The 262,316-nt window shown below is 52.3% G+C and overlaps 76 protein-coding genes and 1 non-coding gene across 77 annotated transcripts in view; 38 read left to right on the top strand and 39 right to left on the bottom strand.

Moving 5' to 3' along the window:
- The window catches only part of BKA78DRAFT_296042 (uncharacterized protein), a gene marked incomplete at both ends in the record, with an annotated part of 1,836 nt that extends 257 nt beyond the window's left edge, over positions 1-1,579 (top strand). Inside the window, one exon of the mRNA XM_066886557.1 lies at positions 1-1,579. This exon is cut by the window's left edge and continues 257 nt beyond it. Within this exon, the coding sequence (XP_066744880.1) occupies positions 1-1,579 (1,579 nt within the window).
- On the bottom strand, positions 1,481-2,390 carry BKA78DRAFT_315537 (uncharacterized protein). The gene has a single exon (XM_066888555.1). It carries the CDS (start codon positions 2,280-2,282, stop codon positions 1,779-1,781), a length of 504 nt encoding a protein of 167 aa, XP_066744879.1. The 5' UTR covers positions 2,283-2,390; the 3' UTR covers positions 1,481-1,778.
- Positions 2,391-2,923: 533 nt separating this feature from the next.
- On the top strand, positions 2,924-6,801 carry BKA78DRAFT_315532 (uncharacterized protein). The gene is made up of 23 exons (XM_066888554.1): positions 2,924-3,370; positions 3,517-3,524; positions 3,563-3,704; positions 3,729-3,776; positions 3,804-3,892; positions 3,917-4,046; positions 4,071-4,295; positions 4,320-4,412; positions 4,449-4,538; positions 4,581-4,625; positions 4,656-4,723; positions 4,748-4,841; positions 4,872-5,030; positions 5,052-5,063; positions 5,091-5,231; positions 5,262-5,388; positions 5,419-5,479; positions 5,507-5,557; positions 5,582-5,633; positions 5,655-5,732; positions 5,766-6,149; positions 6,186-6,248; positions 6,354-6,801. Exons 1-23 carry the CDS (start codon positions 3,308-3,310, stop codon positions 6,408-6,410), a joined length of 2,280 nt encoding a protein of 759 aa, XP_066744878.1. The 5' UTR covers positions 2,924-3,307; the 3' UTR covers positions 6,411-6,801.
- A 1,668-nt stretch (positions 6,802-8,469) lies between these two features.
- On the bottom strand, positions 8,470-10,481 carry BKA78DRAFT_315530 (phosphotransferase family protein). The gene has a single exon (XM_066888553.1). The coding sequence runs from the start codon at positions 10,414-10,416 to the stop codon at positions 8,785-8,787; it is 1,632 nt and encodes a 543-aa protein (XP_066744877.1). The 5' UTR covers positions 10,417-10,481; the 3' UTR covers positions 8,470-8,784.
- A 1,302-nt stretch (positions 10,482-11,783) lies between these two features.
- Positions 11,784-13,088, bottom strand: BKA78DRAFT_250725 (alpha-ketoglutarate dependent xanthine dioxygenase; the record flags this gene model as incomplete). The annotated part of the gene is made up of 4 exons (XM_066884600.1): positions 11,784-12,140; positions 12,191-12,384; positions 12,431-12,641; positions 12,684-13,088. 4 exons carry the CDS (start codon positions 13,086-13,088, stop codon positions 11,784-11,786), a joined length of 1,167 nt encoding a protein of 388 aa, XP_066744876.1.
- Positions 13,089-13,269: 181 nt separating this feature from the next.
- Positions 13,270-14,996, top strand: BKA78DRAFT_353254 (cytosine-purine permease; the record flags this gene model as incomplete). Its single annotated transcript, XM_066891524.1, has 5 exons — positions 13,270-13,405; positions 13,447-13,494; positions 13,536-14,428; positions 14,471-14,527; positions 14,574-14,996. 5 exons carry the CDS (start codon positions 13,270-13,272, stop codon positions 14,994-14,996), a joined length of 1,557 nt encoding a protein of 518 aa, XP_066744875.1.
- Positions 14,997-16,682: 1,686 nt separating this feature from the next.
- On the bottom strand, positions 16,683-17,857 carry BKA78DRAFT_315527 (uncharacterized protein; the record flags this gene model as incomplete). Its single annotated transcript, XM_066888552.1, has 1 exon — positions 16,683-17,857. A coding segment is annotated over one exon (853 nt), but the record flags the coding sequence as incomplete, so codon positions are not given.
- A 909-nt stretch (positions 17,858-18,766) lies between these two features.
- BKA78DRAFT_296036 (uncharacterized protein) lies at positions 18,767-19,753 on the top strand (the record flags this gene model as incomplete). Its single annotated transcript, XM_066886556.1, has 1 exon — positions 18,767-19,753. The coding sequence occupies one exon, from the start codon at positions 18,767-18,769 to the stop codon at positions 19,751-19,753; it is 987 nt and encodes a 328-aa protein (XP_066744873.1).
- A 1,793-nt stretch (positions 19,754-21,546) lies between these two features.
- On the bottom strand, positions 21,547-23,633 carry BKA78DRAFT_143088 (retrograde regulation protein 2). The gene is made up of 4 exons (XM_066882807.1): positions 23,075-23,633; positions 22,790-23,029; positions 22,658-22,746; positions 21,547-22,610 (listed from the first exon to the last, which is right to left on the bottom strand). Exons 1-4 carry the CDS (start codon positions 23,280-23,282, stop codon positions 21,648-21,650), a joined length of 1,500 nt encoding a protein of 499 aa, XP_066744872.1. The 5' UTR covers positions 23,283-23,633; the 3' UTR covers positions 21,547-21,647.
- A 608-nt stretch (positions 23,634-24,241) lies between these two features.
- On the top strand, positions 24,242-26,201 carry BKA78DRAFT_370840 (serine-type peptidase). Its single transcript, XM_066892692.1, has 5 exons — positions 24,242-24,652; positions 24,703-24,857; positions 24,909-25,031; positions 25,077-25,449; positions 25,534-26,201. The coding sequence occupies exons 1-5, from the start codon at positions 24,313-24,315 to the stop codon at positions 26,139-26,141; spliced, it is 1,599 nt and encodes a 532-aa protein (XP_066744871.1). The 5' UTR covers positions 24,242-24,312; the 3' UTR covers positions 26,142-26,201.
- Positions 26,202-26,788: 587 nt separating this feature from the next.
- BKA78DRAFT_250657 (uncharacterized protein) lies at positions 26,789-27,856 on the bottom strand (the record flags this gene model as incomplete). The annotated part of the gene is made up of 4 exons (XM_066884593.1): positions 26,789-26,975; positions 27,052-27,437; positions 27,497-27,564; positions 27,673-27,856. Coding segments are annotated over 4 exons (825 nt in total), but the record flags the coding sequence as incomplete, so codon positions are not given.
- A 1,563-nt stretch (positions 27,857-29,419) lies between these two features.
- Positions 29,420-31,419, bottom strand: BKA78DRAFT_370828 (glucoamylase I precursor; the record flags this gene model as incomplete). Its single annotated transcript, XM_066892691.1, has 2 exons — positions 30,774-31,419; positions 29,420-30,735 (listed from the first exon to the last, which is right to left on the bottom strand). The coding sequence occupies exons 1-2, from the start codon at positions 31,042-31,044 to the stop codon at positions 29,420-29,422; spliced, it is 1,587 nt and encodes a 528-aa protein (XP_066744869.1). The 5' UTR covers positions 31,045-31,419.
- A 511-nt stretch (positions 31,420-31,930) lies between these two features.
- BKA78DRAFT_353247 (uncharacterized protein) lies at positions 31,931-32,201 on the bottom strand (the record flags this gene model as incomplete). Its single annotated transcript, XM_066891523.1, has 2 exons — positions 31,931-32,122; positions 32,169-32,201. 2 exons carry the CDS (start codon positions 32,199-32,201, stop codon positions 31,931-31,933), a joined length of 225 nt encoding a protein of 74 aa, XP_066744868.1.
- A 216-nt stretch (positions 32,202-32,417) lies between these two features.
- BKA78DRAFT_232995 (uncharacterized protein) lies at positions 32,418-34,811 on the top strand (the record flags this gene model as incomplete). Its single annotated transcript, XM_066883810.1, has 3 exons — positions 32,418-33,282; positions 33,520-34,265; positions 34,350-34,811. Coding segments are annotated over 3 exons (2,073 nt in total), but the record flags the coding sequence as incomplete, so codon positions are not given.
- A 1,568-nt stretch (positions 34,812-36,379) lies between these two features.
- BKA78DRAFT_353245 (uncharacterized protein) lies at positions 36,380-38,803 on the bottom strand (the record flags this gene model as incomplete). The annotated part of the gene is made up of 1 exon (XM_066891522.1): positions 36,380-38,803. One exon carries the CDS (start codon positions 38,801-38,803, stop codon positions 36,380-36,382), a length of 2,424 nt encoding a protein of 807 aa, XP_066744866.1.
- A 1,067-nt stretch (positions 38,804-39,870) lies between these two features.
- BKA78DRAFT_315510 (uncharacterized protein) lies at positions 39,871-41,272 on the bottom strand. The gene has a single exon (XM_066888551.1). The coding sequence runs from the start codon at positions 41,189-41,191 to the stop codon at positions 40,097-40,099; it is 1,095 nt and encodes a 364-aa protein (XP_066744865.1). The 5' UTR covers positions 41,192-41,272; the 3' UTR covers positions 39,871-40,096.
- A 125-nt stretch (positions 41,273-41,397) lies between these two features.
- BKA78DRAFT_344043 (P-loop containing nucleoside triphosphate hydrolase protein) lies at positions 41,398-43,844 on the top strand. The gene has a single exon (XM_066890443.1). It carries the CDS (start codon positions 41,429-41,431, stop codon positions 43,796-43,798), a length of 2,370 nt encoding a protein of 789 aa, XP_066744864.1. The 5' UTR covers positions 41,398-41,428; the 3' UTR covers positions 43,799-43,844.
- Positions 43,845-44,101: 257 nt separating this feature from the next.
- On the bottom strand, positions 44,102-45,743 carry BKA78DRAFT_296028 (quinon protein alcohol dehydrogenase-like superfamily; the record flags this gene model as incomplete). Its single annotated transcript, XM_066886555.1, has 3 exons — positions 44,102-44,991; positions 45,062-45,414; positions 45,511-45,743. 3 exons carry the CDS (start codon positions 45,741-45,743, stop codon positions 44,102-44,104), a joined length of 1,476 nt encoding a protein of 491 aa, XP_066744863.1.
- A 465-nt stretch (positions 45,744-46,208) lies between these two features.
- BKA78DRAFT_315501 (uncharacterized protein) lies at positions 46,209-49,121 on the top strand. The gene is made up of 3 exons (XM_066888550.1): positions 46,209-47,207; positions 47,250-48,115; positions 48,159-49,121. The coding sequence occupies exons 1-3, from the start codon at positions 46,593-46,595 to the stop codon at positions 48,625-48,627; spliced, it is 1,950 nt and encodes a 649-aa protein (XP_066744862.1). The 5' UTR covers positions 46,209-46,592; the 3' UTR covers positions 48,628-49,121.
- A 10-nt stretch (positions 49,122-49,131) lies between these two features.
- On the top strand, positions 49,132-52,790 carry BKA78DRAFT_315499 (acyltransferase). The gene is made up of 5 exons (XM_066888549.1): positions 49,132-50,164; positions 50,216-50,434; positions 50,485-50,595; positions 50,676-50,820; positions 50,869-52,790. The coding sequence occupies exons 1-5, from the start codon at positions 49,474-49,476 to the stop codon at positions 52,391-52,393; spliced, it is 2,691 nt and encodes an 896-aa protein (XP_066744861.1). The 5' UTR covers positions 49,132-49,473; the 3' UTR covers positions 52,394-52,790.
- Positions 52,791-56,048: 3,258 nt separating this feature from the next.
- Positions 56,049-56,990, top strand: BKA78DRAFT_353237 (uncharacterized protein; the record flags this gene model as incomplete). Its single annotated transcript, XM_066891521.1, has 1 exon — positions 56,049-56,990. The coding sequence occupies one exon, from the start codon at positions 56,049-56,051 to the stop codon at positions 56,988-56,990; it is 942 nt and encodes a 313-aa protein (XP_066744860.1).
- A 521-nt stretch (positions 56,991-57,511) lies between these two features.
- On the bottom strand, positions 57,512-58,264 carry BKA78DRAFT_370795 (uncharacterized protein; the record flags this gene model as incomplete). Its single annotated transcript, XM_066892690.1, has 1 exon — positions 57,512-58,264. The coding sequence occupies one exon, from the start codon at positions 58,262-58,264 to the stop codon at positions 57,512-57,514; it is 753 nt and encodes a 250-aa protein (XP_066744859.1).
- Positions 58,265-58,740: 476 nt separating this feature from the next.
- On the top strand, positions 58,741-60,062 carry BKA78DRAFT_380136 (uncharacterized protein; the record flags this gene model as incomplete). Its single annotated transcript, XM_066892963.1, has 3 exons — positions 58,741-58,847; positions 58,902-58,914; positions 58,968-60,062. 3 exons carry the CDS (start codon positions 58,741-58,743, stop codon positions 59,868-59,870), a joined length of 1,023 nt encoding a protein of 340 aa, XP_066744858.1. The 3' UTR covers positions 59,871-60,062.
- Positions 60,063-60,786: 724 nt separating this feature from the next.
- Positions 60,787-61,627, top strand: BKA78DRAFT_344038 (uncharacterized protein; the record flags this gene model as incomplete). Its single annotated transcript, XM_066890442.1, has 3 exons — positions 60,787-60,989; positions 61,054-61,197; positions 61,252-61,627. 3 exons carry the CDS (start codon positions 60,787-60,789, stop codon positions 61,598-61,600), a joined length of 696 nt encoding a protein of 231 aa, XP_066744857.1. The 3' UTR covers positions 61,601-61,627.
- A 28,479-nt stretch (positions 61,628-90,106) lies between these two features.
- BKA78DRAFT_296016 (uncharacterized protein) lies at positions 90,107-92,395 on the bottom strand (the record flags this gene model as incomplete). Its single annotated transcript, XM_066886554.1, has 9 exons — positions 90,107-90,324; positions 90,385-90,432; positions 90,476-90,782; positions 90,845-90,936; positions 91,017-91,045; positions 91,158-91,287; positions 91,322-91,710; positions 91,779-91,948; positions 92,153-92,395. The coding sequence occupies 9 exons, from the start codon at positions 92,393-92,395 to the stop codon at positions 90,107-90,109; spliced, it is 1,626 nt and encodes a 541-aa protein (XP_066744856.1).
- Positions 92,396-94,576: 2,181 nt separating this feature from the next.
- Positions 94,577-95,256, top strand: BKA78DRAFT_353229 (uncharacterized protein; the record flags this gene model as incomplete). Its single annotated transcript, XM_066891520.1, has 3 exons — positions 94,577-94,779; positions 94,838-94,888; positions 94,938-95,256. The coding sequence occupies 3 exons, from the start codon at positions 94,577-94,579 to the stop codon at positions 95,254-95,256; spliced, it is 573 nt and encodes a 190-aa protein (XP_066744855.1).
- A 1,022-nt stretch (positions 95,257-96,278) lies between these two features.
- BKA78DRAFT_315498 (uncharacterized protein) lies at positions 96,279-97,122 on the top strand (the record flags this gene model as incomplete). The annotated part of the gene is made up of 2 exons (XM_066888548.1): positions 96,279-96,849; positions 96,895-97,122. A coding segment is annotated over exon 1 (231 nt), but the record flags the coding sequence as incomplete, so codon positions are not given.
- Positions 97,123-98,260: 1,138 nt separating this feature from the next.
- Positions 98,261-98,728, bottom strand: BKA78DRAFT_353227 (uncharacterized protein; the record flags this gene model as incomplete). Its single annotated transcript, XM_066891519.1, has 1 exon — positions 98,261-98,728. One exon carries the CDS (start codon positions 98,726-98,728, stop codon positions 98,261-98,263), a length of 468 nt encoding a protein of 155 aa, XP_066744853.1.
- A 551-nt stretch (positions 98,729-99,279) lies between these two features.
- On the top strand, positions 99,280-100,443 carry BKA78DRAFT_344035 (uncharacterized protein; the record flags this gene model as incomplete). Its single annotated transcript, XM_066890441.1, has 2 exons — positions 99,280-99,427; positions 99,520-100,443. 2 exons carry the CDS (start codon positions 99,280-99,282, stop codon positions 100,227-100,229), a joined length of 858 nt encoding a protein of 285 aa, XP_066744852.1. The 3' UTR covers positions 100,230-100,443.
- A 547-nt stretch (positions 100,444-100,990) lies between these two features.
- On the top strand, positions 100,991-102,020 carry BKA78DRAFT_353225 (uncharacterized protein; the record flags this gene model as incomplete). The annotated part of the gene is made up of 2 exons (XM_066891518.1): positions 100,991-101,162; positions 101,215-102,020. 2 exons carry the CDS (start codon positions 100,991-100,993, stop codon positions 102,018-102,020), a joined length of 978 nt encoding a protein of 325 aa, XP_066744851.1.
- Positions 102,021-109,124: 7,104 nt separating this feature from the next.
- Positions 109,125-109,430, bottom strand: BKA78DRAFT_353224 (uncharacterized protein; the record flags this gene model as incomplete). Its single annotated transcript, XM_066891517.1, has 2 exons — positions 109,125-109,147; positions 109,205-109,430. The coding sequence occupies 2 exons, from the start codon at positions 109,428-109,430 to the stop codon at positions 109,125-109,127; spliced, it is 249 nt and encodes an 82-aa protein (XP_066744850.1).
- Positions 109,431-110,067: 637 nt separating this feature from the next.
- BKA78DRAFT_142879 (uncharacterized protein) lies at positions 110,068-111,569 on the bottom strand. Its single transcript, XM_066882806.1, has 3 exons — positions 111,521-111,569; positions 110,371-111,476; positions 110,068-110,321 (listed from the first exon to the last, which is right to left on the bottom strand). Exons 2-3 carry the CDS (start codon positions 111,425-111,427, stop codon positions 110,158-110,160), a joined length of 1,221 nt encoding a protein of 406 aa, XP_066744849.1. The 5' UTR covers positions 111,428-111,476; positions 111,521-111,569; the 3' UTR covers positions 110,068-110,157.
- A 655-nt stretch (positions 111,570-112,224) lies between these two features.
- BKA78DRAFT_315491 (putative monooxygenase) lies at positions 112,225-114,936 on the bottom strand. The gene is made up of 6 exons (XM_066888547.1): positions 114,762-114,936; positions 114,358-114,713; positions 114,069-114,310; positions 113,877-114,025; positions 112,311-113,832; positions 112,225-112,254 (listed from the first exon to the last, which is right to left on the bottom strand). Exons 1-5 carry the CDS (start codon positions 114,769-114,771, stop codon positions 112,685-112,687), a joined length of 1,905 nt encoding a protein of 634 aa, XP_066744848.1. The 5' UTR covers positions 114,772-114,936; the 3' UTR covers positions 112,225-112,254; positions 112,311-112,684.
- A 653-nt stretch (positions 114,937-115,589) lies between these two features.
- On the top strand, positions 115,590-117,235 carry BKA78DRAFT_142850 (uncharacterized protein). The gene is made up of 5 exons (XM_066882805.1): positions 115,590-115,992; positions 116,047-116,066; positions 116,114-116,221; positions 116,267-116,655; positions 116,702-117,235. Exons 1-5 carry the CDS (start codon positions 115,788-115,790, stop codon positions 117,174-117,176), a joined length of 1,197 nt encoding a protein of 398 aa, XP_066744847.1. The 5' UTR covers positions 115,590-115,787; the 3' UTR covers positions 117,177-117,235.
- Positions 117,236-117,630: 395 nt separating this feature from the next.
- BKA78DRAFT_142843 (uncharacterized protein) lies at positions 117,631-118,490 on the top strand. Its single transcript, XM_066882804.1, has one exon. The coding sequence runs from the start codon at positions 117,733-117,735 to the stop codon at positions 118,273-118,275; it is 543 nt and encodes a 180-aa protein (XP_066744846.1). The 5' UTR covers positions 117,631-117,732; the 3' UTR covers positions 118,276-118,490.
- Positions 118,491-118,591: 101 nt separating this feature from the next.
- On the bottom strand, positions 118,592-119,973 carry BKA78DRAFT_142808 (uncharacterized protein). Its single transcript, XM_066882803.1, has 3 exons — positions 119,896-119,973; positions 119,511-119,841; positions 118,592-119,463 (listed from the first exon to the last, which is right to left on the bottom strand). The coding sequence occupies exons 2-3, from the start codon at positions 119,623-119,625 to the stop codon at positions 118,706-118,708; spliced, it is 873 nt and encodes a 290-aa protein (XP_066744845.1). The 5' UTR covers positions 119,626-119,841; positions 119,896-119,973; the 3' UTR covers positions 118,592-118,705.
- BKA78DRAFT_142807 (P-loop containing nucleoside triphosphate hydrolase protein) lies at positions 119,974-122,175 on the bottom strand. Its single transcript, XM_066882802.1, has 3 exons — positions 122,129-122,175; positions 120,453-122,078; positions 119,974-120,402 (listed from the first exon to the last, which is right to left on the bottom strand). Exons 2-3 carry the CDS (start codon positions 122,028-122,030, stop codon positions 120,268-120,270), a joined length of 1,713 nt encoding a protein of 570 aa, XP_066744844.1. The 5' UTR covers positions 122,031-122,078; positions 122,129-122,175; the 3' UTR covers positions 119,974-120,267.
- Positions 122,176-122,508: 333 nt separating this feature from the next.
- Positions 122,509-124,299, top strand: BKA78DRAFT_315481 (uncharacterized protein). Its single transcript, XM_066888546.1, has 5 exons — positions 122,509-122,629; positions 122,701-123,004; positions 123,048-123,296; positions 123,363-123,659; positions 123,704-124,299. Exons 1-5 carry the CDS (start codon positions 122,600-122,602, stop codon positions 124,120-124,122), a joined length of 1,299 nt encoding a protein of 432 aa, XP_066744843.1. The 5' UTR covers positions 122,509-122,599; the 3' UTR covers positions 124,123-124,299.
- Positions 124,300-124,729: 430 nt separating this feature from the next.
- Positions 124,730-127,959, top strand: BKA78DRAFT_283157 (arginase family-domain-containing protein; the record flags this gene model as incomplete). Its single annotated transcript, XM_066885664.1, has 11 exons — positions 124,730-124,973; positions 125,001-125,059; positions 125,714-125,804; positions 126,155-126,219; positions 126,283-126,324; positions 126,535-126,685; positions 126,853-126,876; positions 126,922-126,943; positions 126,990-127,258; positions 127,306-127,401; positions 127,462-127,959. 11 exons carry the CDS (start codon positions 124,730-124,732, stop codon positions 127,575-127,577), a joined length of 1,179 nt encoding a protein of 392 aa, XP_066744842.1. The 3' UTR covers positions 127,578-127,959.
- A 68-nt stretch (positions 127,960-128,027) lies between these two features.
- On the top strand, positions 128,028-128,590 carry BKA78DRAFT_353217 (putative progesterone binding protein; the record flags this gene model as incomplete). The annotated part of the gene is made up of 4 exons (XM_066891516.1): positions 128,028-128,157; positions 128,212-128,249; positions 128,308-128,365; positions 128,415-128,590. 4 exons carry the CDS (start codon positions 128,028-128,030, stop codon positions 128,588-128,590), a joined length of 402 nt encoding a protein of 133 aa, XP_066744841.1.
- An 841-nt stretch (positions 128,591-129,431) lies between these two features.
- Positions 129,432-131,538, bottom strand: BKA78DRAFT_353216 (uncharacterized protein; the record flags this gene model as incomplete). Its single annotated transcript, XM_066891515.1, has 3 exons — positions 129,432-129,732; positions 131,418-131,453; positions 131,504-131,538. 3 exons carry the CDS (start codon positions 131,536-131,538, stop codon positions 129,432-129,434), a joined length of 372 nt encoding a protein of 123 aa, XP_066744840.1.
- Positions 131,539-131,760: 222 nt separating this feature from the next.
- BKA78DRAFT_353215 (uncharacterized protein) lies at positions 131,761-133,995 on the bottom strand (the record flags this gene model as incomplete). The annotated part of the gene is made up of 1 exon (XM_066891514.1): positions 131,761-133,995. One exon carries the CDS (start codon positions 133,993-133,995, stop codon positions 131,761-131,763), a length of 2,235 nt encoding a protein of 744 aa, XP_066744839.1.
- A 278-nt stretch (positions 133,996-134,273) lies between these two features.
- Positions 134,274-137,739, top strand: BKA78DRAFT_296002 (uncharacterized protein; the record flags this gene model as incomplete). The annotated part of the gene is made up of 2 exons (XM_066886553.1): positions 134,274-134,649; positions 134,690-137,739. The coding sequence occupies 2 exons, from the start codon at positions 134,274-134,276 to the stop codon at positions 137,737-137,739; spliced, it is 3,426 nt and encodes a 1,141-aa protein (XP_066744838.1).
- A 464-nt stretch (positions 137,740-138,203) lies between these two features.
- Positions 138,204-139,081, top strand: BKA78DRAFT_331715 (NUDIX hydrolase domain-like protein; the record flags this gene model as incomplete). Its single annotated transcript, XM_066889908.1, has 2 exons — positions 138,204-138,438; positions 138,498-139,081. The coding sequence occupies 2 exons, from the start codon at positions 138,204-138,206 to the stop codon at positions 139,079-139,081; spliced, it is 819 nt and encodes a 272-aa protein (XP_066744837.1).
- Positions 139,082-140,419: 1,338 nt separating this feature from the next.
- Positions 140,420-141,008, bottom strand: BKA78DRAFT_380121 (uncharacterized protein; the record flags this gene model as incomplete). The annotated part of the gene is made up of 1 exon (XM_066892962.1): positions 140,420-141,008. One exon carries the CDS (start codon positions 141,006-141,008, stop codon positions 140,637-140,639), a length of 372 nt encoding a protein of 123 aa, XP_066744836.1. The 3' UTR covers positions 140,420-140,636.
- A 270-nt stretch (positions 141,009-141,278) lies between these two features.
- BKA78DRAFT_353211 (uncharacterized protein) lies at positions 141,279-142,361 on the top strand (the record flags this gene model as incomplete). The annotated part of the gene is made up of 1 exon (XM_066891513.1): positions 141,279-142,361. One exon carries the CDS (start codon positions 141,279-141,281, stop codon positions 142,359-142,361), a length of 1,083 nt encoding a protein of 360 aa, XP_066744835.1.
- A 548-nt stretch (positions 142,362-142,909) lies between these two features.
- Positions 142,910-148,462, top strand: BKA78DRAFT_353210 (uncharacterized protein; the record flags this gene model as incomplete). Its single annotated transcript, XM_066891512.1, has 2 exons — positions 142,910-145,094; positions 146,079-148,462. The coding sequence occupies 2 exons, from the start codon at positions 142,910-142,912 to the stop codon at positions 148,460-148,462; spliced, it is 4,569 nt and encodes a 1,522-aa protein (XP_066744834.1).
- A 1,013-nt stretch (positions 148,463-149,475) lies between these two features.
- On the bottom strand, positions 149,476-152,447 carry BKA78DRAFT_331714 (putative potassium transporter; the record flags this gene model as incomplete). The annotated part of the gene is made up of 8 exons (XM_066889907.1): positions 149,476-150,750; positions 150,796-151,150; positions 151,199-151,365; positions 151,412-151,581; positions 151,632-151,851; positions 151,901-152,135; positions 152,163-152,164; positions 152,259-152,447. 8 exons carry the CDS (start codon positions 152,445-152,447, stop codon positions 149,476-149,478), a joined length of 2,613 nt encoding a protein of 870 aa, XP_066744833.1.
- Positions 152,448-153,560: 1,113 nt separating this feature from the next.
- BKA78DRAFT_142646 (uncharacterized protein) lies at positions 153,561-154,469 on the bottom strand. Its single transcript, XM_066882800.1, has 2 exons — positions 153,929-154,469; positions 153,561-153,843 (listed from the first exon to the last, which is right to left on the bottom strand). Exons 1-2 carry the CDS (start codon positions 154,373-154,375, stop codon positions 153,661-153,663), a joined length of 630 nt encoding a protein of 209 aa, XP_066744832.1. The 5' UTR covers positions 154,376-154,469; the 3' UTR covers positions 153,561-153,660.
- A 3,649-nt stretch (positions 154,470-158,118) lies between these two features.
- BKA78DRAFT_t102 lies at positions 158,119-158,204 on the top strand. Its single transcript has one exon. It is a non-coding gene; the product is annotated as a tRNA-Gly (tRNA).
- A 344-nt stretch (positions 158,205-158,548) lies between these two features.
- BKA78DRAFT_353207 (glutathione S-transferase) lies at positions 158,549-159,696 on the bottom strand (the record flags this gene model as incomplete). Its single annotated transcript, XM_066891511.1, has 3 exons — positions 158,549-159,330; positions 159,382-159,640; positions 159,691-159,696. 3 exons carry the CDS (start codon positions 159,694-159,696, stop codon positions 158,549-158,551), a joined length of 1,047 nt encoding a protein of 348 aa, XP_066744831.1.
- A 394-nt stretch (positions 159,697-160,090) lies between these two features.
- Positions 160,091-163,036, bottom strand: BKA78DRAFT_331712 (26S proteasome non-ATPase-like protein regulatory subunit 2; the record flags this gene model as incomplete). Its single annotated transcript, XM_066889906.1, has 6 exons — positions 160,091-160,117; positions 160,165-162,127; positions 162,174-162,523; positions 162,570-162,734; positions 162,782-162,846; positions 162,901-163,036. 6 exons carry the CDS (start codon positions 163,034-163,036, stop codon positions 160,091-160,093), a joined length of 2,706 nt encoding a protein of 901 aa, XP_066744830.1.
- Positions 163,037-163,333: 297 nt separating this feature from the next.
- On the top strand, positions 163,334-164,664 carry BKA78DRAFT_331711 (serine/threonine-protein kinase rio2; the record flags this gene model as incomplete). Its single annotated transcript, XM_066889905.1, has 3 exons — positions 163,334-163,396; positions 163,453-164,553; positions 164,584-164,664. The coding sequence occupies 3 exons, from the start codon at positions 163,334-163,336 to the stop codon at positions 164,662-164,664; spliced, it is 1,245 nt and encodes a 414-aa protein (XP_066744829.1).
- Positions 164,665-165,410: 746 nt separating this feature from the next.
- Positions 165,411-167,456, top strand: BKA78DRAFT_353204 (mate-domain-containing protein; the record flags this gene model as incomplete). Its single annotated transcript, XM_066891510.1, has 2 exons — positions 165,411-167,258; positions 167,346-167,456. The coding sequence occupies 2 exons, from the start codon at positions 165,411-165,413 to the stop codon at positions 167,454-167,456; spliced, it is 1,959 nt and encodes a 652-aa protein (XP_066744828.1).
- A 1,598-nt stretch (positions 167,457-169,054) lies between these two features.
- On the bottom strand, positions 169,055-170,136 carry BKA78DRAFT_353203 (uncharacterized protein; the record flags this gene model as incomplete). The annotated part of the gene is made up of 3 exons (XM_066891509.1): positions 169,055-169,880; positions 169,929-169,987; positions 170,035-170,136. 3 exons carry the CDS (start codon positions 170,134-170,136, stop codon positions 169,055-169,057), a joined length of 987 nt encoding a protein of 328 aa, XP_066744827.1.
- Positions 170,137-171,103: 967 nt separating this feature from the next.
- Positions 171,104-172,612, bottom strand: BKA78DRAFT_250694 (Aldehyde/histidinol dehydrogenase; the record flags this gene model as incomplete). Its single annotated transcript, XM_066884596.1, has 3 exons — positions 171,104-171,217; positions 171,270-172,157; positions 172,208-172,612. The coding sequence occupies 3 exons, from the start codon at positions 172,610-172,612 to the stop codon at positions 171,104-171,106; spliced, it is 1,407 nt and encodes a 468-aa protein (XP_066744826.1).
- A 3,049-nt stretch (positions 172,613-175,661) lies between these two features.
- On the top strand, positions 175,662-178,671 carry BKA78DRAFT_250458 (fungal-specific transcription factor domain-containing protein; the record flags this gene model as incomplete). Its single annotated transcript, XM_066884575.1, has 3 exons — positions 175,662-176,055; positions 176,099-178,473; positions 178,528-178,671. The coding sequence occupies 3 exons, from the start codon at positions 175,662-175,664 to the stop codon at positions 178,669-178,671; spliced, it is 2,913 nt and encodes a 970-aa protein (XP_066744825.1).
- A 1,502-nt stretch (positions 178,672-180,173) lies between these two features.
- BKA78DRAFT_142489 (uncharacterized protein) lies at positions 180,174-181,298 on the top strand. Its single transcript, XM_066882799.1, has 3 exons — positions 180,174-180,467; positions 180,530-181,083; positions 181,166-181,298. The coding sequence occupies exons 1-3, from the start codon at positions 180,450-180,452 to the stop codon at positions 181,185-181,187; spliced, it is 594 nt and encodes a 197-aa protein (XP_066744824.1). The 5' UTR covers positions 180,174-180,449; the 3' UTR covers positions 181,188-181,298.
- A 3,080-nt stretch (positions 181,299-184,378) lies between these two features.
- Positions 184,379-185,556, top strand: BKA78DRAFT_370770 (uncharacterized protein; the record flags this gene model as incomplete). Its single annotated transcript, XM_066892689.1, has 2 exons — positions 184,379-184,721; positions 184,769-185,556. Exons 1-2 carry the CDS (start codon positions 184,589-184,591, stop codon positions 185,554-185,556), a joined length of 921 nt encoding a protein of 306 aa, XP_066744823.1. The 5' UTR covers positions 184,379-184,588.
- Positions 185,557-186,382: 826 nt separating this feature from the next.
- BKA78DRAFT_353199 (uncharacterized protein) lies at positions 186,383-187,843 on the bottom strand (the record flags this gene model as incomplete). Its single annotated transcript, XM_066891508.1, has 1 exon — positions 186,383-187,843. One exon carries the CDS (start codon positions 187,841-187,843, stop codon positions 186,383-186,385), a length of 1,461 nt encoding a protein of 486 aa, XP_066744822.1.
- Positions 187,844-188,335: 492 nt separating this feature from the next.
- On the bottom strand, positions 188,336-192,464 carry BKA78DRAFT_344014 (P-loop containing nucleoside triphosphate hydrolase protein; the record flags this gene model as incomplete). Its single annotated transcript, XM_066890440.1, has 3 exons — positions 188,336-189,678; positions 189,774-191,735; positions 191,823-192,464. 3 exons carry the CDS (start codon positions 192,462-192,464, stop codon positions 188,569-188,571), a joined length of 3,714 nt encoding a protein of 1,237 aa, XP_066744821.1. The 3' UTR covers positions 188,336-188,568.
- A 4,174-nt stretch (positions 192,465-196,638) lies between these two features.
- BKA78DRAFT_315427 (AAA domain-containing protein) lies at positions 196,639-198,469 on the top strand. The gene has a single exon (XM_066888545.1). The coding sequence runs from the start codon at positions 196,925-196,927 to the stop codon at positions 198,053-198,055; it is 1,131 nt and encodes a 376-aa protein (XP_066744820.1). The 5' UTR covers positions 196,639-196,924; the 3' UTR covers positions 198,056-198,469.
- Positions 198,470-200,626: 2,157 nt separating this feature from the next.
- BKA78DRAFT_295985 (uncharacterized protein) lies at positions 200,627-201,478 on the bottom strand (the record flags this gene model as incomplete). The annotated part of the gene is made up of 2 exons (XM_066886552.1): positions 200,627-201,385; positions 201,461-201,478. The coding sequence occupies 2 exons, from the start codon at positions 201,476-201,478 to the stop codon at positions 200,627-200,629; spliced, it is 777 nt and encodes a 258-aa protein (XP_066744819.1).
- A 1,270-nt stretch (positions 201,479-202,748) lies between these two features.
- On the bottom strand, positions 202,749-203,072 carry BKA78DRAFT_295984 (uncharacterized protein; the record flags this gene model as incomplete). Its single annotated transcript, XM_066886551.1, has 1 exon — positions 202,749-203,072. The coding sequence occupies one exon, from the start codon at positions 203,070-203,072 to the stop codon at positions 202,749-202,751; it is 324 nt and encodes a 107-aa protein (XP_066744818.1).
- Positions 203,073-205,935: 2,863 nt separating this feature from the next.
- Positions 205,936-206,436, bottom strand: BKA78DRAFT_353194 (P-loop containing nucleoside triphosphate hydrolase protein; the record flags this gene model as incomplete). Its single annotated transcript, XM_066891507.1, has 1 exon — positions 205,936-206,436. The coding sequence occupies one exon, from the start codon at positions 206,434-206,436 to the stop codon at positions 205,936-205,938; it is 501 nt and encodes a 166-aa protein (XP_066744817.1).
- A 7,275-nt stretch (positions 206,437-213,711) lies between these two features.
- BKA78DRAFT_353193 (uncharacterized protein) lies at positions 213,712-216,504 on the bottom strand (the record flags this gene model as incomplete). The annotated part of the gene is made up of 5 exons (XM_066891506.1): positions 213,712-213,787; positions 213,838-214,324; positions 215,804-215,865; positions 215,915-216,250; positions 216,311-216,504. The coding sequence occupies 5 exons, from the start codon at positions 216,502-216,504 to the stop codon at positions 213,712-213,714; spliced, it is 1,155 nt and encodes a 384-aa protein (XP_066744816.1).
- A 1,395-nt stretch (positions 216,505-217,899) lies between these two features.
- BKA78DRAFT_344012 (AAA domain-containing protein) lies at positions 217,900-219,620 on the bottom strand (the record flags this gene model as incomplete). Its single annotated transcript, XM_066890439.1, has 4 exons — positions 217,900-218,870; positions 218,930-219,005; positions 219,061-219,273; positions 219,328-219,620. 4 exons carry the CDS (start codon positions 219,618-219,620, stop codon positions 217,965-217,967), a joined length of 1,488 nt encoding a protein of 495 aa, XP_066744815.1. The 3' UTR covers positions 217,900-217,964.
- A 1,174-nt stretch (positions 219,621-220,794) lies between these two features.
- Positions 220,795-221,379, top strand: BKA78DRAFT_295979 (uncharacterized protein; the record flags this gene model as incomplete). Its single annotated transcript, XM_066886550.1, has 1 exon — positions 220,795-221,379. The coding sequence occupies one exon, from the start codon at positions 220,795-220,797 to the stop codon at positions 221,377-221,379; it is 585 nt and encodes a 194-aa protein (XP_066744814.1).
- Positions 221,380-221,511: 132 nt separating this feature from the next.
- Positions 221,512-223,983, top strand: BKA78DRAFT_295978 (P-loop containing nucleoside triphosphate hydrolase protein; the record flags this gene model as incomplete). Its single annotated transcript, XM_066886549.1, has 1 exon — positions 221,512-223,983. One exon carries the CDS (start codon positions 221,512-221,514, stop codon positions 223,981-223,983), a length of 2,472 nt encoding a protein of 823 aa, XP_066744813.1.
- An 857-nt stretch (positions 223,984-224,840) lies between these two features.
- On the top strand, positions 224,841-225,921 carry BKA78DRAFT_353190 (uncharacterized protein; the record flags this gene model as incomplete). The annotated part of the gene is made up of 2 exons (XM_066891505.1): positions 224,841-224,881; positions 224,931-225,921. 2 exons carry the CDS (start codon positions 224,841-224,843, stop codon positions 225,919-225,921), a joined length of 1,032 nt encoding a protein of 343 aa, XP_066744812.1.
- A 1,327-nt stretch (positions 225,922-227,248) lies between these two features.
- BKA78DRAFT_353189 (uncharacterized protein) lies at positions 227,249-228,480 on the top strand (the record flags this gene model as incomplete). Its single annotated transcript, XM_066891504.1, has 2 exons — positions 227,249-227,336; positions 228,098-228,480. The coding sequence occupies 2 exons, from the start codon at positions 227,249-227,251 to the stop codon at positions 228,478-228,480; spliced, it is 471 nt and encodes a 156-aa protein (XP_066744811.1).
- Positions 228,481-228,517: 37 nt separating this feature from the next.
- Positions 228,518-229,344, bottom strand: BKA78DRAFT_380106 (uncharacterized protein; the record flags this gene model as incomplete). Its single annotated transcript, XM_066892961.1, has 3 exons — positions 228,914-229,344; positions 228,739-228,854; positions 228,518-228,665 (listed from the first exon to the last, which is right to left on the bottom strand). Exons 1-3 carry the CDS (start codon positions 229,025-229,027, stop codon positions 228,518-228,520), a joined length of 378 nt encoding a protein of 125 aa, XP_066744810.1. The 5' UTR covers positions 229,028-229,344.
- BKA78DRAFT_142426 (uncharacterized protein) lies at positions 229,324-230,621 on the top strand. Its single transcript, XM_066882798.1, has one exon. The coding sequence runs from the start codon at positions 229,621-229,623 to the stop codon at positions 230,473-230,475; it is 855 nt and encodes a 284-aa protein (XP_066744809.1). The 5' UTR covers positions 229,324-229,620; the 3' UTR covers positions 230,476-230,621.
- A 581-nt stretch (positions 230,622-231,202) lies between these two features.
- Positions 231,203-232,684, bottom strand: BKA78DRAFT_315418 (uncharacterized protein). The gene has a single exon (XM_066888544.1). It carries the CDS (start codon positions 232,457-232,459, stop codon positions 231,452-231,454), a length of 1,008 nt encoding a protein of 335 aa, XP_066744808.1. The 5' UTR covers positions 232,460-232,684; the 3' UTR covers positions 231,203-231,451.
- A 23,783-nt stretch (positions 232,685-256,467) lies between these two features.
- BKA78DRAFT_142395 (uncharacterized protein) lies at positions 256,468-257,289 on the top strand. Its single transcript, XM_066882797.1, has one exon. The coding sequence runs from the start codon at positions 256,674-256,676 to the stop codon at positions 257,247-257,249; it is 576 nt and encodes a 191-aa protein (XP_066744807.1). The 5' UTR covers positions 256,468-256,673; the 3' UTR covers positions 257,250-257,289.
- BKA78DRAFT_142394 (uncharacterized protein) lies at positions 257,290-258,448 on the bottom strand. The gene has a single exon (XM_066882796.1). The coding sequence runs from the start codon at positions 258,324-258,326 to the stop codon at positions 257,331-257,333; it is 996 nt and encodes a 331-aa protein (XP_066744806.1). The 5' UTR covers positions 258,327-258,448; the 3' UTR covers positions 257,290-257,330.
- Positions 258,449-261,637: 3,189 nt separating this feature from the next.
- Positions 261,638-261,949, bottom strand: BKA78DRAFT_295973 (uncharacterized protein; the record flags this gene model as incomplete). Its single annotated transcript, XM_066886548.1, has 1 exon — positions 261,638-261,949. The coding sequence occupies one exon, from the start codon at positions 261,947-261,949 to the stop codon at positions 261,638-261,640; it is 312 nt and encodes a 103-aa protein (XP_066744805.1).
- Between the last annotated feature and the right edge of the window lie 367 nt (positions 261,950-262,316).

Raw genomic sequence — 262,316 nt, 5'->3', positions numbered from 1 at the left:
CGCCCGCACCTCGCTGCGCAACTGCGAGAACGAGCAGCAGGTCCTCTTTGAGAGCCTGCGCAGCGTCCAGGACCGCATCTTGCGCGTGCAGGCCGACATTTTGGACAAGGATGTTGGCGGCTGGGTGCCCCCTCCTGCGGCGGCGCATCAACACCACCACCATCACCAGTATCACCACCAGGCAACTCCTGATCCTGGCGCCGTCATGGCCGCGTACGCCGCCAACTTGTACGCTGGCAGCATGCCCTTCCCTGCCACCGGTCACACCCACGCCCACACCCATACCAACCCCTACACGCACTACCCTCAGGGAATCCCGCCCAGCGCGTACCTGGACCCGGAAACGACGTCGGACGACCTGTGGGCATGGCAAGCCAGCGACACGCAGGGGCCGTACGCGGCGCTCGCGCCATCACTCCTCTCCAACGACCCCTACCAGTACGCCTACCTGTACCAAAACCAGCAGGGCCACGACTACGAATGGGCCGACTGGGACGCGGCGGGCCGCCGCTTCTCGCGCGCCATGCGGTCGTCGCACGGCGGGCCCGGCCCGATGGAGGTGGTGGACGAGATGGGCACGCATCACTACATCTACGACAAGGAGAAGCAGCAGGCGGGAGGAACCCACTCGCCGTCAAAGGACGAGACGGGCCAGGTGGCGCCGGGCGTGTTTCCGGAGAAGTGGGAGCTGGGGCGGCCGTCGTTGAACTTGGCCGTCTGCACCACCACGGCGGCGGACGGCGAGGGCGACGACGTTGGACCCACGAGCGCCGTCTCTACGGCCATGAAGGCGGCGCTGAGTATTGGATCGACGAACGGGCGCGGCCACAAGCGCGTCCAGAGCGCGGCGCTGAGCCCAAAGACCAGCGTCTTTGTGCCGGGCAAGGCGGCGCATGGGGAGGTCGAGAAGGACGGCAACGGCGGCCCTGTCACTGCTGCCACTGGCACATCCGCCATCAAGTCTGCCTTTGCAACAACGACGGGCTCGGGCATCAGTCAAACCAGTGCCGCTCACGTGCACTTCGCAGAGCCACCCCGCAAAAGCAGCATCAACCCGCGCGCGACGCCGTTCAAGGCGCCCTCGTCGCCCTACCCCTTCCCGCACGATGGCAACAGCAGCAAAGCAAAAAGCGCACCCTACACGCCGCCGCACCGGCGCAATTCGTCGCTCAACTCGACGGCGTCATCAACGTCGTCCTTTGTCTCGATCAACGGCGACGACGCCAGCGCCAAGCAAGGGGACGGCGACGGCAGCCCTCACAAACGCCGCTACAGCGCCGCGGCCGTCGACCTCATCCTGCACCGCCTCAAGGAGAACGAGGGCAAGCCGCGCAAGCAGCGGCGCGGGCAGGGGCAGGGGCTGGGGCACGCGCACTCCAGGAGCGCCGATGCGGGGAGTGATGGGAATGGGAGTGGCGGCAGTGAGGAGGGGGAGGGGAAGGGGGGTGATGCGGATGGTGCTAAGAAGAGGGGGCGGCAGGGGGTTGGCTGGGGCAGCGTTGATGAGCCGAAGTATAAGGTTGGTGGTGAGGGTGATGGTGATGGAGATGGCGACGTGGACATGGAGGGGGTGGACTAGGGGGTTTGGTCTTCGTGTCTTTGATTCCAGTTGTGGTGCGCGGAGGTATTGTTGAAGGGGTGTCTGAGCGGCGTTGAGAGAGCAACAGGCGGTTGAGGAATAGGCAGCAGCATACAGTAGCGGAGCACTGATCAAATCTTCAACCAATTTCTCCCCTTTGGCTGCCCGTGGTCGCCCATGTCGTCGGCTGCGGCGCATGTCAACCAGTCGGCACATAAACCGACGTCATCGCGACCGCCGCACCGACAAAATCACATGTCAGACCCAGACGCCAGTGCTTGTGCCAGCTTGCCAGCTTGCCAGGCAGCCCACGCACTCGCAAGCTGCTCTGTAATGGCATGCCGTAAGAATAATGTCGAATTTTTGCCTTGCAGCACATGACAGGACAAGCAAAAAGAGGCCACGAGTCCACAAGCATTTCACCACTCGCAGCGTGCGTCGGGTTGTTGGCGGCCGGCGGATGGACTCGACAGGATCCGAGCTTTTGCTGGGATCGGGGCGGAGCAAAGGCGGAACGAGGGCGGCACGTACACGGAATTCGCGTTCGTGTTGCGCGTCGGCGACTGAAAAGCTCTTGTGCCGTACTGGCTGTGTGAAGCAAAACGAGACCGGGCCTGGGCGTGGTAGAGGTGTCGGCAGGTTGAGCGAGTTTGGTCATGCAGCTAGCTCGCTCGCTCCTAACGAGGTCTCGAAAATGTCGCATCTCGCAAGGGCCAGCGACAGCTCTTCCGCGGAGGTTTGCAATTATTCGCTGCCGGCTGTTGTGTTTTTAGCATTATTATTATTCAAGCCCGGCAGAGGAAGACAGTGGTGTTCCCCGTCGTCTTGGCCAAAGGTAGGTCCTGAGGCGCCGGGATGCCCTTGTGGTATGATGTTGAAGCAGCTCCACACTACCGCACGGCACGAACGGACCTACGCCTCCACTTGGGTTGGCGGCTGCAGTGGAGAGCTGCGGGGCTCCGGACGTGCGAGCGGCGTGACGCCAGGCTGGCCATTGAACGAAATTCTTGGAGAAAACGATGGTCTTGCTGGATGTACTTTTCGAGGGCGGTATGGGCGGCCAAGTCTTGTTCAGGGTCGAGTGTCAGGTCCAAAATCCGGGGTAGCGGGAGCTCGGTTGTCGCGTGATATGGTTTGGGCGGACGGGAGAGGCGCGGGGCAGACGCGGGGAAGAATTGTTTAGAGTGAAAGTAAAAGAATAACTACATGTAACTGGTGAGAGGGAAAAGGGACGAAAGACTCTGTGTCCAGGGAATGCTGGCGTGGGGGCACAGACCCTCGCTCCCTCCGCGCCTGCAACTGCCGCAAAGAGGGACCCCACGTTATTCCCTCCCGCTAGCCACTCACGATGCCACGGCACTAGCACCAAACCTACATCATGCCTTAAGTCGCCCGCCCCGTCCGCCTTTTCCTCTCCCCTCCTCCGTCTCCCTCGCATCCTCCTCTCCGACATCCTCAAGCTCATCAACTGAGTCCGTATTCCTGACGTCACCCTCTGCCAACTATTCCACCAAACACCACGCGCCGTCGCCGACAATTCGCCCAACCATTGCGCTCCAACCACCGCTCTCCAAGTCTCCAAAACCCACCCTCACACTCGTCCAAACCTGGCCATTGCATAGCCCAACATGCCTGGCTCCGAGACTCCCGGGACTGCCGCCGACTTGCGCCAGCGACGCCCCGGCAAGAACGAGGAAGAGGAGGCAAAAGAAAAGGTCATGCGGTTGAATGGGAATGGGTCTGTCGACGATAAAGAAAAAAAGACATATGGCAGAACGCCTGATGGTACCAGTCAGTCGACTCCCTTTTGCTAAAATAAAGAACGTGGCTACTCCAATGCCAACCATAGGTCGACGCCGACCCGGATCCCTCCTCCTCCCGGCCCGCCGCCCGCGTGAACTCCCCAATGCACCTTGGATGCTAATGCGTGCCAACAGTCTTTACTGTACCTCACACGGACGACATGGTCACGCAACTGCTCAGCCCAACGCAACCAAAAAACCTGTCCGACGCCCTGATCCTGGCCGTCCTCGCCGGCCACATGCTTTTCTACTACCTGCTCCCGCGCGGCTGGCGCATTCCAGCCTTTGCCGTAGTCTTCCTCTTCTGGCGCGCCGGCTACAATGTCGGCCTCGGTTATCTGTTGCAGATGCAGTCGGAGCACAGGCGGCTGGTGAGCTGGGCCAAAAAGTCCCACGTCTTCGACCACCCCTCGACAAACAAGAACCCCTACCCGCGCCTCTATGCCCTGCTGAAGAAGGAGATGGAGACCAAGATTCCAAAAGACTACAAGTTTGAGGAGGCTCCGATAGAGTACAATACGTGGCTGGTCTTCAGACGTCTCGTTGACTTGATTCTAATGTGCGACTTTGTCTCCTACTGCCTCTTTGCGACTGCGTGCGGAGGCCCCCCCGAAGGCGAGACCTGGCCAATGGGCATTGCCCGCTGGCTCGCCGGCGTGGCTCTCGTGCTCTTCAACCTCTGGGTCAAGCTCGACGCCCACCGCGTCGTCAAGGACTTTGCCTGGTACTGGGGTGACTTTTTCTACCTCATCGACCAGGAGCTGACCTTTGACGGCGTCTTCGAAATGGCGCCCCATCCCATGTACTCGGTCGGCTATGCCGGCTTCTACGGCATCTCGCTCATGGCCGCCAGCTACAAGGTCCTGTTTATATCCATCGTTGCCCATGCAGCTCAATTCGCCTTTCTCGCCCTCGTCGAAAACCCGCACATTGAAAAGACGTACAACCCGCCGCCGCCAAAGAAGCGCACGCTAACCTCTGGCGAGGCCGACGCCGCGCGCCCAAAGACGCCCGTCCTAGACGCCGGTCACGTGAATGGTGCTCCCCCGCTGGCTTCGGCCGCGCAGCCTTCGCCCGTGCACCAGCTGCTTGGATGGCAAAACATGGACCTGCATCGCCTGACCAACCTCTCGGTGGTGCTCTTCCAGCTTTACATGGTTGCTTTTACGCTCCTCACGCCCAACACGCCCTTTTACCAGGCCCTCTTCATCGCTCACGCCGTCGCCTGGCGCATTTGGTACAATGTCGGCCTCGGGACCATTCTCAACATGCAGTCCAACCGCAAGAGCTGGACGCGCCATTTCATCAAGTACGGAGAGAGCACCGAGGAGGCGTGGCGGCAGTGGAAGGGTCTCTACTACCTCAGCACGTCCATGTGCCACGCCAGCTTCATCGCGGCCGCGTGGAAAATGTACTCGCTGCCGCCGGATTGGGAATATGGAATGGCGCTTTTGAGGCACGTTTTTGGCGCCGCACTGATGGCACTGCAGATCTGGACGTCGGTCAGCGTGTACGAGTCGCTGGGCGAATTTGGCTGGTTCTACGGCGACTTTTTCTTCGACCAGACGCCCAAGCTCAACTACGGCGGCATCTATCGCTTCTTGAACAATCCCGAACGCTTCCTGGGACTCGCCGGCATCTGGAGCGCCGTGGTCCTGACGTGGAACAAGCCCATCTTCTTCGTTGCTCTCCTGAGCCACATCCTGCAGCTGTTGCACATTCAGTGCGTCGAGGTCCCCCACATGCAAAAGCTGTACGGCCAAGGCCTGCGTCAGGAGTCTGGCATCTCCCGGACGCTCAAGCGCTCGTTGCCCTCGCCGATTCGGCACTGGCAGGGCAACGTCGACAGGGTTCTGGGCGACACTGCGGATTTCGTCGAGGAGTTCATCGAGGCGGCCCGTCCCAAGCTGGCCGCTGGTGTCGAGACGTTTGTCAAGGACACGACGGCCCTCTTCAAATCCTACCCCGCGCGCATCAGCATAACACGCGTGGCGCCCGACCTCGCCGGTCTCGATCCCAAGGACTACTCAATCAAAGTCGAGGGCACGCCGTCGTCGATTCTCGCCGAGCAGGAACGGCGCACCGGCCGTGAAGGCGAGTCTGCCCGCGCCCCGGCGCGCCGCAGCGGCAGCTTCAAGACGCTCATCTTCGAGTACGGCGCGCCCATCAAAGTCAAGTGGACGGCGCCGCTCAACCACAGCAAAAAGGACTGGATCGGCCTGTACATGGTGTCAGACAACGCGTCGCGCGACGTGACGCGCGTGTCGTCCCAGGGCCGCTGGATCGCAACGACGCCGGGGGCGTACGACTCTGTGCGCGCCGAGCAGGGCATCCTGGTGGCCGACCAGCGCGTGGCGGCGGCCGAACGAGACGGCGAAGCAAAGGACTGCCTGGCGGGCGAGATGGAGTTTTCGGGCGACAAGCTGTGGTGGACGACCGGCGTCTTCGAGTTCCGCTACCACCACGACGGCAAGCACAACGTCATGGCCATATCCCTGCCGTTCGAAATCCGCATCGCCCGCTTCGACGCCGACGACGCCGAACTGGATCCCGACACGGCCAGCATCCGCGGCGCCGTTGAGCGCGCGCTCCTCCCCGTCGTCCGCAACTGCTTCGACCGCGACCCGGAAATCGCGCCTGAGGACGCCGACGACGGCTTCGGCGGCTTGGTGGAGCGCGACGGCAAGTTTGCAAGACGTGTCGTTTATGCCGTCCAGCAGATGTTTGGCATCGAGTTTGCGCCCGAGGTCGTCCGCGCCGATGGCTGCGTGCGCAATCTGGCGTGGCGCATTTGTAATGCCAAGAAGGTTCTGGTGAGTTTGGTTCGTCCTGGTCCCGGCGTGGTTGGTGCGGCGGAGGCGGATGGAGTTGACCGAGGGGCGGATGGAGTTGAGGGAGGGGTGGATGGTGGAGCTGGTGGCAGTGAGGAGGTGGCACAAAAGAACCACTCCATTGACACATGCCCGTAACAGGCGCCATACAGCATGTCATCAGGCGGCCGGACGACGCCCTGCGAGGTCAAATATTGACCTCGCCCTCTCTTCGCCAACGCCCCTGGTCTCCATCCGCATCCTCCCCACCGCCACACCAGCAACAGCAACAGCAACAACAACAACAACAACCACCTCGACCAGGGGCAGCGAGATGGCAACGAGCCCGACATTTTGGTTTTTTGGAAAACGCGAATCATGAAGTGAATTGGAAACGCGAATGAAAATGACTTGCAAACAAACGAACGCAGAGTGGTGGAGATGCAACATCGCAGGTGGGAAGATTAAGTAATGTGAGAAATGAGAGAGCAGAGCACAGCAGGCGAGTAAGAGAAAAAGAGCGACAGACACTGAGACAGTGGGAAAGTGAGCAAGCAAGCAAGCAAAAAAGTGGCCGGCCGGGAAAAGGAGAGAGAGAGAGAGAGAGGGAGGGAGAGAAGAAACGCAGACACACCAAAAAGCAAAAGGAAAGGCGAAGGGAAGGCGATTTGAACGGTGCGAGGCGAGCCGGACAGAGAGAGCGTTGTGCACTTGATACCTACCTACCTAGCAGAGCAGAGCAGAGCAGGGCAAAAAAATACCACGCGCTTGATTCATCGACTTACCACCTCCTCTCTGTCCCTTATTCCCTCTTCTCGCGCGTCCCTTCATTCAGCCCGTTTGGCGTGCGGTCAGATACATGTAGTAAAGCACACTGAACGAGTCATCGGACACGGGCAACGACACTGCGTGTCTGGGGGGATAGATGGATGTACTCGGCATTACGAGTATAGGTGGAAGTAGAGTGAGGGGTAGGAGTAAGGGGTTGTTCGCTATCAAGATAAGGAGGGTAGACGTGCACGCGAACTTTGATCTGCCTGACTGCTGGACTGGCTGGCTGGCTGGAGTGCCGGCGAGACGAGCGAGACGGGAGGGATCTGGTGATTGAGTAGGTGGGTAGGTGGGTGGGTAGGTAGGTGGGTAGGTGGGTAGGTGGGTAGGTAGGTAGGCAGGTGAACAGAGACCGTCTTAGGGCCCGGCCAGCTTTTCAATATGCGTCTGTTTCCCTCCCTCCCTCCTTTTCTTCTCGTCGTGTAAAGGTACGCGTGGCATTTAACCTTTGCTTTATTGCTCATCTTTTGTGGTGTATGGTGTGATGTGATGCACGTGGAGCAGGTTGGCAACAGGCAGGCTGTTTCCCTCTAGCTACAGCCAGGGGATGAGGAGGGTGTGTAGTAGATCAGATTACAGTAGAGTAGAGAGATAAGTCGCAAAGAAGCTAGAAGGAGAGAAGGCGACGACGGAAAAAGCCGCCAAGTGAAGACGTGGGCGGGGAGTGAGTTGCCGCGGATTCAAGTGGATTGGATAGGCAAAGTGGTCGGTCCTACATGGTCGAATGGGGAGGAGGCACAGAGAGCTGGGTGAAGCAGGGTTGAAGGCAACGCAACGCAACGCAACGCAATTGAGGATGATATTGCGTTGCGTTTCGCCCTGAGCAATAAATAGGATATACTAATTGCGTTGCGCAATACAAGTCCTTATTGCATTGAATTGCCTTTATTGCTTGGTTACTAAACCCAACTTGAAATTACCCTTTTTAGTAGTTTCTACCCTACATAAAATAGGTGGATGGAGGATTGGTGCAAGAATCCTCTGTACGCATGGACGCAGTCCCAACTCCTATATTATCTCGCAGCTTGACTCCTGAATCCAAGGGCTGTTCTGCTACTGAGCTTGCTGCTTGAATCTCTAGTTGATTTATTACTCGATTTGTTGCTTGATTCGTTGCTTGATTTGTTGCTCGATTTGTTGCTCAATTCGTTGCTCAATTCACTCAATTCATTGCTGATCTTACTACTTGACTCGCTGCTCAATTGGTCGTCTACTTTATTTTTGTTGTCATCGTTAGTAGATAGGTAGGAAGGAGCGCAGGCATTACGTGCAAGTAGATGTTACATAATTAAATAGGATTCCCATGATTACCACGTGATACGTACGAGCACCGTCCATGCGCTGCGCGCCCGGCCTGCTCCCCGCGATCTGACTGTAAATTGGCTACGCCCAATAATAGAATATGGGGGGGGGGGGGGGGGGTAATTAAGACTATAAAGATATTAAATCTAGTAGAATACAACTATATCCATCCTCCTTAGGCATGATACCTTTTTTAAAAGAGTTATATCAGATGAATTGCCACTTTAATCAGATGGATCTTCACTTAATAAGTTAATTCAGGAACTAAGCAATGAAGGCAATAAAGGCAACGCAATATCGACTCAAAATTAATTGATTGCTTAGGGAAGAGGGCCCAATTGCGTTGTGTTGCGTTGCCAGTTGCGCAATATTGCTGGGCAATAATAGCAACTGGTTGCGTTGCTGCCAACCCTGGGGCAGGCTCCATGCCTTTATCAGTCGGTTCGCACTTTCGAAGTGTTCAAGATTGCGGCTCCGGGTCGTCGTCTTTGATGCCAAGTTTGCCCATCCTTTCCTCAACCCAAGTCTTGAGCCTTTCATGTTCTTGCTTAAGCTTTTCGTGTTCCTGCTGGAGCGCCTCGAACTCGGTGCGCGGGACAGTGACGGTCAATTTTGGTTCGGCGGCTGTTGGCTCATCACCATCCTCCTTCTCGTCTTCCTCCACTGCAAAAGCCTCCGGTCCCGGTCCGTCGTAGTCCCAAGCCAGCTCTCTCGTCTTCATATCCTCCAACTTTCTCTTTACCAGGTGTTCCATGTCCCTCGATTGATCGTCGTCCAACAGCTCCAACCCTTGGCGCCAGTCGTTGGCGCCAAAACCAAAGAAGCGCGGGCAAATCTTGTGCCAGAAGATGTAGTCGAACGCAAAGCTCTTGCGCATGGCGTAAAAGACCCAGAAGTCACCAGAGTCCCAACACTTGCGCATGCGGTCGGACAAGCGGTCGCTTTCCTCCAGGCGGCCGCGTGCCATGTAGTCGTCTTCGACCTTTCTCAACTCGTCCAGAAACGTGGGGAGCGCTTGTTCGTACCTGACGGCCCAGTCGTCCAGGCCCTTGGGCCAGTTTTCTAGCTTTTCGATCAGCAACCACCAGGGCGGGCTGTAGGTGAACTCGGGCGGGGCAAAGTAGGTCCATTCCCAGTCGACGACGCCGCTGACGACAAAGTCGCGCTTGCCGCCCGTCACGGCGAGCACGTTTGTGGGACGGAAGTCGTCGTTGAAGAGGCGGAACTTGGGCCGAGAGGACGACGTGATGGGCCAGGCGAGCTTGTTCTCTCGGGCAAGCTTTCGGAAGAGTTGGCGCGCGACGTATTTGCGGCGACAGTCGTCTGAGCAGTTGATGGCGTCGTTGCGCTGGTGAATCAAGTGTTGGATCTTGACGTCTGCCAAGGCTTCAAAGTAGTTTGCCGAGCTGCCAAAAGTCCGCGATGGAGTCTTGGATCGTGGAAGTGTGCCCATCCGGACCAAGTCGCTGGAGTCAAAGGTCAGCGGCGCCTTGTCGACCACCCACTCGTCTTCTCCGACTTGTGAGAGCGCGCCGATGCGCTCTTCGGTTGGAGCCGAAAGCTGAACAAGCACTTCCGCCATCCGGCTGTAGACTGTCCGGAGTTTGTTTTCTGCAATGTTCGGGTCCAACAAAGGACGTTCGGTTTTGGGCATCGTGGGGTCTCTCAGGGCGTCGGAGAAGTCGACGTCGCTCTCCGCCCACTCCATGACAATAAAAGGGCCCAGGCCAAACGGGCACTGCTCCTGGGTCCCCGAATCCAGGATCAAGGGAACAGGTATCGTGGTGTGGGCCTGGATGTACCTGATGGTCGCAACCTCTATGAGAGTCTTTTCTTCCGGGAACATTGACGTGGCTGGCATGGCCAGGCGGACGGCTGCTTTGCCGCCGTCTCTGAAAATGAACATGATGACCATGTTAAAGGAGCCCCCCCTCGGTGGGCTGGCTTCTTCCGGCGTCCCACCGCGGCTTTTGGCAACAAGTTTCGAGAGTTGGTATTGGCTGTCATACTGCTTGACCTTTTTCTTCCAGGCTTCTTCTATTTCCTCACTTCTTTCCCAAGCTACGTCGTCGTATTCCATTTTGATTTCCATGGCGGGCAGGCGCGTTGATGGTCCGACACGGCGTGTCGATGGAGAGTGTGGATGGCTTGTGACAGATGGAGGAAACGCGAAGAGTAAATGGCTGAGGACAGCCGCCAAAGAGCACGTGAGACGCAAGGGGATGGCGCGACCGGGCGAAACCTGCTGCTCTTGATTGGACGACCAAGCGATGAGGTTGGTGTTGCGGCAGTGTCACCGCATTACCTTGCCGCAAGCGCGTAAAGAGCGAAACAGATCTTGTGGATCCACTTCCAACCTATCTGAATGTCCACTCATAATGTCGAAGACATGTCTGCTGTCACGTACCAACATTCAACTTTATTGGTGATTAAGGGTTTTTTGTCCATTGACGACACTAAATTCAATCATCACACTTGTTGGTGATTCACATGCAGGTGAAGGATTTCAAAAAGCTTGAGCCTCCTAGAGCTGGCTGGACGAGGAAGCTTCACATAGCGCTGAGTCGAGCCCAAAGCATTCCTACTGCGACGTGGACGTGTCTATTTCGCTGCTACGGTCCTTTCTCCCGTGATGACACTTGTTGGTCATGAAAATCTAGGTGACAGGATTGAAAAAGTTTCAGCCTCGTGAGGTTGGTTGAACGAGCATTCTTTGTTGGCATCAAGATAAGCCTGAAGCCCCCGTACTGCTACGTGAACGTGTTGATTTCCCTGTTTTGATCCAGTCTCGTGCATACTCGCTCTCCCTACCGCGCTTCCAGCTTTTCTAACGCGCGTTTTGGTGTAAAATGAACGAGTATATAACATGGTGATGATTACGCTCATTTCTATACTCAACTGCAGTCTCAGTATACTCGACACTTGAAGGAAATTTCCCAAAAGTATGTAGAAGTGTCCCTTTGAACCAGATGAGAGAGAACGGCATCTGGCGATCCCAGATCCCCATTACAAAATGTCCCAATCCGACGCTCGCAAAGAAGCCGAATATCGCCTGAGTGTGTCCAGCAAGGACGCCTCCACGATGGAACAAGCAGCCAAGGTATCCGATGGACGTCGCGGCGTATCAAAGGATCCAGATTCGCTCCGCATACCGTCTGTCAGTGAAGAGGACCGTATGACGAAGGCTGCCAAAGCGTCTCGGGATAAGCGGCAGGAGAATAAATCAAAGGGAGAGAGCACTTCGGGGCAATCCAGTTCTGGGAAGTGAGCGCAACGTCACTTCCACAAGCCAGCTTGCTTTCAACAAGCAAGCATTTGGTCGATTTCTTGCTTTCAACAACTGGAGATGCATGATTGGCTTTGGTCTACCGTAGTGGATAGAGATTGGATTTTGGACTATCGTTAAATTGAACTGGTTTATCTGGCATGATGTAAAAATCGAAACACCGTGAAGTCCCTCTACACGCTTGGCACTGCAAACGGCACCGGCGGCGTCCCACTGACCATATTGCACTGCCAAAGTAGACGTCTCTCGGGGTCCTCTCCATCCGTCGGCCCCAAAAGCGAGCCAGTAATCGAATGGAGGACGCCGCGGTTGTGAAAAACCACCAAGTCGCCCGCGGCCCAGCGATGCGGGTAGATATTCTCAGGGGCATACACGCGGCTCAAGAGGCGGCGGCACGTCTTTCTCACTTCATCCAAGTCGGTCGTTTCGGTCACTTCTCCCGTCTGCGGGTTCGTCGTGCGCAGGGAGAGGACGTTGCACCCGAGGATTTGCAGGTGCGGTTGACCTGTGCCCGCGTTTTTCCAAACCATCTGGAGACTACGTTGGTGGGGAGGGGATGGAAAGGGGAGGGTGCTCTTACCGGGTAGGTCAGGTTGTCGTGGAGTTCGGCGAGAGGCTTTTCCCGCCCCGTTTTGGCAATGGTGAAGCCGTCTTCGGTGGCCTTGCAGTCGCGCATCCATTCGTAAGCGCGCGGCGCGTACAAGACGGTCGTGTTGAGGGCAAACTCCTTCTCCTCGGGCGTCAAGAGCTCGAATGCGCGCGCTCCGGAGAGGACTGGTCCAATCAGTGGACGAATTCTCAGGGGGAAGGCATCACGAACATGCAGTGGCGCCAGCTGGAATGGCCAAGTCTTGATCTGGGAATTTGATCTTTTGGTCGGGTAGCTCTGGCGCCTGCAGACAGTGCAGCGAAGTCACAAAGCCGGGCAAATTCCCATTCAATGGCATGTCCATGTGCCAACGGTACGGCCTTGTGTAGCCTTGAGCAATCTCCTCGGGAGAGAGTGGATGCTCGTGGAATTCGGTGTGATCCTAACGACGTCAGGGGCGATTCATACAAAATGACCGACATACCACGTGCTTGAGGTCCAGATTGAGGCAGCCCTCGACATTATCGAAACGGCCCTTTCCGATGATGCCCACTTGGGTAGCGCGCGGATTGCGCGCGCCGCGGTTTTGGGACAGAATGTTGCGCTTGTCCGTGACCATTTTCTCGCCGGCCGAGTGGATCTCGCCCGCCGTCTCGTCGAAGAATTTTCCAATCTGCGGCATCACTCCCGGATGGATTCCGTGCTGGTCCCGCACCACCAAGATGCCGTGTTGGTACAGACCATCTTTGAGCGTCGTCTTTTCTTGCTCAGTCAGCTTATCGAGAGACAAGTGGTGCATGCCCGAAGGCAACACGACTTCTGCGCCCAACTGGGAACTCTTGCGGAGCTCGGCGGGGAGAGGCACGACGCGGAGGGGTGAGGGAGCCATCTTTGGTCGAGGTGGTGTCGAGGTGCGGGATCTTATCAAGGTTATATGTGGCGCCCCACTTTTGCACCTCGAACTTTCGCATTCAACCATGGGAAAGATTAATCGCCGCCGATAAGTCGACCAGCAGACGAGGGGTAGATAATGGAGTCGGAGCCCACCGCCATGGCTTCTTTACGCCGCCATGGAGGACATTGAAGGAAAACCGCGCGGAAACGTTCACGTCGCCGACTTGCGCGATGAGACGACTTGGGGACGATTGATTCGAAGAATCCAGATTGAGCCGCAGCCGGGACAGGAAGGGAAATACAGCAATGCTGGTAAGTGGGCTGCAGATGTCAAGACTTGGCTGACCATGTAGACCTCGACCCCGTGCCGCCGGAGCAGAGGAATTGGACCACTTGGAATTGTAAGTCGCACTCCTCATTGTAGCGTGTCTAACTCTTGCAGATGTCTTTTACTGGACCAACGATGCCACGGCACCGGGAAACCTGCGTCTCGGCAGCTCGCTGTGGGCCATGGGTCTATCATGGAAGCTGGTGTTGCTCACCATTGCGCTCGGCCATCTCATCATGACTGTCGCATTGACGTTCAACGGAGTCATTGGCGCCAAATTCCACATTCCATACACGATCCAGAGTCGCGCGTCGTTTGGATTCTACTTTTCCTTCGCCATGGTCGTGGTAAGAATGATTGTCGCCGCGTTTTGGTACGGCATCAACACGTACACTGGAGCCGAATGCGTCAACACCATCATTCGCGCAATATGGCCGCGATTCGCCAACATCAAGAACCAACTCCCCGAGTCGGCAAACATTACCACCGAGATGATGATTTGCTACTTCATCTACTTTGTCGTCATTCTGCCGTTCCACTGGATCCACCCGCGGAACTTGCGCTGGTTCTTTGCGCTCAAGTCGCTACTCTGTCTGCCCGCCATCCTCGGCATGGTCATCTGGGCGTGCACAAACACTGGAGGAGGAACCAACAACCCCGTCTTCAATCGCGGCAACACGAGCACGGGAAGGACGCTTGGGTGGACCTTTATGAGTGGCATGAATGCCATGATGGGCAATTACGGAACCCTGGCCGTCAACATCAACGACTTTACCCGCTACGCCAAAAAGCCGCAGATGACATATGTCCAGCTCTTCATCATTCCCGCCGTCTTTGTGTTCATGGCGTCCATGGGCATGATCATCGTCGGCTCGGCAAACGTCTTGTATGGCGGCGAGCTGCAGTGGGATCCGCTGAAGATTATGAACAACTGGTCCGGGTCGTCGCAGGCGCGCGCCGGGGCAGTGTTTGCGGCGGCGGCGCTGCTGTTTGGACAAATGGGTGCCGTAAGTCTTCCTTCCCTCCGGCTTTCGGCGCTGACCAGGTAGAACATTGGCGCCAACTGCATCTCGGCGGCAAATGACTTGAACGCCATGTTTCCCAAGGTACGTCTCGTGTGCAGCCCCGTCGCGAGCCATCTGACGACATTAGTACATCAATCTCCGCCGTGGTCAATACCTGATTGCCTTTATCGGCGCCTGGGCCCTGACGCCGTGGAACATTCTGTCGTCTGCTGAGGCGCTGCTCAACTTCATGGACGGCTACACAATCTGGCTGGCGCCCATCACTGGCATCCTGCTCGCCGACTTTTGGCTCATCCACGACCAGCACTACGACGTCCATGACTTGTACTTGCCCAATGGTCGGTACCGGTACAACCGATGGGGCACCAACTGGCGCGCGGCTGTTGCGTGGTGCATTGGGTGGGTGCCGCTTACCCCTGGCTTGGCCGCTGCCACGAGCTCCAGTAGTATTTCGGCTGGTGCAAAGCACATTTACAGCTTGGGGTACCTGTACGGTATCCTCACTAGCTTCGTAGTCTACGTCACGTTGAGTCGAGTGTGGAAGCCGTGATTGCGGTGAATAGTTGCTGTGGATACCGTCGGTCAGTGGAGTTGGGGGCGTCCGTAGTCTTCGAGAAGTCAGGTGTAGGGTACTGTTGCCTGCAGAGGGACTGAAAGGCTCGTGATGTATGACAAGTGGACAACTGAATAGCCTTCGTGCGGAGGGCAGGTGAAGCACTCGAGCGGATGCAAGAGATGCCCTTGAGGCGTGTTGCCAGAAGCGAATCGAATCAAACACTCTTGTCTTCTAATTCCTTCCCTTTCGTCTTTGTTGAGTTTCTTTCTTCTCTGCCGCTTGTCACCGCTGCGAGCACAGATTTGGCGTGCGATTGCAATTACGTGCCTGCCCCACCGGCTAATCCACTTCAAAACCACGCAACACACGAAGCCTCAGCCATCGGTGGCGGTGGTAGACCACCTCGCAAGCCCTCCCACGGACCTCCTGACAAGAGTCAGTATGAAGAGGCACGGCAAAACAACGCGTCAGCGTCTCAATCTCCCTTCTTTCTGTTTACTGATCGAACACAGCGGCTGGCGTGCAAAATGCCTCCGATGCAAGAAGGAGCTCCGTCACGGAGAACACCTGGACTGACCACATTGGCGAAGGGTCAATCCCAGCGTGTGGAGATGCAAAGCGACAGGAAATTCGCGGACGAGCTGAGGCGCATACCAGACAGTGTTCTTGCGAATATGGCTCGCGTCCACTTGCGACGAGCCCACGAGCTCGAGCGACTCGGTGACCAGCCCAGCTCCAATTCGTGTGCATCGCCCAGTGGCTGACAAGAGATGGGCTACCGATCGAGTTCGCCGTACTGGTCGCATCATTAGCATAGTCCCGCATCATGTTGGCCGGGTTATAGTCACTCGCCTTGACGGTCAGAGTCGTCATACCGCTCGCACCAACGATACAGTCGCTCACCTACTCGCGAAAATGACAGCTCGCATCACACACGTATCCAGAAACCTAGAGTTGATTAGCACGAGGAGCCGCGTTCAATTCCAGAAGGGCGGCTTCTGTAGCTTCAAGAGGTGGATAACGTCGAAGCGGGCCGCTTCAATGCCGCTGGAGAACATCAGGGTTGTACGGACCAATGAATTCTGACTTTGTACCCTGGGGATGTTTGGCATCTGCGGCTTTGCAGTTGGTGTTTGGCAGAGCTCTTCGGCTTGCAATTTGGTGTCCGCCCCGCGAGTCTTTCAAAATGCCAACCTCCTTGATACCAGACTCCCTTCAAGTCAGATTCTCTCGTCTCCTGTTCTTTCCTCGGCCTCTACCAAGAGACTGTTTTATGTCTTTCCACTGCTCAAAGATGGAAGTGTTTGGAATGGTCCACATTGTTCCACCGCTCACTGACCACAGCGCTTGGGCTCCGTTCTTTTCTAGGATGATACAGTTGGAGTATTACCTGAACGATTGGACGTCAACAGGCAAAAGCGCAACGTGTATGCAGAAGGAGTGGCTCGCCAAAGAAAAAGAAAAAGGGGAAAAAAAAATCGGACCTGACGCGGCTCGAACTCATGGTTATGACGGCTCCAGAAGGCAGATGAGGTACGAATACCTCTCCACCTCCCCGACCAGCGCGCCACTAAGACGTATCCATGCGAGACACGCCAGCGCCCGATGAAAGTGAATTGGAACTCCGGAAATATAAACATGAAGGAGAGACGGAATGATGCCTACCTCAAGCGCTTCGCCGCTTCCAGCGCCTTCCGGCTTGCCATCAGCGCCCTTGAAATCTTTCTCCAAGTCTCTCAAGATCTGGGCACTGGGTGTGTTTGACATGTGCAGGTTTTCAGTTGTGTGTTTGGGGCTGCTTTTCAGCCAGACAGAGTTGTTGAGCACCCGCAACTATCTCCCAATGCCTCTCTCCATTACCAGGCTGTCGCCTGGCAACTTCACTTTGGACCCAGCTCTCCCCTCTCCCTTTTTTCTGCCTTCATTGACCAGCCCTGAGCGTCCCTTACTCCTCTTTCTTGACAATCGCAACGGCGCCAAAGAAACCTGCGAACTCCCGTGGCTAATGATTTACAAGCCAATGTCCGACCACGTTGAGGTCCGTCTGATCCTCCTTCAATGGCATCAGTAGGTAGCCTCCTCCGCGACGAGCGGTGAGACAAGGTCGGCTGAGCAGTTTTGGATTTCTGCACTTTTTGCATGCTACTTGACTCGCCTGTGCCTCATCTGCCGAAATCGCAGAACAGGTTATGTAAACCGACATGAAGCAGACGCCCTCTCTTCTATCGGGTCTACCGGCGTTGCGAATGTTTTCCCATGCTATCCTGCGAGCTGTTGATTGCTGGAGGCCCTCGTTTACTGCATCCTGAAGCGACGCCGGCCAGTCGCAGAAGCGGACCATCACATGTTCATTGTCGATTTTGGTCTTGGCAAATATATTGCGGGTGACTTGGGACCACTCGATTTGCTCATTGTCTTCGCTGGAACCTCTGCGCTTGGCCGGAATTGACTGCTGAGGGCGCACTGGAATGGAAATTCCTGGAGGAGCGTTGGCGACAGGAGTTTGGGCGACAGGAGTGAAGGTCACATCGTTCTCATCGACTTCCTCGTCGCTGTCGTCAGAGAGGCTCAGTATCTCAACACCGTCTTGTCTGCCGCCTTCGTTCGCCACAACATCGCTGTTGTCTTGCCGCTCCACGCAATCGACGGTGTCGGGAAGTGCCGGGGAAATGCGCCTCTTCTTATGTCGGTCTTCTTCAGGACCACTTCGGCTTGTTGTGGTACAATTCGTGACGGAGGTAGTGGCTTCACCAGTGTCGAGGTTGAACTTGGTGACGGTGGTGGTAATGGTAGTCTGGATGATGAAGCAAGGTTCCTGGCCTCTGGGCAGCGTTCCAGAGCTAGAGGCAGGCATTCTGATTCTGTCAGCTCAAACCTTCATCGCGAACGGACGACGTCTTTCACCTGCTTTGATAGAGAACAGAGCAGCGATCAGGATTGATCAAGAGAACATTGAAATCGGGGCTGATGTGTGCGTGATTCGGGATGAAAGGCGATGTGAGGTCAAAGGATGAGAGAAAATCGAGAGGGAAAAGGCTGAAAGGGTCAAGGGGATGGAGAGCCGGCTGCGCAGGCACGCAGCGCACGTAGTTGCAGGTGCCTGGCCAGCGGGTGGTATTTTATGGAAGGCAGTCGACGTGAGCCCGGGTGGAGCTGAGGTGGTGGTTGCGCAGTTGCAATGTCGACTCGCCGCAGCGAACGTTTGTCTGGACCAAACACCCTCTCAATGTCCTCTCAATCGACCAGATTGACTCGTTTTTCTCCTTCCCCTCGATGCTCGCATCTCCACACCCCGCTCTCTTGCCTTCTCTCTGCTCTCCATCGTCCTCGCACGTACGCCCTCGATCTAGTCTCTCGTCGTCAAGCTTTGCAGCCGGCTCACTGCTAGCACTTAGCAAGTACAGCAAATTTCTACCCTCTCTCATCGGCCAGGTGCATGGGCTGACGCAATGCTGCAGATGTACCGACCTGCGTGTTGGACCCCACGACTCCTGGTAGTCTCCGCTAACACCGCGAAAGACCGAGAGATCAACGCCTTTTGTGCAAGCCAAGCAAGCAGCGAGTGTGAGATTCTTGGTAATCGGTTCGATAAGGTAGGGGATAGGGCTGGCTGGCTACCACACCGACTGACTGCAGACTGGAATATATATGGAGGCAAGAGGAGGAAAAGCTGCGGCTGGGGACGAATAAGACTTACTTGGTTGCACAGCAGACAATCGCCGCCTGAGGCATCGACTTCGATTCATCCATGTCCCTTGGACACCATGGCCAACCCCACCAGCAATTGCAACAACAACAATGTCATCGTCTTCGGGCCCACGGGCGACGTGGGAGGGTTCGCCGCCCTCGAGGCCAGCAGGCGCGGCGCAAAAGTGTGGCTAGCGATGCGCGACACGACCAAAACGGTAGCAGTGCTACAGGAAAAAGAGTCGTCATTTGAGCGCGTCAGGGCGGACCTGAGCGACGCAGCGTCGGTGACAGCAGCCGTCAGGACGTCGGGGGCGACGGCGGCGTTTGTATACCTGGTGCCAACAAACGACGGGCTGCGCAGCAGTCTGGCGGCCATGCAGGCGGCAGGCATCGAATTTGTCGTCTTCATCTCGACCTACTCAATCCCATCCAATGTGGATGTGCGCGCTGTGCCCGCCAGCAGCGTCATCGCCTTTGAGCACGCGGCTGTGGAGGCGGCCCTCGAGGACCTGCAGCTGGCCCACGTCGCGCTGCGGCCTGCCTACTTTGCCAGCAACCCGTTCAAGTTGGCCCTCGATTTGTCGTCGTCGTCGTCGTCTTCGTCCTGTCTCGAGGCATACGTCTCCAACGGCGACTGTCTCGTCGACTGCATCGCGCCCGACGACATCGGGCGCGCGGCCGGCGCGCTGCTGGCATCCCCCTCTTCCTCCTCCTCCCCTCCTCTCAAACGCATCTTCAACCTCTGCGGCCCGCAGCTCCTGACCTTCGACGCGATGCTGGCCGCGATCGGGCGCGTCGCAGGGGTAGACGTCCACATTCACCACCTCGACGCGGCGCGCTGGGTAGACGTGATGGCGGACGAGCTGCGCGCGCTGCCGCGGCCCGCCGCCGTCTTCCTGACCGAATACTACGCGCGCGGCTTCGTCTCGGCCCAGGATGCGCGGTACGCCCCCGCTGTCGCCAATGTCAGGGCGCTCACTGACAGGGACGCCATGTCGTTTGATGAATATCTGAGGCTGCATTGCCGCCGCTTGTTGCCTGGTGTTGGTGGCGGAGGATAGATGCCTTGGTGCAAAGAAAAGAAGAATGGCGGGGCGTGGAGTGCTGGGGGCACAGCGGACGTGGCATTGGAAGCGCATGACTAGAAAGGCGGTAGGTACCTAAGGTAGTGGAGCGACCGAGGGACCAGTGCAACATATTGCCGGGCGGTCGGTGCGACAACACGTCGGCGCATCCAAAGGATCTCGTCTCTCGGTCTCCGATTCAGAAAGCAATCGTGCAACCAACCATCCAGCTCGTCATGATGTCCTAGAGCTTCACAAAACCCAAACCCCTCAATTACCAAGCCGAAGCAGCTCAAACACTCGTCGACGGTCTTTGTCAGACTGACTGACGCCCATCTCCACAGTCCACCACGCTTCCGTCCGCTCATCGCATCCATCCCCGGGCAGTCCCCGACAAGACTAAGATAAGATGCCGTCACAGCAGCCCTCATGAAGATCAGCAACATCAGAACCCATCAGCAAAACAAAGAAACAAGAGTTGCGGTGGCCGCGCCGTTGCCAAATCGATCGCGGTGGCTTGCCCCGGTGGCTGAGTAAGACGACCGACCAACCATACCCTACCCTACGCCATTCCCGTTCCCGACGGGGAGCCACCTATCTAGGCTAAGCTGACCTGACTGTTTTGTGTTTTGCCGAGCGACCGACGGATGGATGGTCAGCCGCTGCAGCACCACCACTACGGCATCAAATCTGCCTAACCGTCGCGGGACTTCGTCGGGATGGAGTGTATGTAAGCCGGGAATTGGAGTTGGAGTCGTTCCAATGTTGGCAGCATCCAACATGACTCTGGTGCTGCACACAACAAGAAGTTGGAAATATATATATGTAGCGCGTCGACTGCATTTGGCAAGGTCATTGTGCTGGCTGCATTTACATTCCGACTCCAATTTCCAACGCTTTGAAAGCTTCGAAGACTTTAATCCACTCACTGTGCCGGCTCACCACCATTTTACATACCTACATACCTACCTTACCAGAACAAGAACAATTCTTATTTCTTCGTGCTGGTCACTTTTCAACCAGCCCACCGGCGGCACAACCACTATTGCAACCTAATAACTACGCAAACACCAACAACTTAATCTGCCAAACACCAAAATCAAACACCAAAACACCAAACCCTCCAATCCACCTCCAAAGTACGTTTTTGACCCCAAAACCTTAGCTTCAAACCTCAAACCACAAAAAAGCAAATCATCTAACACACCCACGCAGCAAGCACCACGCAACAAAAATGTCCAGCTCCCTCATCTTCGGCTTCGCCGGCTCGTTCCTGCTGTGGCGGCTCAACAACATCTTCGAGGCGTATGCGACGGCGAGCCGCGAGGGCGAGCCGCACCACCACCGTCGAGGGGATGATTTGATGATGGAGTAGAGCAACACCAAATCAGCATTATTGAGGGGATGACTTGGGGTGGTTTGACTGCGAAACGGGGGAGACGAAAAGTACAGTTCTATTCTATGACGACGCTTACGACTTTGACGGCGGAGTTTGGAGTTTGGAGATTGGCAATTCGCCCAACTCGAGGCGTGTGGTTGGATTTAGGATTCGGCAAGCGGAACGAAGAGAGAGGAATGGCGGGGATGAGCTTGGGGGAACGGCGGAGTTTGGCGGAGAGGTGGAGATCGGGTGTGGGGGAATGCAGCCACTCTACCAAAATAGGAGTGAGAGTACTTGGACCAAAATAGAGACACGCTCGAGAAACGCTAGCCACCACCATCTATGCTACCCGCGTGCCGTCAGCACTAACTCCAACGTCAACAACAACAAGCTCCAGCTCCAGCTCCACATGCAAAACGCAAACGCCCCAACGGCCAGCAGATGCACGTGCTCGACAACGCTACCAGGCAACGCTATGCTCAACAACGCTACGACACTACCCACGCTACGCTACGGCTTCCACCTAAACCCCGGGTGCTTCCAATCCAAATCCTGAATCTGCTTGACCGACAAGCCGGCCAGCTGAGAATCGACATCGCGGGCCTCCCTCTTCCTATTATCGTACTTCATCCAGAACAGCAGGGCGGCCGACAACAGCAGCGTCACAGTCGCGGCGCCGCAGTTCAAGCCGTTGCCAATGTGGTAGTCGGGCGCGTCAAAGTCGAGGTACGACCACGTCGAAATCATGCCGCCAATGTTGCCAATCATGACGTTGGTGCCAATGGCGGCGCTGCGCGCCGTGTCGGAGACGACGTTGGCCGATACCTGCGCGTTGCAGAGGGCGCCGAAGGAGAAGGCGCCGCTGGCCACGAGGAACGTCGCCCCGTAGCGCACGTTGCTGTCGGTGGAGCCCAGGAACATGGCGTAGCCGACAATCATGAGGGGCGCGGAGCAGACGAAGAAGATGAGGCGGCGGTCGAAGCGCCAGCTGAGAAAGGGGAACATGAGCGTGAAGAAGGCGCCGACGACGTAGGGCGGGGCGGAGCGCAGCTGCTGCGAGATGACGCTGCTGTTGGGGTAGATGGTGCGCACGATGGTGGGCAGGAAGAAGGCCATGCCCTGCACCGTGATGTTGTTCAGCAGAAAGATGAGGCCGGTGGTCAGCGTCACGGGCGAGAAGATGCCCTTGAGCGTCTTGGGCAGGTCCAGCTTGTCGAGCACTTCGGTCGTGCCCACGCGCTCGGATTTGACGCGCGCCACGGCGAGCTTCTTTTCCTCGTCGCTGAGCCACCGCGCCGTCTCGGGCCGGTCCGTCAGTACGAAGAAGGCGACAAGGGCTATCCCGACGGTGATGATGCCTTCGATGCCGAAAATCATCTTCCACGAATGCAGGCTGCCAAAGTGGTCGAGCTTGAGGATCGCAGACGCCAGGAGACCTCCAAAGGCGCCGCCGAGGGGCGCCATGGTGATGTACTGAGGCGGGTGAGCGAGCGCAAAATTCAGGGGTCAGTTTGACCTACCAGCGACAGGCGAAAGGCTAGTTCCGACCGTCTATACCATCGCGAAAAGTAGTAGGCGATGCCGGGCAGCAAGCCGGCTTCAAAGAGGCCTGCGACGGTCAAACGAGGACAAGGTCGTATCGGAAAGCTTACCGAGCAGGAACCGGACGCCGCAGGCCGCCTCCAAAGTGTTTACGAAGCCCGTCCCGATGGAGCAAATGCCAAAGCCGAGGGTGAGGGCGGGCAGAAACCAGCCGGGGCCGATCCACTTGCAGGCCATGTTGGAAGGAATCTCGAACAAAATGTACGAGATGTAAAAGACGGTCAGCAGGACGTTGTAGTCGTAGCCTTTCATGTCGAGGTCCTTTTTGAGACCGGCGAGGGCAGCATTTCCTGGGCCAGTCAGCAGTGAAGGACGAAAAAGAAGGGGGCACATACCAATGTTTGCGCGGTCGATGAAGCAAAAGAGGTACAGCAAACAGATGATGGGCGTGATAGCCAGGTCTATCTTCCAGCGCAGCCTCCGTTCGGCAGCGGGATCAAACTCGACGAGGGAGTGGCCATATTGATCGGTTGCAGCTTGACCCTCTTCGGCGGCAGCCTGCGTAAACTCGAGATGCTTGATTTCAACCTTGTCGTCTGCCATTTTTTGCGCAACGAAATAAACTGAGTTTGAGCCATGATCCTTTTGTAGTGCGAGGCGATACCCCGCAAAACCACGGCTTTTCCGCCAAGTCTGTGGGGAAAGGCTGGGGAAGGACTCGGCTTTTCCAGGCCAGCTGCAGAACCCTGCATGCCCAGCGTTTTTGACGGCGAATCGGACCAAAAGCTGCCGGTCGCACGCGTGGCACCGACTGCGCGACGTCGAGGAAGCTTAATGACGACGTACGGAGCGGGCCGCACGAGTGCTTGTTTGGGTGGACGGATGGAGGGGGAGATGGAGATGAGATGGAGAGGAGGAGTTGTCGTTGGAGATGGAGACAGATGAGCGACCGAGTGGGTCTTCCAAACGTGCAACCGACCACACGCTAACCGCTTTTGCAGGACATGTACCTATCGTCAGACCAACGTGTGCTGCTTGCATCTGGACTGTACCTGGGCTGCACATGTAGCCGTTACAGACAATGACATGTTGGACTCGACATGTCGTGATGCTGTACTCGTTGCGGGCTTTTTCTGTCTCCTATCTCTTCGTCAACTTCCTATTCCTCAACACCACCCACCATCTCATACACCATCAACTTCAACAACTCCAGGCTACCAGTCATCGGGCATTTTACTATCATCGTCAGATCCTCACCATCCTCAACCAGTTAGCCACGACTGGATCCACGAGCCAACTCCCGAGGATCCTGCAGGCGGCTACCTGCATCGAGGTAGCACGAGCGCCAGGCGTGCGCAAACACGGCAGCTCACCAACACTGGCGCCCGTCACCCGATGAACTGTGCTGTTCACGTTGACCATGCACCGCCGACGATGCACCTCTATCTACGTGACCGCGTCCCTCATCAATATTGTGGGACTAGTCGCCGATACGCCAGACCGATCAGGAAGGTACCTCGACTGTCTCAAACCAACGACTGATAACCGGATCCACCACGAAAATCCTACACCATGACGGACCTACATATAGACATGGCGACGCCGGGTGAGCCCGCAGGAATCGCCGTCCATCATGAAGCGGTTCTCGTTGATCGGCCTCGCCGGCCTCGCTGCTGCCAACGTCATTCCCAAAGAATTGTCGCTGAATCGCCCCCCCAAGATTTTGGATGCCACCATCAATGCGGCCAATCTGGGATCTTTTGAACAGCTGATTGACCACGACAACCCGTCTCTCGGCACCTTTTCGCAGCGCTTCTGGTACAGCGATGAATTCTGGGCCGGTCCGGGGTCGCCAGTCGTCTTCTTCACGCCGGGAGAGGTCGAGGCGTCAGGGTACACGGGATACCTCACAAACAAGACCATCACGGGCCTGTTTGCGCAGGCCGTTGGCGGCGCCGTCGTCATGATGGAGCGTACGATGTCCCCAGAAAACGACAGGGAAAGACGTGCTGATCAACGGCAGATCGCTACTGGGGCCAATCGTCGCCGTACGACGAGCTCACGACCAAGAACCTGCAGTACCTGACGCTCGAGCAGTCGATCAAGGATACGACGCACTTTGCCAAAACCGTCGTGCTCCCGTTTGACACCAACGGCAGCAGTAACGCCGCCAATGCCGTAAGATGACGTTCCCTCCCGCTGTGCTGCATTTTGACTGACAATTGTCAGCCCTGGGTCTTTTCTGGCGGCTCCTACAGTGGTGCTCTCTCTGCCTGGACGCAAGCCAAGGACCCCGGCACGTTTTGGGCCTACCATGCGTCCAGCGCCGTCGTGCAGGCCATTGATGATTTTGTGAGTAACAAGACCCGTGATCGAACCGCCCACTAATTCCCGCAGTGGCAATACTTCGTCCCTGTGGAAGCGGGCATGCCGACCAACTGCAGCGCCGACGTGTCCCTCGTCATCTCGCACATTGACAGCATCCTGCTCAACGGCACGTCCTCGCAGAAGAAATCTCTCAAGAAAAAGTTTGGCCTCGAAGCTCTGACGCACGACGACGACTTTGCCAGCGCCCTGGAAAACGGGCCCTGGCTGTGGCAGAGCAACACGTTTTACAGCGGCTACAGCGCTTTTTACGAGTTTTGCGACTACGTCGAGAACGCGGCCGGCAGCGCGGCGAATGGGAGCGTGCCGGGCGCCGAGGGTGTTGGTGTTGAAAAGGCCTTGAGTGGATACGCCGAGTGGATGAGGGAGGTGTTGGTGCCGGGATGTACGTATAAATCTCCTGTGCCATCGTCAGGGGCAGCAACAGCCCACCACCCATCACCATCAATACTAACAAGCAAAATCGCAGACTGCGCCAACTACGGCTACTGGAACGACAACTCGTCCCTCGCCTGCTTCGACACATACAACGCCAGCAGCCCGCTCTTCACCGACGTGTCCGTCGACAACGCCATCGACCGGCAATGGCAATGGTTCCTCTGCAACGAGCCCTTCGCCTTCTGGCAAGACGGCGCCCCTACCTCCCGCAACACCTCCATCGTCTCGCGCCTCGTCACGGCATCCTACTGGCAGCGCCAATGCAGCCTCTTCTTCCCCTCCGAAGGCAACTTCACCTACGGCAGCGCGCGCGGCCTCTCCGTCGCCGACGTCAACGCCTACACCGGCGGCTGGGACATGAACACCACGCGCGTGCTGTGGGTCAACGGCCAGTACGATCCGTGGAAGGACGCGACCGTGTCGAGCGACTTCGAGCCCGGCGGCCCGCTGCAGAGCACGAGTGAGGCGCCCGTAATGGTGATTCCCGACGGCATTCACTGCTCGGATCTCATTGCGCAGAATGGCGCTGTCAATGACGGCGTGCAGGATGTCATTGATGCCGAGGTCAAGCAGATCAAGGCGTGGGTGGCCGAGTGGCCGGGGACGCGGTACCAGCAAGCGACGTCGTCGTCATCGTAGTTTGCATGTAAATATACACGTGATGGGGTAAATAGTAATGATTTTCATCATCCAAAGTACTAATAATATACAAGCATATTCATATCACATCCATCATTACCCCCTTCCCTCTCCAATCGTTACGGCACCCTCCTAAAAAACCTCCTCTCGCTCTCCGCCATACTCTCGCCCTCACTCAGCCCCCCATCGCCCTCATGCGCCGAAAAATAACTGCTCGTCCGCTCGCGCTGCTGACTCATGACCGTCGTCACCTTTATATTCCCGCTCTCATCACTGCTGCCCTCGTCCTCCAAGCCGTCGCGACTGCGCGCTTTGGCGATTTGCGTCTTGACGGCGCTCTTGCGGCGGCTGCGGTCGCGGCTCTTGCTCGACGGCTTCTTGTCGGTCCCGTAGAGGTGCGGACTCTTGATGCCGTGGCTCGCGGGGTCCGAGAGCTGCTTGAGCCCGTACAGGTCACTCCCACTGCCATCCGTGACGGTCGTGCCGGTATTGCCCGTCCCGCTGCCCATGCCCCCACTGCCTCCCAATCCACCACCACCCCCTCCACCACCGCCCAACCCCCGCGAACCCGACCCAAAGCGCCAGCTCCGTCGTCCACTCCTCACGTAGCGGCCAGACGCGGGGTTGGAGCGCGAGCCGCTGCCGATGGTCGACAGCAGGTGCGGGAAGTAGCGCGAGACGAGCACCTTGAGCGAGGGCAGCGAGGCGCACATGATGGCGACGTTGCACTCGACGGTCGACCAGAGGAGCGCCCCCGTGTTGTCGTACGTCACGTCGTTGGACTTGGAGACGCGGGCGAGGGATTTCAGGCGCAGGATTGCCGTTACGCCGCCACTGTGGTTGGGGAGGGGGTTAGTGGATTTTTTGGTAAGGGAGGGAAAAGGGGGAGAGGGAAAGGTGCAAAACGTACAAACTGCCAAACGCAAAAATGGCCATCAGCGCCACCTTTTGTCTTCGATGAATCTTCAGTGACCTCAGCACCGGCATGGGCAGGACAATCATCAAGAAGTCGCTAAAAATGTTGATCCCCGCGTGGGTGAACCACACGGCCTCAAAATCGAGGCAGCTCCCGCCGGTGGGGTCGAGCGCGCGGCTCCAGAAGTAGTGGATGGGCTTGCAGTTGAAGATGTTCATGCCGCCGGCGACAAAGGTGTAGGTGACGACGAAGGCGATGGTGGCGAAGCACGCGATGCGCATGGCGGGCTGCGTGCCGAAGATGCGGAGGTATTGGAGGAGGATGCTCAGTTTGGTGAGGCAGAGCGAGATGAGGTAGATGATGATGGAGGCGAAGACGTACTGAGTGGTGGCGTTAGTGAAGGGATTGAGGGGTTGTATGGGGGTTTAGGGGGCATTACTTTGAATAGTGTGGCCGTCTCTTCTGGTGGGTTTTCCCAGACGTGCTTCCCCAGGCCATGGCGGACCTCTGCGCCGTGTCAGTTCTCTTCTCTTCTCGGGGCCGGCGCGAAAGCACTCACGTTGGCTTGCAACCACGGCGAGGACGATGATGAGAATCTGCTTGCGCGTCAGCCACGTCTCTCGCCATTCCAATTGCGCACGTGTATGCGTACCAGCGACGAAGTGATGATCAAATCGTCCCAACCAACGCCGCCGACCAAGACAAGTCGGCTGTATAGCCGCAGAGCCACGACGATGCAGGCGACCACGGTGACGATGATGCACGTCACCAGCGTGTCTTTGCCCTCTGCCGCGACCATGGCGACGGGCGAGGCGAGGGGAAAGCAAGCAACCAGCAACCAGCAAGCGAGCAGGGGTATATCGCAGAGACCTCGACGACGACGTCTTGACTTGCAGTCTCAACAGCAACTGATAACAGCGACAGTGACGACTCGAATCCCTTAAACGTAGCCAGGTCGATGAATTCTGGGTAATATAGCTGGACCCAGCAGCAGAGCGGGCGGGAAAGAGCTTGGCTAAACGGGGCCAGGGTTGACCCGTCCGTCCCTTGAAGCCAGCGAGTAGAGTCTCCTGGTGCGACAGCTTGCACAGTCGACTTCGAGACCGGTGGTGAAGGTCGAGAATGCTGATGCAGTGTGATTGGCACTTTTGTTCAAGCCATGGTCTCCAGTGTTGCTATTCGAGTCGCTCCCGCCGCCCGCTGCGGAGATTGACAGCTGGGTACGTCGCTGAAGCTGCGCTGGCCACAGACAGGTACGTCGTCCTCTCCAAGCAGGTGGCTGAGCGGCGGTCGTCCCTCGAGGATGCCCATGCCGCGACAGCTGCTCAGCAAACAGGGCAGAAAGCACCAACCAATGGCACCCGAGGCGGATGATTGTCCCGACGGAAGCTGCTGGGGTCCTGCTGGGAGCTGCCCCTTAATTGTTTGAGCTAAGCGGTTCCCGCCCAGCAAGCAGGCGTCTTTTCACTGTCTTGAGGTGACGATCGTGTGCCAAAGTTCCTACATCAGTCGATCGTCAGTGGGTTGGCACATGCTGCCAAACACTTCCTTCTCCCTACAGCCCGCCGGAGACGTAAACAGTTAGTGCGCCGAAACGGCCATGCATGACGACATGCCATGCAGACGTTCAAGTCCATCCTCTGCGTTGGGCGGCAGCAAATGTAGCGTCCGGCCAAGGACCATCGTCTTCAGCCTGGTCGTGCTGACAGTAGTCCATCAGCTGGCCTATACAAAAGACCAAACTTCGACTGGCCTCGGTTCAAGAAACACCGGCGTAGATAGATCAAGTTGCCTGTTTGGTTTGTCGGTCGTCGCCTCTCCCGAGGCCTCTTCCGAAGTGGGGCGCACACACTATACCAGGTACCAAGTTACCCCAGACCACATTGCACACACATGGCCGGCTTCCCCGGTTTCAGGGCCGCTGTGATTCGCATTCCGTGCAGATCATCACGTCTAGTTCGACCGACTGGCCAAAAGACAATCGCACTCTTTCGTATCCAGCCGCCGACAATCTGTATAAATGAACAGCGTGTAGAGGCGCTCAATAGTTCTGCCAAGCGTCAGCCAAGAGAAGCGGGGAGGCCGGGCTGGGAAGTGTCATCGGGAAAAGGTCAGGGACGGAGATGGCCGACGCGGTCGATCTGCGATGTCGTCTTGCCAGAAGCAAAATCGCCGCGAAACTCTGCTTGAATCCATCTCATCGCCAGAAACTGCACGTCACTGAGTAGGACGATATCGAAACAGAGAACAATCTGAATTCCAGTAATTCCAAACCCAAGCGCTATGCCTCAACTCCTACCGAATGCAATCGAATGCAGGGTCATAAGGTTATCGGTGCCAGTCTGTCGGTCGAACGCCACAGCTACACAACATCCTTCCGTGCCCGGACGGCCTGCAAAAACGCCCCGTAGCTCCACGTCAAGTCTGTCGCTCCCCGCTCAAATCCATGGTATCGGTCAAACTGCTCGCTCAGGGCGCCGTCGGCGTTTGCATGAGTCTTGACAACATCGAGGAAACTGTCGCCAACCTGGACCAACCTCTCCAAAGCAGTCTCAAAGACAGTCGTGTCGTCAGCCGCAGTGTAAGAGTAAGATGACTTGGATGCGGGCAGAGGGCAGTGCGACGAGGCTGGCTTGCCACCACACACCAGGGCGTTCCAAAACGAGGCGCCGCGAGAGGAAAAGTCGAGGCGACCCGTCTGGTTGAGGTGCGCCGCGGTCCGATAGAGAATCTCCGAGACGGACGACGTGCAGAGGAACCACGGGTTTCCACCGGCGGGTTTGGCCTCGTAGCCGTCGTACATGTCTTCGGGGTAGCGGCCAATGCCGACGCCACGCAGCGGGTCTGCGTCCTGGCTGCCGGCATTGACAGGGAAGCGGTCACGCTGGTCCGTAACCAACTTGAGCAGCGACGCGAGCACAGCATCATCGTGAGGAGGAAAGACGGCCGGCCACGTCTGGTCCGCAGCCTGGCCGTGCAGAGAGCCTAGCAACACACTACAGTCCATGCCTGACCGCTGCCACTCGGCGTCGCTGCCCCGGGTAGCCCGAATGTAACCGCCTTCCTCGTCCCAAAAGTCCTTGCGCATGCTTTGCTCGAGCTTGTCCGCCTCGACCTGGTAGTAGGCAGCAGCGCCAGGGTCCTGGAAAAGCTGCGCCAAGTTGGACCCTTGCCGCAGGGCGCGGAGCTGCGCCATGCCGGTGAAAAAGTGGCGACCCTGGACCTCTTCCCACACGTCGAAGCCCGAGTCGGGCCAGTGGCGCGCAGTGTACTCCAAGTCGGCCTTGATGACGCTGTGGGCGGGGAGTTCGGCCTTGTAAAGGTTCTGGAACCAGTCGTCGTTGCTCGACTGCCAGAGACCGGGGTGAGTAGTGTTGTAAGCCTGCATGTAGGCCATAAGGGCCGAAGCGCGCAGGGCCGGACCATCGCGCTGGGGACGTCCCCAGTTGCCGGTAAACGGGGATCCATCCACCTCGAACTTGGGCTCTCCGAGACCAGAAAGGTCGGGCCATGTAAAGTCGCCCGAGGGGTTGGAGGTTCGTTGGATGCGGCGAGACAGCTCGGCGTACGACTCGAGGGTTGGGAGTATGACGTCAGTCGACTGGTAGGAGGACGGATCCGAGTTGTACAGGTCGATGACGGTGGACATGGTGATGGCGGCATCGCGGATCCCTGGGTCTGTTAGAATTGTTTTGATGTCTGCAAAAAATACATACATTGGTAGTAATAGTTGGGGTGCTCTCGTGACGGACTTGCGAGCACCGTGCCGGCAGCAGCGCCCTGCGCATTGCGTCCAAACGGCGCAATGTTGGCGAGCAAGCGGTCTACAGAGATATTCTCCTCATCCTGCAACCACGTCTCTAGGGCGGTAGAGGAATGCAGCGGCGCCTGGGACAAGAGCTTTTGCGCATCCTGAATAGAAGGAATGTATAGGGCCAGAGAAGACGACGTCAAGGCGCCAAGCAGAACAAAATCAGCAAACAACATGATGGGTATCTTAGGAAGCAAAAGGTGGATGATGGGTCAAGTGAGCCATTTGGACGTGGCTGTATATAAATGAAAAACGACAGGAAATGGGCAAGGACGGCAGCTGAGACCTCGCACCCGCGAGGCAGCCAGAGGGCAGCCATCCACTGTCAAAGCGCGGCAGGAGGCGGTCCAGCGTCGAGGGCGTAGAATCGTTGCAAGCTGAAGGCCTGACGTGTGTCGCATGACGGACAAAGGCCCGCGTGTCACATGCGGACTGGCTTCTCGTGTTCCTGCAGCGGCCCTGACCGCAAGGCGCGTGGAAAAGGCGGCAGGGTGCAGAGGGCTGCAGCGACGCAAAGGCAAAGAGCCGTGAGCAACAAGCGCAACACCAACAGTGTCAAACAGTAAACAGAGATGCAAAATAGAAACAACAGAGAGTGGAGATGATGGTGCGGTCCGCAAACGGTTTCAGCATCCAACGGCGTCAAACAAAAATGACTGCTCATCTCCCGTTGGCTTCGGGTCGTTCTTATGACGTCGCTGCTCACGCGGGACAGCCCGGGGCGTCAGCCAAGCACGAGGCGGCTACCACCTGCCACCAGTCGACCCAGGCCGAAGACTGCCGATGGTTCTGATCGATGCCTCGGGACGATTCTTTCAGTCGTTCCTCTTGCTCCACGTATGCCATCCACAGCATCGTGACTCGCGTGGCCCGATTAGGTTCGTCGACGCGCCCTCCGAGTCCCTGAGGCAGCCCAAAATGACGACTTTTTTCGCGGCGCCACGCCGCTTGCGCCACGCTGTTGTCTCGTGCCATGTTTGTTGGTGTGTATTTTACCAATAGTCGCCCCAATAGGTGGAATATCACTCTTCAGTCATGCAATCACCACACGCACGTCGTCCGTCACAACTTGGTCTGCTTCTTTTGATTCTGATTCTCTGAAATGTAACCGCGGGCAACCGGATTCATCGTCTCGTCGTGCGGCAGCGCAAAGGGCGGTTTTCGCAGGGCACAGGTGAAGAAAACCGGATGACGGACTGCGCAGTCATAGGCAGGGCTGGGGCTGGCGGGCACATTGTGTCGCGACGGAGGAAACTGAGCTGCGTCAGCGTGGCCGAGTTGATGAGTCGTAGAGACGCACCTTTGGCCTTGCGGGCTGGAGAAGCGGTAACATGACGACGCCGGAGAAATGGAGAATGGAGCTGAAGAGGGTGTGAGGGCAGTGTCAGAGTAATGGATGAATGTCAGCTGGTGATGTGAGGTCAACTCGGTCATGTCGTTTGCGGGGAAGGGCGGAGCCTCGGGAGTGACATTCTGCCACCGAGGCGGTGAGAGCGGCTGACTCATCTCAGTCCGTCATCTCGACATCTGACGTGCAAAATGTCCCCCCACTCCCGCCATGCGCAGACTCGGTACAAGGCGCATTCTCCTCCCACTGACGGTCCGACGATTGCACACCGTGCCATTGATTCGAATACAAGATGCTACCTTCTACCGTCAAGACCCTAGGGCCGACGCTACCGCGGCCAACCCGCCACTCTATCCAAAGCTAAACTTTTCGCTCGATCCCGACAATGACAAGAATTGGGCCATTCTCAGTCCGGCATCTTCCAACAGAACTGCGTTTCTCGATATTCTGCGCGGTAGATACATCTGCGACCCCCCAAATGGACGATCCTACCCATATCTCGCATCCGAAGAGCTTGCCAAAATACGCCCAAAGAATCGCAATTTGACACGCGCAATCCAATATGTCGGGCACGACGCTGACCGCGGAGGGCTGGGAGGCACCAAGGGCGCGTACATGAGTGCAAGATATGAGAGCATGCGCGAGACGACGGATTGGAGTCTGCAAGACTATCTCCAGGGCAAGACGCAGCTCAACGCGGCCGAAGACTTGACAGACCATCCCTCCCTCGACGAGGTCAGATCCGTGATGGACGAACTTCGTCTGAGTCACTGCGCTCATCTGCCAGTGAGCAACCTCAGCAACGGTCAGACGCGGCGCGCAAGACTTGCCAAGGCCATCCTCGCCCAGCCCGAGCTTCTCTTGATGGACATGCCATTTCAAGGCCTCGATCCCATTACGCTCAACCATGTATCCAGAGTTCTTTGGCGCCTCTCCTCGTCCAAGAAAATGAAGCTATTCCTCGCTTTACACCCCCACGACTACATTCCCGACTGGATCACCCACTTTGTCGTGGCGGCAAACGAGCCGCGAGCCCGGTTGATCGGAAGCAAAATTCACGTCTTTCGTCACCTTGCGAACCATTTCCACAAGACGCAAAAGCCAATCTACAACTACAAGCCGGCGTATGAACAAATCAATAGCACCAATAGCTCCGAAGTGACATTGTATTACCGTGAACTACACTTCGAGGATTCGGTTGACATTTCAAAAAAGAGTGTGGAGGAATCGATGGCTCTGCGCGAGATTGCTCGAATACTGGAGACCAAGGGTGACATGGATATCTTACACAAGGAACCCGAAGAAATTGCCAAGATTCGACATCGAAGACGCATGTATCCCGAGCGCGGAGACGGAATCTACATCACCCGCGATGGTATATTTTGCACTGGTACCAATTCGCTCGACTCACCCCGCAGCCGTCGCTCTCTTGAATTTCTCAGAAACATCCCCTCCGGAGATCCTGTGGTGGAAATGGAAGGCGTCCAGATCCGGTACAAGCCCGGCGAGCCGGCGGTCTTGGGGGATTGGGAGGAGAAATTCGACACGAGTTTTGAACACGGCGAGTCGGTCATGTTGAGGCGTGAGCACATGGAGCCCAACGAACGCCGGGGGCTGTGGTGGACGGTCCGGCAGGGCGAGCGATGGGGAGTGTTTGGGCCAAACGGGTCCGGGAAAACGACGCTCCTCTCCCTCATCACGTCCGACCACCCCCAGACGTACTCTGCCCCCGTCAAGCTCTTTGGACGATCTCGACTGCCTTCTCCGGGCCAGCCAGGAATCAGCATCTTCGACATTCAAAAGCGCATTGGCGTGTCTTCGCCCGAAGTCCATGCCTTTTTCCCCAAGCACCTCAGCCTGCGGCGCGTGCTCGAGTCTGCGTGGGCCGACACGCCACTGACCAAGCCCAAACTCACGGGCCAGGACGACGAGAGGATCGAGGTGTGCCTGCGGTGGTTCCGCAACGAGCTGAATCCGGCGCTTGGCGACGAGCCCCTGGACCGACTCCAGCGCTACCACTGTGACCGCGACTTCGAAGCCAAATCTCAAGTCCAGCGCGAGGGCAGAAGGAGTGGCAAGAGAGTGCCGGGGAAGTTCATGGCGGTGATTACGACGCGCATGGACGACGACAAGATTAACGGCATCGACATGGGGTGGGCGGATTCGCTCAAGTTTGGCGACCTATCCTTTTCCGGCCAGCGCGTGGCTCTCTTCCTCCGCGCCATCATCAACCGCCCTGACCTGGTCGTCCTAGACGAGGCCTTTTCCGGCATGGACGAGTTTGCGCGCGCAAAGTGCATGCTCTTCCTCCACCATGGCGAGCGCATGAGCCTGTGCTGGACCCACTCAACGCGGCGGCTCGTGCCCAGCGGTCCCAAGGCCGTCGAGTCCGACCGCAGTATTCTCAAGCGCGTGACAGTGTCGGGGCTGTCGGACCGGCAGGCGCTGATAGTCGTGGCGCACAAGCGCGAAGACGTGCCCAGCAGCGTGCGCAAGTTCATGACGCTCCCCGAGGCGGGCACCGGGCAGCCGCCCCTCGTCGGCGACCTGCCCTACCCCCTCAGCACCGAGTACCGCCTGTGGCCCTCCGTCTGGGGCATCACCAAGTTCCCGGACCTGGCCGACGGCCCCGGCGAGCCCTTCAACTGGAAGAACTCGCCCTTTGAAAGCTACGCCGCCGGCTGCCAGGAGGAACTCTTCCAGCTGTCCACCCCGAAGCCTAATCGACCTAAACAAGTCAGGAAGTCTAGCACGCCGCCCAAGCCCGTCAGGGCCCGCAGGCCTCGTCTGGTCGGCAGGCCTCGTGTCACGCCGTTGGCGGAGGAAGAGTCGACAAACGAGGAGAAGGAGGAGAAGGAGGAGGAGGAGGAGTCGACAAACATGGAGGAGAAAAAGTCGACACACTCGGAGCAGGAGGAGTCGTCCGAATTTGTCGACCTGGACGAGTTCGACGAGCGCGAAAACCTCGAGGAGCCGGCGTGGAAGAAGCGCAGACGCCTGGCAAAGGAGACGAGGGAAATGGAGGAGGAGGAGGAGGAGGAGGAGGAGGAGCTGGATTAGAGAAAAAGTCTTGGCCGTACGTCAATCACGAATGAAGCTTTCCGATCTGTACAACTCGGCTGTTTCGTAGCTATGGTCTTACATGCCTGAGAGTGACTTCAATGCGTAGTGTTGACCCACTGAGCCAAACATCCATCGAGCTGCACAGCTGGTGTGTGCTTCGACACCTTCGCTTGCCAGTTTTTGCCATGTCTTCCATCCATTATGCAGTGTGATTTGTCGCCATTTACGCAACAAGTTGACCGCCTGTAAAGATCGTCTTCAAGTGTTACAATGGCTGAAGTTCACTATCCATCCATCCATCCATCTCTAATCCAGTCACCTAGCATTCATCATGCCAAACACTGACCCTTGAACGGCGCGACCAATCTGGCCCATCCTACTTTTATGAACGTATATACGAACACTCCTCAAGCGACTGCTGCTAGCCATCGCATCACGTCACGTCACATTGCATCCCGCAGATCTAGTAGATTCAAGATTCAAGATTCATAGCCAAAGAAAAACTGGACCAAATCCACGCCGCAATGAATGTCGAGATGGAAACCAAAGCCACTACCGTCGTCGCCGTTGTCGTCGCCTGCACCATTTTTTCCAAGACCAAAGAAGAAGGGAAAGAGATGGAAAGCATGCCGTGAGCAGAAACCAAAAACCAAAGCCAAAAGCCAAATCCAAAATGCAGAAGCAAATGCAAATGTAGCCGCAAAGGCCGTCCCAGCGCCCCCGCAGGCCTCGCTGCTAATCCAGCTTGATCCAAGTCCAATGGGGGCAATATGCTGTGATGTGATGTGCAAGCTCCAATATCCCCATGCAAGCCGTGCTGATGCTGATGCTGTTGCCGTGGGTTGGGTAAAGAAGAAAAGAAAATAGGAGAAGGGGTAAGTGAAAGCAAGGCCGAACCAAATCAAGAAGAAGAAGAAAAGTTGAAGAGAGAAAAGGCAAAGGAAATCATGGTGGTTCCATGACCGCTCACTTGTTCATGTCCGCAGCTGCGCTTGTGCGCACGGAGACTCCCTGTGGAGCTGTAGCGCGTCGTTGCCAACATGGTGATTTTGTGGTATCAATGTGCTTCGACAGCCGCGTGTGCTTGACGCTCACATCTCTTATGTCGTGGAAACGGCGTCGTGGAACTCAGCCTCGTCGTCGGATGAGTCGTCGGATGAGTCGTCGGATGAGTCGTCGGATGAGTCGTCGTTGCCGTTGTCGGCATTGGTCTGCGAGTACGTCAAGTGCTGGGAGGAAGTAGCAGCGCCGATGTTGCTGTGGTTGCTTTCGTGCGGAGTAGTTGAGCGGCTGCCAAGGGGTGAAGAGGAGGCTTGCGACGCTACCGCGCTCCCGGTGATCTGGAGCTGAGTATCTTGAGGATCCGCGGCAGTGGCAGTAGCGGGAGTGGAGTCAGCGTGCCAGGCCGTGTGCTCGGGAGTTGAGCGCATGTACTGCTGGTGCTGCTCAGCAAGTAGCTGGTTGGCAGCAGCAGCGTCTTCTTCTGCTGCGGAAGAGGGAGAGTCATTGAGTGTCGTGAAGAGGGTGAAAATGTCTTCCTCCGGGGCAGGCGTTGAGACTTTGTTAGCGGGTTGCATGTCAACTTCTTGGGTGTGCATATCGACGTCTTGGGTACGGTCGACGTCTTGGGTATACATGTCAACATCTTGGGTGTGCATGTCAACGTCTTCGGTTTGAATCTTGACGTCTTCATCCTCGCGCTTGATCGTCGCGGACGTAGCTTCGTCATTACTAGCAACTTCAGCAGAGACGATGGTCTGATCAGCCTGGGGTGCGATGTGCTCGTCTTCGTGGCTGTCAGACATGTGGATATCCTCGGCGGGTTTGTCGATGGTGTCGCTCTGAACAGGCGCGTTGTCTTGAGCCTCAGCGTGCTCGGCGCCGCTGTTTTCCTCGTCGCCGTTTTCCTTGTCGTCATCCTCTCTCGATGAAGCGTCGGCTTCAGTGTTCGATTGAGCAGTGACATTGCCGTGTGCCTCGGGTGACTTCTCAATCGTCGGGACGGCACCAGGAAGGGCAGAGTCATCATGCGACAGGTCCACAGCACTGTCCGCGTTCTTTGCCTCCCACTCAATCTTGGCCTCCTTTCTGAGCGTGGTCAATCGGTCCAGCTGGAATCCAGTCAAACTCCAAGACAAGTCCCTGCCCTCAAAGAAACCAATCTCAAGCATCGAGGTTTGGCCAGGGCCTTTGATGTGTGGCTCTTTGCCCAGTGCGTAGCGGCGCACCTTTTCCATTGCCCAGGGTGAGTTGGCCAGAACCTTCTTGTTCTTGACGAAGAATACTGAGACTAGGTGCGAGATGAGAGCGTTGGTCCGCGGGTTCTCAGTCAACTCAGCTTCCACCTTGTAAATGTACTTTCTCTTCGGGCGAGGGGCTTCTTGGGTGGCCTTCGCAGGCTGAACGGGCTGAGGGCGCGCGGTTGCAGCGTCAGGAGCGACAGCGATAGTGCGAGATTGGAAAGCCGGGGGAGCGACCTTCAGCTTGACAATGAGGGAAGGGCGTTCTTCAGCTTCAGACGTCTCATCTGCGGTATCTGAGGTATCCGACAGATCAATGACGGGAGGCTTCTGTGCCGCCTTGCGCGCCGTGGTTGGCTTCCGGCGCTTAATGACTGGGCCCTCGTCTTCGGTATCGACTTGATGGACTGGCTCAGGCTTGCTTCGCTTCTTAGATGTCGTCTGGGTAGCCTGGGATGCTGGCTTAGAAATCGTCTGTGTCGTCTTCACAGTCGTCTTGGGCGCGGCCTTCGTCTGGCGAACGAAAACGACGTCATCCTGGATTGGAGCTTTCGGAGCTGGAAGCTTGCCCAAGAAGGCCTCCATAGCCGTAACTCCCCTGGCATCGCCATCCGCGATCAGCATGTCCAGGTATTTGCACTGGCCATCGTAGGTTGCCTTGTGCCAAATGGCAGTGTTGAATGGCAACATTCCTGGTCCAAAGCGGCCAACCAGTCTGAATTGAGCTTCAGCAGCCTTGCGAGCTAGTTTGAGAACTTCAAGGGACGGTGCAAAGTTCCACCAACGCCTCATGGCCACGCGCAGGCCAGCAAAGTGCTCATCAGACATGGACGCTCGCGGATCACCGTAGCGAATGATCAGGGACCATTCCATTTTGCGCTGCTCCTCAGACATTTGGCCACCATGTGCGTTGGCACGGGGAGCAGCACCCTGGCCAAAGACGGGGGCTTTTCCGATCTTCTCCATTTTGGCGGCTTCGCGAGCAGCCTCATTTTGCAGAATCGTGCGGATTTCGGCTGACATTCCAGATGGGATGGGCTTGCCGTCTGCTGAAGCTGGGATGGCGACGTCAGTGGTTGTCTCTGGCGCATCCAGGCTTGCCGCACCTGGAAACATATGATCCAAGATCTCAGTCCATGCTTCTGGCGTCAAGAAGTCGAACTCATCCTGAAGGGCTCTGGCTGTCGAAGTAATGATGCTGACGAGCTCAGAGAATCGAGCCGACTTGCTGGCACTCATGACTGGAGGCTTTGCGCCGGTGGTGTTGGTTGATTGAGGGCCCATGGTGCTTAGATCACGGATGGGCGGCGAGATTTTGAAAATATTGAGGCGCTCAAGCGATGAGCAAGGGGGACTTGAGCAGATTCCAAGTACTGCCGTAGGGATTGCTTGAACAAGCCTCGATCCAAGAGGAATAATGGGTCTTGTTGTTGAGATGTCGATGCTGAGGTGGTGAGGTGTTGAGGTGGTGGATGAGAGGAAGAGGCAGAGGTCGATCCGAAGGTAGATATCGATGCGAAGGCAGAGACGCTAACCCCTTTAGCGCCAGCGGTGGAAGCAAATTGGAAGCGACGATGCTCTCAGAGGGCAGGTACCGCACGTGAAAAGTCACGAGCCTGTTCACACTGAAAGGTGGTGTAGGAGTTGAAGCCTCAAGGTTGGAGAAGAGAGGCAAGACGCTAACTCCTCTAGGCGCCAGCGGTGGAAGCACAGAAGGAATTGGAAGCGACAATGCTTTCAGAAGGCAGGTACCAGCACGTGAAAGGTCACGAGCCCGTTCACTTCGATTAAGGTGCAGGAGTTGATGCCTCGAGGTGTGGGAGGAGGTGGAGAAACTATCCCCTCTAGGCGCCAGCAAGGAAAGCAGAAAAGGAAGTCGAAGCGTAGATGCTCTTAGAGGGCAGGTGCCAGGATGTGAAAGGTCGCGAGCCAGTTCACATCGACTGTGGTGTAGGAGTTGAAGCTTCGAGGTGGCAGGAGAGAGGCAGAGTAGACTTCGATGCGAAAAAGGATACGCTCACTCTGATTGCTCTGAAGAACCACCTGGAAGAGCACCACGTGAAAAGGGGCACAGGCCAATTCACCATTCAGTATCCAGATCACGGTGTCGAGGTGGTGAATGATGAGTGGAGGTGATGGTGATGTTGAAGTTGAAAAGGCGGTTTTGCAGCCACGGGAGAGCCAGGCAAGAGCCAGCATCAAAGAGGCGCACGGACCAGTTCACATTCTATTCTGCGTCTGCAATGCAGATTTCGCAGGGCTGAAGATGCAGTTGATGATGGTGGAAGGTAGGTGCGCTCACCTGCGGAGTCTTGGGGAGACTGGGCAATAGTCAGCGTCAAAAAGGGCATGGAGCAGATCACATTCATTTATGCGGCGCAAGCGAGACGTAAAAGTCGCAAGTCAAAGGTAGAGACGCTCACACTCAAAAGGCCCCGAGGAATATCAAGGGCCATGACGAAAGAGAGCAAATTGCAAAGGGGGCTCCTCAATTCAAGAAAGCCCAGGAGTTGTGAAAGGTCGACCACATACCATTGACCGTTGATTAGGATTACTCCCCAGATGTCGTTCGTACAATTACACTCCCGGCTTCAGGATCAAGTTGTCAATCAGCCGGACCGGCACCTGGCCATCACCCAATCCAAGGTCCTCGCCCTCCTTCGACTCTTCAATCGGAAACATCTTGACGGCTCCGCTGAGGATTGCGCCCTTGCCCTCTTCGACAATCTCCACCTCTTGCAGCGTGTCGGGATCGGCCAGCGAAATGTAGTCGACATCAAACAAGGCCCTCTCGCTAGGCGGCAGTTCCTCCTGCTCCATGACGCGACTGTTAAGCAAGTCGTACGCAGGCCAGAGAATGTCGTCACGCCTTCTTCGACCGCCCTTGTACTGCTCTTGCGCACGGTGAAGCGCCTGAGAGAGGACAAGACCAACGGCGCGTCGTCTCGTGCCCAGGTAGACGTTGCGAGAGCTCATTGCCAAGCCGTCCGGCTCGCGCTCCGTTGGGCAGATGACGACTTCGGTGGGGATGTGAAAGTCTTTGACCATGCGCCGGATGATGACAGTCTGCTGCACGTCCTTCTGGCCAAAGTAGACCCTGTCTGGTTGAACAATGTTGAAGAGCTTGGTACACACGGTAGCAACACCGCGGAAAAACACGGGTCTCGACGCGCCCTCGAGAACATTGGCCAAAGGCGATATGGTTACAAACGAGCCGGGACCGTCGATTTCAGACGACGGCGGGAGCGTTGGATACATGACCTTGGTCGTGGGGGCAAAGATGGTGGTGATGCGGCCGCGGGCAGAGGCCGACGCCAATTCCTGGTCCAGAGCGTGAAGCTTTTCCAGGTCGGAATCCCAGGTCCGCGGATAGCTGTCGAGGTCCTCATTGACGCCGAATTGTGTGGGATTGACGTAGATGCTGACGACTACTTCGTCGTTTTCTTGGGCAGCTTGTCGAGCTAGTGAGAGATGACCCTGATGAAGCGCGCCCATGGTAGGCACCAGGCCTACAGACTTTTGGTCGAGCACGCGCTGGCGACGGTACGCGCGCAGAGGGTCCACCTCGCGAAAGACGGCAAAGGCATTGGCAGAGGTGGAGCTCATGCGAGCGCAATTGGATGAGGCAAGGCCGGAGATGGTTGGCCGAAGCCGTGTTGCTGAGCGAAACATGATGAAGAATCTGTGTCGCTTCAGCCGGGGCAAGAGGTGCAAAAGGGGACGGAAGCCATGGCGCACAGGAAAAAGTTGAAGTAGGATTGTTGTCGTGCCGTGAGGTTCGCCGTCAGTCTGAGAACGGGTGAGAGCTCGGGCCACCGGAGCTACCCGGCGATAAGTTATGCGGCGGCAATTTTCCTTTGCAGACCTCAACCCAAATCCTTTCCAGTCCACCACACCACATTGCCCACCATGGACGATGGAATGCTCCTCAACTTTGACCTCGGCGATGCGCCACTCGTCGCGAGGCCCAGTTTCAAAGGCGGCCGCTGGAAAGATCGGCTGACTGCAAAAAAAGCCGTCGCCCGCCGCCAGAAAAAGAGCGCCAATCCCGACAGCCACTCTGGCGGTGATGCTGAAGCCAAAGAAACTGACGACCGTCCCGCAAAACGGCAACGAGTAGAGGAGCCGATCCAAGGAAGACCTCAGCGGAAAAGAGAGCAACCGGTCCAAGCGAAACCAGGAGACTTTGTGTCGTCCCTCTTCACATCCAACCCCGAGTCTCGCACCAAGGACGAGGTTCAAGAACCCGAGAGCAGCGAACCAATCGCCCCGACCAACGCACCGCTGTCGCCCGAACTCGAGAACTTTACGACGCTCGGCCTGTCGCCCAATATTGCGAGCCACTTGCTCAACAAGCTCGACATCAAAGCGCCCACGGCGATTCAAAAGGCTGCAGTTTCGCAGCTGCTCAAGGAGGACTCGGACGCCTTTATCCAGGCGCAGACGGGTTCGGGAAAAACACTGGCCTACCTTTTGCCAATTGTCCAGCGTTTGGTCTCCCTGGGTGACAAGGTCCAACGCGGGTCTGGATTATTTGCGATTGTTTTGGCGCCCACGCGCGAACTCAGCAAACAGATTTCGGTCGTGCTGGAAAACTTGTTGCGATGCGCGCATTGGATAGTTGCTGGAACGGTCATTGGAGGAGAGAAGAAAAAGTCGGAAAAGGCGCGCGTGCGCAAAGGACTCAACATTCTGGTGGCAACCCCGGGACGGCTGGTGGACCACTTGGAGCACACCGAGGCGCTGGACGTGAGCAATGTGCGGTGGTTGGTGCTGGACGAGGGCGACCGGCTGATGGAGCTCGGGTTCGAAAACGACATTCAAAAAATCGTGGGCGCGCTGAACCTGCGGATGAAGTCCAACAAGCATCGCATCCCAGGGCTCCCGGAAAAGAGAATGACCATTCTTTGCTCTGCCACCATGAAGATGAATGTGCAGCGGCTGGGAGAGATTAGTTTGAAAGAGGCGGTCCACATCCAAGCCGATCCAGCGGAGAAGAATGAGAATGAGGAAGAAAAGGAGACTGCGTTTTCGGCGCCTGCGCAGCTCAAGCAGTCGTACGCCGTGGTGCCGGCCAAGTTGCGTCTCGTCACGCTCATGGCAGTTTTGAAGCGGGCATTTGCACGCAAGGGATCCGTCAACAAGGTCATTGTCTTTGTGTCTTGCGCCGACTCGGTCGAGTTTCATTTCGAAGTGCTGGCAAGAAGCGAAGAGGAGGAAGAGAAGGACTCCAAGCAAGCACCCACAGAAAAGAAAGCCCCCAAGCAGGCACCCACAGAAAAGAAAGACTCGAAGCAGGCACCCTCAGAAAAGAAAGATCCGAAGGACAAGACCGACCAAAAAGACGCCAAAGAGCCCGCCAAAGAAAAAGACACCAAACAACCCCCCACCATCCGGACGTCCCTCCCCGCGCCGCTCCTCTCCTCCCCCTCCAACCCCGTCACAATCTTCAAACTGCACGGCTCGATGGCGCAATCGGTGCGCACATCGACCCTCACATCCTTCACGCGCTCCTCGACCCCCTCGGTCCTCATCTGCACCGACGTCGCCTCGCGCGGCCTCGACCTCCCCAACGTCGACTTCGTCATCGAGTACGACCCGGCCTTCAGCGCCGACGACCACCTCCACCGCATCGGGCGCACGGCGCGCGCCGGCCGCGACGGCCGCGCCCTGCTCTTCCTCCAGCCCGGCCCCGAAGAGGGCTACGTGTCGCAAGTCCTCCGGCGCGACCGCCCCGACGCCGCCGCCCACCTGGCGCGCCACGACGCCGACGAGCTGCTCGCCCGGGGCTTTGCGCCGACCAGCGGCGTCGTGCGCGGCGGCCGGCGCGAGTGGGAGGACGCGGCCACGGCGGCCCAGCTCGCCGTCGAGCGCTGGGCGCTGGCGAACCCGGCGCGCCTCGAGCAGGCCCGCCGCGCGTATCAGAGCCACGTCCGCGCGTACGCGACCCACGTGGCGGCTGAGCGCGGCTTCTTCGACATCAAGGCCCTGCATCTGGGACACCTTGCCAAGGCGTTTGCGCTGCGCGACAAGCCGGGCGCGATCCGCGTGCCGGGGCTGCGGCCGGGCGCGGAGGCCGGTAAGGAAGAGAGGAAGGGTGCGGCGAGGAAGGGTGGGAAGGCTGGTGTGGAGGGTCGTAATGGTAAGGTTGGAGGAAGTAGTGCCATGGACGATGTGGATGCGAGCGCAAAGGCGGATATGGACGAGGCGGGCCGCAAGATGCGGGCGTTGGCGCGCAAGATGGCCATGGGTGGAGCGGGCGAGTTCAATTTGGGTTGATCTTTTCGTTTGGTCACTAGGGGTAGGCATGGATGACCGGAAAACGAATGCTTTTTGCATAACTCGAGTTTCTATCTACATAAGATCGTACCTTTGCATCGACCTCGAGCCTGACTGACACACGCCTCCTTTCTCGCCTACACCTCCACCCATCACCACTGCCTTTGAAAGGCCTTCCGTTACTCCTGCGCTGAGCCGATGCCGTATCTACAACTACATATCTTTCTGAAGCTAACATGCTCCCTCCTCCTCCCTTTCGAATGCCAGATAGATGCCGGACACCTTGTTCCACATCTCCGTATCTCAAAACACCTCCCAAAGCGACACCTTGCCGTCCTTCGACCCCACGGCCACCAGCCTCGCGCCCTGCACGCGCTCCTCCCTGCGCCGGCGCACGCGTGCCAATCCCTTCCCTCCTCTAGCTGTGCTCTGCCTCATCACAGCACCAGCACCAGCACCAGCACCAGCACCAGCTGTCTCCCCTCCCGCATCGTCCTCTCGCCCTGCTCCTCCGCTCACAGCTACTTCCCCATCCAGCACCTCGGCAAAATCAACAGCATAACACCCCTCCTGATGCCACTTGAGCACCGCCACCTCGCTCAGCGAGCGCGTCGAGTAGAGGCGTGCGCGCCCGTCCCAGCCGGCCGTGGCGAGGAGGCGGCCGTCGGAGCGGATGGTTAGTGATTGTTGGCCCGAGTGTTTGGTGTGCGAGGATTGTGTGGGGGGAGAGGATGGAGCGGGGGAGGAGGGGGCGTTTGCTGGCCGTGGTAGGGATGGGGAGGGAGAAGAATAGGAGGAGGCGAGAGCGGCGGAGAGGAGGGAGGGGGGGTTTGTGGCTTGGGATTGAGTGCGGGGAGGGGTGTTGGCCATGCTTGCAGATGATATTGGAGATGTAGATGGCGGTGATTGTGACGAGACGGGGACGACATGCCTCGCCACGACGTCATCCGCGCCCGAGGAGAAGTACGTCAGGGGGCCCACGACGCCAGCATCAGGGGGCAGCGGACACAGCGAAAGCAGCGGCTGGGCGTGCGGATGGCTCGCGTAGACGCGCTGCCAGGCGTTTGCATTCGCACTTGCATTCGCAGCGGCTCTGCTGTCGAGCGCAAAAACGGCCGTCATGCCGTTCTCGTAGCCCGCAATGAGATGCAATGTTGACGCTGACGAGACGAGGGCGAGGGCCATGACCATGCCTGTGGGGGGTCAGTAGGGAGGTAGTTGCAAAGGGCAGGGGTAGGGATAAGGGTGGCAGGGGTAGCGCACCCGTCTTCAAATCGTCCGCCTTGGGAACCGTGGCGATGCGGCGTTCGCTGGGCAAGCCGTAGACGGCGACGGTGCCATCAACGACGCCCGGGACGGCGACGAGGGTCGAGTCTGGTACGGCGCTGCTGTCTGCATCGGGATGGTCGGCGGGCGGAGCTGCGGCAGCGAAAAAGTCTTTGTTCGCCGCGCAGCTCACAAACGAGCAAAAGTTCAACGTGTTGACGAGCAACGAGTGCAGCAGCCAGGGCTGCTTGCGATGAGCCTCCGCATCGTCAACGGGCAAGACGGTGTCGAGGGCGGCTTCGTCTTGGGGCCGCAGCTGCCAGACGCGCAGGTGGGCATCGCGGCCGTGGCTGGATGGTTTGTTAGTCGACTAAAGGGAATAAAGGGAACTAAACAATTGACGTGGCCGTTTTCGGCAAAAGCAAGCAAACGGGCATTGTACCCACGTGATGATGGCGTCGCCGTCAGCGTCACAGTCAAGGCCGAGGATGGCGGCCGTGTGGGGACGCCAGACGGCTGCTGGCCGCTTGGAGGCGAGATTCCACAGGATAACCCAGCCGTCGCCGTCGCCCGTCAGCAGGCGCGAGTTGCGGCGGATGAAGCGCACAGCGTGGATCGAGGCAGCATGGCCGCGGAGGATGTAGACTGGGAGCGGAGGCGAGGATGAAGAGGTTGACATTTGGCGTGTCGTTGTTGTGGGAAAAAGGGCAACCCGGGACGAGCAGGATCGCCGCGTCGTGGATCGCAAAAGTCAGTCGGAGCGAGGATCTGGACAGGCGGGTCCAGCATGAATCTGATTGACAAGGAAGTCTACAGTTATCGCTATAGTGTTGATGTTCCGTGCCGCCTATTTTTGGTGTTTAGACCGTGATGAGCTCGTGGCCGCTGCGTGGGCCGAGGGTCCACGACTGACGGGCAACCTCATTCAGGGAGAGAAAGACGGCGACGGCATTTCTTTTAGCTCTTGTAGCTAGCTCCATGTCATCTAAAGTCTACAGTTCTACCTGAGGTCAGTCAAAAACAACACCTCGAATTGTTGTACCTACACTCCAGCTGCACCCCCTTGCAGCCTACCACCAGCCCACAGCCGCACAACCACCCTGTGGCCTCGACGACTCGCCAAAACTTGCCGCCCGCTTCAACACCTTGTTCGTCGTCATCGCATCACCTCCGCTCCTCTCACCTCTCTCACTCGCTCACCTCCAGCTCTGCCTGCTCTCTCTACAGCTCCCGCATGACGCTGCCGGCTTTGCTCCCTCCGCCCAGTCGTCACCTCGTACTCCTCTCCAACTCTCGCGCCGCGAAACCACGCCCGAAACCTCCAAACCTCCGCCCGCATACTTCCAAACCACCTGTCCGAGCCGCCTGTCAATGAGACGCGACGTTTAATCCGACTTCTGCCTTCTCGCGTACCTTTTTACTGCCTTGTCCTCTCCTTCATGCCCACGTCCCAAATCCTCCTCTCTCCTCTCTGGAACCCCACACGGCCCTCCAGGCCTCGCTGCGCCCCCAGCCCAACCACAGCAGCATGAGCGAGACGGATGGTCCCACGGTCGAGTCGACAGCCACCAAGCCAAAGCGAGTGCGGACCGGGTGCCTGACATGTCGAGAGCGTCACCTCAAGTGCGACGAGGCCCTTCCGCACTGCCAAAACTGTCGCAAGTCAAACAGACTATGCAAGCGCGGCATTCGCCTCAACTTCATCGACACCACCGTCCAAGCTCCGCCCGTCGTCCCCACGTCGCAGGACTGGAACATTAGCTTCTTGGACGAATCGCGGGACATTGCCTCCGAGTACAAGGGTGGTCTGAGCAAATATGGCGCCCCCGAGGTGCAAGCTACGACGCAGGCCATGAATGGGTTGGCCCTCGACTTTTCAACCGCGCCGCCCTCCGCCGCTCCCGAGCTGTCTCACCAGCAGCCGCTGCCCCCGATCCAGGGCATGCTGCCAGACATGTTCCACGAAGACAATCAAAACATGATTTACGAGACGACCCAGCCGGCCCACGCTCAAATGTTTCAAACCGCTTCGGCCCCGGCCAAGAACCGCGACTATCTCAACAACCAAGAAGAGGTCTTGTTCATGCAAGTCTTTGTCGAGGAGGTGGGCTTGTGGATGGACAGCATGGACCCGCAAAAACACGTAGGTAAACTGAACACGCCACAATCATGTCTGACTGTCTAGTTTTCGCGACTGTTGCCATTCCACTCTCTCAACGAACCCATGCTGCTGCACGCTTTTTTGGCCTGTGGCGCCCGCCATCTCTCGCTCGTGAATCCCCGCTATACCGAGGACAAGGCGCTGCACTATTACGACACGGCCACGCGCCATTTGCTGGCTTCGCTCCAAAATCCCAACCGCGACACCGTCATTTGCGCCACCACGGCCGTCATATTAAACGTGTACGAAATCATGTGCGAAAAGGCGCTGCAGCGGATGAACCACATTGCCGGCGCACGGGCGCTCATCAAAGACTGCGGGTGGAATGCGCGGTCGACGGGAATCGGGGCGGCCTGCTTTTGGCTCAACGTGGGCATGGAGCTGCTGAGCTGCCTGCACTTCAACTGGCAAGTCGCGTGGGACCCCGACGAATGGGGCGTCGACATGGACTTTTCTCGAGAAACCGAGGCCGGCCGCGAGGAGGCTTGGACGCACCGCATCGTGTACATTGTGGCCAAGATTTGCAACTTTCGCGCCTCTGCCCCTCGCAAGCCCATGGGCTCGCCGCGAGACGAGCAGCTTCGCATGCAAAAGAGGTTTGCCGAGTGGCAGCGGCTCAAGGGGTGGTGCGATTCGTGGAACGACTGCATCCCGCGCACCATGCATCCCATGGCCTACCTGTTTCCTTTCCAGACGCAGTCGCAGTCGGCATTTCCAGAAGTGTGGTTGGTCAAACGCTGTACCATTGTTGCAAGGCTTTTTTACCACACGGCCATGTGTTTGCTTGCGCAGACCCATCCGGCCATGTCCAAGGAGTCGGAGGAGATGCGGGATCTTTTAGTGCGCAATTCGCAGCTCATTTGCGGCATCGTGGCGCACGTCAAGGATCGGTGAGTTTTTTCCTTCGTTCTCGAGTTTTACTAACACCTCCAGGGGCGTGGCCAGCGTTGCTCTCCGGTCTCTTGCCATTGCTGCCGAGTGCCTTGCGACGAGGAGGGAGCAGGAGGAGGTGCTCCAAATCTTGGACAAGATTCGACAAGAGACGGGCTGGCGCGTGGGCTTCATCAACACGGAGCTCAAGAAGCAATGGGGCTGGCAGGACGACATGTCTGCAAGCCTCCAGCAAAGCCCTTCGTCAATGAACCAATTCACCCACGGCGCAGTCCAACCGCAAACGACGGCATTGCCCATGTCGTCGCTCCCGCCAGCGCCAGCTCCACCGCCTAGCGCTGGCAGCGTGTCGAGTACCTCCTCGAATGGCTCGCGCCCGCGGCTGCCATCGGGCATCCTGAATCCCATGCTGACGGCCGCCGACTTTAGCCTCCCCCAGCATCCGTACCAAAACTACTATGTAGCGCCTAATTTGACGAGCACCCAGGGCAATTGGGCATTTAACGCATGACGAAAAAGTTGTTGAATGCGAGCGAGGAAAAAGTTTTCTTTTCTTAGATCATTTGGGCGTTGTTTTACCCCACGACGAGCGCGTCACCTTGCGCATACCTACACGACCAGACGGCCTGCCATGCGTTGGAATGTTGATTTTTACCCCCCGGCACCATAGATGGGACACGCAAGACTTGTTTCTTTGAGCGGCTTGCTATGGACAGACACGACTCACGACGAACGGACGGCATTCATTTCTTTTCTTCTCGGTTTTCCCGTCAGTCCTTTCCGCGCATCATGCAACAGGCAGGCGCTTGAAAAGAGCGAGCAAGCGAAATGGGTGGATTGGCGCATTTGGCGTTGGTGATTGAAGGGAGCATTCCACCATGTTGAACTTCATTTGTATTATATTGCCGCAACTGACTGGCTGGCTGCCCGCCGGCTGGTATTTAGGAAGCATGACGACGAGCGGGAGGATGAATTTGAATAGTTGATGGATGTTGCGGCCCGGGAAGCTTAATGTTGCCGTGCTGACGCCTTTTGATATGCACAAGGATGGTGGTGTTGTTGCAGCACTGAGGTAGGTCGTCCCGACTTACCTCGGCACGCTTCCCCAGTCTTGGCACATGTCGGCCAACGGCTCTGCCCGCCTCCATGTGCGCCACTCCACACACCATCTCTAGCGCTGCTCCTCTTGCTCGAAGCTCCCGATAGCGCCCGTCGCTGACGCTCAATCGCAATCGACCATTGAATTCTGTACAGCAAGAGGAGGACTATAAGCAATGAGGGCGCCGCGCCGCGATTGAGCATTCACTCATCTCCGAGACCGGTTTCCACTCCCACGACGACCAACGACGACCGCAAGATGGCCAAATCCAAAATCGAACGAGGAGGTAGCCAGAATGGCCACAGCGGCGCCGTGCCTCCTCCCACCTCGGCGCCGGACCTGTCCATCCTGGGCGACTCGATGTCGCTGCACCCAGCAGGCTTCGACGCAACAACACCATCACCGCCGTCGACAACGCCCGAGTCCTCGTCGCTGCCGTCGCCCGACCAGAACCTCGTCGAGGGCATGGCGCGCTTCCGCGCGTCGCCGCTCGACTTTCTCCGCGAGCTGTCGTCGCACGTCTCGGGTTCCGGCTGGCGCAGCTACGACAAGATTGTGGGGCAGCCCATCTACTACAACGGCTTCACCGAGACCATGAAGAGCCGCGTCATGGCCGTGCCCATGCTGCGCGCCAAGATTGCAGAGTTGGCGGAGAAGCGGGCAGAGGTCGAGGAGCGCGAGGGCCGGTTTGGCGTCGAAAGCGAACAGGATATTGTGACGGACGGCGAGGAGGACGAGGCGCTGCTCAAGGCCAACAGCGGAAAGGCGGACAAGCGGGCGCGCAGGCGCTGGCTCCGTCGCGAGAGACGGCGGCGCGAGATTGAGGACCAGCTGCGCGACGTCGTCGAGTCCATGACGGACAACATGATTTGCAAGATGGAGAGCAAGCGCTTCATCCGCGGCGCATACTATCTGGCGACGCAGCTGCTGACGCGGGCGTACCACCAGGGTAGTTCACCTCAACTCTTGACCTCAAACCTATACTGACCCCGGATACTAGGCATCCACGTGTCGTCCGAGGAGGTGCTGCGTCTGCGTGCCGTTGCCGAAAAAGCCGAAAAGGACAAGCACAGCATCATCTTTTTGCCGTGCCATCGCTCGCACGTCGACTATGTGTCGCTGCAGCTGATTTGCTACCGGCTGGGCCTGGCATTGCCGACAGTCGTTGCGGGCGACAATCTCAACTTTCCGCTTGTAGGGTCGTTTTTGCAGCATGCAGGTATGGTGGTGTTGAAAAGGTGTTGTGGTTTTCGAGGCTGACGATAACAGGCGCCATGTGGATCCGCCGCAGCTTCGGCGACGACCAGCTATATACGACGCTGGTTCAGTCGTATATGGATACATTGCTGACGTACGGATACAATTTCGAGTGCTTTATAGGTGGGTTTGGTCCACGTTGAAACACGGCGTCCGAGTCAAGATACATGCAAACGTACGATGCTGACTCGAAGCGTCTCCAGAGGGCGGCCGCTCCCGCACGGGCAAGCTGCTGCCGCCCAAGTTTGGCATCCTGCGCTTCCTGCTCGACAGCGTGCTGTCGGGGCGCGTCGACGATGCCATTATTTGCCCCGTCAGCACCCAGTACGACAAGGTCATTGAAGTCGAGTACGATCTTTCTTCCTCCTGCTAGTTCCCCCCTAACAATCGTGGCAGTTCCTACATCAGCGAGCTCCTCGGCCAACCCAAAGCCAAAGAGAACCTGCGTGACTTTCTCTCCGCATCCTCCGTCCTCTCTCTCAAGCTCGGCCGCGTCGACGTGCGCTTCCACGAGCCATGGAGCCTGCGCGGCTTCATCAACCAGCAGCGCGCCCGCTACCAGCAACTCCCCTACCAACTCGACGCCCCCGACTTTGAGAAGGAGTTCAAGCTCCGCCTGCTGCGCACCCTCGGCTACCGCGTGCTGTCCGAGATCAATGCCGTCTCAGTTGTCATGCCGACCGCCCTGGTCGGCACCGTACTGCTCACCCTCAGAGGCCGCGGCGTCGGCAAGAGCGAGCTGGTCCGCCGCGTCGACTGGCTGAGCCAGCGCGTGCAGGCCCAGGGTGGTCGCGTGGCCCACTTTGGCGGCGCGCCGACTGAGATGGTCGTCGAGCGCGCGCTGGACGTGCTCGGGCCCGAGTTGGTCGGCTTGGTTCCTGGGTTGCCCGAGTACACATACTACGCCGTCGACCGATTCCAGCTCTCCTTCTACCGCAACATGACGATCCACCTCTTCATCCTGCAATCCCTAGTGAGTGTCGGCATGTACATCCGCATCAAGCAGGGCGGCGGCCCCGAGAACCAACGCATCTCGCACCAGGAACTCTACGACTACGTCTCCTTCCTCTCGCAGCTCTTCCGCGGCGAGTTCATCTTCCCGACAGAAGGTCTCGCCGCCAATCTCGAAAAGACGCTGCGAGGCCTCGAGATGGATAACGTGTTAAGGGTTATCAGGGTCAGCAGCGACCTGGCGCGCATCGAGTACGTCGAGCTCAGCCCCGTCGAGCGCGAGAGCGGCCGCGAGAACTACGACTTTTACTGCTTCCTGCTGTGGCCGTTTGTCGAGGCCAGCTGGCTGGGCGCCGTGTCGTTGATGATGCTGACACCACCTCCCTCCCCATCCTCTTCCTCCTCCAACCCATCCTCAACTGACCCCACCGACTCGCCCTGGCTCGACATCAAAAAAGTGCAGGACCGCGCCCAACTCCTCGGCAAAACGCTCTACCACCAAGGCGACCTGTCCTACTTCGAAGCCGTCAACAAGGAGACGCTCAAAAACGCCTACACGCGCTTCGAAGACGAGGGCATCCTGCTCGTCCGCCGCAGCAAAGACCCCCGCGTCCCCTCCGCCTGCCGCCTCGCTCCCGACTGGATCCCCGCGCGCGACGCGGCAACCGGACGCTTGCTGGCGGAGGGCAAGCTGTGGCAGTTTGCCGAGCGCATCAGCCAGAGTAGGCGCGAGGGCAAGAATCGGCGGGATGGCAAGACGGTGAGGAGAAGGGTGCTGAGTTTGGTCGATTTGGTGGGGGGCCCGTTGTGGGGCGAGGCGGTGTTGGAGCCGGTGGTCGAGGGGGAGCCGGATGAGGCCGGTGAGGTTGTTAGGGCGAGTGTGGGCGGGTTGGATGGGAGGGAGGCGGTGGGTGCGGAGAAGGGCAAGGGGGGCATGAGGAGGACGCCGAGGCCGAGGGCGAGGCTCTAAGGTCGGCTGAGGGCAAGGCTGTAGCGTGGTGGGAGGGAGGGAGGCGGTGGACGGGAGGGTTTGGTGGGAGTGTGTTGTTGCATTCGTTGCGTACCGTACCGTACCGTCTTGGGCGATGGGTATGGAGATCAGCAGAGCAAGAAAGGTTTGTAGGTAATGTATGTAGGCCGCTGTCTGTCAGACCCGGCAGTCGTATGTATGTACGATAGCTCCCTGTAAGTAAAAGCCGCGCTTTAGTCCGCAAAGCAGCTAGCTAGGTCATTGACGAAGGAAATCCAACCTAGGTCCTAGGTTCAGCTCCAAATGGTCGTCGGGTACTTTGAGACGCAAGCGCTTGAATGCTCCCTACCTGCACCTACAACCACACGACAACTACCTGTATCCATATCCATTTGAGAGAAAAGTCTCCTATGCTCAAGGAATCAATCATGTGTCATCTCACGCCACCCACGCGCGTCTGTTCTCTGCCCGATCTAGTCACTCAAAGCTACATGGGCACGGCAGAAGAAGAGTCTGCAGCGCAGGGACGTCGCTGGGAGAGGGGGTTCCGCCGCAACCTGTCTGTCACTCGATGGCTCTGAAGATTTGGAGAGAGATGGTGGGTAGACGAGGCCGTCGAAGGTGGTTTGATCAGCGAGCTCTGTTTCTTTGTGATTATCTACCCGTCAGAAGCCGTGTTTCGTTCTACCGCTCTCGCCACTTGAGTCGTCGGCCGACTCCATCTGTCTGTTTGCCATCGTTTTCTCTTGTTGTGCTTGCAACTTGTCACTGCGCCTCGTTGCTTCTGGTGCCATCATCCGCGTCCGCTCGCCTGCCCGCCAGTTGCGTCCTTCTTGTCCTTGCCGCCGTCCTTGTCTCCCTTGATCTTCTCCAGCTCTTCCGTCAGGCGGGCGTTGGCCGTCTTCTGCGCCTCCAACTCTCGCACGACTTGGGCCTTGGCCGCCTTCTCCGCCTGCAGCTCGCTAAGCAGGCGTGCGGTGTCCGGCTTCTCTGCGTGGAGCTGCTCCATCTCCTGTCACTTGGCGGCCATCTCGTGTGCAAGCTCTTCCTTCGTGTTCAGGTGCGCAAGCGCCTCTTCGGCGTAGATGAGCGCGAACTTGTTGATCTCGGAGGTGAGCGTTGCGCTGTTGATGTGCGTCAGTGAGTGAAAGCCGCGACTGAGGTGGGAAGGGAGATTTAACTCACAACGTGGATAGGAGTTGTGTGGCATCGAGGTCGGATGGGCGGCCCTGAGTGCTGTTCGCCGGGTCCGTGGTGGAGGGCTTTGGCGCGGTGGTGTCGTCAGTGGTGGTGGCCTTGTCGCCATTGTCCTTAACGACGGCCTCCTCGTCGTGGATGGCGGTGGGCTTGGGAGACATTGCGAGGAGCTGTCAAGGTGATGAGCTTTGGGTTGAGCGGAATGCCGGGTTGGCGGACAGGGAGGTTGAGGGAGCGTGTGGTGAATGAGTTCTGGGTCTTGGGTGAGTGTCAGCGTCAGTTGCGGCAGCTGGAGTGTTGAAGGTCGATCAGCGTGCATGCATACCTTCGAAGTGTGAGATGGTAGAAGCGAGCAGCTGGGAAGCGGTGCTGTGCGGTCGTGTCGTTGTCGCTGTTGGTGTCAATTTCAGAGCGAGTGTGCCGGATCATGTTTGGTGTTGAAGCAACCGCAAATCTCCGCCCCAGGCCAAAATGCCAACACCTACGTCTTCAGCCCACCAAAACGAGAGCGTGGAAAATATTCAGAGGGTCAGTTGGATGTTCCGGTACGCTCACGTTCAAAGTAGCGACGCGAAATCCGAAGTGACTGAGTAAGTCTAGCTGCTACACCTCTCTATTGCACTTCATGTACGCAACAGAGGAGCTGAGAATGCAATTATGGAGGACTTGATTTAGCTTTCGGACGGTTTGGGGCAGCTAAGGGTGTTTTCCATGTTGTTTGGTGGCCAAAATCACTGACACTCGGTGGGCTGGTGGGTGCTACCCGAAGTCAGCTACCTCTATTACTCTCGCTGCTACTACTAGACAGACGTAGGTTAGTTCAAGACGGACGTCAGAAGATCAACTTACCTATCCCGCAAGCTCTGGACACGCGTCTGCCGCCAGAATCGCTCAGATCACGCCCAGCTCACCAAACTTGCACAAAGCCCTCCCACCAGCCCTTTTTCATGTTTATATTTACCAAACTCCACTCCACTTTCGATACGGGCGCTGGCGTGTGTCGCACGGGTACGTCTTGGTGGCGTGCTGGTCGGGGGGGGGGGGGGGGGAGGGGGTGGAGAGGTGTTCCGCGACACCTGATCTGCCTCCTGGAGCCGTCATAACCGTGAGTTCGATCCGCGTCAGGTCCGATCTTCTTTTTTTTTTTTTTTTTCTTTTTTTTTCTCTTTTTCCTTTGGCGAGCGAGCCACTCAGTCTCCATACATCTCTCTCTGCATACATTTCACGACCACGCCGGCAGACACTCATTCTTTTAGATAGACCTTGACTCCAACTGCTTCACCTATTTGGGCCTAAGAGTAAGGCCGAGGAGTGCTCGAAACCTCAAGCATTTGATCACTCCGTTGAAGGGACTTCCAACACGTGTTCCTCTGCGGTAGCCTCGCCGAAGACGTCTGGCCGTCTACTCCTTTTTCTCCTTGTCGACAGCAGCCTTCTCTTGGTCGTGCTCGCCCTTGCCAGCAACCTCCTCCTTCTCCTCGCCACCCTCGTCGTTCTCAGCAGCCTCCTTTTCAGCCGCCTTCTGCATGATGTAGTCGAGCAATTCCTTGTACCTGACCAGACCCTGAATCAAGTCTTGGTTGCGCTCCAAGTCCTCCCAACGGACCTCGGGGTCGTGCTTGTTGTACTCCTCCTGCTCGGCGACGGCAGCCGGGAAGATTTCATGCACCATCTTCGTCCTTGCTCGGGTCAGTCATTGTACGTAAATCCTCGAAGCGTCAACTCACAACTCGACGAACTTGCGCTCTACCTCGGCCCTGGATGCGGTGTCGCTGGTAGAGGTGTTGCCATCCGTGGTGGAGGTCTTCTCAGCGCCCTCGACCTCGGCGGCAGCCTCCTCGCGGAAGGGGACGGCGGTCTTGTTGCTGGCGGGCTTGATCATGTCGGACATGGTGGGGAGCTGCTAAATTCATGAGCTTTTTGTCGATCAGAATACTGGGAATACTTACCGGAAGGTTGATGGATCGCGAGAAGAGGCTTGAAGTGTGTTGAGGGTCCGGTCTGGTCAAGATATGAACCGAAGAAAGCAGTGGATGGTCGGTGTAGCCAGAGGAAGATGACTGTTGGATCGTTGATATTCCAGAGGTTGAAGAAGATGGTTAACCCTCCCTCCGCGCGGGTCCCGCCGGATATGGGCGAGCACCCGCCTTCATCACCCCCTTGTGCTTTGGCACCCGCCGATTTAGGTCGCGCGGGCACCCGCCTTGAATATCCCCTGGTGGGCACCATTAGACCTCCGCGCAGTCTCAGCCTCTTAATTCTCAGTCTGTGGTCGTTCAACTTCAACACCGCACCCATAACTTCGTCAAGCGTATGTGAATCGCGAGTCTCCTGGAGTAAGGCGAATGTCTCTTTGACTTCTTCGACACGCCACTCTCTTCCCTTGCCGCAAGGCTCTTTTCATACGAGGTAAGAATGCGCTCTCTTCTCGATGCAAGGCTGAGCTAACAGACACAGAATGGCTGAATTGATCTCTGGACCGGAACCGCAAGGCCGGGGACCGCGCCTTTGCGTGACGACCACTGTCACCACCACTGTTATCGTGGTCAACCTGGATACCGGCGAAGTCAATTCGTCCAGCACATGCAACACCACGCGGCGCCAATACGGTTCCGGGGAGGACGACACACAGGAGAGGACTCAACGCGAGGCCACTCCGATTGCGGATGACGCTTCAGTCTCTACCCTCACTCCACTTTCCCAAATCACTCCCCCTCCAAGGCGTGGATCTTCTGGGCTCTCCTCAATGCACGACAGCGTTCTTGAAGAGTTGGGACATTCCATCAACGCCTCTACCGCCAACAGGGCCAACGACCGGCGCGAACTCATCATCATCGACTTGTCCGATACGGAGAGCGAGGATGAAGACATGGACATTGAGGAGGAAGCAGACAACGGAGTCGACGAAAACAATGCTCCCGTCATGCGAGTTCGCCTTGAGAAATCAGAACCAGCCGCCCGCAAGAAATCGAAGCCAGGCAACCCCCCGATTAACTGGGACAGAGTCACGTCCAACCTGTTCGCCAAGTCGCACAACGGCGACGGCTCGCAAGCATCTCTCGTCCACTTCCGCGACTGGCCAGCTCCGCTGCAAGCCGCAGTTCAGGGGGGGCTCGACCAATCCACCGGCTCAGCCAACGCCGTGAATCGGCTCTGCGGCTACATGGAAAGCCCAGGCACCAAGAAGGGCGTGTGTCTGATGGAGGTTTGTATTAGGCCAGTTAAATTCAACGCGCCGGAGGCGCAGGCGCGCAGCGAGGCGTGCCAGAGTTGCGCAAACCCGAACTGGATCAGCCGGCCCTGCCTCACTGCCTGTCCGGGCGGAGGGCTCTTGCTCATGCCGTTGAGAGAGGGCCATGCGGATCTTGATGTTGTGGGCCATTGTCTCATCAATCACTAGGTCTTGCTACTTTCTGGTGTGGTTGGAAACAACAAGTTTCGTTTTGCGAGTACTGGAGTCTTTTGAACGTTGGCCTCGCGGAGTTGCTTGGGGTAGGAAGTTTGTTCGTCAATCCACTGGTTTTTGTTGTTTCCAAGTGCAGTTTGACAAGGCGGCGAGATTTGTTTTGCCATTTACGACGTCTCTTGCCTGGTCCGAACATTTGAGTCCTGGCTGCACATGATCATAGTTATCAGCGGAGCAATCTCACAAATTTCGAGATGCTTTGGCTCAGGCCGAGAGAATCTTCTGTGACACTGAATCATCAATGCAATGCCAGAACTCCATTTCAAAGTCAAGAGTACTTACTATCTCATTCCAGAAAAGAATGGAGTTCAATTGATGTGGTCCCTGAGCAGTGGAACGACTTGGATCCCGAACACTTTCACCTTTGAGCAGTGGAAAGGCACAGAACACTCTACTGACGCAGCGAAAAAGTACCACAGGCATACAAACGCCCTCCCAAACAAACTCCGGCCCTTTCATGCACCTCTCCCTCCCGTCTCAGGAGTGTCCATCGAATCCGCTCTCCGATCCTCACCCTTTGTCCCCTCCCGCTCGTCCTTTTTTCCCCAATGCTTTACCAGAGAATATGGATGTTCGGGTCTTCGACCAGTAATTTCTTCCAGCCGAGCAGAGACTTTTGCATCTCCTGCCTTTTCCTTCGCATCAGGGGAGACGTAGGCCATGGTATCGAGCTGCAGCGGCGTGTACGACCTGGTCGCCTGCACCATGTCTTCGTTGACCGGTGATGAAGAAGGCAGGAGCCGGGACGCTGTTTTCGGGGTCTTGGGGCTTGCTGGGCTTGCCAGGTTGCTCGCAGGGCTTGCCAAATTGCTTGCTGGGCCCGAAAGACTTGCGGGGCTTCCTGGGGTGCCGTGAACGCGCGCAATGGGGCGGTGCGCCAGCGTCCTTGTTGGCGTCGTGATGACAGTCGGGCTTGTGGAAGATACACCGCGGGACCTGGGAGAAATGTAGACACGCTCTGGTCTGGTCGGCGTTTGGTCTGAGGTGCCAGAGAGCGGCGGTACTGGAGCGTCGGATTCTTCGTGCGGGCTCTTGCGCTTGAGCGCTCTTGGAGGCGGCCGTGGAGGAGTGTATGCAGAAGAGGACAAGGGAGCGGATGCCGAGACGTGTGGTCCAGGGCTGGCTTGCGAAGCGTCGGTCTCGTTTTGAGTGAGCTGGGTCTGATTCTCGCTCTGCGAGCTGTGGTTTTTTGGGTTTTGGCCGTCCATGATGCAGTGCGTAGAGAGGTGGTTTAAGCGGATGTTGGTGTTGAACTTGACTGAGATATTGATGCGGTAAAGATCAAAATGAAGCTGTGCAATGATGATGCAGTCGTTGTGGTGCTGACAAGGGAAGAGGAACGTCGTCGTCTTCTGTACTCCTTGTCAAGAGGAGGAGGCGTTGAGAGGGAAAGAGCAACTGCCCCGGGGAAGTGACTGCCCCGTTTGGGACTAGCGCCGCGTCGCACCGCGCACAATATCCTCTCGTTGCGCAGCGGAAAACTTCCTCTCTCTCCTTCACCTCCCCTCGTCGACTTGAGGTCGACATCGACGGCTCAGCGAAACGCCTGAGGACTCCTTGGGTCTACGGCATTGCACTACCTTGACAGAGGCGTCATCGCTGTCTCGACAAGCAATCTCCAACCTCACAGACTTTTCGCGAATTCTGGACACAGCCCTGGAGCTCAAAGTGCCCATCCTCCACCATGCCGGGCAAGATCATACGCTACACTGCGAACCAGCTGCTTCACTTGCAGGATTCTCCTCTTGTGGAAAAGCCCCTCTGGTTGCCGTCGATGGAGCAACTCATGAAGTACATCCTTCCTCCTACCTTGCGCCTGGAACTAGGCTAACAGTCTTACGACAGGAAGGAAACGAAGGTGTGCATTCCGTGGCGAATGCTTCTCTGCATGTACTGACTTTCGCATTCCAGATCCAACTCTCCTCCCTCGAAGACCTTGTCACGACGCTGCAAGAACAGCGCCAATTTGCAAATTCAATCAAGTCTCTACAACAGAAAATTGAAGATCAAAAGGACATCGTTATGCCATGCATCCATGAATCCCGAAATATGGCTCGAAGGCTGGTTGGAAATTACACCAAAGCGCTCGAAGACATTGACAGAATTGTCAAGCACCTTTCGGAGAGCACACGGATACGAGACAAGAGATGTGGCGGATTGCTCACCGCTAGAGGAGGTCAGCCCTTCAATGCCATTGTCAGTCTCTCGATGTGCGGTGAGAAAGAGAGAATTGACAAAATCACCGCCGGAACCTTGGAAGATTCGATCTACGGATCTCTTGGTGAATGGCACATCGAGATGGGTAAAACCAACGACAGCTACCAAAGCCATTTGGATTTGTTTCGCGAATTTGACGAGAGAGCCAATGAATACCAGAGCAGCTTTCGGGAATTCTCCGAGGCAATGAATAGGCTCATGGTCGCTATTGCCAACGGTGACAGTTGCACCACCGATTACAATCTGCCGCATTTGAGACAGACCTTCGAAACAGTGACGCTTCGAAACAATCTTCTGAAAGACACCTTGGAGTCCTTGGACGAAAAAGTTGACGACTTTGTTGAAAGGATACAACGCCTCTTGCTCGAAGAAACTCGGCCGGCGGTTCAGCTTGCGACCACTTGCGATGAGGCTCGACGCATGTACCGGGCTTACCAGGAAACGGAAATCGAGGAGAAGATTGACGGGGACTTGTGGTTGACGAAGGAGGAAGATGGCGGCCAAAACGAGGACGAAGACTCGGACGCGGCGGACGAGAAATCCACTACCCTTGACACCGAGTCAGAGTCGGAGGAGGAAGCCTACATGGTGGTTTGAGTCCGACAGAATCATCGCAGGGCTTTCATTCTGGGAAACATCAACGAAGTAGCTTTGCTTGTGATAGGAGACAAAGGGATACAAACACTAAACACAACCACGTCGAGCCCAATCTTGACTTGAAAACATGGCCGCAAAATTCCACTGATTTTGTAAACCCGTTGTCAAAACGACAGTTGTAGTTTGCGAAACCTTTAAAAGGGAGGGGTTCTACACGCAAGGATCACTTTGGCCCTATCCAAAATTTCAAATCAATCCAGTGCTGAGCTAACTCTCTCGACAGTCATACAGGACAATCCGACCAACTTTCCATTGCTCGCGCCCGGCACTTGCTCTTTCGGCATTTCAGATTGCTTTCTAACAGTATCTGCTGACCTTCGGACAAACTCACATTGCAGCTGCTAGTTGTGGCAACGACCAGAAAGCTCTAGGCTTGGCTGGCCTCTTCTCGTAAGCCCACCACTCAAGACTCATGCTCCTTCTACCTTCATGGCCTGCCATCTGCTCAATGAGAATCGCTATTCGAAGGACTTCCCCGATAAGTCTATGCCGCTTTTCGCAAGCCTCTCCATTGGTTCTTTCGCGCCCTTCTTGATGTGTCCCATTCTCCGTGATCCAAAACCAGATCGGCGCGAAACATAAGGCAGATGTGGTCGCTCAGGGGGAGGGTACGGCTGGCAAGAAGGAAGATTGCAAGTAGAACCAAGAGTTCAGTAGTCTTCTCAACGCGGAAGCGACCTTCTGACAAGGACGGCAATGTCATGAATCGCGCCGACAGGCTTGCTGCTTCCGAATCTGGCGGGCCCTTGGCCCCTGGCTCAACACTTCCTGCCGCGCTCTCTTCTCATCCAACTCACCACAACACAAGCTCCTCCTCCGCATCAACCACCAACGCGCTCAAAGAAACACCAACGCGATGGGCAACTCATTTTCGCGGGACAAGCGCAAGCGCAGGGTTTTCGACGAGGAGCAAGCGTGCGCACATCTCCATTCCATGAACGCGGAGTCCCGCCACAGCTTCGAGAGCGCCCACGACGCGAAGATGCGTCTTGCGGGCAACACCAGTGAGAAGTCTTGGACCGAGAAGATCGACAGCCACGCCGAGCGCGCTGGAGCTGAGTACGTGCCATGCGCAGAATTTGGGCAAGCTGTGAAGGCTGACATGAGAACAAAGAACGAGCAGCACGCGTAAAGACAACAAGGATCCCTCGCAGTCGATGCTCGACTTGCGAGCCCAGTTGGAAAGAAATGCGACCAAGCTAGCCCAGCTCGATAGAAGAGCGACCGAGCTAGAGTCCAGGGGCAAGGCCTTTGATGCCAAACTCAAGTGAGTGGACCATCGGCAGTCATCAGACTCACGCAACGACTAACGAGCAAACAGTGACGTGTCTGCTCGGATGGAGCGTCTCGAGGCGAACGATCGGGAGACTAAGCGGCTGGCTCAGGAAACTCATGAGGCGAACCTCCGGGAGAGTCGTGAGAAGTTCCGGGAGAGAGTGCGCCTTCCCCTGACAATTCCCGAAGCGAAGCTCCAGGAAAATCGTGATCGAGAATTTCACGAGGCGAATCCCCGAAGTTCTCGGCATCTTATTCAAGATATTCGTGGGCAGGTCAAGAGGTTGGAGGAACTCAACGATGAATTTTTGAATCAGTCAGGGATGACGATTACGAAGGATGGCCGTCTCATAGCTAAGGGGGAGAGCGAAGCTGCCACCAAAAAGGAGAAGTAGGATGCGGGAAGTCACTTCCCACCCACTATAGACTTTGTATACCTTTTATCACTCTTCAATTGACCATCTGTCTTTGCTACTCGTTGATGTTAAGCCCAACTCAATTGTATAATCCTCCACTGCACGGAGTGGATTTGCGCGAAGTACATGGCCTGAGGCCCGCTTCACACGAATATATCACGCTTATGGGAAACACCATCTTCGACTCTCTTAAGCCAACCACGAACATCCGCCCACCACTACTGCCCTCTGAGCTTGCTTCACCCACAAGCTCCATCTCTACAACCTCCACCTCTACAACCCCCACAGCCTTCACAACCTCCATCACCTCGACAAGATGAGCAACACGTCCTCCCGCACCAACTCCTCTACCAACATGAAGTTGCCGTGGCCGGAGCGCGACCCCGGCATGACCAGCGCATCGTTCCTGCGAGGCGCGAAGCCCGCAAAAAAGACAGCCGGAGCGCGCCGCTCCAAGCTCAAGACCGCATTGTCCAAGATCTTCCGCGGTCGCTCCAAGCGCACTGACGACAAGTACGTGTGATGCGCGTGCGCACGAGGAGTTATCATAGGCGTACCAGCTAACATGTGCACAGGCGCGACAGCACGGACGAGGAGGATGTGCACGGGCGCGGCAGCACGTACAAGGAGACTCCATCTCTCCCGACGCAGCCTCGCCGTGAGGATGTCGAGTACGTAACCACGGAAGATGTTTGATGAAGCGAACGCTAATCACTGAACAGCGACAAGACTACTCGTCTTAAGATGAAGGTCGAGGAGGTTGAGAAGATGATGGGCAAGCTTGTGATCTGAGCCGACGGAGAGAGCTATACAAGACAAGGACAGGAATAAGACCAGGTAGCTTCGAGATGCTGCGGCATAATGGGCATGAGTTGCACCGGCGAATCCAACAGATTGCCTCTTTTCTTCATTTTCTATTATGAGCATATATTTCAGCCTCGTTTCAAGTACATACCGTATATCATTAAATCTCCGCGCTGCTCTAACGAGACTGCACGTCTGTAACAGTAGAGCCACCAAGCTCAAATCGGAGTCTTTAAGGATTAAGTGGCAAGTGTGGCACGTTCAACCACAACCACCAGGGTTTGTCAACCAAGACGAAGCCATGCGGCCATTCGCTGACACATTTAGGCCGTCAATGCCCTGAGCGTAGAGCGCAGAGTACGCCAAGCAGTGGTACGGCGCCGGTAGGGCTGCCCCTGGCCAGGTGAAGGCCAACCTCGAGGTTCGCTGGACAGCAGCACGTCGAGCAGGCGCCTGCCGACGAGCAGCCCCCCGCCGACGAGCAGCCCCCCGCCAACAGCACGGCATTCTTCGGCAGGTACAAAGACAATTTCCCCGAATGACCTCGTCGATGTTCCGCCCGGGCTGCGTGGTGTCTGACGATACGCTGAGAGTGGTATGAGGCCGTGTGGCATTTGAGGCCGTGTGTGGCATTGAGGCCGTGTGTGGCCAACGAAACTGTACACGAGGGAATAGCTCGAGAGACTCAGCGTCGTGCCTGCTGTGAGTGGTTAGGTAGTGAGACTTGACCGCGGTGGCCAGTGGGACGGACCGAGCTGTCAACAGGGGTTGGTGGAGCAACAAAAACTAGCGGCTCGACGGTCCGTGGGGCCGACACAACTCTAAATTCACGACGACTCCTCCAAGACCGCCCGAGCCAGCTACATGTATCGATGGTCGTACTGTCCACCATTCTGTCGTCATTTTGCTTTCTGACCACCAAGACCGTGCAACCGATGTCTCTGGGTACATGTTTCGATTTTGAGTGGAGACGGGGCGTTTGCACGGGGGATGAGAGGCACTTCGCGGGTGCCTGACGACAGGAGGCGCCTCGTGGAGGGATTTGGTTTTCCTCTGCCCGTCTAAGAGGAAATATCGAGCGAAATCTGCCGGCTCAGGGGCATCGCGTTCGCGTGATCGTGCAGGCTTGCGACGACGAGATGGACTTGCCGAAGCCGAAAGATAACACGAGGTGACAGAACTTGAATGGCCAAGGGTCGTCGCCATCGGCGGAGCGGACAAGTTGATTCGATAGAGGAGCTTGTCGCGGGGAGAGGATGTAGGGTGCGGTATATGAGGCTGTATGCCTATCCAATCGAGGTATGAGCAAGCTTTCGAGATCAACGGATTTGAGGATGGATTGTGGAGGATTCGGCGCAAGGCAGGGTCTAAGCTAACGAAAAGACAGCGACAAGACCTGATGAGAATATACTGTTAGTGGTTGATGCTTACTTTGGTGGAATGGGTACTTTTTTCAAACCCCGGAAGCATGGCTGCAGGGCTTCGCTGCGCTGCGCGCGGCAGTAGGGTTGTTGCAGGATTCAACGAGGTTCTCTGTGGACAGAATGCGAGCTGAAGGTCTACCAATGTCTTCCAATTCTGAGGTGGTCAAGCGTGCCCGGATCGGATCATTGGATCCGGCGCACGGCAGTGGTGGGCAGTCGCGGAAACCGCGCTAGTGTTGTGGTGGTTTTCCGCCTTCCTCCGTCAAAAGTTCCTCAACAACAAACATCTCCATCGCCACCATTCGCCATGGAGCCACGTTTTCGCCCGGCCGGTGACAGCCGCCAGTCTGGCGAGCCTCGCCAAAACACCCCTCCCCCCGCCGTCCCTAGTAAGTATGTCCCGCATCTTGCCGTACTCGAGCTGACCGTTGATAGAACCACCCCAGCCGGTTTGGGACGAGGAAGCTTTTTGGGCCGAGCACCAGGCCGCAGCCCGCGCAAATGGCTTTGAATTGCTACGGCACGCGCGCAACAAGCTCGCAGACCCGGCGGAAGAGTCGGCCAGGAAGGCTTTGAACAAAGAGAATCATCGCCGCATTGCAGCCTGCGAGGCTAGGCAAAAGGCCGCCGTCGCCGCTCAACCCTCTGCCAACGCCGCCGCCGCCCGCGCCGCTGCCGACGCCGCTCAAGCCGCTGCCGCCAAAAGAGCCGGGATGAAAGCCCCTGCTCAACGGGCTGAAGAGCAAGCCAGGAAACCGAGAGAGGACCTGGAAAGCCAGAACACCAAGACGGCGAGTGTGCCTTTGGTTGTTGATGCCAAGGAGGCGAGTGTGCCCCTGGTGAACAAGCCAGCCGAGAAGGCGAGTGTGCCTTCGGTTGTGGATACCAAGGAGGCGAGTGTGCCCCTGGAGAGCAAGCCAGCCGAAAAGGAGACGCCAAACTCGTACTCTGCCAAGTTGCAGGCCCCGGCGCCAAAGTCTCCCCTTCCGGCTGCGCCTGTTCCTGAGCAAGAGGCCATGGCCAAAGCCAAAGCCAAAGCCCAAGCCGCCGTCGCCGCCGCCCGAGCTGCTGTAGCACGTCGGGAGACCCCGAGACCTCTGGGCCCTTTCACGTCCATGTCTTCTCCTGCGTTGCCGCCCCTGCCAATGCCCACGCTGGAACGAGCTGAATAGCAAGCCAAGGAGCCCAGTGAGGCCCTTGGAAACGATGAGACCAAGAAGGTGAGAGTGCCCTTGGTTGTCGAGGATTTCAGGAAGGCGAGAGTGCCTTCGCCGAACAGGCAAGCAAGGGCGAGGGTGCCCTTGGAGAACTACAATGTCGGGGACTCGCAGGCCAACACGTATTCGGCTGCTTTACAGAACGCGGCCCCGCCACCACCACCGGCCTCAGAGTCTTTTGGTGTGTGGAGGAGGAGATCAGCAGGAGCTGATTCGTCAGACGGCGAGGCAGATAGGGAAGGAAAGCGGAGGAGGAGGGAGTCGGACGAGTCGGGGTTGGGGGAAAATGATGGCTGCCGTATTATGTGACAAAAGAAAATCGATTGGTCATGGTTCAAGTCTTCGTGCATCAAGGCGCAAGCGCTTGAATGCTCCCTGTGACCACCCTTTAAGAGAAAGATCAATCCCTAAGTTTAATGCACCAGAAGCTTGAGCACTCCTTGTCTACGTGCTTTCTTACTTAGCAGTAACAAGCCTCAAAGTTGGCCGTTTCTATCGTCACTCGCTGCGCTGCCTGAGTAATCTCGTCTGTTGATTGAATGGAGATGGGAAGCCTAACATTGTCCATCTACTATCTACTTCGAGGTACACATTCTCCATGGCTGCGTACGTATAACATTAACACCCGGCTGCGAAACATAAACATCATTGCAGGTTCAAAACTTCAAGTCTGCAAAATTGGGGTTTCCTCCCGCCGTCCATCTTTCTTCTTCGCCTTCTTCTCCACTTGACAACGGCAACCCAGCCAAGCCAACTTCATCACACACTTTCCCATTATCTCATCACACGAAAAAAGCATCACGCTCTTCCAACCCGATTGCCGCGCCTGCAAAGCGTCTGCATTTACTTCGCCGTCACGCACACCTCCAAAGCGTCTCCAGACGACCCGCGATCATCGCAGCAAAGAAAGGAAAGTCCTCAAGATGTCTACCCAAGCCAAGCGCTAGGCTTCTGGCCTTCTCCTCCGTCCCAAGAGTGCCGTCAATCTCAAGTGCGTAGATTACAAGGAGTCATCGTCTGCCGCTCCCTTAGACCGACGTGACAGGATCACCAAAGACAGCATTGGCAAGACTGTAGGCGGAAGCAAGATGCCTTACCGCTCTCCATTCTTTAAGTGCGCACTTAACTTGAAGTTTCTAAAGCATCCACTAATGCAAATAGGGACTGTGCTAATAAACACTTTATTAAATCCTTTATTAACTCTAGCTAACTTAAGCCTATAATATTATAACACTGCTCCTTGTGTTATAAGTCGCCCCTAAGAGGACACTAGAGCATGTAATCCCTTAATATTTACACCCTATATATATAGCCTATAGACCCCTATTTAATTATATAAGACTTAGAACTTACTACTCTTTACTCTACTTATAATAATTAGTAGCTAAAATAGTTTAGATAATATATTCTACTATCCTAGTCCTCCTTAAATAGGTCTATTATAGACTAGTTAGCTATTAAGTCTATTATAGATTAATATATAGATAGTAAAGAATAAGTCCCTTATTTTATTAGCTAATCTTTAGTTAAAATCTTTACCTTATTTAGCTATAGCTCCTATTTACTAATCCTTTATTAGACCTACTAGATTAATGCTATATATACTATATAATAAACTATACTATAAGGATTAACTAGGCTATAGCCCTAGTAGATACCTTAATTAACTATTAACCTTACTATTATAAAATACCTATTAGGAAGCGCGAACTTATAGGAATTAATAAGGCTAATATCTTACTAGAGGATATCTCTAGATAACGCACTAGAAATTAAGGGGGACTATTAGAGACCCTAAATTAATATCTAGCCCTTACTACTAATACTAGTAGCTATCTAGATAATCCTTAGATAATATTATAGAGATAGTCCTCTTACCTTATAATACCTTTATATAACCTACCTAATACTAGATTAGCTACAGCTAGTGCTAATAAGCTAGCTATAAGCTAATTAGACTATCTAGAAGGGGTTAATCTACCTCTACTACTTAGTAATAGCAGAATATCTCTCCTTTAATTATAACCTTACCTTATTAATCTAATAACTATCTATCTATTATATAATAATAACTCCTTACTCTAATCTTCTTAGTCTTTATTCTAAATATTAACTATATATCCTTATAGTATACTAGACTATTATTCCCTACTAGGAAGCTTCCTATACTTATTACTATTAGTTCTAGTAGCTTCTACTTACTAATCCTTCTACCTATTATTAGAATCCTCTACTAGCACTAAGCATGGCCCTATAATACTAGAAGAATAAGTAATTAGATCTAGAATACTATATATACCCCTCTATTATATATTAGCTCTAAAGTACTACCTAGCCTTAGGTCCTACTATCTACTAGAATAACTAGATATACTAAAATAGTATTATAACTACTTAATTAGCTCCTTCTTATATATCCCTACTACCTCTACTATCTATAAATAGCCTACTATTATGTCTACTACTAGCCTTACCTAAAATAATAGCTAAGCCTTATTACCCTACTATTAAGGCTAAGACTAGCTTCTAGATAAGCTAACAGGGTCTATAGAACTAGTAGGGCTAATAGAACTAGCTAGGCTAGTAAGATTAATAGAGCTAATAGAACTAGTAGAGCTAATAGAGCCCTTCTCTACTAGAATACCTACTAGCTACTACTATTCTACCTAGCTACTCCTAGAATAACCTTTATTAGGACGTAGCTCTAATTATTTATATCTCTAATAATATCTATACTAATAGCTAGATATCCTTTAAGCTTAGCTTTAATATCTTTATCTCTTATAATATCTATATAAATATAGCTAGCATCCTAATACAATATAACTATACCTAGAATACTACTATAGCCTAGGCTACTAATACTCTTAATAGAGTAGTTAGTAAAGGTAGTATCCTCTTAAGTAATAATATATAGAGGGCATTTATTAAATACTTTTACTTAGCCTAGTATACTTTAAATACCTTACCTAAGCTAGATCTATATACTACTACTATAGTACCTTCTACCTCTAACAGCACTAATAGCAATACTAATAGTAATACTATAAGTATTAATAATAGCTATAAAGCCTCTTAGGAGTCTCTACTAGCCTAGATATCTTAATATATTCCTACCTAGGTCTCTTATTCTTATAAAAGTATTAAGTATTACCCCTACCCCCCTATATATATAATAATCTATTGGTTCTACCAAGGAGACCTAAAGTATAATAAATAGATTAGTAGCTACTACTAGCTAGCTCCTACTCTCTATTAGATATATACTAGGGGTCCCTACCTTACTATAGAAAAGTATAAGCGCGAGATATATAAATTATACTTAAGGGAGATATATAATATACCCTACTAATAGAAACTACTACCTAAATAGTACTCTAATATATAAGTAGAGATATTAGTACTACCTATTATACCTCTAAATATACCCCTAAATATATAACTACCTACTATATAATAAGCTCCTTTAATAATAAATAAGTTTACTCTAGCTCTCTTATATCTCTCTCTAGTACTTCCTACCCTACTATTATATAGCCTTATCCCTAGCTTACCTAAATACTACTATTACCTATATACTAATAGGATAATAGATAAGTTTAGCTATAAGCTTAGTAGGTAATACTATAGCTTATAAGAGCCTACCTCTACAAACAAGAATAGAAATAGTTATTATCTAAAGACTAAGAATATAGGAATATTTAATAGTATAATATTAGTTTAGTTATATATAAGATAACTATAGTAGAGGGCTATAAAATATAGCAATACCTAGATACTTAAGACTCTACTAATCTACCTATAAGGTATAGCTCTAGAGTAGTATAAGTCCCTACTAGAGTCTATTTACTAGCTCTTAATAAGTAGCCTTACTAAGTAGTTCTACTAACTTTAGTTTTACTTTAATAAGAACCCCCTTATTACTAAGACTAAAGCCAAGGCCTGCATCTACTTATTTAATAAGAATAAGAATATCTACCTCTACCTATAGAAGAAGCAGCATTTACTATATAAGGCTAATATCTATAACCTATATAAGTATATCTAATATATATAGCAGGGCCTTAACCCGCTGCTTATAAACTTAGTCTAGGTCTAGTAAGGGATATCTAAGGAGGAGTTTACTATAAAGGTCTATAAAGTAGAGTATATAGCTCTTACTCTTACCTATAAGACTTAGGCTTAGGAGTACTATACTTAGTAATATAATAATAGATATCCTCTAATAATACTATAACCTTCTTCTTAGCCTTAGTCTACCTACTTACTAGCTATAGCTCCTACCTCTATACCTAAGCTAACCTTAGTAGGCTTAAGTTAACTATCTAGAGTCTAATTTACTCTAGGGGTCACTCTAAAGCTATATTTAGAGGGGTATAATATAAAGTAAGCCTATGAATACTATAGTAAATAGTTATATTATAATAATAAGTACCCTATATAAGCCTACTATATAGGGGTTCTCTTTATAGACTACTAGTTAGATAATAAAGGGTAGTAGGAGGACCTAGCTAAGTAGCTCTATTTAGTTACTAAGAACCCTCTTAATATAAAAAATTAACTATAGGACTACCTATAGGTAAGAGTACTCCTATATATATACTAATAAGCTTACTATAAGTAGTTAAATTACCCCCCTCTCTTATTCCTAAGGTCTTAGTTATTCTACCTATTATTACTATTTAATCTACCTTTCTAGACTATTCCTCTCTAGAATCTACTTTAGTAATAGATAAGAGCTCTCCTACTACTAAAAATACTATAATATCTACTTAAAATACTCCTAAAACATTCCTTAGCGTTTCTAATTTAGGTCTAGTTATAGAGATTTTAGTTTTATCTTATTATCTACTATAAGTGTACTTAATTAGTAAGGAGTCCTATTACTATATTAAGTTCTACTCTAATACTAGTACTAGTAGCTCCCTTATCTATAAGTTAATATAAAAGAAGTATTTTAGTAAGCTTACCCTCTATCTAGTTAGTATAAAGATTAATAGTATTAGTAATACCCTACTAGAAGCCTCTTATTATATCTTACTTCCTATTATTCTTCCTATAGCTAACAACTATTAGCTGCATTTTATATATAAGGTCTTTATTATACTATAGCTACCTATCCCTATTCTACTTAGTAACAACATCCTTACTATAGAGGGTATTAATATTATTTAGTATATATATATAGGACTAGTACTTTACTATAACAGCTACCTAGTTCTAGTATATTTATAAATAATACTAAGGCATATATAGGAAATACTCTATATCTAGTATAATATTATTATAGCTCTAGATACTAGTCTCTAGGTCCTAATTTACCCTCCTATAAGGCTATAGCTATACCTTAAAGATAGCTACCTAGTTATAGAGAAGACTGTATATATACTAGAGTATATAATATATAGTACTATTACCTTCTACCTAACTAATAGTAATAAGAAGTATATTAACTTTACTAATTTTAGTTACTCCCCTATTCACCTTATTTATAGTTAGGCAATTAGCTTAATTAAGCCTAATATTAATAGTACTAAGTCCCTAGATATATATATTACTATAGAAGCTTAAATAGTGGCCCTACTATAGTCTATAGAGGTAAATAATATACCTATCTTACTTAATAATATTCTATAGCCTCCTAAAGATAAGGAGCCCTAGTAGCTATCTAAAACTACTCTCTTTAATATCTACTCTGCTATTAATTCCTATCTATTTAATATTAATAACACTAACATCTCTAATAACTAGGGTCTAGACTATTATAAGTAGGTATAGCAGCTACTACTATAGTAAAGAACTCTCTTCTATCCTAAGCTAGAATACTTTAATAATAATATTAAGATATCTATTCTATTCTATAATAATATTAACCTCTCCTATCTAAAATAGAAGCCTTATAGTTACTCTAAGTAGGATATAAAAGCTATAGATAAGATCCTTAAGCTATTAGTAGCCTAGAGTAAGATTAAAAGAGTACTTTTAGGGTAGCTCTACTCTATATCCTCCCTAGCCTTTATGATCTAGCGCGGTAATAAGCTATAGTTTATAGTAGATCTATACTATATTAACTAGGCTCTCTATCTAGATATATAGCCTCTTCTAAAGTAGGTTATAATCCTCTCTATATTTAGTAGTAGTATAATCTTTAGCTCTATTAACTTTACTAAGAGCTTCTTCTAGTAGGACCTTATTAAGAAGAATTAACCTAATATTAGCGAGCGCAGCGGCCTTGGTCCGTCTGCTACTATTAGTAGTAGTAGTATTAGTAGATCTGCCCTACTAGACTTACTAAAGCCTACCCCCTGCTTATATAGGTAAGTAGTATATAGACCCCCTAGGTAGCTACCCCTAGGAGGAGATACTTCTTCTAATTAATTATTCTTACTACCTATAATTACCTTTGCTATATACCTTGTAGGCTGCTTTAACTGCTGCCCTCTTTAGCCTTATTAGTTAGTTAGGTGCCTGCGCGCCCTGCCCTTTAATATATTTTAGTAACTATACTAGGGAGATAGTATATTAGGGGAGCCTTCCTAGTGTGTCTATATTAAGGCTAAACCTGTAAAGCCTCTAGTTAAATAAAGATAGTAAGAAAAAGGACTTAGTATTTTACTAATTTAATAGGATTAGAAAAAGGAGTAGTAATAGATTACTATAAAATGGATAATAAAAAGACTCCTAACTCTAGTAGTATAGTTAAGAGCTACAGCTGATTATAGAAAAGAATAGTTATAATAGTTGCTTAAAAGGAACATATAATTATAGACTAATAAGGGTTACTCTTAATACTATATAGCCTATGTGCCAAAATAAACTAGGCTTATAAATATTTTATAACTTTATAACTAATAGACCCTTAGTAAGCAGGGAAAAGAGCAAGGACTAGGACTAAAGGCTAAGTACAAAGAAGGAATATATAATCCTATAAGTAAGTAGGAGAACTAGTAGTAAAAAAGGATAACTTTTAGGAACCTATATAGTAAGTAGGTCCCTAAATGATAACTACCTAATCTAGAAATAATAAATACTACTAAGGTAGCAGCCTAGCCTAATATAAAAGGAATAAACCTTAGAAAGGATAGAATAAATAGTACTAGTTTAGATAAGTGCCTATAGAGTAATATAGTATAAATAGAATATTATTATAACACCTATCTACTTTTATTTTATTACTAAAGGATAATAAGGCCGAGACCTTAAGAACTCTTAACTAATAATTAAGTAAGAACTATACTTAAATAATATAAGAACCCCCTCCTCTCCCTTACTAGAGAGGGCAAGTAATCTTAAGAATATGCTTTATAACCTACACTTTAATAACTAAAGGCCCCAGTTGCAGGATTAAGAAGGGAGGACTCTACTTTTAGTAAGTAAGATAGAGGTGTTTCTTAGAGTAATAAGAATATACACTTCCCTTTATCTTATAGATTAGCATAGTTGTTAGTCTCCCTAAGTTATTTTTATATATCTTACCCTAACTAGTAAGGACCCTTACTAGTTAACTTACTAAGCACCTCCTACCCCTAATAATAATAACCTACACATTTAATAATTTATTGCTAAAACCTACTACTTTACCTAATTATATATCTCTTTTTATTTAAACTTCCCCCTATTACTATTAAAAGAATATCCTTCTTATATACTACCTTCCTAGTAGCTAAAAGGATAATTTAGCCCCTACAGCTATATTAATAGTTAGATTTTACCTTCCCTTAACTAGCGCGGCCTACTACACCTATAAGTAGCTTAAAAATTAGCTCCCTAGCACTAATAACCTTATCCCTTAATTGAAACCAGCCTAGACTATCTTAATAAGCCTAACTTTAGTAACCTAGGTAGTAATCTCCTAGATATTACCTTTTCTCTTAATTATACTACCTTCTCCCTAGACTCTCTTCTACTAGATAATAATGTGGAATTACTAGAAAACAGAAATAAAGAAAATAACTATAAAGAGGTAGGATAGCTAACTAATAATACTATTAGGATATTAGACTCTTTACAGGATAATAATATAACTGGTACCCCTATAGGGTACTATACTTAACAGGCTACTTAAGGTAATATATAGAATATGTAGACTATGTTTAATATAATAGTTAAGCTTATATACTAATAGAGCTAATAGAGTGACGCCTGGTTTAACTAATAAAGTATAATGTTTATAGAAGGTCTTAGGTAAGTAAATATTTACACCCTTACTAAAGTATAGTATACCTCAATACCTAATGTTCTAGTAGTATTATACCTATAACTAGATATAAGACTTAGAGCACCTTATAACTAATTATAGCTTATCTAACCTATATAAATACAAGGAACTATAGCTCTATTTTATTAGTAATACCTACTTTACTAAATTACCTAACTAACCAGAGCTAGCTACTAGTAATTAGGAAGCCTTAAAAACCTAGTTTCTTAAGACTTACTTAGAAAATAACCTTAAAAGAGAGTATAGCTCCTAAGAATAGCTAAATACTCTTACTAAAGAAGGCAAAAATAAGCGCGACAATAATAAGACCTTCTAGTAGTATATATAAGCCTTTAAGGAAGAATTATATATCAGGCGCGAGCATAATTTAATTACTAAAGTAACTTCGTATAAGATCTTTATAAGAGGCGTCCTAGATAGATAATGCCTTAATATTATTAAAACCTGTAAATTAGATATTAAAACTAAGGAAATATAGAAATAGGGACCCATCTAAGCATATCTTAATAAAGTAAAGAGATATAAAAAGACAAAGGAACACTTTAACAATAGGTAGAAGATATCTAAGTCTTCTATAGCTAAGATTTAAGAGAGCCTTATTCCTAAAACAATAAGTAGTAAGATTATTCTAGACCTAGAAAGTAACTAGTAATATTATTTCTATCCTATTAATCTAGCTAACAAGCTCTTACTAGGAAGGGTAGTCTATAATACTAATTGTACTCCTCTACTAATATAAGTATTAACCTAAACAACTAACTAGGAGATAGAGGACCTTTATAAAAAGATTATAAAAATAAGTATATCTAACCTAGCCTAAGTCTAGAGCTTCTTACTTTAGAACCTAGTATTTACCTATATTAAGCATAATGCGTTACAGTTGTTATATTATATTAGCCTTATAGTTAACACTACGACTACTAATAGCTCTACTCCTATATATTTTACTACTAGTAACCCTTAGTATATACCCTAGCAAGGACCTTAGTATTATTAAGTATATATAGTATACCCTAGGCAGGGTCCTCCTCTAGGGCTAGGACTATAGTATCTACCCTAGCAACAATAACCCTTTAGCCCTAGACTATAGTAATATAGTCCTAGTCTATAGTAATATAACCCTAGCCTATAGTAGTACAGCCCTAACCCTTAGTTTAGCCTAAGTAGTTAGCAGTCCTACTAGTATAATAATCTAAATCTACTATCTAGATACTTTAGCTATAGTAAGCCCTATAATGTTAATAATTGTCCTAAAATTTAATACTATATTAACTAAGGCTTTATCTACTATAATAGTTAATACTTTAACCTAGGCAAGGAAGGATCCCTAAATACTTAGCCTCTAAGAACCTAGCGCGATAAGTATCACTACACTATAATTTAAAATACATTAAGAAAAGCTAGTATTAATGTTAGTAGCTAGAATATAGAGCTAGGAAGACCTAATAGAATCTAATCTAGTACTATTAATATTTAAGCCTAACCCTAGGTTAGGAACCTCTCCTATACTAATAACTATATAGATATAGTCTACTTTAATAGAGACCTCTACACTCTTAATAGCTATAAGATAGTTAGCCTATTACTCTAGTAAGTTAATACCTATAAGGTATATACTAGCTAAGCTCCTACTTACCCTTCTATAATAACCTTCTACCTAGACAAGGTTGCTAATAGCTAAGTATTAAGAGCTAGGAAGCAGCAGGACCTATTAGTAGGATTTAAAGAAAACAAGGAATAATACATACTAATTAGAGAAAAAGTAGTCTTAATACTACCTACTAGTAAGGATCCTTACTAGTTAACTACTAAATAACTACCTAACTAGTACTAAATAGAGCATCCTACCTTTATACCTAACCTAAATATTAGTTATTATACTAGAGTAGAGAACCTTAGAGATATTAAAATAGATAATATACCCTACTTATAGAAGCCTGAAGAAGCTAGCCTAGGTAAAGATAAAGATCCTTAGGTAATAAAGCCCTAAGAAGATACTAGAATAATAAATAGAGCTCCTTACTAGTAGGGACCCACTACAGCGGATGTTATAATTAATAAGATAGACCTAGATAAGCTATATAAATTCCTTAATAAATATTACCTGTTACTTAGAACCTAGAAATCTATTAAACTATTAGTTAATGCCTTCTTTAATAGTTGCCTAGGAAATTAACTCTTAGAGGCTAAGGGTTATAAGCTAACTATCAAGTAACTATAGTTTATCCTACTTAAGGAATAAAAGGGTTTTTAGGTTAGCTATACTACTAATATATCCTAATTATATAGCTCCTAGGATATTATCTATTAGGAGCGCTATAATAGTAAAATCCTTATATAAAGAGACTTGCCCTTCCTATTAATCTCCCTAGGTAAGATGCGCAACATCTATACCTTAATAGATACTAGAGCTTAGATTAACTTAATCTATTATAATATTATACAAGTAGTAGGCCTTATAACTTTTAATATCCCTAGGAAAATAAAGACTAACTATATAATTACTACTAATAGAATAGAGAGTAAGCCTTTCTAAGAATAGATTACTAACTTAGAAGTTACTATTAAGGGTTACATCTTCCTAGGTAATTTCTATATTATTAATAATATAACCTAGCTAATAATCCTAGGCAACCTATAGCTAGTATATACATCCTTTACTATCTAGTGCCGCCCTAATAGTAAAGTTAGAGGATCTATTATAACCCCTAATAATATAAATATTATTAATTTCTATATCACCTACCCTAAAGATAGTTTATTGGAGGATAACTAGTGCTTTAAGAATAACTACTTTTTAAAAGTCTAGTATAGAGCCTAGCATACTTTCCTAGTATTTACTTCTTAATATCTCTACTTCTATTACTTAGGAAGGAGATTCTACCTATTACTCTTTTATAGGTATTTTAGGACTTTAATTTATTTAGGCCTTTATACCTATTTAATTTATTTTATATAGAAACTATAAAAATAATAAATAGTAAATTGGACTTTTACTCTATAATCTATATATATAATATAAGTAATATTTAAAATAACTAAAAGGAATAGCTAGAGGATATAAGACTACTAATAGTACCCTATTCCCTTCCTTTTCTAACTAATAAAGATAGATAGAGGAATAGCACGTGACACCTTTTATCTATAGTAGCCTTAGGTAGCCCTACTAGTAATACCTTACTAGTAGAACCTTAAATATATTAGGTAAATAGTATGTATAAAAAGAAGGTAGATAAGGTCTAACTAGTAGATAGCTATAGGGTAGAGGAGAGCATCCTAGAGTAGGACCCTTAGTAAAGAGAGAAAGCCTAGGTAAAAGCCTAGGAAATACTTAAATAAGATCTAGTAATAGTAAGGTTAGGTTTAGTCCTATAATTTATAATAATCTCTAAGAGTTCCTACCTTATAAATAAGTAACAAGACTCCCTATAAATAGGCCTAGAAGTTACTAAAGCTAAGAAGGAGCTTCTAACCTTAGTCTTAATTAATTAGGAAGCTATATTAGCCTAGGTATTTAAGAAAATAGGACATATTAACCTAGGAGTTATTCCTATATAAGAGATTTATACTATACTATATAATACCTAGTAAGTAAGAAGCATACAACTCCCTTAGGCTATAATAAAGGTTATAGAGTCCCTTAACAAGGAACAATTTAATAAAGGAATACTAGAGTATAGCTATACTACCTACTATAATTTAGCCTTTCTAATTATAAAACCTAGTAAACTATATAAGTTTAGATTACTTAACAACACCTATAAACTTAATATAGTAATAAAGTAAGACGCGCATTCCCCTCCCTCTACTAATAAGTATATAGAAAGATTTAGTAGCTATATTATAGTTTCTATTTTTAACTTCCTATCTAGATATAACTAAATTGGGCTGTACCTAAATAGTTATAACTATATAATATTCTAGATACTATTTAGACTTATATAACAGACCACCTTACTATAGGAAGCTACTAACTTAGTTAGCTAGTTTTAAAGGATAGTAGAATAGATCCTATACCTACTGCTAAACAAGATTACTAACCTCTACTTAGATAATATTAGCATCTATAGGCCTAAGATATAATATAATAAGGAAGAGGTGATACTAGGCATCTATTACTTTATACTAGAACATATCTACAATATTAATTCTATACTACTAGAGCTAGAACTTGCTAGTTATATAGTCTTAGCTAAGAAGTATTAGTTCGCGTTCCTAGAAGCAACCATTATTAGCTATATTATTAGTATAAATAGCCGATCTCTAAGAGTATCTAAGGTTAGCATTATCTTAGACTAGCTACTATATAAAAATAAAAGGCACATCTAAAGCTTCCTAGGCATGTATATATACTACTATATATAGGTAAAAGACTTCTTATTAATCACCGCACCTTTATTTTATATCCTAAAGCAGTTAGTGCTATTTTTATAAGAAGAACTATAGTAACAGGCTATAGATACCCTTAAGCAAGCCCTAACCTAAGCTCCTATACTAGTCTCTTTAGACTACTTAGAAGGAGCAGGCGAAATTATTCTTATAATTAATATATCCCTTACTAGCTATAGAGGCTATCTGCTATAGTTAGATAAAGAAGGAAAGTGCTATCCTGCCTATTATAAAAGTAGTACTTAGAGTGCGATAGAAAGAAAGTATAACTCTAGAAAATGTAAGTGTAGAGCTCTAGTCTATATCCTTAAGAAATTCTAGGCCTAGCTATATAGAGCCTAATTTACAATAGAAACAGACTGTAGCACTTGAGTCTAGTAGCTTAATATAGCCCTAAATAATCTTCCTAATATGCTTGTTACTTAATAGATAGCTTGGATTAAGCTAATAGACTTTATAGTCTACTATGTCCCTAGTAAGAAGAACCTAATTACGAACACGCTATCTAGGTATCCTAAAGGAGAAGAAGGCCCAGATAAAAGCAAGTAGTATAGTCTAGATAACTAGGTTAATAAGAAGCTAGGAATTAATTATATATATATCTACCTAGTATAAACTAAGCCTACTAATCCTACTAGTAAGGACCCTTACTAGTTAGCTACTAATAATACCTCTAATTCCCTACTTAACAAATCCTACTATACTCTAGAATATATCTAGATAGCTAAGTAGCTTACTACTCTGCAACGCTCTAATCTTTCTAAATTAGACTTTAAGAATTTTAAGAAGCGCGCCCTTAAATACCTAGTCTTTAGTAAAATACTATTCTAGAGATCCATAAAAAACCTCCTATTTTACTAAGTTATAGATAATAATAAATAAAAGACTAACATCCTAAAAGAGCTACATAATAACTATAGCTATAGAGAGTAAGAAGTACAATTTACTTAAGTATCTTAGCTCTACTTTTAGTACAACTAGTAGGATTTTATTAAAAACTAGTATAAAACGTGCCTAGAATACTAGTAATAATTAGGCAAGATAGTTAATAAAGCCCTTAAAGTCTTATATATAGCTTTCCTTATAATAGAATAGGCAGTTAATACAACGCATATAACTACTAATAGAAATAAAACTAAGTGTATAGTTACTAGAGAGAAAGCTACTAGATAGGTTAAGGTCCAAGCTATAAACACTACTAATTTAAAGAAAATAGCTTGGTTTATCTATAAAGACATCCTTTATAGGTATAGAATCTCTATTAAAATCACCTAGGATAGAGGCCCTAAGAACAAGGATATAATAGAATTACTATAGATACTCTATAGTATTAAGCAGCATATTACTAGCACCTACTACCCTATAGCTAATAGCTTTATAGAAAGAGGACACCGCCCTATTATTAATACTATCTCTAAGCTAACCTTAGGCTCTAGCTATAAATAGACATTCTACTTACCTACTATTACCTAGGTAGACTATATAACTATATAGTACACTATAGGCTGTACACTAGTAGAGCTTGTCTATAGTAGACATATAATTTTACTAGTAGAACTAAAAATTCTAATCTAGTAAGTGCTACTATAGGATAAGGTTAAGAGTATAGCAGACCTACTTACTCTTTAGATATAATAATTCAAGTAGTAGGATAAGTAGATTACTAAGGTACAACTATACACACGACGCCTAAGGCTTAAGGACTAGGAATACTTTAATAATAAGCACTAAATATACTCTAATAATAATAAGATTCGTATAGATAACTTAGTACTACTTAAGAACTTAGCCCTAGATACTATATATAATAAAAAGCTCTAGTTCTAGTAGCAAGGCCCCTACTAAGTAGTAGAAGTATCACCTACCTTTAGGACCTATAAGCTAGTAGAAACTAGTAAAGATAGTACCTAACTATAAGGAACCTACCCTAGGAGGAGACTAAAGAAGTTCTTCTTATAAAGATAGCTAGCTACTACTCTACACCCTTAGGAGGAGCCATCACTATACTATAATAATAATAAACTAGTAGATAGCTTAGAAGATAAGGAGGTCCTAGACCTATAACTAGTTAAAGAGCCTAAATACCCTAAGCAGGATAATTAGCTACTACTAGTATATAAGTAATTAGAAAGGCTCCTAATCCTACTACTATTACTAATAAGAGCTTAATTGTGCCCTTATAGCTCCTAAGCTATACCTAAACTAGTAAATAAGTTAGATTATAAGCCCTAGTAAAGAGCGTGTTCGCCTATAGTAGTAATTCTAAGGGTAGAGTAGCTATATACTAGATAGCTATTTACTAAATCTTAAGGCACCTACTATTAGTAAGGCAGTTACCTGCCTCTATTTAGGCCTATTTTAAGTGTTCGCGCGGCCTAAGTTATTAGTAGGCTATAACTACTTAAGATCTTTCTACCCTTATATAACCTCTACTCCTTTACTACTACCTATCTCTTAGTAAATAACACTTTAACACTATATCTTTACCTATACCCTTACCTTTTCCTTACCTTTTCCTTATAACTAACCTCCTTTATACCTTCTATTACCTAAGCTAAGGCTCTTTATACTTACTAGATATACTAGATTAGCCTACTATTAACTACTAGCTAGCTAGACTATTTTTCCTACCCTCTTACTCTTTTACTTTTACCTTACCTTTACTAACCTATCTTTAGAAGATCCTCTATTTATACTTACCCTTCTATAGCCTATAAGCATAGCTATTATCTTCCTACTTAGCTTAGTTTAGCTTACCCTACTACTATAATATAATAGTCTATAACTAACCCACCTACACATTAAGTTGCCCTGCGCGACTAGAAGGTTTAATACTAATAAACTAGATTACAACCTAAAGCAACCTACTCTCTTATAAATAATTACTAATCTTTAGACCTTTCCTCTCTTTCCCCACCTTCTACGCTCCTCTAGCCTTAGTCTTATTTAAAGTCTAACTACTATGCCCTACTAGTAAGGACCCTTACTAGTTAACTATTAATAATCTACTATACCTAGATTATAGTTTTAAGGAACTTGCTCCTAAAGTCTAGGAAATCTTAAAGTATTATAGCCTCTTTTAACCTCTTTCTATTATATAGCCTATAAACCTTACAACCTACAATAAGTACCTATCCTATATTAAACTTAATATTCCTTATATAGCTTACTCTATTGTTGCTAGCAAAGTAAACTATAATAGTTTTATAGAGCTTATTACTGCTTAGATAGGTGTAGAAAAGAAGAAGGCTCTAGATATAATAGTTAAGATAATAAAGGATTATAATACTACTCTAGGTAATTAAGTATTAGTCCTAGCTTACATTACTACTACTAATAAAGATATATTAAGCACCCTGTCTACTAAAGGTACTACTTGCAATACTACTACCTAGGAATAGTTAAAGAGATATTATATTAATATAGGCACGTGTGTTGCTAATACTAAAAGGAATATTAATTTTTACTAGGGTCTAGATATATAGCCTAAGTATATAGCTACTACTACTAATATAGCTAAGGCTCTCTAGTAGTTCCCTAATAATAGTTACTAGGAGGTAACTATCCTAGCTACTCTTTATAATTAAGTCCTTAACTACTTATAGATATAGTATACTAGTAAGTAGATATCTAATGACTTACCTAAAGGTTTATAAGTTAGCTAGTATAACTTACACGCGGCTAGATAAGAACTTAAGAATAGGTAGAATAAAGAATAGGTGGCCCTATATAATATAAGGCTGCAACCTATTAAGAATATAGAAAGATTAAAAGAGCTAGGCCTGCAAGTTATAGATAATAGGGTATTAGAAAGGGTAGTAGAGGTTATTAGGACCCCTAAGTAGAGATCTTAATATTACTAGACCTAAGCTACTATAGCTACTACTACTATAGAGTTATTAGCTATAGGAGCTATAGCTAGTATAGTTAAGAGTATTAAAGAAGGCCCTACTACCCCTATATATAGACCTAAGATACCTAGGACAGACTAGAGGTTTAACTTAGTTATCTCTCTAGAGCTATAGTATAAGCTTATAGGCACCCCTACTAGGGCCTTACTATCTATAGTTATTATTATTTATACCTAGAAGTCTCCTCCTCCTACTACTAGTTCTTTAATACCTAAGACTCCTTAACACGCTTAGCTTACTACTAGTTCTATAGTTATAGATACTAAGTATAAGGAGATTAAGCTAGATACTAAAGAGTTATTCCTACTAATACCCTATACCCTATTAGCTAAAGAAGTAGGTCTAGCTTAAGGATATAATATTTCTTGTATTAATAATTTATAGGCCTTAGTTATAGTAGTAACTACTAATAAACTTTACTATAAGCTCTAATGCTGCACCCTAGAGATATATACTAGATAGTATCTATCTAGCCTAGAGCCTTTAAAGTTTACCTGCATATATAATAACCTAGGTAAGGGACTATAAGATATAATTAAATCTATCTTTACTAAGCTTAAGGGAATAATTATACCTAAGAGGTAGATAGTAGTTCTAAGTCTAGTCTCCTACCTTATAGAATATAACTTAGATATATTATATATACTCTATATCTACTAGATAGGCTATCTCCTTAGCTATAGATTAGGAGTGCCTACCTTAGAACTTAAAGTAGATACCTTATAGATAAGACTAAGCCTTATAAAGGGTACTATAACTAACTAGAAAAGGCTTTAGAGAGAGAACCTAGGATAGTTCCTATATATAGCTCTAGGAATTAAGTATTACTCTCTTAGTTACTAGTAAAATATAATTAAGCATCTATTCTAGTACTAGTATTAGTTAATAGTAAGTATAAGTAAGTAAGTTAAGGACCTATAGAACCTTTAGGTAAAGGGGTCTAGAATTATACTCTATAGTAATATAGAACATTAGGTTAATATACTTACTAATATAACCTTCTTATAGATTAATAATCTCTATAGAGCTGACTACTTATACCCCTAGGGTAGTAAATATATAAGCATTATCTATAGCACCCTCTAGTAAGCTGTAGCTCTTTACCCCTACCTTTAGCTAGTAGCCTTTATATAACTTAGAGAGTATTAGTTAGTATAGTTCTCTACTCCCTTATAGAATAGTAAAGAGGGCATGTTCTATACTATTAGAGTAGTAAAGAAAGCTATTAAAGGCTAATATAACTAAATCTATACTTAATTCCTTACCTCTATTAGCTACTAAGGCCTTAATCCTAAGTTAACTATCCTTAGTACTAAGAAGCCTATGACCCGCGCTATTAAGACTTATATTAATAAATATAGTAAAAAGATTAATAAATTTAAGATGTTTAACTACTTTATAGACTTAGAGCATACTAATAAGATTATTAGTAACTAGGCACCTAATTATAACCTAGATAAGGACCATCCTAATATCTTCTATATACTAAGTAAACTAAACCTAATAAAGTTAAAGATAGTCTAGATGGGAGTTCCTATTAGTATAGTACTAGATTACTCTTTTTATTATAGTAGGCTAGAGAATAGGAAGGATAGTAATAATATCTTAAGCTCCCTAGTTATCTAAACTATCTATATAAAGGTTAATAAGTATAATATGATCCTCCCTATAATTTTAGTTAAGGAACTTATCTTTACTATAAGTAGGTATAAAGCTCTACTAGTAGATACTACTAGGATAACTTATATAGATATAAGGGGCCCTTATCTACTCTAAACACTACTAACTACTCTTAACCTATTCTAAAAGGCACTATAAGGCCTACTTTCTTAGGAATACTATACTGTTATCTATAAATTAGATAAGATCTTAGAGTTAACTAATACTTTTAAGGCCTATATTAAGGACTATAAGGATTGTATACTTAGGGAGGTTATAGAAGTAGTAGGCTATATACCTAAGGTTTAATATACTCTATTACCTAATACTAATATTATCCCTAAAGATATTAAAGATAAGGATTCTAACCTCTCTCCTATCTCTACTACTGCGCTAGCTACTATAGAGTTAGAAGATTTATTACTAAGAGCTAAGTAGTTTTAACTAGTAAGGACCCTTACTAGTTAGTTAATATTTCCTAGAGTCTTTCTTTAAATAGTTTTACCTATATGGATGATAGAGCTAGGTTCTTTATAATAGTTAAGGGTATTTAAGAGAGTTCTACTAGTTAATTACTTTTATTCTTCTCTTCCCTCCTTCTTTCCTTTTCTTCTTTTTTATATACTTAACTTACTAGGAGGTCGCACTAATACCTATTACTTACTAAGGGATAGTAAGTTAGACCCTAGGTAATATATCAGTAAGTATAGCAGCCTTAGTCTATCTACTACTATTAGTAGTAGTAGTGTTAGTAGATCTACTCTACTAGACTTACTAAAGCCTACCCCCTACTTATATAGGTAAGCAGTATATAGACCCCCTAGGTAGCTACCCCTAGGAGGGGATGCTTCTTCTAATTAATTATTCTTACTACCTATAATTACCTTTGCTATATACCTTGTAGGCTGCTTTAACTGCTGCCCCCTTTAGCCTTATTAGTTAGTTAGGTGCCTGCGCGCCCTGCCCTTTAACACTAAGATAGCCTTTATTATCCCCTACTATAGTTAGGAGATATTTATAATATTAACTATAGAATTAGCTAGCTTACCTAGGTTCTTTTAGTACTATATAGAAGAACTTTTTACTAACTACTTATAGGCCTTTATTCTTATCTATATTAATAATATTATTATCTTTAGTAGAAACTCTAAGGCCTACCTAGACTATCTCTCTAAGATCCTAATAATCCTTAAGTAGTCTAGAGTTATACTATCCCTACTAAGATACTACTTTACCTACCTATTAATTTAAGTACTAGGATACTATATATCCCGCCTTAGTCTAAGTACTATTAAAGAGAAGGTTTAGATAGTTTATAATATAGCCTTCTTAGTAATAGTAGCCTAGCTTAAGTATATAATTAACTTTATAGGCTACTACTATAAGTTTATCTACTATTTTACTAATATATTAAGTCCTCTCTAGAAGGCTAAGATATAGGGTCTTAAGGGTACTCCCCTAAAGGAGTATAAGTAATACTAATTTATAGAAAAAACTTACCTAGATAACTACCTAATATCTAAATAACTAGACTATTATTAAGGGGCCTTTAATACCTTATAAGACTACCTCTATTCCTTACCTATACTTATATTCCCTAATTTTAACTATAGCTTTATACTATATATTAACAGGAGTTATAAGTATAGCTTTAACTATACTATCTACTAATTAGACCTATTAGACCCTAATAAGCTACCTATAAAGCACCTAGTCCTATTCCTATCTAAGACCCTTACTCTAGTAGAGCACTACTATTAGCCTACTAAGTTAGAGACTACTAGGCTTATATAGGTACTCTATAAGCTTCCCTAGTATATAGATCTTAAGTTTAAGGTAGTTACTAACTATAAGTCTATTATAGCAACTATTAAAGATAATAGTACTATAAAGAGTAAGAGATCCTAATACCTTACCTCCTAGAGAATATTTCTTATAAGCTTTAACAGCTAAATAATAATATAGCACTAGGCTAGTAAGGAATACCTTAATATAGACACTCTCTTCTATATATAGACTATAGCTTACATAGCTTATTTCTACTATACTAGTATAGAGGCAGCTACTAATATAGCTAGGGATAATATCTTAAGGTTATAGAGGCTAAACCTACTTAAGATAAATAATATAATAAGGGAAGAGATTAAAGTTAACCTCCTAAAGAATTCTTACCTTAGTAGCATCTATATAATAGTGTCACCTAGGCTATCCCTAATAAATAGGTATAATAGCAAAGACCGCTTAGTTATAGAGGTGCTTCTAGTATCTTATTATATAATCTAATTCTCTAGTATAAACTAAGGAATCTTCTTAGATAATTTTAATCTCTAGATAATGCTACTATATACCTAAGCCTAGTCCCCTTTATTTAATAGGTTCTGCCTATTTAATAAAGTAACTAAGATGGAATTATAGTAGTAGGGGCTATATATCCTTAGGTATTCCTAGTAAACTAGCTTAAGTAGGTATATAGACCTTAAACTAGTATGCTCCTTTAGTAGGTACTTAATAGACTAGGTTCTATACTAGTTCTAGTATATTATATACTCTTAGTTATTTTACTAAGATATATATACTATACTATTACTAGATAATACTTGGTCCTAAGTAGAGAGGTAGATCTTTAAGAAAGATAGAGTAAAGATAGTAATATAATAGATTATAAAAGAAGAGTTGCTACTAAAGAGTAAAACTAGATAGGACTAAAGTCCCCTATATATACCTTTTCCTTTAGTACTAAGATAGTCCTAAAATAACTCTCTTAATCCTAAGTTCTCTTAGGAGGAAGTTACTACTAACTCTCCTAGCTTAGGTTTTCCTAAGAAAAGAGTTACTACTAACTCTCCTGGCTTAACTAAGTTAACTTAGGGGACTTATTATAACTTATATAACTCTTAATCTTAAGTATCCTAAGAATAAGAGCTATATTAACTAACCTAGTACTAGTAGCTTTAAAGTAGAGTAGCACCTTATCTTTTCCTAGCTCTTTTAATTAAAGAAAGATAGCTTAGTTACTTAACTAACTTAGTAGTAGTAGTAACTAGCCTAGTAGAAATAGTAACTATAAGAAAATAACTAATAAAGTTAAAATAAGGGTCCTAAGTAGCCCTGCTACTAGTAGGACTATTAGTATAGGGGACCTATACTAACTCTTAAGATAGTTACTTTAGAAGCTAATATCTTAAGAACTAGAAGGGTTATTTTTAGTCTAAAAGAAGTTCTAGAATCCTTAGGGTCTAAAAATTCTAGCCTCTAAATTTTGTGCTTAGTAATTATAAAGAACCAGGGGGATCCATAACCCCTGCTATTTTCTAATAAGGAAGGTTCTCTTGCTAGATTCCTAAGACCTTCTAGAAGAAGTAGATACTATAAAAAGTATCTTTAGTATCTAGGGGTAAGGCTTGGCTAAATTACCCCTAGTTACTATAGAGATAGCTAGGAAGGTAGCTAGGTTGCTAAAAATATCCCTTTCCCTAATTACCTAGCTTTTTAAAACTTGCATGGCCTGTAGCAAGCTAAGCTATACATAGATTAAGATAGGACTTGCACTATTAAAACCAGCTTGCTAAGCTCTATAATCCTATGTCTAATTCAAGGTATATCCGCGGCTCAGTTCTTCCTAAAATAGATTTTCATTAGAACCACGCGCGTTACAATCTATTAGAACATATATATTAAGTTACTTAACCCTAATAAGCCTATAGCTATAACTAGGTAGTTCTATATTAACCCTAAGAGCAGCCTTATATTTAAGATAGAGCCTAGTAGTATTAAGCACCTCTACTTACCTACTAAGTACCTAGAGAAGGTATTTAAGATAGCTTACAACTAGTATATTTATACTAATAAGTTCTATATACTAGAATAACTATAGAGTAGCCTCTATATCCTAGGACTATACTAGTATATATATAACTATATTAATAGGTACTCTACTTATAGAATATATAAACTAGGCTATAAGCTCCTATTTAGTAAACTAAAACTAATTAGGTGCCCTAATCTTCTCTTATTTACTATAAGTTTAGACTTTATTATATCTCTCCTATATAGTAATAATAGTTTTAATATACTCCTTACCTATATAGATAAGTTTAGTAAAGTAGTTAAGCTTATAGCTAGTTATAAAGACTAGGATACTATTTAGTAGAGTGTTATCTTCTATAATATAGTAGTAAGTAACTAGGGACTTCTATAAGTTCTAATATTAGATTATAATAGCTAATTGCTCTCTACCTTCTAGAGCTTATTATTTAAGTAAATAAAGATACAGCTAGTATTTATAATAGCCTATTATACCTAGGCTAATAGGTAGAGTAAATAGACTAATTAGACTATTAAAATTACCCTATAAATAGTTATCGCGAGCAAATAGCTTATATAGGTAGAATAGGATAAGTTACTACTAGATATTAAATTCTCCCTTAATATTTAGCCTAGTACTACTATAGGCTACTTACCCTTTAAGATACTATATAGCCTCTATACTAATAATAGTATAGACTTAGTAAATATCCTAGATATACTATTAGAGGCAGAGGAGTTCTAACTAGACTATTAGGAGATTTAAAATAATACTACTAAAGCTATAGAACTCGCGCGGATATATATAATTATCTAATATAATAAAAAGTACTCCCTCTTACCTACTAATATAGATTAGATATACCTGAAGCTTACTTAAGGTATTAATAGTTAGAGCTATTACCTCCCTACTACTATAATATTTAACCCTATTAAAATTAGTCCCCTATAGGTCCTATAGTATATTAGTAAGGTAGCTTTTAAATTAGACCTTCCTAGCTATATTTAAATCTACCCTATTATCTCTATTACTTACCTTAAGCCTATTAAAGTATCCTTACCTATAGATAACTATCTACTACTAATTCACCCCCTAATTAAGCCTAAGGGTAATAAGAAGTAGCTTATTAACTATATATTAGACTATAAGCTTATAAAGTAGCCTAGGGATAAGTTAAAGAAGTAGTACTATTATATATACTAGTAAGGCTAGGGGATTAATAAGGATTTATAGATTTATAAGGAGTAGCTCTGCGCTAATATACCTAACCTTATTAATCCTTTTAATTAATACTATAAATAATAGTAACCCTCTATAATACTAGAGCCTCTACTAGGGGCTATACTACTAGTGCCTTATTATAAGCAAGGCTACTACTATTAACTAAATAAACCTATACTAATAACTATAGTAGATACCCTAACTACTACCCTAGGGGGCTTAATAGAGCCTACTATACCTCTACTAATATTAATGCTAATTTAATATAGCTAAGGCTGCCCCTAGAAGTACCTATAGCTAGAAGAGGTATAACTAATAGAAGGGTAGGACTAGTAGAAGTAGGGTAAAGAGTAGATACTAGAGTAGCTAAATAAGAGTTAGTAGAGTAATAATAATAGCCTTACTAGGAGGATATAATTTAGGTGCTAGGTATAGATACTAAAATAACTTAATAATTAGGGACCTTTTATATAGTTTTAAGAGTATAGTATTTAAGGTCTATTATAAGGTCTATTATAGAGTAGCTATTAGGATAATAGCTTCTAAAATAGGGTAATTATTATAAGTTACCCCTAAGAGGATACTAGAGCATATAATCCCTTAGTATTTACACCCTATATATATAGCCTATAGACCCCTATTTAATTACACGATACTTGGAACTTACTACTCTTTACTCTGCTTATAACACCTCGCGCCTCTTGATGCTGCCGCAAAGTCCTATTGATGTTGCTGACAAGATCTACAAGAGTCCCAAGATGAGCAAGACGCCAGAGCCTCGTCGCGCCTTTGAGGCTACACGCAATAATCCCGAGCATTTATACGCATTTAAAGCCACGCGCGAGAACCCGAAGCCTTACAATGTGTTTGAGAGGGTCCACAAAGCCCCTTCTAGCATGCTTAGCAAAGTTTCCAGCATTTTAAAGTCCTTGAAGATTCGCAAGGCGGCGAAGACGCCCAAGTGCGCCATCCGTTTGAAGTGCGCCATCAAAGTCGAATACAATCCTGACAAGGCTTTCGATGTGGCAACCAGCGCGACAGAGTTCGCTCGTTCGAATGGTTACGTGTAAGTGCGGCCCAGTCAGTCATCAAACGCACGCATCGTCTAACATAATTCAAAAGGCTCAAGGTTGGGGTTTTTTATACGGGAGGCACCAAGTCGGGCCATACCATCCTCGAACATCCACACGACGAGGTACGGAGCTTCGGAGAGAAGCGTGGTTGGCTTGTCGAAGACAGGTACAAGGTCAATTAGAAGACTGAGGAGGAGGAAGACTTCATCGCAAAGGCATGGCACGGGGGCTGGTGGTAGTGCTGAAGGAAGCGGCAGCAGATCCAAGGCAAAGCCATCATTGAGCGAGTTTGCAATCACTCCATGGTTGTAGGAATAGACCCATGATTACACCTCCAACATTCAACGATCCGCTTCTGGTGAAGGGAATGATGGACATTCTTGATTGGAGATTCCTATGTTGAACTCCATGTTCTTGTGGTGCTACAAATCCTCTCCATATATAAATGCTTGAATGACGAGCAAACCACCATGACCTTACCGTGTCCCAGGTCACTCACGAAACTTGCTTGCTCCCTCTCAAGCTTCTCGATGACTGGCCTCTGGATCACCAGCTTCTGGATTTTGGGCATCTTGATGACCGACTTCTAGGCGATTGGCTTCTTGCTGACAAGGCAGATACGGCGACTGGTGCGATCCGTGAAATTTTCAACATCTCCTTGCCCTCATGCTTCGCAATGGGTCTGCTCTGAGCGAGCATAGTGGTTTTCAACCTTCTATAAGGAAGATGTAGTGTTTTACTTTGCCCTCAGGCTTCACAACAGGTCTACTCTAAGCCAGTGTGGTGGTTATCAACCTTCTGCAAGAAGGATGTAGTGTTTTCCTTGCCCTCGGGCTTCACAACAGGCTTCACAGCGTAGCCCGGAGCAGTAGGCTTCACAGTGCCCTGAGCGACCGGCTTCCGGGCGAACCACCTTGACGGCCGGCATTTTCGCGAAGTTCTCCATTGAGGGAGCCTGGTACGATTGGACGAGGAGGGACTTGCTATTACTGTAGTCAGCAGCCTTTACCAAAGGGGAGGGACCGGCAGCTAGTGAGGCAAACCTGCTTTAGGTCCAACACAATAGGCGGGAAGAATTAGTAAGACTGCACCTAAAGAAAGATTTCTAAACAAGTCCGTCTCATGAGCAAGAACCATTAACATCCTTTAGACGGGGTGTACTACGCGAGGAGTTGTGCCGGGCATCAAGAAAGTAGGTTAGAGGGGGATTAGTGGCGGCACAGGCATTAATAGAGGCGGCAACGCAGGAGTAGACATGGACATGAGAGGGCCCAGAGGTCTTGGCCCCGCGACCACCACCAAACTCAGAGCCTTTTTGTATGCGGAGGAGATTAGCAAGAGCTGATTTGTTAGACGAGGACATTGACGTATTTGCAATCGAAGGACATTCTTGACTTGAACTTTTCTCATTGAACTCTATACTCCAGTGGTGCCATAAGTCCTTCTTGTACACAAAGGTTTGAATCACGAGTAAACCACCTTGACGTGTCCCAAGTCACTCACAACGTTGGCCATGCCCACAATCATGTTGCGAACGTCGGACTGGCGCGTGCCTAGGGGAATGCTGGCATGGCAGATACGGCGACCGGTGTGATCTGTGAAATTTTCAACGTACCAAGTCACTTACGACACTGGCTGACTCCCTCACGAGCTCAACTTTTCCCAAATTACTCACAACACTGGCTTGCTTCCTCTCGAGCTCGACTTTTCCCAGGTCACTCACAACACTGGCTTGCTCCCTTACAAGCTCAACTTTTCCCAAGTCACTCACGACATTAGCTTGCTCCCTCTCGAGCTTCTTGATGACTGGCCTCACTTCTGGATAATAGGCCCCTTGCTGGCAATCATGCTGCAGACGACGCGGGCCGAGATGGGCCATCCAAAGAGATGTTCACGATGGGCCTCTTGCTGGCAATCATGCTGCGGATGATACGAGCCGAGATGGGCTATCTGAAGAGATATTTACAATAGGCATCTTACTGGCAATCATCCTGCGGACGACGCGAGCCGAGATGGGCCATCTGAAGAGACGTTCACGATCAACCCAGCTGGCGACACTACCAGCCTCCTTCTCCGACTCGGTTTCCACGAGCGCGTAGTTCAGGCGTGGCTCTCCCAGGAAGTTGTAGACGGCCACATTCTCACTGCAATTCAAAAGGCTAGCGGATGATACCTCAGCGCGGACGGTGCAATAACATGGAAATCTTGGCGTTGGCCATGCCCACAATGTGAAATGTTCAACTTGCCCTCGGGCTTCGTGACTGGTCTGCTCTGGGCGAGGCTGGGGAGGACCACGGTGGGAGGCTAGGGTGGAGCGCCGGAAAGACGCTTCGCTTGGGATGGGCTTTGGGCGGGAAGAATTGGTGAGGCTGCGAGGGTGCTGCGCACGGAAATCAGTATTGACTCCGTCCGTTCATGTCGGAAAGGCTCATCTCACCTAGGATGTAGTGAGCCGGGATGTGGGTTGAGGTCAGATGAGACGGGACGTGGGAAGTGGGATGAAAAGGTTGTGGGAGATTTGGCGGGCGAAAGCCGGGTTTGTGGCCTACCAGCGACACAATTTTGCGTACACTTGACCGGATTCGGCTTGTTGGTAACATCAGCAGTCTGTGAGAGTTAATGCTACTTGTGACTATTCACCGAGAGAAACATTACATAAAGCATTTGAAGATTCCATGTCTCTACGTGTGCCAACTTGGCGACAGAGATTCTTGGGTTAGTTCTTTCGTCACACACTGTAGAACGAAGCCTCGACGGCGTCGAGCTGCGGCAGGCTGCACGTGCAACGGCCTTCTCATTGGCCCACAGCACCTCAGCCAGGGCGCAGACGATGCTTGCAGCTGAACTGGTTGCACTCCTGGCTGCATGATTAGCAGTGCAGTGGTTGATGCACCAGATTGAGAGGCGCTGGATGATGCGCTGGGCGGCGCGCAGGGCGATGCGCTGGACAACGCGCCAGGGGTAGCTGCGCGACTGGCCTTGACGACGCGCTGGAGTGCGTAACTTGAGGACAGCCATTGATAGCTCCAACAGATGTCCACACTTGCGAGGCATGTTTCAAACAACGACTTCACAGCCAATGGGCTTATAGGCAGAGTTTGGTGCGATCCCTTCAGATCCTGCATTAGCAGTTTTGTCTAAGCTGCCTCGCAGTGGTTGCAGCGCATAAATTCAGAATAGTAGTTGACAGCCCCCACAGATGTCCGCATTTGTAGAACATGCCGCAAACGATAATTTCACGGCTAATAAGCTGATAGGCAAAATTTGGTGCGATCATTTCAAATCCTGTGTCAGCAGTCCCATCCGCGCAGCCCTGCAGTAGTTGTAGTACATAAATTCAGGAGGATAGCAATTGACAGCCTCTACAGATGTCCACATTTACAAAACATGTCTCAAACAACCATCAAATAGCTAATGAAAGCATAGACAAAGTTTGGCGCGATCCCTTCCAATCCTACGTTAGCAGTCTTGTCTGAGCAGCCCTACAGCGGCTTGGTCGCAGCGCATGGGTTCAAGATCGTACTTGACAGCGCCAACAAGCACCTGCATTTACAAGACTTGTTACAAGCACTTATGTTGTATCTAACAAGCCTGCAAACGAAATTTGGCGTGATCCCTTCTAATCCTGCATTAGCAGTCTCATCTAAACAGCCTTAAAGTGGCTTGGTTGTAGCACACGAGCCCAGGATGGCAGTTGACAGCATCAACAAGTGCTTATATTTACAAAGCTTGTTACAAGCAATTACTTCACGGCCAAAGAGCCTGTAGGAGAGGTTTGGAGTGATCTATTTGAGTCCTGCACTAGCAGTCTTGTCTCAGCAGCCTTGCAGCCCTCCCCGACGACAATTCTTCGCGGCCGCTAGGTTTCTGCTCGCCCTGTTCCTCCCTTGATTCTCTCCTCCTCTTCCACCTGCTAATGTCTCTCTCTTCTGGTCGTCTGCGTCTGCTCATCTCATCTAATCGTCTCCGCTATGTCCGGTCTGGGACTGCCCCTGAAATTCAACACCTTGAAACCTTCCCCCCCCTCTCTCCCTGAGGCTTAATACTATACATTTTCAATCCTTCCCCTGCCTCCGATCCATTACCATGTCGATCGGACCGAGGAAAGAGTGTCGATTCTTGGGCGTAGTGGAATCGAGTTCCGCAGTAGACGGCATTCTCGTAGACACCTGCTTGGATTTCCGCTCTCTTCGCCGGATCTCGCGTCTCGTCGGCTGCCGTTTGCTGTTTTCTTTTGCCTCCCTGGACTGCTGCCGCTTGGGTCTTCCGTCTGCCGCTGTCTGTTTCCCTGGTCTGACTCTTGGATCTCTGGCCTGGAACACCCATCGCCAACTCGGTCTGCCTATCCTCGTCGGTTGTGCACCAATTGATCTCCTAGCCGGTGCCCAGGAACGGACGTATACTCAGCCGGTATCGGGTTTCGGATGCCTTTCGAGGCCTGATCATGTGCGGTAGCGAAAGATCGCGCTTCATAGAAGACGGTAGAAGTGCCAAGTAGAGTGTAGGATGTGACGCGGGTTTTTGTCAAAAACAGCACAAGTGTCGTGTGGTGCACCACGCTCCAGAGACGACGAGAGGGGTCAGTGATGAGATGACGAGGGAGTTGAGCGACGGGAACGAGAATATTTGCGGAATGGGTGGCGAGAGGATTCGGCGACGACTTGGATGAGAACGTTCGGCGACAAGAAGATTTGGGCAGGTTGTGCTTTCAAATGAGACACTAAAGGCTGAGCACGGGCAGCGATGTGAGAATTGTTTGGAGTAGTGGCGAGGGGCAGGGAAGGCAAGTGGAAAAACAAGAAGCGCAGGAATTTTGCAAACATATGGCTCTGAGACAATCCACTGGTTGCTGGTAGTATCCAAGCGAGCGGCAAAGACGAGATCACTTGGTCATTGAGCGAGTATATCAGCTTATAATCAATAATAGACCCAGAATCGCAGCTCTTACATTTAGCTGTCTTCTTCCTGTTTCGCAAAAAAATGGCGTTGGTTCGCCGAAATTGGGCCTCTTTACAATGGAATTTTGATCAAATTGTGTACACTAAATAGTTTAACACTTCCAATGCTTCCCACCGTAAATCCAACGAAGCGCAAGTTTCTGGATCCGCAGCCTCTTCTCTCTTCGTCCGACCGTCCACTTTTCTTCTCCACTTCCCACCACCAACAACTCGCGCCCTCATCATCTTCCGCCATCATCTTCGATATTCCATTCCCCTCGACCACTCTATATACACCATGCGCGACAAAATCCACCATCTCGTCACCAACAGCGGCAAGGGCAAGAATGTCTCTTCGCCAAACATCAATAGCAACAGTCTGAAATCAGCTCAGATGAGCCGCATCAGCCTCAAGGCCATTATCATCGCCAAAAAGCTGCTCGCTGATGCTCGACGCTCGTGCAAGAAGATTCCAGCCAGGCTGTTCAAGCACCACACCAAGTAAGTTCTCTCTTTGGTATCCCCATCTCTCTTTTCTCCTGCTCACATGCGCGCCCAGGATCGCCAATAACGGCATCGTCGAGCCCACTTACCACTCCCCACAAGTCAAGTACGTGCGCTCTCCGGGAGTGATCAGCTGCATCCGCTAACATCACTAGGAACAGCACCACAGCCGAGCCAAAGGCGACCCTTTCCGACGCCAACAGCCAGGCACTTGCGCAGTGTTACGAGATGGAAGAAAAACTCGCAGAAGAAGTTGATGCGATGCTCAAGGAGTTTTACGAGGGAGAGCACGAGTACGAGTACAAGTACGTGGACGCGGACGAGGATGAGGGCGAGGACAAGGACGAGGACAAGGACGAAAACAAGGACGATAACGACACAGCGGAGCTTGCGGGGGAGGAGCAATACGAAGACGGCAAGGCAGGCATGGAGGGAGGATTCGACGTGAAGGACTTCCACGGCGGATGGTGGTGATGTTGCGGAGAGCGGCCACCAGGAGGACCACGCACAAGCGCGGGGGCGCTACCTACCAAAAATCAAGGGTTTGGTTATGGTAATTAAAAACAAGGACGATAGACACAGGGAGCAATCGGGAGCTCACACCAGAGAGTTTGAATGGGCAATCAATTCTGGATTTCCCCAGACGTTTCGAGAAGCAAGCGTGACTATTTGCCGACTCACCTTCGAAGCCCAACCAGGTTGCCATCATGTCCCAAACTCTGGCAAAGGTGGAGGATTCGCGGTGAAGGACTTCCACGGCGGTTGGTGGCGATATTGCAGGGGGCGGCTGGAAGGAGGGCACGGCGCGCTCGAGCAGGGTGACAAGGGAGTTGGCATCACTACAGAGCTCGCGATGAATGAGCGCATGCGAGGCGTTAAAAATGGCCTGGAGTCTGCTGTTAAAGTGTGACACGGAGGATTGTGGTGGGTATGGAGGAACATGACAGCAAGAAGGATACAGACAAGGAGTCATCAGGATCGGTCAAAACTTCATACTTGGGACTTAGAGAGCCATCGATTTTGTATTGGTCTCGTAATCAACTTTCTGCTTCAAGTGATGTCTTTCTGAAGACGTTTTGAGAAGCAACTGTGACTATTTGCCTGTGTCTGAACTCGACCATGTGGGACTATTGCCCGATTTTGTGAATCCATGCGAAAACACCATCGCCAGATCCCCATGATTCCAAGGAGAAGCCCTGACACAAATCCTCACTCACGGGCAGTCCAGCCATTCCCCGAGAAACCCAAGAAACCAGGCTCAGCGATAGACACGGCCATGCTCGACGCGCCTGAAGACCAAGAGGACCGGCTTCGCATCGCGGGCAGCACACTCGCGCTCAAAGGCAATGCGGCCGTGCGGCATGGGAGGATCCGTCGCCCAGTTGCCCGTCTGACTCGCACCGACAGAGCTGCTGCCGTCGGCCCAGTCGAAAACGACGAGCAGCCTCTGCGTGTGGCCGAACTTCATCTTGTAGATACCGCCGACCCAGCGGACGCGCGTCTTGACCAGCTCGTCGGTGTTGGTGCGCATGACGATTGAGTAGGCGCCTTGCGGGAAGAGCGGGCCGGTTGGCGTGCGGCCGGGCGCCGCGTCGATGGTCAGGAAGGGAGGGAGGTAGCCGGGCCAGACGGAGGTCTGCATTGAGACGACGGTGGATTGAGAGGGGAGGGTGACGTTGATGGGGCCGAAGCACTGGGCGAAGAAGTCCTTCCAATCGCCCGTTCCCATGGTGCCAGATGTCTCCCATAGTCCGTAAGCTTCTTCCCTGGTGAAGGGCTTGGACGGTCCTTTGCCCACGGCGTCCCTGTGGTTGACGAAGACGCCGAAGCGACCAATGAAGAAGCGGTTGCTCGTGATAGCCTTCCAGGCCTTGATAGAGGGGTTGAGGTTGGGCTCTGCTTCTCTCTCGAGCTGTACGGCAGAGTGGCCGTTCACAAGCTGCCACTCCATGCCTTGGGGGCTTGCTAGTCCAAGGGTGAGCACAGTAGCCGGGCTGGCAACGTGCAGTAGCTGCAGGGCTGTCTCGAGCGGCTCCTGGCGGTCTGCGGCGCGTTGGAATTGGGGATCTTGGCTGTTAGTGGCAAAGCGCGTTTTTGAGTGTAGTCTCTTACAGTATTCGAGTCCTCCAAGAGCCTGGCGCCTTGCAAAGTCCTCGTCGGTATCCGTGTCAGGCTGGAGGGAGCGCGCGTTGCAATGCACTCCATCGTCTCGGACGTGGAACTTCCAGTTCCACTCATTGATAAGGAAGTCCATGGATTTCTCCATAGTGGTGGGGAGCGACGTGAATAGGTGGGATGGAAGGGTTGGAGAGTTGGAGAATGGTGTTTGTCAAAGTGCTTTTCAAGGCCAGCAGAAAGATGTGATTGCGCGGTGTCGCGCAACAATCACCGCGCGCTTGCAAGCCATCTCGTTGAATTTTTGCATGCGCGTGGGATAGATACGCAAAGCGCTGGATCAGTCGAAGTGACTGGGAAAGATGACAAGTAAAAGTTTAGGGGAAATTTTGGCGAAACGTTGGCCCGTTGGCCGCGAAGCACAATGCTCCCCGCCCAAGATGTGACGCACGTCACGAATCAGAGCGGCCTTGCCCATTGGTGCCTCATCAAGCGAAGCTCTTGTGCATTTCTTCAACCAGCGGCCAGCGAGAGGGGCCTTTCGGAGCCTCGTCACGAGGCCGGAGTTGGCTCAGACGTACGCATTCTTCCTCAAACTCGCAGCCCCGTTCTTCGCAGTTCTCGGGCGGACTGTAACATGACAGCATCCCGCCTGCAGCACAATTGTTCCTCCACTCTCAGCAAAATGTACGATGACGGTTGACTTTAGCTTTGGAAGCAAGGGAGTCGAAAATGCTCATTGTGGCTAGGAGGAGCCGAATGCCTAACGCGAAAGGGCAGGTTTCAGGGATCAGCGGTGGAGATGCGGAAAAGGCGGCCCCTGCGTGAGTTGAGAACTTTGTGGCATGTTTGACGGCGGAACGCGGGCATCCTGATTCTCGCCGACAGATGGCGGATTGGCACAAATTCTGCCAGGGGGTTAATAGAATGCTGCGAAGGACTTTGCGAGTTGGGCTTGCTTGGTAAATCCACGTGCGATCGGGCTGGGTGTAGGCCGCGTTCTGCCGCTGCAGACGGGCATTGCTGGGTGACGCATGTCGTTGCTGATATTTGTCTGCTTCAAGAGTTGACTGGCCGCCAGATGGTGGTCGCAGGCGTAATGGACGTGGACGAAGTATCGTTGAGTGAAGAGGAGCGGTGCGAGTCGAAGATGTCAGCGTGCAAGCGCTAAGCGAAACGCGTCCGTCCGAGACAGGGAGACGGGATGCTGCAGACGGCACATCCCACCTCCTTTGTGTGCTCGAAAGCACTTTGTGAGCCCCACGGTACCTCCATGTCGCAAATCAAACTGACATAATCCAGTTGCTGGTTTTGGACAGCTCTGTCCGCGGCGCAACTCCCGTTTGCATGTCCATGAGTTGCCTTAGTCGTGACGAGTAGTATCTCCTGCGGCTGGCTCTGAACACTGAGATTGCTGAATGACATTGATTGTAGTCTGCAGCTGCGTCAAAGACTTGCAAAGTCGTTGTCCTTCGCCCTGGTGCGGGATCGATGCAAGTTGAAAGCGTTTTCGCATCCGGTGAGGGCCACAGAAACCGATTTCAAGGACAACGCGCCTCTCTCCTCTCTTTTCGTCGTCATTTTGGAGACGCTCCTGATTGTGGACAAAGGCTAGTGACAGGCATGGATCCTCCTCCTTCTCCCATTCCTTGACCTCGCTTCTCACAAGCCAATGTGCGCCGTCGCCTTCCGCTCTGCCCTTTTCTGGAATGTGGAAACCATACTTCCTAGACTTCTCGGGGGCTCGATCGTCTGAAGGCTCGATGGAATCGCGGTTGTAGCCGGTGTAATGCCTGTGGGAAAGTTGCAGGCGCGTAAGGGACGTGGCCATATTCAGGTTACACTGCCTCTCGGGGTCCGTCGAACGGCAGGAGATAGTTTCATCCTCTCGATGAGCCGCTGTGGGATGTGTTGCACTGGCGGAGGTGGATGTCGCGCTGAGGAGTGGTAAGTACTGAGCAGCCGGGGTGCGCGCCTGTCTCTTGGTTAGCATGCACTGCGAAGGGTCTTTCAAATGCTCACGTCGAACAGCTTTCGTAATACATGTAATTTGCAGCCCAAAGGAGATTTCAAGTTGGATAGAATCGAAGTCAAGTGAAGCAGCGTCGGGGATTAGTCATTAGCCCATTTGAGGTAAGCGCCCGTCTTCTTGGTGCAGGCTCCAAACTCCAAATCAGGTATTTGCACACCAGCTTTTCTCGTCACCAACCTCACACGTCAATCCGCAACACGTCAATCCGCAACACGTCAATCCGCAACACGTCAATCCGCAACACGTCAATCCGCAACGCCACTCCAAATTCATCTTCAAATTCGTGCTCAACGGCACTCACAGCCCATCTCCAGGCCCAGTCTCTGCGTCACAATCAAGGCTTTTTCACAATGAAGGAATTTGATGCCGTGCACGCATGCTTCTGGGAGGATATGGTCAAGTATGACACCCATTCTCCGTTCATTCCGCCCGATGCACACACGACCGAGAACGTCTGGACAGTGAGGCTCACCGAGGACGGCTTTGATCATCAGCAATGTAAGAGGCTCACCTTAGTAGGATGTACCCAGGCTGACAATGAGTAGTTCCACCCATCAATGCTTGTGTGGACGACCGTAATCTTGCTACAGCGCTGCAGTTGCTATTCATCGCTTCTCCGGAGACATTTCTCGCTCTTGCGAAGCCGACTGGAAGTCCTTGGGCTCTCGATCAGCACCATCCGGCGGTCCAGCGTCATGAGAGACTTAAGGCTGAGGACCGGGTCAGAGGCAATCTGGACACTGCCTGGAATTCTGTGGCAAGAGGAAATCTCTTTCGTGGAGCCTTTGGCATTTATCTATACCAGAGAAAGGCCGGTAAGGTAACGGATGTTCCGGACAACGATGGACCGCAGACTTGGAGCCTGTCCGCTCGAATGGACTTCAAACACTGGCAGAGACAATTCGACTATTTCATGGTTCCAACAGAGTTCCATCTACCTGGAGATGAGCGCTTCATCTCCGCTCAGAAATTTGTCAAGCCTGGCGGACTCCCTCTCTACCTTGTGGTGAGCAGCGTTGGAAGGAGGACGCATCACTGCCCCGTCTTCCCGACGGAAGATTTCATGATCAGATTCCGTTCTGAAGACCACGTCATCAGAGCTACACATGTTCGCTGGGTCGGCGGGGTCTACCGTCTCGATGTGGGTACGCGAGTGGTGTTCGACTGGGGTGACGGGAGTGATACCGTCGGAATGAGCTTCTCTGGCAACTGGGCCACGCACCCTCCGACCAAACACTTCAGAGCAGAGTTGCAGCGCGAGAGTATCATTCCATCCTTGATGCTCTTCAGGCGTGTCTGACTTAGGCATGGTACGAATCGGGCTTCCGACTTATGGACGACGAATGGCACCCGAGAGCAAAGTTTCTATCATGAGCTTTTTTCTTCACCATTATTCAAAAGGGAACATTTCTTTCATACGGAGAGAAATACTGGTGGCTTCTGATTTGCCGCATTGAGAACTACTGGGGAGAGGAAACATCTGGAGGACGGAGGCTTTGATGACGAGGACGGGCTGAGTGCATCGGTGTCGCTAAAACCGAGACGGAATACTGCACAAAAGGAACCAGGCGGATCCAACTTAGCTGCAAAGGGGAATGGTCGAGGAGTAACATCATTTCGGGATCATGGCTTCGGTTGCGGACAGAACGGACTGGTAGCTTCGGTGTTGCTCGACAGGGAGAAAGCGAGCATCTTCAACTTTGCTCTGACGGATAATGACCAAGAGGAACTTTGCAACGGTAGAAGCATATAGCTGGCATCGTAACCATAGGTCAATCAACTACATGGAAGTATCTATCCAATCAGTCTTTTGCACCACCTTTCCTTACAAGTCTTCTGTTTCCCTTATTCCCCGCTTGATGTTTGCTCCTGTCATACATGCTGCTTGACGTCCCGCAGCATTGTTTGCTTCGTTTCCAGACACATCGGTCAAAGTTTGCCGGAGTCGTATGCCGCGTCTACCTGTATCTCTATGGCTCCTTCCACCCTACCCAAAACACCATCTTTACACTGCGCGTATCCTGGCACACCGTTTCAGCGGTGAGTGCGTTTTGTTCCAAGATGAGCAAGCATATTGAACGCACTACTTCCACCCATGAGGGAAATTGGGCGTACTTCCTGGAAGAAGACGAGAGACACGGCGTCCCAGACCCACCCTTCGCAGAGCCGGATGGAAGAACGGAGAGGCTGTGGGCCGAGAGGCGCCGGAACGGTGGTTTCAAGCAAAACGAGTGTACGTGTGACACCTTTCGAAGGCACTTTAGAAGCATGCTGACAAGGACCAGTCCCGCCAATCAACATAGAACTCTCCGATGGACGCTGTTGGGTTCGACCAGTCGAAGCACTGCCTGCTGCGCTCCAACTCTTTTTCGTCGCCGCGCCAGACAAGTTGCGCGCTTTGGCGAGCAAAAAAGGAGGTGGATGGGATTTTGACAAGAAACATCGAGCGGTCAAATTGATCAGTGGAGGGAACCACATTCCGGACTGTGACGACAGCCTCTACCTCGCCTGGACCGTACTTGCGACCGGCTCGCTTTTTGAGGGCGATGTGGGCGTGCTTCTCCACCATGTTGACGATGAGTGCAGGCCGGAGCCCGTTGTCGTGGCCGAGAATGAGTGCAACCTCTTCGAAGCGCTCGAGGATGACGGACTTTACGACTGGCAAGACTTCTTCAGGCGCTGCATGGGCCCCAAGGACATCAATATTGCGGGCAACAGGACGCTCCAATCCATCCAGACATATGTCGATCCCGAAGACCTTCCCGCTTACTTTTCCGTGTTCCTCAACCGTTATGCAGGTCAGGACGAATCCTGTCGTCTTTTTCCGAGCGGCGACTTCGTCGTGTATTTCAAAAAAGAGAACAACTCCATAGCAGCGGCGCGTATGAGGTGGGTCGGCGGCATCTACTCGAAGATGGATCATTCGTACGATCAGGTGGTCTTTGACTGGGGCGACGATGCGAGCGGTGTCGGCTACAGCGAGACAGGCAACTGGGCCACGGATCCGCCCAAGAGATACGCCAGGGACGAGTTGGAGAAGAAGATGGAGGGCAAGCTCAGGATCGGCCTCATGCTTTTCAGACGCGTGTAGCGGCTGAGGTTTTCGGGGGAAAGCTGGTCTGTTTTCTGGCAGCATTGGCCTGGCTGGGTTGGGGAAAGGTGCTTGAGAGGCTGGGGCGATGCGGAGGGCTGATGGCGAGCATGTTCATGACGATTTGGGTTCTCGACGGTCCGTAGTCTATCACCAACGATGCAAGCGTACAGGGAGTGCTCGGGTGCTTCACAGCTGGAAACTTTGATACTTTGGCTTTACAATTTCGAATTTGAGTCTGAAACTTCCAGAACATGGTACTACTCATGGAATCAGACTATAGAGTTGCCGAATGAGCCATAGTACAGAGAATGAGCAGACAGTCACAAAGGGCACGATATCCTTCGGCCGGTCATTGGTGCAGCACTGCAAGCTCTGAACTTTGTGACTGCCCCCCTCGGGCTCTGCTCTTCCGTTTTCAAAGTCCTCTCACGGTCCTTTGCTGGTGCCTCTACGGAGCCCTTTTCTCGAGTACCCAAGGACCTCTCACGACACTTTGCTCCAGTCACGACCTTGCTCTCCTCTCGGATGTCCAAAAACCTCTCTCGGTTCTTTGCTCGCGTATCTACGCCATCCAAAGACCCCTCTCGGCTCTTTGCTCGCATCTCTGCGTTGTTCAAAGACCTCTCTCGGCTCTTTGATCGCATCTCTGCACTGTCCAAAGACCTCTCTCGGCTCTTTGCTCGCGTCGATAACGCCATAGGACTCCATGCCATCATCTCCAGGGGCCTTGCAGGACTATTTGCCATGGTTTCGGAAAGTCTTGTCTGGCTTTTGAGTCCTGTCTCCAGAGACCTCTCTCGACCACTTGATCCGACCTCCAAAGATCTTTGCCGCTGATTGTTGTTCGCAAAGGGATGGTCTAGTGTTGAACTAATCGGTCGTGCGTTCCGTCAACTCAAGCCACGCAATCAAACCCCCTTGAATACTCCTTGTTCGCAGTTAGCACACATCACAATCATTAGTTTACCTGTTATTATCATTATTTCAACCCCTATTAGGGTAGAAAACAAGTTAAATCTTACCCCTTATATAATTAGCACTAGTGTTTTAACCCCTCTTTTTAACCCTAATAATACCAAGGAAATAAGTAATTAATAGTCTTTAAATTTTACTTAAGTATAGTACTATAGAATTAGGAGAATTAGTAATAAAGTTTTCCTAAAGTATACTATACCTAAAACTATAATAGTTATAAGCCTAGCTGCTACTTAGGAATACTATTAATTAACTCTATTTAACTAAGTCTTTTTACCTTACCTTAAGTACATCTTTAAAGTATATAGTAAAGAAGAGTAGACTAAATATTAACTACACTACTATAACCCTACCTTATATTAATTATTAACCTATTAGGGATAGGATAACTAAATAGTGCTTTAAACCTATTAGTAGGATAGTAGATCTTATTATTAAATAAGTTAAATAAGTCCATTATTAATTAGACTTACTAATATTAACTATAATATCTTAAGCTAACTATACTAGGAGTTTAAAGTCTCCTACCTTATACTATCTATCTACTAAGTAGGTAAGATTAATAATAGCTAAAATAAAGCCTATAAAGATCCTATAGACCTAGTCTAATTAGGATAACTAGTATTATTAAGTATCCCTTATTAGTAGGTCCTACTAGAAGTATATTAACCCTAATAGAAAGGATAAACTACTAACTAAAGTTAAATACCTAATCCACTTAATATTTATTAATAAACTAAATAGGGGGTGTACTACTAAATAGTAGTATTAAGAAGTATATAATAACTAGAAGACTAAGTTATTAATATACACTATAGTATATACCTTAATTAAAAGGATATAGAGGTACCTAGTTATATTAATTATAACTAAGAACTATAGCTTTATTAGTAAAGTTCACCTAAGTCTAAGATAGATTATTATAGCTATAAAGCAATAATTTGCAAGCAACTATAATTTATAATAATTAGACCTTAAAAGGAAGTATAACTAGTTAAAATCTATACTAAAGAATAGAGAGATAGAGAAGTAGTTAAGTAATTAGATAATTACTTACTAGAAGATAAAGAATAAAGGTATATAGGAGGTACTTAGGTACTAAGCGCTATAGAACTTCCTACTATTAATTCGCTTAATTAATTACTTATTCTTCACTACTAAGTAGACTCTTATATAAGAGTAGATAAAGTATAAAGAAGACTTAAAGAAGAATAAGAAGCTAGAAGAGACTCTTAAGTATATAATTAAAGAATATTAATACTTAGTGCAACTTATAAAGTATTAACTAATAATACCTAGCTCTTATATAGCGTTTATAGCAATACTATAAGGAAGAGACTAAGCTAGATAAAGGTAACCTCTACTATATATCTATAGTAGATAATACTAGTAGCTAGTATGTAAATATTATAACCCTAAGGTAAGGAAGCCTAGATAGAAGCCTAATAAGAAAACTTAAGCTTATTATAATAAGTAGATTACTAAACTAGGTAACTAAGAGCACATTTAAAAAGCAATTAAAAAAGATAAGAAGATTAAAGTGAAAGTAAAGGAACAAGAAGCTAAAAAGGGAATAGTTAAAGATATAGATTATATATAGATAGCCTAGGAGAGAGTTGTGTTATTAGTAACAAAGTAAAGAGAAGATAAAGAGTATATCTACCTAAACTTATAGATCCTTAATAGTAGAGTATTAACTTATATCTATAATAACTTAGTAAACTTTACCTATTAATTTACACCCTATATAAAGTAGGATAGGCATATTATTATAGGAGTAGAAGAGCTAAAGATTAAGGCTATTAGTAATATAACTTGTGTTATTAATCTTCTAGATACAGGTAAGGGAAGAGTAATACTTAAAGATATAGTATATATTCCTAAGTTCCTAACTAATATTATATTACTAGCTAAATATATAGATACTGATATCTACTTAAACTTAAGGTATATAAGGCTAGAGTTAAGTATAGAAGTTATCTATTAGCTAGATAGCTATAATAGTTAGTTCTTACTAGAAAATAATATAAGTAGTAAGTAGAAGGGGTAACTAACTATATAGTTCTCTAGAATTACTACTAAGACACTACTATAATAGTACTAAGCTCTAGGTTACCTATATAGAGAAATTATAGAGTAACTTCTAAAGGTAGTTAAAGGAGTAAATATTATAGAAGGAGATATAGTTCTAAGGATAATTAACTATAAAAGCTACTTAGTTAGCAAGGCTACTAAAATTATATTATAGAATCCTATACTAGATAAGCTATTAGATAAGCTATTTACTAGAATAACTATTAATATAATACTACTCTAGATAGTAATAAATAAGGACTTATATATATTATATATATTACTTACTATAAGACTAACTTCTAGATAATATACATGTACCTAGGAAAGGACAACTATTAGGAATAGATTCTATACTTAATCTAGTTAGTTAAGAAGAGATTTAACTATAAGCTAAAGTTCTTACATATTAATAGAGAGATATTAATTAGTTATAACTTCCTTATCTAGCTCTAAGATAAGGGAGTAATATATAAACTAAGTACTCTAGATATATAAGCCTAGAATAGATATATAGAAAGACTATAGAGGATTCTTATAGAGTATACTAGAATACTATTAAGAGAAGCTAGACTACTAGAGTATCTTTAGCTAGAGGTGATTTAAGTAATAGGTTATATTATAAATTATATACTATTAGTAAAGCTTAATATAAAGACTCTATATAAGGCTATCCTAGAAAGAAAGCTAAATATTAGTAATATTAAGGTGTATAGATATAAAGTATATATACTTAGGAAGTATATTCTCTATCTTAAAAATATAGTACTATATGCTTATATTAGATTCCTTATAGGGTATACTAGCTAAAATATCTAGTAAATTTAGGTACTAAGTTTAAGGAGGATTATCCTTATAAGGGATATAATATTTAAAGAAGATAAGTTCTACTAGAAGGACAAGAAACTACTACTAGAAGTTAGCCTAGAGATTAAAGAATTCCTTAAGTATCTAGATAAGTAGTATAAGGGTAATAAGTAGGCCTTACTAGAAGTATATTTAACCCTAAATTAGTTAGTACAAGAGGATTATAAGGTAGGAAGCTATAGTATTAAGGATTTAAGTAAAGTAAGTAGATTAAGTAGAACTAAGGTATAGGGTCTAGCTAGGATAACTCTAGATAAGCCTAGATTAACTATTAGCCTAGCTAATTATAGACCTTAATACTATAATAAAGCTTATACTACTACTTAAAATAATTACTAGCTAGATACTACCTCTTAGAATAATTACTAACTATACTAATTGCTAACTCCTAATACCTTATATAGTAAGAGAAGCTCTTAATTAGTAAACTCTTAAGATACTAATCTACCCTATACCTCTCTAGCAAGCTCTATAGGCTAATAGATTAAGAATATAGATAGAATCTATAATAGTAATAATAAGCTCCTTAACTAACTACCCCTTAAATAGAGCGCTACTCTAGAGTACCTAGGTATTATTACTTAGGCCTAAGTAAGGGTAGCCTAGTAAGTAACTAATACCTTAATACTAGACTAGTTCTATCTATTACTATTAATAGAAGATAAGTCCCCTCTACCTTATAGTAGCACCTACTTACTAAGAGCCTTATAGAATATTACTAGTACTACTATAGACCTATAAGATAATACCTTACTCTCTATACTATATAATACACCCACTCCTATAGCTTAATTTAATCCTAAAGAGACTCTAGTTAATCTAGTACTAGCTCTACTTAATATAGTAATTCTATAAGATAATACTATACTAAGAGCTAGTAAGATATCTATAGACTTTAATAAGTAGAATATAATAGAAGGGCCTTAAGAGAGGAGGCTAAATATCTATTAGTAAGTATATATTACTACTCTTAAATAACTAGATATCTTTAATACTTTCTATAATACATTCTATATAGGAATTATATCTAGTCTATCTAAGCCTAAGAGATTATCTATACTAGCTCTACTACCTTATCTATAAACCTATTACTATAACCTTCCACCCCTTCTAAATACCTTAAAAGATATCTATAGTTATCCTCTCTATAATAAATTCCTTAATGCGCTTAGTAAAGAGGCCTTATAAATAATAAACTATAAAGTATAGAGGAGAGTTAGATACTATAAGATAAGAGGTAAGCCTATTCTATTATATTAGGTCTTTGCTTATAAGTTTAATAAGGATAGTTACCTCCTTAAGTATAAAGTATATCTCTATATATATAGTAATAAGTAGATTATCTATAGTAATATATATACTACTATACTTACTATATATATCTTCTACTTCCTTATAGTAATTACTACTACCTTTAATCTTAAAACACTTTAGCTTAACATTACTAATATATTTCTTTATACTATAGTAGATAAGGATATCTACTATAAGTTACCTAAAGGGTAGGAAGACTTAATTAATATAAACTTTATTATAGATAATAGCTTTACTATAAAAGTAGAGTAGGTTATTTAATTACTCTATACTCTTTATAGGCTTAAGTAAGCTCCTATATTATAGTATTACTACTTTACTTCTATTCTTAACTCCCTTAGCTTTATATAGGTGCTAGGTATAAGTTACTTATTTTAATCTTAATCTAATAACCTAATCTTATTTTTCTTTATTAATAATATTATTCTTCTCTTTCCTAAAATATATAAAGTAGAGGCTAAAGAGTTCTTATAAGCTCTTAAGCAAGCCTTTAAGCTTACTACTTAAGATAAAATCAAATAGTTCTTAGGTATATAAGTTATTTATAACTATACTACCTATAAGCTATAGCTCTATTAAGATTTATATAATCAATAAGCTAGGATAGAGGTTTAACCTTTAGCCTACTAAGAAATAATATATACTACTTCTAGATACCTACATCCTAAAATTTATAGGTATAGTATCTACTTAGGATATCCTTACTTTCTAGTAGAAGATAGGGTCTATTAACTATACTATAGTCTTTATATAGCCTAATATTACCTTTACTATATTAGTTCTCTCTTCTTATTTATCTAACCTAAGTCCTTTTTACTATTAATTAGTACTAAGCTACTTATATTATAATATAATAGATCTACTACTCTAAAGGAGATTATAACTCTAAATCTATTACTAATCCTTATACCCCTTAATATCTATTTAGATACATCTTTTATAGATAATATTAAGATATAATAAAGCTCTTAAGGCTATATTATACACCTCTTTAGCAGCCTAATTAACTAGTAGGCTAGTTAATAGAAGACTATTACTATATTAACTACTAAGGCTAAGCTCCTTACTCTTACCTATACCTTAAAGGAGGTTATATAGTAGGAGTAAGTCTTTAAGCTAATTAAGTTTAATCTAGGCTACCTAGTTAAAATCTATTATAATAATTAGTAGATAATTTAGTTACTTACTAAGTAAGAACTACTACTTAGTACTAAGCTTTAATATATTAATATCTATTAATATTAGCTTTAATAGGAAGTATAAGAATATTAAATTACTATTAACTAGTAAGCATCTACTACTATCGTTATAGATAGACTTATAAAGGCACTTCTATATTAGAGGTTTAATTCTTTTATTACTTTATTAAATCTTTATAATATTACTATACTAATTTAAAGTCTTAGTTATAACTAATTAGGTATTTATTACTTAATCTACTACCTATCTTAAGTAAAGGGGGTATATTAAACTAATTAGTTATATATTCTATTAACTTAAGCTATATAATTAAACCCCCTTAAATACTCCTTATTTACAGTTAGCACATATTATAATTATTAGTTTATCTATTATTATCATTATTTTAACCCCTGTTAGAGTAGAAAATAAGTTAAATCTTACCCCTTATATAATTAGCACTAGTATTTCAACCCCTCTTTTTAACCCTAATAATACTAAGGAAATAAGTAATTAATAGTCTCTAAATTTTGCTTAAGTATAGTACTGTAGAATTAGGAGAATTAGTAATAAAGTTTTCCTGAAGCATACTGCGCCCGAAACTGCAACATCTAGACAAAAGATGCTCACTTCCGAAATGTCGCTTTTGCCACTATGTCCGGAACTGCCCATCATGCAGCCAGCCTGCAAGAATCAGTCTTCCAATTCGTTCTCATCTGGTACAATACAATGTTAGTCAATGGTCTGGTGCGGTTACTGCACGTCAGACGTACCGAGATGCGCTAGTGGATTTTCCCTGAGCAAGTGCAGCCCTTCTAACGCCGCGGTGGCTCGGGCAACAGCCTCATCTTTGGGCGATGGATCATCGTCTGTTGGTCTCATCAAAAGTCGGATTGACTCAGTTGGAATCTGAGGAGGGTCCGCGGGAATGGCCGCCCATGCTGGTGTGAGTAGCCACGAGGGCCATCTTGGACTGCCGGGGCGTCCGTCAGGGGCCATTTTTGCTGCACTCGGGGTTTTTTGGTTGGTGATGGGTTGGCCGAGCCCGAAGATCACTCAAGGCATGGACAGAATGTCAAAGTGGGCAAGAGGGGCGACGCGTGACTGACCCAGTTTCCTGTCCCGTGCTAGCGCGGTGCTGTTTTGGTGGCTGCTGTAACAGTGATCAGAGTTTTCCTCTCTTCGCAAGTGCTCGAAGTCGATTCAGTGAACATGTCGCGGGCTCGATAAGAGCTACAGGGAGCATTCAAGCATACGTACTTGCCTTGGGCAAATGAAACTGATTTTTCCAAGAACTGCAACCTCAAGGTCAAAGCACTGGTGTGACTGAGAATGGGCAATTGCCCGGACACCAAGATATATGCAACAAAAACCAGATCCCTCTCATCAAAATCCGTCGTGGTGCAGTGGTTTAGCACGCTGGACGAACTACGATGCGTTGTGTGGACGCGAGCCAGGTGCGAGAGTGCCCTGGAAAACCGAAAAAGCTCAGCGCTGAGTACCTAGCCACGGCGAGTGTGCCGTGAGGAACCCAGTCCAGAGACCCGAGTTCGATTCTCGGCGACAGAATTTCTTTTTGCTCTTTTTGCCTTCTCTTTTTTGAAGTTCCGGTCACGATGGGCAGGACGGACTGTTTTGCTCGTACAACAATGCTGCGTTTGTGATTTCAATCTATACCTCTGCGCCTGACAACTCCCTAGTAGACGCCAACCCAGAACCCGCTAACCTATACCTCCACCTTGGCCTTGTATCCATGCAACATACCAATGAGCACACTTTCCTCCCGACAATTCGCCACATACGCCTCGTCCTCGCGGAGATAATCCGGGGGGTTGCGTTCCGCAAAACGTCTTTTCTCTTGGAGTTTTCCGATTCGTGCACTGAGGTTGGCTTGTCACAAGTCAGCGACTTCAGTCTCCCAACCAGACGCTGGACATACCTAAGAGAGGAGTCTGCTTGATTGCTCTCTTTTCCCACATCAACCAGTGGCTTTCGTCCACGCGTGCCATGGCGGACTCTTGAAACTCCATGTCTCTTCCGAGAAAGCCAAACCCGTATCCAGTGTCACGGAAGCCTTTGCCGATGCAGTTGAGCAGAATCTCTCCAGCCCACAAATGGTCTGGGTCGAACGCCTTGAACACGATTTCATGTCTGATCTTGTAATCTTTGAAAAGGTAAAGGCAAATGGCTTCGACGAGATACATCAGCGAACGACCTCCCTGGTGGCACTGGTGGTAGTGGAAGCACATGGTGGCGTTATTGGTGACACCAAACCCGCAAAGACCGCGCGCCCGCTCGGTACTGTAGGGAAGGCTAGGTATACGACCGCGGACGGCTTCGACGAATTCCAAGGCTTCTTCAATCTCGTCTTCCTCGTCGATCATTAGGTAACGGCGGTCGCCTCGTGAGCGATCAAGCCAATTGGGCATGCCCGGGAGTTGAGAGTCAATTTTTTGGTTGAAGTCGGGCTGGGTCCCCTTGACATACCCCTCGACGTAGTTGGCGATATGTCCTAAGTCAATCTGGGTGGGAGGCAATCCTTGGCTGTTCACTAGATAACTCGCATAAAAGACTGGCTGATAGGTTCGCGTTCTTGATTGCACCTGGCGCTCCGATTCGGCGTCCATCGCGAACTTGCCGAGGTGGGGTCTGGTCGTTTTGGAACGACAATATTCTGCAACTGTGCCATCCATGATGCTCACGACAGTCTGTTCGCTCATGGCAGCCAACATGCTCCGGCCTGCTTTCATGAAATGGGCCCTCTTTTTCGTTCGTGGAAGCACTGAGCCACGGTCCAGGTAGCTATCGAATGCTTCATCCAGCACGTCTTTGTATCCTATGTGATACAAAGACTCCCAAGGCTCCGCTGTTTTGTTGTCGGGGAAAACGGATCTCTCTGGACGTATGGATAATGGGCCAGGAGGATCGGGGTCTAGAGGGGCCTGATAGAAACCGTCACGGATGGCCTGAAAGTCTTCGTCCAAGTCCATTGGCATGGTGCGAGTTGTATGAGACGTGATGATAAAGTGCGGTCGGAGGAGCGGCCTGTGACGGTTAGCGTGGACTTTATGCGCATTTGCCAGGCTGACCTCGGAATCGATGCTGTAAGGATATCCAAGCAGCGTTCAGATCCTCTCGATGTGGTGATAAGGTCTGTCGTTGACGCATGTCGGAAGCTCAAGATACAGGGACAGGCCTCAGATGCCTCCTTCCTGGCTGGATGCCCTCTAGCATAGTATGGGAAAGATCGAGCTCATAGTGCCTTCCACTAGTCGAGCTATTTTGCGTCCGCACGAATTCGATGCCATTGTGCGCAGCGCATTCCCGTGCGCGTCATGTCGAATTGCTTCCGCGTTCTTGTTGCCACGCGACGCTCTGATTTATGGGATCCGAAAGATACAGACGACCGACGGAGAGACAGATGTCGTCGCTGGAAAGAGTCACTCTTCCAGCCGCGAGGGTAGAGGCTCGATGGGTCGATTGGAGGGGATACTCGAGAGATTCTTTCACAAATCTGCGATGTGATCAGTCAAGAGGTTGGACATTTGGCAAAGGAGGATCAGGGGTGTACGTGCCTGCATCGTTTCCTTTCCCATGACCTACCAACGAGCCTGCGTGTTTATCTTGAAAAAGAGAGAATGAAAGTTTGAAGAGAATGTGGTGATGTGATGGGAAAGTTTGGAGTTGGGATGACGTGAGGTGCGGGGAGCAGACAGGGTTTACGCGACGACGCGTCGGCAACTCCCCGCGACTCAACACCACATCTCAACGAGACATCTGACCTTGCATCACAGTCTCTTCCGTCGCTGACCGGAACAGGTATCTCCCATCCACTTGAGATGTCTAGGAGTGCAAACTAATGGCCTATACCGCAGGAACGCTGTTTTGCCCGCCGGGAAATGTTCTCCCAGAGTGCTCTTGGACCAAATCTGTTTCACGATAAGCCTCGCATCATGGTCTTCTCTCTGCCTCCAAATTATCTTTTGGCTTGATCTGAGGCCTTGCGGGTTCCTGTAAATGAGGACTGCGCGGCCAATTCTCGCGACAACTTTCCCGAAAGAGGCGATCCACGATGACCACCTCGATGACGCACCAGGCTCCCTCAAGGACAAAGGCTTTCGATTACAAGGTACGCACGGAATATACTGGCAAATACAAAGGCCTCTAAAGAGGCCAAGAAGGATGGAACAATGCCGGCTACTCCACGGCTTTCCTCAACGCTCAGGCCCATCGACGTGCCATTTACACTCCGCTCAGTTGAGGCCTGGAACCTTGAGATAGGCCGGCGGCAGAGTACCCTCCAGTTCTGCTTGGATCTGTGTTGAAAGCGCTCTGGAAAACCACCTGTGCTGCTGCGTGTAGCCACCCATCACCCAAAAGTTGTCAAGCTTCGAATGGCGCTTCCACATGCCTCGAATCTCTCCCTCGGTATCAATTCCCCAGGTCGGATCAACACTGTCTGCCACATGACCAGGTCCAATCACGTTTCTGTCTTTTCCGGAGTCCCTGCCTCCCAGAATGTTAGCGACGGTCTCGCGCACGTTCTTGCCAGCGTATCCAGTACACCAAACAATGGCGTCCGCTTCTTCTTCACTGCCGTCTGCGAACTTGAGTCCCTTCTCCGTGTATGCAACTGGCTCGGAAGGCTTGACTCGTGCCTCTTTCTTCACCAAGATCTCTGTGCCGCCAATGTCGACGTAATGGCCGCCGCATTTTTCGATCAAGTTGTTCATCAGAGATGCGTCTTTTCCGGAGCTGTCGTAGACGGGGAAGCCAACATCTCTGAGTGGCTTGTACCGGTCGGGCTTGTCTAGTGCCAATTTGGTAAGACCCATCTTCACCAGCTGCCCGACGACGCAGTTTGGCAATGTCATGAAGTTTTTGTCGCATGCCTCGACAGTCAGACTTTCATCTGAGTAGGCACCGAGACAGAGTGGATGGCAAATGTCTTCAAGCGGGACGACGTACGTGTCGGAGCGGACGACCATTGTTGTATCGAGGCCAGCGCCGTGGAGATCCTCGAGGACATCAAAAGCGGTATTTGCTGACCCGATGATCAGAACTGACTTTACGTCTCCTTGCTGCTTCAACCACGCCGGATCCTTGTAGTTGTGCGAGTGAATGTTGACGCCTTTGTAAAGCTTCTCGTTGGCAAGATTCGGTATATGCGGCTCTTGCGACCCAATTCCGGTTGCCTGGACGAGATGCTTGGAAATGGCTGTGCGTGCTGCAGGATTGTCGCCAACCTTGAACTTGATGGTCCACCTCTTCGCCTCTGGATCGTATTGCGTCGATTCTACTTTTGCGGATGTAATGGCGTTGAGCTGCAAATCGTCGACATATTCCCGCAAATGACCAGCCAGGTCATCTCTCGTGAGCAGCTTCTTGGAGCGAGGGTAGGCTGCAAGAGTCAGGACAGCATCCACTCGTCTGGAGACTACATACGTTTGTATGGCATGTCGCAAAACGGAGTCGGCACATGAAATTTCATGAAAGCATAGCGACGACCCCAGTTGTCGCCAACATTTGCATTGCGCTCCGCCATGACGCTGTCAATGCCTTGGGCCTTGAGACGCGCAGCCAAAGCCGCAGCACTGTCAAAGTCAGGTCATTCCTTCAATATTTTTCAGGACTTACGCATTTCCGCCTCCAATGATGAAGACGTCGGTCTCAAAATCGTCATCCAGCTTTCGCCTAGGGCGGGACAGCAGCGACTCGTCTTCGAAATGTCCATTGAACGATCTGAGCCAGGTGCTCAGGATGTGGATCTTCCACTCGACAACACCGTCTTGGGTCTTGAAAGGCAAGAGCCAGATTCTTCCGGAACATTCGGCCTTTGGCTTTTCGGTGCCGAACTCGAGCCATGCATCAATGTATTTCTGAGTAATCATCAGTTTTGTCTTCAGACTTTCCAGGGCATTCTCACAAAGCCTGGCAGGTCGTTGAATATGGCCTTGTCGACAAGGGTGAGTTTTGTGATGCCCCTCAATTCTTTGAGCTCCAAGAGAGCTGTGGAAATGACTGCAGGAGTGTACAAGGTGCGCATATGCCATGTCAACGCCAGCTCGTCCTTCAAAATCGCCCGACTGGAAAGGCAGCTCTTGAGCTTGTCGATGCCTCCGTTCTGCAGAGCGGTGTTGAATTCGGCAAGTACTGCAGACACTTGCGCCGTGGGGTCATCCCCAATCATTGACTTGACGCCGACATCATCAGAAACTCCAGGCAGAGCGTGCTCCGTCATCATCTGACTCAGGTCGCCCTTTGAATGGTCTCCATTCAGATCTTTCACAAGTCAGCTGGTGAGACGTGCCATTTCGATTGCAAGCTCACATGTTGCCATGGTCTACTATTCGTTTTCAAGGTCAAAATCGAGATTTGAGGACATGACAAGCAAAGGTCATGGACCGCACAGGCTTGATATAAACCCCGACTGCGATGTCTGATGAAGAGCGGGGACGCACGGGGCAGGCGAAGATCCCCCTGACCGAGGCGAATGGAAGATGGGATACAGGGTCTTTTGCCATGCAGCCCTTTGAAGGATCCATCCTTCGAAGCCATTGACGGGGCTTATGCCACCTGGATATCTGCACGCAATTCTTTGTGAGTCACGCTCCTAGAACACGCTAAATGCTGATGCTTTCTTACAGTTGTGCCACCATCATTCACAACTGGAAGCGGCACAGCTCGACTTGACCCACAGCAGTAACTTCCAACTCCGAGACCGCCGTCGACTGACTTGTACACTGATTGACTGATTCCAGATGCCTGTCGTCGCCAACCATACAGTTGCTCCTAAACTTCCGGCCCGAATCAACGGCGCGACGCCGTTCCCGAACCAGCAATCGTTGTGGAGGCGACTGTGGAGACGGCGGGTGTATCCGAGCCGACCGCCAACCATTTCGAGTCTGTGCGATCAACACAGCTACCGTGGCTTGGGATTTTCTCACGCCTCGAGTCATCAAGTCTCCTGATATCTCTCTCCATGACTCTGCTAGACTTCAAGACGTAGACAAATTTCATGGACGATCATTTGGCGTTTATCAAACGCTGATTCGGCAACGGGTTACCTGATGGGCACTTCTCCGACTCGCCAACCTCTCATATCACAGTTAATCAGAACATCTTCTCCCAATCGCTCGGAGAGTCTCCACCTGCCGCGGTTCCCTTCTGGAAGACGATTCAGATAGGACATCATGAATCGCCACCTATTGCGCGGACTGTATTTGCCTCGCTTCATCAAGGATATAGGGGTGGGGACGGACGGCGTGGAAAAATGCTGCAACCCCGTGGCAAGAACAAGTAGCATGGCTACTGCCCAGTCAGTGGTGTTTGCCAGGCCTCAAAGTCGTCGTCGAAATGTCATCCGAAGCCATCGAGGCTATTCTCGCTCAGCCGGCACTCGCAGCACCAGAGGGCGTCACGCCAGATTTTGACAACCCTCCTAACGAGAATGCGCTCGCGTGGTTCGTGACGACATTTTGCATGGTCGTGGCGACCACTTTTTTTCTTTTCCGTCTGTACGGTCGGATATTCGTTGACAAGAAATTTCGAGTCGAAGAAGGTAGTCTCCCATTACCCCTTGGCTCCATCCAGTGACTGACCATCCTTGTTGTAGCTTTGGTGATTTGTGCATACGTTCGTCGTCGTCCATGTTTCTCCGTAGAGCTACTTACCGGCAGCAGGGAGCCTATTGGGGCACAGCCTACGCCGCGTATGCCCTGATTTACACGCCTGGCTACTACGTGCACACATGGAACCTCCACAACAAGGATCTTGTCCGACCACTCTATGTCAGTCCTTCCTAAGCATATGTAGATGAAGCTAACGATTCTCAGCTCATTCTTGTCTACGGCTGTTGCTACTCGGCCGTCCTACCGCTGCTGAAGACTGCCATCCTGCTCGATTGGTGTCGAATCTTTGTCCCCTCCTCCCGGTCTGACAATCCCTTCTGGTGGTGCTGTGTATGCATCTCCATCGTCCAGTGTGTTTGGGGCATTCTCTGCATCGGACTCCTAAACGGTCAATGTCCCGAGCACAGGGCCATCTGGGAGTTTTGGCTTCAGAAGAAATGCTACAGTCTGCCAAAGGTCATGTTGACGTCGGCGAGCGTACAGGTTGTGACCGACATCACAATGGCTTTGCTTCCACACAAGTTCATCTGGGGCCTGCAAATGAGCTTGAGAAGAAAAGTTGGGATTTCTTTCATCTTCAGCGTCGGTATAGTGTCAGTGCTACTCATCCGAGTTGCCGTTTCAAGCTGACAGTCACAGCGCTTGCATCGCCGCTTGCTTCCGCCTCGCTCACACCGTCACCTTTTCTCGGACCCAAGACAGCATGTACTACATCGGCCCGCTCCTCTTCTGGGCTTGCGCCGAAATGACATGCGGCTTCCTCATCCTCAGCGTGCCGTGCCTCCCCAAAATCATCAAACATCAACGAGAAAAGAGCACAAACAACACTCCCAGCTACGGCGCGCGCTCCGGCTCCCACCCCAACTCCAAGTCGCGTATGACCTCGGATAGTTACTACAAGATGCATGAGGACGGCGCGTCGATGCCCAGCATTGATAGGTCCGAGTCGCAGGTCCGCTTGCAGGAGGAGTACGCTGCTCGCGACTCGAAGAAGGCGGTGGGAGTGACGCGCACGACGCAGGTTACCGTCACTTGCGACTCTAAGTCTGAAGTGAACTCTGAGATTGAGCTGAGGACTCGCGTTAGCCCCTGGATTCAGCAGCCGGAGCGGTAAGTCCATGCCTCTTGGACGCTGTATCTGAAATCACGGCGAAGGGATTGAGGGCTGGATCACGATGACTACGAATTTGATCATTGGGGGAGTATGTTTTATCCGTCTGTTGGAGCAAGCGTCACAGCAAGAGCTTGGTACAAAAGAGAGTCGTACCAGAACGGGCTTCCGACACGCCCAACAGGACCACCAAATCTTTGTCTTTTTGGAAATTTGACAAACGTTCCATCCTCGACACATCTCGACTGCAATCATACGATACTTGCGGTTGGCAGGCAACAACTCCAAAAAGCAGGCTGTCGATTTGCTCTGTCATCGGAGAGGGCTGCAATCGGGGACGACTCAAGCTCGCCATTCCGCTTTTGCTTTCGCATCGACCTTAAGGCTCCAGAGGTACATCAAGCTCCCGCCTGCATAGCGATGGCGTCAAAAATCATGAAATTTGCGGATGCCTTTTGGGTTCTCGACCTCCCTTGTGAGCGAGTCCCATCATATTTCTTTCTTGCCATTCCAAAGCTCTATAGGCTGTCAGACATGCAAGACTTGAGAGTTGCTTTGGATGTCTTCACTCTTTAGCCGCCACCTCAACGCGGAGGAACTCTGCTACACTCACCACCGCTTCCTCTCGTTTTTGGTGGAGAAATTAAGCCGGCTCAGCCAAAGGCAAGGCGAATCTGAAAAGACGCAGCGTCGTCTATCCCAAAGACCGCCAATAGATCAGCTTCGCGCTCCAGCTGCCTTTCATCGCCGGCCACACGATGAGACCGAGGATACCGGTAGCTCCGCTGCATGCACTAGAAAGCGTCTCCACAAGACAGTCCCCAACTCTACCGCAAATTCAGCACCTCGCAAAACCCGAAGTGACCGACCGCCCCATCGCGCCCACCCCTTCGACTACACATCCCTCGTCGTCTGGCACTCCCGCCGCAACAGCCGCATTTCGACCCGATCAGAACTCCTCAACGCCTGCTCCCGTCCTGTCGTCCACCTCGCAATGCCAAGCAAAACGAACATCTCCTCCGCTCAGCCGTGCGTTGCCGACTGCTCGCCCGCTTGCGGGCTTACCCTCCGTCTCCTTCATGTTCTTGGTTCCGCGCCTTGACCCGCTCACTATTCATCTGCGGGCCAACGGACGGCCTTTCCTCGCTACAGCTCGACACGTCTAAGATTTAGACGCTTCGCTCGCTCGCTTATGGAGGGAGGGTTTGGATGGATCGTGCTGTGCTGTGTGGCTCTTTGGGCGGCTTTGGTTACATGACGTTGTACTCGAAACAGATGGATCCGCGACGTCTGCTGGGCATACATGGGACGAGATGTCTTGGGTAGGTGGAGTTGTAGAGGGCGCTGACTAGATGGATCGGTGCGAGTGGGCCATAAGAAACTTGCTTTTATGGGTTTAGTTTGGATTGGGGAAGAAATATGGTTTACAGGTTCTTTTGACGAGCTTTGATGCTGTATGCTGCGTGTCTACTACTAGTGGTGGTGACTGGGGTATTCGGACTCCTGCTAATCCACGCCTTTTGGTGACTGTGTCAGACGCGTCGGAACAGTAAGAGCTTTGGTCCATACAAAGCCTTGTTCGCTTCCCGCTCCAATTCGTCCCTGGAGCGCCTAACCGGAGGATCCTTCGCCCAGTTTCCCGACTTACTGACGCCGACTGTATCTCGGCCCCAGTCAAAGACGACGCTGCCCCTGATGTCTTGGAGGCTGTACACTCCGCCAACCCAGCGAACGGTAACTATATCCTCTTCGCCGTCTTCGCAGAGGACCTTGATGCGGAAGTTTCCTTTCGGAAACCACGTCCAGCCGGGAGCCCTGAGGGTGTTGTCTGGGGATTCAAAATCGACGCTGAGGTATGCTGGCAAGCCATCTGGCTTCACGAATGCCTGAGACTCGGAGAACAAGTCGTTGCCGGGAACTTCGAACTTTCTTGGACCCATGCAAACGTTGAAGAACGTCTGCCAGCTGTAGTAGTTGTGGTCGATGGTGAGACGCCAGATCCTCCGCCCGTCGTCTTGCGGTACCGTCACGCTCTTGTTGCGGTCATAGCGGTAGTGGAGAAGTAGGCCGAATTTCCCGCGGAACAGCGGGCCTTTTGCGACGTGAATCCAGTTGGCGTAAAAGAAACCGTCGCCACAGTAGGCCTCCGATTCGGCTTCCTCGTATTGGGTTGTGAAGATACCACTGGGTGTTTCGAGAGAGCTGAGCATCTCGGGAGACGCCACATGCAACATCTGAAGCGCAAGCCGACTGTTGTTGTTACCCCATCCGCTCGCATCAATTGGTGGAACTGCGTCATATTAGTGCTTTCAAGGCGAACCAAAGAGACGCACCTACACTTCTCAGCTTCGAATCCGAAGTTGGAGAGTCGCGTCGACCAGAGACTCTGCGTCTGCTGGTCCGGCAGGAAACGAGAATTTGGAATGCGCCATGCGTGATTGAGTGCCAACATCTGCCGCGGTCAAGGCTTCCAGCCAACAAAAGTCGCCTCCGCGTGTGGATTTGAAGAGCTTGGCGCGTCAATCTTGCAGTCGACAAACTTCGGTGGGTTTGGTGAACGGTGGAGGAAATGACGAGCGCGGTGATTCTGGGGAGGCGCTTCCAGCGAAGATTTGTTGTGCAATAGACGTTTACAGCCGGGAAATTTGAGTCGAGTGGAGTGACGGATCTGCAGTGGAGTGTCAGGAAGATAGTTCAAGAGTAAGGGAATATTCTCATGTACTCCTTTGGCCAAACCGGTCAAGAGGCGCGTATGGACTCCAGTCAACAATTGTTGCAGAGCTGTGCAGGTTCTGGCCAACAATTGTTGGATCTGATGCGGCTCTGGAGTGGAGTTGCAGAAAGATGGTTTGCGCGCGAGGAAAGATTCATAAATACCCTCCGGCCGCCCTATTCAAGAGAGGCGTGTGGGCCCCCGCGAACGATTTTTGGATCTGCGGCAGCTCTGGAGAGGGAAGTTGAAGTCGATTATCTCAGCCTGGAGGTGTCGCCTGGATTCGGGATTTGTGGTGCCAAAGTTTCGCGAGTCCTCCACAGGCAGCAGACGAATCAAAGGGTGAAAGCTCCTCAAGCTCATCGTCATATTGAAATTCCGCTACCTACTCGTGTTGTAGTACTTGGGCGCATACTCCAACAACCAACCCTTTTCAATCCTGGAAATGTCGCGGATAAACGTCTTATTGCCCGTCTCCATGATTTCGTGAAAGATGACCCAGTCGGCCTTGCGGTTCTACGGAAATTGTCAGCCAAGTAAACGATAGGATGGGCAGGGCAACTTACAAACATCAAAGACGTCGGATGCGCATGCAACGTCATGCCGCCGACCGTCTTGAAGGTGCCGTCTGGCTGCATCCGCGCGGCGTGCGCGAAGAAGCCGGTCGTCAGACAGCGCCGCACCTGCTCTGCCTTGTCGGGGCCGCCGGCTCGCAGCACGCCGTCGCCGCTCAAGCTCTCCGAGACGTCGATGCCGAAGCGTTCTAGATAGCGGCGTAGCTGGTTGCGCACGCTGACGGCCCGCGTCATCGACTTGTAGTTGAGGTAGTTGTCGCGGCACCACTTTGCCTCCTTCTTGCCCTTGGTGACAAACGCGTGGTACGCGTTGAGAAGTGTCAAGTGGTCGCCCTCTTCGACGGCAAACTTGCGCCGCGCCGTCTCCTGCGCCTTTTTCTGCCCCTCGTGGTAGAACCACACGTTGCCCTGTAGACTCGTCATGGCGGCGATGGACAAGATTTCGCTCAGGCAGCCGAATGATGGTGCAGTGAGCAGGACCTTTGCCATCATTGGTTCGACGGCCAGCTCGGCCATGCGTGTCCCAAGTGGCTTTGTCAGCTTGGCGAAATCGTCCAGAGCGCCAAGAGAGTAGAGGAGCTCCAGGGCGCGAATGATGAGCTCTGCGGGAGGAGGCGTCAGGTAGTCGAACCGCGCAATGTTGTCGATTCCGAGTGCTTTGAGCTGGAGTGTGGTCGGCGCCAGATTTGACCGCTGGATCTCGGGGACCGTGGCATCGGGCAAGGATTCATATGCTAATTCAGTGTAGAGACGGTAGCATTTCCCCGGCTTTGTACGGCCTGCACGTCCTGCTCGTTGTGTGGCAGATGCCTTGGAGACTGGCGTCGCCGTCAGAGTCTCGATACCGGCAGTGGGATTGTAGGCCCGCAGCTTGACGAAACCGCAGTCAATGACGTAGACGATGCCCTCGATGGTCACGGATGCTTCGGCAATGTTGGTGGCTACTATGACTTTGCGCGTGTTCTCCGCTGCAGGCTCAAAGACGTACATTTGCTGGTCTGTAGACAAGCCAGCGAAAAGTGGGAGTGGTTGGAGGCGTGGCGCATTTGGGTTCAGAGACGCGGCGCGATCCGCAATCATTTCAATGGTGGTTTCGATTTCCTCGCGTCCGGTGAGGAATATCAAAATGTCTCCCTCAGCTTCTTGGGAGTGAATGTCAAAGACCGTCTTGACTGCCCTCTCGACGTAGTCTTCGGCGGGCTGCTCGAGGTAGTGTATATCTACGGGATACATTCGTCCTTCAAGGCTGATGATTTTGCCAATACTGTCGTCGTCTCCAGCAAAAAAGTTGAGAAAGTCTTCTGCTTGGAGGGTTGCACTCGACACTATGATTCGCAAGTCTGATCTCTTTTTGCGAATCTTCTTGAGCAATCCGAGCAGGACATCAGAGCTGAGCGAGCGCTCATGAGCTTCGTCAACCATGATGACAGAGTACCGAGACAGCAGAGGATCTACCAAGGCTTCTCTCAGGAGAAGACCATCGGTGAGGAATTTGATCTTGGTGGCCGCAGAAGTGGCATCTTCAAATCTGATCGAGTAGCCGACTTCTTGGCCCAAGTTGCACCTCATTTCATCGGCAACTCTTGCAGCAACAGTCGTGGCCGCCACTCTCCGGGGCTAGACAAAAGTTAGGGCAGTATAAGTCGGGATCAAAGAGGCCAACTGACCCACCTGCGTGACGGCGATCGACTTGCCCTGAGAAGTCCATCCTGCTTGGTCCAGGAACTGTGGGATCTGCGTTGTTTTTCCGCTGCCCGTGTGGCCGACGACAATGGTCACGGGAAAGGTCTCGACGAGGTACAGGAGACTTTCACGATGTCTGGCGATGGGCAGAAGTGATGTGGGCTTGTACAGCGAGGGAATAAAGGAGCTGTCGTCCGGGTCCATGTTGAGGGCATGTCAGGAGAAGAGAGGGACCGTGAGCAGTTCCGAGTTGATGGCGGAGCGGGCAGGGCGGACGCGGGCCGGGACCAGCTAGCGCGCCAAGGCTGTTGGCCAAGGTCAAACGTCATTGCGTCGCGGCGCAGGAGTGAACAGAGCCAGGCAACACCAACCACTTACTTGACTACTCCCCTCCACTTCTCTCACAGCTCGGCTTCTCTCACACTCTACACCCATCTGCCGAATCCATCGCCATCATGTCCGAGAAGCCCGCTGCCGACAAGGCTGTAAGCTAGCCCCGCGCGCATGCCACCTTCAATATTGTGCAGGAGCCCAACGCTGATCTGCGAATCGACAGAACCCAAAGCCAGAATCGCCTACGACCGCACGCGAGATGGACTTTGACGACGATGTTCAGGACACGGCCACGCAGGAGAGGGAAACAAAGTCGCCGCCTCCCAAGAAAGTCAGCTTCCAAGACGCCCCCGACGACGACGACGAAGGCCCCGCGCCCCCTCCCAAGCCTCCGCGTCCAATGAGCCCCATGGCGCAAGCCGAAGCGACCTTGATTGAAGCTTTTCCCGACACCGATCCCAAGGTTGTCAAGGCCGTGTTGGTGGCCAGCGGCGGCAAGGTCGAGCCGGCTTTCAACGCGCTGCTGAGTAGGTCGCATCGAAACTCGCGTGGACGAGGCTAATTCTGCAGGCATGTCGGACCCCAACTTCAAGAGCGATGACGTCCCGCCCCCGCAACCCCCTCGACCTGGTTCCGGCCGCACGCAATTGGAGGCGGATGAGCAGTACGCGCGCCAGCTCGCGGAGCACTATCAGAGCACCGGCGCATACGGTGGATACGGTTCTCGTGCAAGGGGTGACCCGTCGACTGGCCAGCGCAGACAGACTGGCTTGAAGCCCAACGAGATGTACGACGATCGCGAGCACAGCTTCTTTGACGGTAAGACTTTCAATATACCCACCAGTGTGTAGAGCAACCGCTCAGGTTCCGGCTAAGATCTCGCAGATGACCTCCCGGTTATCCAAGAGAACATCAAAAAGGGCTTTCTCGAGACGCAGACCAAGGTCAACAAGTGGATCAGTGATTTCAAGAAGAAGTTGGATGGAGACGAGGAGGAGGAGCCTGTGGCAGGATCCTCGGGACAATTCAGGCGGCAAAACTTTGGACCTTCACAATCTGACCAGCTTCATGGCATTCGCAAGAGTGCGGAGGGCAGGCGGAGCGCGGACCGCGAGAGGTACGACGCCGATCCGCGCGTCCTGAGCGACGACTTTTCTACGCTGGAGCTGAGGGACAACGAGGGTGAGGGAGAAAAGCACTTTGCGCGAATTGCGCTAACTATTCAGGACCCAACCCGCGCTCAGGCCGTCCCCTTTCCAACCCCGACCTCTTCAAGCCCACGCCCAAGCCGCCGCAATCCGGTCCCGTCGACGAGGTCGACGCCATCTACCGACAGCCCTCGCCCGTGTCCAAGACGAAGAAGTGGCAGCCCTTGACCTCGGTAGCGCCCAACCCGGAAGCCGACGAGCACGACCCGTTCAGCCTGGGCGACAGCGACGACGAGCAGGAAGCGAAGACGAAGGATCTCAAGGCGGAGGACAGCGAGCGGTTGAAGAAGGCGGCGGCAGAGACGGAGGCGAACGGCGAGTCAAACAAGAGTCCGCCGGGCGAGGCGGTCAAGCCGCATGAGAGGACGGGCAGCTCGGGACAGCAGGACAAGTTGGCAAAGGAGATTTTGACGGACGACAAGAAGGAGGGCTCGTAGGTGTGGATTGAGCGGAACTTTGATATCCTGGAAACGGCTTGGAGGACCTATGAAATTGCGGTAGACTCGGGAGGAAGCGTGCCAGAACGGCGGGCAAGTTTTCGTCTCTCGTCCTGTCTATACCGAGATTTCTCAATGAAAGCGAATTTCTTGAAGTGGATCAACTTTTCTAAGTGCGCGTTAACAAATTGTCTAAACGGATCCCAAAGGAGCATTCAGTCAGCGAAAACAGAGTTCAACTGCGAGGCCGGGACAGACTCGATTCGCCCGCCTACTGGATCGACCTGCCTCTTCGAGCTTAGCACATCACAACATGCATGGAGCGGGACGATCGTCGTCCATCCGGCACCGTTAACACCGGATGACATCGTCCATCCGCATCACTAACACCAATGACATATCCACGTCGCTATCACCTACGCCCTCGCCCCAATCTACGTAGGCGGAAAAGGCGTCGAGACGGGCATAGCTAAAACGGAGGTCGTCAACCTTTCGACTACATACGCATTGTTGTTCCAGTTTCTCCATCTCTAGTGCGGCTTTTGACTCGACCTTGCCTCACCACTCGTCAGCAAAGAAGACTCAACCACGAACAAAGCAAAACGCCATGGCTCCCTCACCCTCATCACTCTGGCTCCTCCACGCCATCGCATTGGCATCAACATCAATCTCTCACGCCACGGCCAGAGACATCGCCTTCCCCCCTCTCTCGCCCTACGCCTCCCCCTTTCAAAACCAAGACCCCCTCCTCGCGCCGCTGGGCGGCACCCCCTTCACCGACAAAATCGGCAACGCGCCGTGGGCCGGGCTGACGACGTTCGCCAAGCTGCCCCACGTGCACTGTCTTGCTGGTGCGGACGACTTTGAGGAGAAGGGAGTGGAAAGGGAGGGGAAGGAGCGGTTTGATATCGCGGTGCTGGGTGCGCCTTTTGATACGGTTCGTATCCGTCTTTCTTCTCTCGCCATTTGATCAGTTGTCCACACGTTTTCAATCTTCCGTATTACTTTGCTGCAATGGGCGGAGGGTGTTTGCTGTTTTGGGGAGACGAGAGGGAACGGAAAGGGAGGGGTAGAGAGGGAGAGGAAGAGGAAGAGGAAGAGAAATTGGAAAGGCGGCGCTGGCGCAAGAGCTGTGTTGGTTCGACAGGAGAAGAAGAGAGAGGGAAAAAGCATTCTGGGGAAAGCGTAAGAAAGAGATGGAAGAGAAGACGAGAGATATGTGGCCATGTCCAGCGGTTGAGGAGTTGGGTCGAACACAATCTTGCATGAGAAAAAGGGGTAATGTGAGAGGGGAGTGGGGGGAAGGGGGGTAAAGTGGCATGCCTACCTCCCCAGCGTTTGCACCAAGGCGCGAAGAGGGGACAAAAAAGGCGTGGTTTTGATCGCAAAATTCTGCTGCGCTGGCCTCATCTTATTCTCCATCCATCTCTACCAATAGCTATATTAGCTACACGCCCTCACCACAAACTCCCCCCTACCCCCTCATCTCCCGCCTCTCCACTGCCTATTCCGAACACCTGAAACAGCACAAACAGATAGATGCACAACGATTTCTCCAATTGCAGCACTGACACACTGGTGGCAATGACAGGGCGTAACAGCGCGACCAGGCGCACGCTACGGGCCTACGGGTATTCGGCTTGGGTCGAGGCGGCTGGGCGGGGGCTATAATATCTACACTGGTGCGTACGTATTTACTATTCTTGCCTGTGTGCGTAGACCGCTCGACAGAAATATGGATGGAAGGAAAGAAGTGGTAAAGTCAAGAGCAAAAGGAAAGGGAAAAGACAGAAGCAGGAGACGCCTGGTACATTGGAGCAGTGTGGTCTGACGAGTACCGTGCTTGTCCTGTGCCCGTACCGCTACATGGCACAGCTGACTACGAGAGGCGTGGAAGACCGCATGCGCTTCGAGTCACATGCCGAGAAGAGATGGACCTGCATTGTGCCTCCCAATCCATCCATCCCACAGACTCGTCGTCTGGATTTCTTGATGATGTTTTCTGCTAACTGACGACCCCGGCTGCGCGCAGGCGAAAGCACCTACGATGACTGGGCCAAGATAGTCGACTGCGGCGACGCGCCCCTGACGGTTTTGGTAAGTTGCCTCCCTCGTTGCGCCAATGCGGGGTGGGGGAGAGGTGGCTAATGGATGCCATAGGACAACACCGTCGCACTCAAGCAGCTGGATCGGGCGCACAAGGTGAGTACCTACGCATGTACCTCAAGTACCAATACTTTGACGAGACGGCGACACGCACGCACGTGTGGGGCGCTCGCTCGCTCGCTCAGCACGAAGGAAGTTTCCGCGAGCCTGCTGTGATTTGACGACGCACGTAGCCTCCCGGCGGACGCGGTGCCATCTCTGTGTCTTGTCCAGTCGGATCGTTAGCCTGACGTGCGACACATGTAGGTCATTGCGGCTCGCAAGACGACGTCGGCCAGTTACACGACGCCCCGGATACTCACGCTGGGCGGCGATCATACGACGACGTTGAGTGCGTTGAGATCGACGGCGGAGAGGTGGGGCCCGGTGAGCGTGATACATTTTGATAGCCATCTTGGTAAGTTTGATAGTGGGGCGTAGGAGGTCGTAGCGTATGAGATCAGGATGACAAGCATTCGACTTTATACGGCCGGATGGGGAGCCCTCATGCACTCACACATGAGGAGCATTCGAGCAGTTCCACCGCGCAGTCGACACAGAATTGGGCTGATTGACAAATCGCAGACACGTGGGATCCAGACGTCCTTGGTAAGCAGTCCACCAGTACAGCTATCTAAGCTCACAGCAACACAGGCGGCGGCATCTCCCACTACGCGTACGTCAAAGGGCCCCCTTGACGCGACAAACTGACGATTCTCCAGAGGCGTCAACCACGGAACTTTCCTCCACATTGCACACGAAGAAGGGCTGATCCGCAATACGTCAATTCATGCGGGAATTCGGGCTCCCGTTTTCAACCGCCACAAGGACTTGGGCAACGACGCGCGGTGCGGCTTCGAAATGGTCAAGGCGCGAGAAATTGAGCGTATCGGCATTGACGGTGTCATCGAACGGCTGAAGAAGAGAGTTGCTGGAAGCAAAGTCTACATCTCGGTGGACATTGACGTGTTGGATCCGGCCTTTGCGCCTGGTGAGTTGAGCCATGGGAAAGTAGTTTGACGAGCTGATTGGTTCAAGCAACGGGAACGGCGGAGCCCGGTGGATGGAGCAGCCGAGAGCTCCTGAGTATCCTCGACGGCCTGACCGGACTGCAGGTCATTGGTGCAGATGTTGGTAAGTCGGTCTGCGGTCTCCCATCGCACAGGCTTGGTGTCACTGACGCGCCGTTTCCAGTCGAAGTTGCTCCTGCGTACGACAACGTGGGCGAGCCCACTACTCTTGCTGCAGCACAGGTGGCCGACTCGCTGTTAACCTTGATGGTACAGACGCCTGTCAAGACGGTTGAGTGAGTTGTGGTACAAGACTGGCACCATGGCTTCAGGGGATCGCTCCTTGTCTGTATACGATCAACTTGTGAATTTTCATGAGTTGGGTGACACGGCTTTTGGCGGCAAGTTTTCCAGATGCGAGGGAGAGGAGACTCCGACAGCTTGGAGAGACAAGCCTCAGATAGATGAATAGAATGCGGTTCTGTTTGTCTCTATGGGGATGCAAGGAATGAAGAAGCAATGAAGATGAGGTTGTGGTTAGGTTGACAGGGAAGACTGCGTAGCCGCGGCTCGCATTGCTGGCAGCAGTCCGTCGTCGACCAATGGCAGCACCAACAAGTCATGGCCGACGCAACCCCACCTCGACTCCAGGTGGCACTCCATCGCTCTCCCTCTCGAGTCAACATCCCCACAACTACATCCCCAAAAGCAAACTACATACCTCCACTGTGCTACTCGACATTATTCATCATGGCCGACAACGGAATGAGGGACGCCAATCACGCCGAGGAGCCCAAGCGCTTCGAGCCAAAGAAGCCCGTCCAGCTCGACCCGCCCAAAGATGACCCCATCACGCCCGAATATCTCGCCAAATGCAATGGTAGGTCCAGTTCGAGCGGTAGAACATCCGTCACAGTTCTGATCCAGTTTGTAGGCACGAACGAGGGCTACCCGACGCTGGTGGCAATCAAGGTAAGCAATTCAACCCCATCTCCAACCGTCGATTGTGCAACTGACACAATCGACCAAGGGCACCGTCTTCGATGTCACCGAGAACGAGGCCTACGGTCCAACGGGGCAGTACAAGGGTAAGTCCTTCGTGTCTGTCTGACCACGCTCGTTGTTGACATCAACCAGTTTTTGCCGGCAAGGAGCCCAACCGCGCGCTAGCGCAGTCTTCGCTCAAGCCCGACGACTGCGTGCCCGAGTGGGAAGACCTGCCCGACAAGGAGAAGACGGTCCTCGACGAATGGTTTATTTTTTTCAGCAAGCGCTACAACGTCGTTGGCAAGGTGCAGCGTGCCAATCTGTAAGTAGTCGCCATAGTTGTCAATCAACCGAGTCACCTACCGTTTCCAATCATGTGTGCAATGTTAAGGGCCAGCGTTGATTTTTTGGTTTTTCTTGCGTACTGTAGGAAGTTGCAGCAGCAATCATCGCAGCAAGAAACATCATCGAGGCAAGTCTCCAAAGTGCGTTTCCAAATAGCCACAGACGCCGGCTTTTGCGTCGTCGCCCTCGTTGTGCTGTACTTTTTGGCGACATGGCACCAGGGCAAGGGTGAGCTGTAGTCCATCTGGGCTGATGCCTGGATGATGAAAGAGAGAAGACTGCCGCAGTGCTTTTCATATCCCATTTGCTAGGTACGTCTTGTCGTTGGTTGTGCTCCTGTACAAGAACCAGTCGTGTCACGAATATCCCACTGACGATGATTAAAGCCATCACCCGTGTCCACATTCTCCACATTCTCACTCACTCCAAAGTGCTAACACACATGAGACCAGGTCGAATCTCGCAAAGACATCAAATTTGTAAAACTAGCCATACCAAGAAAGAGACGACGACCCAACTCCAAACAACACCTTTTCCGTGTCAACCAGTGCCGCTATGAAGATGCTTTTAGTTATAGTGTAAGACAAAAAGGCAGCAAACAACGCGAAGGAAAAAAAAATGTGACGACGCTCCCTCCCACCCAATTTTGCCCGGCCGGCCGGCCAATGATGCATGGCCGCCGCCCACTGTACCCCTGTCCTTACTGAACGCCATAAGCTCCACCACCAGCACCTCTTCTCCACACACCCGTCAGTTCGACGGGCCTTCGTCACCACTCCATCCACCCATCTCCCTCCCGCCTCGTCCCCGCCATCATCCCTTTCACATGCGCCTCTGGTGCTGGTGCTGCGCATACGCGTCGGCGCTACTACTCTGCGGCAGACCAGCCGCAACGCACGCATGGCAGTTCTCGTACGGCTGGCGCCACTCGCGCTTGATGCTCCACGCGCCGAAGCACTGGTGGTTGGGGTCGTTGCGCGCAAAGTGGCAGTACTTGATCAGCCGCCGGCACACGTGGCCGCAGTTGAAGTGGATGGCTTCGTATTGGCACATTGTTGGGAAGGTGGTCGTGGTGCCAATGTTGTTGGTGAGAGAGAGAGAGAAGTTGAGATTCCGTGCAACTCTGCGATGGGTGTTAGCGGAGTGAAGGAGTGGCGGTGGGTAGTTGATTGTGGATGTGTGGGAGGGAGGGAGTGTGCGATGCGTAGTGCCCTTGTGTCCAACAGACGGACGGGTGTTAGCCGTCACTCCTACGTACATACCGTTGTGAGCAGAATGTCAATGAATGTGTAAAACTCAACGCCAGCCGCGGCGAGTAGTGTGCAGTGGTGGCAGTGGTGGTGGCGCCTCTGTCAGCTATCAAGGGAAAGCCTTCCGTCGTCCGTCAACCGTCCGGTCCGTCAAAAGCACGTGGAGGATAGGTATAGCAAAAAGAGTAGTATGTAAGGTAGGAGCCTCGGTGAGCAGCAGGCAGCGGGAGAGCACAAGAGCGACGTTCAGGACTGATGGTCAGAGTCGAGATGTCGAAAGGTAGGACGTGTGTCTTTTCAGAAAAACGCTTGCCCTCCCTTCTTTATATCTCTCCGCCTCTCTACGTCCTGATTCTTCGCCAATTGGTGGGTCCGCCGTTAGGTTGGAGTGGGCCCTGGCTTCTTGGATGGATCCCCCATCTGCATCGGGATCGCCTAGGGGTTCTTTTCCTTTCGATTGCTCACATCATGTCGAGCGAGGTACGCACGCCATCGTCCGTGTCCTATCAGGAAAGAGGTGCAGTTACTTGGTCGAAGAAGGCCGCCGGCTGTCGACAGATGGGACCAACAGGGTCCAGAGCAGGGGTAGGGGGGCCTGCCATCGGCAAAGGGCGCCTGCGTTGAGTAGCGGGAGGAAGCGCATCCTTCCCGCCCGTCTCTTTCTGCTTGATTCGATGTCGGTAGAGTGCTGGCTCACTCGCTCGCTCAGGCCGGATGGGTCCAACGGCTACGGGCAGCACCCGGCGACACAAAAGGGAAGAGGGAACTGGGATCGCGCCGGCCGTACAGACATTTTCTTGAAGACAGACGAGGAAGGCTACCTGCCTGACTATTTAGCTGAAGAACACTGAACGCGCCTGTCCGAGCTCTTGTGGCGGTCTGTGTTTTTCTGGCGTCACCACCGCCTGTTGTGCCCGCTTCAACGTCCTGCTAGCTCAGGTCTGAGGCGTTTTGTAGTCTTTGGGTATGCTACGCATCACATATTGAGCTGTGGTCCATATGGTGTGCGACGGGAGAGCAACAGACGTAAGGCCGCGCTTTGACAACCGGCCACGACGGCAGATGAAACTGGGACGTTTGCTACTCTGCATGTGCATGCATGCATGCATCAAACCTCTGCGATGCGAGGGCCGCACCGCACCGCTGCGGCGCGGTAGCCGGTAATCTACCCGCTGGCCGGGGCAGAGGCCTCCAGAGACCCCGGATTGGCGTCGAAGCCGTGGCACCAACACTGACTCTTCACTCCGCTCAAACCGAGTGGACGGAAGCCCAAGCACCTCAGTGCTGAAGTAGACGAGTATGATGCAAGCAGACGATGACTCCAAACTCCAGAGCCACAAACACAAGGAGTGACCAATGTTTGTTCGTACAACCACGGCTTTCTTTTGGCACCGAGCGCGCTTTGGCCTTGCCAGGCGCGGCAAAGATGCATCGTGCAGCTGCACTTCGACCGTCTGGGAAATCTCTGCATGAATGCTCCTTGCAGATGGCACCGGACCGGTGGGTGGGCCGGCCCGCTCGATTGATCCTTCAAGGGTCCATCGAAGCGCTTGGTTACACATATCTGAAGGAAATTTGACGCGTGGATTTTTGACTGCGTCGGTCAGCCTGTCAGCGAGCCTTTCAATCTCGGAGACTCCTCACCAAATAATCAAAGATCGAGATTCTTGCTTCTTCATGGTGCAGGAGTTAGTCGACAGTTGACAACCCTTAGATTGCCTGTCCCACTGATGCTAGGGCGGTGCCACCATCGTGTACCGTAGTATTCGCACTGACAGACAGGTTGCGAGAAGGTGCAGGTAAATCCGATTGGTATCTCGATGCTTGCAGGTACACTGATTGTTCAACCTTCCCATTCGACGTCCCGTCCACTGTTCTACCACTCACTCCACTTGCTTCCTTCATGCTTTGCCCTTGTTGCGAGCCCGACGCAATTGCCTCTTCCTGGCAATGATGCGCGACTGCTTTGCGAGCTTCTCGTCCTTCTCTGTCTCTGCAGAGTCCTTGGTCTTTTTCGCGGCTTTGCCGTCGTCCTCGCCGTCCCTCTTTCGCTTGTTGCCGCCCTTCTTTGGAGGGCCCTTTCCACCCTTCTTTCCCTTTCCGCCCTTCTTCGACGGAGCGTCTTCCTCCTCTTCCTCCTCGTCACCCTTCTCGGCCTTCTTTTGGCTCCTCTCGTACATCTTCGCCTCGAGCTCTTTTCTGCGCTGCACGACCTGTGCATTCTCAATCGCAAACTCGACAATGAGCCTCTTCTTCCTCTCCTGAGCATCTTCCGGCGTTGGCTTCTTGCCCTTGCTGCTCTCCATGGCCTTGTAGTCGATCTCGTGGCCGTTGAGCCATCGAAGACCCATAAGAGCGTTGCGGTGAGTGTAGTACTCGATGAAACCGTAGCCTCTGCTACGACCAGCTCCAGAGTTTTCGGCGACCTTGCTACCCTGCTTGTCTTCAAAGACGATTTTGGCTTGCCTGACCACACCCTTGCCTCGCTTCTTTCTCTGCTTCTCGGCCTCCTTCTCCTCCTCGCCGTCGCGGTGAAGCTCCTCCTTGGACAAAGGCTGGCGCTTGCCTTCCTTCATGTCTTTGGAGAAGCCGACAATTGCTTGACGCGCGAGCTGCTTGAGGTCCTTGGAGGTGATGGTGCGGGGAATGTTGCGGATCGAGAGACGAGTAAGACTCATGTGTAGGGACGGGTTGCTTTCGATGAGCTTTTTGCGTTGCTTGGTGCTGTCCTCGCGCAGCTTGACCTCATTCGGTGGCAACAACTTGTACATGGGTGAATTTGATGCAATTGTTCCCTCGTTGAGCAGATACAGTCGACGCTTGTCCTTGTCGCGCTTGTAACGATGCTCGACGCCCTCTGCGGTGAGTTGCTCCGCCTTTGACCGGTCAACGGCTTGTGTAATGTTCAAGACGCGGCCGTCCATGGTGTATTTTCCGGTAGGGTCGGCGTCCTCGTTTTGGAGGACTGACTGGGCGGCCACTGGTCCAGGCTTCTCCTTGGGGCCAAGTCCGAGAGGATTTCTGGGAGCGCTCTTGAGACAGTTGATGGTGTCCTCCTCGCTGTAAAAGCAGACGAAGCCAGTGCCCTTGGGCTTTTCGGTCTCGCGGTCGATGACGATTCGCGCGTATCGGACAGGGCCAAACTGCTCGAAATGTTCCACCAAGTCTTCATCCACGCATGTAAATGGCAAGTTTCGAACGAAAAGGGTGGTCGCGTTGTAGTCGCGTTTCGGTCGTGGCGCCTCCTCCTCGTCTTCCATCTCCTCGTCCTCATCTTCTTCTTCCTCGTTGTCAACGTTGTCCGAGTCTTCGTCTTCGTCCTCTTCCGCGTCTGAAATATCCTCCAACTCCTCGCCATCTGATTCAGCCCCGGCATCCTCAGCAGCAGCGCCCTCTTCTTTTTGTGCATCTTGTTGAACCTTTTGCCAAGTCCCCTTGTCCACAGCCCAATCCACTGCCAATGTTCTGTCGTCAACCTCCTTTCCGTTGATGGCCTCCAAGGCCTTTTCGGCATTCTTCCTTCCGCGCAAAGTCACAAAGCCATATCCAGCAAGCATGCCATTCGGTTTCTTGGGAAGGGTAGCATTCTTGATTTTTCCATAGCTCATGAATAGCTTAGACAAGTCCTCCTCCTTCTTGATACTCCATGGCAAATTGCGAACAATGAGCTTGCTCCCACTCTGCAACGGCTCCTGCGCATGCTTCTTGGCTTCTTTGGGAGCGGCTGCTCCAGACTGCGGATCACGGTGACGGTGCTCGGCGCTCTCGACGCGAATCTTGCGACCTTCGAGCTCCGATCCGTTGAACTCGCCAATGGCGCGCTGAGCGTCCTCGGCGTCGGCAAACGTGACGAAACCATAGCCCTTGCATTCTTTTGTTTCCTTGTCGAGAACCGCGACGGCGTGCTTGATAGGGTACGATTGTGAAAAGTGTTCCGTGAGGCTTTCTGTGGTTACGGTAGCAGGCAGGCCGCGAACGAAGATTTGGCGGCTCTGTTTGGAGGCGCTGGTCTCGTCGGCCGGTTTCTGGTCCGTCGGGGCGGCGTCTGGGAGAATTTCGTTGGACAACTCGGCTGCGGCGGCAGCGATGGCCTTGCCATCCTCGGAGAGACGTTGCTTCTTGCGATGAGGGCCCATGACGGCGTGTGGTGTCTTGAGAAGTGAGAAAGGTGCGAGACCAAAAAAGTTACGAGGGGAATTTTTGCCGCTGGTCGCCGCCTACAAGAGATCCGAGCGTCATCACGACAAGACCTCCGCGACTCCAGTCATCGACCCAACGTCACAATCTCTTCTCTCCACGACATTCAACGCTTAGCAGGTTCTCGAACATCACCACGCTCGCCCGAAGCTATTACGACTGAGCAAACACGTCCGCTCAGTCGACTCGAATCCACAGTCTTTTTCGCGAAATTTTTATGCAACCAGCGCCCTCCAACGTCTCTCCAAACGTGCCCGCCCCCGCGACCGAAACCCAGACCGAATTCGCCTCGTCCCAACATGGACTCGAAGCGTCAGACCAGCAGCCCCACCCGCAGCATCCTCGCGATGCCGCGGAAGGCCAGGTCGGCGCATGCGCTGTCCCGAATGGAGCTGCCAACGTTGACGCGCTCGAAAGCACTTCAGTGAAGCGCGGTCCGCGCACGCCACGCCCGCCGCGCAACCGAATTGACGAGTACGAAAACGCCCTGTCGTCGACGCTACAGAGACATGCTTCTGGACCTCTCTTTGAAGTTGTCAAGACGTCCCCCAAGTCTGGCAATAGGAACTGCGCAATTGAAAAGCTCCCCAACGGTAAGGACATTCGCGACAAGTGGTGACGCGAGGCTGACAGTACTAGAAATTCTGACACATGCCATCTCTCACCTATCCCCCAACGACCTTTCCGCAGTGTCGCTCGTATGCCATCGTTGCCACGACTTGGTCACAACTCCCCACGCGTGGCGGACCGCGTTTGCGCGCTATTTCCTCGGAGCTCAGTCGCTCATTGAGACTGCGGACGCAACGGCCGACGACCATGATGACTTGCGCACCGAGCGCCGCGCATTTGCGAGACTGACAGCTCTGGCATCATGGCGGAGTGAATACATTCTAAGGACTCGTCTGTTGCGGTCGCTTGGGCGTGGAAAGCCCATGGCTTTGCCCGCTTCTCAAAATTCCCGCGCTGCCGCCCCACAGGCTATTACCATGTACGATTCAACCCTCTATTCAATCGTCAACCATATCCACGCCGACTGGGGCACCGGTATCAACCAACGCAAAGCAGCATTTGTCCATGCTGCCGACGACCTGGGCTTATCCTCGATGAGCGATCCACTTGTCGCAAAGGTGACTAAATGGGGCGCGATGGATGTGCCCTTGTTTGCGCAGTTCTACGACCTTTATCGTGGAGAGTCCATGTGGGGATTGGGTTCTGGCGATATGGTCGGCAATCCCAACGTCATGGACGTCAGCCAGCCTCATGGTGCGGTGCTCGGCCAAGGTCTGCCAGGTGGCTCCATTCACTACCGATCAACCAAGGAGATGCGCGGTCGTTGGCTCCCGCTGCCCATGGAACTGGATGCTCCTGAAATGGGTATTCCGCGGCTGGTCACTGTTCTTGAGTCCATGAGCTCTGTATGGATTGCCAAGTCTTCAGCAATTCCTTCTATGACCGATGGCTTGATTGGGATTCTCGGGGGATCATCATCTGGAGTCATCAGCGCTTATAGCTTGGGCACCGATGACCCTTTGAAAGAACCGCATTTTGGACGTGGAGAAGTCACTGCGCGTTGGGTTGTCAGCCCCGGTGTGCCCATCATTGCGATTTCAGTCGACGAATCCTACTCGGCCAAGCGGCAAGCTCAAGGCCGCATTTGGTGCATTGCTCTCAACGCCTTGGGCGAAATCTTTTACCTGACCAGATTTCCAAAGAGATTACACGTAGCTCGCGGCACGAAGCTTGATGAGGTCACCTTGGAGCGCATGGCATGGACTACTGGTCGCACTGTCTTTTGGAATCTTGCAGAGCCCAGCAGACGCATCGCTCGACCAAATCCTTACCGAGATACTCAAAGAGTGGATCCAAGCTACTCGCCTCGTTCCTCTTGGGATGGCATGTGTCTTGACGAGCGGCAAATCAAGGCCGAGACTCAGGAGGTTGAAACCTACTTGCGCCGAAAGCCAAAGGATTACCGTCAAGATTGTCTAGGTTGGGACATGAGGAGAAGGCTTGAAGTGGACTTTGCAGGCGATGACGGCAATGACGCGGGAGAAGCCATCGTCGTGTTTGATTGTGGGCTCGACGAAGACTCTCAGGCCTCTGCAAAGCGATACACACGGCTCAAGGTTCCAAAGAATCAAGGGCTGGCTGTTCCACGAAAGGTCCATGTCCCAGAGACGACTAGCTCAATCTTTGGGGGCAGTCCTACACCGAGCCCGCGCCAAGTGTCGCAACAGTCTTCTGGGTCTGCTTCGCCTGAACGAACTGCCTTTGTCGAAGAATGGCGCACATCGACCCTGGTCTTCACTGGCGCCAAGAACGTTGAAATTACGGCGACCACGCTGGATATTTCTACCTACGCAACAATAACCCTTTCCGAGGACCCCATCTTTGGGTTTTCGGGTTCGTCGACTGCATCTTCACCATTTGCATCGCCGCTATCAGACATCAGTCAGCCAGCGTCTCCCGCTGACATTCCGGGACAGCGAGCTCGCTTTGTGGCTGCAGGTACCAAGAGCGGAAGCGTTTTTGTTTGGGATATGCGTGCGCCAGTGGGACCCTCGGCCGGACTACCCAACAGCATCGAACCTATCCGCGTCATCTACACCGATTCGCCGGAAATTTCATGCCTTGGAATGACTTCGCTGTATCTCGTTCACGGCGGCAGTGACGGCCTCGTCCAAGCATGGGATCCGCTGGCGTCTAGCATGTCTCCAATCAGGACACTCAACTCTCGCTTTTCGTCTCGCGCTCGGCGTGTCTTGGCGCAGGCTCAGGCTTCGAGGGAAGGAGTAGGCATCAACATGTTTGCTGCCGGGGCGATCTGCCTCGATCCTGATCCGACCGTCTTGCGCGGCGTGGTCTCGCTTGGGACGCATCTCCGCTGTTGGAGCTACAGTTCCAACGCAGCCGACGCATATAAAAGCAGCAAGCGAAAGCTCAGACATCACGAGCGCGGCCACAACGGAGGTGGCGATCGCTTTTCGACTTCGGGCCGCACAAAGATGAAGGATTACATTGCACATGAGCAATCTGAGATGGAGCGCGACGAGATTCAGCGGCAGCGCGAAGCCGAACGCCTCGCCGGCCGCTTTGGGGTTGACCTCATCGATGACGAAGAGCAAGCTCTTGCATATGCAGCTCTTCTGTCGGAGGAGAGTTTAGCAAACGAAGAAGCCAAGAGAAAGCAGAGCGAGGCAAGCAGCTTGAGCGCCAGCACAGCATCATCTGCCACTCCAACAATCACGCCTTCGAGCAGTCCACCAATGGCAAATGAAGATGTGGATGATGACTTGGCCGAGGCGATTCGACTTAGTCTGTTGGAGTCTGGCGACCAATCGTCGAACTTTGCAGAGTCCAACAACGCTGACCTGGACGCGTTTGACGTGCCCATTAGAGTCACCAAGACTCGCAAGGCATCGCCGCAGGCTGGATCGTCGAAGCGTCGCTCCCCTACCCCAGAGGACAATCAAGCAAAGGCGGGATCCAGTCGCGATCAGGAGGCGGAAGACTTGGAGTTTGCATTGCAGCTGAGCATGGCGGAAGAGCAGAGCAGGAAGCGAGATGGAGCTGGTGAAAACGATGGAGGGGTGGCACTTTGGGATCAAGAGGAAAGAGAGGTTGACGAGTTTCCAGCTCTGGCGCCTGTCAAGGGGGCAAAGGGGAAGAAGAGGGCATGGTGATGACAACATTTCACTCGTAGAGATACCTCGGCTTGTGCTCGCATAGCTGGCTCGGGTTTCGCGAGGCGTCCGATTTTGCTGGAATGATCTCTGCAGGGACTCGTCGGACACCGAGTCGAGCGCGTGGGCCTGTGTTTCCTTCGTACAGAGACAGTAATAGAGACGAATAATAATGGTCTACACAGCATACAAGAAATGTGTGATGGGCACCAAAAGGCTTGTCTCGTTGAAGCATGGCAGCAGCGGCTTGGCGTTTTCCAGGAACAGGGCCGCGCCTATCGTTGCCGCCTTTGGACCCTGGCCCGCCGCCGACTGCGACTCAACGCCATCGCCCTCGACAACAATTGTAAATCCCCCGACGACGGATTGAGTGCGCTTCCACCAGATAAATCCGCCCTCGATCCATCCGCTCCTTTTACCGTCCACACTCCTTCGTATCAGAGTCCCTATCACCACTCGCCAACATGAGCACCACGACCACGACCACGACGACCGCCCCCGCCATCACCGCCGACAACATCCTCCGCCTCTTTGCCGGCGACGTCGACACCAATGTCATTGGCCAGGCTCGTCAGAATGGCGGCACCACCGATGCCGACCTGGCGGGCTACGACGAGGAGCAGATTCGCCTGATGGACGAGGTCTGCATCGTGCTGGACGAGAACGACGTGCCCATCGGCAGCGCAAGCAAGAAAGTTTGTACGTCACATCCACTCCCTCCCCTCCCTCCTCCCACCACTAACGCTCCCTCTCCTCAGGCCACCTCATGGAAAACATCAACAAAGGCCTGCTCCACCGCGCCTTCAGCGTCTTCCTCTTCGACGCGCAAAACCGCCTCCTCCTGCAACAGCGCGCCAGCGAAAAAATCACCTTCCCCGACATGTGGACCAACACGTGCTGCTCGCACCCGCTGGGCGTGCCCACCGAGACGGGCGCCGACCTGCCCTCGTCCGTCGCCGGCGCCAAGCGCGCCGCCACGCGCAAGCTGGGCCACGAACTCGGCATCCCCGCGCCGCAGGTGCCGCCTGAGCACTTCAAGTTCCTCACGCGCATCCACTACCTCGCTCCCTCCGATGGCAAGTGGGGCGAGCACGAGATTGACTATATCCTGTTTTCGAAGCCGAAGGAGGGTGTGACGTTGGACCCCAGTCCGAATGAGGTCAGGGATACGCGGTGGGTGACGAAGGAGGAGTTGAGGGACATGTTTGGCCAGCCCGGCTTGAAGTTTACCCCGTGGTTTAAGCTTATTTGTGAGAATATGCTGTTTGCCTGGTGGGACAAGCTGGAGAAGGAGGGCGATGTCGTTGCGTTTGAGGAGGAGCAGCATATTCGCCGGATGTGAGGACGATCCAGGTTGATGGAGGGGTTCTTTTGGCAAGAAAATGAGACGTAAAAATTGGGCGGAGGTAATGGAAAGGAGGGAAGAGACTGCGGTCGTTATACCCAGTACCGCTTGCGCAAGCACTGCACTACATGTGAGGACGTTGGGCTTGTTCTATTCACGCTGTATTCATTCAACACACATCTTTGTTTTTTGGCATCCTGTACGCTTTTGCTTGTTGACGGCAGACAGACATATGCATAATTGCATTGCACTGCAGCATTTGCATTCAGATGTTCAGATTTGACCCGACATCGGATGAGTGGGCGGGTGGTGTCATGTGGGATGAGGTGGGCTCAGACGGCAGATGGAGGCGCGAAAGCCAGTGCTCTGTGAGTTGCGCTTGCTGGTCGTGCGGTTTGGGTAAGTGGGAACAGGTAGGCAGCACGCATGGGAGGTTTTGTTGGTGTTGCCAGGTTTTTGCTCTTCTCTCGTCTTTCTCGCACTCGTCATGTTTCTCTGACTTCAGTATCACCTCTGTGGTGCAGCAGCAGGAACAGCGTTGATGAAGCATTGGCCCAAAGGCGCGCGTTGGGAACAACGAAAGTGGAAGGCGTAGTAGTGGGCATCTCGCACGGAACTTTTGTTGCTGCCACAAAAAGCTTTCTTCTCTCTGTTTCTCTTTTCTCACACTTCACGTTTAGCAGCATTAGCACGGCAGCGCTCATCGAAAATGGTGCAAACTCAGAAGCACCGAAGACCTATGAGCACACTTGACGTCGACCTGTGCTGCTCAACAAAGACGTCCGACGCCCTTTGACTGCTTGGAGTCACGTCGCCGGATCGGGGTCGACAAAGCGCGGCGCGTAGCGAGATGATCGCTTGAATGAGAATGACAAGAAACAAAGAGCATTTGGTAAGTTGGAATTGTCTTAAACGAAAGATGGCGGCTGACCTCCTGGTTGGGTTGTCCCCTACGCTTCGTTGGAATTTGGACCGTTTTTCAACATAAGTCCAGGACGCTGAATCAATCGACATGACATCGACAGCGGGAGCTCAGGCCCACTTGAAAAGGGAGTACCAGAATCCGGGACCCGCTACTGATCCAGACGATGATCTGCTTCTTCGCGCTATATTCAGCGTCACAGAGGCTGTAAACCAGGGGACTCAGAATCGAGCATTCGGCCTCTACAGAATCGACGGGTGTATGGACATCCAAACTCGAAACGGAGTTGGACCCACACGGAACAGAAGACCCCTTGTACCCGAAAGACCGCTTTTGCTACCGTGGAAGTTCGGTGGCCGGATTCTGCTCGTACACGTTCACTTGGAAGATAGTGAAGATGGATCAGGGCAGCAGACAAAGCTCGACCTTTACAGCTTCCATCGCGAAGATATGTCCAATGAAGACAAAAGAAACGTTGAAGATGCCGTCGAAAAATTTTTGGTCGATTTGGGCTGGTTTGGTGCCGATCCACGCCCAGGCATCGATCCACAGTGGTATTACGCGCTTCTAAACGACCAAACTGTCCAACGCTTGATGGTAATCTTTTCGGCATGGGCGTTGGCACTGGACTTAGACCTTGCCTCTGCCCCAGAGAAGATCTCGAAGAAGGATCGAGATTACGCCAGTTCCGTGATCCAGGATGCCGCGAATGGAACCGCGGCCCCACCAGACCTGCTCGCCATTCTTTTCAAATGTAGAGTCGTATCCAATCGATTCAGTAAAAAGTGGCAGTCGTCGTTTGCCAACACTGTGGACTTGAGAGACGACAACGCTTTCAACGCTCATTGGACGAGCGCTGAGTCGGCGAGTAATCAAGTTGCGCAAAACGGCAATGGGGGTCCACCTGTTCCGATCGGCACTCAGGGCGGCACAAATCAGGATGGCACTACTCCGAACAATCAGCAGATCCAGTCTTGTAAAGGGTGCAACGTGGCCGACCATTGCCCTGGAGCGTCCGGTGCGGATCGAGTGTGCATCGATTGCAAAATGCCGGATCACTGCGCAACGGGCTGTTCATGTTGCCCCATCACTAGCCACTGTATCCCGAATATCACGAACGAGGCTGTTCAGGGGCTATCCTACCACAAGAGCATACACGCCTTCAGACCACGCATGCTTGGGGCCAAGAGGACGGTCCATGAGGCAAACCCTGACGCATCAACCCAATTTATTATCAAATGTAAGAGGTTGCTCTGTCACAACAGAGCCATCATGGCAATTACAGCAGTCACAGAGGCCATAAGCCTCAACGGGAGAGGCAAGATATTTAGCCTGTATTCATCGCAGGTGTACGACAATGCTGTTCAATTGGCGGGCAGTCTAAGGCCTCTTGACCCTCTGGACGACAGCAACTATCGTTTCGAGGTAGTTTGCCAACGCTGCGATCTCATTTTTCCAATGTTTCAGTCAAGCGGTGACCACGGCCATATCTGGCTCGCCGTTGTCAAGAATTGCACACATGACAACAAAGAAGATTACGAAGTTGACGTCTACGATAGCAGCTTTCGCGGTCAAACAGTCACTGAATGGACCCAAGACCACGTCAAAAAATTCATTAGGGAGGCTCGGTGGTGGAGCAGAGACCCTAGTGAACAAATCCCAGATGGCCGCTGGAACGTCCGACCTGCCGCCCAACAAGGGGACGATTGGAGTTGCGGCTTCCACACAGTTCTCAATGCATGGGCGGTCGCGCTCGGCCTGGAATTGAACATGACGCCGTATCTTCGCCGCAAGGACTACGCCATCGAAGCAATCACGCACGCAAGCTGGGGAGAAATCGATTGCAAGACGATCTGCCAGCTCCTCCATCTCCTCGACTGGGTTAAACCGGGTAATGTGCCGGCTCACGACCGACAGTTTGGACTTACAAAACGGTTCGGCGTGGACATCGCGTTGATTGGACACCACGAGAACATGTGGCGCCGGGACAGAGATGGCATTGACAACAGCCCGCAATACCAGGACGATTTCAACGATTGCACAGGTTGCCTAGTCCAATCGCACTGCCTGGGCGCCGATGGCAATCCCCTGACCTACCTTCCTGCCTTGCACGTCGTGGACGCAGATTTGCCAAGCAACCTTTCGGATCTTCTGCACAGAATCGATAGTTCTAGCAAGAAGACTTCTTCGAAGAGGAAGAGAACCTACGGTGTCGATGAAACTTATCTCAGGCAAATGCAGAAGAGGTTCCTAGGTCGCGAGATGCGGCAGCGCACCTCAATGCATCGCAGCGCGAAGAGGCTTTTGGAGCAGGAGACGAAATCTTTGAGAAGGAGTAAGAGGAGGAGGGTTTGAGTGATTCGCCGCAAATTACAGCCTCCCCCGACTTCTCTTGAGTCTGAAGGGCTGAGTGAGGGTGCGGCATGTGCAGTATTTGCGTGGACCACTGGCGTGGAGTGCAATCATTACTCTTGTAACTTGCGGCAACTTGTTTGCATTGCAACACCTTGATTTTTCTTTCACCCAAAATGAATGGCTGATACTCTCGCTTCTCACCGTGGATTTGCCAAGACGGGTGCCACATGGGGAGGGGGAGCTTGTGAGGAATGAACCACCTCTCGCCGAACCAGCCGCCCATTCACTTGGCCTCGAATTGCATCAGTTGACAAAAGAGGTCTTTCAGGACAATCGCCAACTCGCCGGATTGGGTCAACAAAGATGTCCGTGAGACGGTATGAGCGAAGAGGGACAAAGAAGCAGCAATGTTTGAAATCTACCTTAAACGAGACACGCTCTGAACTTGTTCTTGATTTCTTTCCCATCTTCAATCTTTGAGACGGTCTCTTGGATTCACAACATCAAAAGTATTCGAGACACAACGCTGTCTTCCAAAATCGCCAAGGATGGCGAATCCAGCCCCCCTGCCCGCTGAAGAACAATATCTGAGGCAACCTTGGCTGCCAAATGGCCCGCCTCATGTCACGGACTCGGTGGCCCACCGTGATCTCGCCATTGCCATTCTTAGCGTCACTGAAGCTGTCAGCCGATGCTCCCGCAACAACACGCAATTTGCTCTTTACCATATCAACAATTACGAGAAACACGGAACAGCCCCTGAGGAGATTATTCGGAGGAGGAAGGACGTGTTGATTCCATGGACAAGAGAAGTCAAAGACAAGGACACTAAGGCCAAAGACACGGATGCTGGAGGCAAGGCTAAGAATACGAAATCCAAAAAAGGCACTGCTCCCGAGTCGACTCATAAAGAGTATGTACTTGTCCACGCTCGATTTACGGACGATCAAAAGAACGACAAGAGTGCTTCAAAATCCTCGGGACCGCGCGTGAAAATCACGTATTACAATCTTCTGGCAAGGATTCCTGTTCCCAAGCAAAGAGAGATCACCCAGGATGAAGTCGTGGGCTTCTTGGACAATGGACACTGGTTCGACTCCAACCAGGTCCCTGAAATAGAGCACACTTGGGAAAAAAGTAAGACGGAGAGGGGGGACCAACGCTTCATGGTCGTCTACATGGCCACCGCGCTCGCCCTGGGTCTTGTGCCAAAGACCAATCCCCCACCAAACTGGAATGACGAAGCCAGAGATTACGCCCACGCCGTAATCCAACGCAATTCGCAAGGGCAGGGAACGCCGAAAATTGCGCTTGCCATGCTGAAGAAGCTCGACCTCGTGACCGATGCATGGGACGACCAGTTCGGCCTAGACTTGTTCGACAACACTGTGGACGTGGCGACAGATTTCGAATCGGTCTGGAGCCATGCGATACAATCTCCAAATCCAACAACTCAGCAGCCGCAGCAACAGCAACAGCAACAGCAACAGCAACAGCAGCAGCAACAGCAGCAACCCAACTGTTCCAATTGCGACGTTGCCAACCACTGTCAGGGTCCGCATGCGCAAGGCCAGAAATGCGGCAACTGTCCTGTTCCGGGTCACTGCTGCGATAAGTGTACGGTCCTTGAACACTGCATCCCGGATGATCTGCCGAACGCTACGACAGGAGAGCAGTATAATTGGAGTATCCACGCTTTCAGGCCAGCTCTTGGAACTGTTTGGCCGCCCAACAAATTCCAGGATAGTAGTCAACTACGCCAGTGGTTCTCGATTTCATGTGAAGCGCATCTTGCCGATGACGAGGTGATCAGAGCTATCGCCGCGGTCACGGAGGCGATCAGTCTCAACGGGAGAGGCAAGCAATTCAGCCTGTACAGCCAACAGCAGGTTTCCAACGCCCGCTTGGAGCTGGATATAAATGATTCTCAGGTCCAGAATCACCCGTATCTTTTCCACATCGTTCGTCCAATGAATGAGCTCATTTTTCCCGTCGTTATTAGTGCAGACGAATTGAAAGCTGTAGCGGCGGGCAGTGAGGCCAGTCTGCCGAGAGGTGGATTCAATCCAGGGAACGGACACATCGTCCTGGCCCATATAAGGCACGATGCTTTGGAGAACAATTTCTCCGTCGATATTTGGGACTCGGCACCATTCTTTCTGAGGAATTTCAGAGCCAGAGATGACACTGAGGGTTTGATTTCGCAGTTTATCGAACACACCGGGTGGTGGAACAATGGCCATTTACCCGGAGGAAATTGGACTTGGATAGGCGACGATGATGACCCAAGACAACCTGCTCAACAAACCGGCGGTCCAGTCTGTGGAATCCACACCGTCCTGAACGGGTGGGCATTAGCGCTCGGCTTCACCCCAAACCCAAATCCCAAGCTGCGTCTCCTCCACCGAGCCGCCGAGATCATTACACACGCCTCCTACGGCAAGGTCGACTGCGAGACCATCTGCCAGTTCCTGCACTTCATCGACTGGGTGCAGCCAAACGGTCAGCTGGCCCCTGACCGCATCTTCAAGGAGACGTGCGACTTCTCGGTAATGGACATCCTCAATGACCACGTCCAACACCAGTGGGTTGCCACAGAATGGCCCAGTGCTTTGTTTATTTTCGCTGATAAAGCCTATGACGCGGGCCGGACATGTGTCAAGTGCAAAAATCCGCTGCATTGTCCTGCTCCCGATGCAGGCACCCAGACACTGCAACGAATGGATCCGAGCAGTAAGAGGCGACGTAGGAGAGGCGAGCCTATGGTGCGGCGGAGCAAGAGGAGAAGGACTTCGACTTGAAGTCTTGGATTGTAATACCCCTTTCTTTCCTAATACAGTCAGATTCTCGCAGCGTTTATTGTTTTGGCAATGATTTTCAACTTCGTCTGAACTTTTGGTCGCTGTTCTTCTCTTGATGCATTGCGCGTCACAGATGTCTTGTAAGCCCTGACTGGGGAGAGCACCCAGTAAAGGCGCCTTTTCCTGTAAAAGGGGCATGGATTCAGGAGCTCTCAGCCAGTCTAGATCCCAAACATTGACTGCTCAGCATAATCACGAGAACAACAACAGATGCATCAAGCAGTCTTCAGCCCAATCCACGCGTGCTCTTCGCCTCGACATGTGCGGAAACAAAGATTGGATCCAGTCGCCTCGCCGGATTGGGGTCGACAAAGAGTCCTCGCTGGAAATTCGACAGCATTGGCTTCAGCGTGCTCGGAAACAAAGCTGTACTTTAACCACCCGTCTCGACTCGCCGCATTGGGATTTTCAAAGAGTGTGCGGCAGGTACAAAGGTCTTGAATATGTCCTGCATATATTATGAGAGCCGTGAACAGGTAAGTATCCGATTCCGTTTCACTCCCTTTTCATTCCTTTTGTTCGAAGCCACAAACCCATCCTGCAGGCTCATCAACGCCAAAAGTCTCACAAACCATGGCCAATGCCGGTGCATACTTGAGAACACAATGTCCGCATCGTTTTTATTTTCCTATTACAGAAAATGAGCATAGAAAGCTCATCGTTGAAGCTGTACTCAGTTCTTCCGAAGCAATCACTAGTAGTCACAGGACGAATCAAGAGTTTGCCCTCTATCATCTCGACAAATGGGAGAACGAGAACCTCCGGCCTGACAGATTTACGGGACTTGATCCAGATAATCGAATCCTCAGGACCAAAAAAGACATCTTGCTTCCATGGGCTAACAAATTCTATAAAGACGATGCACTGTCTGACAACGAAGAACCACAACTTACCCTTGTCCATGGCCGCATCGATGCCACTACAAACACGATAAACATAGACCACTACATTTTTGGAAGTGTCCCTCTCACTCAAGGAAAAGAAGACAAACTCAAAGGTCAAGTCAGGTCATTCCTGGAAGGACACTGGATCTCCTTTGTCGAAAGCGGCACTTTCAACTGCAGCTACACCTTTAAGCACGTCAGAAAGAACAGTGAGAGAATTCGTCAGTACTTGGTTGCTGGCATCGCGTTCACGCTCGCTTTGGGCCTTCAACTCACACTCAACGACTTCAGATGCACCAAAACGGACATGCAATACGCAGACCATGTCCTCATGGATGTCAGCAATGGAACGGGATCGGCAAAGCTGATACGCGCTCTGGTCACCAAAATCAATCTTACAAACGATCCCTGGGACGCCAATTGGATAGGACCTTTCGGGACTACCATGGACTTCGGAACTCACATTGTCTTCGATGCACACTGGCAAACTGTTGCAAGAAACTGCTCTGGATGCGAAGTCACCAATCACTGTCCCGGAGGATCTGGCACGGGTATTTTTGGTGCTAGTCAGACGTGCTCTAGATGTACTCTTGTCGGCCACTGTTCGAATTGCGCAGTCTGTCCTGTTGCCAGTCATTGTGTTCCAGACATCACCCACGAGGCGAAAAGGGGCGACCTTTACTACGAAAGCTTCCAGGCATTCAATTCAGAATTACAGCCGGCAATGCAAATAGCTAGCACCCATCGCAATCGCCAGACAACTCGCTATGAGCTTCCTTGGGGCGCAATGCTCCACGACTATCACGTCATCCTGGCGATTGCTGCCGTCACAGAAGCCATCAGCCTCAACGGTCGGGGCACGCAGTTTGGTCTATACAGCCAGAGTGTGTTTGACAACGCTGCCATCAGGGTTGCACAATCTAACATGGCTTTCGGCCAAAGACCCCCGATCTACGATGCGAGGAACCGCCTATTCGACGTTGCGCGTCAGCGTCGAGACCTTCTTCTGCCAGTCTTCCGCAGTAACCACATTTCTCTGGCTGTTGTGAGCAATGATGGAGATCGAACCTTCAAATTGGACGCGTACGACAGCTTGAACGTTCATGGTAACATCCGAGTGACACATGATAACACGAGGAGGTCTATTCAATCCATGCGTTGGTGGACGAATGACAACCAGAACAATGTTCCACCAGGTACAAGAACGAAACGGGTGTCCACGAGGCAAAGCGACAATTGGCCGTGTGGCCTCTTCACCGTTCTCAACGCGTGGTCAATCGCCCTCGACCTGCCTCTAAACCACAGTATAATCCCAGAACACGAGCCAGACCGGAGCAGAATGCACGACGTCATGGAAGCTATCGTCCATGCCGTCCACGGCGCCATCGACTGCCGCACCATCAGCCAGCTGCTGCACTCGATCCAGTGGGTCCAGCCCGGGAGCGTGGTGCCTCGGGACCGCCAGTTCAAACGCACCATGTTCTTGCCGTCCATCGAGCATTTGGATGAGCACCATGCCACGGTTTGGGCAAGAGAAAAGGCCAGAGAGGCGGGCAACCCGGTTCCCGACGATCTTTACGACGACTGCTTGAATTGCAGGGTCCCGTACCACTGTAAAGACCAGAACAGACGGCCGATCCCGTTCAATGTTGGTGCCCGGGCTCGTCGTGTGCGTCCCAACACGCAGGGTGCCAATTTTCCTGGACGAGCCAACCCGCCGCCATTCCTTGGTCCAGATGGCCCAGGAGCTGCGAATGCCGCAGCAGTTCCAGATGCTCCTGCACCTGCAAATACTACAGCAGCTCCAGCTGCCCCAGCGGCCACGAATACCACAGGTGCCAATCAGCCAGGGACTGCCAACAACCCAATCACCATCGGCGGCTCCAATCAAACAGGGTCTGCTGCCAGCAATACTGGCCCTGCACCTGCAAATGCCCAAGCAGCTCCAGCTGCCCCAGCTGCCCTAGCGGCCACTAATGCTACTGGAGCCAGTCAGCCAGGGACTGCCAACAACCCAACCAATGGTCCTATCACTCGCTCCAAACGAGCAAGACTTCGTGCCCCTACCCCATCTCCGAGACGGAACAACAATGCCCCAGCAGCAACAAATACTATAGCAGCTCCAGCAGCTTCAGCGGCCCCGGCAGCCACGAATGCTACAGGAGCCAATCAGCCAGGTACAGCCAACAACCCAATCACCATTGATGGCTCCAATCAACCAGCGTCTTCTGCCAACAACCCAACCAATGCCACTCGCCCCAGACGACAAAGATCAGCAAGACTTCGTGCCCTTACTCCACCTCCGCTACCCCCTGCCTCATCGTCTGAGTCGGAGGAATCGGCCGAGGGGGGCTAAGAGAGGGGACGTGAGAAGTGTGCGTGGAGCCGATTTTATCTGTTGCTACCGAATTCGGTGATTTTGTTTCCATTGTCTGTTGTCGATACTTTGCCTTTTCTTGTAGTCTTTTTCTGGACTCTTGTTCTTCTCAAGTACTGGTGATTTGATGCCGTATATACAGACCCCGACAATGAGCAAAGCGAGTCATATAACCAAATCACTCGCGCGTGTTCGCCTTCCGTTTTGCTTCGCTGGTGCCTGCTATCGTTGTGCAAAAGTGGCAAAGAGATAAGCACGGAGCGATAAGTGAAAGAAAAGGAGGTAAGCGAAGAAAGACACCGAAGAAGGCAAAAGTGAGTCACAGCAAAACACTTACGACGGAGAAACAAGATCGCTTCTGGTTCAATTCCCAAACCACCTGTTGCGCCTACATTCTCTACTGTTCCTGACTCCACTCTTCCAATGTTGCCATCTGATCCCCTGAACTAGTGCCCTACGTCCATCTATTCCCGCAAGAGTCCCGCTGGCAGTCTCAGGTCTGACGTCGCCCCTCCAACTGCGAAAGAAGAGCACGCACCCCGCTCGTGACATCGATGGCCGAAGAGGGCAAAGGCGTCTACAGCAGGCATTGCCCAGCAGAAAGGACGAAACAGCACCGATTGCTTGCGGGAGGGGTTTTTCGAGACTGACCTTGATGCCAGATAACAGATTGAGCAAAAATCAGGAGTCGCTGGTGTACACTCAGGGGCTAGATTCTTTTGAACGGGACTCTTGTCATGTATAAGAGCCGTTTTAGCTTGCAGTAGATACTTTTTGAGTGATTGGTTGGTTCGTTGGCTGTCATTCGACGCAAAAGTTGCGACGCGGCCTCTTTTGTCTACAATTTTGTCTCGCCTCTTTCCATCGAAGCGCTTCTTCATTCTTGCCGCTTCCACTCAAAGCGCCCCTTCGTCAACAATCTTCAATCTGCTTGGCCTTTCAACCACTTTTCCACACCTCCGATCCCACACTCAGGGGCTCTCCAACGCTGCTCACAGCTCCCTAACAAAACCAACCTCGACCAGCTTATCAACCGGCACCATCATCTTGGCCACCTTCGCGCGCGTATTCGCCCTCAACCACAAAAACACGCCCAACACGCCCCTCTTCCACGCGCCACCCAAGCCCTTCCACCCGACCCAACCACCCCAGCCCTTCCGCGCCGGCTCCAACAGCCGCAGCTCCTCCTTGCCGACGACGTAGACGACTTGCGTCGCGTACGCCGCGTCCAGCGCCGCCAGGCGTCGCTTGAGCGCCGATTCGGGGAGAGCCGTGTACGGGCTGTCGCCGGGCCCGGCGAAGCGGACGGAGCTGTTGCGCCGGTGACGCCCGTGCGAGTGCGAGTCGCTGCTGTTGTTGCGTTCGGATGGCGGCGTGGGCGTGGTGGAGCGCGCGGGCTCGAGGAGGATGGAGGGAGGCGCTGGGCTTGTTGCGCGCGGAACAGACGGGTCGAAGGGAGGCTCTATGGTAGCGGGTTCCAGACTGGCGGCGGGTTGACGAGTGGGCGAGAGGTTGGCGCGCGTTTGTACAGTGTTGCCGGTGTTGTCAGATGATTTTGGGTTGGACTCGCGGGAGACGGCGGCGCTATGCGTGCTCACCGGGCGCGCGGCGCGGACGAGGGCGTGGCGGAGCTGCGTGTAGACGGTCGAGCCTAGGTCCGCGTTGATGGGATGGTCATTGTATCCATGACGGATGGTCAAGCGGTAGCAATTCGTCAGCGCTGTGCCAGAGGCCGAGTAGCGTTCCTCGTCAGGGATGTGCGGCATGTGGAGGGCGCGCAGATGCAAGAAGACATGAACGTCTTGCTGCGCTTCGAATTTCTTGATAAATTCTTCGTACACGGCTGGGACCTTGTCGCCCGCTTTGTCGAAGAAAATTCCAAGACCCTTGATGTTGTTGATCTCGCCGCCGCCCCAGCGAGATGTCAGGCGGGGCTTGCCCGTCTCGGCATCTTTCTCGATGAGCTCACGGAGGTCGAGGCGTTTTTGCGTTTCTGCGGCCCATTGGTTCTCTTTGCCATAGCGCCAGAGAATGAAGATGCTGCAAAGCAGCACAGCCAGGACAAAGGTAAACCACGCGCCGTCGATGAATTTGGTCGCAGCGGACGTGAGGAAGAGACCGTCCAACGTGACAAAGATGAACCAGACGGGGAGAACAATGAACCAACGGAACCTCCAAACCATCAAAGCTGTGAGAGCGACCAGGTTGGTGGTGATGAAGGCGACAAGAATGACGCAAAAGCCATAGGCATGTCCAAGTTTCGTGGTCTACAAAAGTCAGCAAGACCAGGGAGCTTTCAGGGGCCAACTCACATTGTTGAAGACTGCCGTGACGATGACAGTTCCAATCATCATGAGCCAGTTGGCTACAGGAATATAAACCTGCCCATGAAACTTTTCGCTCGTGTAAATCATTTTGATTTGAGGGAAATAGCTCATGTTCATGACCTGGGACAGCAGCTGGAAGGTGCTAGTGATGAGCGCCTGCGAAGCAACAATGGCGGCCAGGATCGAGATGATGAGCGAAGGGTAAAGCATCCCCGGTGGCACCGTGTTGAAAAAGGGGTTGGAGTAGTGGCCCTCATTGACGGAGATGTTGGCTGCTTGACCAATGTAGGCAAGAAGCAGGCAAGGGTACGCGACGCCCAGCCAAGAGATTTGGATGGCCCTGAGGTTGTTAATGTTGTACAAGAAAAGATCGCAGCATTTTGCTCACTCTTTGGAGAAGGCACCCATATCGGCGAAGAGGGCCTCAACACCGGTAAAGCACAAGAGAATACCGCCCAGAGAGATCCATCCATCGGTCTTATTACGGACCAAGAACTGGCCAGCAAAGTAAGGCGAAAAGGCTTTGAGGACAGTCCAGTCATACGTGGCCAGGTTCTGACATTATCAGCTCAGATTCATTGGTTACGACAGCATGACTTACATAGATGCCATAACAAAAGTTAAGTAGCAGCCACACGATGACAATAGGAGCAAAGCAGCTCGCCAGCTTCGAGATGCCGAGCGGCTGGAGTAGGAATAGGAGGACGAGAATGGCACACGAGACACCGATGATGGTGTCTTGGGAGATGCCTGGCGTCACGACCTCGAGGCCTACTCTTATTAGAGATTTCGCTCTCCGCAAATGAGCATCATCGACATACCCTGAACCGCACCGAGGACGGATTGCGCTGGCGTCAAGATGCTGTCTGCCAGGACAAGACTGACACCAAAGACGGCCAGTGACTTGAGCACTGCGTGCGAGACGCGGCTCTTTTCAAGAAAGTCGCGCAAGCTGCGCGTGCTTGGACGCAGCTGGTTCGACGCATATCGCTCGAGCTTGTACGCGTTCTTCTTTTTGGGGTCTTGCTTTGCAATGTTGCACTGTCTGCCGTGAGTTGGGGTCGGCCGAACGGGAGGATGTTGTACTCACGTAGCGCGACAGCAAGCTGTAAATGGCAAAGGTGCCGCCTTCACCTTCGTCATTGGCATACAAGACAATGAGGACGTACTTGATCGTGACGATCAGGGTTATGGACCAAATTATGAGAGACAGGGCGCCGAGGAGGTCGTCATGAGATGGCTCCGAAGAAAAGGTGGATGAATATACGTAGAGGGGACTCGTTCCAATATCGCCATAGATGACGCCGATGGACTGGTAGGCCAGCCTAGCAAGTGTTAGTGACGCTGCGAACCACTCCACTGCCTAACCAACCATAGCAAAGTCCATCCCCGAAAGACCTATAAGACAATTAGCGCGTGGGTGGCAAACAGGAGTTCAAAGGGCATACCTGTTTTTGTTTGAAGTCGCGCGACTGGACGTCAAGAGCCTCTTCTTCGTCGTAGATGAGGTCAATGTCTTTTTCGAAGCAACCAGAGTCGTCCTCGGCCTTGGCCGCGGCGCGATTCTTCAACTGTGAGTATTTGGACAAGGCAGTTGACTCGATGATGAGCTCAAGATCGCGAGAGGCGTTATCCATTACTTGGTACGCAGCGCACAGAGTGGTGGGATAAAGCGCGCAGAGGTGGTGGTCTGGCACACTCGACGACCGTCTTGGGCAGGCTGCGCGGGATTTTTAGACACGGTGCAGCAGACGACGAGCCACGCGCCAGGTCAGGTTGGGGTGTCGGATAGGGTGCGGAGCGACAAATGCCTCTATAAGCAAAGTATGCGCGTAGTGCTTATCCCAGTTGGTCACCATCGTGACCCCAGAGAACCGTAGGGTTCGTCCACCTGCGGAGCGCCGGACGAGGCGCAGACGCAGCCAGCATCGTCAGGCATGGCCATGGTGGACTCTGCCAAGTTGACTGCGCACTTGTCTTGTGGTTATCGTCAGCCGCGGATTGGTAGACAAATGCCGCAGCCAAATTCCCGCACCTCAAACGTTTTCTTTCACCGTCGTTTGCGGACACTTTCGGCCTTCTTTTTGTCCTTGACGAGATGAAAAATATTGCTTCAACCATCTCTTGCTGCTCGAGAACGCCGCCAGTTTGCACAGCCTGGAAATGCCTTTTTTGTCGCCATGTAGCACGGCAGTTGCACAGTGTCCGGAATTGGGCGCAGCGATGCGGGGAATTGTGCGCCGTCACCACCACATGCCATGCAGACGGCGAGTCAGTTTTGCTTCATTTCAACCAGCAAAGCCACTTCAGAGAGCATTTCGTAACCAAAAACAAAAAAGAGCCGCTTCATGAATTGACGTCAATCGCGTCGACCTTCCCGTTTCGTTTAACGAGACCAGTTCCTTGACATCGAATTCCAGCATCTTGGTTGTCTTCAGGGCTTTACACGTGCTGCGACGCACGGTGACCAAAGCCAAACACTGCAGACCTGGGGTTTTGTGATGGATGGCTGGTCGAAGAGCGGTGACTTGCTGGCACTCTAGGGCGAGGAGACCTTTGATTGATCCGTCTTCTACATGATCAGCGCAGGGAAAGACGGCGTGCCACGCCAAACGCTGCCCTATAGCTAGCACACCGCGCAGGGCAGACATCAAGTCGGGGTCCTCAAGTCGAATTGTAAAAATTCGCCGTAGAGCAGGTCCACGCAGTTGCTCGCATCACATCCACGGTAACGTCGTTGAAACGGGCGCCTCCGTGCAATAGATTCGGGGTGCGCCATTTTTCGCGCAGTCGTCCATCCATGCGCGGCAGCGGAGAGAGGGCCTGCGTCGGGAGAGGAGCCAACCAGGATCACCCAAACCATTTCCCCAGAATGCCAGCACCGCCTCCACCGCCTTGTCCGCGTCGCTTTGCCTCGCCGACGATCCACTGTCGCAAAAACTCGCGATTCTTCATCTTGTCCACGGCCGTAACACGCGTCTCAAATTGTGCTTCTTGCCGGTCGAATGCCAGTAGCGTCGGCATTGAGTTGATCTGTTGTCGAGTCGCTCAGCATGCGGCCCAAAAACTCTTCCACTCCCGCGCGCACCACAAGCGGGAATCGCGGTAATGTACTGACCCTGTATGTGATCGGCAAGTCGCCAATTGTGGCTGCATCCACCTCGACCTCTGCGTATCCAACGCCGCCCTGCTCTTCGCCGACGCCCTCCTTGCCCACCAGCTCCTCGAGTATCGGCTTGACCGCCTGGCACGACGGGCACCACGAGGCGGACCATAGCGTGATCAGCGGCCGCCGTGTACTTGCGCTGAGGAGGAGCAGGTTTGCAAACTCGTCGGGATTGCGCACCGAGGTGTAGATGCGGTTTGCGTTGCTGGCGGCGAAACGAGGCGCGCTGCTTGCGAAGGTTCGTCCTGTGCGGAGGCCGGGGACGGAGACGCGGACAAGGACGCGGGCGGAGAGTATCGAAGGTCGTTTGCATGCCATTTTGAATGTGGAGAGGTTGTGGAGAGGTGTTGGAGATGGATTCTGTCGGAGTTGAAGCTTTTGGAAAACGAAACACGTCATTGGTCCGTGCGCATCTCTCACACCCTAGGTTGACCAGACCTTACATCCAGATGTACCTTTCCAGTTCTACTTCAAGATTGGCTGAATGTTTCCCTCGCCAGTCACTCTGCCCTCTGTGTTGAGAAATGTGAGAGGCAGTAGACACTGAGCAGCAATTCGAGCTGGACCACAGTTGAACTGCTAAAGGTCAAGAGCGCCCCCAAGTTGAAGTATGAGGGAGACTGCTCAGGGGATTGTTGATTGAAGAAGCCCGTCGTCTCTAGCTAATTCGCACAAAGGTCGTCAAAGCAGTTAAACTACCCAGTCTCACAAATTCTAAGCGTAAAGTTGCTGCGCGGCTTCATCAAGACCGAACTGTGGAATACTCAATGCTGGACGAATGCTTTACAAAAAGAAGCTGCCACTGAAAAGCGGCATGCTATATTGAGCTGTTGAACTAAATAGTACACAGCTCCCCAAGGATCTCCATTTGCCACCCTTGAGCAGCAGTTGAGACTCATTGCTGATCTCGCGATGTCAAAGTTGGTGTTGCTCTGAGCTTATGGAGCCGCTTCAGGGGCAGTGCAGGAACCCCATCAACATGGAATTACAAAAGCATTGCCCGCCTACAGAAGCTGGTTTGAACAGGAGGGAGGAGCCTGCCAGACGAACACCTGCGCAAAATGCCGTCCCCGCTCTAGCCCCGGCCGTCCTCCCAGTTCCTGCCCATCGTCGCCTTGATCCGCACTTTCCGTCTCTCAACTGAGCGGCTGCTTCTCCGCCTCCCCTCTCCTCTTGCCTCTCCATGTATCTCGAGTGGGCTGAGCTGATGCCTGGTGAAGACAGGCAAGAAGTCCTCTGCTGATTGGGGCTGTCTACCTGCCAGGTCATTGAAGTGGTCAGACTGGCTGAAGTTGTCTGTTTCGACCAGTCTTGCATTTGCCTGCTCTTTCTTTCCGTTCATCTGCTTTAGATGGCGAGATCTTAGATAGATGCACGGCAACATCAAGTGAGTGTGGCACATGGAATTGAAGCAGCTTCATTTCGCAATTGACTGGGCGACTGAAATTACAAACAAAGCGCTGGTAGCTTCCGAGTGCTCCCTCTTCGCACCCACCACAGTCTTCTTACCCTGTCGTTCAGCCCGAGCTATGGCTGTTCCTGCTCTGCCAAATGCAGTGTCCGGTGACGGTCTCGTGCTGTTACTGTCTGTGGTGCTGGTTCTTTCTGGTGTCCGCGACGTTGCTTCCTACCCAAGTCAGTCCAATGCGTCGTTCTCTGTTCCTCTTGCTCAGGTTCAGTGGTGGCTGTGGCCGTTGCCTCTCAAAGCTCCTCGGCACTTGACATTTGTGCTACTCGTGCTGTCCGGACTTCGCGGCGTAGTTTCTTCGCATGTGGATATCTCGTCTGATTTGCGTGTGGCACATGCCTGATGTCGAAATCGAAACTTCTCTCTCCGCATGTACGGCTGCGGTCCGCACCCAGGTCGGTGAGTGTTCTTTCTGGAGGCCCTTTCGCAGTTTCTCGACATGGCGGTCGTCGTGTCGTCGTGCTGTCGGTCGGTCGTCGCCCTGATGCTAGGAAAGCGTAAACAATTCATGGGCAGTAAGAGCGCATGTGCCCAAGGGGATCACATATACGTACCGAGTCCGCCATCCGTCTCTCTTGTCCATCCATCCCATCATCTCCCCTTTTTTTTTTTCTCTCTCATCCGCCCACTTGTCTTTGAGACACCAACCCACTGGACCTCAGAGCATTATTTGTGCCGGACCACGCAAGGCGCTCGTTACTCCCACTCGTCGAGCAGAGAGTTCCAAAGACGACCAATCCGTTGGCACCGGAAGCGACAAATTCAGCTTTTGTTTCTCATCACCGGCCCTTCACGTTCCCTATCCAAGACTATCGCTAGTAAACTATCTTTGGTCAAAGACGACAACATTCTTTGGAGACTGAGAGGGATATTTAAGCTGACCCAACCCCCTTTTTGTATCCTTCCAGGTCGCCAAGCCATCCCCAACACTCGTCGTCGTCGTCATCATCTCAACCGTTTCGCTCTCTCGGTTCGTCAGTTCCAGCTCTCCTCTTCCTTGGTTCGCCGTTCCAATCAAGCGTTCGACGGCTCGACCAGGCACGGTGTTGGGCGACATTGGTTTCGGTTGGTTTGGTTGGTTTCGGTCTTGTTCTCATTTCTGTTCTGTTTTGGTTTGGTTCAGGCGCGCAGGTACAACGTTGTCGGTTTTCTTCTCTCCTTGCTGTTGATCGTTCTCTGGTTTGTCTGCAGTTGCAAAATCCGATCATCGTTACCAGAATCAATGAACTTCTTCGCTCCCAATTCTGCGTCATATTTGACGTCATTCGCTGCCGCAACTCTTCTGATTCTGTTCAATGATGAGATGGTATCCACGTGAAATGACGAGTCCTGCTGAAATCTATTTGCCGAAAAGAAACGCAGACGCAACAGCAAGCTTGAGAGTATTCTGTATTTCGAACGATACGATCGCGAGGAATGCCCAAAGACGACCGACTTGCAACAACAAAAGCCAAACATCCACCATCACCCCCAAAGTGCTCGCACATCCATCCACCGCAAACACCAAACCAGACCTCAGAACATCTCCACAGACACGGCAACACAGGCGCTCTAGATTGCCTTCCTACCACTCATCTACTGCCCGTGCGTGCAGTGCATAAGCAAACAGGCAAAGCAAGTTACGACTCCAGAGGCGCTCAGGTTGCGTGTCGTCAGGAGCGAAAAACCCAGCGTTTTCGGAATTCTCATCATTGGCCACGGGTGTTTGTTGAAGCGGGCACCGCGTTGAAGCGGGCACCGCGTTGAAGTGGGCAACTTTGCTGAGTTGGTGAGCTTTTTATGCTGTGCTGTGGGTGCGCGCGTTCTTGGTAGTGGTCGGTCGTCCCTAGGTCCCGACCTCGACAGGTAGGTGGGCCTCCTCGTTTGCAGGAGAAGGGCGGCGCTTGGTTGGCGAAGGTCGGTTGAGAGTCCTGGTCGCTGTCGTCCTGTGGTCCACAGCGAAGAGGGAGGCTGATGTGTCGTTGGGCACGACCGGTTCCGCGACGATGTTGAGGCTGTGGGCGTTGTTGATCGCGGGCGGGACGAGAGCCAGCGTACCCAACATGTCAGGTCGCGGTGTTGATGATCACCGGGCGTCGCAACAACAGATTCTGGCTGCTGGCAATCAAGCAACGAAGTCCCAAATTTCCAGAGCCAACCAGATGTCAAGAAAAAATGGTTGTTGAAGCTCGACCGACCGTGGGCAGACCTCCAAAGCGCCTGTCCTGCGTGCAATCAGAGTGTTGGGAGTACATGTGCAGCGCCCTTGGTATGCTAAGCTCTAACGCCTAACTCATAGCTTTGAGGAAGGTAGAAAATTGAGTGGAAGAAATTGATGCAAATATTCAGAGAGCAATCATAGTCGTTGGACGTTGTTTTGGATTTTGACGACTTCAATGGACATGAATCGGGCGTCGGAAGTTGAAGTCGACAAGCTTAAAAAAACATCTACGCATTCCCACCTGCAACTGAGGGCGCCAACAAAGCTTCTCACAAACACCTAACCCCTCAAAAACCTGTCAGCAAAATTTCCATCCATAAACACGCAGAGGTGAGGTCGCTGCAAAAGTGAGATCTGGTCTCGTCGTCGGCTTAGTCATCGTCGTCCTCACCCACGGTGCAGTCGTCAATCAACCTCACTTTTGTCAAGTCTACGAAATATAATCAAAATGTGTGGTCTTACTTTCATCAACAAGCGTCGGTAGTGTAGGGGTTATCATTCAAGCCTTCCACTCTTCAGTCGATTAGCTTGAGATCCGAGTTCGAGTCTCGGCCGACGCACGTTTCCTTTTGCATTTTTTTTCCTTTTGCGCCGCTTGCTGATTTGGGGGCCAGACGATGGCAGAGCGGTCTCGTGTGGGAGCGTTTTGTCGCGCTTTTGGTTTTGGTTTTTTTTTGCTTTTGCAATCGATTTTGATGAGGTGAGGTGGAAGAGGCAAGATGCTTTGGCATGTGTCGCTGGTGGAGGAAATGCCCTCACCCGGTGCTTCGAGCGCGTCTGGTCTGCAATCAGGCTTCGCTTCGCCTTACGAGCTGCAAGATCAGCAACGCTCCATCCTCAACGTACACCACAAAGCCAAAACAGAACAGGGTATAAATACATTCACACTACAGACGCGCTCTCATCACAACTTCTTTTCCACGACCGGGACCTCCTCCTCCAACGGCAGAACATGCGGCAGCGGGCCGACGGGCGTAATCCCCTTCGGATTAATCTGCGCATGGCTCTGAGTATAATGGCGCTTGATGTGGTCAAACTGGGTAGTCGCGGGGCCAAAGGCGTCGTTGAGCCAATACAGGCGGCGCATCCAGGCGTGCAGGTGCGGATAGCCGCTGCGGATGTCGCGGATGTTGCACTTGAAGTGCTGCACGTAGACGGGGTCGAAGCGGATGATGGTCGTGTAGAGGCGGACGTCGACCTCTGTCAGCTGCGCGCCGAGATAGTACGGTTTGTCTGGCGACGCGCCCGCGGCCGCGAGGTGCGCCTCGGCGCGGTCGAGGGCGCCGAAGAGCTTGGTGACGTTGTTCGTATAGGCTTCTTGCGTCGTCGCGAAGCCCGACTTGTAGACGCCGTTGTTGATCTCGTCGTACATCCAGGTGTTCGCCTCGTCAATGTCCTTGCGCAGCGCTTCGGGGTAGAGGTCGATGGATGGGGCGCGGCGGTCCGCGGGGAGCAGCGCGTCGAACTCGGTGTACAGCATGCGGATGATTTCGCTGCTCTCGTTGGACACGATGCGCTTGGCCACCGTGTCGTAGAGCGTCGGCACCGTGAAGCGCCCCGCGTACTCGGGGTCTTGCGAGAAGTAGAGGTCGCGCAGGTGCGTGAAGGATGGGTGGTGAGGGTCGGGGGTCACATTGTCGCCGGGCAGTCCTTCCTTTGTTTCGTCGGGCGTTGCGAAGCGCCAGCCTGGTGGTGTAGTGTTAGCGATGGGGATGAGACGGCCTTGCGGGGACGTACCTTTCTCGCCCATGTGCCAATGCACGCTCGTGTATCCGATAATGTCCTCCAAGCCCTTGATCTTGCGAACGATGAGGGTCCGGTGCGCCCACGGACACGCATAGCTGACGTATAGGTGGTAGCGTCCCTTTTCTGGCGGAAACTCTGCTCCCGGGGCGGCCGAGATCCAGTTGCGAAAGACGGATGTTTGCCGTTTGAATTCGCCAGACTTGTCGTTGGGATCTACCCAATTGAGGATGCTCTTCTTGTTGTCGGTGGTCTGTCGATGTCAGTTGGATGCGAAGGGAGGGCGGGCAAGGCGGGGCTCACGGCCATTGTCCTGGTCAATGGTTTTGCAACGGGCAGTCTGGATGGGAACGCAAAGTGTCTGGCAATAAGACGAGAGCGTGAAATTGCTGTCGTCATGGACTCGATGCTTCACCACGCACAAGGCAGAGTCGACGTTTATATGCAGTCGATACACCAGCTCGCGCGGATCGCGCTCCGATGCCCCGCTTTCGTCATTGTTGCTGACCAAAACTGACAAACCCCTGCAACCATCACCCTTGTGGCTGACAGACAAATCCGACTCCATGTCATCCGAACAGCATCCATTACTACGAAACCTCATGTCAGGTGCAAATGCTCTATTTGTACACCATCACCATTCCCTTGGGAAATGCTATTCGTCCTCTATAAGCTACCGCTAACTCAGAAGCGTTTTGACCCTTCATTTGGATTCCTCCCACTCCGGATTCTGCACAAAAGTTAGCGCATGTCTTGGTTGTTTTATTGGGGACTTGCCTTTCGCAGAATCACGATACCCTCCAGGGTACTGCTCAAGCTAATGTATTGCTCATCCTCGAGCTCCGCACGCTCACCATACGCCAACAAGACTGGCGTGCTCTGTGTCTGCCAGCCAGTGATGGTCTTTGGCCGACCAGCTTGGCCCACCACATCCACCGCCTGACCAACCCGCACATTCACCATGACCGGCTTGAGCTCCTCGTCCAGAGTAATCAGGAAGCGAGGCTGCATGGCCGATACCATAAAGTAAAGCAGGTAATGGCTTTCGGCGAGGATGAATTGCTTGGCGTCAATCAACGACACCAACACCGTCAGCAAACCCGCTGCGGCAACACGGGAGAGCACCTGGCGGTCCGTGTGGAAGGGGTTGACGGCCAAGGTACCCTTACCCATGTGCAGCAAGCCCTGCGCGATGCGCACCATGAAGAGCGCGTTGGGGTCTCGCGAGTAGTATGAAGCGAGTTGGCGCAGCAATTGCGCGAGACGCGCGTTGTTCGTACCGGCACCGAGAAGACCCATGGCGAAGATAGCGTTGATGGCTACATCGTTGTCATTGTCGTGGCTGTACCGTGACAAAGTGTCGTAGACCTTCATCTGTGGGTTGCTTGGGCTGAGGAGACCCATGGCCAAAGGCACCGCTTTACGAATGTTGGCCTCGCCGTAGTGCATCAAGTGACCAAAGTTGCGGAGAACCATGTCCTGGCCGACTTCCTCGCCCATGGCTACCAAGCTGATGCCAATGACGGCGTACGCCTGGAGAAGCTCGTCACCCTTCTTCTCCTCATTCTCATCCTCAATGTGCTCGTTGCAAATATGCAGCAGTTGCTGAATCTTGAGCACAGCGCCGGTGCCGGCCCACGCGCAAACCTCGGCAAGGACGGAGGTGGGCTTGGACATTGGGTGGTCAATGGCCTTGAGGGTCTCAAGAATGACGTCGACCTCCTCTTGCTGGCCAAAGAAGAGGAGTGCAAGACCAAGAGCCATGAACCTCGTCCACTTGTCCTTGAGCTGCTTTGTTCGATCCTCGTCGAGGAAAGTCTGGATGATAGCCTCGCTGACGTCGCTTTGCGCCGAGCCGACGAAAATCATTCCGAGAGACAGGGCGGCCATGGCGGAGAGTTGCATGTCGAGAGAGGTGTCGGAAACAATGGGCAGGAGAATCTCAAGAAGCTCTTCCTTGTTGGATCCCGCGTAAGCCAGACCAAGACCCATGATGGATGCTACCCGGATGGGAACGCTCTTAGCCTCCAGGTTGTCCTGATCTCCCAGCAGAGCCATGGCTGGGTCGGCATCGCTTCTCACGCCAGAGTTGACGATACCGCCCGCAAGCATGGCACCAGCCTTGATCTGGTCCTCGTCGAGATACGTGTAGCGGTCAATCTTATCCAAACCACCCTCGGTATCCCACAGCATCAACAGACCCAGCGAGGCCGCCGTCGACAGCATTCCCTCGTCCTTGGTCTTCCAAACCCAGCTGTGCTTGTCCTCCTCAACCAACATCATCTTGTCGTTGCCGAATCCTGCGTTGACAAACGCATTCACAAAGGCGCTGGCGAGGTTGTGTCTTGCGGAATCCGTGTTGGTCAAGCCTGCTGTCCGCGAGCTCTCGAGATGCGTCTTGTAAATATCGTCCGTCGTCTTGGGATCCAGAATGTTGAGCTCCTTTGCGAGAACCTTGAAGTAGTCGGACAGCCTTGTGTTGTTGAGGCACTCGGCCAGCTCTCCATCCTCTTCTTCCTCGGGCAAATCAATTACGATCCGTTGGCGGGCGATCAAAAAGGCCATTTGCTTCTTGATCGACTTGTCCTCGGTGGCATTGAATGCATCCTGAATCAGCTCCTTGTCGTTCAAGCGAATGGCAATGACGACGGCTTGCGTGTATTGGTTGTATTGGCGATAAATCTTGTAAGCGGTCCGGAGGAAGCGGTCGTTGTCGGGGTATGGGAGCAGGGGAACCATGCTGTTTCTGATTAGAGATGCATCTGATTGTAGCTTGCGCAACATACCTGACAATGTACAGCGCAACCCGAGAAAAGGTATCCGCGTCAAGGTACTGCTGAATCGATTCAATCATCTCAAGCTCGCTAAGAATGTCGACAGCGTCGGCCTCGGCGTTGTGCTTGAGGAAAAAGGGAACGAGGTTCAGCGCGAGCTCAATCAGGTCGTCCGACGGCTTGTCCTCGTTCAATCGCTCCTGGAACTCCTGGCCAATCTCGAGGCCGAGGTGGCGCATGTATTCGTGACCCCATGATCCAAGGTCGTTGGATGGCGCAAGCAGGCGGTACTTGAGGGTGTCGCGGCGGCTCTCGTCCGAAGACGTCATTCCGAGAACCGACATGACATCGGCAAACGATGCCTGCAGCTGTCAACATGTGTTGTTGCGGGACCCGCGGTGTTCATACCTTGTCGTCTCCTTCCGGCCATGACTCGTACGTCTTTTCCAGCGACTCGTAGTGTGGGCGGAGGAACTTGAGAGGCTTCGGTACTGCCGTCATGGACGATGTGGAAGTCTTGATGAAGTTCTTGATAGCTTCGAGCGCGGGCTTGTACAGGCTGGTGTTGGATTCCTAGCAAACGTCAGCACCATATCGCGGAGATTCTGGAAAAGGCGCACCTGTATCCGCTCCACCAACATGTCGAGCTCATTCTTGAGCTGTTGGTCTTCCTCGCTCAGCTCCTCTGCTCTGTGTCAGCATATCCGTCCACCATGCAGCTATTGTCCGTGGTACTGACCAGGCGGCAAATCAAGCTTCTCATCCTCCTTGATTATGTTTCCATCCTTGTCCTTCTTGGGCTCCTTGGGCTTCTCGTCCACGGCCTTGCCCTTGCCCTTGTCAACGGATGTGGGCTTCTCGTCCTCTTTCGCCATCGTGGAGGCCGATTAGTGAGCGAAACGGCGGCGACGTGGAAGTTGCGTGGGTGAGCGTGGGGTGGAAGAGGGCTTGCGAAGGGTCCAAGAATTCAACAAGGACTCGGAACGAGATGGCGGGATAGCGGTTGTGGGAGGGTGAAGGTGATGTGTGATAGCTGTTTGGACGCTGAGGCGCGTCTTGAGCTCGGCCGCACTAGCTGGAGATCTCCCAGAGTTTATCCGCCGGGATGATGCAACACCAAGAAATATTCCAGCCGCAACGCTTCTCCTCCACACAACACGCGCTAGTCCACCATGAAGCTCAACACCAAGGCTATGCGCTACCTCACGGCGGAGGACTGGAGGGTCCTCACGGCTGTATGTTGCAAACCCATACGCCAACAACCCGCGACTAACGGCTGATGAGTGCGCAGGTGGAAATGGGTAGCAAAAACCACGAAGTCGTCCCCACTCCCTTGATCGCCAATATTTCTGGACTGCGCGGTGGTAGCGGTGTCCACAAGTGCATCTCCAACCTGGCCAAAGTCGGCCTCATCGCCAAAGTGAAAAATGCCAAGTACGACGGTTACCGGTTGACCTACGGCGGCCTGGACTATCTCGCCTTGAACACGCACCGCAAACAAAACAACATTTTCAGCGTCGGAAACCAGATTGGTGTGGGCAAGGAATCTGACATCTACGTCGTGGCCTCGCCGAGCGGAGTGCAGAGGGTGCTCAAAATCCACCGCCTCGGGCGCATTTCCTTTCGCACCGTCAAGGCGAACCGAGACTACCTGCGCAACCGCTCCTCGGGCTCCTGGATGTACATGTCTCGTCTGGCCGCTCTCAAGGAATACGCTTTTATGACGGCGCTCAGGGACTCTGGTTTCGTCGTCCCTGAACCAATTGCGCAGAGCCGGCACACCATCGTCATGAGCTTGATTGACGCATTTCCGTTGCGGACCATTGCCAAAGTTCCAGATCCGGCGGCCTTTTACAACAAGTTGATCTCCATCATCCTGCGCCTGCTCAAATATGGACTTATCCACGGAGACTTTAACGAGTTCAACATTCTGGTGGAAGAAAAGGCAGACACGACCGAGTCGGGAGAGCCCAAGATTACCCTGCGACCGGTGTTGATTGATTTTCCGCAAATGGTTTCGATTGACCATGCCAACGCAGAGTATTACTTTGACAGAGACGTCAATTGCATCAAGCGCTTTTTCGAGCGGCGCTTCCACTTTGTCCCGGATGAGCCTGGCCCATTTTTCAAGGATGCCGTCAAGGTTGTCGGCGAGGCTGCCGGAGCGCGGAGAATTGATGTGGATGTAGAGGCGTCGGGATTCAGCAGGAAAATGGCAAAAGAGCTGGAGGCCTACATGAGAGACGTGGGTGCAGATGGTGACGGCGGGGATGCAGAAGGAGAGGCTGAGCAGGACGAAGAGGATGAAGAGGATGACGAAGAAGAAGTCGAGGAAGAGGGACAGCAAGGGGCAATCGAGTTGGACGATGACGAGCTGGACCAGGCCATGACGGTGCTGCAAATCAACGACGACACGCCAGAGACCGCATACGCAATCCCAGCGGCCACAAAGCCAGCCGCCAAGGGCAAATCAACAAAGGCTGCGTCCGGGTGGGCGATATGAGAGAGCTCGTTGGTGGTTGAGAATAGAGATTGGTCAAAAAGCGGTCAGGCTGCATGGCATCCTGCGGTGTTTTCTGATAGGCGTCTGTCAATGGGCGTGGAAGCACAGCATGACGCCGACGCAGCACTTCATCGCGTCGAGAGCGAGAGCCATGCTGATGTCAGGACTTTGAGGAGTCGGTTCGCAAGGAGCAGAACCGGGCATGAAGTTGTATAGATAGATTCACGCGAGGTTGGTTTATAGAGGGCCAGCGGCAGGGCATCCGATTCGAGAATGATCGCCGGGAAGATTTGCATGCAGCCAATGAGGGCGACGAGTCGCACAAACAAAAAGTTTATACGCACCTCGCACCTCTTCCAGCCGTACGACTGCGCCATCCAGGAGATAAGTTGGTACGCAGCTCTACGTTCTCGCCGCCATCGGATCGGGTAGACATGCTGTATAAGGATTCGAGCCGCCGGCGTTGCGGCGCCAGTCATCAGATCCTCGGTCGCTGCCGGCCCTGTCCCCTAACGGCACCTTTTTCCTATCGGCGCGCCCTACTGCCCTGCTAGCCATGACTGTTCAGGTCGTCCGCCACCCACATGCACTCTGCCGGCCCACCAAATAAATAATACAATGGCGAGCCCCAGCTTTTCTCTCCTTCATCCATTTCTCTTCGCGTCTCCATGGCCTGACCTGCTCCTGGGCTCGCCGTGACCTGCTTCCTCGCCACCCCCCCATAAACAAACAAAAGCGCATTCAACATGGGCCCAAAAGACGTACCTGGCCGCGTTCCCGAGCCGGGCCCAGGCTTGTTTAGTACGTCATTCAGATCGCAGCTTTCCTCGTTCAATGCCTCGTCGCCAATTGCCGCGGCAGCCATTGCCCAGGACCTCGAGGACGAGGAATTCGCCGTGGACAATTACCTGGAGGACGACGGGCCGTCCAAGTCCTTCAAGCCGTCCGAGTACACGTTTGCCGAGGGCTACCACCGGCCGAGCGCCGTGACGAGCGGACCTCGAGGCACCGTCGTCCACGGCGCGCAAGAGCATGGATACCTGACGGAGCGCGAGCGCAAGGAAGCGTGGAACGACGAGCGCAGTCTGCTCAGAGACAACAGCTTGATTCCGCCCAAGCATCCGCGCACAGGGAGCATCGACGGCCCCCACGCTCACCATGGCCTGAAAGATAAGTTTTCGATTCCGCGACTGCGCCGCAGCTTGGACGAGGAGGCGGCCGTGGAGCACGCGAGCGCCGGCGCAGACGAGCGCACCGCCTTGCTTGGCCACGGCGACCCCAATCAGCCCTACGGCGGCCATGACTCTCCCGAAGAGATCAACAAGCGCTGGGAAGAGGCCGTGGCGGCGGGCCTGATTGAGACGACCTGGCAGCGCGAGGCCAAGGTGCTGGCCAAGTATTCGCGCAGCTTAGTCCTCACCTTTTTGCTGCAGTACAGCTTGACCATTGCCAGCGTCTTCACCGTCGGCCACATTGGAAAGATTGAGCTCGGCGCCGTGAGTTTGGCGAGCATGACGGCAAACATTACGGGCTACGCAGTCTACCAAGGCCTCGCAACTTCTCTGGACACGCTCTGCGCGCAGGCCTACGGCTCTGGCAGAAAGACGTTGGTAGGCCTTCAGCTGCAGCGCATGGTCTACTTTCTCTGGGCCATCACCGTTCCCATTGCCATCATCTGGGCGTTTGGAACGCAGATTCTGGAGGCCATTGTGCCAGAAAAGGAGACAGCCCGGCTTGCAGGCTTATACTTGAAAGTCTTGATCATCGGTGCTCCGGGCTACGCAGCCTTTGAGAGCGGAAAGCGCTACGTGCAAGCCCAAGGTCTTTTCTCTGCAACCCTCTACGTCCTTATAATCTGCGCGCCCTTCAACGCCTTCCTCAACTGGCTGTTCGTCTGGCAGTTCGAATGGGGCTTCGTTGGCGCCCCGATTGCCGTCTCCATCACCGAATGCCTCCTCCCGCTCGGCCTCTTCTGCTACGTCTACTTTGTCGATGGTCGCCAATGCTGGGGCGGCTTCAGCCGCGCGGCTCTGCGCAACTGGGGCCCGATGATCCGGCTCGCGCTGCCCGGGCTCGTCATGGTGCTGGCGGAATTCCTGGCCTTTGAGATCCTGACGCTCTCCGCCTCGTGGATCTCGACGACGCACCTCGCCGCGCAGAGCGTGCTCTCCTCCATCTCGGCCCTCACCTACTACCTCCCCTTCCCCGTCTCCATCGCAGCATCAACGCGCATCGCCAACCTAATCGGCGCCACGCTCTCATCGGCCGCCAAAACAGCCGCCAAAGTCTCGCTCGCCGTCGCCGCCATCATCGGCGTCTTCAACATGGTGCTCCTATCCAGCCTGCGCAACTACGTGCCGCACCTCTTCAGCAACGACCCCGACGTGGTCGCCGTGGTCGCCGCCATCCTGCCCGTCTGCGCCGCCTTCCAGTGGTTCGACGCCATCGCCGCCGCCTGCAGCGGCATCCTGCGCGGCCTGGGCCGCCAGGAGATTGGCGGCTACGTCAACCTCTTTTCGTACTATGTCGTCGCCATGCCCATTTCGTTTGGCACCGGGTTTGGCTTGGGTTGGGGCTTGTATGGGTTGTGGGCGGTAAGCATCTCCCTCTTTATTCTCCTCTACAAATCTTCTCCCGATTCAAGATCTTTCTCTTTGGAGTTGCAACTAACGCATCACCAGGGTCCCGCCATCGGCCTCGCCATCGTCTCCGGCATCGAGGGCCTCTTCATCTACAAAACCAATTTCCAGAAAGCGGTCGAGGACGCTCACAGGCGCAATGCCATGGGTTGAAAAACCATCTCCCTTCTAATTTACTACCCCTCAAGCGGCATTTCAGCGATCATGCTGTGGTACTTCGGTCTTCTTGTTTTTTGGGATCTTTTCTGTACCGGAATGAATCTTCTGCGTACACGGGATACAAGAGGCGCCGCGGATGGTTGGTTGCGTTGCACACACACATCTCTGCATTGGCAAATGGCATCTCCGGCTCCTTGTTCTGTTTGATTAGCGAGCGCAGTTCGGGGAAAAGTTGGTCGTGGGAATCGTTCATTGCGCAGGGCGTCTTATCTGTGCCGCATCTTGGATTTGGACCGGTCGGCTAGGAAAAATTGCACTCTTTGTTTTTCTTTGGCTCACAGCGTCAACCCCGAAGGCGTTTTACAGAGATCTCCTCATCTCCTCATCTCCTCTCCTCTCTTTAGACGAGCATTCACACACGATCCACGAGACCCAGCTTACCCTATATGACAGCGCAGATCTGAATACGAGAAGGTTAAACGATTGAATTGGTGAGTCACAGCCAGGTCAATCTGCCTTCCATCGGGCAGTGACTCAAGGCTTCGGCCAAACAATCACCCGTTGTGATGCCATAGACGTCACAGTTTTTGAATGTAGTAGGTACTGTATTCCAAGGCAACTCAAACATTTCAATATACTCTCTCAAGCTATGACAAGACGCCACCGTACTCATACAAATCATTTTAGCTCCGAGGAAAAGCGTCTATACAGTCTGCTGAGGTCTCCCGCTCCTCGGGTTTGGGACGGGATTGGCCAGGAAAAATTGCATCTCCGGTTCCTTCTTTGCGAAAAGGCGTCGTTTTCATGCGTGGGCAGGATAGTCTTGGGTTCAGTTGTCTAGACATCTGACGTTTACACATGTCTCCTAGTCCTCCTTGCTATTATTTCCCGTTCGCCAGCAGCAGCGCTGAACAAGCGAAGCAGACCGGTAGTCGAGTTCTGCCCCTGTCCTCTCCGCGCGATCCCCTTTCTGCTACGCGATCGATTCTTCAGGTAGGCAAATAGATATGCGGCGAGCTCTGGGGAAGCCATGCTGGCATCATCGCACGTCTCTTGACCCAACGGAAACATCACCATCACCGCCATTTCACTACATCACAATCTCACATCACTACCACATCACCACCACAGCACATACCCACTGATACCCACACAAAACCCTCGCATTTTACTACGTACACAGCTTACAGTCTCACTGCAACAAACCACCACTCTACCCTTCCTATCGTACAGAAAAGAAGGAAAGGAACAAGAGTAGATGGCCGACGAGCGGCCGGCCGATTGAAGAGAGAAGAGAGACAGGGAGAGCGCGCGCAAGACAAAGCTAGTATTACATGGATATCTCGAAACCAAGGGGAAGCGTTTTGAAGCAGAGGGTTGAATAGGGGGAAGAGAAGGAAGGAGGAAGGAGAGGGGAGGAGAAAAAAGAGTTGGCAAATTAGTCGTCGCCTCGTTTTCAGTGACATGGAAGTGAGCAAGCATGTCTCAGCTGAGGCTCACACGCACACAGATTGTCGTCGTCGTCGCCGCTATCGTTGTTGTTTTGATCGTCTCGACATCAAGAAGGTTCGCTCTCTTGGCAGGCTGGCCCCCTACCCCCTGACCTCCTTGACCTGGCCCCCACCACCACCAGACACAATCTCGAAATCGCAGTCACGCTCGCTTCCCCCCAACGTGACGGAATCGCGTCCAAGCGCCAGGCTCTTGACCGAGACGGTAGCGGCGCCCTTGACGACTTGGACTTCGAAGCCTTCGTCAACGCGCTCCTTGCTCTCCGTCTCCTTGACCGTCGACACCGCGGCAGCTCCATCGCCGGTCGACGATGTCGTCGTCGAATATTTCTCGTCCCAGCCGACGACGCCCAACCCGCCGTCCGACTGGGAGGGGGGATGCGCCTCTTTCCAGCTGGCCCGCAGGCCGGCGCTCCACCGCCAGCGCCGTGCGGTGCCCCTCGCCCGGTCGAGGCGGGACACCTCGGCACCATCGCGCGCCTGGGGCCGACGCAGATCCGGGGCCGACGCACTCGTGACGCCGCTGCCTCTGGCCAGCTTGCAGATCTCGCGGGCGGGGCTGCGCGGCGGGACGGGGGGCTTGTCGGCGTCTGCAGCGGGCTGGGGGAGCTGCAGCGGGGCGAAGGAGAACAGAGGCGGGATGAAGGGGGCGGAGCTCTCGCGGGTGAAGGTCGTTTTGTTGACGGTGTTGGTCCTGTGGGTTTCGGGGTGCGCGGGGATCGTAGGGGTTGCGTCGGTGGAGGAGGAAAAGTCGGCGGCGGTGGCGACGATGGTGCGGGGCGATGAAGGGGCCGAGGCGGAGGTGTAGCCCGATGGGAGAGGAGCAGAGGCAAAGGTTGTCGGGAGAGGAGGAATCGTCGGCTTAGGGAGGGATTCGATGGCGGCTTTCTGGCGGAGAAAGGCTTCTCTGATGATTGGTGAGAAGGGTTCAGACACAGCCATGAAAGATGCTTACTGCTCTGGAGTCAGGCCTTCAAGCTTGACTTCTAGCCGACGGAAATCTGTTGGTGATTGCTGTTGAAGGTCAGCCGTTGTCTAAAAGTAGCAGGGTCAACACTTACAATCTCCAGCCCAACCTTTTTCCGAGGCTGGTAGCATGGAAAGATTGTGGCGGCCACGCTCTTCACGTCGGCTAGCCTGGCAAGCATCCATTGAGGAGCCATTGTGTTCAAAAGGATGTTTGGTAGCGATGGGAGCGTCCGTCTCAGACCAGCTATGACATCGTTGCAAAGAGGAGATGCATTGAAAAAAGGACAAAATTCACACGCTCGCTCAAGGTTCGACGAAATCAAGAATACACTCAAGACACACGTAATGGTAATGACACAAGAGCAAGAGAGGGGCTCTTTTGTTTGGTCGTGGTGGAAAGCCGACGGTCGGTGGCTTGATGGAGAGACGAAACAGACGTCCAGTTGCAGAAGCAAAGACACATATAAACGGCCGGCCAGAAATTAATAGATTCCCAAACCACACCAGCTCAGCGAGTTGCCACGCGGAAGGTCAATCATTCCTTGCGTTTCCAGCCTGGGCATTTTTTGGTTTGAAGGAATAAAGAAAGTCTGCTGCGTGGGATGATTACCTCGGAAAGGCGTGGAATGGCGTGGTGATCACTGACCACGTCGAGCCAGAGGCGAATAATTGCTGTCTCGGACAGGTGTGAGTAGCGCAGCCTGCGGTTCGACGACTTGCCTGTGCCTTGCTCTACAGAGCACCCTCTTGCTTTTCACCGCCAACATTAATTGTCTTGTGATGGATTTGCTGAGGGTAGCGTTGCTCTGGGCCACACGAGTCTAGCGATGCTTTTCGCTTGAGTTGGCGTGTGCCACCGTTCCTTGCAGCAGGGGAGCGCATTCCTGTACAAGGGGCTCCGACACGCGCATTTTGGACGACGCGTTTCTCAATCATATAACGGTAATGGCGGTCGCACCCTTATCACTTGGCGGTCGGCGCTTACCGCAAAGCAAACACTGCAAAGAAAGGAGTCGTCAGGTGAGTACGTGTTGTCGCGTTTTTGAGTTGACCTTGCTTCTGGCACGACCGTTGCAACCCAGTACACCATTGGCAGGGAGAGGAGGGGTCGCTGCGTCACCGCAGACAACAAAGCTGCTTCATTTCGTCCTGTGCTTTCATCTATTTGGGGTAGTCCTTGACGTGGTAGCTCTTGAGCTTGACGAATTGATCGAATCCAAACTTGCTGAGCGTTTGGCCTTTGCCCGAGTCCTTCCATCCGACCCATGCAAGGTCCTACACAATGTAAGTCAGTGAAACACAGAGGAATGGCGCATAAGCGACTCACCGGACTGGGGTAGTCACAACGGTTGACAAAGACAGTGCCTGCCTCGACGTCGTCGGCCAGCGCATGGCCCTTTTCAGTGTCCTTGGTCCAAATGCTGGCAGTCAGACCAAACTGGCTGTCGTTCATGAGGCGAATGGCCTCGTCATCATTCTTGACCTTTTGGACGGGGATGATGGGGCCGAAGGTCTCCTCGGTCATGACGGTCATGGTATGGTCAACGTCGACCAAGAGCGTCGGTGCGACGTAGTTGCCATCTGCAGGTGGGTTCTTGAATGTCTCATTTTCTGGGGTGGCGTTTTTGGCGCCCTTGTTCAATGCGTCTTGAATGTGCTCGCGAATGGTCTCTGCCGACCTCTTGGACACAACGGGACCAACGTGGGTCGACTTGTCAAAGGGGTCGCCGAGCTTGTAACCGCTGAGCACCTTTTGGAGGTTGGCGACAAAGTCGTCGTATATCTTCTCGTCCACATACACCCTCTCGATGCTGCAGCAGCTTTGGCCAGAGTTGAAAACGGCACCATCAACAATCTCCTCGGCCGCCCACGCAACGTCTACATCAGAACGAATATAGGCAGGGTCCTTGCCTCCGAGCTCAAGGCCGACCTTGACGCTAACGCGGTCGCTGGCTGCACGTTGAACGGCGAGACCGCCCGCAACTGAGCCCGTGAAACACACGGCTTGGATGGCGGGGTTCCTGACCAATGTCTCAATTTGCGTGAGGGATCCGCAGTGGAAGTATTGAATAACGTTCTTGGGGAGGCCGGCCTCGACGAATGCCTGGTAAATGTGCTCGGCGCTGGTGGGTGTTTGTGGGGAGGGTTTCAGGATAATCGAGTTGCCAGAAAGAATGGCGGGCACAACAGAGTTGATGAGGGTCAGGTAGGGGTACTGTCAAGGTGTCAGACATTGCATGTGGTGGCGTGAGTCGGCCAACTTACGTTCCAGGGGAACAGGATCAATACAGGACCAACCGGGGCCTTTTTGATGTACCGCTTGAATCCCTTCTCGGCCTGACCGTCGGTAGAGGCCAATGCCTCATCGCTGACCTTGACAAGGTACTCGCCGCGCATAACAGCAGTTGCCACCTCCTTGGCGGTGTAGGCAATGGGACGACCCATTTGCTCAGTAATCTCCTTGGCCATGGTCTCCTCGCGAGCGCTAATGTTCTTCAGGGCCTTTTTGACAATGGCCTGCCTCTCGGCCAGAGTCGTCTTCTTGAACGAGTTGAAAGCTTCGAGAGCGTTGGCGGGGAGAGCTTGGAGGTCGGCGTCGGACAAGCCATTGCGAGTCACAACGGGCTTGTTTGTGATGGGGGAGATGGTGGTGATGGTTTCGACAGACATGATTGCGGCGTGAGGATGATGCAGACGTTGTCGAGAGGAGCAGGAGGCTTTTGGATGCAGAGAGCTTTTGGTGGTGTTGATGGACTGCCCCACCAGGCGCGCCAGCCATGACGTCCGCGGGGTCTCTTCGGGGCGGCACCTAAAGCGTTATCGGGGCGCCGACCTATCAACACCATAGCTTGACTATCACCACTCTGTCAAACAAAATCATTCGAGGCGCGCCCTACAAGACTCTGCTCGCTCCCTTCCGAATGCGGTCCGAGAACCCCCAGACTTGCAAACGCCCGTCGCACCACAAATTGCCTCAGGTCCCTGGATTCTCACGACGACCATTTTGTCGACCAGTTTGATCTGATTATTACGAAATGCCGCCGACTCAAACACACCAGCTCGTCCGGATGTTCCCGGAAGAGCCAGAGCCAGAGCCAGGGGCCGCCAGATAAGATCCGAGTCAGTCTTTTGACATGGACATTGCATGAATGTGTGCCTGGATGCCTCGCATGAACAAGTCCAACCTCAGCCAAGTCGCCTCTGTTGCTGCTGCGCCGCGCGCTTGCTACCGTTGCGACTACAAGTCGAGGGAGACTTGATACACAAACGGTGTTGACCTATCCGCGTCTCAACCCTGGCGGAGATCCACCACCAGCAGACGGGATCGCTATCAATCCCAACCTGGAGCCATGCTTGCCGCCCAGATCTGTCGGTTGCGGCAGGCCAGGAGATGCATGTCACAAAGGACACAATTTCGAATCACTCGTCATGGCACAAACCCCACAGCTCATGTTCCCTGTCAGCCTTAGGGCCATGTGCCTGTACCGCACATCTTCCCCGGACCCTGCGAGCTGGACGAGCCATGGTTTTCCTAGCTTGACACGACACACGGAAGTATTCGAGAACATTTTCACTTTAACGACTGCTCAGAAATGTTTCGGTGCCTTCCATCACACTGTTTCAGTCGCAGGAGCAGGTCGAGACAGCTCAGCCACCTTGGGATGGAGTAGGATGAAGAAGTGGTGTTGATGACGATGGAGGCACCGCACCGGCAATGAGACGTGGTCCGGCGAAGCAAGCCGGCTCCAGTAGCCAGAGGTCGTCAAGTCTGTCAGCACCAACAAACTGACGCTTGCTGGCTTGTTTGCTATGACGCAGGCCGGACTTGACCGCGCCCCAGCGGGGTGAGGTGACTAGGAGGGATTCAAATCGGCTCCGCCCCAGCGTTGCACGGAGGGCCGGCCCCGGGTTCCCAAATCGGCAAAGCGCGTCGCATTTCTCTCGACCGAACTCTCCACCATCAATGCCCAGAAAACCTCTGTCCAAGACAGCAGTCCACGCCGCTCTCGTCGTCAAACGCCCCTGTCGTCTCCAAGCCTCTTGCGCGCCTTTTGTCCACGGCATCAGACGGCCTCATGCAACATCATGCTGATTCTGCAAACGTTTGCGGCGCTAGACCAACACACCGCCGGCGGGTCTACCCTCTCCAACGACGATCCCCCGGCGCCCTGGTCCGAAACAGGCGGAAACCGCAAACCAAGCCGGTCTGGAGGCAATCGAGCGTTCCTGCATTGCTACGGGGTTGCCCGAGTTCGAAACGCAGCAAAACAGTGCACAAATCCAGAGCGTCATGAAGCGCTGCTGGGTTGATGGCTCGAGCCTTGAACGAGGTTCATGCTCCCACCCAAGGTGGCTGACAGAGTTTCTACGTGCGTGCATTATTCGCTGTGGCGGCGAGGAAAATGGATCAGTTTGATGAAGCACATGTCGGGGGGAAACGGAGCAGGAGGCCCATTTTATCGCCGACCGGCACCCCTGCACGACGATGCAGAGGTTGCAGCGCGCGTGCAGGCGGGCTCCAGGCTGGTTCCAGGTCTGGGCCGCCCCGAGCAGACGTTATTTGGACTACGTGCAGAGCAGACGGAGCGTCATTTTGGCTTCCTGCGAATCACGACAGGCGCACCGCACCATCCTCGCACGCAGCGACCTTCCGAAAATGAGGTCGTCGCTCACATGGCCTCAGCCGCATGGCAGAAAAAACTGATGCTGGCGTGTGGGCACGATCGACGTCTGCTCTCCGCATTCCCCCGTGCTCGTCCCACCTCTTGTTCTAGAAAGGACGGACCCGTTGGGCCTTTGCGGGGAGGGAGCCGGTTTTCAGTTGCCGACGCTGGGAGCTTGCCGCAACGCAGATTGAGTTTCCGCCGGGTTGGCTGGGCTCTGCTCGCGTCCACTATCTTCTGCTGGCTCCCGCTGCGCGCTTCCACCATTTGCCGGTGTCCGCCGGCACTTTTTTGAAGCACCCCAAGCACCATCCATCATGGTCATGACAGCATGTGGGCGCCCAGTTGCGAGCCCGCCCCCGTCGGAGATGCCCAAGCGGACCTGGCCGCCATACTGACACAGCAGCCGGGTCCACCTGGGCGCCGTCGTCTACGTACCCCGGAAACTGCCTTGTATCCCGCAAATCCATACCGCTCCCTGAATGCCCGTCTGCCTTTGCCCTCAGAGGCTTTGGTTGCTCGCGGGGAGGGGTCATTTGGTCAGCCAATATCCTCGCTTATTGGTTTTGGGTGTGCGGGCAGGCGTCTGACAAGCGTGCGGTGCTGGCGACCCTTGGCTTCCTGCCATCTGCCACTCCATCTCGTTTACAGCATCCATGCTCCGCCCGTCCCTTGATTCCTGATGCGCTTCCAACTAGCGGCCCCCCGGCACCTCGAGTGCACCGCCGGCGATGACTCCAAACACAGCCAAGCGTCAACTCTATGGCAGTCAGAGCAAGTGGCCTAGGGCCACGAGGCGTTCTGCTTTATGTTCCCTGAGCTGTACCCCGCGCACTCCGCGTTTGCCAGGTATATGGTACCTAGGCACACCGCATATCCTTCTTCTATACTCTCGCGAGTGCTCTGCGTTGTCTTGTCGATATTTGCAGCCTCGTTCTACATTTTGTTCCAAGCCCATCCTGAAAAACTTCTTCTCCGCTTGACCCACCCGGCTCCTCTCGGCTCTCTGGATTCTCTCACTCGGCCTCTCTTGCCCCGAGGCATCACCTCCGAAAATGCTCTCCAACGGCCTCCACCAATATGCCATATCCGCCTTCAACCAACTACCGTCCTCCAACCTGTTGAGCCCCGAGCAACAGCTTTCCTCATCAAGGTTTCCAGCTACGGGGTTGGATGCGTTGGCCCAGACCTCTCAGTATGCGCTGCATCACTACCCCCATACGCCTCAGGTTTTGTCTGATGGCAAAAGTTTTGTAAAACAAAGACACCATCCATACATAAACGGGCCTGCATCAACTGCAGTCCGTAACTCCAAGGCCTCAATGGCGACTGAACGATCTGGACGAAATTCGAACGCGCCTGTAAGACGGCGAATCAGCAGGGCTTGCGATCAGTGCAATCAATTGAGAACCAAATGCGATGGCAAGGCGCCCTGTGCCCACTGCGTTGGTCTGTACATCTCTCCTACTTTTCTTGCAGTGCTGACTTGAAGCAGAGTTTGGTTTGACTTGCGAATATCTTCGCGAGCGGAAGAAAAGGGGCAAAGCATCGCGCAAAGACATCGCTGCTGCGCAGGCCGCAGCAGCCGCCAGCGTCGCAGAGTCTGGACAGCATGGCTCACCTACGCGTCGAAACCTCGCTGGCGATCAACCGATCCGAGACGTGTCTGCTGAAGCTGGGCATCATGCTCACGGAGGTGACTTTTCAACCCCCCAATCAGCAGCTTCTAACCCCATGGCGCTTGGAAATCATGGAAATTCGGGGGCAATCCAATATGGTGACATGAGTCAGAGGTACGAGTCTGTCAGCGACACCTCTGACGCAGGCTCGCACCAGATGAATGCGCCAACGGACAACATGGTCACCGGATTAGCCACTCCCCGCCTCTCGAGCAATGGATTCGGAAACCAGCAAATGTCAATGTCTGACTACGGCTCCATGGATGAATTCCACCGTGCAGTATCATCGCCTACGGTGAACGGCACCTTTATCCTTCCAAGCAGTGGGAATGTGCAGCATCACCAGCTTCTCACGACCAACGGCATGCAAAACTACAACGAGCCCACCTTTAGCATGCTCAGTCCTCAAAGCCAGCACGGCCAGTCTGCTGGATTCCGCATGCAGACTGGCGAAAGCCCCATGGCCAATTTTTTGGGCAATTCCCCTGCCGACACTTCTCCTGGGTGGATGTCTTTGCCTTCGCCGTCAATGGCTACGCTCCAGTCCAACCAGAATGGCTCCAGGCCTCTTCGATACCCTGTTTTGCAACCACTGATCCCCCACATTCAAGGCATTGTGCCCACGGACCTGGCTTGCGATCTTTTGGAGTCCTACTTTAAGAGTTCAAAGTCAACTTTTATGCAGCCGGTATCACCCTACGTCCTTGGGTACGTCTTTCGAAAGCGCTCATTTCTGCGACACAGCAACCCTAGAGCCTGCAGTCCCGCCTTGCTCGCAAGCATGCTGTGGATAGGAGCGCAAACCCACGAATCAGCGTTCCTGACCTCGCCGCCGTCCTCTCGCGGAAAAGTCTGTCAAAAGCTTCTCGAAGTCACCATTGGACTGCTGAAGCCACTCATCCACAACTCCGATTCGAGCAACCACGCTTCGCCCAACTTTGCGGCCAATACGGTTATCAACGGAGTTGCGCTTGGCGGTTTTGGAGTGACAAACCCCACGGCAGGGAAATTGGCGGACGATGAAGGGGCCACGCCTGGCGCTTCTGGCGCGTTGGACGACATTGCGACTTACATCCACCTTGCCGTGGTTGTCTCGGCCAGCGAATACAAAGCTGCTAGTCTGCGGTGGTGGAATGCGGCTTGGTCCTTGGCAAGAGAGCTCAAGTTGGGCAGGGAGCTTCCGCGAAGCCACTCGCAGCCCTCCCGCGAAACCGAAGACGATGCCGACGCCGAAGGTGAGGTCGACATGGATATGGCTGTTGGTCACGGCATGAACGGCCAGCTTCCAACTCCTCCAGATGTCGTTTCGGAAGAAGAGCGGGAGGAACGACGCCGCATCTGGTGGCTGTTGTACACAATGGATCGACACCTGGCGTTGTGCTACAACCGGCCTCTGTTCCTTTTGGACGTCGAATGCGAGGAGCTTCTGCAACCGATCGACGAGCCAAAGTGGCAAGCTGGTGAATATTATCCCGAGGATCCCGATCAAATCTACGGTGAATACAGACGGCGAGGACCATGTGTCGAGGTCTCGGGACATTCAATGTTTGGATATTTTACGCCTTTGATGACGATACTCGGCGGAATCATCGACCTTGTGCATGCTAGGAACCACCCACGCTTTGGAAATCGCTTTCGAAATGGGACCGACTGGGACGAGTGTGCCACCGAAATCAGCCAGCAGCTGGAAGTCTACGAGCGCAGTCTGGGAGAGTTTGGGAAACGATTCACCACAAACATGGGGCTGGAAAACAACTTCGAATTGGACACCGAGACGACTTCAACCACCTCATCGACTTCCCGCATAACCGAATCCATCATCCAGACCAAGATGGTTGTTGCGTACGCGACTCACCTCATGCACACGCTCCATATTCTCCTCAACGGAAAATGGGATCCGATCTCGCTCTTGGACGACAACGACCTCTGGATCTCGTCGCAGTCGTTTGTGACAGCTACTGGTCACGCAGTATCCGCCTCAGAAGCGTTATCAGATGTTTTGGAGTTTGACCCGGACCTCAGTTTCATGCCATTCTTCTTCGGGATCTACCTGTTACAGGGGAGTTTTTTGCTCCTCCTGATTGCGGACAAGCTGCAAGGAGAAGCGAGTCCAAACGTCGTCAAGGCTTGCGAAACGATCGTCAGGGCACATGAGGCATGTGTGGTGACGCTCAATACCGAGTATCAGGTCAGTAAACATCACATGCCCAAAGCATCGTACAACCCAAGCTGACCAGTTTAGCGAAACTTTCGAAAAGTCATGCGATCAGCTCTGGCCCAAGTGCGCGGTCGCTGTCTCGAAGACTTTGGCGAACAGCAGCAGCGCCGTCGTGAGGTGCTTGCCCTCTACCGCTGGACCGGCGACGGAACTGGCCTTGCCCTCTAACGACCTCATGCTGCGCCTCCTTTGCCTCAGCACGCGTGCCTCATCTGTTGCTACCTCAGCGGCACAGCTGCACGCGTTGGGCTCCCTGGCGCTTGCACGATGCAGTGCAGTGCCGCACAGACAAGAGTCAGGCATGTCGCCCAGACCCAGGGTGCTAGGCCCAAAATCCAACAATCAAAAAACGGCCCTCACTCAAAGTTACTGCCGGCTGGACCTTCGGCGGCGGTCTACTTTCCCTTGCGCACGTTCGCAACGCCTGGCCATTGTATCTACGCTCTCTGTTCATTTCGGGACTTTTTTCAATTCTGGCATTGATTGCGCCGCTGGCTTTTGCAGCAAGCTGCACCGGTCAGAGTAGGGGAGTTGTTTTTGTCGCATTTTGCGCACGCAGGTTAAAGTTTTCATTTCATGTCCTCACGATTAAGGTGCGCGCCACGAGCATAACCGACACGAAGATCAGGCGATGTTTCTTTTCCAGTTCACTTCATTTTTCATGACGACTCCATGTCACTCATGACACGACACATATACCCCTCCGCGGACGGCAGCTGGTGCTGTCGCTGCGAATTTTGACAGGTTCTGTTCTACCCGCCTGCGCGCTTGCATCAAGGTCGTTCCACCGAGCTAGGCTAGCTCGACCAACACGACGAAGATATGACAAAATATCAAAACTGTTCGGAGTACACTCTTGGATTGGAAGGTGACTGCATTGCTGTTCTCACATTCTGCTGCAGCGACTGTGCAAGGAACTAGGTGGTTTGGATAGATGAGATGGATGGGCGTCATTGTCTCGGATTCCCGCCGCTCACCCGCAGCGGGGCGGCCAGCAAGCGGTACGGGTTGACTTAGCCTCACAGCAGATGCTTACCGTGCAGCAATCTCTCCTGCCCTTTTCGGCGGCGCTTGATGATGGAAAATCCACCTAATCAAACGTCTACAGCGGTTCTCTTCCACTGCCACCACGACTTCATTTCCACTGTCTACAGCTGTGTTCCGGGTTCGCGTGCCCCACAAACTTCATGACCACCGCGGGGGCGGGGGCGGTGGCGTCGACGGGAGGCGCGAAGAAGCCCATGAGCTCGTGGCGAGGTAGGTGAGCACGTTGTGCACCGCCGCCTCCTCCACATCCCGGTCCACCCCAGGAGACACTTGGGCAGTCGGCGCGCAGCGCTCGCTGCATCTTATTCAGACACTTATTTTTACGAGAGCTTGACCACGTATGCATGTACTGTCTCTATATGCATAAATGAGCTTTGTTGTGTTTTTACCAGCAAAGTCGTTGAGGACGACGCATGAGCGGGCAGTCTAGACTCGACGCTGGTTGCCCAAGCACAACATACAGATACAGACGCCGCCGCCGCGACTCGTGCAACACACGCTGTTTATTCTTTTTCTCATCTCCCGCGGCGGCCGCGGACGCTAGGCATGTTGCGCCTTTTCGCAGCATTCGCTCCATCTCCAATCGGCGCCGCCGACGTCGGCGGTCGTCGGTGTTTGTTTTGCTTAGCTTTGGCTCGTTGCAGGGCTGACCGACGCACCGTGGACCCAGCAGTGCGGGAGGGGGGCGTGCTGTTTATTGGGAGCAGAAACTCAAGTCAGGCCTTACTCAGCGGCTTTCCCAATAGTCGAGAAGTCTAGACACGATTCAAGATGCGCAGGGATGGTTGGAGCTGGAAAGCATGTTTGCTTTCAGGGTTGGGGATTGCGGCTGCGGATGGGAGGGATGAGGGAAGTGAAGTGGTGATTGATCGCTTACTCTAAACGGTTTGTGCAGACGCATGTTGTCGATGCGAACGGTGAGAAGTTTCAACACCAAAGTTGTCGCTAGCTGTTCGTCCACTGACTGATGATGGAATAGAACCGGAGCTTTGTGGACACCAACCTGCGTCGCCTTGCATTCGCGCACGGCATGCACACATGGCTACGATGCAACGTTCTGACTCGACCGACATCATGTATGGACGGCAAGCGGCCGCATCGAAGGTTGAGAGAAGAGCTTTGGAACTTGCCGGGCTTTTCAAATAATATGCAGCCCCGAAAAAGAAACAGAACAGGACTGCGTAGTATTGGGGCAAGAGGAGGGGCAACACAAACGCATACGACAAGGGGGGAGAACAACGACAATGCTGGCCGGCAGCGCAAACCCCTGACCATGGATACCTCAGGCAAGAACAAAAGCCACTGCGTCACTATTCCCGTTCTCTGTTCGCCTCAGGCCGCTGCATCCCAGCCACGACCTGTCAACGACATCCCTTCGAGTCCTCCAAACCTTACCCGTGGGTACATCCTGCCCTCCAACCCACTAGCGCTGCCACTCGATCAAATCACTCGCCACACCAGAAGCTCTGATGCCGTTCTCGAACGCACGACGAAGGACATGAGGGGCGCAAATCAATCGCGATGGAGTCAATCGTACAACCCCTACCGCCGCAGCCATCGTCGACGTTGGGCAGCTGCAGGACCACTGGTCGCTCAAACGCTCACGCTATAAAAGGATCAGGTATAAGGCTGAGTAAACAAGGGTACCACGAGCGCGCCAACGGACAGCGAATGTTCTACGATCGTTCTCGAGGTGTTGGCGCTACGCGCGTATCCTGAGGCCACAATGAGCGACCCGACAAAGCGTTCCCTGCCGCGTATTTTTAGCTGGACGGAGGAGAGAAGCGCTTCATGTCCGCGCGTCTCTTATGAATGGGGTACGGTCGCTATGACGGTCAAGGAGCAGGTTTTGATGGCGAATGGTGATGAGTTGCTGTGTTGGTTCGAGTGCCCGATTCAGACGTGTGGTTTGTGCCCGAGTTGGACGAGGAGATCTGAAGCGTCGCAGACGAGACGAATGTGATGAGACGATTCGGTCGAATCTTGCACCGAGCAAGCACACCTCTACACCTTCATCGACGGCGAGGAGGTTGGCATCAGGGAAGACAGTCGGCCTATCAGCACAGCATCTACGATACGGAGCTAGAAGGTCTAGCCGAACTCTCAAGAAGAGGTAAAGGGGTTAGCGCAGGTGTGTTTGGCACCCACCCCAACCGCTACTCTAGCCCGACGCCGATGCTGGTCACACGTTTCGGCTTTCCGCGACTGCATTCCCGGTCGTTCACGGTCTCGCAAGTAACAGCAAACAGCAACACCCCATCACTTTGCTGTCTGGATGCTCTCGTACCGTCTCGTACCGGCTCTCGTCATCGTCCCTTTTGCGCAATTGTGTCCGTGAGCGGACTCTCCCCGTAGTATCAGCCACCCGTCAAGCAACTGGCGTCAGAAGAGAGCAGAGACACAGCGTCCCAAGCGCGGCAACGGGCGACTCTTCCACGCCCGATCTCCGGGAGGCATGCTATGCCGGGGCAGCAGTTAGTCGGGTCGGCAACAACCCAAGCAGCACGACACATTCACATCGCCCGCACCCAGGAGCGCGCTTTTCCATCGCATCTTCATGCCTCAAAATGTCCGAGAAACATCCACATCTCATTAGGCAGAGAAAAGAGGCGTGATTGGGGTCGACGAGTCGGTCCGCCGCGGGCTTGGTCGCTCGTGTTTGACCTTCGACAACCTCGACCTCCAGCATCACGCTGCTGGATGTGATGCCCTCATCTATCTCTAGGTGGTGGCCGAAGTTTGTGCTACGGGGGCCCACCATCCACCCGTCCGATCACGCACAGCTCACTGGGTCTGGCGAAAGTCTGTCGGTGTTTAGGTTTCACTGCTCCCCGCCTGCCGGCCGCGCTGCTGCTGGACGTGCGCGCCAGGGACGACTGGCATCCCAGCTGTAGGTGTACTGATCCCGGCTACTGCAAGTGCCACTGGTTGACACTGACGTGCGCTCCAACGTCGGCGTTTTTGCAGCAGCAGCACAACTGCCGAAGCTGACGAATTGTTTGGGATTCACCCATCAGATTTGGCGACCGGCTGGCAGGTAACTAGCTAGCTAGCTTGCTGGCCCCCGGGAGGAGCGGAGACAAACGCCAGGGGTGGAGAGGAGCGGGACGGCGATCGATCAATGTTTCGGAGTCTATCTCGCCTGGGTGTTGCCCGCCGGCGCCTACGCTTAAGCGCTTGTCTGCTCTTTCTGGCAACAACACCAAAGAGCAGGACCTTGAAGTTAGCTGAGGATCTATACGCGATGGCTCCGTGGATGATGGCGTCAGCTGGCGTCATTGAAGGAGCATTGCGACGGCCGCACATGTGCTCAGTGCGCAAGATTGACGGCGTGGGGTCATGAGTTGTTGGTCAACGATGCAGCACTAGGTCGCTGGTGGTGGGCCCAAGTCATCGGGGATGCAGAGCGTTGCTGGATGCTTGCTTGCGTGTGTGGATGGAGGGTGGACGGATGGTATGCGAGCATGGCACGGTCATCGCACGGCGCCATGGAGATCACGAAAATCAATCGTGGAGATTTGCGGACATGACGCGCGCGATTACGCTTTTGGACTTCTGCTGCTGCCATCACTCATGCCTGTCTGCGTCTGTCCTTGTCGTGCCTCTTCCATTCGCCGTCCGCCGATGCGCGCACAAACAACCGCCTCCGCTTCCGCATCTTGCGACGCAGGCGCGGATCGGCCTCTCTCCCTCCTCAACCCTCAGCCAAGAGCACAGGAGGTGGTTGGACACTCTGAAAAGGGGAGGCTGGGTGGATGAGATGCACGGACGGCTTTCGACGAGCGCTCAACCGTCCCATCCATCCTGGAGCGCATCCTCTGTTTTGGACTGATGATGTCCCAAGACGTCCCAAGCCCGGAAAGCAGCAGATTCCCCGCTCGCCCGGCGGCTGCGCGATGTGATGCGATGCATGCCATGCGCGCGCAACGGCTCAGCGCCCGTCTTGCCGCCCCTGTTCCCGTGTCCCAAGCTTCTTCTGGAGTTTTCTGGAATCTTCAGGAAGAAGCGGGTTGCTTGGACTAGTAGACGATCTCAGGGGCATTAAGAAATTTTGTAGGTGATGTGATGGTGTTTCTGTTTGGGCGTCAGGAGAAAAGGGGCATTCGACTCTTTGTTGCAGAGGCCTTGCGATATCCTCGCTGGCTGTAGTGGTAGACGGTGATGAGCGTCAAGAATGTCAAGCTGGAAAAAACAAAAAGAGCAGACAATGCTTCGACCCGCGAGGATGATGGACATATCAGAATATGTCTACGACAGACTGCGAGAAGTATATTCTTGAGACACCTGCGTCCGCCGCTTTGCTCTAAACATCAGTGAATAGTGGACTTCTCTTTCAAGTGAACTAGATGTGAATTCACCACCAATAGCAGAGGACTTTCCCATTTGCTTCACTGTCCGATGTAGAACCGCAGCAGATCCAAAGTTTGTTCGCTGGAACCGCATCACTTTCACGCAACATTTGTTCTCTGGAAGCTGATGGCCCCTCCAAACGGCCATCAACTACAAAAGGATACATTTCTCTCGTGAAGGTCACTCCTTTTCTTCTCTCCAACCCACCCTACTATTATTCTCTTTCCAAATATAACGTGCTGGAAGCCCAGAAACTCCCTCCAACTATAGCTCGCCGGACGTCCAGCGGCGCCCTTCAACCAAAGTTAGCCGACCCCGCGTCCCTACACCAAAGTGATCAAGAGTACAAAAGAACCCCCCCCCCCCTCCCTCCCAACCCCGGTGTCGTCGAACCATCTTGCTGACTCTCCAATCTAGGTCCGCGAGATCGTCCAACTAAAGTCGATCGGAACCACCCTCTCAAAGCTACCGTGCATCCCGTTTCTGGACTAGCGTCCATCTTCAGACTGACTGGAGAGGTATTTCGAAATCTCTGTTCGCTCTTGAAGGATCGTCCTGACACTCCACGCTCCGCCAAGCTTTTGTTGGCTGGGAATCGACGCATCGGGCTACTCGGATCCACATGTCGATCTGACCTTTTTTTCGACTGAAAGTCCTGGGGTTGGAACTTTCTCAAGCACTGCAAAAAATGGAATTGCCGGAGAATGAACACTCTTGGCAGGGCCATAACAACGACAGCAGGGGCTTCATCCATCCAGAACAGCAGACGCAGAGTCTCTGGTCGAGGAGATTGTCCAATTTCGGACTTGAAGTTGAGAAATGTGAGCGTGTCTCTCTGGTCCAGCTTTACAACGCTAACACAATGCAGTTCCACCCATTGACTGGAGCGACCCTGATGATGACGACATTTCCCTTCCGGACTACAGCCAGCTTGCCCTCCAGATGCTCTACGTGGCGTCTCCAAGGTTTTTGAGTACTCTCGAACAGTCTGATGGTACCTTTGAAGCCCAATCTGCAATAGACAAGCGCGAGAATCTATTTGAAGGTTTTTTCTTCGGTGCGTGGATGCACGTAGCGAAGGGTACCCTTTTTTGCGGAAAATTCGGCACATTTCTCTCCAACATTCAGGATGATTGCCATCTTCTGAAAGTCCAGCACGAAGACAAAGCGAGGGTATGGCGTCTATATATCAACGAGGAATATGTCTCATGGAGGCACCTGTTCAACGTCTACATGGATCCCGAAGATATCGACGTTACTGGCGACGCCCAGTTCACGTCGGCACAGACATTTGTCAAGCCAAACGGCCTTCCAGCGTACCTGAGCGTCGACTTTGGTCTCGAGCACAGCTTGGCCGTGAAAGGGCCCCCCGGAGAGACGTGGTTTCCAACCGGAATCTTCACCATCAAGTTTCGCTGCGAAGATGGTTCAATGCGCAAGACTTCTGTTAGCTGGGTTGGTGGAGTCTACAGCTTTGACAAGGATAACAAAGAGCTTACCCGCGTCATCTTCGACTGGGGTCGCGGTACAGTCGGCATCAGCGAGACTGGACACTGGTCTACGGATCCTCCGACCAGGCGCTCCAGGAAAGAGGTGGAGCTTGAGATGCAGGATTGCGGCTATACCCCAAGCTTTATGCTATTCCGGCACGTCTGATACAGTCGCACAGAGGCATGAATGGCAGCGAGAGGCGCAGACTGGGGTGGAGTGAATAGAAGAGAGCGGTGTGGCTACAAAACGGATGAAGATTGGCAGGACAGGATTTCTAGCTTGGAAAGAGCCGCGGTGGATGGATGAAATGGCTCGAGGGTAATGGCGCTGAAACCCTCAAAATACTGGAAGGAAGGTCTTCCAGCAGGGCGAGAATTCTGCCTCTGACGTGAGTCGAAGTAAGGATTGACAACTCGGGCAGAAATCAAGAATTTTCGAAATCTTTGGTGCGTGCAACTCCTGGATATACCCGTAATCTTAGGGCCTAGACAGTCGACAAACACAACACGAATGCTCCTTGTAGTCATCACATCACATGCTCAAATGTCTAAGTCTTCAGGTAGCAAGGCACCTGAGGACTCCCTGTTTTCACACGTCTTGACTCGCGAACTATCGAAGTCTTCAGGCGGTGGCGTGCTTGAATCTCCCAATATATACACAATGTGACTTTAAAATTTCGGCCCATAAGGTTAACTTGCTAAATAACTAAGTCTTCAGGTAGTGGATGCTTGATAACTCCTTAAATACACACATCTTGACTTTAAAATAACCAAGTCTTCAGGCAATGGGATACCTGATGACTCCCTGTACACACGCATCTTGACTTCAGAATGACCAAGTCTTTAGGTGATAAGGTGCTTGGTAACTCCCCATATACACACGGCGTGACTTCAAAATTTGGGCGAATGAATTCGACTCGTCAAATGACAAAGTGTTCAGGTAGTAAACGCTTGATGACTCCTTGTATGCTCGCATCTTGTTTTCGAAATAGCTAAGTCTTCAGGTGACGGGGTGCTTGAAGACTCCCTGTGCGCACGCAACTGAACTTCAAAGTTTGGGCACAAGAGAAGCTTGCGCCCATGCCACTCAGGCTGGCAATAGCCGCCATCGCGACAGTCTTTTTGCCCAGGCCGACGTCAAGAGCAAGAAAACCATATCCAAGCTTGTTGAGCATGTGTGCCGTCCAACTTAAAGCAAGAATTTGATGCGGTCTGAGAATCCTTGAACTCCCTTCGACATGCCAGGAACCTTCGTCGTCTATGTCGAAATCAAGAGATGTGCAGGCTTCGGAAAAGTGCACCGAGGGCGCAGACGCGCAATTGAGCGCATTTTGGAGTTCGTGGAACTTCCTGATCTCTTCCGCCTTCTCGCCTGCCGCCCTGATCGAAGTGGTGTCCGGATCGAGGTTTCCGTGGAGTGATGAATTCGAGACGGGAAGATTGGCGAAGTGATCAAGGGGGCCGCCCTTCATGGTAGGGTACTCAATACCACCTCGCTTGACCATTGATTGAAAAAGGCTGTCGAGAACTTTCGCTCGACGCTTGGCGGGTAAGGGCTTAGAGGAAAATGTCTCGCCTGACGTCGTCGCAATTTGACCGAGAATCAAAGCCTGTGTCTTTTCAAAATCCGGAGCATCTATCGATTCGTCTTCAGAGTAGGCGTCCGAATCAGGATCCGGTTCAGAGTCGTCCTCAGAGTGGGATGCAGCGGCTTTGGCCTTGGTGATATCCGCGTCTGTGAAAAAATTGACGGTTATCGCAGGCATGGTTCGCGACCTTCCAGACTTGTTGGATGAGGAGCGCTTCTTTTGTCTCTCCATGCAGCGAAGAAGCATGGCAAGTCGTAACCAGTCCTCGGGATGGACGCCGTCGATGAAATCAGACTCGTCGTTGTCGACCAATGGACCAGACAAGCAACCGTGCGGAAGGTGTGGACGGATCCTCCAGGCAGAGAAGATGAGGTTGCCGTAGATGATATCCTCCTCGCTCTTGAGAAAATCGGCTGCACCTTGACCGAGCTCCTCTGTCGATGCAGCGCTCAAAGGGAATGCGCAGTGGTCAAACCCGGCCATGATCTTGGCGCGGAAACTTCTGTTCTCGAGCATTGCCTTGACTCGCGGGATGGTGATGTTGTGGTTGTTGGGTTTGAAGGCCAGCCAATCCGAGGCCTTCGAGACAAGACGGCCAGCCTCATCGTCGTCACTTGGAGTCGCGTTGATGAGTTCCCGCAAAGGCTTCGTGCTGTCGAAGTTCAGGTACCCCGACATAAGCGGCATGTTTTGAGCGAAATTGGAATCGTGGATGAGGCGAGCGCCACTGGGATTGCATCTGAAGGAATTCCAGATGCCCATCAACATCTCCTTCTTCGTCTTCTTCGGCTTTAATGGAGTGGATGGTGTGGTGGGAGTGGTGGGAGTGGTGGGGGCAGATAAGTCGCCTGTTGGCGCCGACATTTTGACTGCAGACGGGAAGGAATCTGTGATGGTTGTTAGTGCAAAGCAAAATAAAAGTGTAGAGGGGAGAGGAAAATACCTTTTGGTGAAGTCGTCAAAAAGCTCGCCTGAGGAGCGTTACGTCTATAGACGTAAGAGTGATGGAGAAGAGGGCTTTCCTGAGGAGCATTATGTCTATATAGGTAAAATTGGCGGTGGCGAAGAGTGCTGCTCGGGGGAGCGTCGCGTCTATGGTCCAGTCAAGGAGATATACGAAAATGAAAGTGCTGACCAGCTGTTGTTTGACAACCCCGTTTGGGAATCTACATGCCAACGAGGAGCAATCAGATACATCTGCGTGTCGAACATAGTCGGATTAGAAAAATTTGCAGGTCTGCAAGCTGCAAGTCGTGTGTCCCGAGGCAACGCAGCGCCTTGTGCTTGTAAATCTGAAGATTTAGCGCTCAATCGAAAGACTCAAAAGTCAAGCAAAAGGAGAGGATCATTGACTAAGCCTGATATGTAGGAGCTCCCGGATATACTCAGGCAAATCGACTATCTGCAAGCAAACCAAGAAGCAAGATCAGCACCAAACACCAAAACTTTTGTCCTCCAAATTCACTGCCGACTCCCCGGCCAAGTCCGCAGCCAAATGTAAAGGAAAGAAAGCAAGAAACAAATCAGCACCCGTAAATGTCAAAACTTTTGTCGTCCACCAAGTTCAGCCGCCAAATTGGTCTTACCCCTTAAAACCAGGACTCCTCACGTGACGCTTGCCTCTTCGCCGGATTCTCCGGCTCACTACTGGCGGCTCGCTTGTTCGTTCTGACAGGCTCGTCCTCGGCCACGCCTGCAGGTTGACTGCCACTGGATTCCTCATCCAGAACGACAACTGAATCAGCGCGGTCAGAAGCGGGCTGACCTGGTCGCTCTCCCGTCGGTTGGACGGTGGTCTCGTTCGCGGGGACTGTATTATTCTGAGTAGCATGGGGCTGGTCTTGAGGGTGCTCAACATTTGGACGTTCAGTTTCTTCCGCGTTTTGTGTGGCGACCGTCTCTGCCCGACCCGCGTTGGCTTGACCTGTAGCGGCTCGACCTGTGTTGGCTGGAGGCGGTCCTCCGGACTCCAAGAGCTGCTTCAAACTTGCCCTGTGCCAACCATGTCGAGGCGACGAGAAGCCGTAGGCCTCCATGTACAGAGGCGTTGTCCTTTCAATCAGAGCCTGAATGGCTCTGTTGTTTGGGTCGTTCTCGTCAATCTGCCGACCGAGATCCTCTTCGTTCAACGGATTGCCCGCGGAATTACCCTCTTCAGCGCCAGAAGTAGCGTCGTTCGAATCCTCGGAGTCGCTGCTTTCGTCCCGCATTGACGAGTCTTCGTCTGACTCTTCGTCTCCATTTCCTGCTTCTCCTGGATCTCCAAGGTCCGCCAAGACTGCCGTCTGTACGATGGCTTTGTGGGCAAACCGCCCCTGAAGGATGTGATCGTACGAAGCTACCGTCGTGACCGTGATGAAGATTGGCGACTGCTCCTGGCCCATGCGCCAAGTTCTACCGATAAGCTGATCCAGAATGCGGGGAGACGGGAAGATTGGAAAGTCCAGGAGGACTGAGATGTAGCACGCCTGCTGCGCGTTGAAAGCGCAAGCTCCCAAGTTGGTATTGACGGTCATCACGGTCGTACCGTTGCACCGTTCATTGAATGCTTTGAAACGACTCTCACGAGCATCCGGCTCAACTGCTGAGTTGACTGACACAAAACCAATACCGAGGCACTCCAAAAAGAGGTCCAGAATCAGGTGGGTGTATGGCGACGACACAAAGACCAGCAGCTTGGTCTTTCGTTCGAAAATAACCTGCAACAGTCAGCAAAGAGCTTTAAAGACCTCCTGCGTCCATTGACACAGCATTTCATATCCTTCTGAATGCTTTGTGGTTAGAGAAGACTTACCTCCTGCAGGATTCCGGCCAGATACGCCCATTTGGGATGCAGTGAACAGATGAACTGGGCCCTCTCTTTTCCTGAATCGGGGACTGGTAGAATAGGGATATCCTCACCCGAAGTGATTGACTTGAAGAGAAATGTAAATCCACTGTCGGGTCTTGTCATCATTTCATGGACTGTGTTGGCAGACTTGCTTCCCATCTTGTCCATCACCTTTCCAGAATAGGCGTTTGAAGCTAGCTGGACCAGCTCTTTGTGCGCGAGGCCGTTGAGCTGGCCACATTCATAAAAGCCAGGTTCAGACTCATCATTGGAGCCACTGTGGAGTTTTGCCGCAATCTTTTCGAACGAGCGGTCGTGAATTTTTTGTTGGCGTTGTTTGAAGCGAAGCTCAACCACAAGAGGTTTATATGGTTTGATGTCTCCACCAACCACCTCATCGAGTCCAAAGGGACTCAAACTCTGGCCCTTGTAGAAGCGGAGGAAGCAGAACCGCATGATAGGTCGGACGACTCGAAGCGAGTTCTGAGCTGTCCGGACCAACTTATCGTCGGCCGTGGAGTAACCAAGATACCTTTTGAATGAGGCGGGATGAAGCAGCGGCAAGAACTTGGGGTCCGCTGCTACAGAACTCGGTAGTTCCTCAGCTAATTCCCCGTAGAACTTGCGACTTTCGTGGACTTCCATATCTGCAACAAGAACTCGGGCCACTGCCGTATGCCAAGCGAGCTCGATCAATCCATGAAGGTCTCTGGGTGTCTGCAAAATTGGTGTTGAAGTAAGGCCTAGGATCTTGTCGGCACGTGTCCTGCTGATGGACGTGTGGGTCTTGGTAACCACATTCTTGGCCTTGTGGGCCTCATCGAGAATGATGAGACCAAACCGACCTTGGAGGCGACTCTCGTACCTATCCAATTTCTTTTGATCCTTTTGCTTTTTCGTCAACGTCTCGTCTGCGTCGATTTCTGCATTGGAAGCTGTGCCCTCTCGCCTTTCCATGGTCTCGTCTCGGTACTTGGTGTATGTGGTGACGATGACCTTGTGCGCTGTGGCTGGATCGTGCTGGTCTAGTCGGTCAAGGAACAAAATCAACCGGTCGAACGATGGACCGATGGATCGTCTCGCAAGCGCATCGTTCGGGTTACCGTACCATTGGTGTGCTGTGATTCCGGGGAATGTCTCGAACTCATCAAACCAACCCATCACACCATTTCGAGGAACCAAGACGAGAGTTGGCTTGTAAATCTGAAGATTTTCCTCTGGCAGCTGAGGAGCCTGTGCATTCGCCGCAATCTGTTCAATCAAGGCCGCTGCGACCTTTGTTTTTCCCAGTCCGACGTCGCTACTGATGTAGGCAAATCCAAGCTTGGTGATCATGGCCAATGCCCAACCCACGCTGAGCACCTGGTGGGGCTTGAGAACCCGTAAGCCTCCAAGTAACCATCTGCCGGGGTCAGTGGAAAGGCCCAAGGCATTGCGAGCTTCGCCAATGGCACGTGGACTGGCGGCCGTCTTGTTGAGAATTGCTTGCAGCTCATAGAATCGTTCGACAGACTCGGCATCATCTTGAATCTCATCTTCAGGCTCGCTGGAGTCGTCGGCCTCGTCGGATGCTTCAGAAATCAAGCGATCTGGGTTGTGTCCCTGCAGCGATGAGAAGTATGTCAGAGGGGTATCTTCTGCTCGTAGCTTTGGGAACTGAACACAGCTGCGGCCGTGTCGCTCCCACAAACCCTTCAGGACCTTTTTCTGCTGTTTCGGCTGAACTGGCTTGTTGTAGGGGAACTTCTTCATTGAAGAAGCCATGCTTTTGACAGCCTCGTTTTGGCGTGCGTCCCTTTCTGCTTCGGTAAGGATACGAGGAGGGTGCAGTCCTTCATCTATTGACTCGTAGTCGTCGTCGGATGGGCCTTCGCTCTCCGGCCAGAGAGCCTCGTTGCGGACGGCGATGGGTGCGTTTGCCAGCTTCTCTTAAGCCTTGCTAAAGAAATCCGGAAGCCTGTGTCGGGGCTGATGGGGATTGACGGTCTTGCGCAGATTCGGATGATCTCGTACATACTGAGGGAGAAATCGAAGTAAGCACACAGCCCTCATCCAGTCTTCGGGATGGAAACCCATGATTTTCCGAGCATTCGCAAAGTCGGGGCAAAGAGCACCGGTGATGTCATTGGCATGTCGAAGCCGGAGAATGCGATATGCGGCATAGAACACATTCATGTTGGCCCAAAATCGGCCCTTTTTCTCGAAGAAAACAGAGGCCTTGTCAGCGGAAAGGGTAGGAGGAGGCTCTTTGGGCAGAGGAATGGTCGTCTGGCTGTCGTCGAACATTGGCTTGAGGACTTGGCCGAATTCGGGGCTGTCAAGAAACAGCTTGATTCCCGTCCAGTAAATGCTGAAGACTTTGCCGCCATTCGACTCCTGGAGGGCGTCTTGAATCGCCATGTAACAAGAAACCCAGCCGGAAATTGTGCTGGGGACTTGGTTGAATCTACTACCACCGGCTTTGTACTTCTCAGGATCCACATCCCTGGCGATTTGGTGAAGCTTGGTAACGCTGAGATGGACATAGCCCGCGACCCGAGATGGATTCTTTAGAATGCCTTGGATATCCAAGACACAGACGCCCTTGGGATTTGTTTCCGAAGCCTTTTTCACATCTTCCAGCCTCTTCTCTGTTGGCTTAATGGTTGACGACATGGCGAATGGTCTTGCAGCCCATGGGTGAGCGTAGCGTCAACCAATGCCAGAGTTGCAGGTGATCTTGGCCGTAGGGTACTTCGTGTGTGGACGGAAGTATTGAGTCTGATCTGACTCAGTTGGTGCCAATGATGCGATCCGGGGGCGGAGAGATCGGTTCGAGCAGTGAGCTCTAAATCTGAAGATTTCCGTCCAGCCTGTAAGAAATGGATTAGCAGATATCCGAGCTACACTTGCACAAGTGAAGTGAGAGGCTTACTGCTGAAGTTGGCAATCGACCGGTAGATGGCGTGCAAGCGGCGAAAAGCTGTGTGATCTGGAGGAAAGAGGCCAGGCAGATTGACGAGCTGTAAATCTGAAGATGTAGATCAGACCTGGCCGGAGAAGTCAGCAGAAGCTCGAGGTGTTCTTGCTCAAGTGAAGTGAGAGACTTACCACTGGTAGATGGCGCGTTGGCGATAGATTGCTCTTTTTGCCTGGCTGCAACTGGCCAGGGAGCGTTACGTCTATAGACGTAGGGCGATGGTGAAGTGATCAAAGGACTGCCCTGAGGAGCATTACGTCTATAGACGTAAGGTTGAGGGTGGAGTGATGAGAGAGCTCTGAGGAGCGTTACGTCTATAGACGTAAGGTTCGTGATCGTGGTGGAGGTGGAGGAGGATGGAGTGGAGAGTAAGGAAGATGGTTTGGAGTGAAGGAAGAATCTCTTAAGTATCTGATTTCGCTGCCAAAAAGGGAAAGTCTTGCCCGGTCAACGTTGAACGTCGTAGGACGTAGTAAGTTGCTGCCTAGTAGGGGTGTGGAAGGCATGTCTCTAAGCGGAAGGTCTTAGTTGATGGTAAGGAAGGTGTCCCTGAACGGAAGAATCCATTGATGTTTGGGGAAGATGGCCTGGAATGAAAGCATCGGAAGGAAATGCTCGTGTGTCCGTAGAAGGAGTGATCAAACACCTCGGCATTGCGTTGGAAATCTAAATTCAAGTGCTTGCGTGGCCGTAGAAGGAGTCGGTGAGCACTTCGGTTTGGAGTTGGTACTCTGTAGTAAAGTGCTTTTGTACCCGTGCGAGGAGTCATCGAGCGCCTGGTCATGGAGTTGCAAGTCTCAACGCCGCAAAAAGAAGACCCTGTCAGCTACTGCTTGGATAGGCGAGGAGTGCTGGGAAGGGGTTTGCAGTCCGTTACCTGCTGGAAAGAAGAAGCAGGATCCAAGGAGAGAAGGATCAGTAAGCACCGACTGTGGTCTAGAATGGATGATTCCGCAAATGTGCATGACAGCTTTTGCCGAAGATGAGAGAAGCCAGTTTCAGACTGAGCGATACAGAGTGGAGAGGGGGATGGGATGATATTCGAGGGACATTACTCAACACCTGTGCTAGGGGCCAGGCGATTTCAGCGGCATTGGTGAGAGGACAGCTACAATGAGCGCACGCATTCACGGACTTTTGCTGCGTAAGTTGCCCGAAGCGTTCGGGCGGACTCTAGTTGCGTCAGCGGTTGCTCAAGGAATCAGAGGTCCGATAGACTTTGCCGAGGAGCTGCTCGAGAAGCGCGGGCTCCAGCGCCTGCGTAGGAGTGGGTTTGCCGCCAGCGAAAAATATTGTTGACTGCGCTTGCTAGTCTTCCGGCGGACGGTAGGTTGGTGGGGAACAGAGTGGAGTGCAAGGAAAGTTACTCGAGGGCATCCCGATGTGCCTCTTCGACAAAACGACTGTCTTGAAAAAGGGAGCAGATGGCTAAGCCTTGACATCCTCGCCTCGAGCGGGAACGCGGATGCGCCCTACACTCGACGCGTGCCAGCTCATGAATGCCCTCCCTTTGTCGAATTTGAAAATGCGGCTGTTGAATTGTTTCCGACCTAGATTGATGGTAGCGTGAAAATCTTGATGGAGGTCTCGATGGAGTAGGCACGCAGCCGCTTCTCCGGAAAAGCGTCATGGGGGTACGCCAAAAGGTGAAGCCGAGTCGTAGCGGGAAGGACCAGTTGCTGCCGGAAGGCACTGCTGGCATTAGCTACGGCGACTTGAAGTCTCCGACAAAGAGTTTTGCGCCGTTTGGAAGACGCAGAAACTTGCCAATGATCTCTATCCATGACGCGGAAGGCTGCATCGAGGTGATGACTTCGCATGGCTACGGATCGCCGGCGCCCGCGAGGCCGACACCCTGAGCATGCTCGCTTGTAACAACGAGACTGATTGCAGCACAGTTTGAGAGCTTCACACATTGTTTGGCCCTTCTCAAGAGTTCTTAGTATTTGTAGAAAACGATGGAACCGTGGCTGCTCTTTCTGGGGGGTTTCCAGGGCCACAAGGCCCGCCTCTCAGGGACGCTGGCTCGGCGAAGAAAGTTCAGCGCGGCAAATATATAAAAGTGCTCTTTTCTTCTGACAGAACTTTTAACACTCCAGAACTGAAAGAAGCCTGAGCGCATGAGGGCGAGAGGTCGATTCAAGCGTCGGCCCGGCCTCTCGCTTAGCAGCTGGCCTGTGCGCACGCCCGACTCAAAACCCTGGGGGCCTGCACATCACTCTTCGCCGCACCGCCACCCCCACTCTCACCCTCTCCATCACCTCCATCGCCCGCGATGGCACCCCTATCGCAGCTCGACATTTGGAAGCAACGCTTCAGAACTGCATGCACCCTCGCGATCTCTTCCCATTCAGCTGCTGACAGGCCATTGGTCCTGGGCGATGGCTTGCAAGATGAGGATGCCGTTCGCAGAGCAAAAGCGGGCCTCCCGCCGGCGCTGGAAAAGAGCCACAGCCAGATCATCTGCAGCTTCACCATCGCCAATTGCCAACACTTCGATTCCTACGTTGAGGTTAGCATCGAGATTCCATGCGAGCTAGCATGCGAGCGCAACCAGGCGGGTGGCTCTGACACCGCAACTATCCGACTCAATCGCGACGACGTCAAGGATGCGGAAAACCAGCCGACTCTTGTTCGATGCCGTCGCATTGACATGGGCAATGCCAGCGAGCTCACCGGGCTGTTTGGCTTCGACGATACAACTCTGCAGTCTTATATCAACGCCGCCGGTCTGTCACTCCTCCCACGAGCCGTTTTTCTTTTGTCGGTTCCCTTTGCGCCCAAACCACCTTCGAGAAACATGATGGAAAAGCCCGGCCGCCATGGCTTTCTGGCGGAAACGTTCGAACGTGTCAAAGAATCCTTTCAAAGCGGCGGAACCCTCCACGCACTTTTTTCGACATACACTCCATTCACCCAAGTCGAGCTGCTCAACTCCAAAATCTCGGAGTATCGCGCACACGATCCTCTGGCCGACTTTTACGGCGCCATTGGGCTGATGAAGCCCAAGTCCGCTCGCCCACAGCTCAAGATCGAGCGACAATTCCTATTCTCGACCTGGCGTCACTATCGCACGATCCTGGAGTGTGCCTTAATGGAAGAGCGAGAGCTTTTGGAGGGGCGCGGAGGAGTCCGCCGGGGGGCCATGCGGTTGATTTCCATCCCGCACACCGAGAACACGCAGTTCTTCGGTTTCTTGGACCATGATACAGCGGCATACAAATTGAGAGAGGGTGACGCGCTCAGTGTGAGCGTGAACTCGACCGAGGAGTCCGACTATCACAATAGCGCCACTACCTGGAACGCCACGGTCATCTCGCAAATCCCATTCGCCCCGTCCAACACCACGCCGGTCCTTCTTCACCGCGAATTTTCGGAAGAGGACGGAACTTATGACCGACAGGACGTGTCTTCAATCTCCCTGGGCACTATCAAGTCAGCCAGCGACTCCAAGACTGCGCTGATGAGCGTGAATCCTGTTCCAGTCGTTTATACTCTGCAAACCAACGATGAAGCGCCGAGTCGTCTCACTCGAAGTCTACACCGCCTGGATGACGCTGACAATTTTGGTTGGGCTCACGCGGCTCTTCTGGGACATGGAGGTACGGCTGAGCGTACCATTGACCTATTCTCGGGCATTCAGTACGACAAACTCGCTTTGCGGGCCATGGAGCTTGCCATGTCCCGTCTGAACCCGGAGCAGGCAGCTGCGCTTCAAATGACGAGGTCTCTCCCACGCGGCATTGGCATTGTTCAAGGACCCCCAGGCACAGGAAAGACTTTCATGATCTCCAACCTGGTCCAGCCAGTAATCTGGAGGACTAAACGATACAAAGGCCCATCTGTACTGATTCTGTCAACATCCAACCTCAGTGTCGACGATCTCACTGAGCGCGTCCAGTCAACCTGTGCGGAATTCGCGACAAAGCTCTCTCTGGATCGCAAGCCGGTGGTGCTCAGGGTGCACTCAAGCGCCACCGAGTCTCACATTGTCAGGGAAGAAGTTGATCTCGCAGAGTCGTTGTCCTCTTCCTGGGATTCCGACCAGTCGTCAGTGACAAAGGCTCTTTCAAGTGCCTACAAGAGAGCAAATGATAAGCCTTTTGGGATTGACGATAAGCGACTCAGACTCATTGACAACAGTCTTGGCAAGTTCATGCTTCAAGTCGCAGGTCTCTCTGACAGCGAGTTCACGACGGAAGAGAAGCGCGTCGTTGATCTATTCAAAGCATTCCGCTCTCAATACAAAGCCGGGACGCTACCGAAAGACCGAATGGAAAGCTTCCGAAGGGCAGAAATGGCCTTTCGCGACGTGGCCCTGGCAAGAGCGGATGTAGTTGTTATGACCCTCGCCAACTCAGGGAGTGCCGGCCTCTACAGGGCTATCCACCCTCGAGCTATAATTGTCGACGAAGCGGCACGGGCGTCGGACCCCGAGATTTGGTCTATTTTTGCATGGTACAGGAAAAACACCACGAGACTCATCGTTGGAGATTCTTGCCAGTTGCAACCAGTTGCAGAGCATAAAAACCCCCTGCGCGACCAGCTGACGCTTTCGGCCCTGGCACGTTTGCAGTCGCTGGGATACCCTCACATTCAACTTAGAGAGCAGCGCCGGAGCTCCGCCTCAATCATGGACGTGTACAGCAAAGCATATTACGACGGCTCATTGACGACATGTGCAGAGTTTGACAAGAATTTTCAGCCAAAGCTCGACACTTTCAAGACCTTTCTGCGCGAAAAGCACGGTGTCGATACGCCGCAGTCCGCATCGCTGTTCCAACTCGGGTGCGGTTCCTCGTCGCTGGACGCCTCGGGGTCCTGGGTCAACGTGACCAACGCTCGTGTCGCTATGCAAGCTGCAGTCGACATTCACAGCTACGGCGTTGAAGCGTCCCGCATTGCCATTTTGACTCCCTACACTGCACAATGCTCGCTTTACCTGACAGCCAGATCACAACTGAGCGAAAAGGACAGCACGCTCGCGACCCTTAATATCGAAACTTTCGATAGCATTCAGGGGCGTGAGTTCGATTACACTATCGTCGACTTTGTTCGCACAGACCGCCTCGGCTTCCTTTCGGATGGTAACCGCGTCAATGTCGCCCTTTCGCGCTCACGCTTCGGCATGATTGTGGTGATGCACTACGACGGGCTGTCGACCTCGAAGGGATGGGCGTCATCAGGCTTGCAGACTGCCATGTCGGTTCTCAAGAAGAATCAAGGCTGCAATACCTATTTCAAGGCACAGGATGTTGAAGACATGGTCAAGATTGAGTCCGCCTGAGGATTTTCGAAGTAGGAGTTACGGATGTGGCGTTTGCGGACGGCAATGTTGGTGTTGAAGAAGAGTTTCGACCGCAACCCTTTTACTTCGAGCAGGAGAATGTTCAAAAGACGGTTACGTTCGAGGCGCTTTGACGAACTTTGGAGTAGGATTCACGATTTTCGGCGCATGATCAGGGATGGGAAGCACGATACCCCAGGCAAATTTTTCTCCGTCTCGACAGCGCGTATTCAGCGAATGGTCAAGCTTGATTTGGGTGGAGGATTTCAGAGCGGGATTCGCGGAGTAGGAAATTCGGGATAGAATTGGCGGTTGGGCATTTCGGGCGGATACATGTAACGGGTACGATACCCAGCAACTCGAGCACTTCTCGGTCGGTATTGACTGGGCGCTCTCTCGATACAAACTTTTCTTGGACTACACAGTATGCACCGTGATCACAAAGTGTGTCGCCAGCAGTTCCTCAGATGAGGTCGGTAGAGCATCGATTGAAGACAGCAGTGGCACTTTTGCCAGGTGACTGATCCATAGACTCCCGTTCTCAGAACGTTCCTGGGAACGTTGCCAGAATGTTCTGCGTGCGTTCCTGATTCTTGGGAATGACTACCGCACAGAGTCAGGACGAGGTATGAACGATGAGGGAACAGATGTGACTTGAGGAGCTTCGTATCACAGGCAGGGCAGCAGTACAGCAGTGCAACAGTTGTAGCATCATCAGGGCAAGAGCCTGCTGATTGCCTTGATTGAATTCAAGTGCGACAGGGCACGGGGAGTGGTACACAGCACGAAGATGGAGAACATAAAGACTGCATATAAATGATTGAAAAAGGGTTTCGCTACTCCTCAGCACTCTCTGCTTACAGACCTTTGAGCTTCCCAGACGTATTCCATTGAATGCTTCCTTCCCGACGCCCAGTAGTATTCTAGCATTAAACGTCTTTCTGATTTTACAAGCGCGTGATTGTGTTGCCGCATCTAGTCCCTACCTCTCCAGCCAACGCAAAGTCTTGGAGCGCGCCTGCTTCCCATGCCAGAATCAGAGTGACGACCGCGGAATTCCAGCCATGTCTGAAGCCATGACATCCAAGCCATCGAGTCCAGCGAACCGCCTCATATCACGTTTGGTGACATGGACAACCGACTTGTTCATACTCGCAAAAAGCTCCTTGATCTCAAGGAGCGCCGTGCGCCGAAACTCCCACCCGTTCTTCTGGATGGCGGTGGTGTTCAAGACAATGATGAGACCATGTCGGGCGCGAGACAGTGCAACATTTACCCGATTGCCTTCTTTTAGGAATAAAGTGGCGGAGTTGCAAAATCTTCTCAAAGTCATCGACTTTGGGGCATTTGGCGGGTCACGATGGCTTCGCATGTACTACAGCATCAGACATCACCAATCATCAGTGCAACCCTCGTCTTGTATGGATTGATGCAGCACTCATCCGAGCTTACGTCTATAGACGTAGTGCTCTCCAGCCAGCCACAGCACCAGACGTTTGAAGATGTCCTTTATTATTTCAATTGTGTGGTTGGCCGGACGCAATCCACCATTTGGCCAGCAAATACTTGCACAACGCTCGTCTTGCGCCCACCTGAGCTTACGTCTATAGACGCAACGCTCCCCAGCAAGCTACCCTCTCAGAAGTTTGAAGTTGCGGAACGGACGGATTTGGTCAGCTCGACTGGGCTTGCGTCTATAGGCGCGGCCCTCGCCGGCAAGCTGTGGTCTTGGACTTGTGGAAACGGCCGGAACGCGTGTGGAACGAGATTTTGGACATCTTCCTCCTCCAGGAAGAGCACAAGCTGTAGCATCTTTTGGTCAAGAGTCAACAGATTCGTTTTCTTTTGAACGCAGGTGCGAAATTGGATCGGGAGCGACGTACACTTCGAAGAAAGCGGCTGCAAAAGCTCGTCCAGAGTGATTGAACTTCCTGCTGAGTAGCCAAGGATTGAGAATGAACATTGATCAGAGAAACGGGAAAGATTGATGTCTCAGCCAACAGCAGGTAAGGAAGGAAAAAGTGCTGCTGCAAAGGTCCCAAGGAAAGCTACTGCTTTAATTACTCCATGAACACCAGTTCACAATGTGTTCTTGTCTTATACTCCGCGTGACTGCAAAAGAAATGAGAATCTCGAGGCAGAACACGGGTGCTTGAATGCTCCCTGTGGCTATCATTTCGCAAACTTCGGTCTTTGAGGTTTCTGGATGTAAGGGCATTTGAATGCTCCCAATGTACACACGTCTCGACTTCGTGGCGATTGACTTCGGCATGGGCGCTTGAAATGGACACTTCATTTGCGACATGGACACTGCGCCTCGATTGAAGCAGATAAGCTGGGAAAACAAATCATCTGTAGTCCACCACCGGTCGAATTGGACGGGGAGTCATCACGAAGGCGAGAGGCTGGAATTGTTTGGTAAGAATGCTTCAAATTTGAATTTGCTACTCGGACTTTGCTCCCCGCGCTTTCCAAAGCCAATTCCAGCGGCGATCATTGAGCGATTGACTTGATAGGGACGTACCGAAGCTCTGGATGAGGAATCTCATCCGGCATGCGCTTCCAGTACTTTTACAGGCTGTCCCCATCCTTGTACTCTGTAACCGCTTCGGGTTTAAGTATGGGTAGAAAGTAGTGCTGGAAGACGGCCTCTGCTGTCTTCACGAACGTCTGGTAGATCACAGTCCTCCAGCGAACGAGTGCCGCCAACTCTGCTCCTCCAATGTGATCTGGCGTCCTGTAGATGGCGTTGAAGTTGATGATGCTTGAGATTGTGGGGCTGAACATCCCGATGGCAATCCCAACAGGGTTCTTGCGGAAGAACGCGATGAACTTCTGTACGCGTTCCTCACTCGTGATCTCGGCCAGGTCGATGGGGTTTTGGACCTTGTTCTTGTTCCGCTTGTAGATTGCCTCGACCCGATCCTTGACCCATGCCAGAATGTCGCATTGCATCTTGCCCGCCGCGTCCTTGTGTTTTTTGTGGAGCCACAGGAAATTGAACGTATTTTCTGGCACGTTCACAAGACTCTTGATGTCAGCGCCATCAATGCGGTGATAGACGAAGAAGATCATTGCTCTGAGTTCAGTGATCTTCTTCGGGACCTCGTGTGCTTTGTGAGACGCCTGGAATGCGCGCTCCAACTCCGTCCGGTCCTCGTCGCTCTTGAGGGAATCGAGGTAGTTCGTGTCCTTTACGAAAACCACCTCTGTGCGACCGGACTCCTTGTTGATGGGCGTGTCGGCGATTTCCTTGTCGACGTCGAAAACGGTGCGTTTGCGCTTGGTGCCAGGCGAGAACACGAGGTCGCGAGGCTCAGTGAGGTGGGCCTGCTTCAAACATCAGCAACATGAATCTCGGGTTCTAGATCATGAGATTGTCTACCTGGGTCTGCGGGGCGTCACGGGTGGAGTGCCTGCCATGGTGCGAGAGGTTCTGGTTGGAGCGGTGACGGGTGGATGGAGGACGATGATGAGAGTGGTGGTGAGAGACGGAGGAAGAAGGTCGGTGTGGGAGTGGTTTGAAAGCGATGGGAAGGCGATGTGAAGGGTGATGTGAAAGGTGTTGGTGTGGTTTGTGAATCCTTTACTTTGTCCGTGTGAGGCGCTCGCGGGGGTCGAGAGTGTCGATCGAGCCTTGTCAGGTAGCCGCAAATGTCGAGGGCGGTACCAAGTGCGAATTTGCGTCGTCGAAGGGCGTTAGCTTCGTGCGAGTCGTTTACTTTGTCCGTGTGAGGCGCTCCCGGGGGTCAACAGTGTCGATCGGGCCTTGTCAATGAGCCATGGGTGCGAGTTGCGTGGCAGTGTTGGGAAGGCGACGAGAGGTTCGAGGAGGTTCGCGACGGATCAAAGACCTACAACCGAGAGAAAATCGCGACGCGCACAAAGGAGAGTGGACAGCCAAGTTCGCGTCAGGCATGAACCAAATGCTCACAGTGGGTTGCAAAAGAAATGGCAACTACAGGGCGGTGCGGGTGTTGGAATGCTCCCTGTAGATATCCTTTAAAAGCTTAAACATTCAAGTCTTTAGAGAGCAAGGTATTGATCACTCCCTGCATACACATATCTCAATTTTTGACTTAACAAATGACGAAATGTGAGAACATGACTACAAGAAGCATTCGAGTACACCGCCTCGAAGTTATCATTGCTTTTGCTGCCCTCTGTGTGCTCGGCTTGTAGCGGGCGCATCAACGCGGCGTCGCATTGGCCTCGCACGTGTGTATCGCCTTGAAGCGAATAAAACCCAGCGGGATGGCACTGAATAGATCACCACACATGTCACTATATATGAGAAGGAGAAGTTGGCTTTGCAAAGTAATTGTTTGATCCCCGGTATGACTTTGGATGCTGTGATAAACCTAGAACTATAAAGAAAAAGGGAGAGGGAGAGCGTGTGAAGACTATGAATGCAGAGAATGAAGTCCGAGCTGAAAGGGAAGAAAAAGCAGTGTGGGTACGCCTGGGTGATGTGGTGAGAATAGTCCGTGGCTCTGGATAAAAAGCAAAGGAAGATATGTATGGGGCCGAGTGTTGCCATTAAGACGAGCTGAAAAGGAGGAAAACGCAATGTGCAACCGCCCGAGTGATGTAGTAAGAGCAGCCCGTGGCTCTGAGTAGGAAGCCAAGGCAGATATCCATGTACGCGGTCGAGTGCCGCCACGAAGATGAATGACTTGGAGGGCAATTTCGATCACACGTCGGCAACGTCCAGATCGTAATCGCCAGAAATGTCCCGCTCTTTTTGAGACGAGCGTCTGGCCGTGGACTCGACCGTGACTTTGATTGGAAGGTCCTGAAGACCAGGATGAGTCGTCGTCATTGGCATCCGCTTCCAATAGTTGAAGTAGGCCGTGTCGTCCTTGAACGTTGGCGGTGTATAGGGGCGGGCGAATCTCAGGATGCGGTGGCAGAAAGTTGCCTCAGCCGTCTTCAGCCAAGTGCGGAGCACATAGTCGGACCATAGCAGGAGGGTCTGCTTGTCGTCTTCGCCAATGTCCTCGGGTCTGTTAAACATGACGTGGAAGTTGACGAGGCCTGAGACTCCGCGGAAACAGGGAGCTCGATCAAGGAAAACGCAGCTGAGTGGGAGCAGCCGTAAAGTAGTAGAAAGTCTCCATGTCAAAATCATTGTTTACATCCAAGGAGCATTCAAGCGCGTTTTTTACTTGACACTGGAGCTCACCAAGTCTTGTGTGTAGAGTCACAGGGAGTAGTCGTAGTCATGTGTGCTGACAATTTTGCTCCCTCAAGAAGGGGAGATGGAGGACGATTTGACGAACGTCTCGTCGCGACGAGGTTGAGGTGCGAGACTCGATGGCGCGAGCCAATCAAGCCAGAGGCGTGGCGAGGCGAAAGCTCCAACGAAGGCACCTCGACTGCGCCAGCGGCAAAAATCCAGAAATCATCCAGCCTCGAAGTAATAAATCGAATTCGCCGTCCTACTTTTAACAAACAATCCGTCGTGGTGCAGTGGTAGCACATTCGGATGACAAGCCCGTAACGCAGGCTGTATGACAGCCCAGTTGGACCATAAGGTTCACGCTGTGGAGGAGCTTGCACTAGTCAGGTAGAGGGTATGACTCTCGTTCCTTTGTCATCCAAAGACCCGAGTTCGATTCTCGGCGACGGAAAAATTTCTTTTTTGACTTTTCGCTTTTTGTCGGCTAACATACAACACAGTCCTGTACAAAGACAACATGAGCTGGCAAATCCAGAGTTCATGTGGTCTCAATTCGAATGTTGTCCTTTAACACCTATCTCACAGTCTCCCATTCCAAGCAGTATTTCTCGCGACTGGTTTCCATCCGCAGTCGCTTCTCGCTCTATCAAATGCGCCACAGGCAAGACAGACCACCCGAATCACCACGAATCTCATCTCAACGGCGCATTGTGGCATCCGCCCCTCTTCCCAAGCACGAACCAGCAGCCCTCACGAATGACTGACGGCTGATCTCCCTCTGGAGCTTCCGTGTCGTCTGTCAATATTTCCAAGCGCGCGTGCGAGCATTTACTTGATGTTGAACGCCACGACATTTCCCAGCCGCCTTATGCTCTCGGCTTTTGACACCAAGATTGATATATGTCTTGTCAGGGAATCTTTTTCTATTGATGGTTGTCCAGTCAGGGGGGAGGCCTCTAAAGTGCGAGTTAGGGTCTTGTTTGAACGCATCTCCAAGCAAGTACGTACCGGATATTGAAGGCCACGACGCCGCTGTCGGACTTCTGCGCGGCAAACCAACATGCTGCAAGCGCGTAAGCTTGCTGCTCCTCATCTCCAGGCTTTCTCCATGTCCAGACAACCGTGATGCGGTCGTTCCCGTTGGGCGGCATTGCTAGTCTTGAGTCAGTTAGCATTCCAATGTGGCTGCTAGTAGGGATCATTGGGAGGGCTTAGCACTAATCGCGCTTTGAGTATTTAGCATACCTGACTTCTAAGAATCTCGAAGCTGAGGTTGCTGTAGCTGGTGGGTGTTGGATATGGAGGTTTCTCTTAAGAAGAAAAAGGAAAGCTCCTTTTGTCTACAACTGGTGGTTGTAGGAGGTGTGGTATTGTGCTGCAGAGCAGAGCAGAGCAGAGCCGGCAAGGACGATGCAGTTTTGGCCGCGATTGGTGTGTCTCAGCATTACTGACCTTGGACAACCTCATTTGTGCAATTTAATATAAAAGACGCTTATACCCTCTCAACCCCTCCTGAAAAAGTTCTTCCACGTCAAATTCCATGAGGCTGCAAAATTGCGTGTCCATCAGTTCGCAGACTTGTGACTGCTTCTCATACAGCTCTTGGACAAGTGGTGCTGCATCTGGACAAGATCGGGTCGAAACTGCTCCAAAAAGATGACCAACTTCTTCAATTGTGCCATCGGCAGTGCGAAGGCCTCTCTGGCTTGCATATCAGGTGATTTCAGGATGATGGCCAAGGGCTGAGACAAGCTGACTCGATCTTCTCGATGAAATCCAGATTTGGAACGGCTTCCTAGAGTAGAGTAAGTTAATCCCCTGCAAACATCGCGCTTGCGGATGAAGATAGGAACAACGGACTTACCGTCACGTCTTTCGGTGCACGTAGGACCACAGTCTCTTCGCCGTGGCCTTCGTCTCTCTCTCTTCGCCTCTCTTTTTCCTTTCTCCATATCCAGTCCTGTGTCGACCACGTCGAGATGCTTGACCACCCAATCATGCCTCGCACTTCGAAATCTGTATACTTGGATATATGAAGGTGTTGTTTGCTGCACCAAGTAGTGACGTTGCATTCCCAATCTGCTCTACCAGTGGTGCAGGACAAGACTGACTAAATTCTGATGGCAAATTCAAAGTCTGCGTGCCGGTGTTCGAGCGCAGCACGAAGTACGTGTAGGGCGGCAGGTCCATGAGAATGGAAGTCCACTTGTCAAGGTTGAAGCCCAAGTCCTTGCCATGACGAGCTGGCCAACGCGCGTCGAGACGGAACTGGGTATTCTCCCAAGTCCTTTCCGAAATCTTGCTGGCGTCCACTAGTCCGCTCAGCAGCAGGACTGCAGTCGTGTACGGGTTAAGGCGGCACAGCCAGGACTCGCCATTACGCGCGGAATGACGCTTGATGGCAGCCGTGGTTGTCGGGGCCTTGGTCGGGGCGACGGGAGTGGCACTGGCCGGATCGACGCGGACCGTGTTGGATGGGACGATGGGATTCGCGCTGGTTGGTCCTGAAGCCGACGGCTTGACTGGCGCGGGGACATTTGCCGTCCTGGTCGTGTTTTCCACGGGTCTTTTGCTGGTGACTTGATTGTCAGATGCAACCGGGATTGCACAAGCAAGAGTCGTCTGGTAGTGGCGCCAGGACGGAAGAACCTCATCAGATGCCATGAAATCATCCAAATATATATTTTTGACATCCTCTTCAGGGAATATTGGCCAGGATCGCATTCTGGATGATGGCCTTGCGGACAAACTTTCCTTGCAATACTTGGTCATACGTTGCGAGGGTTGTCACGAGGACGAAGAGCGGTTGTTCTTTTTGACCAATTCTCCAGGTGCGAGCAATGAGTTGGTCAAAGAGACGTGGGGACGGCCAAGACGGAAATTCCAAGAGCACGGAGATATGACAGCCGTGCTGCGCGTTGAAAGAGGAGGAGCTCAGATTGACATTGACGGTCATGATCATGATGTCATCCAGAGGGTCATCAAATCTCTGGAAAAGAATGGTTCTATCGTGCGCTTTGACGGATGAATTGATTGAGGCGAAGGGAATTCCAAGCGCGTGGAGGAACACATCCAAGATTTGTTGGATCATAGGACTGCTCACGAAGATGAGCAGCTTCTTCTTCCGATCCAGGACGACCTGCTTGATGATGCCAGCCAAAAATCCCCACTTGGGCGAGAGCGTGCAAATATACTTCATTTTCTGCTCGGCGTCGTTGTACTCAGGAAGCTCTGTGTTGACTGTGCTCGTGAAGAGGAAGTGAAAACCAGCGTCATCGTGGTCTTTCAGCTTGTGCTCGGTCGACGGACATGGTACCTACTCTCCTGAGCATGTTGCCGAATTGGCAGTTTGACGTGAGCTGCACGAGTTGACTATGCACGCTTGTGTCGATAGTGCCGTGCGTTATTCCAAACTCGTTCCAAAGAATGGTTTTGTCGTGTCCCTTGATGGAGGAATTGATTGAGGCGAAGGGGACTCCAAGCGCGTAGAGAAACACATCCAAGATTTGATGAATCATTGAGCTGCTCACGAGACTCAGCACGAAGAGCTAGAATAGGTTTTTGGCCAAAGAGTATATATTGGCGACAGTGCGTTCCTTAGGCGCCTTTATACGTTGGCTGAAGATGTGCTTGGGACAGGAGAATGGCGACCAAATTTGGTCACGAAATGACAGAATGATTCTGCATTTTATATCTGATCTCACCTGTTTCCAAGGCATCGGCTGTTTGGCAAGAGCCTGTATTGACATTTGTGTGAGCACACAGAATTTGGGCAGTGAAGTGGGCTTACCGCTGCGCTCGAGATCGCAAATATTGTTCCGGAAAGACAGACTGCGCGCCCAAAGGGAGCATTCGAATGCCCCTGTTTTGCGTGAATCCGATGTGATTGCGCAATGACTGTTGGCTTTCCGATTGTGATAGACCAATTTGACGACGCTGAAAGACGTAAAGCCAGAAACCCGGGGCAATCTAGGGCTCCTGAATCTCATAAACCACCGACAGTTCTTTACGCCCACGCCATAACACCTGCTACTCGACACGCCAAAGGCCTTCTCTTCGGATCATTGTTCCACTACTTGCGTTTCCGATCGCGCTCTTGTTCGACATGGTCTGGGCCTTTCATAATTGCACCTGAGCTTTCGGCCTATTTGCAAGCATTTGCGAACATGGTCATCTGTTGTGCAAGTGAATGGTATCCATGTGTTCCAATGGTCAATCTGCTCTTCCCAAACTTCACCTGCTTCTTGTAAGGATGTCGTTTGTGCCAAAGAAAGATCTGGATACGGAGAATCTGCCCAAGAAAAGGGGTTGTCTTTCCGATTGCGATGGAACAACCAAGAAACGACCCAAAAAGTCCGCCCGCATCCCAAAGCGTTGAAAAAGTCTTGCTTGAGGCGGCGTAGATCTTGCCACCACAAAATGGCTTCAGGACGCGCTGGCAACGCAACGCGCCAGTGAAACACCATTTCCTGGCTCCGGAGTCGCGGCGACCTTCGTATCTTCCTGTGTTCGTCTCCAATTCAGACGTTTCTCGCGAGCGAGGGGCTGCTGCGGTCCGGGTGTTTTCTTCGACAGCGGAATTGGCCGGGACGTGAAGCTTGGACGCTGGAGCACCGCCACACCGGCACTGTTGGCGTGGGGGCGAAGGATTTGCGGGCCGGCGATCCATGGTCGCGCAGCCCCAGAAATTTCTACACGCGGCTAGCGCTTTCAGGACCCCTGCAAGTTGTTTTCGACGACATGCCTTGCTCTTGAACTCCTTCACAACGCTCCTCAAGGGTATTGAATGAGCCTTGACAAGTCGAAAAGCAATCTCAGGACTTTGAGCGCGGTGTTTGCGGTCGCCCCAATGTTGGCTATTGCTCTCCGGGCGCAAAGGCGTGTCTCCGGTTTCTACTGCGGAATCTCGGCACTATGTGCTGGTGACTGGGGTAGGCAAGCAAAAAACGACTCCTGTCAGAATGTGCTACGGACCGGCCAGAGATGCTTCGAGCAGAGTTCCTGGAGACGAAGAGAAAAGGACTTTTCGTTGAAGTGGTCTTGAGGAGCTTTGTGAAGCGAGGGAGCGGTCGAGGATTTTTCTGGGATCTGCTCGATGTCAGCGATGTGCGAAAAGCGTAGGATGTCGGGGCTTACTGGCAACGTTGAATTGTGTTGACAATACCAAGGCCTTTTTCTGGCTGGCATGCCGTTGAGCGGATTCGCGGTGCGCTTGTGTTAGTAAGATAGATGGCTGCGCAGTGGAGAAAAGCTGCCGCGGGGTTGGGGCAGGTGGTCGAGCGGCAGGTGAAGGCGGGCGAGGAAGGCGCGCTTCCCTTTGCGTCCGCATCTACCCACGCACTCCCGAAGCGGCAACGTAAGCGAGGGTGCGCGGTGCTTAAATATCTTCCGCCCACCTGAGTTCCACGAACCTTTCTCACCACCCGCCCTGCCCGACTCTCTGAGGTATGCCCCACCACGACAACACCAACTGATCAAGATCACTGACACTTTTGCAGATACGGGAGTTGAGCTCGGTCGGGTCCCAGTCGCTGGTCGGCTGGTAGGTGGACCTGCCGCTTGACGGTCCGCCACCACGTCAACGCCGGGCGGTGCGCGAGGTGCCGCGCCCCGGTCACGTTTCGACTTTTTTTCCCTCTCACTCTCACTTCGCTATGTTGGATCTGCCGCTGGATGATCTCATCGACAATACCCAGAGGACACTGTCCTATCCCGGGTCGCCTCACACGGTGAAAGTAAACTCTTGTTTTTTCTCCCTTCCTCCAGTAAGCGAATACACTCTTGCGCATCTCAGGCTCAGGCACTAACCAAAGGTTCTGCAGACTTACCTTCCTCTTTCCTTCATCCCTCTCTTCCATCCCGACCCTGTTCAGTGCTCAGGCCAAAATGCGCAACCAGGTGGACCTGCCGCTTGACGGTCCACCACCACATCAACACCGGGCGGTGTGTGAGGTACCACACCCCAGTCACCTTTTAACTTTTTCCTCCCTCTCACTCTTTCTTTACTATGCTAGATCTACTACTAGATAATCCAATATATAATAATACCTAATTAACACTATCAACCCCTAGGAGCGCCTTATATAGATAAAGTAAAGTTTTTTTCTTTCTCTAGTAAGCAACCACCCTCTTTCCTATCTTATACTTAGGTACTAACTAAAGTTCTATAAACTTAAGCTTAAGCCTTCCTTCCTCCCTTATCCTCTATCTTATATACTAAACCTATTTAGTACTTAGGAATAAAATATACAACTAGGTAGTCCTACTATTTAATAGTCTACTAAGATAAGGCCTAGTTAATACTATTAATTCTTAGGAGCACCTTATATAGATAAAGTAAACTCTTATTTTTTCTCCCTTTCTCTAGTAAGTAACCACCCTAATATATATCTCTAATTTAAATACTAATTAAAGGTTCTATAGACTTAACTCTTTTTCTCTCCTATAGCTCTCTCTCTACCATTCCAACCCTGTTCAGTACTTAGGCTAAAATGCACAATTAGGTGGACCTACCGCTTGAAGTTCCACTGCCAAGTTAACACTGGGCGGTGCGCGAGGTGCCGCGCCCCAGTCTTTTTTCAACCCTTTTCTCTCCGTTTTCTCTCTTCCTTCCCGACCCTGTTCCGCGCTCAGGCCAAAATGCGCAACCAGGTGGCTCTGCCGTATGATGAGCCACCGACCTGACAAGGCCTGCTGGTGGGGTGATGTCCACCAGCCTACAGGCAAATTGCCTTTGCCCGAAAGAGTGGGCTCTATAGAAATCTTCACACACAAAACAAAAAACAAAAAACAAAAAAAGGTAAGCACATCTGTCTATCCACACCAACTCGTGTTGCTGACAAAAGAAATCAGGAAAAGATTTTGACCCGCTCTTGCCCTGAATCGTCGCTCGAGCCCTTTGTCAATCGTCAAAATCGCCCTGTTCATGCGCTCAGGCAAAAAGCGTACCCAGGCGGCTCTGCCATACGACGAGCCTCCACCCGACAATGCCTGCTGGTTGGGGTCATGTCCAACCAGCTCAGGTCTTCTTGCGTCCGATAGGGCCCCGTTGTCAACAATGTGTGTCCGGGTTTAGTGCTCCCATCATGACCAAAAACTGCAAAACGCACAGGCTTTCCCTTTCAACACCATGACGCCCTTTCGGCTCAGTCTTTGGGGTTCAGCGCTCCCCGACGTCGCAAAATGCGCAGAATCAAACCTTCCGCCCTCATCCTCTCATTCACATCCCAAACCTGTTCAGCGCTCAGGACAAAATGCGCAACCAGGTGGCTCTGCCGTCGGATGAGCCGCCGAAACGACAATGCCTGCCGGAGCTGGTCTTCTGACCAGACACAGGAACGCCTTAAAGGCTGCTGGTTCGGGTTCAGTGCTCCCATCATGACCAGAACACAAATAAACTGGCCAAAATGCACCAGCATTCTCCCTTCTCCATACTTTGAGTTCAATGCTCTTTCTTCCAACTCTCATCCTTTCTTCTCCACCCCGACCCTGTTCAGCGCTCAGGCCAAAATGCGCAAACAGGTGGTTCCGCCGCTCGACGAACCACCGCCCGACAAGCCCTTAGGAGCTGGCTTTGCACTCGCGGGCCAGACACGGGGACACCTGCTTAGGTCCTTCTACCTCAAAATTTGAATCTTGTCAGTCCTGTTCATGCGCACAGACCAAAAAGCGCAACTCGTGGTTCCGCCGTTGGACGAGCCACAGTCTTGACAATGCCTGCTGGTTGGGGTAATGTCCAACCAGCCCAGGTTTTCTTGCGCCCGATGGGGCCCTTTCGAAACACGCTTCTGGTAGGTTGTCTTTTCGTTGCCGCTGAACTTGATTGTCTGCTAACACCTTTCCCCAGGTACAACTTTGCGGTTTTGGTTCTGCCTGCAGATGAGCCATGCCGTTGACAATGCCTGTTGGTGGGGTGGTGTCCACCAACACAGGCTCTACAAAAATCTAAAACGAAAAGAATTCCAGTCCAGGTGAGCACATGTCTCTGTCTACACCAAATCATGTTACTGATACACTTTGCAGATTTGTCCGGCTTTTCTTCCTGGCTTTCTGGATGCTCAAAAAAACTTCAAAAAAACAAAAAGTAAGTTCAGCAGTTTGCCATCTTCATGTCACGTTGCTAACAAGCCACTCTCCAGCCTTTTCCTCATCTTCTTCTCTGCGTGGTCGGGTTCAGTGCTCCCATTTCAAAATGCACAAGCTTTTCCCCTCTTCATCCTGGCGCCCATGAGGCCCATTCTCTGGGGATCAGCGCTCCCCGCTGTAAAAAAATGCGCACTCGATTCCCTCTCCCCCCTTTTGAAAGCTCGCTCTATAGCAAATTACAAAAGGCTCTTCACTCTGAACTCTAAAGTCGTCCTCTCGCGTGACTGTTTCAATGATCGCGTCGTGAACAATCTCCCTTCCATGACTGTGCACAGTGCATCCGATGCCCGCGTGTCGCCGGAGTCGCAGGCTTGCCATGACTGCCCCGCCGTCCATGCCGTGCTCCACTTGTACGAAGATCACTGGTTACGCCATTGCGGACGATGCGCTCCCTGGCGAATGCGCCTTGTGGCTTTGCTGATTCGCGCTACCTGAAGCTCAACACGAGGTGCACGAGAGCTCCCTGGACGCGCGCGAAACGACTTAGTCGCGAAAAGCGCACTGCAACGAAACCCCTGACGCGCCATCCCCGCTGTCTTCCATTGGCATGAGAATCACTGCGCGCAATCGCAGTTGACGCGCTCGCTGTCGACTGAGCCCGGGGACTTGACTGATTCGCAATCACGTAGGCCGATGTTCAACATGAGGAGCACGAAGACTCCCTGGATGCACGAGACGGAAGAGACTTAGCCGCAGACAGCATGTTCGAAAGCACCTTGTGACCTCGATGATTCCGTGTAGGCGTTTCGTGAAGGCCGACCCTCGCCACCAGGTGTACGAGAACTCCACGGCCGCCGGCACATCGACTTGGCCGCAGACAGAGTATTGCAACACCACGCCTGGAGATGACTCCATGGACGCATGCAAAGCGACTTGGCCGCAGACAGCGTGCTCGAACGCACTTTGTGACTCGGTTGATTGGCATACATGCAGGCCGATGCTCAACACGAGGAGCACGAAGACTCCTTGGACGCAAAAAGCGCGCTTAAACGCCGCGCCTGGCAAAGATATTGCGCACCAAATGCACGGCGATGGCGCATTGTCCTCAGCAATTGAAAGTGGGTTGGATGTTCGCCATCAGGTGCACGAGGGCTCCCTGAATCCACGCGAAGTGACTTGGTCACAGAAAGCACGTTGCAAAGCCACGTCTGGCGAGGATTTCGCGCACCAAATGAGCGGCTATCTCGCAGGCTTGCCAATACTGACAAATAAGTTGCAGTACAATGACCTCAAAATGCGGAGCCAGCAGCGGCAGCATTTGGTCGGCGATGACGTCCCTTTTGAGAAGGCTTTGGCGAGGGACACTCGGTGCAGAGGCGGAGGGCAAAATCTGAGGAGTTACGACAGGATTGCGGAATGCAAAGGCGGAGGGCAAAATCCGAGGATTTACGACAGCATTTGCAGCTGGGGAGCGTTACGTCTATAGACGTAAGCCTCAGACGAACGATGCTGCATGGCTTCACGGAATGCCAAATGCGGTAATAATGAGACTTCAACTCCAAATGACTGGAGGTGTTGCTCTGGGGACCGTTACGTCTATAGACGCAAAAAAAGCTCAAGCACGAGGAAAGTAGAGACCCGCGCGTGTGCCTACGGGGCAGTGATATGGTGGAAGCCGGAGGAAGAAGGTCACCAAAGGGCAAAAGAGCAAAGGGAAACTTTGCCAACCGACACCCGCACCAGGCGGACGTCAGCGGTATGAAACCCACCCCCTATGAACCAGGAACCCGACTGGACTGGACTTCAGTTCGGTTCGCGGTATGCCCCACTCCTTCTGCTCGCCGAAGCAAGCATACTCGGTGCACCGGCCTAGTAACTATCGGTTCGGGACAGGGAATTGAACCCTGGTACTCGCCGGATGGAACGTAGCCCGCCTCTACTCCCACTACGCCACCAGGACTATATCTGCCGCCAGGCTGGTATTGAGGTTTGCCTTCGCTTTGTGGGCATAAATACATTTGCGCGAACCGCAGTCGCCTTCTTGCATGGCGGCTTGAGACAATGAATCTTGAACTTGGCGGCTTCTTCTCCTCGTTCGATTCGCTTGCAATTGGCATCGAGGCGATTGCTGTAGGTGGTGAACGTATTGTGATGAAGAGCACCGCAACATATGTGAAAGCGACCTTCGGGCAGTAGGTCGGTGAAAGGGGTGCTGGGCACGTTTCTGGTAGTGATGGCGATCTTGACAGCGGGCAATGTCATGTTGAAGTTCGTAGTAATGTCTCATCACGCATTGGGCCATTTAATGTCTGAGAAGGAACAAAATATTGAATTATGCTTGCACAGTTGTCCTACATCCCTCAACTACCACTCGTACCTGATCTCGTCTCTAAATTGAGCTCTTTTCGGCCTTCTCCTGAACTCTCTTTGAACGGCGGAGACCAGGAGGCGTCAGATCTTCTTGTCTAATAAGTTTGTCAGCACCAGTTGTGGTTATTTCAAGGAGCATTCGTACGCATTTACGACTGATTCCGTCTGCAGCTGGCGCGGTTGCGCGTGACGACGAGTGATGCGGGCGTCGTCGCGGACGGGACGACGAGCGATGCGGGTGTTATTGTGAGTGGGACGAACGGTGCCGTTGTTGTTGCGAGAGGGACGAGCAGTGCCATTGTTGTGAGAGATACGAGCGGTGCTGTTGTCGTTTCGAGAGGGACGAGCGGTGCCATTGTCGTGAGAGGGACGAGCGGTGCCATGGTTGTGAGAGATACGAGCGGTGCCGTTGTCGTCGCGAGAGGGGCGAGCGGTGCCATGGTTGTGAGAGGGACGAGCGGTGCCATGGTTGTGAGAGGGACGAGCGGTGCCGTTTTCTTCTTGAGCAGGACCAGGAGTAGCGTGTGCTTCGGAACGGCTTCTTGCCAGGAACAGCATCTCAAGGTCGTCATACTCCTGGTCAGTCCTTGCCGTGGCCATCCGCTCCAACAGGCGCTGGCGCCAATCCATGTCTAGAATTGTCCACATGTCAGCACGATGCACAATTGAGAGTGGAGACTGAGAGTAAAGAGAGGTCGTAACTCACTCGACATGGGAGAATGTCGTCAACGCGAGCGCGGCTCGAAGATGGATGGGAACAAGGACAGTTCGACGACACGTGGATTGCGGAAGATGGGAGAGAAGAGTGAGATGGCAGAGAAGAGTGAGATGGCAGAGAAGAGTGAGATGGGAGAGAAGACTGAGATGGGAACTTGAGAGGATCTGGCCTTTTCGTGAGCAAGCTGTGAGGGTAGCTGCGAACTTGGGTCTTCGCGCGGCAACGGCAGGTGCGGTGCGGAGCTTCGCGAACCGACGGCCTTGTGGGAAACACTTACGATTGGGTTGATAAGGACCTGAGCAGGTGCGCCCGTGTCCAGCCCGCAAGGACTGGCTCCTGAGGCATTGTCAAAGGGCCATCCATCGGCAGGCCCCAATAGAGAGAAAAGACCTGGGCCGGTGGACATTACCCCAGCGGCTGGGACCAGTCCAAGCCCAGCTCTCGTATCTGCGATCACGAAAGCAAGGTCAGAAAACATTCAGAAACGGCGTATATCCTGCGAGGGCAGGTCGTGGTGAAGATGGCGCGACGTACCTCAGAAAGTGGGTGGAGCGGGTGAGGAAAAGTGTTTGTGTGTGAAGATTTCTATAGAGCCCCTCTTTCGGGCAAAGGCAATTTGCCTGTAGGCTGGTGGACATCACCCCACCAGCAGGCCTTGTCATGGTGGGCCATCAAATGTCAAGCCCACCACCAGCCGACTAGCGACTGGGACCCGTCCAGACTCGACTCCCATATCTGCACTCATGAGCGAAAGGTCAGCGAGGATTCGAATCGATTGCGCCGTCGCGCTGAAGGGTTGTGGTGGAGCGACGTACCTCAGAGAGCCGGGCAGGGTGGGTGGTGAAAAGAGTCCGTTGGAGGCGCCGCGAGAAAATCGTTTTCGCTCGCCCATCGCTGGGTAGATTCGGGCATGGGGCCTGCCACGAGTGGCCGGAGAGCTGCTCGATACTTAGGCACCGATGCTTCATAGCAAAGGTCAGGCGGCAAGCAGGACACTGGGCAAAAACGACCAGGAGTAGTGAAAGGAGCAACCAAGGAGACACGGAAATTTTCTATTTCAAAAAATGCATGCATCTCGGGAGCATTCAAACGCCTCATGCACTCGAGCTGGACTTCACCAAGTCTTCATCGTAGAGTACTCCTGTCAACTCGTCACAAGAGGCCGAAATCTGGAAGCCCAGCAAGTCTGCAGAGTCTGGAACGTAGTTGGGAACAATAGGAAGACTTCAATTACGTGTGAGTTGATAAAAGGCGACATTCATTATCTTTGGCAGCAAGAATCACAGCAAAACCACTCTGGATACTCCAGCAAAACCCCTATTTTCTTCCCGAAAGGACTCCATTCCCTCTCCGAAACTATCACCGATGCGGTCTCATTGTCTACGCCGCGCACTTTGCGCCTTCTCCAGCAGGCGGGCTGAACGGCGTAAGGGCTGGTTGGTGGTTGTCTGGGTTCTGTGTAGCTTGTCAGTACCAGTCGAAGGCACGCAGGGAGAAAACGTACGCATTTGTGACATCACGGTTGGGCGGAAGACGAGGAGTGTCGCGGCCAGGCTCCGTGGACTGCGCAGTGCGGCCGACTTCAACGGACTGAACGACGCGGTTGGGCGGAATAAGAGGAGTGTCGCGGCCAAGCTCCATGGACTGCGCAGTGCGGCCGAGTTCAACAGACTCAACGACGCGCTCGGATTGTCCACCAGAAGCCTCAGGGGTGTCGTCGTCATCTGACTTCGCGGAAGACCTCGTCTGAAGCAGGAGGGCCTCGGGCAGCTCGCGTGCCGGAGAGGATCCCGTGAGGTTGTTGATTTGACGGGAGGGCGGGGTTGAGACGCGACGCTTGCTGCATGTTTGATCAGCCAGGCTGCAAATATTTCGGATCTCTTGGAGAGCAAATACTTACATTTGGGGAGTGGCAAGACGCGGCTCGTTCTGGGCAGGAGCCGGCATTCCCGTTCCCTCTCCGGCCTTGTCTCTCTTCTTGTCCATGAGGGCGAGGGCCATGCGAGCGAAACTCTCGCGCTCGACCTTGGAAGAGGATCTTTCCGTTTCGCGAGCGAGTCGCTCGACGAGATCGGCCGTGCTTGGACTGGACATGGTCTACATCACACAGGGTTAGTTCGGTGTTCAATATGAGGTTCGGGGTGACAGACGGGTGACGCGGGTCTCAGACGATCACTTGGAGAGATGGGACGGAGACGCTTCGGTTGGACGACGATGAAAGCTGATGAGAGACGGCTGACCACTGCAACACTTTGAGGGTGAAGCAGATGGAGAGAGAGTAGACGTGGGAGAAGGGCGGGTTGGTTATGCTATCGGAGGCAGAGTCAGTCACGCTCCAGAGTTCCAAAACGAGGCAGTGGCGATTCTTCGCAGGCTAGTCAAAGTAGCTTCGAATGCACCGGGGCAGGCGACTTACCATTGGGCAGGCCTAAAGGCGATCCTGTGTCTGGTCCTTGCGGACCAGTTCCGACAGGCATTGTCAATGGTGGGCCATCCAGCGGCAGGCCCATGTCAGTAGACTTCCAGCAGGCGTTGTCGAGTGGTCGGCGGGCTGGCAGGCTTCCGGGCAACAATTGTTGAACACGTCGGTGGAGAGTTGCAGAAGTTCGATGGGCAGGCCTAAAGCCTATCCTGTGAGTGACGCAATGTCACGTATGGCAGGCGTTGTCGAGTGGTGAGACGGCTGGTAGGCTTGTGTATCTTGCCATGGAGGGTCGTGATGGGGCACGGAGTGGCGTACCTCAGAGATGTGGGATTCCGGGAAACAATTGTTGGAGGCGGGCTGGGAGGCTTCGGGCAACAATTGTTGCGAGTAGGGCGGGTGGTGAAAAGAGTTCGTGAAGCCGCCCGCGAGAAGAGCCTTTCACTGTGCCAGCGCTGAAGCAAGCTGCCACAACTTGCCGGCCAGGTGCTTGGTCGGGCTTTTCCCAGACATTAACCTCCTGCCCACCGCCCAAGTCACCTACCTCCCGAGAAAGTGGCAAAGTTGGCCACAAAAGAGAGCGCAAGTGCTTGATCACTCCTTGTGGCTATCGATCCATGAGCTATAATCCCTCCGCCTCGAGACCGCCGAATGCTTGAATGCTCCTTGTGCACACAGACCACCATTTGAAACTTGGACAATTTGATACCTACTCCCTCTGTTGTCCACAGCTTTGCAATTCGGAATGATTCCATAAAGTAAGCCACAGAGTTAGAAACAAAAAGAAGCCAGCGATTTCGTTTCAAATTTCGAGCAGTGGAATGTTGCGCACTGGCAGTCAGACGACCGCGGAGCCTCCAGAAGATAGATGCCGGCATTGTGGCGACGTTTCGTGTGCCGGAAACGAGTGCAAGTGGTTTTATTGGTCTTCAGGGTAGTAGACGAAACAGTCGTGAACTAGCCGTGGAACATCTATTTGCGAATATCACGGAGCTTTGGAGTCTCTCTTTGCGTGGAAGTACATTCATCAAATTCTTTTTGTGGTTTTCGATGTCATGAAAAGCAATCCCCTGTTCAATCGACCTGCCCTTGTCTGTCAACGATCCAGCTTAGAATTCAAGTGCCTCCGATATCAGTTCCACTGTCCCTCATCATACATGTAGTCGTCGTCACGAGATCCCACGGCCTCCGTGTGGATATCCTCCTCCTCGGGACTTGTCCAATGCAAGGTACGCGCGTTGTCGACGCCGAAGGGGTCAACTTCGTCCGCAACAGGTGGGGGAACAGCGCTGTCGTCGAAGTTCGCGTCGGCAGTAGATGACTCGGGCTCGGGCTCGTTGCCAGCCTCCTCTGCAACAGCTTCCTCGGAAGGGACAGCGCCGTCGACATCATCGGTTGGGGGGGGGGGTGGGGGGGGGTCTTCCCACTCAAACTCGAGCGCCTCTGGGTAAGTTGGCAGAGCCGACACCGCGTTCTCGTCGAAGTGAACCCTCGGTTGGTTGCCGGACCTCTCAATGTTGGAGACAACCTTGTAAAGCCAAGACTGCCTCCAATTGTCGCAATCGGCGAGGTTGGAGCAATTGACGACGACGATGAGACTAAATCGAGCTCGCGATAAAGCCACGTTCAGCCTGTTGGCCTCGCCCAGAAATCCGAGTCCGTCCTTACGAACTGTGTCGACAATCACGTAAGGGAATTCGCGACCCTGCACGGCGTCGAAGGTCTCGAGGCGCAACTTGGCAGTTTCCATGCTCTCCTCTGCGATTTCAGTCCTGGTGATCGTGAACTGGTAAAGCTGCCCCAGGTATGGAACGAGAACGCAGATGTCCGAAGCATCAATGCCGTGCTTTGCAAGGCTGCTGACCGCATGCATGACGACGGTCAGGTTGACATGGTTCCGGTGGGATCCGGGCGCATCAGTGACTGAGAATCCTGGCGACACGTCAAAGAGGGCGACCGAGCGTGGGTCTTTGACGCCGAATTCGTCTCGCAAGCACGCTTCGAATCTCGACGTGTGCGGCGCAAAGACGAGGTCTTGCTTCGCCGGGGAGGTCAACACGTCGTCATGGAAGACACGACTGTAAGGTAGACGCGCACCATCTTGTCACCGGAGAAAATTTGCTCAAAGTTGAGCGCAACAGTAGGGGGGCTATGATTGCGAGACCGACGGGGGCTGAATGACAATGTCAGATCCAAACGAACGAGAAGCAAACTAGTAGAGTACTTACGGGGCTGGCGACGGCTCGTTTCCCGACGCCGACTCTCTGGTCTTCTCAGCTCCGGAGTCATTGTTACTTTCCCGGGCTGGCGAATTCTGGGCCGACGCAGCCGGCGATGATGGTGACTTGTCGCCGCGAGCTCTTTTTGCGGCAGGCTGTCCTACGTCCGTGGCCGCGTGCTTGCGGGTAGGCGGGGCATCACCGCTGGTAGGCGAAAGGCGTCTGATTGACAGTGGTCAGATTCAAATAGACAGAAAGCAAAGAGGGAGTGCTTACGACTGTGACTGCTGGTCCTGTTGCTCTGTGGTCTGGTGGATAACCGTCGCTGAGCGCTGACGAGAAGGTGGGGTTTCATCATCGGAGGTGAGGTCGATGACATCGGGAGTGCCATCAAGCTTTCTCTCCGGGGCCTCTTCCTTCTTCTCGCTCTTGATAGCAGGTTTCTTGTCATCTACAACGGCGTAGATACTTGCAATTGCGTTTCGCAGGTGCTTCTTTTCGATCTCGCTGCGAGCTTCTGCGAGAGCTTTGGAGAAAACGGCGAGATTCTTGAGTTTCTCTTCGTTCATCTTCGAGGTGCGTGCAGTGCGGGTGCGAAGCGCTTGTGAGACAAGATGGGGATGAGCTCAGGGCGGGAAAGAAAGCTTTGAGGGGTCGAAAAAGGACAGGAATTGGGGTGCGGCGGAGAGAACTGTGAGTTGTGAGTATACTAGAGCGGCCAAAACTTCTGGAGCCGATTGGCGAGCCAATGGCGGCGTGGGGCGTCGGAGGCATTGGCGGGCCGAGGGGTAACGACCTACCTGAGGTGTGGACTTTGAATGTTTGATTTTGAAAAACTTTACTTTCACCATGTGAGGCGACCCGGGCTTGGACAGTGTCCTCTGGGTATTGTCATGGCGGGCCATCAAGCGTCAAGCCCGCCACCAGCCGGTCAGCGGCTGGGACCCGACCATACTCGACTTCCATATCTGCGCTCAAGCATCTGGTTAGTAAAGGTTCAAAGAGGGCGTGCATCCGGCCAGCGAGCGGTGTGGTGGAGCATAGGGCGGCGTACCTCAGAGAGTCGGGCAGGGCGGGTGGTGAAAAGAGTTCGTGGATGCGCCCGCACGAAAAGCTTTTCACTACTCCAGCGCTCCAGCGACAGCTTTGTCATCATTTGCTATCAATATGCTCTTTTTGGTGTGGAAGCTGCCACATCTTGCCGGCTGAGCCCAGGAATTCACCTCCTGCCCACCGCTCAACCCGACGGACATCCGAAGCGTAAAATCAAGCCCCGTCAGCCCTGGAAGGCCAAATGGCAGGAGTCATTGATCGGTACGAGCTTTCTAGCTGTGAAAGCCTGACTGACACAGTTACAGACCTTTTGAAATGCCTCTTTGAGATCCTTTCGCTCATGAGACGACAACGCCAAAGTTGGCCAGCAAAGGAGTTTCAACTCCAAAGCAGCGAAACTGCTTGAACACTCCTTATGGCCATCATTTTGCGAGCTCAAATTCAACAGTCTCGAGGTCGCGAAACGTTTGATTGCTCCTTGTGCATATAGACCATTGTTCGTAGATTTGGATATCCCATGTCCGCCACACGACTTCGGCTGGTAAATCCCAAAGACAAGGATTTTCAGTCACGAAGAGCATGTAAGGGGTCTCTGCGGCTTTGTAGCATCTGAAAAGAAATTCCAAAAAACAGCCTCAATGTTGAATAAAGGTAGGCATTTGGTTTTGTGGCGACCTTCGAGCGAGGAAAATGCTGTACATTGGCCAACAAAAGTATTTTGCATCTTTCGGACAGCAAAATTCGCTTGATACCATTCAAAATGTATTTAAAGCTTCTACTCTTCTGGTGGTCCATCTTTCTTCAACTCAAGCCCAATACGACAACAATTGTTGCCCGGAAGCCGACAAACCCCCTCGCCCTCCTTCTTTTACAAATCGCTCCGGATTCGCCAGCGATCACTTGACAACGCCTGCCGGAGCTGGTACTCGTAGACCAGACACAGGATCGCCTTTAGGCCTGCCCAAATCAAACTCCTACAACCTCCCACCAACCTTCCAGCCACATCCTCCCTCCGCCGACGTCTTCCCGTCAACAATTGTTGCCCGAAAGCCAACCAACTCCCTCCTCCGTCGATTTACCGTCAACGTCCTTCTTCCATCGACGTCTTCTCGCCATCCACTCTCCACCAACCTTTCACCCACATCCTCCTCCGCCGACGTTTGTCAACAATTGTTGCCCGGAAGCCTGCCAGCTCGCCCCAACAATTGTTGCCCGGAAGCTGACGAACTCCCTCCCAACAACGTCCCTCTTCCACCGACGTCTTCTAACCATTAACTCTCCACCAACCTTCCGGCCACATCCTTCCTCTGCCGACGTCTTCAACAATTGTTGCCCGGAAGCCTGACAAAATCCTCCATCAACGTCCTCTCGCCACCCACTCTCCACCAACCTCCCAGCCACATCAGCATGCCCAGACAAGTCGTCTTCCCCTCATGGCTGCATTACCAGACTATTCATCAAGATGCAGTCATCAAAGAGATGGAGATTGAAAGCGCGCGCCAGGGTGAACAAGTCGCTATGATGCGCCTCGTTCCCGTCCCTAACACTGAAGAGCGCCAATACTTTGGCATCCTGAACCACGACCAGCAAGCGTACCGCCTTTCCCAAGGTGACATCATCAGGATGTGCGTCAACTCTGTTGGTGGCTCCGATCATGACGACACTGCCGCTTGGCATGCTGTTGTCGTTCCCCACATCGCATTTGCCCCTTTCAATTCTACCTGCATCATCATCAACCGCGGCTTCTCTGAGGAGATTGCCGCTTTTGTCAATTTACAGGTGCCGCACGCCCCTCTCGAGTTGATTCAGTCCATGGAGGCGTCCGCACAAGCTCTTCTTGATGCTTCGCCCGTTCCTGCATCTTATACGGCCCAATTCTCTGACCAGACCTACCGCCGGTACCTCAATGGTCTTCGCGAGCTCAACGACAACCCAGCCCTCGTATGGGCTCGAGCTCTGTTGATTGGCCAAGACATCACGATCTTGCCCACGTTTGACCTGTACAGCGACATCTCGGATGACGCTACGTTTGCGCCCTTGATCCAGGCCATAAGTGCTGCCTTGAATCAGGAACAAAACGACGTCGTCACCATGGCTCGCAACCTCCCAGGTGGCGTTGGAATCGTTCAAGGACCTCCAGGCACTGGAAAAACGTTCGCCGCTATCCACTTGCTGCAGCCATTGATCTTCTCGACGGAGCGCCGCAATTCCCCGGTTGCCTTGGTCGTTTCAACCACTAATGATTCCGTCGATGACATCTGCGAGAAGCTGGAGGCGCTTTGTGCAGAAAACGCACAGAAGCTGGCCATTAAACGCAAGCCGATCATCGTCCGCATTCACTCCCGAGACACCGAGAAGCGCGTCGTCAGGCGGAATGTTGACATCAACAAGCCCAGCGAGCATCGCCCGTACCTGGACAGACCTGTCGGTGATGGAATGCCAGATGTCCCAGCTGTGCAAAGCCTCGTGCAGATATACAAAGACGCCCACACCAACCCCACCCGAGGCATCAATGATAAGCGTCTCAAGTTGTACAAGAACAGCTTGGGAGTCCTCATGCTCAACATGGCTGGTCTGGTGGAGTCCGACACGGTCGCAAACAACCCGCACAAATACTCCGAATTCATAGAGTATTACGAGAAGTACGCAAACGGCAGTCTCCAGCACGATGAGGAGGGAATGAAAAACTTTACGCTGGCCCAAGACGCACTGCGAGCCGACGCCATCAAGATGGCAGACGTTGTGGTTACGACAATTTCCAACACCGGAGACCCCGACGTTTTCACCCATGCCAGGCCTCGCGTGATCATTGTCGACGAAGCAGGCAGAGCTTCGGACCCCGATATCTGGAACATTATGACCCGCTGGCAAGAGAAGACCGTCCTTTTGCTGTTCGGTGACTCCCAGCAGCTACGGCCCACGGCACACCGGGACAATCCCTTCCACGCGCAACTTTCTTCCTCAGTCATGACCCGCCTGCAGGCTCTCGGCTTTCCGCACACGCAGCTGAAAGAGCAGGGTCGATCCGCCAAGTCGATCCTTCGCATTTACAACCGAGTCTTCTACGGTGGCGAAATGACCTCCCGTCCTGGTCTGGATTTGTCGTTCAAATCTCATACAGCGAAGTTTGAGATGTTCCTCCGTAAAGAATATGGCGTCACCAAGCCTCGAACCGCCGCCCTCTTCGACGTTGGCGAAGGCTTCTCAAGCCCTGACCCATCAGGTTCCTCACACAATGTTACGAGCATGGCGGTCGTGTTGCAGGCAGTTCGCAATATGCTTAAGCATGGTATCGACCCAGCAGACATTGCCGTGCTCGTTCCGTACGTTGCCCAACAGCGTCAGCTCGGAGCAGCTTGCGCGACTGAAGCAGAGGAAGACTCCAGGATGAACGAATTTCGGATCGAGACATTCGATAGTGTCCAAGGCCGCGAGTTTCCGTACGTCATCGTGGACATTGTCAGGACGGATGGTCTGGGCTTCATGAAAGAAGGCAACCGTCTCAACGTTGCAATTTTGCGCGCCCGGTATGGTCTAGTCATCGTCGCCTCTTGCGGTAGTCTGAACGATAGCGACCCCTCATACGCGAAGTCATGGCTGGGTAAGATTACATCGAGCTTGAAGTCACAGCATGCCCAGGCCATGGTCTATTTCGACGCGACCCGCATTGGACCCGTCCCCGATACGGATATCCTTCACGAGTTCGATTGGGAAGACCCTCCAAGCACATCTCTACGTGGAGGCGCCATCGTCGAAGAGTCTGCTGCCGTAGAGGAGTCTGCTGCCACCAAGGAATCCGCCCCCGCCAAGGAGTCTGCCGCCGTCAAGGAATCTACCGGCCTTGATGGTTGGAACAGAGATTGGAGCGCATCATGGTGATTCAGGGATGCAGGAGGCAGAGGCAATTGTACAACAAGTCTGCGAGCATGGAGTGATTGACTAGGGATTTTGGTTTTGCTTTGCTTTTGCACTTAGATAGCAAACACCAAAAAAATATCAAAGAATGTATTTTTAAAAAAACAAACCGTGCTCCGATCCTGCTATGGAAACGTATTGTGAGGCTGATATTGGTTGATTCTTAGTAGGGTGGAGCGCCCCGTTGGTGTCCATGTGGGCCCTGGGGCTGACTAGTCTAAGGTGATACCCAACGGTGGGTAGCAAAAGATATGGCGACTCCAGAGCAGTCCGAGGTGCTTGAATGCTCCCTATGGCCATCCTTGAATAAGCTGAAATATCCAAGTCATTAGGGAGTAAGGTATCTGATCACTCCCTGCATACACGTATCTTGATCCCCCGGCAAGCCGGAGCAAGGTGTGTTCCCAACACTCCTTCCTTTTCGTTTCCGCACAGAGGTTTCCACCACTGGATCAGTCCAAATCCACTTTCAATCGGCTCTTCGATTCGACGCACTCTCTACCGTCCTACACCATCTGGCCGCGTCTCTTCTCACCTATCTGAGTCCTGCCGACAACGTCGCTCAGCCTCCTCAATCGCTCTCCAGGCGTTGCCGTCGTTAGAAGACCTGCCTGAGTTTTACTCGACGCACTCTCTACCGTCCTACACCATCACGTTGCTGTCATCAGACGACCTGAGCTTCACTCGACGCACTCTCTACCGTCCTACACCATCTGGCCGCGTCTCTTCTCACTTCTTTGACACCTGCCAACGACATCGCCCAGCCTTCTCAATCGCTCTCCAGACTTTACCGTCGTCAGAAGACCCGATTCTCACTCAGAATGGATACTCCGCTCGCAACTCCAGCCAAGCAAATCCTCGGGTCAGTCCTTGATGTCATGATTAGAGAGATTCCGGCTAATAGAAAGTAGAAAACCCCTCCCTGGTACTCCAGTGCGCAAGAGGCCAGCTGCTTCCCTCGAGGCCACTGCCGCGAACGTCCCTCAATCGAGACACGTCACTTTGGCCGGCCCATCTGGAATCTTGGGCACCATAGTCGAGAACACCACCATGTCGTCGTCGCCGAAGAAGTGTAAGGTTTCTCAGAAACAGTGGAACGACCTCCGCGCCATCTTCTTCTTCGTGTACCACGACATTCGTGGGGACAGGGTCACCGCTCTCCTCAGGAAACAAGGATTCGAGAGGTACGATGCAGAGGCAACGCTCGTAGCCCTCAACACGTCGAAGCTGGTCACTAAGTGGCAGGGCCGAGTCAGGAAATACGTCGTAGGTCAGGTCCAAGCACTCTACGAAAGGTCCAAGACCACGGACAGGTGTATGATCGACATGACAGTGACTGAGCGCCTCCACATCTTCAAGGCCCATTGGGATACAAAGAAGCTTGAAATTTGTAAGGGCATGTGGCAGCCGGTCAAGTCCATCGTCTGTTTCGATTCGATGATTGCCGTCCCTCCGAGTGCAGATGCTCGCACAAAGGTTCTCATGCACAAATGGCGGAACTGCATGATGCGAAACTGGATGCACATGGCGGAGAATTACTTCGTTTACACGATCATGGCCGAGGAAAAGCCTGAAGAGGCATTCAAGTTTATCAAGCCTGATGAACATGAGTACACCTTATTCAGGAAGCTACCGTTGGAGGAGGGGTGCAAGCCACCGAAGTTGAAGTATGTGCCTTTGACGGCGGAGTGTGTTGAGCGAACAAGGGCGGCGTTGGCGGCCGATGCCGCTGGGCCAGAGGAGGAGGAGGAGGACAAGGAGCTCGACGACATGGAAGGAGAAGAAAACGAAGGAGACGAGGAGGAGGAGGAAGAGGAGGAGGAGGAGGAGGAAGATAAGCTCGAGGGAGACGAGCTTGGTGGTGGGTTGGACTGGCCAGACGAAGACAGCGACGGCAATTGAAGAGCTCTTTGACAAAGTCCCTGTAACCCGGCGGGGTGGCCGCCACAGGGCACTTCACATTCATAGCACTCTTCAACCTTCAAGAAAGTCCCTGCAACTCGGTGCGGTGGCCACCACAGGGCAAGACGCTCTTTTCTCTTCGGATTGGCTTAAAGTGGTGTGGTTTCGCTGAGATTTTCGCTAAAGTCCGTAGTCAATCCCCGAGCACTAGGTAGAAGAAATTTTGAAGCTTTGGTATCCGTTTCGATTGATTTGCGCGGTTAAATTACCATCATCGGACAAGAGCATGCCGAGGCCACGGTTTGATTGGACGGGGCGAACCGACGAGGTCGTCGAATTCGTTTGAAACGGGCAGCCGAACCTGCCCAAGACGAAGCCAAGGGGCAAGTTCAGGTGCGACAAGGAGCATTTGTGGACAAGCCAGTCGCTTGCTCCATCGAGACAGACTAAGATGGCGACAATCAGTTCGTCGGTTGACTAAAGGAGTTTGATGGATTTGACGATGCTGAATGCTCCTGGAGCATACGAGAGTTGACATGCGCCTTGAACTCTGCGATGTTCCGACGCCGCATTCCCCTGCAGGAGACTGCACAAGGAGCATTCGAGAACCTCAAGGCTGAAGACTTGGCTGGAAGCACCTCTCACTGCTCGGTTAGTCAACTCGCCAGTCAGCTTTCACACCCAAAGAACTGGCTCTTCGTCTAGGCTTACGTCTATAGACGTAACGCTCCCCAGTGAGCCACTCTCCTAGACGTTTGAAATTGTATTTTCATGCTTGCCTGTTTTGGTCAAGTGCCAGCCAGAAGTTCAAAGTCAAGAAAAGTGCGAGCACAAGGAGTCCTCAGCATCAGCGCGTGCAGTATCAAGCGAAGATTGTGTTGTGTCCCTGCGTTCTTGGTCCATGTGCGCTGACTCTCCGGGTATTTGGCCTTAAGGAGCTTCAGGGCATCCGTGTTGCCGAGTCTCTCCTTGATGGATTGATGGGGACGAAAGAACACTTTTCGACGTGTCTCTGCTAGTGTTCTGCGACATCCTGGTTGTCCCTGACGTTTTCTGGCTTGCACTTTCCGCGATTTCCTGGTAGGTTCGCGGTCGCGATCCGGATAAATGAGTCAACATGTTTGTTGAGGTGTAGTAGCCCTTTCCCGACACCCAGACTTCTTCAATCGCCTGGCTTTACTTAGTGACCATCACCCGGACTCCCATCAACTCAGTCCCGATCTTTCCCAGCATACACTCCTCCCTCTGCCCTCGGAACGAGAAAATTCTGTCTGACTATCGCTCCGAGAAGCATTGGTTTTCGACGGAGCAGACTCCTTCACTCAACATGCCCGACTCTCCACTTTCCACCGACCGCTCCAACACAGCTGACGACAACGGCATCATGAACGAGACCTCCGCCGCTCAATCAGCGGGTGAGCCTAGTTACTGGGTTTTCCACGCTCGCACATACTGAAATGGCTTAGATTGCTCGAATCCGGTCGCTATTCTGACGCGACGATTGAGTGCCACGGCGAAACATTCCATGTCCACAAGTCCGTCGTCTGCACGCAGAGTGAGTACCTCACGCGTGCCTTCGATGAAAACAACGGTTCCAAGGTAAGTCCTCTTCAATGTATTTCGCAGTTGAATGCTCCTTATGCACTTGCAAACGTCTTTCAGAGAGCAAGAATATACTAGGACTATTTACTAATGCCTAGCAGGAGGGACACACCTGCTCAATCAACCTCGAGTCGTCCTTCGAACTCTCAACTGTCCGCGCTATGATTGAGGGCTATACTACGGGGACCGCAAGGGTACTGAAGAGGATGTCTGAAGGGGTCGCAAATTGTGTCGTGGGGACGCGTTTCAAGGTTGGATCGGGGATAAGGCGGACTAAGATTGGCTCCAGCAGAATGCTTTTGACGTGTCTCTGTTAGTTTTCTGCGACAGGCATGTCAGCCTTGCCACCAGGCTGCTCTTCAGGACAACATGAGGACCTTCTGGGGTAGCTTCTGGAGTATCGGGAGCATTCGTAGTCTCCTGGCGGGCTGCGAGACGAGCAAGCGACTTCGCTTTCGGCTTGGTAGTTCTAGAAGGTTTGGGACAGCACATCATTCACTTTCAAAGGTCATCAGGCACATGCAGAGGAGCGTTTGTTTGTAAAAACACATTCTTTTTACCTCATCGAAAGTAGAAGTCAGGCCGACTATCTGGATTGATGCTCCGGTCGCCCGCATTGCCAAGGCTTCATATGACGTTGTCGAACCCGCTGGCTTCGGGGACCACGATACCGGGCAGTTGCGTGACGAAGTCGAAATCGGGCAGTCTCTTGACGAAGTCATCATCCGCTCAGATGATGCATCCCTTGACCTCCGCCTTCAACGCAAGCTCCATCTTCCGCGGGTGGCTAGCACGGTAACGTTTGTGCTCTTGAAGAAGATCGGGCCTCATGATCACGAGGAGGCCGAATCGCGCGCTAGACATGGCCACATTGATCCGATTGCCCGCCGCAAGAAAGCCAAAGCCGTCGGTGCGGACAGTGTTCACGATGCGAAAGCCGTATTCTTGACTCTGTAATGAGTCGAAAGTCTTGATTCGGACATCCATGATGCTCTTATTGCCACGCTGGCTCGCTTGAAGCCGGAAGGACGACGGGATTGCTGTCGGATTGAGCGGTAGTCTTGGGCTCCTCGGGCTGCTGCGATTCGTCTCGAGGCTCGACGGGAAAGTGGACGGGCTCGCTTTCGGACCTGTTGGTATCCCTACGCGCCTCGCACTGCTCAAGCTAACTCTCAGTCTTAGGTTTGAGACCTAACAAAAGCTTTTGCGTGGTACCTGCGGTTTGGCTGGGAAGCTGAAGGGAGAGGAAGCAGCGGAGTCCAAGCCGCTGGTTGGAGTCCAGGTTCGGGATCGCCCTGGAAGCCATTGAAGGCGGCGATGACTTGGGAGGACTAGCAGTAAGATGTTAGAGGTCTCATCAGGCCACAACAAGACGAGCAACGTGACTTACGGAAGGGTTGGTAGAGAACCTGAATCTCCGGTGATCTGGAAGATGTGGTGGAGAGGAAAGAGTTTGGTTGTGGGCGCGGGTGGGCGAGAGGGTGGGTAGATGCAGAAGCTGCATCTTTGTTCTGTCCAAGTCGGACCCAAGAGGGCCGCCGACGGCCGTCCACGCCCCTCACATCACGTTCCAATCCAGGTGCGAGGGCTACATCTCTACCGACCTGCTTGAAATTCAACGGGACAAGCGCAAGCTCATGGCTCCGACGTTTTCCGAAAAGTCGAACTAGGCTAGGAGCATGGTCGGCAGGGCGCACGCATGGCGGATTTGGAGCCCCAGTGGCAACTCCATGGCGATACCGGGTGCTCGAATGCTCCCCGTAGCCATCGTCTCACGCGCTCAAATGGCTAAGTCTCGAGGTAGTAAGGTGTTTGATCACTCCCTGTACACATGTATCTTGACCTGCCCGCAAAATGATTAAGTCCAAGAGAATAGCTACAGGGAGCATTCGAACACCCGCACCGCCTTGTAATCACCGTTCCTCTTGCACCCCGCTGTGGAGCAGCTTTTGAGGAGGACTGGAAGGCACTGTTGGTCCTGTCGAGTTGGTCCTGAATCTCGTTTATGATGCAACAGGAAAAACGTCACTGGAAAACGCACAAGATTGCCAGAAGCCGCGGGCTCGTCCAACACTGTGACGGCCGCAGAGTGTGAAGATGCGGTGGCATCTTTGTCGGCTGGCTATGTCCGCTTTTGGTTGCTCGTTAGCTGCCACGAGGTCGCATCGTCACCACGGGATTGCGGTCTCGCATGCGTCTGTCAGCACTTTCTCGTGGTTCTGTACTCCTCGAGCAACGCAGTCTTCACCGAAGTTGGAGTTGCTTTTGACGTTTTCCCTCCCTGCGTGGAAACCTAGCTCTCATAGGACGGTACAGTTGGCAGATACGAGGGACGAATCGGGACTTCGGTGTGCCGGCGATGCGTTTCAAGATCGGGTGGAGAAAGAGTCGTCTACAGATAGGCTCCAGCAGAACTCTTTTTGGTCGAGCAGCGGCAGAACGCGTCACGCAAGGGAGAAGGCATATCGCCGTCGAGTTCACCAGAACACGTGTCGACGTGTCTCTGCTATTCCTCTGCAGCATTCAGGTAGCTTTGCTACGGAGCTGCACTTCAAGACAAAATGCAGACCTTCTGGGGCAGTTGCTAAAGTAGAGGGAGCATCCGTGGTCACCCGGTGGACAGCGCGGGCGAGACGATCAAGCGACATCGCCTCCAGCCTGGACTTGCGAGAAGTATTCGGGGCATTCGACGCTTCATCTAATTCTTGTCCGCGGCGTCGACGACGAGCTGCTTGGAGGAGGCATAGGAAGAAGAGATCGCGCGTCTCGAGCGTCGTGGGAGTTGGCAAGGGAGCCGCGGCGGGTGCGCGGCGGGGGTGCCGTGGGGGCGGCGGCCAACAGGATGATCCAGGAGTGAAAGATAGAGAAACTCGAAGAAGGGAACGCAAGACAGAAGATACGGGCGAGTACAAAAGCGAACGGCAAGCCGAAGACTGCAGACGAAAGCAGTAATTGGCGATCCTCTGGAAGAATCAAAAGCCGCGGTGTGCGGCCTGTCGACGGGGAGCCTGCGTCAGATGCGCTTGCCAGGGCGCATGTCGACGCCCCAGGCGGCCGCGTTTTGGCAGGACGCGAAGACAGGTGCGTGTCAGCCAGTGCAAGAGAACCTGGGCCCAAATTGACGCTGGGTTGGAGTAAGAAGCCAGGGAAGAAAGAGCGGCTGTCGCATCGCGCATCGCGGGGAGCAGCCGCGCGCGAACGCCGGCGCCTTTGAGACGTGGCCGGAAGCGCAGCGATACCGGCAGATGAAGGACATCGCAAAACGTGCCGCTGATTCTGATGACTATGAAGGATTCCGAGCAAGATGCAGAAGCAACGATTGTGCCGACGATGCGATGAAGATGAAGAGCATTCGTGTCATCGTGGTGCGATGCTCTGTCAACTTGTCAGAGGGCGATGCGCTCGTGCATTTCAGAGGAAAGGACGCTGGAAAGCTCAAGCGACGGAGAAATGGCCGGCCAAGAAAGGATCATGTCATAGATATTGACAGGCGGTCGAACTTTGAGTAGGTAGTTGGGTATGTTGGTGTTTGGTTTGCGTTGCTGGCCGCTGCGCCGGGCGTGTTGAGCTCTTGCGCTAGCACAAGCGAGGCGCTATCCGAATCGGGAACATCAAGAAGACGACGAGTTACCAGCATCAATGGAAAACTCACGCACGCACGAGAAATTGAGAAGAACTTCTGGAACTTCTCACATTAAGGCTAGCGAACGATAGACTACGTAAAAATTACAAAAATACAGGGCAACCAAGCCAGTTGAAACAACATCTTCGCCGTCATTCAACCCTCAACTTGCCATGGTACTCCACCAAGAAACAACAGAAACAAAACATTATCAACATGACTCCAATTTTCATCCCGCACCCCTTTTTCCATCATCAAGAGACATGAGAACGTAACAAAGGAAAAGATCCGCCAAAAAGCATTCGCTTATGACAAAAGACGGTGGCCCGTCGGGACGTCAACAAGTACGTAGGTGCTTGTCGTCGCGTGACCGAATAATCCGCCCCCAATCGTCGTGGTGATGGTCGTCGTCCGAGACACTGCGCCTGACGTCGTGGTGTGCGTCGGCAAATGCGTCGGGACGTCGACAATGACGTACGTGCTGGGCGAGCCTCCGATGCCCAAGAGACCACCGACTGTGGTCGTGGCGAGACGAGTGTACCCTGTGAGGCCGCCCGTGGTGTAGGACGTCGAGTATGCATCGGCTGAGGGCGTACAAGTCTGGATGTTGTTGTTGACGCACTGAAGAACCTCGGATCCCGTGTTACTGGAAAGCACATCTGGAATGAAGCAGTACGCGGCAGAGCCAAGACCGTAGGCACCCAAAGCCGTTTGACACAGAGCAGCCGAGGCGTGATCGATGAGGCCACCAAAGCCAAACGTCGTGAAGTTGGTGCACACGCTAGGGATGACCGAAACGCAGTTGTCGCACATGGGCACGTGGCTGGTCAAGCAGGAGTCGAAGTCACTGCCCGTAAAGACGCTCAGAATGGACGAGGTGAAGCAAACGGCGGCATCATACACTCCGAAGACGCCCAGCGCCGTTTGACATGCTGTTGTGTCGATCGTGTGGAATAATGAGTCGAATAGCCCTGCGTCGCCGTGACCCAATGAGCCGCACTGATCGGGAAGGGATGTCACACAGGCAGTCGCTGTCGCTGTACCACACGCCGTCGTCGTGGTAGTAGTCAGGATCGACGTTGGCGTCTCGGCTTCGGAGCACATGGGAAGACTGTCATCCAAACAATTCATGAGATCGATGCCAGAGAATTGGCTCAAGGTGTTTTCCACAAAGCAAGCTCCACCAGCTCCGCGGCCGTAAAGACCCAGAGCAACTTGACAGGTTGCTGCAATTGTATCGTCCAACGTCTCCACCGACAAGCCTGTCAGATTGGTACAGGCGGCGGGAATGTTGAGGAAACATGAAGGGCACATTGGGATATGACCGAACAGGCAGGAATAGAAATCTTGGCCGGTAAAGAGGTTGAGAATGTCGGAAATAAAACATGTGGCTCCGTTGACGGTTCCGAGAGTTCCCAGAGAAGCCTGGCAAGCAACCAAGTCGATACTGTCGCCAATGTCGGCGAAAATGTTGGTTGTATCCGTCCTGGGCTGGCAAGCTGCGGGCAGCTGGTCGAAATAAAGACAGGTCGGTGCGGCGGCAACGTTTGTAGGCAGACAGGCGCTCGGCGTCTCGATAATCACAGTCTCAATGTTTGCCCCTCCTGATTCTGGCGTCAGGGTGGTAGTCAGGGTAGTTGACTGGCTGTAGGGGTAGGTTAATGTCACCGTGGCCGTCGGCCCCGTTGCGCTGCGCGTTGGGGGCGTTGTAGGTGTTTCTATCAGTAAGGTGACTACGGTCGCGCCAGGAGCAGTCGGGTAGCTTGAAGTGGCCGTGACAGAGCCGCTGTATCCACTGGTGAGATAAACTGTCGACGTCGTTGGTGTCGCTGTCGGCGTGGCGATTACGACAGTCACCAAGGTCTCGTCCGAAATGGGGGCAATTGTGGTTGTCAGCGTGTTGTATCCGCTCCAGGGGCGAGTGACGGTCGTAGTATACGTCGTAGGCGTCGCCGTCGGGCTATTTATGACTATGGTGACTTCGTGGTCGCCAGTTGGGTTTGGTTGAATCGTTTGCGTCGATGTCGTGTATCCCGACCAGGGACTGGTGAAGTAGACTGTGTTTGTGGCAAACGTGGGCGTGCCAACCACTATAGTGACCACTTGAGAGCCCGTGGGGTTCGGCGTCAATGTCGTGGTGGTCGGCGTGCTTCCTCCATAGGGGATGGTCCGCGTCGTCGTGATGAAAAGCGTAGGTGTCTCTATCAGGACCGTCTCAATCCTGTCGCCTGTTGATCCTGGGCCTATGGTTCGAGATGAAATCACGGATCCTTCCCAACCGACTGTCTGCGTGGTCGTGGTCGTCGCCGAAGGAATTTCCACCAAAATTGTTACAATTTGGTCCTCTGTTGAAGCTGTCGGGTACAAAGTTGTGGTAGCGACAGTTGCCACGGAATTGTGAGTAGTTACCCGGGTTGTAGCCGTCGCCTGAGGTGTCTGGATCAAAACTGTGACTTCCTGAGCCCCGTTGCTCGAAGGAATCAGCGTGGTAGTTGTTGGAGTGGTACCAAAATAGCCGGAAGTCGTGGTGACCGTCGGAAGATCCGTGAAGTAGCCTAGATCTGGTGTTTGGACCAGGACAGTAATAACTTGGTTGCCATTCGGGTCGGGACTCAGTGTTTGGGTCGTCGTTATGTATCCTTCGTAACCAGAAGTTTGCGTCGTAGTGGGCACCGGCGCCGTGTACGTTGGCGTTTGGACCAAAACGGTGACTACGCCTGCGCCGCCTAAAGCTGCAACAAGGGTTAGGGTTCGAGTTTGACTTCCAGTATAAGCGATGACCTGGGTGGTGGTGGTGGTTGCTCCAAAGTTGGCTGCCGTGGGCGACAAATAGACGACAGTGAGAACCTGGTCGCCCTCTGGATCCGGAAGATATGTGCTGTAAGATCCTCGGTATGCTACGACTCCTGAGGTAATTGTCGTAGTGGACGGGAACGAGGGGGTCGCTGCTATGACGGAAATGACGGTGTCGCCGCTGCTGGCGCTCAACGTGGTGTAAGAATTTGTAAGTCCTGCATAACCCGAGTAGATTGTCGTCGTCGGCGTGGGAATTTGTACAAGCACAGTGCTTGGATCGTCGCTGTTTGAAGGGGTCAAACTTAGAGTGGTAGTGACAGAGCCGTCCCAGATTGAAGTCCGCGTGACAACGGACGGGATTTCGATCAAGACGGTCGACGGATCTCCGCTGTTTGAAGGCGACAGAGTGATGGTCGTTGGAATTGATCCGTCCCAGAATGTCGTCCGTGTGACAATAGAAGGCGAATCAATGACGACAGTGACCACGCCATCGGAGCCGGGCGGATACGTGTATGCCGAGGTCGAGGCGCCTGAGTAGGCCGAGTAAAGTGTCGTAGTTGCCAGAGGGACTTCGTAAACGACGGAAACCACGCCATCAGGTCCAGGCGCGAGAGTTGAAAGGGCGGGGGTAGCGCCTGGCGTGCCAGAAACGAAAGAGGTGACCGTGGTTAAGGGGACATCATAAATGACGGTGACTAAGCCATCAGGACCGGCTGGCAGAGTGCTTCGAGACGGGGTGGAGCCGGAAATGTATGAAGTCAACGTGGTTGTCGAAAAAGGGACTTCATGGACGACAGAGACCACGCCGTCAGGGCCAGGAGGATAGGTGAGTGTCGAAGGAACTGCGCCAGAATAGGCCGACGTGAGAGTCGTCGTTCTGAAAGGTGTCTCATAAATAATTGTGACCAAGCCGTCAGGACCAGGAGGATAGGTGGTGAGGAAAGTTGGAACGGCGCCTGAATAAGCTGAGGTGATGGTGATTGTGGATTCGGGGCTGTCTTCAATTACGGTGACCACACCATCAGGTCCAGCTGGCAGCGTAGTAGCAGAAGGAGTTGCGCCGGTGTAGAAAGATGTCAACGTTGTCGTGCGGAAAGGGGTCTCGTAAATGACGGTTACCACGCCGTCTGGGCCAGGAGGATATGTCGTAAGCAAAGTGGGAGTAGCACCAGAGTAAGCCGACGTGCGCGTAACTGTAGACTCCGGGCTGTCTTCAATCACCGTCACCACGCCGTCAGGGCCGGCGGGAAGGGTAGTAGCCGAAGATGTGGCACCGGTATAGAAGGAAGTCAGTGTTGTGGTTCGGAAAGGAGTCTCGTAAATCACAGTAACCACGCCGTCAGCGCCAGGCGCGTAGGTCGTGAGGAATGTGGGAACTGCGCCAGAGTATGCTGAGGTAAGGGTGACTGTCGACTCAGTGTTGTCCTCGATGACAGTTACTACGCCATCAGGGCCGGGAGGCAGCGTCGTAGCAGATGGAGTGGCGCCAGTATAGAAAGAGGTCAGGGTAGTCGTTCTAAAAGGAACCTCTTCCACAACGGTGACCACACCGTTGGATCCGGGCGGATAGGTGATTGCTGTTGAGACAGCCCCAGAGTATGCAGAAGTCAGAGTTGTCGTCGACTCTGGGCTGTCTTCAATGACTGTCACTACGCCATCAGGTCCGGCGGGCAGCGTTGTGGCAGATGGGGACGCGCCAGTGTAAAAGGTGGACAGAGTGGTGGTCCTAAAAGGATTTTCTTCGACAACGGTGACCACGCCATCAGGTCCAGGAGCCAAAGTCGAGAACGCCGTAGTGGCCCCGGAATAGAATGATGTCAGAGTAGTTGTCGCGTAAGGCGTTTCGTAGACGACAGTTTCAATTCCGTCGGTACCTGGTGCATAGGTTGCAGCCGAGGTGTACGTGCCAGTCCAACCGGAGTAAAGGGTTGTTGTGCTTGCAGGCAACCCAGAGAAGGGCGTTTCCACAATTACGGTGTAGTCGTCGCCGTCGTTTGCAGGGTCAAGCGTGTATGTCGATGTTGTGGATCCGGTCCATCCTGAAGTGATTGTGGTGGTATCCGGCTCCTCTTCACTTGGCGTGTAAATGTAGACAACCACCACGCCCGAGTTGTCCGGAGGAGCAGTCGACGTCGAGTAGTCGTAGCCATCGGTCTCGATGTACGAAGTGATGGTCAGGTAGCGGCGCGTTTGTGTCTGTACCACGACGGTGACCCCGCCATCAGATCCTCGCGCTAGAGTCGTCGTGGTCGTACCAAAGCCGCCAAAGGCAGTCGAGCGGGTAGTGGTGTATCCAGTAGGCTCGGGCGACTCGATGACAAATGTCTGAATCCGATCGGTTCCAAGAGGTAGCGAGTTAGTGGCCAAAGTGCTGCCCGTCCACCCAGAAGTAAGGTAAACAGTTGACAAAGGCGTTGGGGTTTCAATGACGTAGGTTTGTATTCTCTCTGATCCGAGCGGTAGCGAGTTGGTGGAAATGACATCGCCTGTGTAGCCTGAGGTCAAGTAGACGGTGGACAAAGGCGTTGGAGTCTCAATGACGTAGGTTTGGATTCTGTCCGATCCGAGGGGAAGGGAGTTGGTGGAAACAACATCACCTGCGTAGCCCGATGTCAAGTAAACAGTGGACAAAGGCGTGGGCTCCTCCACGACGTAGGTTTGAATTCGGTCCGGTCCAAGGGGCAGCGAATTGGTGGTCAAGATGCTACCTGAATAAGTTGAAGTCAAGTAAACAGTCGACAAAGCCGTGGGCTCCTCCACGACGTAGGTCTGAATCTGGTCTGGGCCCAATGGAAGCGAGTTTGTAGTCAGAACGCTGCCTGTGTACGAGGAGGTGAGGTAAACAGTTGACAAAGGCGTAGGCTCCTCTACAACATAGGTCTGGATCCGATCAGGTCCAAGCGGAAGAGAGTTTGTGGTCAATGCTGTGCCCGTCCACGCGGAAGTAAGGTAGACAGTCGATACAGCCGTGGGTTCCTCCACAACGTAAGTCTGAATGCGATCCGGTCCGAGAGGAAGCGAATTGGTAGTCAAAATGGTGCCAGAATAGGTCGAAGTCAAGAAGACGGTCGAAATTGGCGTGGGTTCCTCGACAACATAGGTCTGGATGCGGTCTGGACCAAGTGGGAGCGAGTTTGTCGTCAAAACACTGCCCGTATATCCAGAAGTCAAGTAGACTGTAGAAATAGGCGTGGGTTCTTCAACAACATAAGTCTGAATTCGATCAGGTCCGAGCGGGAGCGAGTTGGTAGTCAAAAGGCTGCCCGTGTATCCCGAAGTCAGGTAGACGGTGGAAATCGGCGTGGGCGTCTCAATTACGAATGTTTGAACTCCATCAGAACCAAGTGGAAGCGAAGTAGTGGTGAGCGTGTCACCCGTGTACCCAGAGGTGAGGTAGACTGTAGACACGGCCTGCGGCGTGGGGGACTCGACGACGAAGGTTTGAACACCGTCAGAGCCAAGAGGGAGCGATGTGGTGTACAACGTGCTTCCAGAATAACCGGATGTGAGGTAGACCGTGGACACAGGCGTGGGCGTCTCGATGAGATATGTCTGGATTCCATCAGGGCCGAGTGGAAGGCTGGAAGTCGTCGGCACGCTGCCTGAATATCCAGATGTCAAGTAAACTGTCGAAATAGGGCTGACAGGTGGAGACGAGGTCGGCGACTCGACGACAAAAGTTTGCACGCCATCTGTTCCAAGAGGCAGGCTCGTCGTGTAAACAGTGCTTCCTGGGTAGAAAGAAGTAAGGTAGACTGTCGAAATCGCCGAAATCGATGAACTGGGCACGGAAGTCGGTGTCAAAATCAGATATGTCTGCGTGCCGTCTGCTCCGAGAGGGAGGCTCGAGGTCGTGGGCAAGCTTCCTGTATATCCAGAAGTCACATACTCCGTGGCAATGGCCGAAATTGATGCACTGGGCGTTGAAGTAGGCGTCAAAATGAGGTATGTTTGCGTGCCGTCGTTTCCAAGTGGAAGGCTTGAGGTAGTGGGCAAGCTTCCTGCGTATCCGGAGGTGACATATTCAGTAGCAATCGCCGAACCTGACGTCGGGGTCAAAATCAGGTACGTTTGCGTCCCATCGGACCCTAGGGGCAAGCTGGAGGTGGTTGGCAGGCTTCCTGTATATCCAGAAGTTACGTATTCCGTAGCTATCGCCGAAATTGACGTGGGAGTAAGAATGAGGTAAGTCTGCGTGCCATCTATTCCAAGAGGAAGACTCGAGGTAGTGGGCGAGCTTCCTGTGTACCCGGAGGTTACAAACTCCGTGGCAATGGCCGAGATTGACGTAGGAGTAAGGATAAGGTAAGTCTGCGTGCCATCTGCTCCAAGAGGAAGACTCGAGGTGGTTGGCAGGCTTCCTGTATATCCGGAGGTCACGTACTCGGTAGCAATAGCCGAAATGGACGCACTTGATGTCGGGATTGACGTGGGTGTCAGAATCAGATAGGTTTGCGTACCATCTGAGCCTACAGGAAGGCGGGTAGTGGTCACCACGCTTCCCGCATACGGGGAGGTCACAAATTCGGTGGCAATGGCGGAAGCTGATTCGCTCGAAGAAGGGAGCGACGTCGGCGTCAAAATGAGATAAGTTTGCGTTCCGTCTGCGCCCAATGGTAGGCTGCTCGTAGTCGGCGCGCTTCCCGCCCACGCTGTGGTCACGTATTCTGTCGCAATCGCCGAAATTGATGGAATCGAGGTAGGCGTCAAAATAAGATAAGTTTGCGTGCCGTCGGAGCCCAGAGGCAGGCGCGTCGTAGTCACAATGCTTCCTGCGTACGGCGAGGTCACAAACTCGGTGGCAATGGCCGAAACTGACTCGCTTGACGATGGAATCGACGTAGGCGTCAAGATGAGATAAGTCTGCACATTGTCGGATCCGAGAGGCAGGCTGCTCGTGGTTGGCGCACTTCCTGCCCAGGCCGAGGTCACAAAAACAGTGGAAATTGGCGATTCCGAAGAGTTCGCGGCTGGCAACGACGTGGGGGTCAGGATCAGGTAGGTCTGCACGTCATCAGAGCCAAGAGGAAGGCTGCTGGTGGAAATGACGCTTCCAGAGTATGGGGAGGTCAAATAGACAGTTGAGGCCGCAGTGACAGCAGGAGAGGAAGAGGCAAAAGGTGTTTCTATCCAAATCGTGTCTGGCTCGTCAGTATCGGTCGCAAGTTGCGTTGTTGTTGTCGGCAAGCTTCCTGTCCATCCTCGGGTGTACGTGACGGGCGAAGGGAAAGGAGTTTGGATGTAAACAACGTCAGGTTCATCCGTGTCAGTTGCCAATTGCGTAGTAGTTGTCAACAAGCTTCCTGTCCACCCTCGTGTGTACGTGACGGGCGAGGGGAATGGTGTTTCGATCCAGACGGTGTCCGGTTCGTCCGTGTCGGTTGCAAATTGCGTCGACGTGGTGGGCAAACTTCCCGAGTATCCAATCGTGTACGTCTCGGGCGATGGGAACGGTGTTTCGATCCAGATTGTATCGGGCTCATCCGTATCAGTTGCAAACTGCGTCGAAGTCGTCGGCAAGCTGCCCGAGTAGCCGATCGTGTACGTGACGGTTGCCTGGAAGGACGTTGCGAAAGGAGTTTGGTAGAGAATTGTGTCTGCTTCATCGCTGGCCGTCGCGAAAATTGTCGTCAAAGATGGGGTAGACCCAGGATATCCAGTCGTCAAGTAAACGGTGCCCCGAGAAGCAGCAGACGATGCAAAAGGCGATTCATACAAAACTGTGTCGGGATCTTCACTCGCCGTCGCATATATGGTCGTCAAAGAGGGTGTGCTTCCAGTATAGCCAATGGTCCGCGTGATTGTGCTCCTAGAAGCCGATGCTGAGGCCGAGTACGGGATTTGGATAAGTAGAGTGTCGACATCATCGGGCGAAGTGGCATAAATTGTCGTTGAAGTCGGCGTTGCGCCTGTCCAGAAAGTCGTAATTGTGGTCGTCTCCTCGTCAGGAATTTCGGAGCTGGAGGCTGCAGCACTTGAAGGAACCTCATAAATGACCGAGACCACACCATCAGGCCCAGCTGGAAGCGTCGAAAGAGACGGCGTTGAGCCCGAAATGTAAGAAGTCATGGTGGTTGTCAAAAATGGAACCTCGTAGATCACTGAGACCAAGCCATCGGGTCCAGCGGGGAGGGTTGTAGCATATGGGGTCGATCCAGCATAGAAAGAAGTCAGGGTCGTCGTCAGGAACGCACCACTGGAGGCCGAGCTCGCCGGGACTTCGTAAATGACCGAAACCACGCCATCGGGCCCAGCTGGAAGCGTGGAGAGCGAAGGAGTCGAGCCCGCATAGTAAGACGTCAATGTGGTTGTCAAGTATGGAACATCTACCAGTATGGTGTCTGGATCATCGGGAGAGGTGGCGTAAATGGTCGTGGATGACGGCGTTGCCCCTGTCCAGAAAGACGTAATTGTAATGGTCTCGTCGGCAGCTTCTGAGGTGGTGGAAGCTGCCGTTGAAGGGACTTCATAGATGACCGAAATCACGCCGTCAGGCCCAGCTGGAAGAGTTGAGAGGGACGGAGTCGAGCCTGAATAGAAGGACGTTAGGGTCGTGGTTTGGTAAGGAAGATCAATAGACAAAGTATCCAAATCGTCGGGCGAAGTGGCATAAATTGTGGTAGATGATGGAGTGGCCCCAGTATAGAAATTTGTAATCGTTGTCGTCTCGTCCGAGGTCTCCGAGGTTGAGGCCGCTGCTGAAGGTACCTGGTAGATAATTGAGACTACGCCGTCGGGTCCAGCTGGGAGAGTGGAAAGAGACGGGGTGAAGCCAGAGTAATAGGACGTGAGGGTCGTTGTAAGGTACGGGAGATCGATTGACAAAGTATCCAAATCGTCCGGCGAAGTGGCGTAAATTGTTGTGGATGATGGCGTCGCTCCCGTGTAGAAATTCGTAATTGTCGTTGTCTCGTCCGAGATTTGGGAGCTGGAGGCCGCAGCTGAAGGTATCTGGTAAATGACTGAGACTAAGCCATCTGGCCCAGCCGGGAGAGTGGTGAGGGACGGGGTGAAGCCAGGATAGTAGGAGGAAAGGGTCGTCGTCTGGTAAGGGAGATCAATTTGAATCGTGTCGTCTTCACCAGCCGTGGCAAAGAGGGTCGTCGAAGAGGGGGTTGCTCCTGAGAAGTAGGACGTGCGCGTGACGGTATTCCGAGCGCTCGAAATGAGCACGGAACTTGAGAAAGGGAGATTGATCAAAACTGTGTCTGGGTCTTCGACAGCTGTGGCAAAGAGAGTCGTCGAAGACGCCGTCGCTCCCGTGTAGAAGGAAGTCTGGGTAATGGTGCTGCGAGTGCTAGAAATCGGGGAGCTTGGGAATGGGAGATCGATTTGTACCGTGTCCGCATCTTGCGCATTTGTTGCATAATAGGTCGTCGAAGACGGAGTCGCGCCGGAGAAGTAAGAAGTGCGCGTGATGGTGTTGCGGACGCTTGAAACTGACGCAGAACTTGGGAAAGGAAGATCGATTTGGATCGTGTCCGGTGATTGATCGTCCGTTGCGTACAAAGTCGTCGAAGATGGAGTCGAGCCTGAAAAGTAGGAGGTGCGCGTGATCGTGCTGCGGGCGCTTGAAACAGACGCAGAACTTGGGAAAGGAAGATAGACTTGAATTGTGTCGGGCGACAGATTGTCCGTTGCGTACAGAGTTGTCGAAGATGGAATCGTGCCTGAAAAGTAAGAAGTTTGCGTTATTGTTGCGGGCGGCGTGCTTGGGTACGGCAGATTGATCTGGATTGTGTCTGGCGCGTCGCTGGCTGTGGCAAATTCGGTACTCGACCTTGGGGTTGCCCCTGTCCAGTAGGAGATGAGGGTGATGGTGCTGCGAGTAGCCGACAAAGCAGCCGTGGAAGGGAGATCGATATAAATTGTATCTGGGTCCTCGTCGGCAGTAGCAAACTGGGTGCTCGAGCTTGGGGTTGCCCCTGTCCAGTAGGAGGTGAGGGTGATGGTGCTGCGAGTTGCCAGAGGCAGAGAAGCCGTGGATGGAAGATCTATCAAGACAGTATCGGGCTCATCATCCGCTGTAGCATAAAGAGTCGTCGAAAAAGGCGTTACCCCTGTCCAGTAAGAAGTAATTGTAGTTGTCGAGGGGCTGCTCGAAATCTCGGTAGACGCTGGCGACGTAGGCGCATAGAATGGCGTTTGAACCAGGTACGTCGTCAAAGAATCAGTACCAGTGGGGAAAAGGCGGACTGTTTGGGTCGTCGAGCCATCATACGCGCCAGTCAAAGTCTGAGTTGCGTATTCGCCACCAAACGGCGGAGGCGTGCTGGGCGTGGCAACGAAGGACGGCCCATTGTCGATTGATACCAGATTCGTTGTGGATCCGCAGCAGTAGCCCCTAGTCGACACGCTTGAGGGAATTCCAAAAGGCGTGTTGTAAAGCACCGTTGTTGGATCTCCAGGCGAGGCGGGGGCAAGGGTCGTCAAATATGGCACGCTGCCTGAATAACCGCTGGTAATGGTCACCTCGCCGGGACCCGCAGAAGTCTCGGAGACTAGCGGCTCGCTGAATGGCGTCAAAATTAAGACGCTGGTCAAGTCACCCGCCGCAGTTGGCACGAATGTTTGAGTAATGGGAACAAGGCCAGAATATCCGCTGTAGATGGTCGTTGCTCCTGCCTCGCTGCTGGACGGGGTCAAGATGTATTCCGTAAACGGATCGCCCGCGGCGCCGGGGCTGAGGATGGTAGTGCTGATGACCGAGCCCAAATATCCAGAGGTGATGGTACGGGTAGACGTTGGAGCTGCAGTCGGGAGGTACAGGGCCGTCTGGGGCGAATGGAAGATGACGAGCGTCGGTCCGCCACGCACAGTCGGCTGAATTGTGACCGCAGTCGGGGTGGATCCTCCATAGTTTGTCGTCAATGTGATTGTGCCTGAGGCAGACGCGGCAGACGCGGGAAGACTCGAAAACAAGGCTGTCACAGGGACCTGGACGAGAACTGTGCTTAATCCACCAGAGGAAGTCGGTAGAATAGTCGAAGTCGTCGGAGTCGTCCCATCGTATGCTTGCGTCACCAAAATAGCCCCAGTTGTTGGCTGAGGGTTGGCTATCACGACGGTGGTCCGGCCACCGGACTCGCTTGGAAGGAAAGTCGAAGTCAATGGAACGGATCCAACATAGGTCTCGGTCAGGGTAATAATTCCGCCCATGGGTGAAGAGGTCGGCGACGCGCTCGGGACCTGGATTAGGACTGTAGTCAAGCCGCCCAAATTTCCGGGAGCAAGAGTTGAAGTCAAAGGCGCGGTGATGGGCAGGGAGCCAGTGTACGCCTGGGTCAAAGTCGTTACGCCTGGGGTTGGGGCCTCCGACGCGGGCGTCTGGATCAAAATTGTGGTTATATCTTCGCTGTTTGTCGGTAGGATTGTGCTCGTAAGCGGTGCAGTCAGCGATTCCGTTCCCGTATACGGTACGTAAAGGGACGTGACGCCCAAACCACGTGGACGCGGCGTCTGTACCAAAATGACGGTCGGCCGACCAGATACAGTCGGCAAGATCGTAGAGGTCAGCGGGGCCGTTATCGGGATGCTACCAGTGTACGGCACAGTCGAAAAGATCAAGTCTGAAGCTGCTGGCGTCTGGATTAGGATTAGAGTAGGCTCTCCGGACATAGTTGGTAAAATTGTCGAAGTCAAAGGAGCGGTGATTGGCACAGTCCCCGTGTAAGGTACAGTGAGCGACGTAATATCGGGATTAGCTGGCGTTTGAATGAGGACAAGGGTAGGCTCTCCAGACACAGTTGGCAAAATTGTCGAAGTCAAAGGAGCGGTGATCGGTACGCTTCCCGTGTAAGGGACAGTGAGTGAAGTAATCTCGGGATTCGAAGGCGTCTGGATGAGGATGGTGGTAAGATCTCCAGAGATTGTCGGCAAAAGAGTTGAAGTCAAAGGCGCTGTGATCGGGAAACTTCCAGTGTAAGGGATTGTCAGCGACGTGACGCCCGAGGCTGCGGGAGTTGGAAGCTGCAAAACCACAGAATCGGGTTCTCCGCTGACAGAACCAAAAATAGTTGTGAGGGATGGAGTTGTCCCTGAATAGTAGTTCGTCAAAGTTGTAGTGCTCCGGGACGGAGAAGACGTTGCGTTATAAGGAAGATCCACAATCAGGGTGTCGTAATCCCCATCTGAAGACGCAAAAATCGTCGTCGAAGAGGGAGTCGCGCCTGAGTAGAAAGAAGTCAACGTCGTCGTCAGTTGAGTGCGAGATGCTGAGCTGTATGGAAGATCCAGAATCAGCGTGTCGAGTTCGCCGCTCTGAGTGGCAAAAAGCGTGGTCGACGACGGCGTCGCACCCGAGTAGAAATTTGTCAAAGTTGTGGTGCTCCGGGTTGCGGAAGGAGTCGAGCTGTAAGGAAGATCTAAAACAATTGTATCGGGATCTCCTTCAGAAGACGCGTAAATTGTCGTAGATGAGGGCGTTGACCCAGCATAGAAATTTGTCAGAGTCGTAGTAAGCTGGGTGCGAGACGCCGAGCTGTAGGGAAGATCCAGAAGCACCGTGTCATAGTCTCCTCCAGAAGACGCGTAAATCATAGTAGACGACGCGCTTACTCCTGTGTAGAAAGACGTCAATGTTGTTGTGAGCTGGGTACGCGATGCGGAGCTGAACGGAAGATCCAGGAGCACTGTATCGGCATCCCCTTCGAAAGACGCGTAAATTGTCGTAGACGACGCGGTTGCCCCGGAATAATAGGACGTGAGTGTCAATGTGCTCTGAGAGCGAGACGAACGCGCAGTCGAGGCAAAAGGTGTTTGGTAGAGAACCGTCGTTGGGTCGCCAGGGAAAGCGGGAGTGAGAGTCGTCAAGAAAGGCACGCTGCCAGAAAAGCCAGAAGTAATGGACACTACGCCCGGGAGGAACGAGGGAACCAGGTAAAGGACGGTGGTCTGATCGCCCGACGCTGAGGGAATGAGCGTGGTAAGAGACGGCACGCTTCCTGCGTACTCCCTCGTGATAGTGATCTCGCCAGCTGCCGAAGGCGAAGGGAAGGGGTACTCCTCCAAGATGGTTGTCAATTCGCCAGGGAAAGAAGGGGTCAAGGTCAGGGTCGTCGGAACACTGCCTGAATATCCGGTTGAAATGGTCACTTGGCCCGCTGGCGAAGAGAAAGGCGTCTGAATATAAACTGTCGTGAGATCGCCGGACAAACTTGGAGTGAAAGTCTGAGTTCTCGGGGTGCTGCCTGCATAGCCGACATACAGGGTGGTAACTCCGGCCAGGGCAGAGCTGGCGCCGGTCGGCGCGCTTGTGTTGGCAGGCGGAGCGAGAGTGCTGTATGGAAGCTGGATGACTTCCAGGTCTGGGTCGGCGCTGTTTGTGGCGGGGAAGAATTGGGTCGTGGGTGTGTTTCCTGTCCAGAAAGTAGTCAAGGTTTCCGTGCTTCGCGTTGGCGGCGCAAGGCTAGATGGGAGTTGAATCACTACTAGGTCAGGGTCGCCGCTGGCTGTTGCCGAGAAAAATTGCGTCGTTGGCGTGCTACCAGTCCAGAAAGACGTCAAAGTTTCTGTGCTTCGCAGCGGGAACCCGCTGGGCAACAGGACCTCAACAAGATCTGGGTCGCTGCTGGCTGTGGCAGAGAAATATTGGGTTGTCGGCGTGCTACCTGTCCAGAAGGTCGTTAGGGTTTGCGTGCTCCGGATCGGAAATCCACTTGGCAGCAGGACCTCAACAAGATCCGGGTCGCCGCTAGCTGTGGCAGAGAAAAATTGAGTCGTCGGTGTGCTACCTGTCCAGAAGGTCGTTAGGGTTTCCGTGCTCCGCAGCGGGAAACCGCTTGGCAACAGGACCTCAATGACATCCGGGTCGCTGCTGGCTGTGGCAGAGAAGAATTGGGTTGTCGGCGTGCTACCTGTCCAATAGGTAGTCAAAGTTTGGGTGCTCCGGAGTGGGAAACCGCTTGGCAGCAAGACCTCAACAAGATCCGGGTCGCTGCTAGCTGTGGCGGAGAAAGACCGCGTTGTCGGCGTACTGCCAGTCCAATAGGTAGTCAAAGTTTGCGTGCTCCGGAGCGGGAAACCTGTAGGCAACTGAATTACGATCAAGTCGGGACCAGTTCCAGTAGCAAAAATTGTCGACGAGGTCGGGGTTGCCCCGGACCAGTAGGAAGTCAGAGTTTCGGTGCTTCGTGATGCGGCACTTGTCGCAGCAGAGGGCAATTGAATGAGTACCGTGTCCTCGCCGCCATCCGTGGCATAGAAAGTCTGAGACATGGGCGTGTATCCGCTGTAAAACGAGGTCAAGGTCAGCGTGCCTCTGATGGACCCAGTGGGAGTTGCCGTCGCCTCGGCTGGTGCCGTGGGCAGGTAGAGCGCAGTCTGCGGCTGGTGGAAAACAACAATAGTCGGACCGCCTGGCTGCCTTGGTCGAAGGGTGACTGCGGTCGGTGTCGAGCCGGCATAATAAGTTGTCAAAGTCAAAGTTCCCGAAGCCGATGTAGTGACACCACTCAGCAAGGCCGAGACTGGGACCTGAACCAAATATGTACTTTGGCCGCCTGAGGACGTCGGAGGAATCGTTGAGGTTGTTGTTGTCGAACCATCATAAACTTCCGTAAGGATAATTGGACCTGAAGTCGGCTGAGGGCTGGCAATTACTACCGTCGTCCTGCCGCCAGACTGATTCGGGAGGAAAGTTGATGTGGTTGGCGTGGAGCCTGCATAAGTCTCATACAGGGTTGTAATTCCACCCGCAGGCGACGGAGTGCTGCTTGAAGGAACCTGGATCAGAATAGTCGTAGGATCTCCAGAAGAAGCGGGCGGCAATGTGCTTGTGAGCGGAGCAGTCAACGACGCGGTGCCAGTGTACGGGACTGTCAAGTAAGTGACATCAGGAGCAGCGCTCTGACTAGACGGAAGTTCCAAAAGCAGAGTATCAGGATCTCCGCTAGCTGAGGCGTAGATGGTCGTTGAAGTTGGGACGCTTCCGCTGTAAAAGGACGTCAAAGTCTGCGTGCTTGCCGCACCGAAGGGGAGATTTATGAGCAATGTGTCGGCTTGACCGGAAGCAGAGGCAAATATCGTTGTCGAAGTTGGACTTCTGCCGGTCCAGAACGTCGTGATGGTACGAGTGCTCCTTGCAGAGCTGTACGGAAGCTCCACAATCAGGGTATCTTCTTGACCAGGCGAGGTTGCAAAAAGCGTCGTCGAAAATGGCGTCGTTCCATTGTAATAAGTCGTTATGGTGCGCGTCGCCGGTCCCGTCGATGGCAGAGGAGAAGTCGAGGCAAGAGAGCTTTGCGCCGTTGCATTTGAGGGGAGCTCGATCAAAACGACGTCCGGGTCGCCGCTAGCCGAAGCATAAATAGTCGTTGAATAGGGAACGCTGCCGCCATAGAAGGACGTCACAGTGCGCGTGCTCTGCGTCCTTGAGCTCTCAGGAAGATCGATCTGGACGGTATCTGGCTGAGTTGGATCCGAAGCATAGATGGTCGTCGAAGACGGAACACTGCCACCATAGAAAGAGGTTTGGGTGACCGTACTTTGAGCCCTCGACGTTGAAGGGAGATTGATTTGCACAGTATCCGGTGAATTAGGATCCGAAGCATAAATAGTCGTCGAAGACGGGGCGCTGCCGCCATAGAAAGAGGTTCGGGTGACCGTACTTTGAGTCCTCGACGTTGAAGGGAGATCGATTTGGATAGTGTCTGGTTGACTTGGGTCCGAAGCATAAATCGTGGTCGAGGACGGCACGCTCCCACTGTAGAAAGAGGTGCGGGTGACCGTACTTTGAGTCCTCGAGCTCGAAGGAAGATCGATTTGCAGAGTATCTGGCAGGCTTGGGTCCGTGGCATAAATTGTGGTTGAAGTTGGGACGCTTCCACTGTAGAAAGAGGTTCGGGTGATGGTGCTCTGAGTCCTCGAGCTTGTCGGCAAATTGATCTGGAGAGTATCTGGCTGGCTTGGGTCCGTAGCATAGATTGTCGTCGAAAACGGCACGCTGCCTCCATAAAACGAAGTTATCGTCCGAGTGCTCCGCGCGGTGCTGGCAAGCGGCGTTGAGTAATTGTAAGGGAGCTCAATGACGAGGGTATCGGCTTCGCCACTCGCCGAGGCGCTCAAAGTGAAGGAAGTCGGTACGAGGCCTGAATAGAAACTCGTAGATGTCACGAGGTTCGGCGATTGGACGCTGGAGGGAAGGGCTGAGCTGAAAGGGAGCTCCAGAACGAGTGTATCCGGTTGGCCGCTCGCCGACGCACTCAAAGTGTAGGAAGTTGGCGTAGCCCCTGGATAAAAGGACGTGACTGTGACCAAGCTTTGTGCAGCACTCGAAGCGTAAGGAAGCTCCAAAACAAGGGTATCTGGTTGGCCGCTCGCCGACGCGCTCAAGGTGTAGGAAGTTGGCGTAGCCCCTGGGTAAAAGGACGTGACCGTGACCAGGCTTTGTCCAGCGCTCGAAGCGTACGGCAGCTCCACGACCAATGTATCTGGCTGGCCACTGGCTGTTGCGCTCTGAGTGAAGGAGGTTGGGGTGAGGCCGCTCCAGTAAGTCGTCCGCGTCACGAGGCTCTGGCCAGATGGCGCCGCTGAGGGGCTAAAGCTAAACGGCAGCTCCAAAACGAGAGTATCTGGCTGGCCGCTGATTGTCGCAATTTGAGTGTAGGAGGTCGGCGACAGGCCGCTGAAGTAAGTGGTACGCGTGACGATGTTTTGAGGAGGGGCTGTCGAGTTGGATGGGAATCCAGAGGAAGGGAACGGAAATTCTACCACGATTGTGTCAGGCTGGCCGCTAATTGACGCAGTCTGAGTGTATGAAGTGGGCGTGAGGCCAGTCCAATAGGTTGTGCGCGTGACCGGGCCTTGAGCAGGCGAAGAAGAATTCGAAGGGAAAGCAGAGGAGTAGGGCAACTCGACGACGACCTGGTCGGGCTCTCCGCTGACCGAAGCGCTTTGGGTGTATGTCGTTGGCACAGATCCAGAATAATAAGTCGTTCGCGTAATGACACCAGAGGAAAAGGGCAACTCGACGACGACCTGGTCGGGCTCTCCGCTGACTGAAGCGCTTTGAGTGTATGTTGTTGGCACAGATCCAGAATAATAAGTCGTTCGCGTAATGACACCAGAGGAGTAAGGCAACTCGACGACGACCTGGTCGGGCTCTCCGCTGACCGAAGCGCTTTGGGTGTATGTCGTTGGCACAGATCCAGAATAATAAGTCGTTCGCGTAATGACACCAGAGGAGTAAGGCAACTCGACGACGACCTGGTCGGGCTCTCCGCTGACCGAAGCGCTTTGAGTGTATGTCGTTGGCGCAGATCCGGAATAATAAGTCGTGCGCGTAACGACGCTGGGCACTCCCGAGGACGTCGCAGCGGAGGCTGGGAGCTGCAGATAGACTGTGTCGGGTTGGCCGCTTGCAGTCGCGTACAAAGTCGTCGAGGTCGGCGTGAGTCCTGTATAGAAAGAAGTGATGGTGACTTGGCTTGGAGCCAAGCTCGAAGGAATTTGTATAACGAGGGTGTCTGGTTCGCCCGTGGCAGAGGCAAACAGCGTGGTCGAAGTCACAACACTGCCGGAATACACAGAAGTAAGAGTCAAAGTAGCTGGCTGAGTGGATAGGGCTCCAGAGGAAGCCGTCAGAGAGCCAGGCTCAGCGGAAGAAGGCTGCAAAAAGCTCGACCCGCTTTCAGTAGGCGAGGCGCTTGCAGTGGCTGGCGTCAACAAGTCCGACAGGATCTCGGACACGCTTGCAGCTGGAAGTCTCGAACGCAGCCCCTGGATGGCCGAGATGATGCTTGCCTCTGCAGAGGCCAAATATGCAGGGTCGACGGAGGTGAGACCGAGAATATCCGACATGATGCTGGAAGCTTCCGGATCGTCCAAATCGGCGAGTGCGTAAAGGGCTTTGGCAATCGGGCTGTTGAGCGTGCGTCGGATAGATGCAGTGCGCGGAGCAGTCAAAGTCGCGAGCGCTGACAGATCCGACGGAACAACTGCAAAAGGCAGAGACGAGAAGACAGACGAAGCTTCAGAGCTAAGCGAAGACATTGCGGACTCGGAGGCATTTGCTGGTAGAGAGCTGATGCTGGAGAGCGCGGAGAGAATGCTAGAAATCTCGGACGACGGGAAAGATGCAATCGGCGTCACCGGGGTTGACGCATTTCCAGAGGCGTTAAAGGTCGAAAAGCTTGCGAATGAAGACGCAGCAGATTCACTCGGCGAGCTTGACGAGAGCCCGAAGAAGCTCGACAGCGAAGCCAAAATACCACTGGCAGAAGAGCTCGTCTCCAGAGGCTCTGCCCCCGGAGTTTGGGTGATTGGCGTCACAGTTGGAGTAAATGAAGGTGTCTCCACCAAAATCGTCCCAGATGTGTCCGTGCCGATGGGCAGAAGGGTAATTGTCTGCGTCGTCAAGCCGTCATATGCTGCGGTCAATGTCCGCGAAATTACGGGCCCAGTAAAGCTCGCCGTGGTTGGGTAAATCACGAGCGAAGCTTGAGTGCGCCCCGGGTAATAATCCACGGACAGAGTAGCGGTCGTCGTCCCGCCAATGTACGGCTGGCCGCTGGGGGCTGCCGTGGAAGATTCTGAAGCAGCTGGAGCGGACGTGCTCATCGGCGACGGCGACTCTACCACTATCGTTCCATAATCATCTGATGCAGTTGGAAGCAAGGTAATTGTCGTAACGATCGAGCCATCGTAGATTGCTGTCAACGTGCCCACGGCGGTCCCCGTATATACCGAGGTTGCAGGAACGACAACGAGGGACGGGTCAGTGTCACCAAAGTAGGGATCAAATGATAGGGTGTTTGTGCTCGTTCCGCAGCAGTACGTCCTGGTCGTAATTCTTGCAGAAAGAGACGATGATGACGAAATAGCGCTTCCAGAGACCGACGCAGAAGAGCTTGCGGGAATTTCAAGAACCAGAGTTCCGTATATGTCGGTTCCCGAAGGCAGAAGAGTAATAGTCCGCGTCGTCGGCCCGTCCCAGGACGCGGTAAGAGTCTGCGAAGCAAGAGCTCCCGTGTATGCTGTGGCAGTAACTGGATAAATCACAAATGTGCTATCCGTGAGCCCGGGGTAAGGATTAACGACCAGGGTATCAGTGCTTGTGCCGCCAACATATTGCCGCGTCGCAGCGCTTGTAACCAGAGACGCGCTCGAGCTTGCTGCAAACGTTGGCGTCTCAAGTAGGGCCGTTCCTGAGACTTCGGTTCCAGTCGGCAAAATGGTTAGAAGTTGGGTTGTGGAGCCTTCATAACCGGCTGTAATGGTCTGAGAGACCAGCGGGCCAGTAAACGAGCCGGTGACAGGATCTAAAATGTACGAAGTCGGAGGACCTGAGACTGGAGTGACGGTCAAAGTCCGGGTCACGCTGTCTCCTATGTAAGGCTTCGTGATGTATCCTGAAGGCGAGGCTGAGGCTGAAGGCGGGGGCGACGTCAAAGCGGGCGTTTGAACGAGGATGACAGTAGGCTGTCCAGAAGCAGTCGGGTAAATTGTCGAGGTCAAAGGCGCCGTAATAGGAGAAGCACCAGTGTACGCAGAGGTCAAGAAAATGATTCCTGACGGACTGGAGACGCTCGACATGCTCGAAAATGATCCGCTCGTGAGTGCTGGTTCTTCTACCACAACAGTTCCCGCCAAATCTGTCCCTGAAGGCAAAAGAGTGATGGTTCGGGTAGAGTTCCCATTCCAGGTCACTATGTAGGTTTGGGAGACAACTGGACCAGTAAATGAAGCGCTGATAGCCAGGTCCACCACCAAAGTTTGAGTACTTGATGGGCCTACGCTCAGGGTTAATGTTTGAGTGCCATAGCCGCCCACGTATGACCTGGTCGGCAGCGAAGTAAGCGTATTTGGCTGTCTTGGCGTCTCCAGAACAAGCGTTCCGAACACGTCGGTTCCTGTCGGAAGAAGGGTAAGGGTTTTGGTAGTTGGCCCATCATAAGGAATGGTATAAATTTGAGAGACGACCGGACCAGTGAAAGAGGCAGCGGTTGCAGGGTCAATGACAAAAGAGGTCGCCGAGGCGCCCGAAGCTGAGCTGAGAGTCAAAGTTTGGATTGAGGAGTCTCCCAAATAAGACCTCGTTGCAATGCTTGCGGGCGAGCTCGTCGTCAAAGCGGGAGTTTCCAGCACCAGTGTTCCCGCCACCTCCGTACCTGTCGGAAGCAGGGTAATAAATCGAGTTGTCGGCCCGTCATACGCGGCAGTAAGAGTTTGAGGATCAAGAGGCCCAGTGAACGAGGCTGCCGTTGCAGGGTCGATTGCAAAGGGCGCTTGGGTAACTCCAGAGATTGGATTGAGTGTCAAAGTCGCAGTCGTGCTGTCACCTACGTACTGCCTCGTTGCGAGACTTGTTGGCGGGCTCGTCGTCAACGCAGGAGTCTCCAGGACCAGTGTTCCAGCAACCTCTGTGCCTGTGGGAAGAAGTGTAATGAATCGAGTTGTGGATCCATCATACGCGGCAGTAAGGGTTTGCGAGACTACGGGGCCAGTAAAGAGCGACGTCGCAGGGTCGAGAGCAAGAGGCGCCTGGGTGACCCCTGAAATTGGATTCGGGGTCAAGATCCCAGATGTCGTGTCCCCGACGTATTGTCTGGTTGCGATACTTGTTGGCGGGCTTGTTGTCAAGGCTGGAGTTTCTAATACGGCGGTTCCGAAGACGTCGGTTCCTGTCGGAAGAAGTGTAATCAACCGCGTTGTGGATTCACCATATGCGGCTGTCAAAGTTTGCGAAATGACGGGCCCAGTAAAAAGCGACGTTGCTGGATCGAGGGCAATGGGCGCTTGAGTCACCCCTGAGATTGGATTCGGTGTCAAGATTCCAGATGTCGTGTCTCCAACGTACTGCCTGGTTGCAATGCTCGAAGGTGGGCTCGTCGTCAAAGGAGGCGACGATGAGGGCGTTTCAAGGACGATAGTTCCGAATGAATCAGTACCCGTCGGCAAGAGCGTAATGGTCTGAGTCGTCGATCCGCCATACGCTGCGGTCAAAGTCTGGGAAACAACTGGACCTGTGAAGAAACTGGTGGCCGGGGCGATAACAAAGGGGCTTTGGGTGACGCCGGCGATGGGGTCGAGTTGCAAAGTGCTGGTGCCAGTTCCGCCAACGTAGGCCCTTGTGGCGCTCGCAGATGGCTGAGCCGATGGATAAGGCGTTTCCAGGACCAGGGTCCCGAAAGGATCCGTACCTGAAGGCAAAAGAGTGATGAACTGAGTCGTGGAGCCTCCATAGCCTGCTGTCAATGTTTGCGAGACAAACGGGCCGGTAAACACGCCAGTGGCTGGAGCAATAACAAACGGGCCATCAGTTACACCTTGAGAAGGATCAAATTGCAATGTCGTAGTGCTGGAGCCTCCCAGGTAAGACCTCGTTGCGAGAGAGCTCGGAAAGGCTGAGGAGGCTGCTCCAGAAGTCGATGCCGCAAGAGAAGAATTGGATGACGCAGTGACTTGAGGGAAAGTATTGGAAGTGCTTTCGGAAGCTTGCGACGAGAGAATAGAGCTGCCACTTGAGGGAGAAACTGCAGGAGAAGAGCTATTTCCAGCGAGACTTGAGAGCGGGGTCGAGGCGAAGCTGCTGGCGCTAGGAGACGTCATGCTCGCCGTTGGCGCTGAAGCAGTTTGCTGCACGGCGGGTGTCTCGACCACGATAACAGCCAGACCGCCCGAAGACGCAGGCAAAAGTGTAATGGTCTGGGTAGTTGTCCCGTCATACGCCGCTGTCTGCGTAATGGGATCGAAGGGGCCAGTGTAGAGCGCATTGTACGGGATACCGACAATAATGCTGCGGCGCCCACGGCCCGTTGGATTGAGAAGCAGAGTTGCCGTCGTTGTACCGCTCAAATAATAAACCGTGTACGTGACAGTCTCCTCGGCGCTCGAACTCATCGACGAAGGCGAAAGGCTGCCACTCTCCAGCGAAGTGATTGAACCCGGTGTGGAGCCAGGAGAAATGGAGCCAGAGGGGGTCGAGAAGTTTCCGCTGGCGATCAAGGATGAGCTTGCACCTGACTGCGAAAATGCAGACGAAGTAAATGGCTCTGATGCGCTTCCAGACTCGGCTGCTGAGCTGGGGGAAACTGATCCGGAAGGAATCGAAAAGTTTCCACTTGGCTGCAGAGACGTAGGTGCCGAAAGAGACCCAGTAGGCGACGCAGATGGCGGATACTGGATCACAATCGTAGTCAATTCGCCCGATGCTGTTGGCGGATAGGTGAAAGTCAGCGGCGCTGAAAGGGACGATGTTCCGGTGTACGGCTGAGTAATGTAAGTCACACCTGAAGGCGCGGCAGACGGCATGCCAGAGCTGCTCCCAGGCGCTCCCTGAGTAGCTGGTTCCTGGATCAGGATAGTCGTCAAGTCGCCCGAGGCCGTCGGTGGATAAGTAAAAGTCAGGGGCGCGGAAAGTGACAAAGTTCCAGAATAAGGCCGAGTGATGTACGTCACACCTGAAGGCGCGGCAGAGGGCATGCCAGAGCTGCTTCCAGAGGGTGACTGGGCAGCTGAGCCACTCGGTGAGACGGCTTCGCTGGCAGGATATTCGACCAGAATTGAGGTTGGCTCTCCCGAGGCCGTAGGCGGAATTGTAAACGTAATAGGCCCCGTGAGCGAGCTGGTACCAGTGTAAGGGCGAGTCAAATACGTCACTCCCGCAAGAGGGCCTGAGCTGCCTGCGAAAGGGCCTTGCGTTTGTACGAGGATAGTCGTCAATCCTCCCGAGGCAGTCGGTGGAATGGTGTAGGTCAGAGGAGCGGAGAGAGAAGACGTGCCAGGATAAGGCAAGGTAACATAAGTCACGCCAGCTTGAGCTCCTGCGCTTGAGGTTGGAGTCGCTGTTTGGCTGGCAGGTAACTCGACCAAAATTGTCGTCGGCTCTCCGGAAATTGTAGGGTAAATTGTCGTTGTGTACGGCCCAGTAAGCACCCCGGTCCCTGAATAAATTTCCGTGGCATAGACTACGCCCAAGCCGCGCGGACGAGGCGTTTGCACCAGTACGGTCGTCCGGCCACGTGAGTTGGTCGGGAAAATGGTAGTCGTAAAGGGCGCCGTCAGGGAATCCGTACCAGTGTACGCCTGCGTCAAAGTAGTAATTCCGGCCTCCTCGGGAGCTGTCGTTTGGCCAGGAGGAGGTGTTTCCACAATTACATACGTAGGATCTCCTGAGACGCTTGGGAAAATAGTCGAGGTGATCGGGGCGGTCAAAAACGACGTTCCGTCGTAAGGGATTGTTAGAGTAACCAAACCCGCAGCGCCTGAAGACGAAGGGGCGGGCGTTTCAACAAGTACGGTCGTTTGCCCGCCCGAGGAAGTAGGATAAAGTGTCGTGGTCCGCGGACCAGTCATAGTTCCAGAGCATTCGTAGGGGATGGTCAGGGTGGTTATTCCCGGAGCGGATACAGCCGCACTAGAGGCCGCTGTCGATGGTGCCGCTGATGAAGGAGTTTCCGTGGGGGTGACAAAAACAGTCGAGGTAAAAGTCGTAGATGCTGAACTTGATACTATCGAGCTTACTGACTCGGGCGCAGACGTTCGGGTAACCGTGACAGTGACGCCAGAACCCGGCCCGCTGAGGGTCAAAGTCCGCGTCATTCGACCAGTGGTTGTGGTGAGGACAGTAATGAGGGTGTTGAGTTGGGTTGCGCCGGGAACGATAATGATCGGTCCGCCGGTGATGGTGAGGGCGGTTGCTTGAGAGAGAGAAGTTTCAACTTGAATGGGCTGCTCAATCACAGTAGGACCTTCCCAAATCTCGACTAAACAGTCGGGATCATGGACAAGCGCCTTGGGCACGAGTGCCCTGGGCCAGGTCAGCCCGCCAGCGGCGGACTGCGCCAGCAGGCCGGCAATGATGCCGCCTCGCATCATGTCCACCTGTTGTTAGCAATCTCTTTGTGAATACTTACTTGGACTCTCTGGATCTCTTGCGTTTGGGGGAAAGGAAAGGATCCGGATGGTCTTGGTGTAACAAGCGACAGACTTGGGACGTGGAAAACGAACGAATGGTGAGAAAGAGACAGCAAAAGTTGCCAGAGGCAATGCGGAAAAGAGAGCGTATGTCTTTACTGGCGAAGCGGCGTTGAAGTCTTGTGAAAAACAACGCGCAAATTCGTTTACAAACAATCCCATCGCGTTCTTCCAGTCCTTGCCTCCTGCGCTGTGAGAGGTATTCCGACAGAACCACCAATAGCAACTCTTTCTCCTCGTTCGGCACGCCATCTCGTGCCGCCTTCGAGGCTCTGTGGTCTTTGCGGTGGCCATTTCCCTTGATTGACGGCGGAATGCAGTAGACAGCCGTGAAAGTTTGGGTTGAGAATGCGCCAACGAAAAATTGTCGCTCCATTGGCCGTTTCGAGAATGTGCCCCAATCACCGAGGACAGGGTCGGACAATGCGTTTCGTTGGCAAACAATTGCACCCTGAATTGAAGAGACAAAGATGGTGAAAGGTGAGAGGATAGTCAGAGGCAGAAGCGCAGAGCCAGAGGGCTGGCGTGGGGCAGTCTTACATAATCACGGCCCAAGTCGAACTTGGCGAATTTGGCAAGGCTTGAGCCTCGGCCAAGGCTTCTTCCTTCCAAACGACATCTCTTCATCTCAACCACCGCCTCGTCGCTCTCCCTTGCTGCCGACTCCATGACTCCAAATAGCAATCGCAAGTGGCTCCGTTCATGACCCCTTGAGATTGCGCTGATCCAGATCCTGCACGGCCGCTGGCGCTTTCGTCTTCACCCCACTGAGAAGGGAGCTCCTTCGATTCCTACCCGTTGCTCCAAGTCGGATGACATGATTTTGAGCGCCAATGCGCTACCAACAACTCTACGAGAACGCTGCTTTGCTTACAGCCTTTTCGAGAGGAAGCCGCTACGCCAGCCAGCGACTCAACGCACCTGGAGCCAAAGCGCCACACGCACAGCCGCACGAGTTGATTTGTTGAAGCACCATTTCCACGTTGAGCAGGTGTGGCTCAAGATCTTCGGCCTCAAGAATTTTCCAGGGATGAGAAATGCTACGCCCGGCTTAGACTGCTCCTCTTGCAGGCTGCTGTCCCTTACGTCAAATCGACCTCATATTTTTGTTCTACAGCTTTTGAAAAGGAAAGAGAAAAACTTCAACACAGCGCCTGCTCTGGATTTTCGAAGATTTTGGACTCCCCTGGAAGCTTTGCCCCCTTGTGACATGTATCTGCTCCAACCATTCTCAACCAGCTCCCAGCCGAATGCGCCATATCAAGTCGTAATTTCATCATCTTTTGTCGTGGACCGAGGCTTTGGTACGAAAGCACACGGCACAAATGTGCTCGACTGCTCCCAGCACATCTGCGTCTCCAAGCATCGGGCATTTGTCATCGATTTTCATTAGGGTTCGTCAAATGCTTCGCGATGAGCGTCGCACGCTGTCGTTTGCTCTGCCAAACGGCAATGTCGGTGGCAACAACTTCCATCAGCACATTGCCACTCGCGCTGCAAATTTCGACCCGGTCAGCTGGCCGTTTTCCAAAGCCCAATTTGAGCACTCACCCAGGTTCCGCTCGTCCCAGTGTACCCTTCGCTTTCGCTGCGATGGCTTCGGGAGTCTTCTCTCTTGTTTTCTGCACTGTTTGGTTGAGCCTGGAATCTTCGTCTCCGATCCTCCGGCTCTCCTCACAATCAGGCGGCTCGCATCACGCCCAATGCTTCCATCAAAGACACCTCCGCTCGCGGGAAAGATGGGGTTGAACGGCAGCTTGCCCATCTGCTCTTCATGCTGCCTCTCGTCTTTCAGGAACGACAGCTCGGGCAGCACTGGCGCACCGCCTGCCTTGTTTCTCCCGTACCCGCAGCCCTTGCTGCATTTTCCTTTGCTATCATCGCTCTCCTCCCACAAATCTTCCTCGAATATGTAGGGCTCGGGCCGATGCTGCCGGTCCAAAAGCCCGCACCCAATCCACACCTCCTCAAGCCTGATGTCCACTCCATCTCGCAGCCGGCAATAACGCTCCCACGTGTCCCAGAGGAGCTTGCAGTCCTTCTTATTCGCGCACTCATGTCTCTCCAAGAGGTAAAAGTATGTTCTTTTCGCCTGCAATGATTCCTGCAAATGCCGAACAAAGTCTTGGGTAGGAAGGATGGCGGGTGCGACGTGCGGGCCGTTCTGAACGGCTATCATGCGCGATGCGGCGAAAGTGTAGGCGGCCTCGGCTGGTACATTTGAGGGCTTGTTTGCATCGGCGTTGTTGGCGTTGGCGGAGACATGAAAGTGCTTCGAGGTCAGCGGACGCGGCCGCTCAAATGTGCGTATGATGCGTGTTTGCGAGGAGCTGCCGGCGGTACTGGATGGTTTCGTGAATTCAGTCGACGGGCATTCAATGTCGGGCGCTGCCAAGTTGCTGCATCCTGCTTTGCACTTCTTTTTCAGCTTTTTGAAAATAGAACGAAGGGATTTGAACATGGTCATCATGAAATCGTGACAAGGTAAGGGAAAGGAAACAAAAGAAGTGGACTCTCCGTAGCGCGCCCAGGCATCTCCGGCGGTTGGCTTGGTTTTGACCTTTCGGCGCGAAAGGAGAGGACAGACATGTCTTGGTAGCAGCGGGAGAGAGTTGTCCCTGATTCTAATAATTGTCTTGGACGGCGGAGCGTATCCGCGACGCCTCACTCCAGTCGCTGGCCTCAACACGCTCCGCCGGCGCCGATTGCAAGAGGGTGCAAGTCGTTCCTGCTCTGCGAGCAAGAAGCATTCGGCCACCGCACCTCACCATTCATCCTCGCATCAGCTTCCTCCATCCGACATACAGCAACACCACACGGTGTGCCCGCTTTTGGCCCTCCCATTGACTCGCAGCTAACAATGTCCCAGGGAGACCCGGCCATCTTCAAATCAACCTCGACTTTGAATTCCTTTCGCGAAGGCCCCGTCAAGAGACTGCCTCGATGAGTGTCCATAATCTCGCTCGCCAGGCTACCGAACCTGCTCCCACCAACGCTTCGACGACCGTCCGAGCCCCCGCTCACGAGATTTCCACTTCCAGAGCAATCAACGCTTCAACGAGCGCCGATGGTCTCGCTCGCAACGTCGACGATTCGTTCGCAGCACCTCATTCCTACAACGAGCGTCCATGGTGTCGCTCGCACCATCGCCTGTCTCCGAGCCCTGGACTTGATCCCTGCACGGACTAGATGTCTCACTCGCATCGTCGCCGCTCTCAGTCTCGTAGAAGTCGTTCTTACAGCGGGTATTAGAAGAAAAGCTCACGGCGCGACAGCTCCCTGTCCAGCAGCGGTTCGCAACAATCAAAGCCATTCCCAGTTCGATCCGGGATGCGAGGACTCATGTTTCGGAGACACCTCAGCGGCGCACACGACGGGAAACCTCGCCAAATTTCTACGACTATGCCGATGAGTAGCTCTTTCCGCAATACTCGCACACCATACAACGCGGCGAAGGTTTGTCGAGGCAGTGCGCGCTGAGGGAAATGCCGGGCGGCAGACGTTCAGCCTGAGCCCGAAGCCAAAGGCACGTCGTGCACCTGCCGATTAGTCGCCATTGCACGTTGCGGACATTTGTCTAGATTCGAAGGTCGCGGCATGGGACGTCGACATGCTCGAGTCACTCCAAGAATATGCTCCGGGTTGGCGGGAGCCCTTTGTCGGCGGCGTCTGAATTACTGACCCTACCTTTTGAATAGCTGATCCTCCCTACTTTTTAGTGGAGTCCTTGGACATTCGTGTTCACCACTGCAGTCACCGAGTTGTCCCCTGAGCCCATCACGTCGTCCTGCGCGGTTTCCAGCACAGCGTCATCCAGCGCGTCGTCGCTCAGCGTGGCGCCATTCAGCCCACCATCGCCCAGCGCGACATCACTAAACGCAGCATCACCCGACGCGTTGTCATCCAGTGCAGCATTACCCAACGACTTGTATGTACAGCGTGAAGATGTCGTGCGGAGGTCTTGGAAAGGGATGGATGGCACCCGAGGGTGTGTTGTGGCGGCATGAAGAGTTGAAAGGCTCAAAAATTATGGAGACTCAGGGCATAAATAGAAGAGATACAGCTCATGTCAATTGAAAAGATGTTTCTTTGAACTTTTCTTCGCGATGGCCTCCATTCTGCGCAGCAGACCAAGCCTCGATTCACGAGATGGCAAGGTACAAGCGTGGGTCGTGATGCTCAAAGCTGTGCTTTGGTGCTTGTGGATATGCCTTGTTGCCACACACAATGAATGGTGTTAAAAGAACAAACAATGTAATTGAGGTTGCCAATAGGCTTATTTGAGTAGAGGCGGCGTATTTTTGGGGAAAGATTTTGAGCTTCAAAATTTACACGAACAAAAACATGACTTTCAAAATTGCTCGTTTTCCCATATTCTCCAGACGTTTCCTCATCACCCCATGATCCGCGCCCACTTCGCGCTCAACATCGGGACTTTGCTAGTCTTTCCTTCATTGAGCGGTCAAGGCTTTCAATTTACTCCGCTGACATGCAAATGTTCGACATGCAAAGTCCGGCGATTTTTGCAACTTCAAACATCTGAATGAAACCAGACCATGGCAGGCTATCAACCCAATCTAGGCAAAAGATTACATCTTCAATTGCCTGGGGATGTAGCTAGCCGGCAAGCGCCACCCGACGTCCATGAGCGGAAGGGGATCTGCCGGTCACCGCTCCGGTAGGTCCGCCGCAGCCCTCAACTGCTCGTCAGGTGGCTACTTTATATTTTGTTTGAGCGAGATTACTTTCATCGGGTCATCGGCCCCCTGGCGGACTGGGTAAGTGACAGTGGCGCCTACGGGGAGACGGTGGCTCGCTTTTTTGCCCAGGTCTGAGTTCGATTCCAGGGGCCGTCGGATTTCTTTTTGCAACTTTTTGCTGATTCTTTTGTCTTGCTCTACGCACAATAATTTTGAAGGACTACTTCGTGATAAATGAGGGCATGCCTTTCTTACTGGTGGTTTTCGAAAATCGATGCCATCGGACTTTGCGAGGTCATTGAAGCCTCGCGGTGGGCAGTACGCAGTGCTTGTGAGCTGCCTCGCGACGAACGTCGACCATCGAATTTACGCAAAAGATGGGCTGATGCGCGCTTCGATGTCTCGCGACTTCTGGCCATGGCCCGTCAAGCCCTGCGAGCGCTGCAACCTCAAACTTCGTGCTGGCGCTCGGCTAGACCAGGCAATGCAAGCATCGACTTGCACCTTATGACATCGAAAAGCGTGGCTCTCAAGGCGCGTCACTTCTGTCGACGCAGGCCCAGACGAACGAAGCGCCAATTGATGTAGGACGGATGAGCGCTAGCAATCGCAGCTTCAGAAGTCCGTGAGCGCCGCTCTAGATGAGAAGCGAGTCTATGAGCCCGCAAGCAGAAAGATTCCAGACACCTAAAAGTGTCTGCATCAACACGCTATTTGGCTGGTGGGCAGCTACCTGCCTACCTGCAAATAATCAAAGCCAAATATCGGCTGTATAACTTCCCGCACAAGGCTGAAAAAAGGGTGGGCTTTCATAGACGTTTGAAGTTGCAGACCTCTTGCCTAATTGGGCGATTGGTGGTGAATGGAAGTCGCGAGCTCCTGCCCACCAATCTTCAACTCTGCAGCTCTCTTTCGGCCGCAATTAATCGGCATCGCGAGTAGCTCTTCAGACGTTTCAAGTTGCGTTAAACAGCGCTATTCATAAAAGAGAAATTCTGCCTGCTGAGGGCAGAGTTAGGGACGTGGTGTCACTACATGTTGGTACGACATGCAATGCTTGCTTGTTCCCACAATGCATTCATCAACGCATTAAATCTAAAGACGTAAGCTCACACAAGGCGAAAGTTGCGCGAGTGACGGCTGACGCGTAGTACTTCGGCTGGCCTGAGGCATCGTAGCCTGCCCGATCCAGTGATTCTGCAACTTCAAACGTCCGGAGGCATTGCTGGGGAGTGTTACGTCTATAGACGTAAACGTCGGCGAGACGTCCGAAGAGGACAAGCTTGAAGGCACTCCAACGTCGAACGTCTATTAGTATTTGGGCGGAGGAGGAGGTGGCACTGTCGACGACGGGAGGGCAGGCGACCAGGCGTGGGCAGGAATGGGTGGGCATGACTAAGATGTCCGAAAAAGGTTAGTCCGGATTTTGCAACTTCAAACGTCTATGGAACTTTGGCCGGAGAACTTTTTTAAATATCGAGATACATGCACATAGGGGGCTCCCAGGGGTAGGGTAGGGGGTAAGGGGGCGGTATCCTGGCAAAACATACATGTATCGCTGAAAGGGGTAAGGTCATATTGACGCAATTTCAACTTCAGTTGATGCACGACGAATTGGGGCATGGAGCCATGACTTCAGACATCTTGGGCGAGTTCCAAGTCGACGGGTGCGTCTGCTGATACCTCCCTAACCATCCAAACCGCAACATAGCCGGACAAGCGTCCTACTTGTGCGAAAGACCGCCCAGAGCAAAGCTCGC

This window comes from Phyllosticta capitalensis (assembly GCF_038381095.1).
Source record: "Phyllosticta capitalensis strain CBS 128856 chromosome Unknown BKA78scaffold_5, whole genome shotgun sequence".
NCBI classification, from domain to species: Eukaryota; Fungi; Ascomycota; class Dothideomycetes; order Botryosphaeriales; family Phyllostictaceae; genus Phyllosticta; species Phyllosticta capitalensis.
The sequence above is the reverse complement of the archived record's forward strand: the minus strand, read 5'-3'. Positions and strand labels throughout refer to the sequence as shown.

What these genes read in the sequence shown, in the direction of transcription:
- BKA78DRAFT_315537 (XM_066888555.1), bottom strand. Translation starts at nt 2,282, where the DNA reads ATGCGACATTTTCGAGACCTCGTTAGGAGCGAGCGAGCTAGCTGCATG.
- BKA78DRAFT_315532 (XM_066888554.1), top strand. Translation starts at nt 3,308, where the DNA reads ATGGGAATGGGTCTGTCGACGATAAAGAAAAAAAGACATATGGCAGAA. An exon ending in TGCTCTTCCAGCTTTACATG is followed by an intron (nt 4,539 to 4,580) that starts GTTGCTTTTACG and finishes CCCTTTTACCAG; the next exon opens with GCCCTCTTCATCGCTCACGC. An exon ending in CCTGGCGCATTTGGTACAAT is followed by an intron (nt 4,626 to 4,655) that starts GTCGGCCTCGGG and finishes CTCAACATGCAG; the next exon opens with TCCAACCGCAAGAGCTGGAC.
- BKA78DRAFT_315530 (XM_066888553.1), bottom strand. Translation starts at nt 10,416, where the DNA reads ATGGAAATCAAAATGGAATACGACGACGTAGCTTGGGAAAGAAGTGAG.
- BKA78DRAFT_143088 (XM_066882807.1), bottom strand. Translation starts at nt 23,282, where the DNA reads ATGGCAGACGACAAGGTTGAAATCAAGCATCTCGAGTTTACGCAGGCT. An exon ending in CGGCGTCCGGTTCCTGCTCG is followed by an intron (nt 22,747 to 22,789) that starts GTAAGCTTTCCG and finishes TGACCGTCGCAG; the next exon opens with GCCTCTTTGAAGCCGGCTTG. An exon ending in TAGCCTTTCGCCTGTCGCTG is followed by an intron (nt 22,611 to 22,657) that starts GTAGGTCAAACT and finishes CACCCGCCTCAG; the next exon opens with TACATCACCATGGCGCCCCT.
- BKA78DRAFT_370840 (XM_066892692.1), top strand. Translation starts at nt 24,313, where the DNA reads ATGAAGCGGTTCTCGTTGATCGGCCTCGCCGGCCTCGCTGCTGCCAAC. An exon ending in CGCCGTCGTCATGATGGAGC is followed by an intron (nt 24,653 to 24,702) that starts GTACGATGTCCC and finishes GATCAACGGCAG; the next exon opens with ATCGCTACTGGGGCCAATCG. An exon ending in TGCAGGCCATTGATGATTTT is followed by an intron (nt 25,032 to 25,076) that starts GTGAGTAACAAG and finishes TAATTCCCGCAG; the next exon opens with TGGCAATACTTCGTCCCTGT.
- BKA78DRAFT_315510 (XM_066888551.1), bottom strand. Translation starts at nt 41,191, where the DNA reads ATGTTTCGCTCAGCAACACGGCTTCGGCCAACCATCTCCGGCCTTGCC.
- BKA78DRAFT_344043 (XM_066890443.1), top strand. Translation starts at nt 41,429, where the DNA reads ATGGACGATGGAATGCTCCTCAACTTTGACCTCGGCGATGCGCCACTC.
- BKA78DRAFT_315501 (XM_066888550.1), top strand. Translation starts at nt 46,593, where the DNA reads ATGAGCGAGACGGATGGTCCCACGGTCGAGTCGACAGCCACCAAGCCA. An exon ending in GCATGGACCCGCAAAAACAC is followed by an intron (nt 47,208 to 47,249) that starts GTAGGTAAACTG and finishes CTGACTGTCTAG; the next exon opens with TTTTCGCGACTGTTGCCATT. An exon ending in GTGGCGCACGTCAAGGATCG is followed by an intron (nt 48,116 to 48,158) that starts GTGAGTTTTTTC and finishes TAACACCTCCAG; the next exon opens with GGGCGTGGCCAGCGTTGCTC.
- BKA78DRAFT_315499 (XM_066888549.1), top strand. Translation starts at nt 49,474, where the DNA reads ATGGCCAAATCCAAAATCGAACGAGGAGGTAGCCAGAATGGCCACAGC. An exon ending in GTCGTTTTTGCAGCATGCAG is followed by an intron (nt 50,435 to 50,484) that starts GTATGGTGGTGT and finishes TGACGATAACAG; the next exon opens with GCGCCATGTGGATCCGCCGC. An exon ending in CAATTTCGAGTGCTTTATAG is followed by an intron (nt 50,596 to 50,675) that starts GTGGGTTTGGTC and finishes AAGCGTCTCCAG; the next exon opens with AGGGCGGCCGCTCCCGCACG.
- BKA78DRAFT_142879 (XM_066882806.1), bottom strand. Translation starts at nt 111,427, where the DNA reads ATGCCAATGGACTTGGACGAAGACTTTCAGGCCATCCGTGACGGTTTC. An exon ending in CAAGCAGACTCCTCTCTTAG is followed by an intron (nt 110,322 to 110,370) that starts GTATGTCCAGCG and finishes ACTTGTGACAAG; the next exon opens with CCAACCTCAGTGCACGAATC.
- BKA78DRAFT_315491 (XM_066888547.1), bottom strand. An exon ending in TCAACGACCTGCCAGGCTTT is followed by an intron (nt 114,311 to 114,357) that starts GTGAGAATGCCC and finishes ATGATTACTCAG; the next exon opens with AAATACATTGATGCATGGCT. An exon ending in ATCATTGGAGGCGGAAATGC is followed by an intron (nt 114,026 to 114,068) that starts GTAAGTCCTGAA and finishes TGACTTTGACAG; the next exon opens with TGCTGCGGCTTTGGCTGCGC.
- BKA78DRAFT_142850 (XM_066882805.1), top strand. Translation starts at nt 115,788, where the DNA reads ATGTCATCCGAAGCCATCGAGGCTATTCTCGCTCAGCCGGCACTCGCA. An exon ending in CTTTGGTGATTTGTGCATAC is followed by an intron (nt 116,067 to 116,113) that starts GTTCGTCGTCGT and finishes TACCGGCAGCAG; the next exon opens with GGAGCCTATTGGGGCACAGC. An exon ending in ATCTTCAGCGTCGGTATAGT is followed by an intron (nt 116,656 to 116,701) that starts GTCAGTGCTACT and finishes TGACAGTCACAG; the next exon opens with CGCTTGCATCGCCGCTTGCT.
- BKA78DRAFT_142843 (XM_066882804.1), top strand. Translation starts at nt 117,733, where the DNA reads ATGTCTTCACTCTTTAGCCGCCACCTCAACGCGGAGGAACTCTGCTAC.
- BKA78DRAFT_142808 (XM_066882803.1), bottom strand. Translation starts at nt 119,625, where the DNA reads ATGTTGGCACTCAATCACGCATGGCGCATTCCAAATTCTCGTTTCCTG. An exon ending in CGGATTCGAAGCTGAGAAGT is followed by an intron (nt 119,464 to 119,510) that starts GTAGGTGCGTCT and finishes AATATGACGCAG; the next exon opens with TTCCACCAATTGATGCGAGC.
- BKA78DRAFT_142807 (XM_066882802.1), bottom strand. Translation starts at nt 122,030, where the DNA reads ATGAGGTGCAACTTGGGCCAAGAAGTCGGCTACTCGATCAGATTTGAA. An exon ending in ATCCGACGTCTTTGATGTTT is followed by an intron (nt 120,403 to 120,452) that starts GTAAGTTGCCCT and finishes CAATTTCCGTAG; the next exon opens with AACCGCAAGGCCGACTGGGT.
- BKA78DRAFT_315481 (XM_066888546.1), top strand. Translation starts at nt 122,600, where the DNA reads ATGTCCGAGAAGCCCGCTGCCGACAAGGCT. An exon ending in GGCTTTCAACGCGCTGCTGA is followed by an intron (nt 123,005 to 123,047) that starts GTAGGTCGCATC and finishes CTAATTCTGCAG; the next exon opens with GCATGTCGGACCCCAACTTC. An exon ending in CGAGCACAGCTTCTTTGACG is followed by an intron (nt 123,297 to 123,362) that starts GTAAGACTTTCA and finishes AAGATCTCGCAG; the next exon opens with ATGACCTCCCGGTTATCCAA.
- BKA78DRAFT_142646 (XM_066882800.1), bottom strand. Translation starts at nt 154,375, where the DNA reads ATGACGTGTTTCGTTTTCCAAAAGCTTCAACTCCGACAGAATCCATCT. An exon ending in ACTTGCCGATCACATACAGG is followed by an intron (nt 153,844 to 153,928) that starts GTCAGTACATTA and finishes ACTCGACAACAG; the next exon opens with ATCAACTCAATGCCGACGCT.
- BKA78DRAFT_142489 (XM_066882799.1), top strand. An exon ending in CAATCGCGATGGAGTCAATC is followed by an intron (nt 181,084 to 181,165) that starts GTACAACCCCTA and finishes ACGCTATAAAAG; the next exon opens with GATCAGGTATAAGGCTGAGT.
- BKA78DRAFT_315427 (XM_066888545.1), top strand. Translation starts at nt 196,925, where the DNA reads ATGCTTCAAGTCGCAGGTCTCTCTGACAGCGAGTTCACGACGGAAGAG.
- BKA78DRAFT_142426 (XM_066882798.1), top strand. Translation starts at nt 229,621, where the DNA reads ATGCGGTGGCATCTTTGTCGGCTGGCTATGTCCGCTTTTGGTTGCTCG.
- BKA78DRAFT_315418 (XM_066888544.1), bottom strand. Translation starts at nt 232,459, where the DNA reads ATGTGCCCTTCATGTTTCCTCAACATTCCCGCCGCCTGTACCAATCTG.
- BKA78DRAFT_142395 (XM_066882797.1), top strand. Translation starts at nt 256,674, where the DNA reads ATGATTTTGAGCGCCAATGCGCTACCAACAACTCTACGAGAACGCTGC.
- BKA78DRAFT_142394 (XM_066882796.1), bottom strand. Translation starts at nt 258,326, where the DNA reads ATGATGACCATGTTCAAATCCCTTCGTTCTATTTTCAAAAAGCTGAAA.